Here is a 288,358-nt window from a genome sequence, read left to right on the forward strand (position 1 = left end):
TGCATTGTGACATCACACAGCATTATGTCATATATAGCATCACATAGTGACATCACACAGCATTATGTGCCATTTACAGCATTGCATAGTGACATCACACAGCATTGTGTCATATATAGCATCACATAGTGACATCACACAGCATTATGTGTCATATATAGCATCACATAGTTACATCACACAGCATTATGTGGAATTTAGAGCATCACATAGTGACATCACACAGCAGTATGTGTCATATATAGCATCACATAGTGACATCACACAGCATTATGTGTCATTTACAGCACCACATAGTGACATCACACAGCATTATGTGCCATATATAGCACCACATAGTGACATCACACAGCATTATGTGTCATATATAGCATCACATAGTGACATCACACAGCATTATGTGCCATATATAGCATCACATAGTGACACCACACAGCATTATGTGTCATATATAGCATCACATAGTGACATCACACAGCAGTATGTGTCATATATAGCATCACATAGTGACATCACACAGCATTATGTGTCATATATAGCACCACATAGTGACATCACACAGCATTATGTGCCATTTACAGCATCACATAGTGACATCACACAGCATTATGTGCCATATATAGCATCACATAGTGATATCACACAGCAGTATGTGTCATATATAGCATCACATAGTGACATCACACAGCATTATGTGTCATATATAGCATCACATAGTGACATCACACAGCATTATGTGTCATATATAGCATCATATATAGCATCACATAGTGACATCACACAGCATTATGTGCCATATATAGCATCACATAGTGATATCACACAGCAGTATGTGTCATATATAGCATCACATAGTGACATCACACAGCATTATGTGTCATATATAGCACCACATAGTGACATCACACAGCATTATGTGCCATTTACAGCATCACATAGTGACATCACACAGCATTATGTGCCATTTACAGCACCACATAGTGACATCACACAACATTTTGTGCCATTTACAGCACCACACAGTGACATCACACAGCATTATGTGCCATTTACAGCAGCACATAGTGACATCACACAGCATTATGTGCCATTTACAGCATCACATAGTGACATCACACAGCATTATGTGCCATTTATAGCACCACATAGTGACATCACACAGCATTATCTGCCATTTACAGCATCACATAGTGACACCACACAGCATTATGTGTCATATATAGCATCACATAGTGACATCACAGAGCATTATGTGCCATTTACAGCATCACATAGTGACATCACACAGCATTATGTGTCATATATAGCATCACATAGTGACATCACACAGCATTATGTGCCATTTACAGCATCACATAGTGGCATCACACAGCATTATGTGTCATATATAGCATCACATAGTGACATCACACAGCATTATGTGCCATTTACAGCATCACATAGTGGCATCACACACCATTATGTGTCATATATAGCATCACATAGTGACATCACACAGCATTATGTGCCATTTACAGCATCACATAGTGACATCACACAGCATTATGTGTCATATATAGCATCACATAGTGACATCACACAGCATTATGTGCCATTTACAGCATCACATAGTGGCATCACACAGCATTATGTGTCATATATAGCATCACATAGTGACATCACACAGCATTATGTGCCATTTACAGCATCACATAGTGGCATCACACACCATTATGTGTCATATATAGCATCACATAGTGACATCACACAGCATTATGTGCCATTTACAGCATCACATAGTGGCATCACACAGCATTATGTGTCATATATAGCATCACATAGTGACATCACACAGCATTATGTGCCATTTACAGCATCACATAGTGGCATCACACAGCATTGTGTGTCATATATAGCATCACATAGTGACATCACACAGAATTATGTGTCATATATAGCATCACATAGTGACATCACACAGCATTATGTGTCATATATAGCATCACATAGTGACATCACACAGCATTATGTGCCATTTACAGCATCACATAGTGACATCACACAGCATTATGTGCCATATATAGCATCACATAGTGACATCACACAGCATAATGTGTCATATATAGCACCACATAGTGACATCACACAGCATTATGTGTCATATATAGCATCACATAGTGACATCACACAGCATTATGTGCCATTTACAGCATCACATAGTGACATCACACTGCATTATGTGCCATTTACAGCATCACATAGTGGCATCACACAGCATTATGTGTCATATATAGCATCACATAGTGACAACACACATCATTATGTGCCATATATAGCATCACATGGTGACATCACACAGCATTATGTGTCATATATAGCATCACATAGTGACATCACACAGCATTATGTGTCATATATAGCATCACATAGTGACATCACACATCATTATGTGCCATATATAGCATCACATAGTGACATCACACAGCATTATGTGTCATATATAGCATCACATAGTGACATCACATAGCATTATGTGTCATATATAGCATCACATAGTGACATCACACATTATGTGCTATATATAGCATCACATAGTGACATCACACAGCATTATGTGTCATATTTAGCATCACATAGTGACATCACACAGCATTATGTGCCATTTACAGCATCACATAGTGGCATCACACAGCATTATGTGTCATATATAGCATCACATAGTGACATCACACAGCATTATGTGCCATTTACAGCATCACATAGTGGCATCACACAGCATTGTGTGTCATATATAGCATCACATAGTGACATCACACAGAATTATGTGTCATATATAGCATCACATAGTGACATCACACAGCATTATGTGTCATATATAGCATCACATAGTGACATCACACAGCATTATGTACCATTTACAGCATCACATAGTGACATCACACAGCATTATGTGCCATATATAGCATCACATAGTGACATCACACAGCATTATGTACCATTTACAGCATCACATAGTGGCATCACACAGCATTATGTGTCATATATAGCATCACATAGTGACAACACACATCATTATGTGCCATATATAGCATCACATAGTGACATCACACAGCATTATGTGTCATATATAGCATCACATAGTGACATCACACAGCATTATGTGCCATTTACAGCATCACATAGTGGCATCACACAGCATTGTGTGTCATATATAGCATCACATAGTGACATCACACATCATTGTGTGTCATATATAGCATCACATAGTGACATCACACAGCATTATGTGCCATTTACAGCATCACATAGTGGCATCACACAGCATTATGTGTCATATATAGCATCACATAGTGACATCACACAGCATTATGTGCCATTTACAGCATCACATAGTGGCATCACACAGCATTGTGTGTCATATATAGCATCACATAGTGACATCACACAGAATTATGTGTCATATATAGCATCACATAGTGACATCACACAGCATTATGTGTCATATATAGCATCACATAGTGACATCACACAGCATTATGTGCCATTTACAGCATCACATAGTGACATCACACAGCATTATGTGCCATATATAGCATCACATAGTGACATCACACAGCATTATGTGTCATATATAGCACCACATAGTGACATCACACAGCATTATGTGTCATATATAGCATCACATAGTGACATCACACAGCATTATGTGCCATTTACAGCATCACATAGTGACATCACACTGCATTATGTGCCATTTACAGCATCACATAGTGGCATCACACAGCATTATGTGTCATATATAGCATCACATAGTGACAACACACATCATTATGTGCCATATATAGCATCACATCGTGACATCACACAGCATTATGTGTCATATATAGCATCACATAGTGACATCACACAGCATTATGTGCCATTTACAGCATCACATAGTGGCATCACACAGCATTATGTGTCATATATAGCATCACATAGTGACATCACACAGCATTATGTGCCATTTACAGCATCACATAGTGGCATCACACAGCATTGTGTGTCATATATAGCATCACATAGTGACATCACACATCATTATGTGTCATATATAGCATCACATAGTGACATCACACAGCATTATGTGCCATTTACAGCATCACATAGTGGCATCACACAGCATTATGTGTCATATATAGCATCACATAGTGACATCACACAGCATTATGTGCCATTTACAGCATCACATAGTGGCATCACACAGCATTGTGTGTCATATATAGCATCACATAGTGACATCACACAGAATTATGTGTCATATATAGCATCACATAGTGACATCACACAGCATTATGTGTCATATATAGCATCACATAGTGACATCACACAGCATTATGTGCCATTTACAGCATCACATAGTGACATCACACAGCATTATGTGCCATATATAGCATCACATAGTGACATCACACAGCATTATGTGTCATATATAGCACCACATAGTGACATCACACAGCATTATGTGTCATATATAGCATCACATAGTGACATCACACAGCATTATGTGCCATTTACAGCATCACATAGTGACATCACACTGCATTATGTGCCATTTACAGCATCACATAGTGGCATCACACAGCATTATGTGTCATATATAGCATCACATAGTGACAACACACATCATTATGTGCCATATATAGCATCACATGGTGACATCACACAGCATTATGTGTCATATATAGCATCACATAGTGACATCACACAGCATTATGTGTCATATATAGCATCACATAGTGACATCACACATCATTATGTGCCATATATAGCATCACATAGTGACATCACACAGCATTATGTGTCATATATAGCATCACATAGTGACATCACACAGCATTATGTGTCATATATAGCATCACATAGTGACATCACACATTATGTGCTATATATAGCATCACATAGTGACATCACACAGCATTATGTGTCATATATAGCATCACATAGTGACATCACACAGCATTATGTGCCATTTACAGCATCACATAGTGGCATCACACAGCATTATGTGTCATATATAGCATCACATAGTGACATCACACAGCATTATGTGCCATTTACAGCATCACATAGTGGCATCACACAGCATTGTGTGTCATATATAGCATCACATAGTGACATCACACAGAATTATGTGTCATATATAGCATCACATAGTGACATCACACAGCATTATGTGTCATATATAGCATCACATAGTGACATCACACAGCATTATGTACCATTTACAGCATCACCTAGTGACATCACACAGCATTATGTGCCATATATAGCATCACATAGTGACATCACACAGCATTATGTGCCATTTACAGCATCACATAGTGGCATCACACAGCATTATGTGTCATATATAGCATCACATAGTGACAACACACATCATTATGTGCCATATATAGCATCACATAGTGACATCACACAGCATTATGTGTCATATATAGCATCACATAGTGACATCACACAGCATTATGTGTCATATATAGCATCACATAGTGACATCACACATCATTATGTGCCATATATAGCATCACATAGTGACATCACACAGCATTAGGTGTCATATATAGCATCACATAGTGACATCACACAGCATTATGTGTCATATATAGCATCACATAGTGACATCACACATTATGTGCCATATATAGCATCACATAGTGACATCACACAGCATTATGTGTCATATATAGCATCACATAGTGACATCACACAGCATTATGTGCCATTTACAGCATCACATAGTGGCATCACACAGCATTATGTGTCATATATAGCATCACATAGTGACATCACACAGCATTATGTGCCATTTACAGCATCACATAGTGGCATCACACAGCATTGTGTGTCATATATAGCATCACATAGTGACATCACACAGAATTATGTGTCATATATAGCATCACATAGTGACATCACACAGCATTATGTGTCATATATAGCATCACATAGTGACATCACACAGCATTATGTGCCATTTACAGCATCACATAGTGACATCACACAGCATTATGTGCCATATATAGCATCACATAGTGACATCACACAGCATTATGTGTCATATATAGCATCACATAGTGACATCACACAGCATTATGTGCCATTTACAGCATCACCTAGTGACATCACACAGCATTATGTGCCATATATAGCATCACATAGTGACATCACACAGCATTATGTGCCATTTACAGCATCACATAGTGGCATCACACAGCATTATGTGTCATATATAGCATCACATTGTGACAACACACATCATTATGTGCCATATATAGCATCACATAGTGACATCACACAGCATTATGTGTCATATAAAGCATCACATAGTGACATCACACAGCATTATGTGTCATATATAGCATCACATAGTGACATCACACAGCATTATGTGTCATATATAGTATCACATAGTGACATCACACATCATTATGTGCCATATATAGCATCACATAGTGACATCACACAGCATTATGTGTCATATATAGCATCACATAGTGACATCACACAGCATTATGTGTCATATATAGCATCACATAGTGACATCACACATTATGTGCCATATATAGCATCACATAGTGACATCACACAGCATTATGTGTCATATATAGCATCACATAGTGACATCACACAGCATTATGTGTCATATATAGCATCACATAGTGACATCACACAGCATTATGTGCCATAATATATAGCATCACAGAGTGACATCTCACAGCATTATGTGCCATTTACAGCACCACATAGTGACATCACACAGCATTATGTGTCATATATAGCACCATATAGTGACATCACACAGCATTATGTGCCATTTACAGCACCACATAGTGACATCACACAGCATTATGTGCCATTTACAGCATCACATAGTGACATCACACAACATTATGTGCCATATATAGCACCACATAGTGACATCACACAACATTATGTGCCATTTACAGCACCACATAGTGACATCACAGAGCATTATGTGTCATATATAGCACCACATAGTGACATCACACAGCATTATGTGCCATTTACAGCACCACATAGTGACATCACACAGCATTATGTGTCATATATAGCACCACATAGTGACATCACACAGCATTATGTGCCATTTACAGCACCATATAGTGACATCACAGAGCATTATGTGTCATATATAGCACCACATAGTGACATCATACAGCATTATGTGCCATTTACAGCACCACATAGTGACATCACACAGCATTATGTGTCATATATAGCACCACATAGTGACATCACACAGCATTATGTGTCATATATAGCATCACATAGTGACATCACACACCATTATGTGTCATATATAGCATCACACAGTGACATCTCACAGCATTATGTGCCATTTACAGCACCACATAGTGACATCACACAGCATTATGTGTCATATATAGCACCATATAGTGACATCACACAGCATTATGTGCCATTTACAGCACCACATAGTGACATCACACAGCATTATGTGCCATTTACAGCATCACATAGTGACATTACACAACATTATGTGCCATATATAGCACCACATAGTGACATCACACAACATTATGTGCCATTTACAGCACCACATAGTGACATCACAGAGCATTATGTGTCATATATAGCACCACATAGTGACATCACACAGCATTATGTGCCATTTACAGCACCACATAGTGACATCACACAGCATTATGTGTCATATATAGCACCACATAGTGACATCACACAGCATTATGTGCCATTTACAGCACCATATAGTGACATCACAGAGCATTATGTGTCATATATAGCACCACATAGTGACATCATACAGCATTATGTGCCATTTACAGCACCACATAGTGACATCACACAGCATTATGTGTCATATATAGCACCACATAGTGACATCACACAGCATTATGTGTCATATATAGCACCACATAGTGACATCACACAGCATTATGTGCCATATATAGCACCACATAGTGACATCACACAACATTATGTGCCATTTACAGCACCACATAGTGACATCACAGAGCATTATGTGTCATATATAGCACCACATAGTGACATCACACAGCATTATGTGCCATTTACAGCACCACATAGTGACATCACACAGCATTATGTGTCATATATAGCACCACATAGTGACATCACACAGCATTATGTGTCATATATAGCACCACATAGTGACATCACACAGCATTATGTGCCATATATAGCACCACATAGTGACATCACACAACATTATGTGCCATTTACAGCACCACATAGTGACATCACAGAGCATTATGTGTCATATATAGCACCACATAGTGACATCACACAGCATTATGTGCCATTTTCAGCACCACATAGTGACATCACAGAGCATTATGTGTCATATATAGCACCACATAGTAACATAGTAACATAGTAACATAGTAATTAAGGTTGAAGGGAGACTTTAAGTCCATCTAGTTCAACCCATATCCTATCCTAACATGTTGATCCAGAGGAAGGCAAAAAAAACCCATGTGGCAACAGTAAGCTTCACATTGGGGAAAAAAAATTCCTTCCCGACTCCACATACGGCAATCAGACTAGCTCCCTGGATCAACGCAATATTAAGGAGACTAGTGTATATACCCTGTAATATTATACTTTTCAAGAAAGGCATCCAGTCCCTTCTTAAATTTTAGTAGTGAATCACTCATTACAACATCACATGGCAGAGAGTTCCATAGTCTCACTGCTCTTACAGTAAAGAATCCGCGTCTGTGAGTATGCTTAAACCTTCTTTCCTCCAGACGTAGAGGATGCCCCCTTGTCCCCGTCACAGGTCTAAGAGTAAAAAGATCATTAGAAAGGTCTTTGTATTGTCCCCACATATATTTATACATTGTAATAAGATCACCCCTAAGCCTTCGATTCTCCAAACTAAATAACCCCAAGTGTAATAACCTGTCTTGGTATTGCAGACCCCCTAGTTCCCTAATAACCTTGGTCGCTCTTCTCTGCACCCGCTCCAGTTCAGCTATGTCTTTCTTATACACCGGAGACCAGAACTGTACACAGTATTCTAAGTGTGGTCGCACTAGTGACTTATATAGAGGTAAAATTATGTTCTCCTCATGAGCATCTATGCCTCTTTTAATGCATCCCATTATTTTATTTGCCTTTGCAGCAGCTGCTTGACTCTGGCCACTAAATGTGAGTTTGTCGTCCACCCATACACCCAGGTCTTTTTCAGTGACTGTTTTGCCCAGTGTTTTACAATTAAGCACATAATTATACAACTTGTTCGTTCTACCCAAGTGCATGACCTTACATTTATCCCCATTAAAGCTCATTTGCCATTTATCAGCCCAAGCTTCTAGTTTACATAAATCCTCCTGTAATATAAAATTGTCCTCCTCTGTATTAATTACCCTGCAGAGTTTAGTGTCATCTGCAAATATTGAAATTCTACTCTCTATGCCCCCTACAAGGTCATTAATAAATATGTTAAAAAGAAGCGGGCCCAAAACTGACCCCTGTGGTACCCCACTGCTAACCGTGACCCAGTCCGAGTGTGCTCCATTAATAACCACCCTTTGTTTCCTATCCCTGAGCCAGCTCTTAACCCACCTACACATATTTTCCCCTATCCCCATTGTTCTCATTTTATGTATCAACCTTTTGTGTGGCACCGTATCAAAAGCTTTTGAAAAGTCCATGTACACCATGTCCACTGCATTCCCTTGGTCCAGTCCGGAACTTACCTCTTCATAAAAGCTTATCAGATTAGTCTGACAGGAACGGTCTCTTGTAAACCCATGTTGATATTGGGTCATAAGGTTATTCTTCTCCACATACTCCAGTATAGTATCTCTTAGAAAACCCTCCAGGATTTTACCCACAGTTGAGGTTAAACTTACAGGCCTATAATTTCCAAGTTCAGTTTTTGTCCCCTTTTTGAATATTGGCACCACATTTGCTATACGCCAGTCCTATAGCATCACATAGTGACATCACACAGAATTATGTGCCATTTATAGCACCACATAGTGACATCACACAGCATTACGTGCCATATATAGCATCACATAGTGACATCACACAGCATTATGTGTCATATATAGCACCACATAGTGACATCACACAGCATTATGTGTCATATATAGCATCACATAGTGACATCACACAGCATTATGTGTCATTTACAGCACCATATAGTGACATCACACAGCATTATGTGTCATATATAGCACCACATAGTGACATCACACAGCACTATGTGTCATATATAGCAGCACATAGTGACATCACACAGCATTATGTGCCATATATAGCATCACATAGTGACATCACACAGCACTATGTGTCATATATAGCATCACATAGTGACATCACACAGCATTATGTGCCATTTACAGCACCACATAGTGACATCACACAGCATTATGTGCCATTTACAGCATCACATAGTGACATCACACAGCATTATGTGTCATATATAGCACCACATAGTGACATCACACAGCATTATGTGCCATATATAGCACCACATAGTGACATCACACAACATTATGTGCCATTTACAGCACCACATAGTGACATCACAGAGCATTATGTGTCATATATAGCACCACATAGTGACATCACACAGCATTATGTGCCATATATAGCACCACATAGTGACATCACACAAAATTATGTGCCATATATAGCATCACATAGTGACATCACACAGCATTATGTGTCATATATAGCATCACATAGTGACATCACACAGCATTATGTGTCATATATAGCACCACATAGTGACATCACACAGCATTATGTGTCATATATAGCATCACATAGTGACATCACACAGCATTATGTGCCATTTATAGCATCATATAGTGACATCACACAGCATTATGTGTCATATATTGCATCACATAGTGACATCACACAGCATTATGTGTCATATATTGCATCACATAGTGACATCACACAGCATTATGTGCCATTTATAGCATCATATAGTGACATCACACAGCATTATGTGCCATATATAGCACCACATAGTGACATCACACAGCATTATGTGTTATTTACAGCATTGCATAGTGACACCACACAGCATTATGTGCCATATATAGCATCATATAGTGACATCACACAGCATTATGTGCCATATATAGCATCACATAGTGACATCACACAGCATTATGTGCCATTTATAGCATCACATAGTGACATCACACAGCATTATGTGCCATTTATAGCATCACATAGTGACATCACACAACATTATGTGCCATTTACAGCATTGCATAGTGACACCACACAGCATTATGTGCCATATATAGCACCACATAGTGACATCACACAGCATTATGTGTAATATATAGCATCACATAGTGACATCACACAGAATTATGTGCCATTTATAGCACCACATAGTGACATCACACAGCATTATGTGCCATATATAGCATCACATAGTGACATCACACAGCATTATGTGTCAAATATAGCACCACATAGTGACATCACACAGCATTATGTGTCATATATAGCATCACATAGTGACATCACACAGCATTATGTGTCATTTACAGCACCATATAGTGACATCACACAGCATTATGTGTCATATATAGCACCACATAGTGACATCACACAGCACTATGTGTCATATATAGCTTCACATAGTGACATCACACAGCATTATGTGTCATATATAGCACCACATAGTGACATCACACAGCATTATGTGTCATATATAGCACCACATAGTGACATCACACAGCATTATGTGCCATTTACAGCATTGCATAGTGACATCACACAGCATTATGTGTCATATATGGCACCACATAGTGACATCACACAGCATTATGTGTCATATATAGCACCACATAGTGACATCACACAGCATTATGTGCCATTTACAGCATTGCATAGTGACATCACACAGCATTATGTGTCATATATAGCATCACACAGCATTATGTGGAATTTACAGCATCACATAGTAACATCACACAGCATTATGTGTCATATATAGCACCACATAGTGACATCACACAGCATTATGTGCCATTTACAGCATCACATAGTGACATCACACAGCATTATGTGTCATATATAGCATCACATAGTGACATCACACAGCATTATGTGTCACATATAGCATCACATAAATACATCACACAGCATTATGTGCCATTTACAACATCACATAGTGACATCACACAGCATTATTTGCCATATATAGCACCACATAGTGACATCACACAGCATTATGTGCCATATATGGCACCACATAGTGACATCACACAGCATTATGTGTCATATATAGCACCACATAGTGACATCACACAGCATTATGTGTCATATAGAGCACCACACAGTGACATCACACAGCATTATCTGTCATATATAGCATCACACAGTATTATGTGCCATTTACAGCACCACATAGTGACATCACACAGCATTATGTGTCACATATAGCATCACATAGTCACATCACACAGCATTATGTGCCATATATAGCACCACATAGTGACATCACACAGCATTATGTGCCATATATAGCACCACATAGTGACATCACACAGCATTATGTGTCATACAGAGCACCACACAGTGACATCACACAGCATTATCTGTCATATATAGCATCACACAGTATTATGTGCCATTTACAGCAGCACATAGTGACATCACACAGCATTATGTGACATTTACAGCACCACATAGTGACATCACACAGCGTTATGTGCCATTTATAGCATCACATAGTGACATCACACAGCATTATGTGTCATATATAGCATCACATAGTGAAAACACACAGGATTATGTGCCATATATAGCACCACATAGTGACATCACACAGCATTATGTGTCATATACAGCACCACATAGTGACATCACACAGCGTTATGTGCCATTTATAGCATCAAATAGTGACATCACACAGCATTATGTGTCATTTACAGCACCACATAGTGACATCACACAGCATTATGTGCCACTTACAGCATTGCATAGTGACATCACACAGCATTATTTGCCATATATAGCATCACATAGTGATATCCCACAGCATTATGTGCCATATATAGCATCACAAAGTGACATCACAGCATTATGTGCCATTTATAGCACCACATAGTGACATCACACAGCATTATGTGTCATATATAGCATCACATAGTGACATCACACAGCATTGTGTCATATATACGGTAGCATCACATAGTGACAACACACAGCATTATGTGCCATTTACAGCATTGCATAGTGACATCACACAGCATTATGTGCCATATATAGCATCACATAGTGACATCACACAGCATTATGTGTCATATATAGCATCACATAGTGACATCACACAGCATTGTGTCATATATACGGTAGCATCACATAGTGACAACACACAGCATTATGTGCCATTTACAGCATTGCATAGTGACATCACACAGCATTATGTGCCATATATAGCATCACATAGTGACATCACACAGCATTATGTGTCATATATAGCATCACATAGTGACATCACACAGCATTATGTGTCATATATAGCATCACATAGTGATATCACACAGCATTATGTGCCATTTACAGCATCACATAGTGACATCACACAGCATTATGTGCCATATATAGCATCACATAGTGACATCACACAGCATTATGTGCCATATATAGCATCACACAGCATTATGTGCCATTTCCAGCACCACATAGTGACATCACACAGCATTATGTGCCATTTACAGCATTGCATAGTGACATTACACAGCATTATGTGTCATATATAGCATCACACAGCATTATATGCCATTTCCAGCACCACATAGTGACATCACACAGCATTATGTGTCATATATAGCATCACATAGTGACATCACACAGCATTATGTGTCATATATAGCATCACATAGTGACATCACACAGCATTATGTGCCATTTACAGCATTGCATAGTGACATCACACAGCATTATGTGTCATATATAGCATCACATAGTGACATCACACAGCATTATGTGTCATATATAGCATCACATAGTGACATCACACAGCATTATGTGTCATATATAGCATCACATAGTGACACCACACAGCATTATGTGCCATTTATAGCATCACATAGTGACATCACACGGCATTATGTGCCATATATAGCATCACATAGTGATATCACAGCATTATGTGCCATTTATAGCATCACATAGTGACATCACACAGCATTATGTGTCATATATAGCATCACATAGTGACATCACACAGCATTATGTGCCAGATATAGCATCACATAGTGACATCACAGCATTATGTGTCATATATAGCATCACATAGTGACAACACACAGCATTATGTGCCATTTACAGCATTGCATAGTGACATCACACAGCATTATGTGTCATACATAGCATCACATAGTGACATCACACAGCATTATGTGTCATATATAGCATCACATAGTGACACCACACAGCATTATGTGCCATTTATAGCATCACATAGTGACATCACACGGCATTATGTGCCATATATAGCATCACATAGTGACATCACACAGCATTATGTGTCATATATAGCATCACATAGTGACATCACACAGCATTATGTGTCATATATAGCATCACATAGTGACATCACACAGCATTATGTGCCAGATATAGCATCACATAGTGACATCACAGCATTATGTGTCATATATAGCATCACATAGTGACAACACACAGCATTATGTGCCATTTACAGCATTGCATAGTGACATCACACAGCATTATGTGTCATTTACGGCATTGCATAGTGACATCACACAGCATTATGTGCCATATATAGCATCACATAGTGACAACACACAGCAATATGTGTCATATATAGCATCACATAGTTACATCAGACAGCATTATGTGGAATTTACAGCACCACATAGTGACATCACACAGCATTATGTGCCATTTATAGCATCACATAGTGACATCACACAGCATTATGTGCCATTTATAGCATCACATAGTGACATCACACAGCATTATGTGCCATATATAGCATCACATAGTGACAACACACAGCATTATGTGTCATATATAGCATCACATAGTGATATCACACAGCATTGTGTCATATATAGCATCACATAGTGACATCACACAGCATTATGTGCCATTTACAGCACCACATAACGACATCACACAGCATTATGTGCCATTTACAGATTTGCATAGTGACATCACACAGCATTATGTGTCATATATAGCACCACATAGTGACATCACACAGCATTATGTGTCATATATAGCACCACATAGTGACATCAAACAGCATTATGTGTCATATATAGCATCACATAGTGACATCACACAGCATTATGTGTCATATGTAGCATCATATAGTGACATCACACAGCATTATGTGCCATTTTCAGCACCACATAGTGACATCACACAGCATTATGTGCCATTTACTGCACCACATAGTGACATCACACAGCATTATGTGCCATATGTAGCATCACATAGTGACATCACACAGCATTATGTGTTATATATAGCATCATATAGTGACATCACACAGCATTATGTGTCATATATAGCATAACATAGTGACATCACACAGCATTATGTGTCATATGTAGCATCACATAGTGACATCACACAGCATTATGTGCCATTTACAGCACCACATAGTGACATCACACAGCATTATGTGCCATTTACTGCACCACATAGTGACATCACACAGCATTATGTGCCATATGTAGCATCACATAGTGACATCACACAGCATTATGTGTTATATATAGCATCATATAGTGACATCACACAGCATTATGTGTCATATATAGCATCACATAGTGACAACACACAGCATTATGTGTCATATATAGCATCACATAGTGACATCACACAGCATTATGTGCCATTTACAGCACCACATAACGACATCACACAGCATTATGTGCCATTTACAGATTTGCATAGTGACATCACACAGCATTATGTGTCATATATAGCACCACATAGTGACATCACACAGCATTATGTGTCATATATAGCACCACATAGTGACATCAAACAGCATTATGTGTCATATATAGCATCACATAGTGACATCACACAGCATTATGTGTCATATGTAGCATCATATAGTGACATCACACAGCATTATGTGCCATTTTCAGCACCACATAGTGACATCACACAGCATTATGTGCCATTTACTGCACCACATAGTGACATCACACAGCATTATGTGCCATATGTAGCATCACATAGTGACATCACACAGCATTATGTGTTATATATAGCATCATATAGTGACATCACACAGCATTATGTGTCATATATAGCATCATATAGTGACATCACACAGCATTATGTGTCATATATAGCATAACATAGTGACATCACACAGCATTATGTGTCATATGTAGCATCACATAGTGACATCACACAGCATTATGTGCCATTTACAGCACCACATAGTGACATCACACAGCATTATGTGCCATTTACTGCACCACATAGTGACATCACACAGCATTATGTGCCATATGTAGCATCACATAGTGACATCACACAGCATTATGTGTTATATATAGCATCATATAGTGACATCACACAGCATTATGTGTCATATATAGCATCATATAGTGACATCACACAGCATTATGTGTCATATATAGCATAACATAGTGACATCACACAGCATTATGTGTCATATGTAGCATCACATAGTGACATCACACAGCATTATGTGCCATTTACAGCACCACATAGTGACATCACACAGCATTATGTGCCATTTACTGCACCACATAGTGACATCACACAGCATTATGTGCCATATGTAGCATCACATAGTGACATCACACAGCATTATGTGTCATATATAGCATCATATAGTGACATCACACAGCATTATGTGTCATATATAGCATCATATAGTGACATCACACAGCATTATGTGTCATATATAGCATCACATAGTGACATCACACAGCATTATGTGTCATATATAGCATCACATAGTGACATCACACAGCATTATGTGCCATTTATAGCATCACATAGTGACATCACATAGCATTTTGTGCCATTTACAGCACCACATAGTGACATCACACAGCATTATGTGCCATTTACAGCACCACATAGTGACATCACACAGCATTATGTGCCATTTACTGCACCACATAGTGACATCACACAGCATTATGTGCCATATGTAGCATCACATAGTGACATCACACAGCATTATGTGTCATATATAGCATCATATAGTGACATCACACAGCATTATGTGTCATATATAGCATCATATAGTGACATCACACAGCATTATGTGTCATATATAGCATCACATAGTGACATCACACAGCATTATGTGTCATATATAGCATCACATAGTGACATCACATAGCATTTTGTGCCATTTACAGCACCACCTAGTGACATCACACAGCATTATGTGCCATTTATAGCATCACATAGTGACATCACACAGCATAATGTGCCACATATAGCATCACATAGTGACATCACACAGCATTATGTGCCATTTATAGCATCACATAATGACATCACACAGCATTATGTGTCATATATAGCATCACATAGTGACATCACACAGCATTATGTGCCAGATATAGCATCACATAGTGACATCACAGCATTATGTGTCATATATAGCATCACATAGTGACAACACACAGCATTATGTGCCATTTACAGCATCACATAGTGACATCACACAGCATTATGTGCCATTTACAGCATTGCATAGTGACATCACACAGCATTATGTGTCATATATAGCATCACATAGTGACATCACACAGCAATATGTGTCATATATAGCATCACATAGTTACATCAGACAGCATTATGTGGAATTTACAGCATCACATAGTGACATCACACAGCATTATGTGCCATTTATAGCATCACATAGTGACATCACACAGCATTATGTGCCATTTATAGCATCACATAGTGACATCACACAGCATTATGTGCCATATATAGCATCACATAGTGATATCACACAGCATTGTGTCATATATAGCATCACATAGTGACATCACACAGCATTATGTGCCATTTACAGCATTGCATAGTGACATCACACAGCATTATGTGTCATATATAGCACCGCATAGTGACATCACACAGCATTATGTGTCATATATAGCACCACATAGTGACATCAAACAGCATTATGTGTCATATATAGCATCACATAGTGACATCACACAGCATTATGTGTCATATATAGCACCACATAGTGACATCAAACAGCATTATGTGTCATATATAGCATCACATAGTGACATCACACAGCATTATGTGCCATTTATAGCATCACATAATGACATCACACAGCATTATGTGTCATATATAGCATTGCAAAGTGACATCACACAGCATTATGTGCCATTTACAGCATTGCAAAGTGACATCACACAGCATTATGTGTCATTTACGGCATTGCATAGTGACATCACACAGCATTATGTGTCATATATAGCATCACATAGTTACATCAGACAGCATTATGTGTCATATATAGCATCACATAGTGACACCACACAGCATTATGTGCCATTTATAGCATCACATAATGACATCACACAGCATTATGTGTCATATATAGCATCACATAGTGACATCACACAGCATTATATGCCAGATATAGCATCACATAGTGACATCACAGCATTATTTGTCATATATAGCATCACATAGTGACAACACACAGCAATATGTGTCATATATAGCATCACATAGTTACATCAGACAGCATTATGTGTCATATATAGCACCACATAGTGACATCAAACAGCATTATGTGTCATATATAGCATCACATAGTGACATCACACAGCATTATGTGTCATATATAGCACCACATAGTGACATCAAACAGCATTATGTGTCATATATAGCATCACATAGTGATATCACACAGCATTATGTGCCATATGTAGCATCACATAGTGACAACACACAGCATTATGTGTCATATATAGCATCACATAGTGATATCACACAGCATTGTGTCATACATAGCATCACATAGTGACATCACACAGCATTATGTGCTATTTACAGCACCACATAGCGACATCACACAGCATTATGTGCCATTTACAGCATTGCATAGTGACATCACACAGCATTATGTGTCATATATAGCACCACATAGTGACATCACACAGCATTATGTGTCATATATAGCACCACATAGTGACATCACACAGCATTATGTGCCATTTACAGCATCATATAGTGACATCACACAGCATTATGTGTCATATATAGCATCACATAGTGACATCACACAGCATTATGTGTCATATGTAGCATCACATATTGACATCACACAGCATTATGTGCCATTTACAGCACCACATAGTGACATCACACAGCATTATGTGCCATATGTAGCATCACATAGTGACATCACACAGCATTATGTGTCATATATAGCATCATATAGTGACATCACACAGCATTATGTGTCATATATAGCATCACATAGTGACATCACACAGCATAATGTGCCATTTACTGCACCACATAGTGACATCACACAGCATTATGTGCCATATGTAGCATCACATAGTGACATCACAGAGCATTATGTGTCATATATAGCATCATATAGTGACATCACACAGCATTATGTGTCATATATAGCATCACATAGTGACATCACACATCATTATGTGCCATTTACTGCACCACATAGTGACATCACACAGCATTATGTGCCATATGTAGCATCACATAGTGACATCACACAGCATTATGTGTCATATATAGCATCATATAGTGACATCACACAGCATTATGTGTCATATATAGCATCACATAGTGACATCACACAGCATTATGTGTCATATGTAGCATCACATAGTGACATCACACAGCATTATGTGCCATTTACAGCACCACATAGTGACATCACACAGCATTATGTGCCATTTACTGCACCACATAGTGACATCACACAGCATTATGTGCCATATGTAGCATCACATAGTGACATCACACAGCAATATGTGTCATATATAGCATCATATAGTGACATCACACAGCATTATGTGTCATATATAGCATCATATAGTGACATCACACAGCATTATGTGTCATATATAGCATCACATAGTGACATCACACAGCATTATGTGCAATTTACAGCATCACATAGTGACATCATACAGCATTATGTGCCATATATTGCATCACATAGTGACATCACACAGCATTATGTGTCATATATAGCACCACATAGTGACATCACACAGCATTATGTGTCATATATAGCACCACATAGTGACATCACACAGCATTATGTGTCATATATAGCATCACATAGAGACATCACACAGCATTATGTGCCATTTACAGCACCACCTAGTGACATCACACAGCATTATGTGCCATTTATAGCATCACATAGTGACATCACACAGCATTATGTGCCACATATAGCATCACATAGTGACATCACACAGCATTATGTGTCATATATAGCATCACATAGTGACATCACACAACATTAGGTGCCATTTACAGCATTGCATAGTGACATCACACAGCATTATGTGCCATATATAGCATCACATAGTGACATCACACAGCAATATGTGTCATATATAGCATCACATAGTTACATCAGACAGCATTATGTGGAATTTACAGCATCACATAGTGACATCACACAGCATTATGTGCCATTTATAGCATCACATAGTGACATCACACAGTATTATGTGCCATTTATAGCATCACATAGTGACATCACACAGCATTGTGTCATATATAGCATCACATAGTGACATCACACAGCATTATGTGCCATTTACAGTATTGCATAGTGACATCACACAGCACTATGTGTCATATATAGCACCGCATAGTGACATCACACAGCATTATGTGCCATATATAGCATCACATAGTGATATCACACAGCATTGTGTCATATATAGCATCACATAGTGACATCACACAGCATTATGTGCCATTTACAGCATTGCATAGTGACATCACACAGCACTATGTGTCATATATAGCACCGCATAGTGACATCACACAGTATTATGTGTCATATATAGCACCACATAGTGACATCAAACAGCATTATGTGTCATATATAGCATCACATAGTGACATCACACAGCATTATGTGTCATATATAGCACCACATAGTGATATCACACAGCATTATGTGCCATTTACAGCATCATATAGTGACATCACACAGCATTATGTGTCATATATAGCATCACATAGTGACATCACACAGCATTATGTGCCATTTACAGCACCACATATTACATCACACAGCATTATGTGCCATATGTAGCATCACATAGTGACATCACACAGCATTATGTGTCATATATAGCATCATATAGTGACATCACACAGCATTATGTGTCATATATAGCATCACATAGTGACATCACACAGCATTATGTGCCATTTACTGCACCACATAGTGACATCACACAGCATTATGTGCTATATGTAGCATCACATAGTGATATCACATAGCATTATGTGTCATATATAGCATCATATAGTGACATCGCAAAGCATTATGTGTCATATATAGCATCATATAGTGACATCACACAGCATTATGTGTCATATATAGCATCACATAGTGACATCACACAGCATTATTTGTCATAGCATCACATAGTGACATCACACAGCATTATGTGTCATATATAGCATCACACAGCATTATGTGTCATATATAGCATCACATAGTGATATCACACAGCATTATGTGCCATATGTAGCATCACATAGTGACAACACACAGCATTATGTGTCATATATAGCATCACATAGTGACATCACACAGCATTATGTGCCATTTACAGCATCACATAGTGACATCACACAGCATTATGTGTCATATATAGCACCACATAGTGACATCACACAGCATTATGTGTCATATATAGCACCACATAGTGACATCACACAGCATTATGTGCCATTCATAGCATCACATAGTGACATCACACAGCATTATGTGTCATTTACAGCATTGCATAGTGACATCACACAGCATTATGTGCCATTTACAGCATTGCATAGTGACATCACACAGCATTATGTGTCATATATAGCACCACATAGTGACATCACACAGCATTATGTGTCATATATAGCATCACATAGTGACATCACACAGCATTATTTGCCATATAAAGCACCACATAGTGACATCACACAGCATTGTGTCATATATAGCACCACATAGTGACATCACACAGCATTATGTGTCATATAAAGCACCACATAGTGACATCACACAGCATTATGTGTCATATATAGCACCACATAGTGACATCACACAGCATTATGAGCCATAAATAGCATCACATAGTGACATCACACAGCATTATGAGTCATATATAGCATCACATAGTGACATCACACAGAATTATGTGCCATTTACAGCACCACATAGTGACATCACACAGCATTATGTGTCATATATAGCACCACATAGTGACATCACACAGCATTATGTGTCATATATAGCATCACATAGTGACATCACACTGCATTGTGTCATATATAGCATCACATAGTGACATCACACAGCATTATGTGTCATATATAGCATCACATAGTGACATCACACAGCATTGTGTCATATATAGCATCATATAGTGACATCACACAGCATTATGTGTCATATATAGCACCACATAGTGACATCACACAGCATTATGTGTCATATGTAGCATCACATCGTGACATCACACAGCATTATGTGTCATATATAGCATCACATAGTGACATCACACAGCATTGTGTCATATATAGCATCACATAGTGACATCACACAGCATTATGTGCCATATATAGCATCACATAGTGACATCACACAGCATTGTGTCATATATAGCATCATATAGTGACACCACACAGCATTATGTGTCATATATAGCACCACATAGTGACATCACACAGCATTATGTGTCATTTGTAGCATCACATAGTGACATCACACAGCATTATGTGTCATATATAGCATCACATAGTGACATCACACAGCATTATGTGTCATATATAGCATCACATAGTGACATCACACAGCATTATGTGCCATTTACAGCATCACATAGTGACATCACACAGCATTATGTTTCATATATAGCATCACATAGTGACACCACACAGCATTATGTGCCATTTATAGCATCACATAGTGACATCACACGGCATTATGTGCCATATATAGCATCACATAGTGACATCACAGCATTATGTGCCATTTATAGCATCACATAATGACATCACACAGCATTATGTGTCATATATAGCATCACATAGTGACATCACACAGCATTATGTGCCAGATATAGCATCACATAGTGACATCACAGCATTATGTGTCATATATAGCATCACATAGTGACATCACAGCATTATGTGCCATTTATAGCATCACATAATGACATCACACAGCATTATTTGTCATATATAGCATCACATAGTGACATCACACAGCATTATGTGCCAGATATAGCATCACATAGTGACATCACAGCATTATGTGCCATTTACAGCATCACATTGTGACATCACACAGCATTATGTGCCATTTACAGCATTGCATAGTGACATCACACAGCATTATGTGTCATATATAGCACCACATAGTGACATCACACAACATTATGTGCCATTTACAGCATTGCATAGTGACATCACACAGCATTATGTGCCATATATAGCATCACATAGTGACATCACACAGCAATATGTGTCATATATAGCATCACATAGTTACATCACACAGCATTATGTGCCATATATAGCGTCACATAGTGATATCACACAGCATTGTGTCATATATAGCATCACATAGAGACATCACACAGCATTATGTGCCATTTACAGCACCACATAGTGACATCACACAGCATTATGTGTCATATATAGCACCACATAGTGACATCACACAGCATTATGTGTCATATATAGCACCACATAGTGACATCAAACAGCATTATGTGTCATATTTAGCATCACATAGTGACATCACACAGCATTATGTGTCATTTACAGCATCACATAGTGACAACACACAGCATTATGTGTCATATATAGCATCACATAGTGACAACACACAGCATTATGTGTCATATATAGCATCACATAGTGATATCACATAGCATTATGTGCCATTAATAGCATCACATAGTGACATCACACAGCATTATGTGCCATTTACTGCACCACATAGTGACATCACACAGCATTATGTGCCATATGTAGCATCACATAGTGACATCACACAGCATTATGTGTCATATATAGCATCATATAGTGACATCACACAGCATTATGTGTCATATATAGCATCACATAGTGACATCACACAGCATTATGTGCCATTTACAGCACCACCTAGTGACATCACACAGCATTATGTGCCATTTATAGCATCACATAGTGACATGACACAGCATTATGTGCCACATATAGCATCACATAGTGACATCACACAGCATTATGTGTCATATATAGCATCACATAGTGACATCACACAGCATTATGTGTCATATATAGCATCACATAGTGACACCTCACAGCATTATGTGCCATTTATAGCATCACATAGTGACATCACACGGCATTATGTGCCATATATAGCATCACATAGTGACATCACAGCATTATGTGCCATTTATAGCATCACATAATGACATCACACAGCATTATGTGTCATATATAGCATCACATAGTGACATCACACAGCATTATGTGCCAGATATAGCATCACATAGTGACATCACAGCATTATGTGTCATATATAGCATCACATAGTGACATCACAGCATTATGTGCCATTTATATCATCACATAATGACATCACACAGCATTATGTGTCATATATAGCATCACATAGTGACATCACACAGCATTATGTGCCAGATATAGCATCACATAGTGACATCACAGCATTATGTGCCATTTACAGCATCACATAGTGACATCACACAGCATTATGTGCCATTTACAGCATTGCATAGTGACATCACACAGCATTATGTGTCATATATAGCACCACATAGTGACATCACACAACATTATGTGCCATTTACAGCATTGCATAGTGACATCACACAGCATTATGTGCCATATATAGCATCACATAGTGACATCACACAGCAATATGTGTCATATATAGCATCACATAGTTACATCACACAGCATTATGTGCCATTTATAGCATCACATAGTGACATCACACAGCATTATGTGCCATTTATAGCATCACATAGTGACATCACACAGCATTATGTGCCATTTATAGCATCACATAGTGACATCACACAGCATTATGTGCCATATATAGCATCACATAGTGACATCACACAGCATTATGTGTCATATATAGCATCACATAGTGATATCACACAGCATTGTGTCATATATAGCATCACATAGTGACATCACACAGCATTATGTGCCATTTACAGCACCACATAGTGACATCACACAGCATTATGTGTCATATATAGCACCACATAGTGACATCAAACAGCATTATGTGTCATATATAGCATCACATAGTGACATCACACAGCATTATGTGCCATTTATAGCATCACATAGTGACATCACACAGCATTATGTGCCATTTATAGCATCACATAGTGACATCACACAGCATTATGTGCCATTTATAGCACCACATAGTGATATCACAAAGCATTGTGTCATATATAGCATCACATAGTGACAACACACAGCATTATGTGTCATATATAGCATCACATAGTGACATCACACAGCATTATGTGCCATATATAGCATCACATAGTGATATCACAAAGCATTGTGTCATATATAGCATCACATAGTGACATAACACAGCATTATGTGCCATATATAGCACCACATAGTGACATCAAACAGCATTATGTGTCATTTACAGCATCACATAGTGACAACACACAGCATTATGTGTCATTTACAGCATCACATAGTGACAACACACAGCATTATGTGTCATATATAGCATCACATAGTGACATCACACAGCATTATGTGCCATTTACAGCACCACATAGTGACATCACACAGCATTATGTGTCATATATAGCACCACATAGTGACATCAAACAGCATTATGTGTCATATATAGCATCACATAGTGATATCACACAGCATTATGTGCCATATGTAGCATCACATAGTGACAACACACAGCATTATGTGTCATGTATAGCATCACATAGTGATATCACACAGCATTGTGTCATATATAGCATCACATAGTGACATCACACAGCATTATGTGCCATTTACAGCACCACATAGCGACATCACACAGCATTATGTGCCATTTACAGCACCACATAGTGACATCACACAGCATTATGTGTCATATATAGCATCACATAGTGATATCACACAGCATTATGTGCCATATATAGCACCACATAGTGACATCAACAGCATTATGTGTCATATATATCATCACATAGTGACATCACACAGCATTATGTGCCATTTACAGCACCACATAGTGACATCACACAGCATTATGTGCCATTTACAGCACCACATAGTGACATCACACAGCATTATGTGTCATATATAGCATCACATAGTGATATCACACAGCATTATGTGCCATATATAGCACCACATAGTGACATCAAACAGCATTATGTGTCATATATATCATCACATAGTGACATCACACAGCATTATGTGTCATTTACAGCATCACATAGTGAGAACACACAGCATTATGTGTCATATATAGCATCACATAGTGACATCACACAGCATTATGTGTCATATATAGCATCACATAGTGATATCACACAGCATTATGTGCCATATATAGCATCACATAGTGACATCAAACAGCATTATGTGTCATATATATCATCACATAGTGACATCACACAGCATTATGTGTCATTTACAGCATCACATAGTGAGAACACACAGCATTATGTGCCATTTACAGCACCACATAGTGACATCACTCAGCATTATGTGTCATATATAGCATCACATAGTGATATCACACAGCATTATGTGCCATATATAGCACCACATAGTGACATCAACAGCATTATGTGTCATATATATCATCACATAGTGACATCACACAGCATTATGTGCCATTTACAGCACCACATAGTGACATCACACAGCATTATGTGCCATTTACAGCACCACATAGTGACATCACACAGCATTATGTGTCATATATAGCATCACATAGTGATATCACACAGCATTATGTGCCATATATAGCACCACATAGTGACATCAAACAGCATTATGTGTCATATATATCATCACATAGTGACATCACACAGCATTATGTGTCATTTACAGCATCACATAGTGAGAACACACAGCATTATGTGTCATATATAGCACCACATAGTGACATCACACAGCATTATGTGTCATATATAGCACCACATATTGACATCAAACAGCATTATGTGTCATATATAGCATCACATAGTGACATCACACAGCATTATGTGTCATTTACAGCATCACATAGTGACAACACACAGCATTATGTGTCATATATAGCATCACATAGTGACATCACACAGCATTATGTGTCATATATAGCACCACATAGTGACATCACACAGCATTATGTGTCATATATAGCACCACATATTGACATCAAACAGCATTATGTGTCATATATAGCATCACATAGTGACATCACACAGCATTATGTGTCATATGTAGCATCACATAGTGATATCACACAGCATTATGTGTCATATATAGCATCACATAGTGATATCACACAGCATTGTGTCATATATAGCATCACATAGTGACATCACACAGCATTATGTGTCATATATAGCATCACATAGTGATATCACACAGCATTATGTGTCATATATAGCATCACATAGTGATATCACACAGCATTGTGTCATATATAGCACCACATATTGACATCAAACAGCATTATGTGTCATATATAGCATCACATAGTGACATCACACAGCATTATGTGCCATTTACAGCACCACATAGTGACATCACACAGCATTATGTGTCATATATAGCACCACATAGTGACATCACACAGCATTATGTGTCATATATAGCACCACATATTGACATCAAACAGCATTATGTGTCATATATAGCATCACATAGTGACATCACACAGCATTATGTGTCATATGTAGCATCACATAGTGATATCACACAGCAATATGTGTCATATATAGCATCACATAGTGATATCACACAGCATTGTGTCATATATAGCATCACATAGTGACATCACACAGCATTATGTGTCATATATAGCATCACATAGTGATATCACACAGCATTATGTGTCATATATAGCATCACATAGTGATATCACACAGCATTGTGTCATATATAGCACCACATATTGACATCAAACAGCATTATGTGTCATATATAGCATCACATAGTGACATCACACAGCATTATGTGTCATATGTAGCATCACATAGTGATATCACACAGCATTGTGTCATATATAGCATCACATAGTGACATCACACAGCATTATGTGTCATATATAGCATCACATAGTGATATCACACAGCATTATGTGTCATATATAGCATCACATAGTGATATCACACAGCATTATGTGTCATATATAGCATCACATAGTGATATCACACAGCATTATGTGTCATATATAGCACCACATATTGACATCAAACAGCATTATGTGTCATATGTAGCATCACATAGTGATATCACACAGCATTGTGTCATATATAGCATCACATAGTGACATCACACAGCATTATGTGTCATATATAGCATCACATAGTGATATCACACAGCATTGTGTCATATATAGCATCACATAGTGACATCACACAGCATTATGTGTCATATATAGCATCACATAGTGATATCACACAGCATTATGTGTCATATATAGCATCACATAGTGATATCACACAGCATTATGTGTCATATATAGCATCACATAGTGATATCACACAGCATTATGTGTCATATATAGCACCACATATTGACATCAAACAGCATTATGTGTCATATATAGCATCACATAGTGACATCACACAGCATTATGTGTCATATATAGCATCACATAGTGACATCACACAGCATTATGTGTCATATGTAGCATCACATAGTGATATCACACAGCATTATGTGCCATTTACAGCATCATATAGTGACATCACACAGTATTATGTGTCATATATAGCATCACATAGTGACATCACACAGCATTATGTGTCATATGTAGCATCACATATTGACATCACACAGCATTATGTGCCATTTACAGCACCACATAGTGACATCACACAGCATTATGTGCCATATGTAGCATCACATAGTGACATCACACAGCATTATGTGTCATATATAGCATCATATAGTGACATCACACAGCATTATGTGTCATATATAGCATCACATAGTGACATCACACAGCATTATGTGCCATTTACTGCACCACATAGTGACATCACACAGCATTATGTGCCATATGTAGCATCACATAGTGACATCACAGAGCATTATGTGTCATATATAGCATCATATAGTGACATCACACAGGATTATGTGTCATATATAGCATCACATAGTGACATCACACAGCATTATGTGCCATTTACTGCACCACATAGTGACATCTCACAGCATTATGTGCCATATGTAGCATCACATAGTGACATCACACAGCATTATGTGTCATATATAGCATCATATAGTGACATCACACAGCATTATGTGTCATATATAGCATCATATAGTGACATCACACAGCATTATGTGTCATATATAGCATCACATAGTGACATCACACAGCATTATGTGTCATATGTAGCATCACAGTGACATCACACAGCATTATGTGCCATTTAAGGCACCACATAGTGACATCACACAGCATTATGTGCCATTTACTGCACCATATAGTGACATCACACAGCATTATGTGTCATATATAGCATCATATAGTGACATCACACAGCATTATGTGTCATATATAGCGTCATATAGTGACATCACACAGCATTATGTGTCATATATAGCATCACATAGTGACATCACACAGCATTATGTGTCATATATAGCATCACATAGTGACATCACACAGCATTATGTGCCATATATAGCATCACATAGTGACATCACACAGCATTATGTGCCATTTACAGCACCACCTAGTGACATCACACAGCATTATGTGCCATTTATAGCATCACATAGTGACATCACACAGCATTATGTGCCACATATAGCATCACATAGTGACATCACACAGCATTATGTGTCATATATAGCATCACATAGTGACATCACACAACATTAGGTGCCATTTACAGCATTGCATAGTGACATCACACAGCATTATGTGCCATATATAGCATCACATAGTGACATAACACAGCAATATGTGTCATATATAGCATCACATAGTTACAGCAGACAGCATTATGTGGAATTTACAGCATCACATAGTGACATCACACAGCATTATGTGTCATATGTAGCATCACAGTGACATCACACAGCATTATGTGCCATTTATAGCATCACATAGTGACATCACACAGCATTATGTGCCATTTATAGCATCACATAGTGACATCACACAGCATTATGTGCCATTTATAGCATCACATAGTGACATCACACAGCATTATGTGCCATTTATAGCATCACATAGTGACATCACACAGCATTATGTGCCATATATAGCATCACATAGTGATATCACACAGCATTGTGTCATATATAGCATCACATAGTGACATCACACAGCATTATGTGCCATTTACAGCATTGCATAGTGACATCACACAGCATTATGTGTCATATATAGCACCGCATAGAGACATCACACAGCATTATGTGTCATATATAGCACCACATAGTGACATCAAACAGCATTATGTGTCATATATAGCATCACATAGTGACATCACACAGCATTATGTGTCATATATAGCACCACATATTGATATCACACAGCATTATGTGCCATTTACAGCATCATATAGTGACATCACACAGCATTATCTGTCATATATAGCATCACATTGTGACATCACACAGCATTATGTGTCATATGTAGCATCACATAGTGACATCACACAGCATTATGTGCCATTTACAGCACCACATAGTGACATCACACAGCATTATGTGCCATATGTAGCATCACATAGTGACATCACACAGCATTATGTGTCATATATAGCATCATATAGTGACATCACACAGCATTATGTGTCATATATAGCATCACATATTGACATCACACAGCATTATGTGTCATATATAGCACCACATAGTGACATCACACAGCATTATGTGCCATATATAGCACCACATAGTGACATCACACAGCATTATGTGTCATATATAGCACCACATAGTGGCATCACACAGCATTATGTGCCATTTACAGCATTGCATAGTGACATCACACAGCATTATGTGCCATATATAGCATCACACAGTGACATCACACAGCATTATGTGCCATTTGCAGCATTGCATAGTGACATCACACAGCATTATGTGCCATTTACAGCATCGCATAGTGACATCACACAGCATTATGTGCCATATATAGCATCACATAGTGACATCACACAGCATTATGTGCCATTTACAGCATCGCATAGTGACATCACACAGCATTATGTGTCATATATAGCATCACATAGTGACATCACACAGCATTATTTGCCATATATAGCACCACATTGTGACATCACACAGCATTATGTGTTATATATAGCATCACATAGTGACGTCACACAGCATTATGTGTCATATATAGCGCCACATAGTGACATCACACAGCATTATGTGCCATTTACAGCATTGCATAGTGACATCACACAGCATTATGTGCTGTCAATAGCACCACATAGTGACATCACACAGCATTATGTGTCATATATAGCACCACATAGTGACATCACACAGCATTATGTGACATGTACAGTATTGCATAGTGACATCACACAGCATTATGTGCCATATATAGCACCACATAGTGACATCACACAGCCTTATGTGTCATATATAGCACCACATAGTGACATTACACAGCATTATGTGCCATTTACAGCATTGCATAGTGACATCACACAGCATTATGTGCCATTTATAGCATCACATAGTGACATCACACAGCATTATGTGCCATTTATAGCATCACGTAGTGACATCACACAGCATTATGTGCCATTTACAGCATTGCATAGTGACATCACACAGCATTATGTGCCATTTACAGCATTGCATAGTGACGTCACACAGCATTATGTGTCATATATAGCACCACATAGTGACATCACACAGCATTATGTGCCATTTACAGCATTGCATAGTGACATCACACAGCATTATGTGCTGTCAATAGCACCACATAGTGACATCACACAGCATTATTTGTCATATATAGCACCACATAGTGACATCACACAGCATTATGTGACATGTACAGTATTGCATAGTGACATCACACAGCATTATGTGCCATATATAGCACCACATAGTGACATCACACAGCCTTATGTGTCATATATAGCACCACATAGTGACATTACACAGCATTATGTGCCATTTACAGCATTGCATAGTGACATCACACAGCATTATGTGTCATATATAGCATCACGTAGTGACATCACACAGCATTATGTGCCATTTATAGCATCACATAGTGACATCACACAGCATTATGTGTCATATATAGCATCACGTAGTGACATCACACATCATTATGTGGAATTTACAGCATCACACAGTGACATCACACAGCATTATGTGTCATATATAGCATCACATAGTGACATCACACAGCATTATGTGCCATTTACAGCACCACATAGTGACATCACACAGCATTATGTGCCATATATAGCACCACATAGTGACATCACACAGCATTATGTGCCATTTATAGCATCACATAGTGACATCACACAGCATTATGTGTCATATATAGCATCACGTAGTGACATCACACATCATTATGTGGAATTTACAGCATCACACAGTGACATCACACAGCATTATGTGCCATATATAGCACCACATAGTGACATCACACAGCATTATGTGCCATTTACAGCACCACATAGTGACATCACACAGCATTATGTGCCATATATAGCATCACATAGTGATATCACACAGCATTATGTGCCATTTACAGCATTGCATTGTGACATCACACAGCATTATGTGTCATATATAGCACCACATAGTGACATCACACAGCATTATGTGCTGTCAATAGCACCACATAGTGACATCACACAGCATTATGTGACATTTACAGCATTGCATAGTGACATCACACAGCATTATGTGTCATATATAGCACCACATAGTGACATCACACAGCATTATGTGTCATATACACCATTACAGAAGATCGACTCTCCACTCTACTCTCAAGATCACATCTCACCACCTGTGCACTCGACCCGATCCCATCCCACTTCATCCCAAACCTCACCACAGTCTTCATCCCAACCCTAACCCATCTCTTCAACCTATCACTAACAACTGGTGTTTTCCCCTCAAGCTTTAAACATGCCTCCATCACACCTATCCTCAAAAAGCCCTCTCTTGACCCATCCTCTGTATCTAGCTATCGCCCTATATCACTTCTCCCATACGCCTCCAAGCTACTGGAACAACACGTCTACCTTGAACTGTCCTCCCATCTCTCTTCTTGCTCCCTCTTCGACCGCTTACAATCTGGCTTCCGGTCACACCACTCCACTGAAACTGCCCTTACTAAGGTCACCAATGACCTCTTAACTGCCAAGAGCAAGCGACACTACTCTGTCCTCCTCCTCCTGGACCTGTCGGCTGCCTTTGACACAGTGGACCATTCCCTATTATTACAGACCCTCTCATCCCTCGGCATCACAGACTTGGCCCTCTCCTGGATCTCATCATACCTAACAGACCGGACATTCAGCGTCTCCCACTCACACACCACCTCCTCACCTCGCCCCCTATCTGTCGGAGTCCCACAAGGTTCAGTCCTTGGGCCCCTGCTGTTCTCTATTTACACCTTTGGCCTGGGACAGCTCATAGAATCTCATGGCTTTCAGTATCATCTTTATGCTGATGACACACAGATCTACATCTCTGGACCAGATATCACCTCCCTACTAACCAGAATCCCTCAATGTCTGTCCACTATTTCATCCTTCTTCTCCACTAGATATCTGAAACTCAACATGGACAAAACAGAATTCATCATCTTTCCCCCATCTCACGTGACCCCCCCTACGAACCTATCAATTACAGTAAATGACTGCCCACTCTCCCCAGTCCCACAAGCTCGCTGCCTCGGAGTAATCCTTGACGCTGATCTCTCCTTCAAACCACATATCCAAACCCTTTCCACTTCATGCCGACTTCAACTCAAAAATATTTCACGCATCCGTTCATTCCTCACCCAAGAATCTGCAAAAACCCTAGTCCATGCCCTCATCATCTCTCGCCTTGACTACTGCAACCTCATGCTCTGTGGCCTCCCCTCAAACACTCTCGCACCCCTCCAATCTATTCTAAACTCTGCTGCCCGACTAATCCACCTGTCCCCCCCGCTATTCCCCAGCTTCTCCCCTCTGTCGATCCCTTCACTGGCTCCCAATTGCCCAGAGACTCCATTACAAAACCCTAACCATGACATACAAAGCCATCCACAACTTGTCTCCTCCATACATCTGTGACCTCGTCTCCCGGTACTTTCCTGCACGCAACCTCCGATCATCACAAGATCTCCTTCTCTACTCCCCTCTTATCTCCTCTTCCCACAATCGCATACAAGATTTCTCTCGCGCATCACCCCTACTCTGGAACTCTCTACCACAACATATCAGACTCTCACCTACCATCGAAACCTTCAAAAAGAGCCTGAAGACCCACCTCTTCCGACAAGCCTACAACCTGCAGTAACCACCGATCGATCAAACCGCTGCACGACCAGCTCTACCCTCGCCTACTGCATTATCACCCATCCCTTGAAGATTGTGAGCCCTCGCGGGCAGGGTCCTCTCTCCTCCTGTACCAGTTATGACTTGTATTGTTTAAGATTATTGTACTTGTTTTTATGTATACCCCTCCTCACATGTAAAGCGCCATGGAATAAATGGCGCTATAACAATAAATAATAATAATAATAATAATAATATATAGCATCACCTAGTGACATCACACAGCATTATGTGTCATATATAGCACCACATAGTGACATCACACAGCATTATGTGCCATTTATAGCATCACATAGTGACATCACACAGCATTATGTGCCATTTACAGCATCACATAGTGACATCACACAGTATTATGTGTCATATATAGCATCACATAGTGACATCACACAGCATTATGTGTCATATATAGCACCACATAGTGACATCACACAGCATTATGTGCCATTTACAGCATTGCATAGTGACATCACACAACATTATGTGCCATATATAGCACCACATAGTGACATCACACAGCATTATGTGCCATATATAGCATCACATAGTGACATTACACAGCATTATGTGGCATATATAGCACCACATAGTGACATCACACAGCATTATGTGCCATATATAGCATCATATAGTGACATCACACGGCATTATGTGTCATATATAGCATCATATAGTGATATCACACAGCATTATGTGCCATATATAGCATCATATAGTGATATCACACAGCATTATGTGTCATATATAGCATCACACAGCATTATGTGCCATTTATAGCATCACATAGTGACATCACACAGCATTATGTGTCATATATAGCATCACATAGTGGCATCACACAGCACTATGTGCCATATATAGCATCACACAGTGACATCACACAGCATTATGTGTCATATATAGCATCACATGGTGACATCACACAGCATTATGTGTCATATATAGCATCACATAGTGACATCACACAGCATTATGTGTCATATATAGCATCACATAGTGACATCACACAGCATTATTTGTCATATATAGCATCACATAGTGACATCACACAGCATCATGTGTCATACATAGCATCACATAGTGACATCACACAGCATTATGTGCCATTTATAGCATCACATGGTGACATCACACAGCATTATGTGTCATATATAGCATCACATAGTGACATCACACAGCATTATGTGTCATATGTAGCATCACATAGTGACATCACACAGCATTATTTGTCATATATAGCATCACATAGTGACATCACACAGCATTATGTGTCATACATAGCATCACATAGTGACATCACACAGCATTATGTGCCATTTATAGCATCACATAGTGACATCACACAGCATTATGTGCCATTTACAGCATTGCATAGTGACATCACACAGCATTATGTGCCATTTATAGCATCAAATAGTGACATCACACAGCATTATGTGCCATTTACAGCATTGCCTAGTGACATCACACAGCATTATGTGCCATTTACAGCATCACATAGTGACATCACACAGCATTATGTGCCATTTACAGCATTGCATAGTGACATCACACAGCATTATGTGTCATATATAGCATCACATAGTGACATCACACAGCATTATTTGTCATATATAGCATCACATAGTGACATCACACAGCATCATGTGTCATACATAGCATCACATAGTGACATCACACAGCATTATGTGCCATTTATAGCATCACATGGTGACATCACACAGCATTATGTGTCATATATAGCATCACATAGTGACATCACACAGCATTATGTGTCATATGTAGCATCACATAGTGACATCACACAGCATTATTTGTCATATATAGCATCACATAGTGACATCACACAGCATTATGTGCCATTTACAGCATTGCATAGTGACATCACACAGCATTATGTGCCATTTATAGCATCAAATAGTGACATCACACAGCATTATGTGCCATTTACAGCATTGCCTAGTGACATCACACAGCATTATGTGCCATTTACAGCATCACATAGTGACATCACACAGCATTATGTGCCATTTACAGCATTGCATAGTGACATCACACAGCATTATGTGTCATATATAGCATCACATAGTGACATCACACAGCATTATTTGTCATATATAGCATCACATAGTGACATCACACAGCATCATGTGTCATACATAGCATCACATAGTGACATCACACAGCATTATGTGCCATTTATAGCATCACATGGTGACATCACACAGCATTATGTGTCATATATAGCATCACATAGTGACATCACACAGCATTATGTGTCATATGTAGCATCACATAGTGACATCACACAGCATTATTTGTCATATATAGCATCACATAGTGACATCACACAGCATTATGTGCCATTTACAGCATTGCATAGTGACATCACACAGCATTATGTGCCATTTATAGCATCAAATAGTGACATCACACAGCATTATGTGCCATTTACAGCATTGCCTAGTGACATCACACAGCATTATGTGCCATTTACAGCATCACATAGTGACATCACACAGCATTATGTGCCATTTACAGCATTGCATAGTGACATCACACAGCATTATGTGTCATATATAGCATCACATAGTGACATCACACAGCATTATTTGTCATATATAGCATCACATAGTGACATCACACAGCATCATGTGTCATACATAGCATCACATAGTGACATCACACAGCATTATGTGCCATTTATAGCATCACATGGTGACATCACACAGCATTATGTGTCATATATAGCATCACATAGTGACATCACACAGCATTATGTGTCATATGTAGCATCACATAGTGACATCACACAGCATTATGTGTCATACATAGCATCACATAGTGACATCACACAGCATTATGTGCCATTTATAGCATCACATAGTGACATCACACAGCATTATGTGCCATTTACAGCATTGCATAGTGACATCACACAGCATTATGTGCCATTTATAGCATCAAATAGTGACATCACACAGCATTATGTGCCATTTACAGCATTGCCTAGTGACATCACACAGCATTATGTGCCATTTACAGCATCACATAGTGACATCACACAGCATTATGTGCCATTTACAGCATTGCATAGTGACATCACACAGCATTATGTGCCATATATCATCACATAGTGACATCACACAACATTATGTGTCATATATAGCACCACATAGTGACATCACACAGCATTATGTGTCATATATAGCACCACACAGTGACATCACACAGCATTATGTGCCATTTACAGCATCACATAGTGACAACACACAGCATTATGTGCCATTTACAGCATCACATAGTGACATCACACAGCATTATGTGTCAGATATAGCACCACATAGTGACATCACACAGTATTATGTGTCATATATAGCATCACATAGTGACATCACACAGCATTATGTGTCATATATAGCATCACACAGCATTATGTGCCATTTACAGCATTGCATAGTGACATCACACAGCATTATGTGCCATATATAGCACCACATGGTGACATCACACAGTATTATGTGCCATTTACAGCACCACATAGTGACAACACACAGCATTATGTGCCATTTACAGCATTGCATTGTGACATCACACAGCATTATGTGCTATATATATCATCACATAGTGACATCACACAGCATCATGTGTCACATATAGCATCATATAGTGACATCATACAGCATTGTGTCATATATAGCACCTCATAGTGACATCACACAGCATTATGTGTCATATATAGCACCACATAGTGACATCACACAGTATTATGTGTCATATATAGCATCACATAGTGACAACACACAGCATTATGTGTCTTATATAGCACCACATAGTGACATCACACAGCATTATGTGTCATATATAGAACCACATAGTGACATCACAAAGCATTATGTGTCATATATATCATCACATAGTGACATCACACAGCATTATGTGCCATATATAGCATCACATAGTGACATCACACAGCATTATTTGCCATATATAGCATCACACAGTGACATCACACAGCATTATGTGTCATATATAGCATCACATAGTGACATCACACAGCATTATGTGTCATATATATAGCATCACATAGTGACATCACACAGCATTATGTGCCATTTATAGCATCACATAGTGACATCATACAGCATTATGTGTCATATATAGCATCACATAGTGACATCACACAGCATTATGTGTCATATATAGCATCACATAGTGACATCACACAGCATTATGTCCCATTTACAGCATCACATAGTGACATCGCACAGCATTATGTGCCATATAGCATCATAGTGACATCACACAGCATTATGTGTCATATATAGCATCACATAGTGACATCACACAGCATTATGTGTCATATATAGCATCACAGTGACATCACACAGCATTATTTGCCATATATAGCATCACACAGTGACATCACACAGCATTATGTGTCATATATAGCATCACATAGTGACATCACACAGCATTATGTGTCATATATATAGCATCACATAGTGACATCACACAGCATTATGTGCCATTTATAGCATCACATAGTGACATCATACAGCATTATGTGTCATATATAGCATCACATAGTGACATCACACAGCATTATGTGCCATTTATAGCATCACATAGTGATATCACACAGCATTATGTGCCATTTACAGCATCACATAGTGACATCACACAGCATTATGTGCCATATAGCATCATAGTGACATCACACAGCATTATGTGTCATATATAGCATCACATAGTGACATCACACAGCATTATGTGTCATATATAGCATCACAGTGACATCACACAGCATTATTTGTCATATATATCACCACATAGTGACACCACACAGCATTATGTGTCATATATAGCATCACAGTGACATCACACAGCATTATTTGTCATATATAGCATCACATAGTGACATCACACAGCATTATGTGTCATATATAGCATCACAGTGACATCACACAGCATTATTTGTCATATATATCACCACATAGTGACACCACACAGCATTATGTGCCATATATAGCATCACGTAGTGACATCACACAGCATTATGTGTCATATATAGCACCACATAGTGACATCACACAGCATTATGTGCCATATATAGCATCACACAGCATTATGTGTCATTTACAGCATTGCATAGTGACAACACACAGCATTATGTGCCATATATAGCACCACATAGTGACATCACACAGCATTATGTGTCATATATAGCACCACACAGTGACATCACACAGCATTATGTGCCATTTACAGCATTGCATAGTGACATCACACAGCTTTATGTGTCATATATAGCACCACATAGTGACATCACATAGCATTATGTGTCATATATAGCACCACATAGTGACATCACACAACATTATGTGTCATATATAGCACCACACAGTGACATCACACAGCATTATGTGCCATTTACAGCATCACATAGTGACAACACACAGCATTATGTGCCATTTACAGCATCACATAGTGACATCACACAGCATTATGTGTCATATATAGCATCACACAGCATTATGTGCCATTTACAGCATTGCATAGTGACATCACACAGCATTATGTGCCATATATAGCACCACATGGTGACATCACACAGCATTATGTGCCATATATAGCACCACATGGTGACATCACACAGCATTATGTGCCATTTACAGCACCACATTGTGTGACAACACACAGCATTATGTGCCATTTACAGCATTGCATAGTGACATCACACAGCATTATGTGCTATATACACTCACTGGCCACTTTATTAGGTACACCATGCTAGTAAGGGGTTGGACCCCCTTTTGCCTTCAGAACTGCCTCAATTCTTCGTGGCAAAGATTCAACAAGGTGCTGGAAGCATTCCTCAGAGATTTTGGACCATATTGACATGATGGCATCACACAGTTGGCGCAGATTTGTCGGCTGCACATCCCTGATGCGAATCTCCCGTTCCACCACATCCCAAAGATGCTCTATTGGATTGAGATCTGGTGACTGAGGAGGCCATTTGAGTACAGTGAACTCATTGTCATGTTCAAGAAACCAATCTGAGATGATTCGAGCTTTATGACATGGCGCATTATCCTGCTGAAAGTAGCCATCAGATGTTGGGTACATTGTGGTCATAAAGGGATGGACATGGTCAGCAACAATACTCAGGTAGGCTGTGGCGTTGCAACGATGCTCAATTGGTACCAAGGGGCCCAAAGAGTGCCAAGAAAAAATTCCCCACACCATGACACCACCACCACCAGCCTGAACCGTTGATACAAGGCAGGATGGATCCATGCTTTCATGTTGTTTACGCCAAATTCTGACCCTACCATCCGAATGTCGCAGCAGAAATCGAGACTCATCAGACCAGGCAACGTTTTTCCAATCTTCTACTGTCCAATTTCGATGAGCTTGTGCAAATTGTAGCCTCAGTTTCCTGTTCTTAGCTGAGAGGAGTGGTACCCAGTGTGGTCTTCTGCTGCAGTAGCCCATCTGCCTCAAAGTTCGACGCACTGTGCGTTCAGAGATGCTCTTCTGCCTACCTTGGTTGTAACGGGTGGCAATTTGAGACACTGATGCCTTTCTATCAGCTCGAACCAGTCTGCCCATTCTCCTCTGACCTCTGGCATCAACAAGGCATTTCCGGCCACAGAACTGCCGCTCACTGGATTTTTTTTCTTTTTCGGACCATTCTCTGTAAACCCTAGAGATGGTTGTGCGTGAAAATCCCAGTAGATCAGCAGTTTCTGAAATACTCAGACCAGCCCTTCTGGCACCAACAATCATACCACGTTCAAAGGCACTCAAATCACCTTTCTTCCCCATACTGATGCTCGGTTTGAACTGCAGGAGATTGTCTTGACCATGTCTACATGCCTTAATGCACTGAGTTGCCGCCATGTGATTGGCTGATTAGAAATTAAGTCTTAACACACAGTTGGACAGGTGTACCTAATAAAGTGGCCAGTGAGTGTATATCATCACATAGTGACATCACACAGCATCATGTGTCACATATAGCATCATATAGTGACATCACACAGCATTATGTGTCATATATAGCACCTCATAGTGACATCACACAGCATTATGTGTCATATATAGCACCACATAGTGACATCACACAGTATTATGTGTCATATATAGCACCACACAGTGACATCACACAGCATTATGTGCCATATATAGCATCACATAGTGATATCACACAGCATTATGTGTCATATATAGCACCACACAGTGACATCACACAGCATTATGTGTCATATATAGCATCACATAGTGACAATACACAGCATTATGTGTCATATATAGCACCACACAGTGACATCACACAGCATTATGTGCCATTTACAGCATCACATAGTGACATCACACAGCATTATGTGTCATATATAGCACCATATAGTGACATCACACAGCATTATGTTCCATTTACAGCATTGCATAGTGACATCACACAGCATAATGTGTCATATATAGCATCACACAGCATTATGTGCCATTTACAGCATTGCATAGTGACATCACACAGCATTATGTGCCATATATAGCACCACATAGTGACATCACACAGCATTATGTTCCATTTACAGCATTGCATAGTGACATCACACAGCATTATGTGTCATATATAGCACCACATAGTGACATCACACAGCATTATGAGTTATAAATAGCATCACATAGTGACATCACACAGCATTATGTGCCATATATAGCACCACATAGTGACATCACACAGCATTATGTGTCATATATAGCACCACATAGTGACATCACACAGCATTGTGTCATATATAGCATCACATAGTGACATCACACAGCATTATGTGCTATTTACAGCATTGCAAAGTGATATCACACAGCATTATGTGCCATATATAGCACCACATAGTGACATCACACAGCATTATGTGTCATTTACAGCATTGCATAGTGACATCACACAGCACTATGTGCCATATATAGCATCACATAGTGACATCACACAGCATTATGTGCCATTTATAGCATCACAAAGTGACATCACACAGCAATATGTGCCATATATAGCACCACATAGTGACATCACACAGCATTATGTGCCATATATAGCATCACATAGTGACATCACACAGCATTATGTGCTATTTACAGCACCACATAGTGACATCACACAGCATTATGTGTCATATATAGCATCACACAGCATTATGTTCCATTTACAGCACCACATAGTGACATCACACAGCATTATGTGCCATTTATAGCATCACATAGTGACATCACACAACAATATGTGCCATATATAGCACCACATAGTGACATCACACAGCATTAAGTGCAATATATAGCATCACATCGTGACATCACACAGCATTATGTGTCATATATAGCACCACATAGTGACATCACACAGCATTATGTGTCATTTACAGCATTGCATAGTGACATCACACAGCACTATGTGTCATATATAGCATCACATAGTGACATCACACAGCATTATGTGCCATTTATAGCATCACATAGTGACATCACACAGCAATATGTGCCATATATAGCACCACATAGTGACATCACACAGCATTATGTGCCATATATAGCATCACATAGTGACATCACACAGCATTATGTGCTATTTACAGCACCACATAGTGACATCACACAGCATTATGTGTCATATATAGCATCACACAGCATTATGTTCCATTTACAGCACCACATAGTGACATTCCACAGCATCATGTGTCATATATAGCATCACATAGAGACACCACACAGCATTATGTGCCATATATAGCATCATATAGTGACATCACACAGCATTATGTGTCATATATAGCACCACATAGTGACATCACACAGCATTATGTTTCATATATAGCATCACATAGAGACATCACACAGCATTATGTGTCATATATAGCATCATATAGTGACATCACACAGCATTATGTGTCATATATAGCACCACATAGTGACATCACACAGCATTATGTGTCATATATACCATCACATAGAGACATCACACAGCATTATGTGTCATATATAGCATCATATAGTGACATCACACAGCATTATGTGTCATATATAGCACCACATAGTGACATCACACAGCATTATGTGTCATAAATAGCATCACATAGAGACATCACACAGCATTATGTGTCATATATAGCATCACATAGTGACATCACACAGCATTATGTGTTATATATAGCACCACATAGTGACACCACACAGCATTATGTGCCATTTATAGCATCACATAGTGACATCACACAGCATTATGTGCCATTTATAGCATCACATAGTGACATCACACAGCATTATGTGCCATTTATAGCATCACATAGTGACATCACACAGCATTATGTGCCATATATAGCATCAAATAATGACATCACACAGCATTATGTGCCATATGTAGCATCACATAATGACATCACACAGCATTATGTGCCATTTTTAGCATCACATAGTGACATCACACAGCATTGTGTCATATATAGCATCACATAGTGACATCACACAGCATTATGTGCCATTTATAGCATCACATAGTGACATCACACAGCATTATTTGCCATTCATAGCATCACATAGTGACATCACACAGCATTATGTGCCATTTATATCATTACATAGTGACATCACACAGCATTATGTGCCATATATAGCATCAAATAATGACATCACACAGCATTATGTGCCATATGTAGCATCACATAATGACATCACACAGCATTATGTGCCATTTTTAGCATCACATAGTGACATCACACAGCATTGTGTCATATATAGCATCACATAGTGACATCACACAGCATTATGTGCTATTTACAGCATTGCAAAGTGATATCACACAGCATTATGTGCCATATATAGCACCACATAGTGACATCACACAGCATTATGTGTCATTTACAGCATTGCATAGTGACATCACACAGCACTATGTGCCATATATAGCATCACATAGTGACATCACACAGCATTATGTGCCATTTATAGCATCACATAGTGACATCACACAGCAATATGTGCCATATATAGCACCACATAGTGACATCACACAGCATTATGTGCCATATATAGCATCACATAGTGACATCACACAGCATTATGTGTCATATATAGCATCACACAGCATTATGTTCCATTTACAGCACCACATAGTGACATCACACAGCATTATGTGCCATTTATAGCATCACATAGTGACATTACACAACAATATGTGCCATATATAGCACCACATAGTGACATCACACAGCATTAAGTGCAATATATAGCATCACATCGTGACATCACACAGCATTATGTGTCATATATAGCATCACATAGTGACATCACACAGCATTATGTGCTATTTACAGCACCACATAGTGACATCACACAGCATTATGTGTCATATATAGCATCACATAGAGACACCACACAGCATTATGTGCCATATATAGCATCATATAGTGACATCACACAGCATTATGTGTCATATATAGCACCACATAGTGACATCACACAGCATTATGTGTCATATATAGCATCACATAGAGACATCACACAGCATTGTGTCATATATAGCATCACATAGTGATATCACACAGCATTATGTGTCATATATAGCATCACATAGAGACATCACACAGCATTATGTGTCATATATAGCATCATATAGTGACATCACACAGCATTATGTGTCATATATAGCACCACATAGTGACATCACACAGCATTATGTGTCATATATACCATCACATAGAGACATCACACAGCATTATGTGTCATATATAGCATCATATAATGACATCACACAGCATTATGTGTCATATATAGCACCACATAGTGACATCACACAGCATTATGTGTCATAAATAGCATCACATAGAGACATCACACAGCATTATGTGTCATATATAGCATCACATAGTGACATCACACAGCATTATGTGTTATATATAGCACCACATAGTGACACCACACAGCATTATGTGCCATTTATAGCATCACATAGTGACATCACACAGCATTATGTGCCATTTATAGCATCACATAGTGACATCACACAGCATTATGTGCCATTTATAGCATCACATAGTGACATCACACAGCATTATTTGCCATTCATAGCATCACATAGTGACATCACACAGCATTATGTGCCATTTATATCATCACATAGTGACATCACACAGCATTATGTGCCATATATAGCATCAAATAATGACATCACACAGCATTATGTGCCATATGTAGCATCACATAATGACATCACACAGCATTATGTGCCATTTTTAGCATCACATAGTGACATCACACAGCATTATGTGTCATATATTGCATCACATAATGACATCACACAGCATTATGTGCCATTTATAGCATCACATAGTGACACCACACAGCATTATGTGCCATTTACAGCATCACATAGTGACATCACACAGCATTATGTGCCATATATAGCATCACATAATGACATCACACAGCATTATGTGCCATATGTAGCATCACATAGTGACATCACACAGCATTATGTGTCATATATAGCATCACATAGTGATATCACACAGCATTATGTGTGATATATAGCACCACATAGTGACATCACACAGCATTATGTGTCATATATAGCATCACATAGCGACATCACACAGCATTATGTGTCATATATAGCATCACATTGTGACATCACACAGCATTATGTGTCATATATAGCATCACATAGTGACATCACACAGCATTATGTGTCATATATAGCACCACATAGTGACATCACACAGCATTATGTGCCATATGTAGCATCACATAATGACATCAAAGAGCATTATGTGCCATTTTTAGCATCACATAGTGACACCACACAGCATTATGTGCCATTTACAGCATCACATAGTGACATCACACAGCATTATGTGCCATATATAGCATCACATAATGACATCACACAGAATTATGTGCCATATGTAGCATCACATAGTGACATCACACAGCATTATGTGTCATATATAGCATCATATAGTGACATCACACAGCATTATTTGTCATATATAGCATCACATAGTGACATCACACAGCATTATGTGTCATATATAGCACCACATAGTGACATCACACAGCATTATGTGTCATATATAGCATCACATAGTGACATCACACAGCATTATGTGTCATATATAGCACCACATAGTGACATCACACAGCATTATGTGCCATATATAGCATCACATAGTGACATCACACAGCATTATGTGTCATATATAGCACCACATAGTGCCATCACACAGCATTATGTGCCATTTACAGCATCATATAGTGACATCACACAGCATTATGTGTCATATATAGCACCACATAGTGACATCACACAGCATTATGTGCCATATATAGCACCACATAGTGACATCACACAGCATTATGTGCCATTTACAGCACCACATAGTGACATCACACAGCATTATGTGCCATTTACAGCATTGCATAGTGACATCACACAGCATTATGTGTCATATATAGCACCACATAGTGACATCACACAGCATTATGTGTCATATATAGCATCACATAGTGACATCACACAGCATTATTTGCCATATAAAGCACCACATAGTGACATCACACAGCATTGTCATATATAGCACCACATAGTGACATCACACAGCATTATGTGCCATTTATAGCATCACAGCGTGACATAACACAGCAATTTGTGCCATTTATAGCATGACATAGTGACATCACACAGCATTAAGTGCAATATATAGCATCACATCGTGACATCACACAGCATTATGTGTCATATATAGCACCTCATAGTGACATCACACAGCATTATGTGTCATATATAGCACCACATAGTGACATCACACAGCATTATGTGTCATATATAGCACCACACAGTGACATCACACAGCATTATGTGCCATATATGGCATCACATAGTGACATCACACAGCATTATGTGCCATATATAGCATCACATAGTGACATCACACAGCATTATGTGTCATATATAGCACCACACAGTGACATCACACAGCATTATGTGCCATATATAGCATCACATAGTGACATCACACAGCATTATGTGTCATATATAGCATCAAATAGTGACAACACACAGCATTATGTGTCATATATAGAACCACATAGTGACATCACACAGCATTATGTGTCATATATAGCATCACATAGTGACATCACACAACATTATGTGCCATATATAGCATCACATAGTGACATCACACAGCATTATGTGTCATATATAGCATCACATAGTGACATCACACAGCATTATGTGTCATATATAGCATCACATAGTGACATCACACAGCATTATGTGCCATATATAGCATCACATAGTGACATCACACAGCATTATGTGTCATATATAGCATCAAATAGTGACAACACATAGCATTATGTGTCATATATAGAACCACATAGTGACATCACACAGCATTATGTGTCATATATAGCATCACATAGTGACATCACACAGCATTATGTGCCATATATAGCATCACATAGTGACATCACACAGCATTATGTGTCATATATAGCATCACATAGTGACATCACACAGCATTATGTGTCATATATAGCATCACATAGTGACATCACACAGCATTATGTGTCATATATAGCATCACATAGTGACATCACACAGCATTATGTGCCATTTATAGCATCACATAGTGACATCACACAGCATTATGTGTCATATATAGCATCACATAGTGACATCACACAGCATTATGTGTCATATATAGCATCACATAGTGACATCACACAGCATTATGTGCCATTTATAGCATCACATAGTGATATCACACAGCATTATGTGCCATTTACAGCATCACATAGTGACATCACACAGCATTATGTGCCATATAGCATCACATAGTGACATCACACAGCATTATGTGTCATATATAGCATCACATAGTGACATCACACAGCATTATGTGCCATATAGCATCACATAGTGACATCACACAGCATTATGTGTCATATATAGCATCATATAGTGACATCAGACAGCATTATGTGTCATATATAGGATCACATAGTGACATCACACAGCATTATGTGTCATACTGTATATAGCAACACATAGTGACATCACACAGCATTATGTGCCATATAGCATCACATAGTGACATCACACAGCATTATGTATCATATATAGCATCACATAGTGACATCACACAGCATTATTTTTCATATATAGCACCACATAGTGACATCACACAGCATTATGTGTCATACTGTATATAGCACCACATAGTGACATCACACAGCATTATGTGCCATATAGCATCACATAGTGACATCACACAGGATTATGTGTCATATATAGCATCACATAGTGACATCACACAGCATTATGTGTCATATATAGCATCACATAGTGACATCACAAAGCATTATGTGTCATATATAGCATCATATAGTGACATCAGACAGCATTATGTGTCATATATAGCATCACATAGTGACATCACACAGCATTATGTGTCATACTGTATATAGCACCACATAGTGACATCACACAGCATTATGTGCCATATATAGCATCACATAGTGACATCACACAGCATTATGTGTCATATATAGCATCATATAGTGACATCACACAGCATTATGTGTCATATATAGCACCACATAGTGACATCACACAGCATTATGTGCCATATATAGCATCACATAGTGACATCACACAGCATTATGTGCCATATATAGCATCACACAGTGACATCACACAGCATTATGTACCATGTACAGCACCACATAGTGACATCACACAGCATTATGTGTCATATATAGCATCACATAGTGACATCACACAGCATTATGTGTCATATATAGCACCACATAGTGACATCACACAGCATTATGTGCCATATATAGCATCACACAGCATTATGTGCCATTTACAGCATTACATAGTGACATCACACAGCATTATGTGCCATATATAGCATCACTTAGTGACATCACACAGCATTATGTGTCATATATAGCATCACATAGTGACATCACACAGCATTATGTGTCATATATAGCACCACATAGTGACATCACACAGCATTATGTGCCATATATAGCATCACACAGCATTATGTGCCATTTACAGCATTACATAGTGACATCACACAGCTTTATGTGTCATATATAGCACCACATAGTGACATCACACAGCATTATGTGTCATATATAGCATCATATAGTGACATCACACAGCATTATATGTCATATATAGCACCTCATAGTGACATCACACAGCATTATGTGTCATATATAGCACCACATTATGACATCACACAGCATTATGTGTCATATATAGCATCACATAGTGACATCACACAGCATTATGTGTCATATATAGCACCACATAGTGACATCACACAGCATTATGTCTCATATATAGCACCACATAGTGACATCACACAGCATTATGTGTCATATATAGCATCACATAGTGACATCACACAGCATTATGTGCCATATATAGCATCACATAGTGACATCACACAGCATTATGTGTCATATATAGCATCATATAGTGACATCACACAGCATTGTGTCATATATAGCATCACATAGTGACATTACACAGCATTATGTGTCATATATAGCATCACATAGTGACATCACACAGCGTTATGTGTCATATATAGCACCACATAGTGACATCACACAGCATTATGTGCCATATATAGCATCACATAGTGACATCACACAGCATTATGTGTCATATATAGCATCACATAGTGACATCACACAGCATTATGTGCCATATATAGCATCACATAGTGACATCACACAGCATTATGTGTCATATACAGCATCATATAGTGACATCACACAGCATTGTGTCATATATAGCATCACATAGTGACATCACACAGCATTATGTGCCATATATAGCATCACATAGTGACATCACACAGCATTATGTGTCATATATAGCATCACATAGTGACATCACACAGCATTATGTGTCATATATAGCATCACATAGTGACATCACACAGCATTATGTGTCATATATAGCACCACATAGTGACATCACACAGCATTATGTGCCATATATAGCATCACATAGTGACATCACACAGCATTATGTGTCATATATAGCATCACATAGTGACATCACACAGCATTATGTGTCATATATAGCATCACATAGTGACATCACACAGCATTATGTGTCATATATAGCATCACATAGTGACATCACACAGCATTATGTGTCATATATAGAACCACATAGTGACATCACACTGCATTATGTGTCATATATAGCACCACATAGTGACATCACACAGCGTTATGTGCCATTCATAGCATCACATAGTGATATCACACAGCATTATGTGTCATATATAGCATCACACAGCATTATGTGCCATTTACAGCATTGCATAGTGACATCACATAGCATTATGTGCCATTTACAGCACCACATAGTGATATCACACAGCATTATGTGCCATTTACATCACCACATAGTGACATCACACAGCATTATGTGTCATATATAGCACCACATAGTGACATCACACAGCATTATGTGTCATATATAGCATCACATAGTGACATCACACAGCATTATTTGCCATATAAAGCACCACATAGTGACATCACACAGCATTGTTTCATATATAGCACCACATAGTGACATCACACAGCATTATGTGTCATATAAAGCACCACATAGTGACATCACACAGCATTATGTGTCATATATAGCACCACATAGTGACATCACACAGCATTATGAGTCATAAATAGCAACACATAGTGACATCACACAGCATTATGTGTCATATATAGCACCACATAGTGACATCACACAGCATTATGAGTCATATATAGCATCACATAGTGACATCACACAGAATTATGTGCCATTTACAGCACCACATAGTGACATCACACAGCATTATGTGTCATATGTAGCACCACATAGTGACATCACACAGCAATATGTGCCATTTACAGCATTGCATAATGACATCACACAGCACTATATGCCATATATAGTACCACACAGTGACATCACACAGCATTATGTGTCATATATAGCATCACATAGTGACATCACACAGCATTGTGTCATATATAGCATCACATAGTGACATCACACAGCATTATGTGCTATTTCCAGCATTGCAAAGTGACATCACACAGCACTATGTGCCATATATAGCATCACATAGTGACATCACACAGCATTATGTGCCATTTATAGCATCACATAGTGACATCACACAGCATTATGTGCCATTTATAGCATCACATAGTGACATCACACAGCATTATGTGTCATATATAGCATCACATAGTGACATCACACAGCATTATGTGCCATATATAGCATCACATAGTGACATCACACAGCATTATGTGCCATTTATAGCATCACATAGTGACATCACACAGCATTATGTGTCGTATATAGCATCACATAGTGACATCACACAGCATTATGTGTCATATATAGCACCTCATAGTGACACCCGAGAGAATTATGTGCCATTTATAGCATCACATAGTGACATCACACAGCATTATGTGCCATTTAGAGCATCACATAGTGACATCACACAGCATTATGTGCCATTTATAGCATCACATATTGACATAACACAGCATTAAGTGCAATATATAGCATCACATCGTGACATCACACAGCATTATGTGCCATTTATATCATCACATAGTGATATCACACAGCATTATGTGCCATTTATATCATCACATAGTGACATCACACAGCATTATGTGCCATTTATAGAATCACATAATGACATCACACAGCATTATGTGCCATATGTAGCATCACATAGTGACATCACACAGCATTATGTGTCATATATAGCATCACATAGTGACATCACACAGCATTATGTGCCATTTATAGCATCACATAGTGACATCACACAGCATTATGTGCCATTTATAGAATCACATAATGACATCACACAGCATTATGTGCCATATGTAGCATCACATAGTGATATCACACAGCATTATGTGTCATATATAGCACCACATAGTGACATCACACAGCATTATGAGTCATAAATAGCATCACATAGTGACATCACACAGCATTATGAGTCATATATAGCATCACATAGTGACATCACACAGAATTATGTGCCATTTACAGCACCACATAGTGACATCACACAGCATTATGTGCCATTTACAGCATCACATAGTGACATCACACAGCATTATGTGCCATATAGCATCACATAGTGACATCACAAAGCAATATGTGCCATTTACAGCATTGCATAATGACATCACACAGCACTATGTGCCATATATAACACCACACAGTGACATCACACAGCATTATGTGTCATATATAGCATCACATAGTGACATCACACAGCATTATGTGTCATATATAGCATCACATAGTGACATCACACAGCATTATGTGTCATATATAGCATCACATAATGACATCACACAGCATTATGTGCCATTTATAGCATCACATAGTGACATCACACAGCATTATGTGTCATATATAGCATCACATAGTGACATCACACAGCATTATGTGTCATATATAGCATCACATAGTGACATCACACAGCATTATGTGCCATTTATAGCATCACATAGTGATATCACACAGCATTATGTGCCATTTACAGCATCACATAGTGACATCACACAGCATTATGTGCCATATAGCATCACATAGTGACATCACACAGCATTATGTGTCATATATAGCATCACATAGTGACATCACACAGCATTATGTGCCACATAGCATCACATAGTGACATCACACAGCATTATGTGTCATATATAGCATCATATAGTGACATCACACAGCATTATGTGTCATATATAGCATCACATAGTGACATCACACAGCATTATGTGTCATACTGTATATAGCACCACATAGTGACATCACACAGCATTATGTGCCATATAGCATCACATAGTGACATCACACAGCATTATGTGTCATATATAGCATCACATAGTGACATCACACAGCATTATTTGTCATATATAGCACCACATAGTGACATCACACAGCATTATGTGTCATACTGTATATAGCACCACATAGTGACATCACACAGCATTATGTGCCATATAGCATCACATAGTGACATCACACAGCATTATGTGTCATATATAGCATCATATAGTGACATCACACAGCATTATGTGTCATATATAGAATCACATAGTGATATCACACAGCATTATGTGTCATACTGTATATAGTACCACATAGTGACATCACACAGCATTATGTGCCATATAGCATCACATAGTGACATCACACAGGATTATGTGTCATATATAGCATCACATAGTGACATCACACAGCATTATGTGCCATATAGCATCACATAGTGACATCACACAGCATTATGTGTCATATATAGCATCATATAGTGACATCAGACAGCATTATGTGTCATATATAGCATCACATAGTGACATCACACAGCATTATGTGTCATATATAGCATCATATAGTGACATCACACAGCATTATGTGCCATATATAGCATCACATAGTGACATCACACAGCATTATGTGCCATATAGCATCACATAGTGACATCACACATCATTATATGTCATATATAGCATCACATAGTGACATCACACAGCATTATGTGTCATATATAGCACCACATAGTGACATCACACAGCATTATGTGCCATATATAGCATAACACAGCATTATGTGCCATTTACAGCATTACATAGTGACATCACACAGCATTAAGTGCCATATATAGCACCACATAGTGACATCACACAGCATTATGTGCCATGTACAGCACCACATAGTGACATCACACAGCATTATGTGCCATTTACAGCATTGCATAGTGACATCACACAGCATTATGTGTCATATATAGCACCACATAGTGATATCACACAGCATTATGTGTCATATATAGCATCACATAGTGACATCACACATCATTATGTGGCATATATAGCACCACATAGTGACATCACACAGCATTATGTGCCATATATAGCATCATATAGTGACATCACACAGCATTATGTGTCATATATAGCATCACACAGCATTATGTGCCATTTATAGCATCACATAGTGACATCACACAGCATTATGTGCCATTCATAGCATCACATAGTGGCATCACACAGCATTATGTGCCATATATAGCATCACACAGTGACATCACACAGCATTATGTGTCATATATAGCATCACATGGTGACATCACACAGCATTATGTGTCATATATAGCATCACATAGTGACATCACACAGCATTAAGTGTCATATATAGCATCACATAGTGACATCACACAGCATTTGTCATAGCATCACATAGTGACATCACACAGCATTATGTGTCATACATAGCATCACATAGTGACATCACACAGCATTATGTGCCATTTATAGCATCACATGGTGACATCACACAGCATTATGTGCCATATATAGCATCACATGGTGACATCACACAGCATTATGTGTCATATATAGCATCACATAGTGACATCACACAGCATTATGTGTCATATGTAGCATCACATAGTGACATCACACAGCATTATTTGTCATATATAGCATCACATAGTGACATCACACAGCATTATGTGTCATACATAGCATCACATAGTGACATCACACAGCATTATGTGCCATTTATAGCATCACATAGTGACATCACACAGCATTATGTGCCATTTACAGCATCACATAGTGACATCACACAGCATTATGTGCCATTTACAGCATTGCATAGTGACATCACACAGCATTATGTGCCATTTACAGCATCACATAGTGACATCACACAGCATTATGTGCCATTTACAGCATTGCATAGTGACATCACACAGCATTATGTGCCATTTACAGCATCACATAGTGACATCACACAGCATTATGTGCCATTTACAGCATTGCATAGTGACATCACACAGCATTATGTGTCATATAGCACCACACAGTGACATCACACAGCATTATGTGCCATTTACAGCATCACATAGTGACAACACTCAGCATTATGTGCCATTTACAGCATCACATAGTGACATCACACAGCATTATGTGTCATATATAGCACCACATAGTGACATCACACAGTATTATGTGTCATATATAGCATCACACAGCATTATGTGCCATTTACAGCATCACATAGTGACATCACACAGCATTATGTGCCATATATAGCACCACATGGTGACATCACACAGCATTATGTGCCATTTACAGCACCACATAGTGACAACACACAGCATTATGTGCCATTTACAGCATTGCATAGTGACATCACACAGCATTATGTGCTATATATATCATCACATAGTGACATCACACAGCATCATGTGTCAAATATAGCATCATATAGTGACATCACACAGCATTATGTGTCATATATAGCACCTCATAGTGACATCACACAGCATTATGTGTCATATATAGCACCACATAGTGACATCACACAGTATTATGTGTCATATATAGCACCACACAGTGACATCACACAGCATTATGTGCCATATATAGCACCACATGGTGACATCACACAGCATTATGTGCCATTTACAGCACCACATAATGACAACACACAGCATTATGTGCCATTTACAGCATCACATAGTGACATCACACAGCATTATGTGCTATATATATCATCACATAGTGACATCACACAGCATCATGTGTCAAATATAGCATCATATAGTGACATCACACAGCATTATGTGTCATATATAGCACCTCATAGTGACATCACACAGCATTATGTGTCATATATAGCACCACATAGTGACATCACACAGTATTATGTGTCATATATAGCACCACACAGTGACATCACACAGCATTATGTGCCATATATAGCATCACATAGTGATATCACACAGCATTATGTGTCATATATAGCACCACACAGTGACATCACACAGCATTATGTGTCATATATAGCATCACATAGTGACAACACACAGCATTATGTGTCTTATATAGCACCACATAGTGACATCACACAGCATTATGTGTCATATATATCATCACATAGTGACATCACACAGCATTATGTGCCATATATAGCATCACATAGTCACATCACACAGCATTATGTGCCATATATAGCATCACATAGTCACATCACACAGCATTATGTGCCATATATAGCATCACACAGTGACATCACACAGCATTATGTGTCATATATAGCATCACATAGTGACATCACACAGCATTATGTGTCATATATATCATCACATAGTGACATCTCACAGCATTATGTGCCATATATAGCATCACATAGTCACATCACACAGCATTATGTGCCATATATAGCATCACACAGTGACATCACACAGCATTATGTGTCATATATAGCATCACATAGTGACATCACACAGCATTATGTGTCATATATAGCATCACATAGTGACATCACACAGCATTATGTGTCATATATAGCATCACATAGTGACATTACACAGCATTATGTGCCATTTATAGCATCACATAGTGACATCACACAGCATTATGTGTCATATATAGCATCACATAGTGACATCACACAGCATTATGTGTCATATATAGCATCACATAGTGACATCACACAGCATTATGTGCCATTTATAGCATCACATAGTGATATCACACAGCATTATGTGCCATTTACAGCATCACATAGTGACATCACACAGCATTATGTGCCATATAGCATCACATAGTGACATCACACAGCATTATGTGTCATATATAGCATCACATAGTGACATCACACAGCATTATGTGTCATATATAGCATCACATAGTGACATCACACAGCATTATGTGCCATGTACAGCACCACATAGTGACATCACACAGCATTATGTGCCATTTTCAGCATTGCATAGTGACAACACTCAGCATTATGTGCCATATATAGCACCACATAGTGACATCACACAGCATTATGTGCCATATATAGCATCACATAGTCACATCACACAGCATTATGTGCCATATATAGCATCACACAGTGACATCACACAGCATTATGTGTCATATATAGCATCACATAGTGACATCACACAGCATTATGTGTCATATATATCATCACATAGTGACATCTCACAGCATTATGTGCCATATATAGCATCACATAGTCACATCACACAGCATTATGTGCCATATATAGCATCACACAGTGACATCACACAGCATTATGTGTCATATATAGCATCACATAGTGACATCACACAGCATTATGTGTCATATATAGCATCACATAGTGACATCACACAGCATTATGTGTCATATATAGCATCACATAGTGACATTACACAGCATTATGTGCCATTTATAGCATCACATAGTGACATCACACAGCATTATGTGTCATATATAGCATCACATAGTGACATCACACAGCATTATGTGTCATATATAGCATCACATAGTGACATCACACAGCATTATGTGCCATTTATAGCATCACATAGTGATATCACACAGCATTATGTGCCATTTACAGCATCACATAGTGACATCACACAGCATTATGTGCCATTTAGCATCACATAGTGACATCACACAGCATTATGTGTCATATATAGCATCACATAGTGACATCACACAGCATTATGTGTCATATATAGCATCACATAGTGACATCACACAGCATTATGTGCCATGTACAGCACCACATAGTGACATAACACAGCATTATGTGCCATTTTCAGCATTGCATAGTGACAACACTCAGCATTATGTGCCATATATAGCACCACATAGTGACATCACACAGCATTATGTGCCATGTACAGCACCACATAGTGACATCACACAGCATTATGTGCCATTTTCAGCATTGCATAGTGACATCACACAGCTTTATGTGTCATATATAGCACCACATAGTGACATCACACAGCATTATGTGTCACATATAGCATCATATATTGACATCACACAGCATTATATGTCATATATAGCACCTCATAGTGACATCACACAGCATTATGTGTCATATATAGCACCACATTATGACATCACACAGCATTATGTGCCATATATAGCATCACACAGTGACATCACACAGCATTATGTGTCATATATAGCATCACATAGTGACATCACACAGCATTATGTGTCATATATAGCATCACATAGTGACATTACACAGCATTATGTGCCATTTATAGCATCACATAGTGACATCACACAGCATTATGTGTCATATATAGCATCACATAGTGACATCACACAGCATTATGTGTCATATAAAGCATCACATAGTGACATCACACAGCATTATGTGCCATTTATAGCATCACATAGTGATATCACACAGCATTATGTGCCATTTACAGCATCACATAGTGACATCACACAGCATTATGTGCCATATAGCATCACATAGTGACATCACACAGCATTATGTGTCATATATATCATCACATAGTGACATCACACAGCATTATTTGTCATATATAGCACCACATAGTGACATCACACAGCATTATGTGTCATACTGTATATAGCACCACATAGTGACATCACACAGCATTATGTGCCATATAGCATCACATAGTGACATCACACAGCATTATGTGTCATATATAGCATCACAGTGACATCACACAGCATTATTTGTCATATATAGCACCACATAGTGACATAACACAGCATTATGTGTCATATATAGCACCACGTAGTGACATCACACAGCATTATGTGCCATATATAGCATCACACAGCATTATGTTCCATTTACAGCATTGCATAGTGACAACACACAGCATTATGTGCCATATATAGCACCACATAGTGACATCACACTGCATTATGTGCCATATAGCATCACATAGTGACATCACACAGCATTATGTGTCATATATAGCATCACAGTGACATCACACAGCATTATTTGTCATATATAGCACCACATAGTGACATCACACAGCATTATGTGTCATATATAGCACCACGTAGTGACATCACACAGCATTATGTGCCATATATAGCATCACACAGCATTATGTTCCATTTACAGCATTGCATAGTGACAACACACAGCATTATGTGCCATGTACAGCACCACATAGTGACATCACACAGCATTATGTGCCATTTTCAGCTTTGCATAGTGACATCACACAGCTTTATGTGTCATATATAGCACCACATAGTGACATCAGCCAGCATTATGTGTCATATATAGCACCACATTATTACATCACACAGCATTATGTGTCATATATAGCACCACACAGTGACATCACACAGCATTATGTGTCATATATAGCATCATATAGTGACATCACACAGCATTATGTGTCATATATAGCACCACATAGTGACATCACATAGCATTATGTGCCATTTATAGCATCACATAGTGACATCACACAGCATTATGTGCCATTTACAGCATTTTATAGTGACATCACACAGCATTATGTGCCATTTATAGCATTGCATAGTGACATCACACAACATTATGTGCCATTTACAGCATCACATAGTGACATCACACAGCATTATGTGCCATTTACAGCATTGCATAGTGACATCACACAGCATTATGTGCCATTTACAGCATCACATAGTGACATCACACAGCATTATGTGCCATTTACAGCATTGCATAGTGACATCACACAGCATTATGTGCCATATAGCATCACATAGTGACATCACACAACATTATGTGTCATATATAGCACCACATAGTGACATCACACAGCATTATGTGTCATATATAGCACCACACAGTGACATCACACAGCATTATGTGACATTTACAGCATCACATAGTGACAACACACAGCATTATTTGCCATTTACAGCATCACATAGTGACATCACACAGCATTATGTGTCATATATAGCACCACATAGTGACATCACACAGTATTTTGTGTCATATATAGCATCACACAGCATTATGTGCCATTTACAGCATTGCATAGTGACATCACACAGCATTATGTGCTGTGCTGTGTCTGTTTCTTGCTGTTTGCAAGAAACAGACTTGATAAACGAGGAGGGGGTGTCGCATTGTATGTTAGAAACGCGTATATCTGCACAGAGATTGAAGCTTCAGAGACTGGGAGTTCTGTGGAAACTGTTTGGGTAAGAATACAAGGACAGAACAATGGAAAGGACACCATTGTAGGCATTTACTACAGGCCGCCTGTGGATGAACTCTTTATGCATCAAATGGCCAAGTTCTCCAAAAAATATGACATAGTTGTCATGGGAGATTTCAACTATCCAGACATTTGTTGGGAATCTCTCTCAGGCAAAACTAACAGGTCAAGGAAATTCTTATCCTCTCTTGCTGACAACTTTATCTTCCAAAAGGTAAGGGAGAAAACAAGGGGAACTGCTACCTTGGATCTAATCCTTATAAACAGGGAGGAAATGGTTGAGGAGGTAAAAGTGGCTGGGACCCTAGGAGGTAGCGACCATGCTATTTTAGAATTTTGGATAACTAGAGGCGGAAGACCTGTGAAGACTCAGACGTCAAGGTTAGATTTCAGAAAGGCAGATTTCAAGGGACTCAGAAAGAGAATTGGAGGGATCCAATGGCTGGATATCCTTAAAGACAAAAATGTCCAGGAAGGATGGGAAATCTTGAAAAATGAAATTCTCAAAGCACAGTTGTTAACAATTCCGAAAAGAGGGAAGAATAGGAAGCAGTTAAGGAAACCAGGATGGATGAACACAGAACTTAAGCACATGCTAAAAAGGAAGAAAAAAATGTTTATAAAATGGAAAGAGGGAGGCATATCTAAAGAAGAATATAATGCTGTCTGCAGAACCTGCAGGGCACAAATCAGATTATCTAAAGCTGAAAATGAATTGAGGCTTGCAAGAGATGTCAAAAGCAATAATAAAGGATTTTGGGGATATGTCAAAAGTAAAAGAAAAGTCAAAGATGCTATAGGATTTTTACAGGATGAAAATGATGAAATGGTAAGACAGGATGTTGAGAAGGCTGAACTTTTAAATTCCTATTTTGCATCTGTTTTCTCTCAGAAAGGAAATGTAACATCAACTGTTATTCACTGTCCTATTAAGGGAATAGAAGAATCCAGGATATCTATAAACAGAAAGATAGTGAGGAAACACTTAGCTAGCCTAAATGAATTCAAGTCTCCAGGTCCAGATGAATTACACCCCAGACTACTGAAGGAGATAGCAGAAGAAATTTTTGAACCCCTCTCTATAATCTTTGAAAATTCTTGGAGAACAGGAGAAGTGCCAGAAGACTGGAGAAGAGCAAATGTTGTTCCTATCTTCAAAAAGGGGAAGAAGGTGGACCCAGGTAACTATAGGCCGGTGAGTCTGACTTCTATACCAGGAAAGATCTTTGAGCAAATTATTAAACAACATGTATGTCAATACCTGGATAAGAATGAAGTGATTAAACAGAGTCAGCATGGGTTTGTAACTAATAAGTCATGTCAGACTAACTTAATTTCCTTCTATGACGGTATCACTGATTGGGTGGATCAAGGAAATGCTGTAGATATAGTATATCTTGACTTCAGCAAAGCATTTGACAAAGTCTCTCATACAATCCTTATTGAAAAAATGATTAAGTATGGAATGGACAAGGCAACTGTTAGGTGGATTCATAACTGGCTTAGTGATCGGACCCAAAGAGTGGTCGTAAATGGCTGCACATCCAGTTGGAAGAATGTCTCAAGTGGGGTACCACAGGGCTCTGTCCTGGGCCCTGTATTGTTCAACATCTTTATCAACGATTTAGATGAAGGAATTGAGGGTAAACTGATTAAATTTGCTGATGACACAAAGCTAGGAGGGATAGCTAATACTAGAGAAGAGAGAGAGAGGATTCAAAAAGATTTAAATAAACTGGAGAAGTGGGCAGCAACTAACAGAATGGTTTTTAACAGGGAGAAATGCAAAGTACTACATCTGGGCAATAAAAATGGAAAAAGCATATATAGAATGGGAGGAATAGGGCTAAGTGACAGCACATGTGAAAAAGACTTGGGTATACTAATAGATCACAGACTGAATATGAGTCAACAGTGTGATGCAGCAGCAAAAAAGGCAAATGCAATTCTAGGATGTATTAACAGAAGCATACAGTCTAGATCACGTGAAGTCATTATTTCCCTCTACTCCTCTTTGGTCAGACCTCATCTGGAATATTGTGTCCAGTTTTGGGCACCACATTTTAAAAAAGACATCAACAAACTGGAGCAAGTTCAGAAAAGAGCGACCAGAATGGTGACCGGTCTGCAAACCCTGTCTTATGAGGAAAGGTTGCTGGATTTGGGAATGTTTAGTTTGCAAAAGAGAAGACTGAGAGGAGACTTAATAGCTGTCTTCAAATATCTAAAGGGCTGTCACATTGTAGAAGGATCAACTTTATTCTCATTTGCACAAGGAAAGACTAGAAGCAATGGGATGAAACTGAATGGGAGGAGACACAGATTAGATATTAGAAAAAACTTTTTGACAGTTAGAGTGATCAATGAGTGGAACAGGCTGCCACGAGAAGTGGTGAGTTCTCCTTCAATGGAAGTCTTCAAACAGAGGCTGGACAGACATCTGACTGGGATGATTTAGCGAATCCTGCTTTGAGCAGGGGGTTGGACCAGATGGCCCAGGAGGTCCCTTCCAACTCTACGATTCTATGATTCTATGATTCTATATATCATCACATAGTGACATCACACAGCATTATGTGTCATATATAGCCCCACACAGTGACATCACACAGCATTATGTGCCATATATAGCATCACATAGTGATATCACACAGCATTATGTGTCATATATAGCACCACACAGTGACATCACACAGCATTATGTGTCATATATAGCATCACATAGTGACAACACACAGCATTATGTGTCTTATATAGCATCATATAGTGACATCACACAGCATTATGTGTCATATATATCATCACATAGTGACATCACACAGCATTATGTGCCATATATAGCATCACATAGTGACATCACACAGCATTATGTGCCATATATAGCATCACACAGTGACATCACACAGCATTATGTGCCATTTACAGCATCACATAGTGACATCACACAGCATTATGTGTCATATATATAGCATCACATAGTGACATCACACAGCATTATGTGCCATATATAGCATCACACAGTGACATCACACAGCATTATGTGCCATTTACAGCATCACATAGTGACATCACACAGCATTATGTGTCATATATATAGCATCACATAGTGACATCACACAGCATTATGTGCCATATATAGCATCACATAGTGACATCAAACAGCATTATGTGTCATATATATAGCATCACATAGTGACATCACACAGCATTATGTGCCATTTATAGCATCACATAGTGATATCACACAGCATTATGTGTCATATATAGCATCACATAGTGACATCAAACAGCATTATGTGTCATATATAGCATCACATAGTGACATCACACAGCATTATGTGCCATTTATAGCATCACATAGTGATATCACACAGCATTATGTGCCATTTACAGCATCACATAGTGACATCACACAGCATTATGTGCCATATAGCATCACATAGTGACATCACACAGCATTATGTGTCATATATAGCATCACATAGTGACATCACACAGCATTAGGTGTCATATAAAGCATCACGTAGTGACATCACACAGCATTATGTGTCATATATAGCACCACATAGTGACATCACACAGCATTATGTGCCATATATAGCATCACACAGCATTATGTGCCATTTACAGCATTGCATAGTGACATCACACAGCATTATGTGCCATATATAGCACCACATAGTGACATCACACAGCATTATGTGCCATGTACAGCACCACATAGTGACATCACACAGCATTATGTGCCATTTACAGCATTGCATAGTGACATCACACAGCATTATGTGTCATATATAGCACCACATAGTGACATCACACAGCATTATGTGTCATATATAGCACCACACAGTGACATCACACAGCATTATGTGTCATATATAGCATCATATAGTGACATCACACAGCATTATGTGTCATATATAGCACCACATAGTGACATCACATAGCATTATGTGTCATATATAGCACCACATAGTGACATCACACAGCATTATATGTCATATATAGCATCACATAGTGACATCACACAGCATTATGTGCCATATATAGCGTCACATAGTGACATCACACAGCATTGTGTCATATATAGCATCATATAGTGACATCACACAGCATTATTTGTCATATATAGCATCACATAGTGATATCACACAGCATTATGTGTCATATATAGCATCATATAGTGACATCACACAGCATTGTGTCATATATAGCATCACATAGTGACATCACACAGCATTATGTGTCATATATAGCATCACATAGTGACATCACACAGCATTGTGTGTCATATATAGCACCACATAGTGACATCACACAGCATTATGTGCCATATATAGCACCACATAGTGCCATAACACAGCATTATGTGCCATTTACAGCATCACATAGTGACATCACACAGCATTATGTGTCATATATAGCACCACATAGTGACATCACACAGCATTATGTGTCATATATAGCATCACACAGCATTATGTGCCATTTACAGCATTGCATAGTGACATCACACAGCATTATGTGCCATATATAGCACCACATAGTGACATCACACAGCATTATGTTCCATTTACAGCATTGCATAGTGACATCACACAGCATTATGTGTCATATATAGCACCACATAGTGACATCACACAGCATTATGTGTCATATATAGCATCATATAGTGACATCACACAGCATTATGTGCCATATAAAGCACCACATAGTGACATTATACAGCATTATGAGTCATAAATAGCATCACATAGTGACATCACACAGCATTATGTGCCATATAGCATCACATAGTGACATCACACAGCATTATGTGTCATATATAGCATCACATAGTGACATCACACAGCATTATGTGTCAAATATATCACCACATAGTGACATCACACAGCATTATGTGTCATATAAAGCACCACATAGTGACATTATACAGCATTATGAGTCATAAATAGCATCACATAGTGACATCACACAGCATTATGTGCCATATAGCATCACATAGTGACATCACACAGCATTATGTGTCATATATAGCATCACATAGTGACATCACACAGCATTAGGTGTCATATATAGCATCACCTAGTGACATCACACAGCATTATGTGTCATACTGTATATAGCACCACATAGTGACATCACACAGCATTATGTGCCATATAGCATCACATAGTGACATCACACAGCATTATGTGTCATATATAGCTTCACAGTGACATCACACAGCATTATGTGCCATATAAAGCATCACGTAGTGACATCACACAGCATTATGTGTCATATATAGCACCACATAGTGACATCACATAGCATTATGTGTCATATATAGCACCACATAGTGACATCAAACAGCATTATGTGTCATATATAGCATCACATAGTGACATCACACAGCATTATGTGCCATATATAGCGTCACATAGTGACATCACACAGCATTGTGTCATATATAGCATCATATAGTGACATCACACAGCATTATTTGTCATATATAGCATCACATAGTGACATCACACAGCATTATGTGTCATATATAGCATCATATAGTGACATCACACAGCATTGTGTCATATATAGCATCACATAGTGACATCACACAGCATTATGTGTCATATATAGCATCACATAGTGACATCACACAGCATTGTGTGTCATATATAGCACCACATAGTGACATCACAAAGCATTATGTGCCATATATAGCACCACATAGTGCCATAACACAGCATTATGTGCCATTTACAGCATCACATAGTGACATCACACAGCATTATGTGTCATATATAGCACCACATAGTGACATCACACAGCATTATGTGTCATATATAGCATCACACAGCATTATGTGCCATTTACAGCATTGCATAGTGACATCACACAGCATTATGTGCCATATATAGCACCACATAGTGACATCACACAGCATTATGTTCCATTTACAGCATTGCATAGTGACATCACACAGCATTATGTGTCATATATAGCACCACATAGTGACATCACACAGCATTATGTGTCATATATAGCATCATATAGTGACATCACACAGCATTATGTGCCATATAAAGCACCACATAGTGACATCACACAGCATTATGTGTCAAATATATCACCACATAGTGACATCACACAGCATTATGTGTCATATAAAGCACCACATAGTGACATCACACAGCATTATGAGTCATAAATAGCATCACATAGTGACATCACACAGCATTATGTGCCATTTACAACACCACATAGTGACATCACTCAGCATTATGTGCCATATATAGCACCACATAGTGACATCACACAGCATTATGTTCCATTTACAGCATTGCATAGTGACATCACACAGCATTATGTGTCATATATAGCACCACATAGTGACATCACAAAGCATTATATGTCATATATAGCATCATATAGTGACATCACACAGCATTATGTGCCATATAAAGCACCACATAGTGACATCACACAGCATTATGTGTCATATATAGCACCACATAGTGACATCACACAGCATTATGTGTCATATAAAGCACCACATAGTGACATCACACAGCATTATGAGTCATAAATAGCATCACATGGTGACATCACACAGCACTATGTGCCATATATAGCATCACACAGTGACATCACACAGCATTAAGTGTCATATATAGCATCACATAGTGACATCACACAGCATTGTGTCATATATAGCATCACATAGTGACATCACACAGCATTATGTGCTATTTACAGCATTGCAAAGTGATATCACACAGCATTATGTGCCATATATAGCACCACATGGTGACATCACACAGCATTATGTGCCATATATAGCACCACATGGTGACATCACACAGCATTATGTGCCATTTACAGCACCACATTGTGTGATATCACACAGCATTATGTGCCATTTACAGCATTGCATAGTGACATCACACAGCATTATGTGTCACATATAGCATCATATAGTGACATCACACAGCATTATGTGTCATATATAGCACCTCATAGTGACATCACACAGCATTATGTGTCATATATAGCACCACATAGTGACATCACACAGTATTATGTGTCATATATAGCACCACACAGTGACATCACACAGCATTATGTGTCATATATAGCATCACATAGTGACAACACACAGCATTATGTGTCATATATAGCACCACACAGTGACATCACACAGCATTATGTGCCATTTACAGCATCACATAGTGACATCACACAGCATTATGTGTCATATATAGCACCATATAGTGACATCACACAGCATTATGTTCCATTTACAGCATTGCATAGTGACATCACACAGCATAATGTGTCCTATATAGCATCACACAGCATTATGTGTCATATATAGCATCACATAGTGACATCACACAGCATTATGTGCCATATATAGCACCACATAGTGACATCACACAGCATTATGTTCCATTTACAGCATTGCATAGTGACATCACACAGCATTATGTGTCATATATAGCACCACATAGTGACATCACACAGCATTATGAGTTATAAATAGCATCACATAGTGACATCACACAGCATTATGTGCCATATATAGCACCACATAGTGACATCACACAGCATTATGTGTCATATATAGCACCACATAGTGACATCACACAGCATTGTGTCATATATAGCATCACATAGTGACATCACACAGCATTATGTGCTATTTACAGCATTGCAAAGTGATATCACATAGCATTATGTGCCATATATAGCACCACATAGTGACATCACACAGCATTATGTGTCATTTACAGCATTGCATAGTGACATCACACAGCATTATGTGCCATTTATAGCATCACGTAGTGACATCACACAGCAATATGTGCCATATATAGCACCACATAGTGACATCACACAGCATTATGTGCCATATATAGCATCACATAGTGACATCACACAGCATTATGTGCTATTTACAGCACCACATAGTGACATCACACAGCATTATGTGTCATATATAGCATCACACAGCATTATGTTCCATTTACAGCACCACATAGTGACATTCCACAGCATTATGTGTCATATATAGCATCACATAGAGACATCACACAGCATTATGTGTCATATATAGCACCACATAGTGACATCACACAGCATTATGTGTCATATATAGCATCAGATAGAGACATCACACAGCATTATGTGTCATATATAGCATCACATAGTGACATCACACAGCATTATGTGTCATATATAGCATCACATAGAGACATCACACAGCATTATGTGTCATATATAGCATCATATAGTGACATCACACAGCATTATGTGTCATATATAGCACCACATAGTGACATCACACAGCATTATGTGTCATATATACCATCACATAGAGACATCACACAGCATTATGTGTCATATATAGCATCATATAGTGACATCACACAGCATTATGTGTCATATATAGCACCATATAGTGACATCACACAGCATTATGTGTCATAAATAGCATCACATAGAGACATCACACAGCATTATGTGTCATAAATAGCATCACATAGTGACATCACACAGCATTATGTGCCATTTATAGCATCACATAGTGACATCACACAGCATTATGTGCCATTTATAGCATCACGTAGTGACATCACACAGCATTATGTGCCATTTATAGCATCACATAGTGACATCACACAGCATTATGTGCCATTTATATCATCACATAGTGATATCACACAGCATTATGTGCCATTTATAGCATCACATAGTGACATCACACAGCATTATGTGCCATTTATAGCATCAGATAGAGACATCACACAGCATTATGTGTCATATATAGCATCACATAGTGACATCACACAGCATTATGTGTCATATATAGCATCACATAGAGACATCACACAGCATTATGTGCCATATGTAGCATCACATAATGACATCACACAGCATTATGTGCCATTTTTAGCATCACATAGTGACATCACACAGCATTATGTGTCATATATTGCATCACATAATGACATCACACAGCATTATGTGCCATTTACAGCATCACATAGTGACATCACACAGCATTATGTGCCATATATAGCATCACATAATGACATCACAAAGCATTATGTGCCATATGTAGCATCACATAGTGACATCACACAGCATTATGTGTCATATATAGCATCACATAGTGATATCACACAGCATTATGTGTGATATATAGCACCACATAGTGACATCACACAGCATTATGTGTCATATATAGCATCACATAGCGACATCACACAGCATTATGTGTCATATATAGCATCACATTGTGACATCACACAGCATTATGTGTCATATATAGCATCACATAGTGACATCACACAGCATTATGTGTCATATATAGCACCACATAGTGACATCACACAGCATTATGTGCCATATATAGCATCACATAATGACATCACACAGAATTATGTGCCATATGTAGCATCACATAGTGACATCACACAGCATTATGTGTCATATATAGCATCATATAGTGACATCACACAGCATTATTTGTCATATATAGCATCACATAGTGACATCACACAGCATTATGTGTCATATATAGCATCATATAGTGACATCAAGCATTGTGTCATATATAGCATCACATAGTGACATCACACAGCATTATGTGCCATATATAGCATCACATAGTGACATCACACAGCATTATGTGTCATATATAGCATCACATAGTGACATCACACAGCATTATGTGTCATATATAGCACCACATAGTGACATCACACAGCATTATGTGCCATATATAGCATCACATAGCGACATCACACAGCATTATGTGTCATATATAGCATCACATAGTGACATCACACAGCATTATGTGTCATATATAGCACCACATAGTGACATCACACAGCATTATGTGCCATATATAGCATCACATAGTGACATCACACAGCATTATGTGTCATATATAGCACCACATAGTGCCATCACACAGCATTATGTGCCATTTACAGCATCACATAGTGACATCACACAGCATTATGTGTCATATATAGCACCACATAGTGACATCACACAGCATTATGTGCCATATATAGCACCACATAGTGACATCACACAGCATTATGTGCCATTTACAGCACCACATAGTGACATCACACAGCATTATGTGCCATTTACAGCATTGCATAGTGACATCACACAGCATTATGTGTCATATATAGCACCACATAGTGACATCACACAGCATTATGTGTCATATATAGCATAACATAGTGACATCACACAGCATTATTTGCCATATAAAGCACCACATAGTGACATCACACAGCATTGTCATATATAGCACCACATAGTGACATCACACAGCATTATGTGCCATTTATAGCATCACAGCGTGACATCACACAGCAATATGTGCCATTTATAGCATGACATAGTGACATCACACAGCATTAAGTGCAGTATATAGCATCACATCGTGACATCACACAGCATTATGTGTCATATATAGCACCTCATAGTGACATCACACAGCATTATGTGTCATATATAGCACCACATAGTGACATCACACAGCATTATGTGTCATATATAGCACCACATAGTGACATCACACAGCATTATGTGCCATATATGGCATCACATAGTGACATCACACAGCATTATGTGACATATATAGCATCACATAGTGACGTCACACAGCATTATGTGTCATATATAGCACCACACAGTGACATCACACAGCATTATGTGCCATATATAGCATCACATAGTGACATCACACAGCATTATGTGTCATATATAGCATCAAATAGTGACAACACACAGCATTATGTGTCTTATACAGCACCACATAGTGACATCACATAGCATTATGTGTCATATATAGAACCACATAGTGACATCACACAGCATTATGTGTCATATATAGCATCACATAGTGACATCACACAGCATTATGTGCCATATATAGCATCACATAGTGACATCACACAGCATTATGTGTCATATATAGCATCACATAGTGACATCACACAGCATTATGTGTCATATATAGCATCACATAGTGACATCACACAGCATTATGTGTCATATATAGCATCACATAGTGACATCACACAGCATTATGTGCCATTTATAGCATCACATAGTGACATCACACAGCATTATGTGTCATATATAGCATCACATAGTGACATCACACAGCATTATGTGTCATATATAGCATCACATAGTGACATCACACAGCATTATGTGCCATTTATAGCATCACATAGTGATATCACACAGCATTATGTGCCATTTACAGCATCACATAGTGACATCACACAGCATTATGTGCCATATAGCATCACATAGTGACATCACACAGCATTATGTGTCATATATAGCATCACATAGTGACATCACACAGCATTATGTGCCACATAGCATCACATAGTGACATCACACAGCATTATGTGTCATATATAGCATCACATAGTGACATCACACAGCATTATGTGTCATACTGTATATAGCAACACATAGTGACATCACACAGCATTATGTGCCATATAGCATCACATAGTGACATCACACAGCATTATGTGCCACATAGCATCACATAGTGACATCACACAGCATTATTTTTCATATATAGCACCACATAGTGACATCACACAGCATTATGTGTCATACTGTATATAGCACCACATAGTGACATCACACAGCATTATGTGCCATATAGCATCACATAGTGACATCACACAGGATTATGTGTCATATATAGCATCACATAGTGACATCACACAGCATTATGTGTCATATATAGCATCACATAGTGACATCACAAAGCATTATGTGTCATATATAGCATCATATAGTGACATCAGACAGCATTATGTGTCATACTGTATATAGCACCACATAGTGACATCACACAGCATTATGTGCCATATATAGCATCACATAGTGACATCACACAGCATTATGTGCCATATAGCATCACATAGTGACATCACACAGCATTATGTGTCATATATAGCATCACATAGTGACATCACACAGCATTATGTGTCATATATAGCACCACATAGTGACATCACACAGCATTATGTGCCATATATAGCATCACACAGCATTATGTGCCATTTACAGCATTACATAGTGACATCACACAGCATTATGTGCCATATATAGCACCACATAGTGACATCACACAGCATTATGTGCCATGTACAGCACCACATAGTGACATCACACAGCATTATGTGTCATATATAGCATCACATAGTGACATCACACAGCATTATGTGTCATATATAGCACCACATAGTGACATCACACAGCATTATGTGCCATATATAGCATCACACAGCATTATGTGCCATTTACAGCATTACATAGTGACATCACACAGCATTATGTGCCATATATAGCATCACATAGTGACATCACACAGCATTATGTGTCATATATAGCATCACATAGTGACATCACACAGCATTATGTGTCATATATAGCACCACATAGTGACATCACACAGCATTATGTGCCATATATAGCATCACACAGCATTATGTGCCATTTACAGCATTACATAGTGACATCACACAGCTTTATGTGTCATATATAGCACCACATAGTGACATCACACAGCATTATGTGTCATATATAGCATCATATAGTGACATCACACAGCATTATATGTCATATATAGCACCTCATAGTGACATCACACAGCATTATGTGTCATATATAGCACCACATTATGACATCACACAGCATTATGTGTCATATATAGCATCACATTGTGACATCACACAGCATTATGTGTCATATATAGCACCACATAGTGACATCACACAGCATTATGTGTCATATATAGCATCACATAGTGACATCAAACAGCATTATGTGCCATATATAGCATCACATAGTGACATCACACAGCATTATGTGTCATATATAGCATCACATAGTGACATCACACAGCATTGTGTCATATATAGCATCACATAGTGACATCACACAGCATTATTTGTCATATATAGCATCACATAGTGACAACACACAGCATTATGTGTCTTATACAGCACCACATAGTGACATCACATAGCATTATGTGTCATATATAGAACCACATAGTGACATCACACAGCATTATGTGTCATATATAGCATCACATAGTGACATCACACAGCATTATGTGCCATATATAGCATCACATAGTGACATCACACAGCATTATGTGTCATATATAGCATCACATAGTGACATCACACAGCATTATGTGTCATATATAGCATCACATAGTGACATCACACAGCATTATGTGTCATATATAGCATCACATAGTGACATCACACAGCATTATGTGTCATTTATAGCATCACATAGTGACATCACACAGCATTATATGTCATATATAGCATCACATAGTGACATCACACAGCATTATGTGTCATATATAGCATCACATAGTGACATCACACAGCATTATGTGCCATTTATAGCATCACATAGTGATATCACACAGCATTATGTGCCATTTACAGCATCACATAGTGACATCACACAGCATTATGTGTCATATATAGCATCACATAGTGACATCACACAGCATTATGTGCCATATAGCATCACATAGTGACATCACACAGCATTATGTGTCATATATAGCATCACATAGTGACATCACACAGCATTATGTGCCATATAGCATCACATAGTGACATCACACAGCATTATGTGTCATATATAGCATCATATAGTGACATCAGACAGCATTATGTGTCATATATAGCATCACATAGTGACATCACACAGCATTATGTGTCATACTGTATATAGCAACACATAGTGACATCACACAGCATTATGTGCCATATAGCATCACATAGTGACATCACACAGCATTATGTATCATATATAGCATCACATAGTGACATCACACGGTATTATTTTTCATATATAGCACCACATAGTGGCATCACACAGCATTATGTGTCATACTGTATATAGCACCACATAGTGACATCACACAGCATTATGTGCCATATAGCATCACATAGTGACATCACACAGGATTATGTGTCATATATAGCATCACATAGTGACATCACACAGCATTATGTGTCATATATAGCATCACATAGTGACATCACAAAGCATTATGTGTCATATATAGCATCATATAGTGACATCAGACAGCATTATGTGTCATATATAGCATCACATAGTGACATCACACAGCATTATGTGTCATACTGTATATAGCACCACATAGTGACATCACACAGCATTATGTGCCATATATAGCATCACATAGTGACATCACACAGCATTATGTGCCATATAGCATCACATAGTGACATCACACAGCATTATGTGTCATATATAGCATCACATAGTGACATCACACAGCATTATGTGTCATATATAGCACCACATGGTGACATCACACAGCATTATGTGCCATTTACAGCATTACATAGTGACATCACACAGCATTATGTGCCATATATAGCACCACATAGTGACATCACACAGCATTATGTGCCATGTACAGCACCACATAGTGACATCACGCAGCATTATGTGTCATATATAGCATCACATAGTGACATCACACAGCATTATGTGTCATATATAGCACCACATAGTGACATCACACAGCATTATGTGCCATATATAGCATCACACAGCATTATGTGCCATTTACAGCATTACATAGTGACATCACACAGCATTATGTGCCATATATAGCATCACATAGTGACATCACACAGCATTATGTGTCATATATAGCATCACATAGTGACATCACACAGCATTATGTGTCATATATAGCACCACATAGTGACATCACACAGCATTATGTGCCATATATAGCATCACACAGCATTATGTGCCATTTACAGCATTACATAGTGACATCACACAGCTTTATGTGTCATATATAGCACCACATAGTGACATCACACAGCATTATGTGTCATATATAGCATCATATAGTGACATCACACAGCATTATATGTCATATATAGCACCTCATAGTGACATCACACAGCATTATGTGTCATATATAGCACCACATTATGACATCACACAGCATTATGTGTCATATATAGCATCACATAGTGACATCACACAGCATTATGTGTCATATATAGCACCACATAGTGACATCACACAGCATTACGTCTCATATATAGCACCACATAGTGACATCACACATCATTATGTGTCATATATAGCATCAAATAGTGACATCACACAGCATTATGTGCCATATATAGCATCACATAGTGACATCACACAGCATTATGTGTCATATATAGCATCATATAGTGACATCACACAGCATTGTGTCATATATAGCATCACATAGTGACATCACACAGCATTATTTGTCATATATAGCATCACATAGTGACATCACACAGCTTTATGTGTCATATATAGCATCACATAGTGACATCACATAGCGTTATGTGTCATATATAGCACCACATAGTGACATCACACAGCATTATGTGCCATATATAGCATCACATAGTGACATCACACAGCATTATGTGTCATATATAGCATCACATAGTGACATCACACAGCGTTATGTGTCATATATAGCACCACATAGTGACATCACACAGCATTATGTGCCATATATAGCATCACATAGTGACATCACACAGCATTATGTGTCATATATAGCATCACATAGTGACATCACACAGTATTATGTGCCATATATAGCATCACATAGTGACATCACACAGCATTATGTGTCATATATAGCATCACATAGTGACATCACACAGCATTATGTGTCATATATAGCATCACATAGTGACATCACACAGCATTATGTGTCATATATAGCACCACATAGTGACATCACACAGCATTATGTGCCATATATAGCATCACATAGTGACATCACACAGCATTATGTGTCATATATAGCATCACATAGTGACATCACACAGCATTATGTGTCATATATAGCATCACATAGTGACATCACACAGCATTATGTGTCATATATAGCATCACATAGTGACATCACACAGCATTATGTGTCATATATAGCATCACATAGTGACATCACACAGCATTATGTGTCATATATAGAACCACATAGTGACATCACACTGTATTATGTGTCATATATAGCACCACATAGTGACATCACACAGCATTATATGCCATTCATAGCATCACATAGTGATATCACACAGCATTATGTGTCATATATAGCATCACACAGCATTATGTGCCATTTACAGCATTGCATAGTGACATCACACAGCATTATGTGCCATTTACAGCACCACATAGTGACATCACACAGCATTATGTGCCATTTACAGCACCACATAGTGACATCACACAGCATTATGTGTCATATATAGCACCACATAGTGACATCACACAGCATTATGTGTCATATATAGCATCACATAGTGACATCACACAGCATTATTTGCCATATAAAGCACCACATAGTGACATCACACAGCATTGTGTCATATATAGCACCACATAGTGACATCACACAGCATTATGTGTCATATAAAGCACCACATAGTGACATCACACAGCATTATGTGTCATATATAGCACCACATAGTGACATCACACAGCATTATGAGTCATAAATAGCAACACATAGTGACATCACACAGCATTATGTGTCATATATAGCACCACATAGTGACATCACACAGCATTATGAGTCATATATAGCATCACATAGTGACATCACACAGAATTATGTGCCATTTACAGCACCACATAGTGACATCACACAGCATTATGTGTCATATGTAGCACCACATAGTGACATCACACAGCACTATGTGCCATATATAGTACCACACAGTGACATCACACAGCATTATGTGTCATATATAGCATCACATAGTGACATCACACAGCATTGTGTCATATATAGCATCACATAGTGACATCACACAGCATTATGTGCTATTTCCAGCATTGCAAAGTGACATCACACAGCACTATGTGCCATATATAGCATCACATAGTGACATCACACAGCATTATGTGCCATTTATAGCATCACATAGTGACATCACACAGCATTATGTGCCATTTATAGCATCACATAGTGACATCACACAGCATTATGTGTCATATATAGCATCACATAGTGACATCACACAGCATTATGTGCCATATATAGCATCACATAGTGACATCACACAGCATTATGTGCCATTTATAGCATCACATAGTGACATCACACAGCATTATGTGTCGTATATAGCATCACATAGTGACATCACACAGCATTATGTGTCATATATAGCACCTCATAGTGACACCAGAGAGCATTATGTGCCATTTATAGCATCACATAGTGACATCACACAGCATTATGTGCCATTTAGAGCATCACATAGTGACATCACACAGCATTATGTGCCATTTATAGCATCACATATTGACATAACACAGCATTAAGTGCAATATATAGCATCACATCGTGACATCACACAGCATTATGTGCCATTTATATCATCACATAGTGATATCACACAGCATTATGTGCCATTTATATCATCACATAGTGACATCACACAGCATTATGTGCCATTTATAGCATCATATAATGACATCACACAGCATTATGTGCCATATGTAGCATCACATAGTGACATCACACAGCATTATGTGTCATATATAGCATCACATAGTGACATCACACAGCATTATGTGCCATTTATAGCATCACATAGTGATATCACACAGCATTATGTGTCATATATAGCACCACATAGTGACATCACACAGCATTATGAGTCATAAATAGCATCACATAGTGACATCACACAGCATTATGAGTCATATATAGCATCACATAGTGACATCACACAGAATTATGTGCCATTTACAGCACCACATAGTGACATCACACAGCATTATGTGCCATTTACAGCATCACATAGTGACATCACACAGCATTATGTGCCATATAGCATCACATAGTGACATCACAAAGCAATATGTGCCATTTACAGCATTGCATAATGACATCACACAGCACTATGTGCCATATATAACACCACACAGTGACATCACACAGCATTATGTGTCATATATAGCATCACATAGTGACATCACACAGCATTATGTGTCATATATAGCATCACATAGTGACATCACACAGCATTATGTGTCATATATAGCACCACATAGTGACATTACACAGCATTATGTGTCATATATAGCATCAGATAGAGACATCACACAGCATTATGTGTCATATATAGCATCACATAGTGACATCACACAGCATTATGTGTCATATATAGCATCACATAGAGACATCACACAGCATTATGTGTCATATATAGCATCATATAGTGACATCACACAGCATTATGTGTCATATATAGCACCACATAGTGACATCACACAGCATTATGTGTCATATATACCATCACATAGAGACATCACACAGCATTATGTGTCATATATAGCATCATATAGTGACATCACACAGCATTATGTGTCATATATAGCACCACATAGTGACATCACACAGCATTATGTGTCATATATACCATCACATAGTGACATCACACAGCATTATGTGTCATATATACCATCACATAGAGACATCACACAGCATTATGTGTCATATATAGCATCATATAGTGACATCACACAGCATTATGTGTCATATATAGCACCATATAGTGACATCACACAGCATTATGTGTCATAAATAGCATCACATAGAGACATCACACAGCATTATGTGTCATAAATAGCATCACATAGTGACATCACACAGCATTATGTGCCATTTATAGCATCACATAGTGACATCACACAGCATTATGTGCCATTTATAGCATCACGTAGTGACATCACACAGCATTATGTGCCATTTATAGCATCACATAGTGACATCACACAGCATTATGTGCCATTTATATCATCACATAGTGATATCACACAGCATTATGTGCCATTTATAGCATCACATAGTGACATCACACAGCATTATGTGCCATTTATAGCATCAGATAGAGACATCACACAGCATTATGTGTCATATATAGCATCACATAGTGACATCACACAGCATTATGTGTCATATATAGCATCACATAGAGACATCACACAGCATTATGTGTCATATATAGCATCATATAGTGACATCACACAGCATTATGTGTCATATATAGCACCACATAGTGACATCACACAGCATTATGTGTTATATATACCATCACATAGAGACATCACACAGCATTATGTGTCATATATAGCATCATATAGTGACATCACACAGCATTATGTGTCATATATAGCACCATATAGTGACATCACACAGCATTATGTGTCATAAATAGCATCACATAGAGACATCACACAGCATTATGTGTCATAAATAGCATCACATAGTGACATCACACAGCATTATGTGCCATTTATAGCATCACATAGTGACATCACACAGCATTATGTGCCATTTATAGCATCACGTAGTGACATCACACAGCATTATGTGCCATATATAGCATCAAATAATGACATCACACAGCATTATGTGCCATATGTAGCATCACATAATGACATCACACAGCATTATGTGCCATTTTTAGCATCACATAGTGACATCACACAGCATTATGTGTCATATATTGCATCACATAATGACATCACACAGCATTATGTGCCATTTACAGCATCACATAGTGACATCACACAGCATTATGTGCCATATATAGCATCACATAATGACATCACAAAGCATTATGTGCCATATGTAGCATCACATAGTGACATCACACAGCATTATGTGTCATATATAGCATCACATAGTGATATCACACAGCATTATGTGTGATATATAGCACCACATAGTGACATCACACAGCATTATGTGTCATAAATAGCATCACATAGCGACATCACACAGCATTATGTGTCATATATAGCATCACATTGTGACATCACACAGCATTATGTGTCATATATAGCATCACATAGTGACATCACACAGCATTATGTGTCATATATAGCACCACATAGTGACATCACACAGCATTATGTGCCATATGTAGCATCACATAATGACATCAAAGAGCATTATGTGCCATTTTTAGCATCACATAGTGACACCACACAGCATTATGTGCCATTTACAGCATCACATAGTGACATCACACAGCATTATGTGCCATATATAGCATCACATAATGACATCACACACAATTATGTGCCATATGTAGCATCACATAGTGACATCACACAGCATTATGTGTCATATATAGCATCATATAGTGACATCACACAGCATTATTTGTCATATATAGCATCACATAGTGACATCACACAGCATTATGTGTCATATATAGCATCATATAGTGACATCAAGCATTGTGTCATATATAGCATCACATAGTGACATCACACAGCATTATGTGCCATATATAGCATCACATAGTGACATCACACAGCATTATGTGTCATATATAGCATCACATAGTGACATCACACAGCATTATGTGTCATATATAGCACCACATAGTGACATCACACAGCATTATGTGCCATATATAGCATCACATAGCGACATCACACAGCATTATGTGTCATATATAGCATCACATAGTGACATCACACAGCATTATGTGTCATATATAGCACCACATAGTGACATCACACAGCATTATGTGCCATATATAGCATCACATAGTGACATCACACAGCATTATGTGTCATATATAGCACCACATAGTGCCATCACACAGCATTATGTGCCATTTACAGCATCACATAGTGACATCACACAGCATTATGTGTCATATATAGCACCACATAGTGACATCACACAGCATTATGTGCCATATATAGCACCACATAGTGACATCACACAGCATTATGTGCCATTTACAGCACCACATAGTGACATCACACAGCATTATGTGCCATTTACAGCATTGCATAGTGACATCACACAGCATTATGTGTCATATATAGCACCACATAGTGACATCACACAGCATTATGTGTCATATATAGCATAACATAGTGACATCACACAGCATTATTTGCCATATAAAGCACCACATAGTGACATCACACAGCATTGTCATATATAGCACCACATAGTGACATCACACAGCATTATGTGCCATTTATAGCATCACAGCGTGACATCACACAGCAATATGTGCCATTTATAGCATGACATAGTGACATCACACAGCATTAAGTGCAGTATATAGCATCACATCGTGACATCACACAGCATTATGTGTCATATATAGCACCTCATAGTGACATCACACAGCATTATGTGTCATATATAGCACCACATAGTGACATCACACAGCATTATGTGTCATATATAGCACCACATAGTGACATCACACAGCATTATGTGCCATATATGGCATCACATAGTGACATCACACAGCATTATGTGACATATATAGCATCACATAGTGACGTCACACAGCATTATGTGTCATATGTAGCACCACACAGTGACATCACACAGCATTATGTGCCATATATAGCATCACATAGTGACATCACACAGCATTATGTGTCATATATAGCATCAAATAGTGACAACACACAGCATTATGTGTCTTATACAGCACCACATAGTGACATCACATAGCATTATGTGTCATATATAGAACCACATAGTGACATCACACAGCATTATGTGTCATATATAGCATCACATAGTGACATCACACAGCATTATGTGCCATATATAGCATCACATAGTGACATCACACAGCATTATGTGTCATATATAGCATCACATAGTGACATCACACAGCATTATGTGTCATATATAGCATCACATAGTGACATCACACAGCATTATGTGTCATATATAGCATCACATAGTGACATCACACAGCATTATGTGCCATTTATAGCATCACATAGTGACATCACACAGCATTATGTGTCATATATAGCATCACATAGTGACATCACACAGCATTATGTGTCATATATAGCATCACATAGTGACATCACACAGCATTATGTGCCATTTATAGCATCACATAGTGATATCACACAGCATTATGTGCCATTTACAGCATCACATAGTGACATCACACAGCATTATGTGCCATATAGCATCACATAGTGACATCACACAGCATTATGTGTCATATATAGCATCACATAGTGACATCACACAGCATTATGTGCCATATAGCATCACATAGTGACATCACACAGCATTATGTGTCATATATAGCATCATATAGTGACATCAGACAGCATTATGTGTCATACTGTATATAGCAACACATAGTGACATCACACAGCATTATGTGCCATATAGCATCACATAGTGACATCACACAGCATTATGTATCATATATAGCATCACATAGTGACATCACACAGCATTATTTTTCATATATAGCACCACATAGTGACATCACACAGCATTATGTGTCATACTGTATATAGCACCACATAGTGACATCACACAGCATTATGTGCCATATAGCATCACATAGTGACATCACACAGGATTATGTGTCATATATAGCATCACATAGTGACATCACACAGCATTATGTGTCATATATAGCATCACATAGTGACATCACAAAGCATTATGTGTCATATATAGCATCATATAGTGACATCAGACAGCATTATGTGTCATATATAGCATCACATAGTGACATCACACAGCATTATGTGTCATACTGTATATAGCACCACATAGTGACATCACACAGCATTATGTGCCATATATAGCATCACATAGTGACATCACACAGCATTATGTGCCATATAGCATCACATAGTGACATCACACAGCATTATGTGTCATATATAGCATCACATAGTGACATCACACAGCATTATGTGTCATATATAGCACCACATAGTGACATCACACAGCATTATGTGCCATATATAGCATCACACAGCATTATGTGCCATTTACAGCATTACATAGTGACATCACACAGCATTATGTGCCATATATAGCACCACATAGTGACATCACACAGCATTATGTGCCATGTACAGCACCACATAGTGACATCACACAGCATTATGTGTCATATATAGCATCACATAGTGACATCACACAGCATTATGTGTCATATATAGCACCACATAGTGACATCACACAGCATTATGTGCCATATATAGCATCACACAGCATTATGTGCCATTTACAGCATTACATAGTGACATCACACAGCATTATGTGCCATATATAGCATCACATAGTGACATCACACAGCATTATGTGTCATATATAGCATCACATAGTGACATCACACAGCATTATGTGTCATATATAGCACCACATAGTGACATCACACAGCATTATGTGCCATATATAGCATCACACAGCATTATGTGCCATTTACAGCATTACATAGTGACATCACACAGCTTTATGTGTCATATATAGCACCACATAGTGACATCACACAGCATTATGTGTCATATATAGCATCATATAGTGACATCACACAGCATTATATGTCATATATAGCACCTCATAGTGACATCACACAGCATTATGTGTCATATATAGCACCACATTATGACATCACACAGCATTATGTGTCATATATAGCATCACATTGTGACATCACACAGCATTATGTCATATATAGCACCACATAGTGACATCACACAGCATTATGTGTCATATATAGCATCACATAGTGACATCAAACAGCATTATGTGCCATATATAGCATCACATAGTGACATCACACAGCATTATGTGTCATATATAGCATCACATAGTGACATCACACAGCATTGTGTCATATATAGCATCACATAGTGACATCACACAGCATTATTTGTCATATATAGCATCACATAGTGACAACACACAGCATTATGTGTCTTATACAGCACCACATAGTGACATCACATAGCATTATGTGTCATATATAGAACCACATAGTGACATCACACAGCATTATGTGTCATATATAGCATCACATAGTGACATCACACAGCATTATGTGCCATATATAGCATCACATAGTGACATCACACAGCATTATGTGTCATATATAGCATCACATAGTGACATCACACAGCATTATGTGTCATATATAGCATCACATAGTGACATCACACAGCATTATGTGTCATATATAGCATCACATAGTGACATCACACAGCATTATGTGTCATTTATAGCATCACATAGTGACATCACACAGCATTATATGTCATATATAGCATCACATAGTGACATCACACAGCATTATGTGTCATATATAGCATCACATAGTGACATCACACAGCATTATGTGCCATTTATAGCATCACATAGTGATATCACACAGCATTATGTGCCATTTACAGCATCACATAGTGACATCACACAGCATTATGTGTCATATATAGCATCACATAGTGACATCACACAGCATTATGTGCCATATAGCATCACATAGTGACATCACACAGCATTATGTGTCATATATAGCATCACATAGTGACATCACACAGCATTATGTGCCATATAGCATCACATAGTGACATCACACAACATTATGTGTCATATATAGCATCATATAGTGACATCAGACAGCATTATGTGTCATATATAGCATCACATAGTGACATCACACAGCATTATGTGTCATACTGTATATAGCAACACATAGTGACATCACACAGCATTATGTGCCATATAGCATCACATAGTGACATCACACAGCATTATGTATCATATATAGCATCACATAGTGACATCACACAGTATTATTTTTCATATATAGCACCACATAGTGACATCACACAGCATTATGTGTCATACTGTATATAGCACCACATAGTGACATCACACAGCATTATGTGCCATATAGCATCACATAGTGACATCACACAGGATTATGTGTCATATATAGCATCACATAGTGACATCACACAGCATTATGTGTCATATATAGCATCACATAGTGACATCACAAAGCATTATGTGTCATATATAGCATCATATAGTGACATCAGACAGCATTATGTGTCATATATAGCATCACATAGTGACATCACACAGCATTATGTGTCATACTGTATATAGCACCACATAGTGACATCACACAGCATTATGTGCCATATATAGCATCACATAGTGACATCACACAGCATTATGTGCCATATAGCATCACATAGTGACATCACACAGCATTATGTGTCATATATAGCATCACATAGTGACATCACACAGCATTATGTGTCATATATAGCACCACATTGTGACATCACACAGCATTATGTGCCATTTACAGCATTACATAGTGACATCACACAGCATTATGTGCCATATATAGCACCACATAGTGACATCACACAGCATTATGTGCCATGTACAGCACCACATAGTGACATCACGCAGCATTATGTGTCATATATAGCATCACATAGTGACATCACACAGCATTATGTGTCATATATAGCACCACATAGTGACATCACACAGCATTATGTGCCATATATAGCATCACACAGCATTATGTGCCATTTACAGCATTACATAGTGACATCACACAGCATTATGTGCCATATATAGCATCACATAGTGACATCACACAGCATTATGTGTCATATATAGCATCACATAGTGACATCACACAGCATTATGTGTCATATATAGCACCACATAGTGACATCACACAGCATTATGTGCCATATATAGCATCACACAGCATTATGTGCCATTTACAGCATTACATAGTGACATCACACAGCTTTATGTGTCATATATAGCACCACATAGTGACATCACACAGCATTATGTGTCATATATAGCATCATATAGTGACATCACACAGCATTATATGTCATATATAGCACCTCATAGTGACATCACACAGCATTATGTGTCATATATAGCACCACATTATGACATCACACAGCATTATGTGTCATATATAGCATCACATAGTGACATCACACAGCATTATGTGTCATATATAGCACCACATAGTGACATCACACATCATTATGTGTCATATATAGCATAAAATAGTGACATCACACAGCATTATGTGCCATATATAGCATCACATAGTGACATCACACAGCATTATGTGTCATATATAGCATCATATAGTGACATCACACAGCATTGTGTCATATATAGCATCACATAGTGACATCACACAGCATTATTTGTCATATATAGCATCACATAGTGACATCACACAGCTTTATGTGTCATATATAGCATCACATAGTGACATCACATAGCGTTATGTGTCATATATAGCACCACATAGTGACATCACACAGCATTATGTGCCATATATAGCATCACATAGTGACATCACACAGCATTATGTGTCATATATAGCATCACATAGTGACATCACACAGCGTTATGTGTCATATATAGCACCACATAGTGACATCACACAGCATTATGTGCCATATATAGCATCACATAGTGACATCACACAGCATTATGTGTCATATATAGCATCACATAGTGACATCACACAGCATTATGTGCCATATATAGCATCACATAGTGACATCACACAGCATTATGTGTCATATATAGCATCACATAGTGACATCACACAGCATTATGTGTCATATATAGCATCACATAGTGACATCACACAGCATTATGTGTCATATATAGCACCACATAGTGACATCACACAGCATTATGTGCCATATATAGCATCACATAGTGACATCACACAGCATTATGTGTCATATATAGCATCACATAGTGACATCACACAGCATTATGTGTCATATATAGCATCACATAGTGACATCACACAGCATTATGTGTCATATATAGCATCACATAGTGACATCACACAGCATTATGTGTCATATATAGCATCACATAGTGACATCACACAGCATTATGTGTCATATATAGAACCACATAGTGACATCACACTGCATTATGTGTCATATATAGCACCACATAGTGACATCACACAGCATTATATGCCATTCATAGCATCACATAGTGATATCACACAGCATTATGTGTCATATATAGCATCACACAGCATTATGTGCCATTTACAGCATTGCATAGTGACATCACACAGCATTATGTGTCATACTGTATATAGCACCACATAGTGACATCACACAGCATTATGTGCCATATAGCATCACATAGTGACATCACACAGGATTATGTGTCATATATAGCATCACATAGTGACATCACACAGCATTATGTGTCATATATAGCATCACATAGTGACATCACAAAGCATTATGTGTCATATATAGCATCATATAGTGACATCAGACAGCATTATGTGTCATATATAGCATCACATAGTGACATCACACAGCATTATGTGTCATACTGTATATAGCACCACATAGTGACATCACACAGCATTATGTGCCATATATAGCATCACATAGTGACATCACACAGCATTATGTGCCATATAGCATCACATAGTGACATCACACAGCATTATGTGTCATATATAGCATCACATAGTGACATCACACAGCATTATGTGTCATATATAGCACCACATGGTGACATCACACAGCATTATGTGCCATTTACAGCATTACATAGTGACATCACACAGCATTATGTGCCATATATAGCACCACATAGTGACATCACACAGCATTATGTGCCATGTACAGCACCACATAGTGACATCACGCAGCATTATGTGTCATATATAGCATCACATAGTGACATCACACAGCATTATGTGTCATATATAGCACCACATAGTGACATCACACAGCATTATGTGCCATATATAGCATCACACAGCATTATGTGCCATTTACAGCATTACATAGTGACATCACACAGCATTATGTGCCATATATAGCATCACATAGTGACATCACACAGCATTATGTGTCATATATAGCATCACATAGTGACATCACACAGCATTATGTGTCATATATAGCACCACATAGTGACATCACACAGCATTATGTGCCATATATAGCATCACACAGCATTATGTGCCATTTACAGCATTACATAGTGACATCACACAGCTTTATGTGTCATATATAGCACCACATAGTGACATCACACAGCATTATGTGTCATATATAGCATCATATAGTGACATCACACAGCATTATATGTCATATATAGCACCTCATAGTGACATCACACAGCATTATGTGTCATATATAGCACCACATTATGACATCACACAGCATTATGTGTCATATATAGCATCACATAGTGACATCACACAGCATTATGTGTCATATATAGCACCACATAGTGACATCACACAGCATTACGTCTCATATATAGCACCACATAGTGACATCACACATCATTATGTGTCATATATAGCATCAAATAGTGACATCACACAGCATTATGTGCCATATATAGCATCACATAGTGACATCACACAGCATTATGTGTCATATATAGCATCACATAGTGACATCACACAGCATTGTGTCATATATAGCATCACATAGTGACATCACACAGCATTATTTGTCATATATAGCATCACATAGTGACATCACACAGCTTTATGTGTCATATATAGCATCACATAGTGACATCACATAGCGTTATGTGTCATATATAGCACCACATAGTGACATCACACAGCATTATGTGCCATATATAGCATCACATAGTGACATCACACAGCATTATGTGTCATATATAGCATCACATAGTGACATCACACAGCGTTATGTGTCATATATAGCACCACATAGTGACATCACACAGCATTATGTGCCATATATAGCATCACATAGTGACATCACACAGCATTATGTGTCATATATAGCATCACATAGTGACATCACACAGCATTATGTGCCATATATAGCATCACATAGTGACATCACACAGCATTATGTGTCATATATAGCATCACATAGTGACATCACACAGCATTATGTGTCATATATAGCATCACATAGTGACATCACACAGCATTATGTGTCATATATAGCACCACATAGTGACATCACACAGCATTATGTGCCATATATAGCATCACATAGTGACATCACACAGCATTATGTGTCATATATAGCATCACATAGTGACATCACACAGCATTATGTGTCATATATAGCATCACATAGTGACATCACACAGCATTATGTGTCATATATAGCATCACATAGTGACATCACACAGCATTATGTGTCATATATAGCATCACATAGTGACATCACACAGCATTATGTGTCATATATAGAACCACATAGTGACATCACACTGCATTATGTGTCATATATAGCACCACATAGTGACATCACACAGCATTATATGCCATTCATAGCATCACATAGTGATATCACACAGCATTATGTGTCATATATAGCATCACACAGCATTATGTGCCATTTACAGCATTGCATAGTGACATCACACAGCATTATGTGCCATTTACAGCACCACATAATGACATCACACAGCATTATGTGCCATTTACAGCACCACATAGTGACATCACACAGCATTATGTGTCATATATAGCACCACATAGTGACATCACACAGCATTATGTGTCATATATAGCATCACATAGTGACATCACACAGCATTATTTGCCATATAAAGCACCACATAGTGACATCACACAGCATTGTGTCATATATAGCACCACATAGTGACATCACACAGCATTATGTGTCATATAAAGCACCACATAGTGACATCACACAGCATTATGTGTCATATATAGCACCACATAGTGACATCACACAGCATTATGAGTCATAAATAGCAACACATAGTGACATCACACAGCATTATGTGTCATATATAGCACCACATAGTGACATCACACAGCATTATGAGTCATATATAGCATCACATAGTGACATCACACAGAATTATGTGCCATTTACAGCACCACATAGTGACATCACACAGCATTATGTGTCATATGTAGCACCACATAGTGACATCACACAGCACTATGTGCCATATATAGTACCACACAGTGACATCACACAGCATTATGTGTCATATATAGCTTCACATAGTGACATCACACAGCATTGTGTCATATATAGCATCACATAGTGACATCACACAGCATTATGTGCTATTTCCAGCATTGCAAAGTGACATCACACAGCACTATGTGCCATATATAGCATCACATAGTGACATCACACAGCATTATGTGCCATTTATAGCATCACATAGTGACATCACACAGCATTATGTGCCATTTATAGCATCACATAGTGACATCACACAGCATTATGTGTCATATATAACATCACATAGTGACATCACACAGCATTATGTGCCATATATAGCATCACATAGTGACATCACACAGCATTATGTGCCATTTATAGCATCACATAGTGACATCACACAGCATTATGTGTCGTATATAGCATCACATAGTGACATCACACAGCATTATGTGTCATATATAGCACCTCATAGTGACACCAGAGAGCATTATGTGCCATTTATAGCATCACATAGTGACATCACACAGCATTATGTGCCATTTAGAGCATCACATAGTGACATCACACAGCATTATGTGCCATTTATAGCATCACATATTGACATAACACAGCATTAAGTGCAATATATAGCATCACATCGTGACATCACACAGCATTATGTGCCATTTATATCATCACATAGTGATATCACACAGCATTATGTGCCATTTATATCATCACATAGTGACATCACACAGCATTATGTGCCATTTATAGCATCACATAATGACATCACACAGCATTATGTGCCATATGTAGCATCACATAGTGACATCACACAGCATTATGTGTCATATATAGCATCACATAGTGACATCACACAGCATTATGTGCCATTTATAGCATCACATAGTGATATCACACAGCATTATGTGTCATATATAGCACCACATAGTGACATCACACAGCATTATGAGTCATAAATAGCATCACATAGTGACATCACACAGCATTATGAGTCATATATAGCATCACATAGTGACATCACACAGAATTATGTGCCATTTACAGCACCACATAGTGACATCACACAGCATTATGTGCCATTTACAGCATCACATAGTGACATCACACAGCATTATGTGCCATTTACAGCATCACATAGTGACATCACAAAGCAATATGTGCCATTTACAGCATTGCATAATGACATCACACAGCACTATGTGCCATATATAACACCACACAGTGACATCACACAGCATTATGTGTCATATATAGCATCACATAGTGACATCACACAGCATTATGTGTCATATATAGCATCACATAGTGACATCACACAGCATTATGTGTCATATATAGCATCACATAATGACATCACACAGCATTATGTGCCATTTATAGCATCACATAGTGACATCACACAGCATTATGTGTCATATATAGCATCACATAGTGACATCACACAGCATTATGTGCCATTTATAGCATCACATAGTGATATCACACAGCATTATGTGCCATTTACAGCATCACATAGTGACATCACACAGCATTATGTGCCATATATAGCATCACATAGTGACATCACACAGCATTATGTGCCATATAGCATCACATAGTGACATCACACAGCATTATGTGTCATATATAGCATCATATAGTGACATCACACAGCATTATGTGTCATATATAGCATCACATAGTGACATCACACAGCATTATGTGCCATATAGCATCACATAGTGACATCACACAGCATTATGTGTCATATATAGCATCACATAGTGACATCACACAGCATTATGTGCCATATAGCATCACATAGTGACATCACACAGCATTATGTGTCATATATAGCATCATATAGTGACATCACACAGCATTATGTGTCATATATAGCATCACATAGTGACATCACACAGCATTATGTGTCATACTGTATATAGCACCACATAGTGACATCACACAGCATTATGTGCCATATAGCATCACATAGTGACATCACACAGCATTATGTGTCATATATAGCATCACATAGTGACATCACACAGCATTATTTGTCATATATAGCACCACATAGTGACATCACACAGCATTATGTGTCATACTGTATATAGCACCACATAGTGACATCACACAGCATTATGTGCCATATAGCATCACATAGTGACATCACACAGCATTATGTGTCATATATAGAATCACATAGTGATATCACACAGCATTATGTGTCATACTGTATATAGCACCACATAGTGACATCACACAGCATTATGTGCCATATAGCATTACATAGTGACATCACACAGGATTATGTGTCATATATAGCATCACATAGTGACATCACACAGCATTATGTGCCATATAGCATCACATAGTGACATCACACAGCATTATGTGTCATATATAGCATCATATAGTGACATCAGACAGCATTATGTGTCATATATAGCATCACATAGTGACATCACACAGCATTATGTGTCATATATAGCATCATATAGTGACATCACACAGCATTATGTGCCATATATAGCATCACATAGTGACATCACACAGCATTATGTGCCATATAGCATCACATAGTGACATCACACAGCATTATGTGTCATATATAGCATCACATAGTGACATCACACAGCATTATGTGTCATATATAGCACCACATAGTGACATCACACAGCATTATGTGCCATATATAGCATAACACAGCATTATGTGCCATTTACAGCATTACATAGTGACATCACACAGCATTAAGTGCCATATATAGCACCACATAGTGACATCACACAGCATTATGTGCCATGTACAGCACCACATAGTGACATCACACAGCATTATGTGCCATTTACAGCATTGCATAGTGACATCACACAGCATTATGTGTCATATATAGCACCACATAGTGATATCACACAGCATTATGTGTCATATATAGCATCACATAGTGACATCACACAGCATTATGTGGCATATATAGCACCACATAGTGACATCACACAGCATTATGTGCCATATATAGCATCATATAGTGACATCACACAGCATTATGTGTCATATATAGCATCACACAGCATTATGTGCCATTTATAGCATCACATAGTGACATCACACAGCATTATGTGCCATTCATAGCATCACATAGTGGCATCACACAGCATTATGTGCCATATATAGCATCACACAGTGACATCACACAGCATTATGTGTCATATATAGCATCACATGGTGACATCACACAGCATTATGTGTCATATATAGCATCACATAGTGACATCACACAGCATTAAGTGTCATATATAGCATCACATAGTGACATCACACAGCATTTGTCATAGCATCACATAGTGACATCACACAGCATTATGTGTCATACATAGCATCACATAGTGACATCACACAGCATTATGTGCCATTTATAGCATCACATGGTGACATCACACAGCATTATGTGCCATATATAGCATCACATGGTGACATCACACAGCATTATGTGTCATATATAGCATCACATAGTGACATCACACAGCATTATGTGTCATATGTAGCATCACATAGTGACATCACACAGCATTATTTGTCATATATAGCATCACATAGTGACATCACACAGCATTATGTGTCATACATAGCATCACATAGTGACATCACACAGCATTATGTGCCATTTATAGCATCACATAGTGACATCACACAGCATTATGTGCCATTTACAGCATTGCATAGTGACATCACACAGCATTATGTGCCATTTACAGCATCACATAGTGACATCACACAGCATTATGTGCCATTTACAGCATTGCATAGTGACATCACACAGCATTATGTGCCATTTACAGCATCACATAGTGACATCACACAGCATTATGTGCCATTTACAGCATTGCATAGTGACATCACACAGCATTATGTGTCATATAGCACCACACAGTGACATCACACAGCATTATGTGCCATTTACAGCATCACATAGTGACAACACTCAGCATTATGTGCCATTTACAGCATCACATAGTGACATCACACAGCATTATGTGTCATATATAGCACCACATAGTGACATCACACAGTATTATGTGTCATATATAGCATCACACAGCATTATGTGCCATTTACAGCATCACATAGTGACATCACACAGCATTATGTGCCATATATAGCACCACATGGTGACATCACACAGCATTATGTGCCATTTACAGCACCACATAGTGACAACACACAGCATTATGTGCCATTTACAGCATTGCATAGTGACATCACACAGCATTATGTGCTATATATATCATCACATAGTGACATCACACAGCATCATGTGTCAAATATAGCATCATATAGTGACATTCCACAGCATTATGTGTCATATATAGCACCTCATAGTGACATCACACAGCATTATGTGTCATATATAGCACCACATAGTGACATCACACAGTATTATGTGTCATATATAGCACCACACAGTGACATCACACAGCATTATGTGCCATATATAGCACCACATGGTGACATCACACAGCATTATGTGCCATTTACAGCATCACATAGTGACATCACACAGCATTATGTGCTATATATATCATCACATAGTGACATCACACAGCATCATGTGTCAAATATAGCATCATATAGTGACATCACACAGCATTATGTGTCATATATAGCACCTCATAGTGACATCACACAGCATTATGTGTCATATATAGCACCACATAGTGACATCACACAGTATTATGTGTCATATATAGCACCACACAGTGACATCACACAGCATAATGTGCCATATATAGCATCACATAGTGATATCACACAGCATTATGTGTCATATATAGCACCACACAGTGACATCACACAGCATTATGTGTCATATATAGCATCACATAGTGACAACACACAGCATTATGTGTCTTATATAGCACCACATAGTGACATCACACAGCATTATGTGTCATATATATCATCACATAGTGACATCACACAGCATTATGTGCCATATATAGCATCACATAGTCACATCACACAGCATTATGTGCCATATATAGCATCACACAGTGACATCACACAGCATTATGTGTCATATATAGCATCACATAGTGACATCACACAGCATTATGTGTCATATATAGCATCACATAGTGACATCACACAGCATTATGTGTCATATATAGCATCACATAGTGACATTACACAGCATTATGTGCCATTTATAGCATCACATAGTGACATCACACAGCATTATGTGTCATATATAGCATCACATAGTGACATCACACAGCATTATGTGTCATATATAGCATCACATAGTGACATCACACAGCATTATGTGCCATTTATAGCATCACATAGTGATATCACACAGCATTATGTGCCATTTACAGCATCACATAGTGACATCACACAGCATTATGTGCCATATAGCATCACATAGTGACATCACACAGCATTATGTGTCATATATAGCATCACATAGTGACATCACACAGCATTATGTGCCATGTACAGCACCACATAGTGACATCACACAGCATTATGTGCCATTTTCAGCATTGCATAGTGACAACACTCAGCATTATGTGCCATATATAGCACCACATAGTGACATCACACAGCATTATGTGCCATGTACAGCACCACATAGTGACATCACACAGCATTATGTGCCATTTTCAGCATTGCATAGTGACATCACACAGCTTTATGTGTCATATATAGCACCACATAGTGACATCACACAGCATTATGTGTCATATATAGCACCACATTATGACATCACACAGCATTATGTGCCATATATAGCATCACACAGTGACATCACACAGCATTATGTGTCATATATAGCATCACATAATGACATCACACAGCATTATGTGTCATATATAGCATCACATAGTGACATCACACAGCATTATGTGTCATATATAGCATCACATAGTGACATTACACAGCATTATGTGCCATTTATAGCATCACATAGTGACATCACACAGCATTATGTGTCATATATAGCATCACATAGTGACATCACACAGCATTATGTGTCATATAAAGCATCACATAGTGACATCACACAGCATTATGTGCCATTTATAGCATCACATAGTGATATCACACAGCATTATGTGCCATTTACAGCATCACATAGTGACATCACACAGCATTATGTGCCATATAGCATCACATAGTGACATCACACAGCATTATGTGTCATATATATCATCACATAGTGACATCACACAGCATTATTTGTCATATATAGCACCACATAGTGACATCACACAGCATTATGTGTCATACTGTATATAGCACCACATAGTGACATCACACAGCATTATGTGCCATATAGCATCACATAGTGACATCACACAGCATTATGTGTCATATATAGCATCACAGTGACATCACACAGCATTATTTGTCATATATAGCACCACATAGTGACATCACACAGCATTATGTGTCATATATAGCACCACGTAGTGACATCACACAGCATTATGTGCCATATATAGCATCACACAGCATTATGTTCCATTTACAGCATTGCATAGTGACAACACACAGCATTATGTGCCATATATAGCACCACATAGTGACATCACACAGCATTATGTGCCATATAGCATCACATAGTGACATCACACAGCATTATGTGTCATATATAGCATCACAGTGACATCACACAGCATTATTTGTCATATATAGCACCACATAGTGACATCACACAGCATTATGTGCCATATATAGCATCACACAGCATTATGTTCCATTTACAGCATTGCATAGTGACAACACACAGCATTATGTGCCATGTACAGCACCACATAGTGACATCACACAGCATTATGTGCCATTTTCAGCTTTGCATAGTGACATCACACAGCTTTATGTGTCATATATAGCACCACATAGTGACATCAGCCAGCATTATGTGTCATATATAGCATCATATAATGACATCACACAGCATTATATGTCATATATAGCACCTCATAGTGACATCACACAGCATTATGTGTCATATATAGCACCACATTATTACATCACACAGCATTATGTGTCATATATAGCACCACACAGTGACATCACACAGCATTATGTGTCATATATAGCATCATATAGTGACATCACACAGCATTATGTGTCATATATAGCACCACATAGTGACATCACATAGCATTATGTGCCATTTATAGCATCACATAGTGACATCACACAGCATTATGTGCCATTTACAGCATTTTATAGTGACATCACACAGCATTATGTGCCATTTATAGCATTGCATAGTGACATCACACAGCATTATGTGCCATTTACAGCATCACATAGTGACATCACACAGCATTATGTGCCATTTACAGCATCACATAGTGACATCACACAGCATTATGTGCCATTTACAGCATTGCATAGTGACATCACACAGCATTATGTGCCATTTACAGCATCACATAGTGACATCACACAGCATTATGTGCCATTTACAGCATTGCATAGTGACATCACACAGCATTATGTGCCATATAGCATCACATAGTGACATCACACAGCATTATGTGTCATATATAGCACCACATAGTGACATCACACAGCATTATGTGTCATATATAGCACCACACAGTGACATCACACAGCATTATGTGACATTTACAGCATCACATAGTGACAACACACAGCATTATTTGCCATTTACAGCATCACATAGTGACATCACACAGCATTATGTGTCATATATAGCACCACATAGTGACATCACACAGTATTTTGTGTCATATATAGCATCACACAGCATTATGTGCCATTTACAGCATTGCATAGTGACATCACACAGCATTATGTGCTGTGCTGTGTCTGTTTCTTGCTGTTTGCAAGAAACAGACTTGATAAACGAGGAGGGGGTGTCGCATTGTATGTTAGAAACGCGTATATCTGCACAGAGATTGAAGCTTCAGAGACTGGGAGTTCTGTGGAAACTGTTTGGGTAAGAATACAAGGACAGAACAATGGAAAGGACACCATTGTAGGCATTTACTACAGGCCGCCTGTGGATGAACTCTTTATGCATCAAATGGCCAAGTTCTCCAAAAAATATGACATAGTTGTCATGGGAGATTTCAACTATCCAGACATTTGTTGGGAATCTCTCTCAGGCAAAACTAACAGGTCAAGGAAATTCTTATCCTCTCTTGCTGACAACTTTATCTTCCAAAAGGTAAGGGAGAAAACAAGGGGAACTGCTACCTTGGATCTAATCCTTATAAACAGGGAGGAAATGGTTGAGGAGGTAAAAGTGGCTGGGACCCTAGGAGGTAGCGACCATGCTATTTTAGAATTTTGGATAACTAGAGGCGGAAGACCTGTGAAGACTCAGACGTCAAGGTTAGATTTCAGAAAGGCAGATTTCAAGGGACTCAGAAAGAGAATTGGAGGGATCCAATGGCTGGATATCCTTAAAGACAAAAATGTCCAGGAAGGATGGGAAATCTTGAAAAATGAAATTCTCAAAGCACAGTTGTTAACAATTCCGAAAAGAGGGAAGAATAGGAAGCAGTTAAGGAAACCAGGATGGATGAACACAGAACTTAAGCACATGCTAAAAAGGAAGAAAAAAATGTTTATAAAATGGAAAGAGGGAGGCATATCTAAAGAAGAATATAATGCTGTCTGCAGAACCTGCAGGGCACAAATCAGATTATCTAAAGCTGAAAATGAATTGAGGCTTGCAAGAGATGTCAAAAGCAATAATAAAGGATTTTGGGGATATGTCAAAAGTAAAAGAAAAGTCAAAGATGCTATAGGATTTTTACAGGATGAAAATGATGAAATGGTAAGACAGGATGTTGAGAAGGCTGAACTTTTAAATTCCTATTTTGCATCTGTTTTCTCTCAGAAAGGAAATGTAACATCAACTGTTATTCACTGTCCTATTAAGGGAATAGAAGAATCCAGGATATCTATAAACAGAAAGATAGTGAGGAAACACTTAGCTAGCCTAAATGAATTCAAGTCTCCAGGTCCAGATGAATTACACCCCAGACTACTGAAGGAGATAGCAGAAGAAATTTTTGAACCCCTCTCTATAATCTTTGAAAATTCTTGGAGAACAGGAGAAGTGCCAGAAGACTGGAGAAGAGCAAATGTTGTTCCTATCTTCAAAAAGGGGAAGAAGGTGGACCCAGGTAACTATAGGCCGGTGAGTCTGACTTCTATACCAGGAAAGATCTTTGAGCAAATTATTAAACAACATGTATGTCAATACCTGGATAAGAATGAAGTGATTAAACAGAGTCAGCATGGGTTTGTAACTAATAAGTCATGTCAGACTAACTTAATTTCCTTCTATGACGGTATCACTGATTGGGTGGATCAAGGAAATGCTGTAGATATAGTATATCTTGACTTCAGCAAAGCATTTGACAAAGTCTCTCATACAATCCTTATTGAAAAAATGATTAAGTATGGAATGGACAAGGCAACTGTTAGGTGGATTCATAACTGGCTTAGTGATCGGACCCAAAGAGTGGTCGTAAATGGCTGCACATCCAGTTGGAAGAATGTCTCAAGTGGGGTACCACAGGGCTCTGTCCTGGGCCCTGTATTGTTCAACATCTTTATCAACGATTTAGATGAAGGAATTGAGGGTAAACTGATTAAATTTGCTGATGACACAAAGCTAGGAGGGATAGCTAATACTAGAGAAGAGAGAGAGAGGATTCAAAAAGATTTAAATAAACTGGAGAAGTGGGCAGCAACTAACAGAATGGTTTTTAACAGGGAGAAATGCAAAGTACTACATCTGGGCAATAAAAATGGAAAAAGCATATATAGAATGGGAGGAATAGGGCTAAGTGACAGCACATGTGAAAAAGACTTGGGTATACTAATAGATCACAGACTGAATATGAGTCAACAGTGTGATGCAGCAGCAAAAAAGGCAAATGCAATTCTAGGATGTATTAACAGAAGCATACAGTCTAGATCACGTGAAGTCATTATTTCCCTCTACTCCTCTTTGGTCAGACCTCATCTGGAATATTGTGTCCAGTTTTGGGCACCACATTTTAAAAAAGACATCAACAAACTGGAGCAAGTTCAGAAAAAAGCGACCAGAATGGTGACCGGTCTGCAAACCCTGTCTTATGAGGAAAGGTTGCTGGATTTGGGAATGTTTAGTTTGCAAAAGAGAAGACTGAGAGGAGACTTAATAGCTGTCTTCAAATATCTAAAGGGCTGTCACATTGTAGAAGGATCAACTTTATTCTCATTTGCACAAGGAAAGACTAGAAGCAATGGGATGAAACTGAATGGGAGGAGACACAGATTAGATATTAGAAAAAACTTTTTGACAGTTAGAGTGATCAATGAGTGGAACAGGCTGCCACGAGAAGTGGTGAGTTCTCCTTCAATGGAAGTCTTCAAACAGAGGCTGGACAGACATCTGACTGGGATGATTTAGCGAATCCTGCTTTGAGCAGGGGGTTGGACCAGATGGCCCAGGAGGTCCCTTCCAACTCTACGATTCTATGATTCTATGATTCTATATATCATCACATAGTGACATCACACAGCATTATGTGTCATATATAGCCCCACACAGTGACATCACACAGCATTATGTGCCATATATAGCATCACATAGTGATATCACACAGCATTATGTGTCATATATAGCACCACACAGTGACATCACACAGCATTATGTGTCATATATAGCATCACATAGTGACAACACACAGCATTATGTGTCTTATATAGCATCATATAGTGACATCACACAGCATTATGTGTCATATATATCATCACATAGTGACATCACACAGCATTATGTGCCATATATAGCATCACATAGTGACATCACACAGCATTATGTGCCATATATAGCATCACACAGTGACATCACACAGCATTATGTGCCATTTACAGCATCACATAGTGACATCACACAGCATTATGTGTCATATATATAGCATCACATAGTGACATCACACAGCATTATGTGCCATATATAGCATCACACAGTGACATCACACAGCATTATGTGCCATTTACAGCATCACATAGTGACATCACACAGCATTATGTGTCATATATATAGCATCACATAGTGACATCACACAGCATTATGTGCCATATATAGCATCACATAGTGACATCACACAGCATTATGTGTCATATATATAGCATCACATAGTGACATCACACAGCATTATGTGCCATTTATAGCATCACATAGTGATATCACACAGCATTATGTGTCATATATAGCATCACATAGTGACATCAAACAGCATTATGTGTCATATATAGCATCACATAGTGACATCACACAGCATTATGTGCCATTTATAGCATCACATAGTGATATCACACAGCATTATGTGCCATTTACAGCATCACATAGTGACATCACACAGCATTATGTGCCATATAGCATCACATAGTGACATCACACAGCATTATGTGTCATATATAGCATCACATAGTGACATCACACAGCATTAGGTGTCATATAAAGCATCACGTAGTGACATCACACAGCATTATGTGTCATATATAGCACCACATAGTGACATCACACAGCATTATGTGCCATATATAGCATCACACAGCATTATGTGCCATTTACAGCATTGCATAGTGACATCACACAGCATTATGTGCCATATATAGCACCACATAGTGACATCACACAGCATTATGTGCCATGTACAGCACCACATAGTGACATCACACAGCATTATGTGCCATTTACAGCATTGCATAGTGACATCACACAGCATTATGTGTCATATATAGCACCACATAGTGACATCACACAGCATTATGTGTCATATATAGCACCACACAGTGACATCACACAGCATTATGTGTCATATATAGCATCATATAGTGACATCACACAGCATTATGTGTCATATATAGCACCACATAGTGACATCACATAGCATTATGTGTCATATATAGCACCACATAGTGACATCACACAGCATTATATGTCATATATAGCATCACATAGTGACATCACACAGCATTATGTGCCATATATAGCGTCACATAGTGACATCACACAGCATTGTGTCATATATAGCATTATATAGTGACATCACACAGCATTATTTGTCATATATAGCATCACATAGTGATATCACACAGCATTATGTGTCATATATAGCATCATATAGTGACATCACACAGCATTGTGTCATATATAGCATCACATAGTGACATCACACAGCATTATGTGTCATATATAGCATCACATAGTGACATCACACAGCATTGTGTGTCATATATAGCATCACATAGTGACATCACACAGCATTGTGTGTCATATATAGCACCACATAGTGACATCACACAGCATTATGTGTCATATATAGCATCACATAGTGACATCACACAGCATTATGTGTCATATATAGCACCACATAGTGACATCACACAGCATTATGTGTCATATATAGCACCACATAGTGCCATAACACAGCATTATGTGCCATTTACAGCATCACATAGTGACATCACACAGCATTATGTGTCATATATAGCACCACATAGTGACATCACACAGCATTATGTGTCATATATAGCATCACACAGCATTAAGTGCCATTTACAGCATTGCATAGTGACATCACACAGCATTATGTGCCATATATAGCACCACATAGTGACATCACACAGCATTATGTTCCATTTACAGCATTGCATAGTGACATCACACAGCATTATGTGTCATATATAGCACCACATAGTGACATCACACAGCATTATGTGTCATATATAGCATCATATAGTGACATCACACAGCATTATGTGCCATATAAAGCACCACATAGTGACATCACACAGCATTATGTGTCAAATATATCACCACATAGTGACATCACACAGCATTATGTGTCATATAAAGCACCACATAGTGACATCATACAGCATTATGAGTCATAAATAGCATCACATAGTGACATCACACAGCATTATGTGCCATATAGCATCACATAGTGACATCACACAGCATTATGTGTCATATATAGCATCACACAGCATTATGTGCCATTTACAGCATTGCATAGTGACATCACACAGCATTATGTGCCATATATAGCACCACATAGTGACATCACACAGCATTATGTTCCATTTACAGCATTGCATAGTGACATCACACAGCATTATGTGTCATATATAGCACCACATAGTGACATCACACAGCATTATGTGTCATATATAGCATCATATAGTGACATCACACAGCATTATGTGCCATATAAAGCACCACATAGTGACATCACACAGCATTATGTGTCAAATATATCACCACATAGTGACATCACACAGCATTATGTGTCATATAAAGCACCACATAGTGACATCACACAGCATTATGAGTCATAAATAGCATCACATAGTGACATCACACAGCATTATGTGCCATTTACAACACCACATAGTGACATCACACAGCATTATGTGTCATATATAGCATCATATAGTGACATCACACAGCATTATGTGCCATATATAGCACCACATAGTGACATCACACAGCATTATGTTCCATTTACAGCATTGCATAGTGACATCACACAGCATTATGTGTCATATATAGCACCACATAGTGACATCACAAAGCATTATATGTCATATATAGCATCATATAGTGACATCACACAGCATTATGTGCCATATAAAGCACCACATAGTGACATCACACAGCATTATGTGTCATATATAGCACCACATAGTGACATCACACAGCATTATGTGTCATATAAAGCACCACATAGTGACATCACACAGCATTATGAGTCATAAATAGCATCACATGGTGACATCACACAGCACTATGTGCCATATATAGCATCACACAGTGACATCACACAGCATTAAGTGTCATATATAGCATCACATAGTGACATCACACAGCATTGTGTCATATATAGCATCACATAGTGACATCACACAGCATTATGTGCTATTTACAGCATTGCAAAGTGATATCACACAGCATTATGTGCCATATATAGCACCACATAGTGACATCACACAGCATTATGTGTCATTTACAGCATTGCATAGTGACATCACACAGCATTATGTGCCATATATAGCACCACATGGTGACATCACACAGCATTATGTGCCATATATAGCACCACATGGTGACATCACACAGCATTATGTGCCATTTACAGCACCACATTGTGTGATATCACACAGCATTATGTGCCATTTACAGCATTGCATAGTGACATCACACAGCATTATGTATCACATATAGCATCATATAGTGACATCACACAGCATTATGTGTCATATATAGCACCTCATAGTGACATCACACAGCATTATGTGTCATATATAGCACCTCATAGTGACATCACACAGCATTATGTGTCATATATAGCACCACATAGTGACATCACACAGTATTATGTGTCATATATAGCACCACACAGTGACATCACACAGCATTATGTGTCATATATAGCATCACATAGTGACAACACACAGCATTATGTGTCATATATAGCACCACACAGTGACATCACACAGCATTATGTGCCATTTACAGCATCACATAGTGACATCACACAGCATTATGTGTCATATATAGCACCATATAGTGACATCACACAGCATTATGTTCCATTTACAGCATTGCATAGTGACATCACACAGCATAATGTGTCCTATATAGCATCACACAGCATTATGTGTCATATATAGCATCACATAGTGACATCACACAGCATTATGTGCCATATATAGCACCACATAGTGACATCACACAGCATTATGTTCCATTTACAGCATTGCATAGTGACATCACACAGCATTATGTGTCATATATAGCACCACATAGTGACATCACACAGCATTATGAGTTATAAATAGCATCACATAGTGACATCACACAGCATTATGTGCCATATATAGCACCACATAGTGACATCACACAGCATTATGTGTCATATATAGCACCACATAGTGACATCACACAGCATTGTGTCATATATAGCATCACATAGTGACATCACACAGCATTATGTGCTATTTACAGCATTGCAAAGTGATATCACATAGCATTATGTGCCATATATAGCACCACATAGTGACATCACACAGCATTATGTGTCATTTACAGCATTGCATAGTGACATCACACAGCATTATGTGCCATTTATAGCATCACGTAGTGACATCACACAGCAATATGTGCCATATATAGCACCACATAGTGACATCACACAGCATTATGTGCCATATATAGCATCACATAGTGACATCACACAGCATTATGTGCTATTTACAGCACCACATAGTGACATCACACAGCATTATGTGTCATATATAGCATCACACAGCATTATGTTCCATTTACAGCACCACATAGTGACATTCCACAGCATTATGTGTCATATATAGCATCACATAGAGACATCACACAGCATTATGTGTCATATATAGCACCACATAGTGACATCACACAGCATTATGTGTCATATATAGCATCAGATAGAGACATCACACAGCATTATGTGTCATATATAGCATCACATAGTGACATCACACAGCATTATGTGTCATATATAGCATCACATAGAGACATCACACAGCATTATGTGTCATATATAGCATCATATAGTGACATCACACAGCATTATGTGTCATATATAGCACCACATAGTGACATCACACAGCATTATGTGTCATATATACCATCACATAGAGACATCACACAGCATTATGTGTCATATATAGCATCATATAGTGACATCACACAGCATTATGTGTCATATATAGCACCATATAGTGACATCACACAGCATTATGTGTCATAAATAGCATCACATAGAGACATCACACAGCATTATGTGTCATAAATAGCATCACATAGTGACATCACACAGCATTATGTGCCATTTATAGCATCACATAGTGACATCACACAGCATTATGTGCCATTTATAGCATCACGTAGTGACATCACACAGCATTATGTGCCATTTATAGCATCACATAGTGACATCACACAGCATTATGTGCCATTTATATCATCACATAGTGACATCACACAGCATTATGTGCCATATATAGCATCAAATAATGACATCACACAGCATTATGTGCCATATGTAGCATCACATAATGACATCACACAGCATTATGTGCCATTTTTAGCATCACATAGTGACATCACACAGCATTATGTGTCATATATTGCATCACATAATGACATCACACAGCATTATGTGCCATTTATAGCATCACATAGTGACACCACACAGCATTATGTGCCATTTACAGCATCACATAGTGACATCACACAGCATTATGTGCCATATATAGCATCACATAATGACATCACAAAGCATTATGTGCCATATGTAGCATCACATAGTGACATCACACAGCATTATGTGTCATATATAGCATCACATAGTGATATCACACAGCATTATGTGTGATATATAGCACCACATAGTGACATCACACAGCATTATGTGTCATATATAGCATCACATAGCGACATCACACAGCATTATGTGTCATATATAGCATCACATTGTGACATCACACAGCATTATGTGTCATATATAGCATCACATAGTGACATCACACAGCATTATGTGTCATATATAGCACCACATAGTGACATCACACAGCATTATGTGCCATATGTAGCATCACATAATGACATCAAAGAGCATTATGTGCCATTTTTAGCATCACATAGTGACACCACACAGCATTATGTGCCATTTACAGCATCACATAGTGACATCACACAGCATTATGTGCCATATATAGCATCACATAATGACATCACACAGAATTATGTGCCATATGTAGCATCACATAGTGACATCACACAGCATTATGTGTCATATATAGCATCATATAGTGACATCACACAGCATTATTTGTCATATATACCATCACATAGTGACATCACACAGCATTATGTGTCATATATAGCATCATATAGTGACATCAAGCATTGTGTCATATATAGCATCACATAGTGACATCACACAGCATTATGTGCCATATATAGCATCACATAGTGACATCACACAGCATTATGTGTCATATATAGCATCACATAGTGACATCACACAGCATTATGTGTCATATATAGCACCACATAGTGACATCACACAGCATTATGTGCCATATATAGCATCACATAGCGACATCACACAGCATTATGTGTCATATATAGCATCACATAGTGACATCACACAGCATTATGTGTCATATATAGCACCACATAGTGACATCACACAGCATTATGTGCCATATATAGCATCACATAGTGACATCACACAGCATTATGTGTCATATATAGCACCACATAGTGCCATCACACAGCATTATGTGCCATTTACAGCATCACATAGTGACATCACACAGCATTATGTGTCATATATAGCACCACATAGTGACATCACACAGCATTATGTGCCATATATAGCACCACATAGTGACATCACACAGCATTATGTGCCATTTACAGCACCACATAGTGACATCACACAGCATTATGTGCCATTTACAGCATTGCATAGTGACATCACACAGCATTATGTGTCATATATAGCACCACATAGTGACATCACACAGCATTATGTGTCATATATAGCATAACATAGTGACATCACACAGCATTATTTGCCATATAAAGCACCACATAGTGACATCACACAGCATTGTCATATATAGCACCACATAGTGACATCACACAGCATTATGTGCCATTTATAGCATCACAGCGTGACATCACACAGCAATATGTGCCATTTATAGCATGACATAGTGACATCACACAGCATTAAGTGCAGTATATAGCATCACATCGTGACATCACACAGCATTATGTGTCATATATAGCACCTCATAGTGACATCACACAGCATTATGTGTCATATATAGCACCACATAGTGACATCACACAGCATTATGTGTCATATATAGCACCACATAGTGACATCACACAGCATTATGTGCCATATATGGCATCACATAGTGACATCACACAGCATTATGTGACATATATAGCATCACATAGTGACGTCACACAGCATTATGTGTCATATATAGCACCACACAGTGACATCACACAGCATTATGTGCCATATATAGCATCACATAGTGACATCACACAGCATTATGTGTCATATATAGCATCAAATAGTGACAACACACAGCATTATGTGTCTTATACAGCACCACATAGTGACATCACATAGCATTATGTGTCATATATAGAACCACATAGTGACATCACACAGCATTATGTGTCATATATAGCATCACATAGTGACATCACACAGCATTATGTGCCATATATAGCATCACATAGTGACATCACACAGCATTATGTGTCATATATAGCATCACATAGTGACATCACACAGCATTATGTGTCATATATAGCATCACATAGTGACATCACACAGCATTATGTGTCATATATAGCATCACATAGTGACATCACACAGCATTATGTGCCATTTATAGCATCACATAGTGACATCACACAGCATTATGTGTCATATATAGCATCACATAGTGACATCACACAGCATTATGTGTCATATATAGCATCACATAGTGACATCACACAGCATTATGTGCCATTTATAGCATCACATAGTGATATCACACAGCATTATGTGCCATTTACAGCATCACATAGTGACATCACACAGCATTATGTGCCATATAGCATCACATAGTGACATCACACAGCATTATGTGTCATATATAGCATCACATAGTGACATCACACAGCATTATGTGCCATATAGCATCACATAGTGACATCACACAGCATTATGTGTCATATATAGCATCACATAGTGACATCACACAGCATTATGTGTCATACTGTATATAGCAACACATAGTGACATCACACAGCATTATGTGCCATATAGCATCACATAGTGACATCACACAGCATTATTTTTCATATATAGCACCACATAGTGACATCACACAGCATTATGTGTCATACTGTATATAGCACCACATAGTGACATCACACAGCATTATTTTTCATATATAGCATCACATAGTGACATCACACAGCATTATGTGCCATATAGCATCACATAGTGACATCACACAGGATTATGTGTCATATATAGCATCACATAGTGACATCACACAGCATTATGTGTCATATATAGCATCACATAGTGACATCACAAAGCATTATGTGTCATATATAGCATCATATAGTGACATCAGACAGCATTATGTGTCATATATAGCATCACATAGTGACATCACACAGCATTATGTGTCATACTGTATATAGCACCACATAGTGACATCACACAGCATTATGTGCCATATATAGCATCACATAGTGACATCACACAGCATTATGTGCCATATAGCATCACATAGTGACATCACACAGCATTATGTGTCATATATAGCATCACATAGTGACATCACACAGCATTATGTGTCATATATAGCACCACATAGTGACATCACACAGCATTATGTGCCATATATAGCATCACACAGCATTATGTGCCATTTACAGCATTACATAGTGACATCACACAGCATTATGTGCCATATATAGCACCACATAGTGACATCACACAGCATTATGTGCCATGTACAGCACCACATAGTGACATCACACAGCATTATGTGTCATATATAGCATCACATAGTGACATCACACAGCATTATGTGTCATATATAGCACCACATAGTGACATCACACAGCATTATGTGCCATATATAGCATCACACAGCATTATGTGCCATTTACAGCATTACATAGTGACATCACACAGCATTATGTGCCATATATAGCATCACATAGTGACATCACACAGCATTATGTGTCATATATAGCATCACATAGTGACATCACACAGCATTATGTGTCATATATAGCACCACATAGTGACATCACACAGCATTATGTGCCATATATAGCATCACACAGCATTATGTGCCATTTACAGCATTACATAGTGACATCACACAGCTTTATGTGTCATATATAGCACCACATAGTGACATCACACAGCATTATTTGTCATATATAGCATCATATAGTGACATCACACAGCATTATATGTCATATATAGCACCTCATAGTGACATCACACAGCATTATGTGTCATATATAGCACCACATTATGACATCACACAGCATTATGTGTCATATATAGCATCACATTGTGACATCACACAGCATTATGTGTCATATATAGCACCACATAGTGACATCACACAGCATTATGTGTCATATATAGCATCACATAGTGACATCAAACAGCATTATGTGCCATATATAGCATCACATAGTGACATCACACAGCATTATGTGTCATATATAGCATCACATAGTGACATCACACAGCATTGTGTCATATATAGCATCACATAGTGACATCACACAGCATTATTTGTCATATATAGCATCACATAGTGACAACACACAGCATTATGTGTCTTATACAGCACCACATAGTGACATCACATAGCATTATGTGTCATATATAGAACCACATAGTGACATCACACAGCATTATGTGTCATATATAGCATCACATAGTGACATCACACAGCATTATGTGCCATATATAGCATCACATAGTGACATCACACAGCATTATGTGTCATATATAGCATCACATAGTGACATCACACAGCATTATGTGTCATATATAGCATCACATAGTGACATCACACAGCATTATGTGTCATATATAGCATCACATAGTGACATCACACAGCATTATGTGCCATTTATAGCATCACATAGTGACATCACACAGCATTATATGTCATATATAGCATCACATAGTGACATCACACAGCATTATGTGTCATATATAGCATCACATAGTGACATCACACAGCATTATGTGCCATTTATAGCATCACATAGTGATATCACACAGCATTATGTGCCATTTACAGCATCACATAGTGACATCACACAGCATTATGTGCCATATAGCATCACATAGTGACATCACACAGCATTATGTGTCATATATAGCATCACATAGTGACATCACACAGCATTATGTGCCATATAGCATCACATAGTGACATCACACAGCATTATGTGTCATATATAGCATCATATAGTGACATCAGACAGCATTATGTGTCATATATAGCATCACATAGTGACATCACACAGCATTATGTGTCATACTGTATATAGCAACACATAGTGACATCACACAGCATTATGTATCATATATAGCATCACATAGTGACATCACACAGCATTATGTGTCATACTGTATATAGCACCACATAGTGACATCACACAGCATTATGTGCCATATAGCATCACATAGTGACATCACACAGGATTATGTGTCATATATAGCATCACATAGTGACAAAACACAGCATTATTTGCCATTTACAGCATCACATAGTGACATCACACAGCATTATGTGTCATATATAGCACCACATAGTGACATCACACAGTATTTTGTGTCATATATAGCATCACACAGCATTATGTGCCATTTACAGCATTGCATAGTGACATCACACAGCATTATGTGCTGTGCTGTGTCTGTTTCTTGCTGTTTGCAAGAAACAGACTTGATAAACGAGGAGGGGGTGTCGCATTGTATGTTAGAAACGCGTATATCTGCACAGAGATTGAAGCTTCAGAGACTGGGAGTTCTGTGGAAACTGTTTGGGTAAGAATACAAGGACAGAACAATGGAAAGGACACCATTGTAGGCATTTACTACAGGCCGCCTGTGGATGAACTCTTTATGCATCAAATGGCCAAGTTCTCCAAAAAATATGACATAGTTGTCATGGGAGATTTCAACTATCCAGACATTTGTTGGGAATCTCTCTCAGGCAAAACTAACAGGTCAAGGAAATTCTTATCCTCTCTTGCTGACAACTTTATCTTCCAAAAGGTAAGGGAGAAAACAAGGGGAACTGCTACCTTGGATCTAATCCTTATAAACAGGGAGGAAATGGTTGAGGAGGTAAAAGTGGCTGGGACCCTAGGAGGTAGCGACCATGCTATTTTAGAATTTTGGATAACTAGAGGCGGAAGACCTGTGAAGACTCAGACGTCAAGGTTAGATTTCAGAAAGGCAGATTTCAAGGGATTCAGAAAGAGAATTGGAGGGATCCAATGGCTGGATATCCTTAAAGACAAAAATGTCCAGGAAGGATGGGAAATCTTGAAAAATGAAATTCTCAAAGCACAGTTGTTAACAATTCCGAAAAGAGGGAAGAATAGGAAGCAGTTAAGGAAACCAGGATGGATGAACACAGAACTTAAGCACATGCTAAAAAGGAAGAAAAAAATGTTTATAAAATGGAAAGAGGGAGGCATATCTAAAGAAGAATATAATGCTGTCTGCAGAACCTGCAGGGCACAAATCAGATTATCTAAAGCTGAAAATGAATTGAGGCTTGCAAGAGATGTCAAAAGCAATAATAAAGGATTTTGGGGATATGTCAAAAGTAAAAGAAAAGTCAAAGATGCTATAGGATTTTTACAGGATGAAAATGATGAAATGGTAAGACAGGATGTTGAGAAGGCTGAACTTTTAAATTCCTATTTTGCATCTGTTTTCTCTCAGAAAGGAAATGTAACATCAACTGTTATTCACTGTCCTATTAAGGGAATAGAAGAATCCAGGATATCTATAAACAGAAAGATAGTGAGGAAACACTTAGCTAGCCTAAATGAATTCAAGTCTCCAGGTCCAGATGAATTACACCCCAGACTACTGAAGGAGATAGCAGAAGAAATTTTTGAACCCCTCTCTATAATCTTTGAAAATTCTTGGAGAACAGGAGAAGTGCCAGAAGACTGGAGAAGAGCAAATGTTGTTCCTATCTTCAAAAAGGGGAAGAAGGTGGACCCAGGTAACTATAGGCCGGTGAGTCTGACTTCTATACCAGGAAAGATCTTTGAGCAAATTATTAAACAACATGTATGTCAATACCTGGATAAGAATGAAGTGATTAAACAGAGTCAGCATGGGTTTGTAACTAATAAGTCATGTCAGACTAACTTAATTTCCTTCTATGACGGTATCACTGATTGGGTGGATCAAGGAAATGCTGTAGATATAGTATATCTTGACTTCAGCAAAGCATTTGACAAAGTCTCTCATACAATCCTTATTGAAAAAATGATTAAGTATGGAATGGACAAGGCAACTGTTAGGTGGATTCATAACTGGCTTAGTGATCGGACCCAAAGAGTGGTCGTAAATGGCTGCACATCCAGTTGGAAGAATGTCTCAAGTGGGGTACCACAGGGCTCTGTCCTGGGCCCTGTATTGTTCAACATCTTTATCAACGATTTAGATGAAGGAATTGAGGGTAAACTGATTAAATTTGCTGATGACACAAAGCTAGGAGGGATAGCTAATACTAGAGAAGAGAGAGAGAGGATTCAAAAAGATTTAAATAAACTGGAGAAGTGGGCAGCAACTAACAGAATGGTTTTTAACAGGGAGAAATGCAAAGTACTACATCTGGGCAATAAAAATGGAAAAAGCATATATAGAATGGGAGGAATAGGGCTAAGTGACAGCACATGTGAAAAAGACTTGGGTATACTAATAGATCACAGACTGAATATGAGTCAACAGTGTGATGCAGCAGCAAAAAAGGCAAATGCAATTCTAGGATGTATTAACAGAAGCATACAGTCTAGATCACGTGAAGTCATTATTTCCCTCTACTCCTCTTTGGTCAGACCTCATCTGGAATATTGTGTCCAGTTTTGGGCACCACATTTTAAAAAAGACATCAACAAACTGGAGCAAGTTCAGAAAAAAGCGACCAGAATGGTGACCGGTCTGCAAACCCTGTCTTATGAGGAAAGGTTGCTGGATTTGGGAATGTTTAGTTTGCAAAAGAGAAGACTGAGAGGAGACTTAATAGCTGTCTTCAAATATCTAAAGGGCTGTCACATTGTAGAAGGATCAACTTTATTCTCATTTGCACAAGGAAAGACTAGAAGCAATGGGATGAAACTGAATGGGAGGAGACACAGATTAGATATTAGAAAAAACTTTTTGACAGTTAGAGTGATCAATGAGTGGAACAGGCTGCCACGAGAAGTGGTGAGTTCTCCTTCAATGGAAGTCTTCAAACAGAGGCTGGACAGACATCTGACTGGGATGATTTAGCGAATCCTGCTTTGAGCAGGGGGTTGGACCAGATGGCCCAGGAGGTCCCTTCCAACTCTACGATTCTATGATTCTATGATTCTATATATCATCACATAGTGACATCACACAGCATTATGTGTCATATATAGCCCCACACAGTGACATCACACAGCATTATGTGCCATATATAGCATCACATAGTGATATCACACAGCATTATGTGTCATATATAGCACCACACAGTGACATCACACAGCATTATGTGTCATATATAGCATCACATAGTGACAACACACAGCATTATGTGTCTTATATAGCATCATATAGTGACATCACACAGCATTATGTGTCATATATATCATCACATAGTGACATCACACAGCATTATGTGCCATATATAGCATCACATAGTGACATCACACAGCATTATGTGCCATATATAGCATCACACAGTGACATCACACAGCATTATGTGCCATTTACAGCATCACATAGTGACATCACACAGCATTATGTGTCATATATATAGCATCACATAGTGACATCACACAGCATTATGTGCCATATATAGCATCACACAGTGACATCACACAGCATTATGTGCCATTTACAGCATCACATAGTGACATCACACAGCATTATGTGTCATATATATAGCATCACATAGTGACATCACACAGCATTATGTGCCATATATAGCATCACATAGTGACATCACACAGCATTATGTGTCATATATATAGCATCACATAGTGACATCACACAGCATTATGTGCCATTTATAGCATCACATAGTGATATCACACAGCATTATGTGTCATATATAGCATCACATAGTGACATCAAACAGCATTATGTGTCATATATAGCATCACATAGTGACATCACACAGCATTATGTGCCATTTATAGCATCACATAGTGATATCACACAGCATTATGTGCCATTTACAGCATCACATAGTGACATCACACAGCATTATGTGCCATATAGCAACACATAGTGACATCACACAGCATTATGTGTCATATATAGCATCACATAGTGACATCACACAGCATTAGGTGTCATATAAAGCATCACGTAGTGACATCACACAGCATTATGTGTCATATATAGCACCACATAGTGACATCACACAGCATTATGTGCCATATATAGCATCACACAGCATTATGTGCCATTTACAGCATTGCATAGTGACATCACACAGCATTATGTGCCATATATAGCACCACATAGTGACATCACACAGCATTATGTGCCATGTACAGCACCACATAGTGACATCACACAGCATTATGTGCCATTTACAGCATTGCATAGTGACATCACACAGCATTATGTGTCATATATAGCACCACATAGTGACATCACACAGCATTATGTGTCATATATAGCACCACACAGTGACATCACACAGCATTATGTGTCATATATAGCATCATATAGTGACATCACACAGCATTATGTGTCATATATAGCACCACATAGTGACATCACATAGCATTATGTGTCATATATAGCACCACACAGTGACATCACACAGCATTATATGTCATATATAGCATCACATAGTGACATCACACAGCATTATGTGCCATATATAGCGTCACATAGTGACATCACACAGCATTGTGTCATATATAGCATCATATAGTGACATCACACAGCATTATTTGTCATATATAGCATCACATAGTGATATCACACAGCATTATGTGTCATATATAGCATCATATAGTGACATCACACAGCATTGTGTCATATATAGCATCACATAGTGACATCACACAGCATTATGTGTCATATATAGCATCACATAGTGACATCACACAGCATTGTGTGTCATATATAGCACCACATAGTGACATCACACAGCATTATGTGCCATATATAGCACCACATAGTGCCATAACACAGCATTATGTGCCATTTACAGCATCACATAGTGACATCACACAGCATTATGTGTCATATATAGCACCACATAGTGACATCACACAGCATTATGTGTCATATATAGCATCACACAGCATTATGTGCCATTTACAGCATTGCATAGTGACATCACACAGCATTATGTGCCATATATAGCACCACATAGTGACATCACACAGCATTATGTTCCATTTACAGCATTGCATAGTGACATCACACAGCATTATGTGTCATATATAGCACCACATAGTGACATCACACAGCATTATGTGTCATATATAGCATCATATAGTGACATCACACAGCATTATGTGCCATATAAAGCACCACATAGTGACATCACACAGCATTATGTGTCAAATATATCACCACATAGTGACATCACACAGCATTATGTGTCATATAAAGCACCACATAGTGACATCATACAGCATTATGAGTCATAAATAGCATCACATAGTGACATCACACAGCATTATGTGCCATATAGCATCACATAGTGACATCACACAGCATTATGTGTCATATATAGCATCACATAGTGACATCACACAGCATTAGGTGTCATATATAGCATCACATAGTGACATCACACAGCATTATGTGTCATACTGTATATAGCACCACATAGTGACATCACACAGCATTATGTGCCATATAGCATCACATAGTGACATCACACAGCATTATGTGTCATATATAGCTTCACAGTGACATCACACAGCATTATGTGCCATATAAAGCATCACGTAGTGACATCACACAGCATTATGTGTCATATATAGCACCACATAGTGACATCACACAGCATTATGTGCCATATATAGCATCACACAGCATTATGTGCCATTTACAGCATTGCATAGTGACATCACACAGCATTATGTGCCATATATAGCACCACATAGTGACATCACACAGCATTATGTGCCATGTACAGCACCACATAGTGACATCACACAGCATTATGTGCCATTTACAGCATTGCATAGTGACATCACACAGCATTATGTGTCATATATAGCACCACATAGTGACATCACACAGCATTATGTGTCATATATAGCACCACACAGTGACATCACACAGCATTATGTGTCATATATAGCATCATATAGTGACATCACACAGCATTATGTGTCATATATAGCACCACATAGTGACATCACATAGCATTATGTGTCATATATAGCACCACATAGTGACATCAAACAGCATTATGTGTCATATATAGCATCACATAGTGACATCACACAGCATTATGTGCCATATATAGCGTCACATAGTGACATCACACAGCATTGTGTCATATATAGCATCATATAGTGACATCACACAGCATTATTTGTCATATATAGCATCACATAGTGACATCACACAGCATTATGTGTCATATATAGCATCATATAGTGACATCACACAGCATTGTGTCATATATAGCATCACATAGTGACATCACACAGCATTATGTGTCATATATAGCATCACATAGTGACATCACACAGCATTGTGTGTCATATATAGCACCACATAGTGACATCACACAGCATTATGTGCCATATATAGCACCACATAGTGCCATAACACAGCATTATGTGCCATTTACAGCATCACATAGTGACATCACACAGCATTATGTGTCATATATAGCACCACATAGTGACATCACACAGCATTATGTGTCATATATAGCATCACACAGCATTATGTGCCATTTACAGCATTGCATAGTGACATCACACAGCATTATGTGCCATATATAGCACCACATAGTGACATCACACAGCATTATGTTCCATTTACAGCATTGCATAGTGACATCACACAGCATTATGTGTCATATATAGCACCACATAGTGACATCACACAGCATTATGTGTCATATATAGCATCATATAGTGACATCACACAGCATTATGTGCCATATAAAGCACCACATAGTGACATCACACAGCATTATGTGTCAAATATATCACCACATAGTGACATCACACAGCATTATGTGTCATATAAAGCACCACATAGTGACATCACACAGCATTATGAGTCATAAATAGCATCACATAGTGACATCACACAGCATTATGTGCCATTTACAACACCACATAGTGACATCACACAGCATTATGTGTCATATATAGCATCATATAGTGACATCACACAGCATTATGTGCCATATATAGCACCACATAGTGACATCACACAGCATTATGTTCCATTTACAGCATTGCATAGTGACATCACACAGCATTATGTGTCATATATAGCACCACATAGTGACATCACAAAGCATTATATGTCATATATAGCATCATATAGTGACATCACACAGCATTATGTGCCATATAAAGCACCACATAGTGACATCACACAGCATTATGTGTCATATATAGCACCACATAGTGACATCACACAGCATTATGTGTCATATAAAGCACCACATAGTGACATCACACAGCATTATGAGTCATAAATAGCATCACATGGTGACATCACACAGCACTATGTGCCATATATAGCATCACACAGTGACATCACACAGCATTAAGTGTCATATATAGCATCACATAGTGACATCACACAGCATTGTGTCATATATAGCATCACATAGTGACATCACACAGCATTATGTGCTATTTACAGCATTGCAAAGTGATATCACACAGCATTATGTGCCATATATAGCACCACATAGTGACATCACACAGCATTATGTGTCATTTACAGCATTGCATAGTGACATCACACAGCATTATGTGCCATATATAGCACCACATGGTGACATCACACAGCATTATGTGCCATATATAGCACCACATGGTGACATCACACAGCATTATGTGCCATTTACAGCACCACATTGTGTGATATCACACAGCATTATGTGCCATTTACAGCATTGCATAGTGACATCACACAGCATTATGTGTCACATATAGCATCATATAGTGACATCACACAGCATTATGTGTCATATATAGCACCTCATAGTGACATCACACAGCATTATGTGTCATATATAGCACCTCATAGTGACATCACACAGCATTATGTGTCATATATAGCACCACATAGTGACATCACACAGTATTATGTGTCATATATAGCACCACACAGTGACATCACACAGCATTATGTGTCATATATAGCATCACATAGTGACAACACACAGCATTATGTGTCATATATAGCACCACACAGTGACATCACACAGCATTATGTGCCATTTACAGCATCACATAGTGACATCACACAGCATTATGTGTCATATATAGCACCATATAGTGACATCACACAGCATTATGTTCCATTTACAGCATTGCATAGTGACATCACACAGCATAATGTGTCCTATATAGCATCACACAGCATTATGTGTCATATATAGCATCACATAGTGACATCACACAGCATTATGTGCCATATATAGCACCACATAGTGACATCACACAGCATTATGTTCCATTTACAGCATTGCATAGTGACATCACACAGCATTATGTGTCATATATAGCACCACATAGTGACATCACACAGCATTATGAGTTATAAATAGCATCACATAGTGACATCACACAGCATTATGTGCCATATATAGCACCACATAGTGACATCACACAGCATTATGTGTCATATATAGCACCACATAGTGACATCACACAGCATTGTGTCATATATAGCATCACATAGTGACATCACACAGCATTATGTGCTATTTACAGCATTGCAAAGTGATATCACATAGCATTATGTGCCATATATAGCACCACATAGTGACATCACACAGCATTATGTGTCATTTACAGCATTGCATAGTGACATCACACAGCATTATGTGCCATTTATAGCATCACGTAGTGACATCACACAGCAATATGTGCCATATATAGCACCACATAGTGACATCACACAGCATTATGTGCCATATATAGCATCACATAGTGACATCACACAGCATTATGTGCTATTTACAGCACCACATAGTGACATCACACAGCATTATGTGTCATATATAGCATCACACAGCATTATGTTCCATTTACAGCACCACATAGTGACATTCCACAGCATTATGTGTCATATATAGCATCACATAGAGACATCACACAGCATTATGTGTCATATATAGCACCACATAGTGACATCACACAGCATTATGTGTCATATATAGCATCAGATAGAGACATCACACAGCATTATGTGTCATATATAGCATCACATAGTGACATCACACAGCATTATGTGTCATATATAGCATCACATAGAGACATCACACAGCATTATGTGTCATATATAGCATCATATAGTGACATCACACAGCATTATGTGTCATATATAGCACCACATAGTGATATCACACAGCATTATGTGTCATATATACCATCACATAGAGACATCACACAGCATTATGTGTCATATATAGCATCATATAGTGACATCACACAGCATTATGTGTCATATATAGCACCATATAGTGACATCACACAGCATTATGTGTCATAAATAGCATCACATAGAGACATCACACAGCATTATGTGTCATAAATAGCATCACATAGTGACATCACACAGCATTATGTGCCATTTATAGCATCACATAGTGACATCACACAGCATTATGTGCCATTTATAGCATCACGTAGTGACATCACACAGCATTATGTGCCATTTATAGCATCACATAGTGACATCACACAGCATTATGTGCCATTTATATCATCACATAGTGACATCACACAGCATTATGTGCCATATATAGCATCAAATAATGACATCACACAGCATTATGTGCCATATGTAGCATCACATAATGACATCACACAGCATTATGTGCCATTTTTAGCATCACATAGTGACATCACACAGCATTATGTGTCATATATTGCATCACATAATGACATCACACAGCATTATGTGCCATTTATAGCATCACATAGTGACACCACACAGCATTATGTGCCATTTACAGCATCACATAGTGACATCACACAGCATTATGTGCCATATATAGCATCACATAATGACATCACAAAGCATTATGTGCCATATGTAGCATCACATAGTGACATCACACAGCATTATGTGTCATATATAGCATCACATAGTGATATCACACAGCATTATGTGTGATATATAGCACCACGTAGTGACATCACACAGCATTATGTGTCATATATAGCATCACATAGCGACATCACACAGCATTATGTGTCATATATAGCATCACATTGTGACATCACACAGCATTATGTGTCATATATAGCATCACATAGTGACATCACACAGCATTATGTGTCATATATAGCACCACATAGTGACATCACACAGCATTATGTGCCATATGTAGCATCACATAATGACATCAAAGAGCATTATGTGCCATTTTTAGCATCACATAGTGACACCACACAGCATTATGTGCCATTTACAGCATCACATAGTGACATCACACAGCATTATGTGCCATATATAGCATCACATAATGACATCACACAGAATTATGTGCCATATGTAGCATCACATAGTGACATCACACAGCATTATGTGTCATATATAGCATCATATAGTGACATCACACAGCATTATTTGTCATATATACCATCACATAGTGACATCACACAGCATTATGTGTCATATATAGCATCATATAGTGACATCAAGCATTGTGTCATATATAGCATCACATAGTGACATCACACAGCATTATGTGCCATATATAGCATCACATAGTGACATCACACAGCATTATGTGTCATATATAGCATCACATAGTGACATCACACAGCATTATGTGTCATATATAGCACCACATAGTGACATCACACAGCATTATGTGCCATATATAGCATCACATAGCGACATCACACAGCATTATGTGTCATATATAGCATCACATAGTGACATCACACAGCATTATGTGTCATATATAGCACCACATAGTGACATCACACAGCATTATGTGCCATATATAGCAGCACATAGTGACATCACACAGCATTATGTGTCATATATAGCACCACATAGTGCCATCACACAGCATTATGTGCCATTTACAGCATCACATAGTGACATCACACAGCATTATGTGTCATATATAGCACCACATAGTGACATCACACAGCATTATGTGCCATATATAGCACCACATAGTGACATCACACAGCATTATGTGCCATATATAGCACCACATAGTGACATCACACAGCATTATGTGCCATTTACAGCACCACATAGTGACATCACACAGCATTATGTGCCATTTACAGCATTGCATAGTGACATCACACAGCATTATGTGTCATATATAGCACCACATAGTGACATCACACAGCATTATGTGTCATATATAGCATAACATAGTGACATCACACAGCATTATTTGCCATATAAAGCACCACATAGTGACATCACACAGCATTGTCATATATAGCACCACATAGTGACATCACACAGCATTATGTGCCATTTATAGCATCACAGCGTGACATCACACAGCAATATGTGCCATTTATAGCATGACATAGTGACATCACACAGCATTAAGTGCAGTATATAGCATCACATCGTGACATCACACAGCATTATGTGTCATATATAGCACCTCATAGTGACATCACACAGCATTATGTGTCATATATAGCACCACATAGTGACATCACACAGCATTATGTGCCATTTACAGCATTGCATAGTGACATCACACAGCATTATGTGTCATATATAGCACCACATAGTGACATCACACAGCATTATGTGTCATATATAGCATAACATAGTGACATCACACAGCATTATTTGCCATATAAAGCACCACATAGTGACATCACACAGCATTGTCATATATAGCACCACATAGTGACATCACACAGCATTATGTGCCATTTATAGCATCACAGCGTGACATCACACAGCAATATGTGCCATTTATAGCATGACATAGTGACATCACACAGCATTAAGTGCAGTATATAGCATCACATCGTGACATCACACAGCATTATGTGTCATATATAGCACCACATAGTGACATCACACAGCATTATGTGTCATATATAGCACCACATAGTGACATCACACAGCATTATGTGCCATATATGGCATCACATAGTGACATCACACAGCATTATGTGACATATATAGCATCACATAGTGACGTCACACAGCATTATGTGTCATATATAGCACCACACAGTGACATCACACAGCATTATGTGTCATATATAGCATCAAATAGTGACAACACACAGCATTATGTGCCATATATGGCATCACATAGTGACGTCACACAGCATTATGTGTCATATATAGCATCACATAGTGACATCACACAGCATTATGTGTCATATATAGCATCAAATAGTGACAACACACAGCATTATGTGTCTTATACAGCACCACATAGTGACATCACATAGCATTATGTGTCATATATAGAACCACATAGTGACATCACACAGCATTATGTGTCATATATAGCATCACATAGTGACATCACACAGCATTATGTGCCATATATAGCATCACATAGTGACATCACACAGCATTATGTGTCATATATAGCATCACATAGTGACATCACACAGCATTATGTGTCATATATAGCATCACATAGTGACATCACACAGCATTATGTGTCATATATAGCATCACATAGTGACATCACACAGCATTATGTGCCATTTATAGCATCACATAGTGACATCACACAGCATTATGTGTCATATATAGCATCACATAGTGACATCACACAGCATTATGTGTCATATATAGCATCACATAGTGACATCACACAGCATTATGTGCCATTTATAGCATCACATAGTGATATCACACAGCATTATGTGCCATTTACAGCATCACATAGTGACATCACACAGCATTATGTGCCATATAGCATCACATAGTGACATCACACAGCATTATGTGTCATATATAGCATCACATAGTGACATCACACAGCATTATGTGCCATATAGCATCACATAGTGACATCACACAGCATTATGTGTCATATATAGCATCACATAGTGACATCACACAGCATTATGTGTCATACTGTATATAGCAACACATAGTGACATCACACAGCATTATGTGCCATATAGCATCACATAGTGACATCACACAGCATTATTTTTCATATATAGCACCACATAGTGACATCACACAGCATTATGTGTCATACTGTATATAGCACCACATAGTGACATCACACAGCATTATGTGCCATATAGCATCACATAGTGACATCACACAGGATTATGTGTCATATATAGCATCACATAGTGACATCACACAGCATTATGTGTCATATATAGCATCACATAGTGACATCACAAAGCATTATGTGTCATATATAGCATCATATAGTGACATCAGACAGCATTATGTGTCATATATAGCATCACATAGTGACATCACACAGCATTATGTGTCATACTGTATATAGCACCACATAGTGACATCACACAGCATTATGTGCCATATATAGCATCACATAGTGACATCACACAGCATTATGTGCCATATAGCATCACATAGTGACATCACACAGCATTATGTGTCATATATAGCATCACATAGTGACATCACACAGCATTATGTGTCATATATAGCACCACATAGTGACATCACACAGCATTATGTGCCATATATAGCATCACACAGCATTATGTGCCATTTACAGCATTACATAGTGACATCACACAGCATTATGTGCCATATATAGCACCACATAGTGACATCACACAGCATTATGTGCCATGTACAGCACCACATAGTGACATCACACAGCATTATGTGTCATATATAGCATCACATAGTGACATCACACAGCATTATGTGTCATATATAGCACCACATAGTGACATCACACAGCATTATGTGCCATATATAGCATCACACAGCATTATGTGCCATTTACAGCATTACATAGTGACATCACACAGCTTTATGTGTCATATATAGCACCACATAGTGACATCACACAGCATTATGTGTCATATATAGCATCATATAGTGACATCACACAGCATTATATGTCATATATAGCACCTCATAGTGACATCACACAGCATTATGTGTCATATATAGCACCACATTATGACATCACACAGCATTATGTGTCATATATAGCATCACATTGTGACATCACACAGCATTATGTGTCATATATAGCACCACATAGTGACATCACACAGCATTATGTGTCATATATAGCATCACATAGTGACATCAAACAGCATTATGTGCCATATATAGCATCACATAGTGACATCACACAGCATTATGTGTCATATATAGCATCACATAGTGACATCACACAGCATTATGTGTCATATATAGCATCACATAGTGACATCACACAGCATTATGTGTCATATATAGCATCACATAGTGACATCACACAGCATTATGTGTCATATATAGCATCACATAGTGACATCACACAGCATTATGTGCCATTTATAGCATCACATAGTGACATCACACAGCATTATATGTCATATATAGCATCACATAGTGACATCACACAGCATTATGTGTCATATATAGCATCACATAGTGACATCACACAGCATTATGTGCCATTTATAGCATCACATAGTGATATCACACAGCATTATGTGCCATTTATAGCATCACATAGTGACATCACACAGCATTATGTGCCATATAGCATCACATAGTGACATCACACAGCATTATGTGTCATATATAGCATCACATAGTGACATCACACAGCATTATGTGCCATATAGCATCACATAGTGACATCACACAGCATTATGTGTCATATATAGCATCATATAGTGACATCAGACAGCATTATGTGTCATATATAGCATCACATAGTGACATCACACAGCATTATGTGTCATACTGTATATAGCAACACATAGTGACATCACACAGCATTATGTATCATATATAGCATCACATAGTGACATCACACAGCATTATGTGTCATACTGTATATAGCACCACATAGTGACATCACACAGCATTATGTGCCATATAGCATCACATAGTGACATCACACAGGATTATGTGTCATATATAGCATCACATAGTGACATCACACAGCATTATGTGTCATATATAGCATCACATAGTGACATCACAAAGCATTATGTGTCATATATAGCATCATATAGTGACATCAGACAGCATTATGTGTCATATATAGCATCACATAGTGACATCACACAGCATTATGTGTCATACTGTATATAGCACCACATAGTGACATCACACAGCATTATGTGTCATACTGTATATAGCATCACATAGTGACATCACACAGCATTATGTGCCATATAGCATCACATAGTGACATCACACAGGATTATGTGTCATATATAGCATCACATAGTGACATCACACAGCATTATGTGTCATACTGTATATAGCACCACATAGTGACATCACACAGCATTATGTGCCATATAGCATCACATAGTGACATCACACAGGATTATGTGTCATATATAGCATCACATAGTGACATCACACAGCATTATATGCCATATATAGCATCACACAGCATTATGTGCCATTTACAGCATTACATAGTGACATCACACAGCATTATGTGCCATATATAGCATCACATAGTGACATCACACAGCATTATGTGTCATATATAGCATCACATAGTGACATCACACAGCATTATGTGTCATATATAGCACCACATAGTGACATCACACAGCATTATGTGCCATATATAGCATCACACAGCATTATGTGCCATTTACAGCATTACATAGTGACATCACACAGCTTTATGTGTCATATATAGCACCACATAGTGACATCACACAGCATTATGTGTCATATATAGCATCATATAGTGACATCACACAGCATTATATGTCATATATAGCACCTCATAGTGACATCACACAGCATTATGTGTCATATATAGCACCACATTATGACATCACACAGCATTATGTGTCATATATAGCATCACATTGTGACATCACACAGCATTATGTGTCATATATAGCACCACATAGTGACATCACACAGCATTATGTGCCATATATAGCATCACATAGTGACATCACACAGCATTATGTGTCATATATAGCATCACATAGTGACATCAAACAGCATTATGTGCCATATATAGCATCACATAGTGACATCACACAGCATTATGTGTCATATATAGCATCACATAGTGACATCACACAGCATTGTGTCATATATAGCATCACATAGTGACATCACACAGCATTATTTGTCATATATAGCATCACATAGTGACAACACACAGCATTATGTGTCTTATACAGCACCACATAGTGACATCACATAGCATTATGTGTCATATATAGAACCACATAGTGACATCACACAGCATTATGTGTCATATATAGCATCACATAGTGACATCACACAGCATTATGTGTCATATATAGCATCACATAGTGACATCACACAGCATTATGTGTCATATATAGCATCACATAGTGACATCACACAGCATTATGTGTCATATATAGCATCACATAGTGACATCACACAGCATTATGTGCCATTTATAGCATCACATAGTGACATCACACAGCATTATATGTCATATATAGCATCACATAGTGACATCACACAGCATTATGTGTCATATATAGCATCACATAGTGACATCACACAGCATTATGTGCCATTTATAGCATCACATAGTGATATCACACAGCATTATGTGCCATTTATAGCATCACATAGTGACATCACACAGCATTATGTGCCATATAGCATCACATAGTGACATCACACAGCATTATGTGTCATATATAGCATCACATAGTGACATCACACAGCATTATGTGCCATATAGCATCACATAGTGACATCACACAGCATTATGTGTCATATATAGCATCATATAGTGACATCAGACAGCATTATGTGTCATATATAGCATCACATAGTGACATCACACAGCATTATGTGTCATACTGTATATAGCAACACATAGTGACATCACACAGCATTATGTATCATATATAGCATCACATAGTGACATCACACAGCATTATGTGTCATACTGTATATAGCACCACATAGTGACATCACACAGCATTATGTGCCATATAGCATCACATAGTGACATCACACAGGATTATGTGTCATATATAGCATCACATAGTGACATCACACAGCATTATGTGTCATATATAGCATCACATAGTGACATCACAAAGCATTATGTGTCATATATAGCATCATATAGTGACATCAGACAGCATTATGTGTCATATATAGCATCACATAGTGACATCACACAGCATTATGTGTCATACTGTATATAGCACCACATAGTGACATCACACAGCATTATGTGTCATACTGTATATAGCATCACATAGTGACATCACACAGCATTATGTATCATATATAGCATCACATAGTGACATCACACAGTATTATTTTTCATATATAGCACCACATAGTGACATCACACAGCATTATGTGTCATACTGTATATAGCACCACATAGTGACATCACACAGCATTATGTGCCATATAGCATCACATAGTGACATCACACAGGATTATGTGTCATATATAGCATCACATAGTGACATCACACAGCATTATGTGTCATATATAGCATCACATAGTGACATCACAAAGCATTATGTGTCATATATAGCATCATATAGTGACATCAGACAGCATTATGTGTCATATATAGCATCACATAGTGACATCACACAGCATTATGTGTCATACTGTATATAGCACCACATAGTGACATCACACAGCATTATGTGCCATATATAGCATCACATAGTGACATCACACAGCATTATGTGCCATATAGCATCACATAGTGACATCACACAGCATTATGTGTCATATATAGCATCACATAGTGACATCACACAGCATTATGTGTCATATATAGCACCACATGGTGACATCACACAGCATTATGTGCCATATATAGCATCACACAGCATTATGTGCCATTTACAGCATTACATAGTGACATCACACAGCATTATGTGCCATATATAGCACCACATAGTGACATCACACAGCATTATGTGCCATGTACAGCACCACATAGTGACATCACGCAGCATTATGTGTCATATATAGCATCACATAGTGACATCACACAGCATTATGTGTCATATATAGCACCACATAGTGACATCACACAGCATTATGTGCCATATATAGCATCACACAGCATTATGTGCCATTTACAGCATTACATAGTGACATCACACAGCATTATGTGCCATATATAGCATCACATAGTGACATCACACAGCATTATGTGTCATATATAGCATCATATAGTGACATCACACAGCATTATGTGTCATATATAGCACCACATAGTGACATCACACAGCATTATGTGCCATATATAGCATCACACAGCATTATGTGCCATTTACAGCATTACATAGTGACATCACACAGCTTTATGTGTCATATATAGCACCACATAGTGACATCACACAGCATTATGTGTCATATATAGCATCATATAGTGACATCACACAGCATTATATGTCATATATAGCACCTCATAGTGACATCACACAGCATTATGTGTCATATATAGCACCACATTATGACATCACACAGCATTATGTGTCATATATAGCATCACATAGTGACATCACACAGCATTATGTGTCATATATAGCACCACATAGTGACATCACACAGCATTACGTCTCATATATAGCACCACATAGTGACATCACACAGCATTATGTGTCATATATAGCATCACATAGTGACATCACACATCATTATGTGTCATATATAGCACCACATAGTGACATCACACAGCATTACGTCTCATATATAGCACCACATAGTGACATCACACAGCATTATGTGTCATATATAGCATCATATAGTGACATCACACAGCATTGTGTCATATATAGCATCACATAGTGACATCACACAGCATTATTTGTCATATATAGCATCACATAGTGACATCACACAGCTTTATGTGTCATATATAGCATCACATAGTGACATCACACAGCGTTATGTGTCATATATAGCACCACATAGTGACATCACACAGCATTATGTGCCATATATAGCATCACATAGTGACATCACACAGCATTATGTGTCATATATAGCATCACATAGTGACATCACACAGCGTTATGTGTCATATATAGCACCACATAGTGACATCACACAGCATTATGTGCCATATATAGCATCACATAGTGACATCACACAGCATTATGTGTCATATATAGCATCACATAGTGACATCACACAGCATTATGTGCCATATATAGCATCACATAGTGACATCACACAGCATTATGTGTCATATATAGCATCACATAGTGACATCACACAGCATTATGTGTCATATATAGCATCAAATAGTGACATCACACAGCATTATGTGTCATATATAGCACCACATAGTGACATCACACAGCATTATGTGCCATATATAGCATCACATAGTGACATCACACAGCATTATGTGTCATATATAGCATCACATAGTGACATCACACAGCATTATGTGTCATATATAGCATCACATAGTGACATCACACAGCATTATGTGTCATATATAGCATCACATAGTGACATCACACAGAATTATGTGTCATATATAGCATCACATAGTGACATCACACAGCATTATGTGTCATATATAGAACCACATAGTGACATCACACTGCATTATGTGTCATATATAGCACCACATAGTGACATCACACAGCATTATATGCCATTCATAGCATCACATAGTGATATCACACAGCATTATGTGTCATATATAGCATCACACAGCATTATGTGCCATTTACAGCATTGCATAGTGACATCACACAGCATTATGTGCCATTTACAGCACCACATAGTGACATCACACAGCATTATGTGCCATTTACAGCACCACATAGTGACATCACACAGCATTATGTGTCATATATAGCATCACATAGTGACATCACACAGCATTAGGTGTCATATAAAGCATCACGTAGTGACATCACACAGCATTATGTGTCATATATAGCACCACATAGTGACATCACACAGCATTATGTGCCATATATAGCATCACACAGCATTATGTGCCATTTACAGCCTTGCATAGTGACATCACACAGCATTATGTGCCATATATAGCACCACATAGTGACATCACACAGCATTATGTGCCATGTACAGCACCACATAGTGACATCACACAGCATTATGTGCCATTTACAGCATTGCATAGTGACATCACACAGCATTATGTGTCATATATAGCACCACATAGTGACATCACACAGCATTATGTGTCATATATAGCACCACACAGTGACATCACACAGCATTATGTGTCATATATAGCATCATATAGTGACATCACACAGCAATATGTGTCATATATAGCACCACATAGTGACATCACATAGCATTATGTGTCATATATAGCACCACATAGTGACATCACACAGCATTATATGTCATATATAGCATCACATAGTGACATCACACAGCATTATGTGCCATATATAGCGTCACATAGTGACATCACACAGCATTGTGTCATATATAGCATCATATAGTGACATCACACAGCATTATTTGTCATATATAGCATCACATAGTGATATCACACAGCATTATGTGTCATATATAGCATCATATAGTGACATCACACAGCATTGTGTCATATATAGCATCACATAGTGACATCACACAGCATTATGTGTCATATATAGCATCACATAGTGACATCACACAGCATTGTGTGTCATATATAGCACCACATAGTGACATCACACAGCATTATGTGCCATATATAGCACCACATAGTGCCATAACACAGCATTATGTGCCATTTACAGCATCACATAGTGACATCACACAGCATTATGTGTCATATATAGCACCACATAGTGACATCACACAGCATTATGTGTCATATATAGCATCACACAGCATTATGTGCCATTTACAGCATTGCATAGTGACATCACACAGCATTATGTGCCATATATAGCACCACATAGTGACATCACACAGCATTATGTTCCATTTACAGCATTGCATAGTGACATCACACAGCATTATGTGTCATATATAGCACCACATAGTGACATCACACAGCATTATGTGTCATATATAGCATCATATAGTGACATCACACAGCATTATGTGCCATATAAAGCACCACATAGTGACATCACACAGCATTATGTGTCATATATAGCATCATATAGTGACATCACACAGCATTATGTGTCAAATATATCACCACATAGTGACATCACACAGCATTATGTGTCATATAAAGCACCACATAGTGACATCATACAGCATTATGAGTCATAAATAGCATCACATAGTGACATCACACAGCATTATGTGCCATATAGCATCACATAGTGACATCACACAGCATTATGTGTCATATATAGCATCACATAGTGACATCACACAGCATTAGGTGTCATATATAGCATCACATAGTGACATCACACAGCATTATGTGTCATACTGTATATAGCACCACATAGTGACATCACACAGCATTATGTGCCATATAGCATCACATAGTGACATCACACAGCATTATGTGTCATATATAGCTTCACAGTGACATCACACAGCATTATGTGCCATATAAAGCATCACGTAGTGACATCACACAGCATTATGTGTCATATATAGCACCACATAGTGACATCACACAGCATTATGTGCCATATATAGCATCACACAGCATTATGTGCCATTTACAGCATTGCATAGTGACATCACACAGCATTATGTGCCATATATAGCACCACATAGTGACATCACACAGCATTATGTGCCATGTACAGCACCACATAGTGACATCACACAGCATTATGTGCCATTTACAGCATTGCATAGTGACATCACACAGCATTATGTGTCATATATAGCACCACACAGTGACATCACACAGCATTATGTGTCATATATAGCACCACATAGTGACATCACATAGCATTATGTGTCATATATAGCACCACATAGTGACATCAAACAGCATTATGTGTCATATATAGCATCACATAGTGACATCACACAGCATTATGTGCCATATATAGCGTCACATAGTGACATCACACAGCATTGTGTCATATATAGCATCATATAGTGACATCACACAGCATTATTTGTCATATATAGCATCACATAGTGACATCACACAGCATTATGTGTCATATATAGCATCATATAGTGACATCACACAGCATTGTGTCATATATAGCATCACATAGTGACATCACACAGCATTATGTGTCATATATAGCATCACATAGTGACATCACACAGCATTGTGTGTCATATATAGCACCACATAGTGACATCACACAGCATTATGTGCCATATATAGCACCACATAGTGCCATAACACAGCATTATGTGCCATTTACAGCATCACATAGTGACATCACACAGCATTATGTGTCATATATAGCACCACATAGTGACATCACACAGCATTATGTGTCATATATAGCATCACACAGCATTATGTGCCATTTACAGCATTGCATAGTGACATCACACAGCATTATGTGCCATATATAGCACCACATAGTGACATCACACAGCATTATGTTCCATTTACAGCATTGCATAGTGACATCACACAGCATTATGTGTCATATATAGCACCACATAGTGACATCACACAGCATTATGTGTCATATATAGCATCATATAGTGACATCACACAGCATTATGTGCCATATAAAGCACCACATAGTGACATCACACAGCATTATGTGTCAAATATATCACCACATAGTGACATCACACAGCATTATGTGTCATATAAAGCACCACATAGTGACATCACACAGCATTATGAGTCATAAATAGCATCACATAGTGACATCACACAGCATTATGTGCCATTTACAACACCACATAGTGACATCACACAGCATTATGTGTCATATATAGCATCATATAGTGACATCACACAGCATTATGTGCCATATATAGCACCACATAGTGACATCACACAGCATTATGTTCCATTTACAGCATTGCATAGTGACATCACACAGCATTATGTGTCATATATAGCACCACATAGTGACATCACAAAGCATTATATGTCATATATAGCATCATATAGTGACATCACACAGCATTATGTGCCATATAAAGCACCACATAGTGACATCACACAGCATTATGTGTCATATAAAGCACCACATAGTGACATCACACAGCATTATGAGTCATAAATAGCATCACATGGTGACATCACACAGCACTATGTGCCATATATAGCATCACACAGTGACATCACACAGCATTAAGTGTCATATATAGCATCACATAGTGACATCACACAGCATTGTGTCATATATAGCATCACATAGTGACATCACACAGCATTATGTGCTATTTACAGCATTGCAAAGTGATATCACACAGCATTATGTGCCATATATAGCACCACATAGTGACATCACACAGCATTATGTGTCATTTACAGCATTGCATAGTGACATCACACAGCATTATGTGCCATATATAGCACCACATGGTGACATCACACAGCATTATGTGCCATATATAGCACCACATGGTGACATCACACAGCATTATGTGCCATTTACAGCACCACATTGTGTGATATCACACAGCATTATGTGCCATTTACAGCATTGCATAGTGACATCACACAGCATTATGTGTCACATATAGCATCATATAGTGACATCACACAGCATTATGTGTCATATATAGCACCTCATAGTGACATCACACAGCATTATGTGTCATATATAGCACCTCATAGTGACATCACACAGCATTATGTGTCATATATAGCACCACATAGTGACATCACACAGTATTATGTGTCATATATAGCACCACACAGTGACATCACACAGCATTATGTGTCATATATAGCATCACATAGTGACAACACACAGCATTATGTGTCATATATAGCACCACACAGTGACATCACACAGCATTATGTGCCATTTACAGCATCACATAGTGACATCACACAGCATTATGTGTCATATATAGCACCATATAGTGACATCACACAGCATTATGTTCCATTTACAGTATTGCATAGTGACATCACACAGCATAATGTGTCCTATATAGCATCACACAGCATTATGTGTCATATATAGCATCACATAGTGACATCACACAGCATTATGTGCCATATATAGCACCACATAGTGACATCACACAGCATTATGTTCCATTTACAGCATTGCATAGTGACATCACACAGCATTATGTGTCATATATAGCACCACATAGTGACATCACACAGCATTATGAGTTATAAATAGCATCACATAGTGACATCACACAGCATTATGTGCCATATATAGCACCACATAGTGACATCACACAGCATTATGTGTCATATATAGCACCACATAGTGACATCACACAGCATTGTGTCATATATAGCATCACATAGTGACATCACACAGCATTATGTGCTATTTACAGCATTGCAAAGTGATATCACATAGCATTATGTGCCATATATAGCACCACATAGTGACATCACACAGCATTATGTGTCATTTACAGCATTGCATAGTGACATCACACAGCATTATGTGCCATTTATAGCATCACGTAGTGACATCACACAGCAATATGTGCCATATATAGCACCACATAGTGACATCACACAGCATTATGTGCCATATATAGCATCACATAGTGACATCACACAGCATTATGTGCTATTTACAGCACCACATAGTGACATCACACAGCATTATGTGTCATATATAGCATCACACAGCATTATGTTCCATTTACAGCACCACATAGTGACATTCCACAGCATTATGTGTCATATATAGCATGACATAGAGACATCACACAGCATTATGTGTCATATATAGCACCACATAGTGACATCACACAGCATTATGTGTCATATATAGCATCAGATAGAGACATCACACAGCATTATGTGTCATATATAGCATCACATAGTGACATCACACAGCATTATGTGTCATATATAGCATCACATAGAGACATCACACAGCATTATGTGTCATATATAGCATCATATAGTGACATCACACAGCATTATGTGTCATATATAGCACCACATAGTGACATCACACAGCATTATGTGTCATATATACCATCACATAGAGACATCACACAGCATTATGTGTCATATATAGCATCATATAGTGACATCACACAGCATTATGTGTCATATATAGCACCATATAGTGACATCACACAGCATTATGTGTCATAAATAGCATCACATAGAGACATCACACAGCATTATGTGTCATAAATAGCATCACATAGTGACATCACACAGCATTATGTGCCATTTATAGCATCACATAGTGACATCACACAGCATTATGTGCCATTTATAGCATCACGTAGTGACATCACACAGCATTATGTGCCATTTATAGCATCACATAGTGACATCACACAGCATTATGTGCCATTTATATCATCACATAGTGACATCACACAGCATTATGTGCCATATATAGCATCAAATAATGACATCACACAGCATTATGTGCCATATGTAGCATCACATAATGACATCACACAGCATTATGTGCCATTTTTAGCATCACATAGTGACATCACACAGCATTATGTGTCATATATTGCATCACATAATGACATCACACAGCATTATGTGCCATTTATAGCATCACATAGTGACACCACACAGCATTATGTGCCATTTACAGCATCACATAGTGACATCACACAGCATTATGTGCCATATATAGCATCACATAATGACATCACAAAGCATTATGTGCCATATGTAGCATCACATAGTGACATCACACAGCATTATGTGTCATATATAGCATCACATAGTGATATCACACAGCATTATGTGTGATATATAGCACCACATAGTGACATCACACAGCATTATGTGTCATATATAGCATCACATAGCGACATCACACAGCATTATGTGTCATATATAGCATCACATTGTGACATCACACAGCATTATGTGTCATATATAGCATCACATAGTGACATCACACAGCATTATGTGTCATATATAGCACCACATAGTGACATCACACAGCATTATGTGCCATATGTAGCATCACATAATGACATCAAAGAGCATTATGTGCCATTTTTAGCATCACATAGTGACACCACACAGCATTATGTGCCATTTACAGCATCACATAGTGACATCACACAGCATTATGTGCCATATATAGCATCACATAATGACATCACACAGAATTATGTGCCATATGTAGCATCACATAGTGACATCACACAGCATTATGTGTCATATATAGCATCATATAGTGACATCACACAGCATTATTTGTCATATATACCATCACATAGTGACATCACACAGCATTATGTGTCATATATAGCATCATATAGTGACATCAAGCATTGTGTCATATATAGCATCACATAGTGACATCACACAGCATTATGTGCCATATATAGCATCACATAGTGACATCACACAGCATTATGTGTCATATATAGCATCACATAGTGACATCACACAGCATTATGTGTCATATATAGCACCACATAGTGACATCACACAGCATTATGTGCCATATATAGCATCACATAGCGACATCACACAGCATTATGTGTCATATATAGCATCACATAGTGACATCACACAGCATTATGTGTCATATATAGCACCACATAGTGACATCACACAGCATTATGTGCCATATATAGCAGCACATAGTGACATCACACAGCATTATGTGTCATATATAGCACCACATAGTGCCATCACACAGCATTATGTGCCATTTACAGCATCACATAGTGACATCACACAGCATTATGTGTCATATATAGCACCACATAGTGACATCACACAGCATTATGTGTCATATATAGCACCACATAGTGACATCACACAGCATTATGTGTCATATATAGCATAACATAGTGACATCACACAGCATTATTTGCCATATAAAGCACCACATAGTGACATCACACAGCATTGTCATATATAGCACCACATAGTGACATCACACAGCATTATGTGCCATTTATAGCATCACAGCGTGACATCACACAGCAATATGTGCCATTTATAGCATGACATAGTGACATCACACAGCATTAAGTGCAGTATATAGCATCACATCGTGACATCACACAGCATTATGTGTCATATATAGCACCTCATAGTGACATCACACAGCATTATGTGTCATATATAGCACCACATAGTGACATCACACAGCATTATGTGTCATATATAGCACCACATAGTGACATCACACAGCATTATGTGCCATATATGGCATCACATAGTGACATCACACAGCATTATGTGACATATATAGCATCACATAGTGACGTCACACAGCATTATGTGTCATATATAGCACCACACAGTGACATCACACAGCATTATGTGCCATATATAGCATCAAATAGTGACAACACACAGCATTATGTGTCTTATACAGCACCACATAGTGACATCACATAGCATTATGTGTCATATATAGCACCACATAGTGACATCACACAGCATTATGTGTCATATATAGCATCAAATAGTGACAACACACAGCATTATGTGTCTTATACAGCATCACATAGTGACATCACATAGCATTATGTGTCATATATAGAACCACATAGTGACATCACACAGCATTATGTGTCATATATAGCATCACATAGTGACATCACACAGCATTATGTGCCATATATAGCATCACATAGTGACATCACACAGCATTATGTGTCATATATAGCATCACATAGTGACATCACACAGCATTATGTGTCATATATAGCATCACATAGTGACATCACACAGCATTATGTGTCATATATAGCATCACATAGTGACATCACACAGCATTATGTGCCATTTATAGCATCACATAGTGACATCACACAGCATTATGTGTCATATATAGCATCACATAGTGACATCACACAGCATTATGTGTCATATATAGCATCACATAGTGACATCACACAGCATTATGTGCCATTTATAGCATCACATAGTGATATCACACAGCATTATGTGCCATTTACAGCATCACATAGTGACATCACACAGCATTATGTGCCATATAGCATCACATAGTGACATCACACAGCATTATGTGTCATATATAGCATCACATAGTGACATCACACAGCATTATGTGCCATATAGCATCACATAGTGACATCACACAGCATTATGTGTCATATATAGCATCACATAGTGACATCACACAGCATTATGTGTCATACTGTATATAGCAACACATAGTGACATCACACAGCATTATGTGCCATATAGCATCACATAGTGACATCACACAGCATTATTTTTCATATATAGCACCACATAGTGACATCACACAGCATTATGTGTCATACTGTATATAGCACCACATAGTGACATCACACAGCATTATGTGCCATATAGCATCACATAGTGACATCACACAGGATTATGTGTCATATATAGCATCACATAGTGACATCACACAGCATTATGTGTCATATATAGCATCACATAGTGACATCACAAAGCATTATGTGTCATATATAGCATCATATAGTGACATCAGACAGCATTATGTGTCATATATAGCATCACATAGTGACATCACACAGCATTATGTGTCATACTGTATATAGCACCACATAGTGACATCACACAGCATTATGTGCCATATATAGCATCACATAGTGACATCACACAGCATTATGTGCCATATAGCATCACATAGTGACATCACACAGCATTATGTGTCATATATAGCATCACATAGTGACATCACACAGCATTATGTGTCATATATAGCACCACATAGTGACATCACACAGCATTATGTGCCATATATAGCATCACACAGCATTATGTGCCATTTACAGCATTACATAGTGACATCACACAGCATTATGTGCCATATATAGCACCACATAGTGACATCACACAGCATTATGTGCCATGTACAGCACCACATAGTGACATCACACAGCATTATGTGTCATATATAGCATCACATAGTGACATCACACAGCATTATGTGTCATATATAGCACCACATAGTGACATCACACAGCATTATGTGCCATATATAGCATCACACAGCATTATGTGCCATTTACAGCATTACATAGTGACATCACACAGCATTATGTGCCATATATAGCATCACATAGTGACATCACACAGCATTATGTGTCATATATAGCATCACATAGTGACATCACACAGCATTATGTGTCATATATAGCACCACATAGTGACATCACACAGCATTATGTGCCATATATAGCATCACACAGCATTATGTGCCATTTACAGCATTACATAGTGACATCACACAGCTTTATGTGTCATATATAGCACCACATAGTGACATCACACAGCATTATGTGTCATATATAGCATCATATAGTGACATCACACAGCATTATATGTCATATATAGCACCTCATAGTGACATCACACAGCATTATGTGTCATATATAGCACCACATTATGACATCACACAGCATTATGTGTCATATATAGCATCACATTGTGACATCACACAGCATTATGTGTCATATATAGCACCACATAGTGACATCACACAGCATTATGTGTCATATATAGCATCACATAGTGACATCAAACAGCATTATGTGCCATATATAGCATCACATAGTGACATCACACAGCATTATGTGTCATATATAGCATCACATAGTGACATCACACAGCATTGTGTCATATATAGCATCACATAGTGACATCACACAGCATTATTTGTCATATATAGCATCACATAGTGACAACACACAGCATTATGTGTCTTATACAGCACCACATAGTGACATCACTTAGCATTATGTGTCATATATAGAACCACATAGTGACATCACACAGCATTATGTGTCATATATAGCATCACATAGTGACATCACACAGCATTATGTGCCATATATAGCATCACATAGTGACATCACACAGCATTATGTGTCATATATAGCATCACATAGTGACATCACACAGCATTATGTGTCATATATAGCATCACATAGTGACATCACACAGCATTATGTGTCATATATAGCATCACATAGTGACATCACACAGCATTATGTGCCATTTATAGCATCACATAGTGACATCACACAGCATTATATGTCATATATAGCATCACATAGTGACATCACACAGCATTATGTGTCATATATAGCATCACATAGTGACATCACACAGCATTATGTGCCATTTATAGCATCACATAGTGATATCACACAGCATTATGTGCCATTTACAGCATCACATAGTGACATCACACAGCATTATGTGCCATATAGCATCACATAGTGACATCACACAGCATTATGTGTCATATATAGCATCACATAGTGACATCACACAGCATTATGTGCCATATAGCATCACATAGTGACATCACACAGCATTATGTGTCATATATAGCATCATATAGTGACATCAGACAGCATTATGTGTCATATATAGCATCACATAGTGACATCACACAGCATTATGTGTCATACTGTATATAGCAACACATAGTGACATCACACAGCATTATGTATCATATATAGCATCACATAGTGACATCACACAGTATTATTTTTCATATATAGCACCACATAGTGACATCACACAGCATTATGTGTCATACTGTATATAGCACCACATAGTGACATCACACAGCATTATGTGCCATATAGCATCACATAGTGACATCACACAGGATTATGTGTCATATATAGCATCACATAGTGACATCACACAGCATTATGTGTCATATATAGCATCACATAGTGACATCACAAAGCATTATGTGTCATATATAGCATCATATAGTGACATCAGACAGCATTATGTGTCATATATAGCATCACATAGTGACATCACACAGCATTATGTGTCATACTGTATATAGCACCACATAGTGACATCACACAGCATTATGTGTCATACTGTATATAGCATCACATAGTGACATCACACAGCATTATGTATCATATATAGCATCACATAGTGACATCACACAGTATTATTTTTCATATATAGCACCACATAGTGACATCACACAGCATTATGTGTCATACTGTATATAGCACCACATAGTGACATCACACAGCATTATGTGCCATATAGCATCACATAGTGACATCACACAGGATTATGTGTCATATATAGCATCACATAGTGACATCACACAGCATTATGTGTCATATATAGCATCACATAGTGACATCACAAAGCATTATGTGTCATATATAGCATCATATAGTGACATCAGACAGCATTATGTGTCATATATAGCATCACATAGTGACATCACACAGCATTATGTGTCATACTGTATATAGCACCACATAGTGACATCACACAGCATTATGTGCCATATATAGCATCACATAGTGACATCACACAGCATTATGTGCCATATAGCATCACATAGTGACATCACACAGCATTATGTGTCATATATAGCATCACATAGTGACATCACACAGCATTATGTGTCATATATAGCACCACATGGTGACATCACACAGCATTATGTGCCATATATAGCATCACACAGCATTATGTACCATTTACAGCATTACATAGTGACATCACACAGCATTATCTGCCATATATAGCACCACATAGTGACATCACACAGCATTATGTGCCATGTACAGCACCACATAGTGACATCACGCAGCATTATGTGTCATATATAGCATCACATAGTGACATCACACAGCATTATGTGTCATATATAGCACCACATAGTGACATCACACAGCATTATGTGCCATATATAGCATCACACAGCATTATGTGCCATTTACAGCATTACATAGTGACATCACACAGCATTATGTGCCATATATAGCATCACATAGTGACATCACACAGCATTATGTGTCATATATAGCATCACATAGTGACATCACACAGCATTATGTGTCATATATAGCACCACATAGTGACATCACACAGCATTATGTGCCATATATAGCATCACACAGCATTATGTGCCATTTACAGCATTACATAGTGACATCACACAGCATTATGTGTCATATATAGCACCACATAGTGACATCACACAGCATTATGTGTCATATATAGCATCATATAGTGACATCACACAGCATTATATATCATATATAGCACCTCATAGTGACATCACACAGCATTATGTGTCATATATAGCACCACATTATGACATCACACAGCATTATGTGTCATATATAGCATCACATAGTGACATCACACAGCATTATGTGTCATATATAGCACCACATAGTGACATCACACAGCATTACGTCTCATATATAGCACCACATAGTGACATCACACAGCATTATGTGTCATATATAGCATCACATAGTGACATCACACATCATTATGTGTCATATATAGCATCATATAGTGACATCACACAGCATTGTGTCATATATAGCATCACATAGTGACATCACACAGCATTATTTGTCATATATAGCATCACATAGTGACATCACACAGCTTTATGTGTCATATATAGCATCACATAGTGACATCACACAGCGTTATGTGTCATATATAGCACCACATAGTGACATCACACAGCATTATGTGCCATATATAGCATCACATAGTGACATCACACAGAATTATGTGTCATATATAGCATCACATAGTGACATCACACAGCGTTATGTGTCATATATAGCACCACATAGTGACATCACACAGCATTATGTGCCATATATAGCATCACATAGTGACATCACACAGCATTATGTGTCATATATAGCATCACATAGTGACATCACACAGCATTATGTGCCATATATAGCATCACATAGTGACATCACACAGCATTATGTGTCATATATAGCATCACATAGTGACATCACACAGCATTATGTGTCATATATAGCATCACATAGTGACATCACACAGCATTATGTGTCATATATAGCACCACATAGTGACATCACACAGCATTATGTGCCATATATAGCATCACATAGTGACATCACACAGCATTATGTGTCATATATAGCATCACATAGTGACATCACACAGCATTATGTGTCATATATAGCATCACATAGTGACATCACACAGCATTATGTGTCATATATAGCATCACATAGTGATATCACACAGAATTATGTGTCATATATAGCATCACATAGTGACATCACACAGCATTATGTGTCATATATAGAACCACATAGTGACATCACACTGCATTATGTGTCATATATAGCACCACATAGTGACATCACACAGCATTATATGCCATTCATAGCATCACATAGTGATATCACACAGCATTATGTGTCATATATAGCATCACACAGCATTATGTGCCATTTACAGCATTGCATAGTGACATCACACAGCATTATGTGCCATTTACAGCACCACATAGTGACATCACACAGCATTATGTGCCATTTACAGCACCACATAGTGACATCACACAGCATTATGTGTCATATATAGCACCACATAGTGACATCACACAGCATTATGTGTCATATATAGCATCACATAGTGACATCACACAGCATTATTTGCCATATAAAGCACCACATAGTGACATCACACAGCATTGTGTCATATATAGCACCACATAGTGACATCACACAGCATTATGTGTCATATAAAGCACCACATAGTGACATCACACAGCATTATGTGTCATATATAGCACCACATAGTGACATCACACAGCATTATGAGTCAGAAATAGCAACACATAGTGACATCACACAGCATTATGTGTCATATATAGCACCACATAGTGACATCACACAGCATTATGAGTCATATATAGCATCACATAGTGACATCACACAGAATTATGTGCCATTTACAGCACCACATAGTGACATCACACAGCATTATGTGTCATATGTAGCACCACATAGTGACATCACACAGCAATATGTGCCATTTACAGCATTGCATAATGACATCACACAGCACTATGTGCCATATATAGTACCACACAGTGACATCACACAGCATTATGTGTCATATATAGCATCACATAGTGACATCACACAGCATTGTGTCATATATAGCATCACATAGTGACATCACACAGCATTATGTGCTATTTCCAGCATTGCAAAGTGACATCACACAGCACTATGTGCCATATATAGCATCACATAGTGACATCACACAGCATTATGTGCCATTTATAGCATCACATAGTGACATCACACAGCATTATGTGCCATTTATAGCATCACATAGTGACATCACACAGCATTATGTGTCATATATAGCATCACATAGTGACATCACACAGCATTATGTGCCATATATAGCATCACATAGTGAAATCACACAGCATTATGTGCCATTTATAGCATCACATAGTGACATCACACAGCATTATGTGTCGTATATAGCATCACATAGTGACATCACACAGCATTATGTGTCATATATAGCACCTCATAGTGACACCAGACAGCATTATGTGCCATTTATAGCATCACATAGTGACATCACACAGCATTATGTGCCATTTAGAGCATCACATAGTGACATCACACAGCATTATGTGCCATTTATAGCATCACATAGTGACATAACACAGCATTAAGTGCAATATATAGCATCACATCGTGACATCACACAGCATTATGTGCCATTTATATCATCACATAGTGACATCACACAGCATTATGTGCCATTTATATCATCACATAGTGACATCACACAGCATTATGTGCCATTTATAGCATCACATAGTGACATCACACAGCATTATGTGCCATATGTAGCATCACATACTGACATCACACAGCATTATGTGTCATATATAGCATCACATAGTGACATCACACAGCATTATGAGTCATATATAGCATCACATAGTGACATCACACAGAATTATGTGCCTTTTACAGCACCACATAGTGACATCACACAGCATTATGTGTCATATATAGCACCACATAGTGACATCACAAAGCAATATGTGCCATTTACAGCATTGCATAATGACATCACACAGCACTATGTGCCATATATAACACCACACAGTGACATCACACAGCATTATGTGTCATATATAGCATCACATAGTGACATCACACAGCATTATGTGTCATATATAGCATCACATAGTGACATCACACAGCATTATGTGTCATATATAGCATCACATAGTGACATCACAAAGCATTATGTGTCATATATAGCATCATATAGTGACATCAGACAGCATTATGTGTCATATATAGCATCACATAGTGACATCACACAGCATTATGTGTCATACTGTATATAGCACCACATAGTGACATCACACAGCATTATGTGCCATACATAGCATCACATAGTGACATCACACAGCATTATGTGCCATATAGCATCACATAGTGACATCACACAGCATTATGTGTCATATATAGCATCACATAGTGACATCACACAGCATTATGTGTCATATATAGCACCACATAGTGACATCACACAGCATTATGTGCCATATATAGCATCACACAGCATTATGTGCCATTTACAGCGTTACATAGTGACATCACACAGCATTATGTGCCATATATAGCACCACATAGTGACATCACACAGCATTATGTGCCATGTACAGCACCACATAGTGACATCACACAGCATTATGTGTCATATATAGCATCACATAGTGACATCACACAGCATTATGTGTCATATATAGCACCACATAGTGACATCACACAGCATTATGTGCCATATATAGCATCACACAGCATTATGTGCCATTTACAGCATTACATAGTGACATCACACAGCATTATGTGCCATATATAGCATCACATAGTGACATCACACAGCATTATGTGTCATATATAGCATCACATAGTGACATCACACAGCATTATGTGTCATATATAGCACCACATAGTGACATCACACAGCATTATGTGCCATATATAGCATCACACAGCATTATGTGCCATTTACAGCATTACATAGTGACATCACACAGCTTTATGTGTCATATATAGCACCACATAGTGACATCACACAGCATTATGTGTCATATATAGCATCATATAGTGACATCACACAGCATTATATGTCATATATAGCACCTCATAGTGACATCACACAGCATTATGTGTCATATATAGCACCACATTATGACATCACACAGCATTATGTGTCATATATAGCATCACATTGTGACATCACACAGCATTATGTGTCATATATAGCACCACATAGTGACATCACACAGCATTATGTGTCATATATAGCATCACATAGTGACATCAAACAGCATTATGTGCCATATATAGCATCACATAGTGACATCACACAGCATTATGTGTCATATATAGCATCACATAGTGACATCACACAGCATTGTGTCATATATAGCATCACATAGTGACATCACACAGCATTATTTGTCATATATAGCATCACATAGTGACAACACACAGCATTATGTGTCTTATACAGCACCACATAGTGACATCACATAGCATTATGTGTCATATATAGAACCACATAGTGACATCACACAGCATTATGTGTCATATATAGCATCACATAGTGACATCACACAGCATTATGTGCCATATATAGCATCACATAGTGACATCACACAGCATTATGTGTCATATATAGCATCACATAGTGACATCACACAGCATTATGTGTCATATATAGCATCACATAGTGACATCACACAGCATTATGTGTCATATATAGCATCACATAGTGACATCACACAGCATTATGTGCCATTTATAGCATCACATAGTGACATCACACAGCATTATATGTCATATATAGCATCACATAGTGACATCACACAGCATTATGTGTCATATATAGCATCACATAGTGACATCACACAGCATTATGTGCCATTTATAGCATCACATAGTGATATCACACAGCATTATGTGCCATTTACAGCATCACATAGTGACATCACACAGCATTATGTGCCATATAGCATCACATAGTGACATCACACAGCATTATGTGTCATATATAGCATCACATAGTGACATCACACAGCATTATGTGCCATATAGCATCACATAGTGACATCACACAGCATTATGTGTCATATATAGCATCATATAGTGACATCAGACAGCATTATGTGTCATATATAGCATCACATATTGACATCACACAGCATTATGTGTCATACTGTATATAGCAACACATAGTGACATCACACAGCATTATGTGCCATATAGCATCACATAGTGACATCACACAGCATTATGTATCATATATAGCATCACATAGTGACATCACACAGTATTATTTTTCATATATAGCACCACATAGTGACATCACACAGCATTATGTGTCATACTGTATATAGCACCACATAGTGACATCACACAGCATTATGTGCCATATAGCATCACATAGTGACATCACACAGGATTATGTGTCATATATAGCATCACATAGTGACATCACACAGCATTATGTGTCATATATAGCATCACATAGTGACATCACAAAGCATTATGTGTCATATATAGAACCACATAGTGACATCACACAGCATTATGTGCCATATATAGCATCACACAGCATTATGTGCCATTTACAGCATTACATAGTGACATCACACAGCATTATGTGCCATATAGCATCACATAGTGACATCACACAGCATTATGTGTCATATATAGCATCATATAGTGACATCAGACAGCATTATGTGTCATATATAGCATCACATAGTGACATCACACAGCATTATGTGTCATACTGTATATAGCACCACATAGTGACATCACACAGCATTATGTGCCATATATAGCATCACATAGTGACATCACACAGCATTATGTGCCATATAGCATCACATAGTGACATCACACAGCATTATGTGTCATATATAGCATCACATAGTGACATCACACAGCATTATGTGTCATATATAGCACCACATGGTGACATCACACAGCATTATGTGCCATATATAGCATCACACAGCATTATGTGCCATATATAGCATCACATAGTGACATCACACAGCATTATGTGCCATATAGCATCACATAGTGACATCACACAGCATTATGTGTCATATATAGCATCACATAGTGACATCACACAGCATTATGTGTCATATATAGCACCACATAGTGACATCACACAGCATTATGTGCCATTTATAGCATCACACAGCATTATGTGCCATTTACAGCATTACATAGTGACATCACATAGCATTATGTGCCATATATAGCACCACATAGTGACATCACACAGCATTATGTGCCATGTACAGCACCACATAGTGACATCACGCAGCATTATGTGTCATATATAGCATCACATAGTGACATCACACAGCATTATGTGTCATATATAGCACCACATAGTGACATCACACAGCATTATGTGCCATATATAGCATCACACAGCATTATGTGCCATTTACAGCATTACATAGTGACATCACACAGCATTATGTGCCATATATAGCATCACATAGTGACATCACACAGCATTATGTGTCATATATAGCATCACATAGTGACATCACACAGCATTATGTGTCATATATAGCACCACATAGTGACATCACACAGCATTATGTGCCATATATAGCATCACACAGCATTATGTGCCATTTACAGCATTACATAGTGACATCACACAGCTTTATGTGTCATATATAGCACCACATAGTGACATCACACAGCATTATGTGTCATATATAGCATCATATAGTGACATCACACAGCATTATATGTCATATATAGCACCTCATAGTGACATCACACAGCATTATGTGTCATATATAGCACCACATTATGACATCACACAGCATTATGTGTCATATATAGCATCACATAGTGACATCACACAGCATTATGTGTCATATATAGCACCACATAGTGACATCACACAGCATTACGTCTCATATATAGCACCACATAGTGACATCACACAGCATTATGTGTCATATATAGCATCACATAGTGACATCACACAGCATTATGTGCCATATATAGCATCACATAGTGACATCACACAGCATTATGTGTCATATATAGCATCATATAGTGACATCACACAGCATTGTGTCATATATAGCATCACATAGTGACATCACACAGCATTATTTGTCATATATAGCATCACATAGTGACATCACACAGCATTATGTGTCATATATAGCATCACATAGTGACATCACACAGCGTTATGTGTCATATATAGCACCACATAGTGACATCACACAACATTATGTGCCATATATAGCATCACATAGTGACATCACACAGCATTATGTGTCATATATAGCATCACATAGTGACATCACACAGCGTTATGTGTCATATATAGCACCACATAGTGACATCACACAGCATTATGTGCCATATATAGCATCACATAGTGACATCACACAGCATTATGTGTCATATATAGCATCACATAGTGACATCACACAGCATTATGTGCCATATATAGCATCACATAGTGACATCACACAGCATTATGTGTCATATATAGCATCACATAGTGACATCACACAGCATTATGTGTCATATATAGCATCACATAGTGACATCACACAGCATTATGTGTCATATATAGCACCACATAGTGACATCACACAGCATTATGTGCCATATATAGCATCACATAGTGACATCACACAGCATTATGTGTCATATATAGCATCACATAGTGACATCACACAGCATTATTTGTCATATATAGCATCACATAGTGACATCACACAGCATTATGTGTCATATATAGCATCACATAGTGACATCACACAGCATTATGTGTCATATATAGAACCACATAGTGACATCACACTGCATTATGTGTCATATATAGCACCACATAGTGACATCACACAGCATTATATGCCATTCATAGCATCACATAGTGATATCACACAGCATTATGTGTCATATATAGCATCACACAGCATTATGTGCCATTTACAGCATTGCATAGTGACATCACACAGCATTATGTGCCATTTACAGCACCACATAGTGACATCACACAGCATTATGTGCCATTTACAGCACCACATAGTGACATCACACAGCATTATGTGTCATATATAGCACCACATAGTGACATCACACAGCATTATGTGTCATATATAGCATCACATAGTGACATCACACAGCATTATTTGCCATATAAAGCACCACATAGTGACATCACACAGCATTGTGTCATATATAGCACCACATAGTGACATCACACAGCATTATGTGTCATATAAAGCACCACATAGTGACATCACACAGCATTATGTGTCATATATAGCACCACATAGTGACATCACACAGCATTATGAGTCATAAATAGCAACACATAGTGACATCACACAGCATTATGTGTCATATATAGCACCACATAGTGACATCACACAGCATTATGAGTCATATATAGCATCACATAGTGACATCACACAGAATTATGTGCCATTTACAGCACCACATAGTGACATCACACAGCATTATGTGTCATATGTAGCACCACATAGTGACATCACACAGCAATATGTGCCATTTACAGCATTGCATAATGACATCACACAGCACTATGTGCCATATATAGTACCACACAGTGACATCACACAGCATTATGTGTCATATATAGCATCACATAGTGACATCACACAGCATTGTGTCATATATAGCATCACATAGTGACATCACACAGCATTATGTGCTATTTCCAGCATTGCAAAGTGACATCACACAGCACTATGTGCCATATATAGCATCACATAGTGACATCACACAGCATTATGTGCCATTTATAGCATCACATAGTGACATCACACAGCATTATGTGCCATTTATAGCATCACATAGTGACATCACACAGCATTATGTGTCATATATAGCATCACATAGTGACATCACACAGCATTATGTGCCATATATAGCATCACATAGTGAAATCACACAGCATTATGTGCCATTTATAGCATCACATAGTGACATCACACAGCATTATGTGTCGTATATAGCATCACATAGTGACATCACACAGCATTATGTGTCATATATAGCACCTCATAGTGACACCAGACAGCATTATGTGCCATTTATAGCATCACATAGTGACATCACACAGCATTATGTGCCATTTAGAGCATCACATAGTGACATCACACAGCATTATGTGCCATTTATAGCATCACATAGTGACATAACACAGCATTAAGTGCAATATATAGCATCACATCGTGACATCACACAGCATTATGTGCCATTTATATCATCACATAGTGACATCACACAGCATTATGTGCCATTTATATCATCACATAGTGACATCACACAGCATTATGTGCCATTTATAGCATCACATAGTGACATCACACAGCATTATGTGCCATATGTAGCATCACATAGCGACATCACACAGCATTATGTGTCATATATAGCATCACATAGTGACATCACACAGCATTATGTGTCATATATAGCATCACATAGTGACATCACACAGAATTATGTGCCTTTTACAGCACCACATAGTGACATCACACAGCATTATGTGTCATATATAGCACCACATAGTGACATCACAAAGCAATATGTGCCATTTACAGCATTGCATAATGACATCACACAGCACTATGTGCCATATATAACACCACACAGTGACATCACACAGCATTATGTGTCATATATAGCATCACATAGTGACATCACACAGCATTATGTGTCATATATAGCATCACATAGTGACATCACACAGCATTATGTGTCATATATAGCATCACATAGTGACATCACACAGCATTATGTGCCATTTATAGCATCACATAGTGACATCACACAGCATTATGTGTCATATATAGCATCACATAGTGACATCGCACAGCATTATATGTCATATATAGCATCACATAGTGACATCACACAGCATTATGTGCCATTTATAGCATCACATAGTGATATCACACAGCATTATGTGCCATTTACAGCATCACATAGTGACATCACACAGCATTATGTGCCATATAGCATCACATAGTGACATCACACAGCATTATGTGTCATATATAGCATCACATAGTGACATCACACAGCATTATGTGCCATATAGCATCACATAGTGACATCACACAGCATTATGTGTCATATATAGCATCATATAGTGACATCACACAGCATTATGTGTCATATATAGCATCACATAGTGACATCACACAGCATTATGTGTCATACTGTATATAGCACCACATAGTGACATCACACAGCATTATGTGCCATATAGCATCACATAGTGACATCACACAGCATTATGTGTCATATATAGCATCACATAGTGACATCACACAGCATTATTTGTCATATATAGCACCACATAGTGACATCACACAGCATTATGTGTCATACTGTATATAGCACCACATAGTGACATCACACAGCATTATGTGCCATATAGCATCACATAGTGACATCACACAGCATTATGTGTCATATATAGCATCATATTGTGACATCACACAGCATTATGTGTCATATATAGCATCACATAGTGATATCACACAGCATTATGTGTCATACTGTATATAGCACCACATAGTGACATCACACAGCATTATGTGCCATATAGCATCACATAGTGACATCACACAGGATTATGTGTCATATATAGCATCACATAGTGACATTACACAGCATTATGTGCCATATAGCATCACATAGTGACATCACACAGCATTATGTGTCATATATAGCATCATATAGTGACATCAGACAGCATTATGTGTCATATATAGCATCACATAGTGACATCACACAGCATTATGTGTCATATATAGCATCATATAGTGACATCACACAGCATTATGTGCCATATATAGCATCACATAGTGACATCACACAGCATTATGTGCCATATAGCATCACATAGTGACATCACACAGCATTATGTGTCATATATAGCATCACATAGTGACATCACACAGCATTATGTGTCATATATAGCACCACATAGTGACATCACACAGCATTATGTGCCATATATAGCATCACACAGCATTATGTGCCATTTACAGCATTACATAGTGACATCACACAGCATTAAGTGCCATATATAGCACCACATAGTGACATCACACAGCATTATGTGCCATTTACAGCATTGCATAGTGACATCACACAGCATTATGTGTCATATATAGCACCACATAGTGATATCACACAGCATTATGTGTCATATATAGCATCACATAGTGACATCACACAGCATTATGTGGCATATATAGCACCACATAGTGACATCACACAGCATTATGTGCCATATATAGCATCATATAGTGACATCACACAGCATTATGTGTCATATATAGCTTCACACAGCATTATGTGCCATTTATAGCATCACATAGTGATATCACACAGCATTATGTGTCATACATAGCATCACATAGTGACATCACACAGCATTATATGCCATTCATAGCATCACATAGTGGCATCACACAGCATTATGTGCCATATATAGCATCACACAGTGACATCACACAGCATTATGTGTCATATATAGCATCACATGGTGACATCACACAGCATTATGTGTCATATATAGCATCACATAGTGACATCACACAGCATTAAGTGTCATATATAGCATCACATAGTGACATCACACAGCATTTGTCATAGCATCACATAGTGACATCACACAGCATTATGTGCCATTTATAGCATCACATGGTGACATCACACAGCATTATGTGCCATGTATAGCATCACATGGTGACATCACACAGCATAATGTGTCATATATAGCATCACATAGTGACATCACACAGCATTATGTGTCATATGTAGCATCACATAGTGACATCACACAGCATTATTTGTCATATATAGCATCACATAGTGACATCACACAGCATTATGTGTCATACATAGCATCACATAGTGACATCACACAGCATTATGTGCCATTTATAGCATCACATAGTGACATCACACAGCATTATGTGCCATTTACAGCATCACATAGTGACATCACACAGCATTATGTGCCATTTACAGCATTGCATAGTGAAATCACACAGCATTATGTGCCATTTACAGCATCACATAGTGACATCACACAGCATTATGTGCCATTTACAGCATCACATAGTGACATCACACAGCATTATGTGCCATTTACAGCATTGCATAGTGACATCACACAGCATTATGTGTCATATAGCACCACACAGTGACATCACACAGCATTATGTGCCATTTACAGCATCACATAGTGACAACACACAGCATTATGTGCCATTTACAGCATCACATAGTGACATCACACATCATTATGTGTCATATATAGCACCACATAGTGACATCACACAGTATTATGTGTCATATATAGCATCACACAGCATTATGTGCCATTTACAGCATTGCATAGTGACATCACACAGCATTATGTGCCATATATAGCACCACATGGTGACATCACACAGCATTATGTGCCATTTACAGCACCACATAGTGACAACACACAGCATTATGTGCCATTTACAGCATTGCATAGTGACATCACACAGCATTATGTGCCATTTACAGCATCACATAGTGACATCACACAGCATTATGTGCCATATATAGCATCACATAGTGACATCACACAGCATTATGTGCCATATATAGCATCACACAGTGACATCACACAGCATTATGTGTCATATATAGCATCACATAGTGACATCACACAGCATTATGTGCCATTTATAGCATCACATAGTGACATCACACAGCATTATGTGCCATATATAGCATCACATAGTGATATCACACAGCATTATGTGTCATATATAGCACCACACAGTGACATCACACAGCATTATGTGTCATATATAGCATCACATAGTGACAACACACAGCATTATGTGTCTTATATAGCACCACATAGTGACATCACACAGCATTATGTGTCATATATAGAACCACATAGTGACATCACACAGCATTATGTGTCATATATATCATCACATAGTGACATCACACTGCATTATGTGCCATATATAGCATCACATAGTGACATCACACAGCATTATGTGCCATATATAGCATCACACAGTGACATCACACAGCATTATGTGTCATATATAGCATCACATAGTGACATCACACAGCATTATGTGTCATATATAGCATCACATAGTGACATCACACAGCATTATGTGTCATATATAGCATCACATAGTGACATTACACAGCATTATGTGCCATTTATAGCATCACATAGTGACATCACACAGCATTATGTGTCATATATAGCATCACATAGTGACATCACACAGCATTATGTGTCATATATAGCATCACATACTGACATCACACAGCATTATGTGTCATACTGTATATAGCACCACATAGTGACATCACACAGCATTATGTGCCATATAGCATCACATAGTGACATCACACAGCATTATGTGTCATATATAGCATCACAGTGACATCACACAGCATTATTTGTCATATATAGCACCACATAGTGACACCACACAGCATTATGTGCCATATATAGCATCATGTAGTGACATCACACAGCATTATGTGTCATATATAGCACCACGTAGTGACATCACACAGCATTATGTGCCATATATAGCATCACAAAGCATTATGTGCCATTTACAGCATTGCATAGTGACAACACACAGCATTATGTGCCATATATAGCACCACATAGTGACATCACACAGCATTATGTGCCATGTACAGCACCACATAGTGACATCACACAGCATTATGTGCCATTTTCAGCATTGCATAGTGACATCACACAGCTTTATGTGTCATATATAGCATCATATATTGACATCACACAGCATTATATGTCATATATAGCATCATATATTGACATCACACAGCATTATATGTCATATATAGCACCTCATAGTGACATCACACAGCATTATGTGTCATATATAGCACCACATTATGACATCACACAGCATTATGTGCCATATATAGCATCACACAGTGACATCACACAGCATTATGTGTCATATATAGCATCACATAGTGACATCACACAGCATTACGTGTCATATATAGCATCACATAGTGACATCACACAGCATTATGTGTCATATATAGCATCACATAGTGACATCACACAGCATTATGTGCCATTTATAGCATCACAAAGTGACATCACACAGCATTATGTGTCATATATAGCATCACATAGTGACATCACACAGCATTATGTGTCATATATAGCATCACATAGTGACATCACACAGCATTATGTGCCATTTATAGCATCACATAGTGATATCACACAGCATTATGTGCAATTTACAGCATCACATAGTGACATCACACAGCATTATGTGCCATATAGCATCACATACTGACATCACACAGCATTATGTGTCATATATATCATCACATAGTGACATCACACAGCATTATGTGTCATACTGTATATAGCACCACATAGTGACATCACACAGCATTATATGCCATATAGCATCACGTAGTGACATCACACAGCATTATGTGTCATATATAGCATCACAGTGACATCACACAGCATTTTTTGTCATATATAGCACCACATAGTGACATCACACAGCATTATGTGTCATATATAGCACCACGTAGTGACATCACACAGCATTATGTGCCATATATAGCATCACACAGCATTATGTGCCATTTACAGCATTGCATAGTGACAACACACAGCATTATGTGCCATATATAGCACCACATAGTGACATCACACAGCATTATGTGCCATGTACAGCACCACATAGTGACATCACACAGCATTATGTGCCATTTTCAGCATTGCATAGTGACATCACACAGCTTTATGTGTCATACATAGCACCACATAGTGACATCACACAGCATTATGTGTCATATATAGCATCATATAATGACATCACACAGCATTATATGTCATATATAGCACCTCATAGTGACATCACATAGCATTATGTGTCATATATAGCACCACATTATGACATCACACAGCATTATGTGTCATATATAGCACCACACAGTGACATCACACAGCATTATGTGTCATATATAGCATCATATAGTGACATCACACAGCATTATGTGTCATATATAGCACCACATAGTGACATCACACAGCATTATGTGCCATTTATAGCATCACATAGTGACATCACACAGCATTATGTGTCATATATAGCATCACATAGTGACATCACACAGCATTATGTGTCATATATAGCATCACATACTGACATCACACAGCATTATGTGTCATACTGTATATAGCACCACATAGTGACATCACACAGCATTATGTGCCATATAGCATCACATAGTGACATCACACAGCATTATGTGTCATATATAGCATCACAGTGACATCACACAGCATTATTTGTCATATATAGCACCACATAGTGACACCACACAGCATTATGTGCCATATATAGCATCATGTAGTGACATCACACAGCATTATGTGTCATATATAGCACCACGTAGTGACATCACACAGCATTATGTGCCATATATAGCATCACAAAGCATTATGTGCCATTTACAGCATTGCATAGTGACAACACACAGCATTATGTGCCATATATAGCACCACATAGTGACATCACACAGCATTATGTGCCATGTACAGCACCACATAGTGACATCACACAGCATTATGTGCCATTTTCAGCATTGCGTAGTGACATCACACAGCTTTATGTGTCATATATAGCATCATATATTGACATCACACAGCATTATATGTCATATATAGCATCATATATTGACATCACACAGCATTATATGTCATATATAGCACCTCATAGTGACATCACACAGCATTATGTGTCATATATAGCACCACATTATGACATCACACAGCATTATGTGCCATATATAGCATCACACAGTGACATCACACAGCATTATGTGTCATATATAGCATCACATAGTGACATCACACAGCATTACGTGTCATATATAGCATCACATAGTGACATCACACAGCATTATGTGTCATATATAGCATCACATAGTGACATCACACAGCATTATGTGCCATTTATAGCATCACAAAGTGACATCACACAGCATTATGTGTCATATATAGCATCACATAGTGACATCACACAGCATTATGTGTCATATATAGCATCACATAGTGACATCACACAGCATTATGTGCCATTTATAGCATCACATAGTGATATCACACAGCATTATGTGCAATTTACAGCATCACATAGTGACATCACACAGCATTATGTGCCATATAGCATCACATACTGACATCACACAGCATTATGTGTCATATATATCATCACATAGTGACATCACACAGCATTATGTGTCATACTGTATATAGCACCACATAGTGACATCACACAGCATTATATGCCATATAGCATCACGTAGTGACATCACACAGCATTATGTGTCATATATAGCATCACAGTGACATCACACAGCATTATGTGCCATATATAGCACCACGTAGTGACATCACACAGCATTATGTGCCATATAGCATCACGTAGTGACATCACACAGCATTATATGCCATATAGCATCACGTAGTGACATCACACAGCATTATTTGTCATATATAGCACCACATAGTGACATCACACAGCATTATGTGTCATATATAGCACCACGTAGTGACATCACACAGCATTATGTGCCATATATAGCATCACACAGCATTATGTGCCATTTACAGCATTGCATAGTGACAACACACAGCATTATGTGCCATATATAGCACCACATAGTGACATCACACAGCATTATGTGCCATGTACAGCACCACATAGTGACATCACACAGCATTATGTGCCATTTTCAGCATTGCATAGTGACATCACACAGCTTTATGTGTCATATATAGCACCACATAGTGACATCACACAGCATTATGTGTCATATATAGCATCATATAATGACATCACACAGCATTATATGTCATATATAGCACCTCATAGTGACATCACATAGCATTATGTGTCATATATAGCACCACATTATGACATCACACAGCATTATGTGTCATATATAGCACCACACAGTGACATCACACAGCATTATGTGTCATATATAGCATCATATAGTGACATCACACAGCATTATGTGTCATATATAGCACCACATAGTGACATCACACAGCATTATGTGTCATATATAGCATCACATAGTGACATCACACAGCATTATGTGCCATTTACAGCATTTTATAGTGACATCACACAGCATTATGTGCCATTTACAGCATCACATAGTGACATCACACAGCATTATGTGCCATATAGCATCACATAGTGACATCACACAGCACTATGTGCCATTTACAGCATTGCATAGTGACATCACACAGCAATATGTGAAATATAGCACCACATAGTGACATCACACAGCATTATGTGTCATATATAGCATCACATAGTGACATCACACAGCATTATGTGTCATATATAGCATCACATAGTGACATTACACAGCATTATGTGCCATTTATAGCATCACATAGTGACATCACACAGCATTATCTGTCATATATAGCATCACATAGTGACATCACACAGCATTATGTGTCATATATAGCATCACATAGTGACATCACACAGCATTATGTGCCTTTTATAGCATCACATAGTGATATCACACAGCATTATGTGCCATTTACAGCATCACATAGTGACATCACACAGCATTATGTGCCATATAGCATCACATAGTGACATCACACAGCATTATGTGTCATATATAGCATCACATAGTGACATCACACAGCATTATGTGTCATATATAGCATCACATAGTGACATCACACAGCATTATGTGTCATACTGTATATAGCACCACATAGTGACATCACACAGCATTATGTGCCATATAGCATCACATAGTGTCACCACACAGCATTATGTGCCATATATAGCATCATGTAGTGACATCACACAGCATTATGTACCATATATAGCACCACATAGTGACATCACACAGCATTATGTGCCATTTTCAGCATTGCATAGTGACATCACACAGCTTTACGTGTCATATATAGCACCACATAGTGACATCACACAGCATTATGTGTCATATATAGCATCATATATTGACATCACACAGCATTATATGTCATATATAGCACCTCATAGTGACATCACACAGCATTATGTGTCATATAAAGCACCACATTAAGACATCACACAGCATTATGTGCCATATAGCATCACATAGTGTCACCACACAGCATTATGTGCCATATATAGCATCATGTAGTGACATCACACAGCATTATGTGCCATGTACAGCACCACATAGTGACATCACACAGCATTATGTGCCATTTTCAGCATTGCATAGTGACATCACACAGCTTTACGTGTCATATATAGCACCACATAGTGACATCACACAGCATTATGTGTCATATATAGCATCATATATTGACATCACACAGCATTATATGTCATATATAGCACCTCATAGTGACATCACACAGCATTATGTGTCATATAAAGCACCACATTAAGACATCACACAGCATTATGTGTCATATATAGCACCACACAGTGACATCACACAGCATTATGTGTCATATATAGCATAATATAGTGACATCACACAGCATTATGTGTCATATATAGCACCACATAGTGACATCACATAGCATTATATGCCATTTATAGCATCACATAGTGACATCACACAGCATTATGTGCCATATAGCATCACATAGTGACATCACACAGCATTATGTGTCATATATAGCATCACATAGTGACATCACACAGCATTATGTGTCATATATAGCATCACATAGTGACATCACACAGCATTATGTGTCATACTGTATATAGCACCACATAGTGACATCACACAGCATTATGTGCCATATAGCATCACATAGTGTCACCACACAGCATTATGTGCCATATATAGCATCATGTAGTGACATCACACAGCATTATGTACCATATATAGCACCACATAGTGACATCACACAGCATTATGTGCCATGTACAGCACCACATAGTGACATCACACAGCATTATGTGCCATTTTCAGCATTGCATAGTGACATCACACAGCTTTACGTGTCATATATAGCACCACATAGTGACATCACACAGCATTATGTGTCATATATAGCATCATATATTGACATCACACAGCATTATATGTCATATATAGCACCTCATAGTGACATCACACAGCATTATGTGTCATATAAAGCACCACATTAAGACATCACACAGCATTATGTGTCATATATAGCACCACACAGTGACATCACACAGCATTATGTGTCATATATAGCATAATATAGTGACATCACACAGCATTATGTGTCATATATAGCACCACATAGTGACATCACATAGCATTATATGCCATTTATAGCATCACATAGTGACATCACACAGCATTATGTGTCATATATAGCATCACATAGTGACATCACACAGCATTATGTGTCATATATAGCATCACATAGTGACATTACACAGCATTATGTGCCATTTACAGCATCACATAATGACATCACACAGCATTATGTGTCATATATAGCATCACATAGTGACATCACACAGCATTATTTGCCATTTATAGCATCACATAGTGATATCACACAGCATTATGTGCCATTTACAGCATCACATAGTGACATCACACAGCATTATGTGTCATATATAGCATCACATAGTGACATCACACAGCATTATGTGTCATATATAGCATCACATAGTGACATTACACAGCATTATGTGCCATTTACAGCATCACATAATGACATCACACAGCATTATGTGTCATATATAGCATCACATAGTGACATCACACAGCATTATTTCCCATTTATAGCATCACATAGTGATATCACACAGCATTATGTGCCATTTACAGCATCACATAGTGACATCACACAGCATTATGTGTCATATATAGCATCACATAGTGACATCACACAGCATTATGTGTCATATATAGCATCACATAGTGACATCACACAGCATTATGTGTCATATAGCATCACATAGTGATATCACACAGCATTATGTGTCATATATAGCACCACATAGTGTCACCACACAGCATTATGTGCCATATATAGCTTCATGTAGTGACATCACACAGCATTATGTGCCATGTACAGCACCACATAGTGACATCACACAGCATTATGTGCCATATATAGCACCACATAGTGACATCACACAGCATTATGTGTCATATATAGCATCATATATTGACATCACACAGCATTATATGTCATATATAGCACCTCATAGTGACATCACACAGCATTATGTGCCATATATAGCACCACATAGTGACATCACACAGCATTATGTGTCATATATAGCATCATATATTGACATCACACAGCATTATGTGTCATATATAGCACCACACAGTGACATCACACAGCATTATATGTCATATATAGCATCATATAGTGACATCACACAGCATTATGTGTCATATATAGCACCACATAGTGACATCACATAGCATTATGTGCCATTTATAGCATCACATAGTGACATCACACAGCAGTATGTGCCATTTACAGCATTTAATAGTGACATCACACAGCATTATGTGCCATTTACAGCATTGCATAGTGACATCACACAGCATTATGTGCCATTTACAGCATCACATAGTGACATCACACAGCATTATGTGCCATTTACAGCATTGCATAGTGACATCACACAGCATTATGTGCCATATAGCATCACATAGTGACATCACACAGCATTATGTGTCATATATAGCACCACATAGTGACATCACACAGTATTTTGTGTCATATATAGCATCACACAGCATTATGTGCCATTTACAGCATTGCATAGTGACATCACACAGCATTATGTGCTATATATATCATCACAAAGTGACATCACACAGCATTATGTGTCATATATAGCCCCACACAGTGACATCACACAGCATTATGTGCCATATATAGCATCACATAGTGATATCACACAGCATTATGTGTCATATATAGCACCACACAGTGACATCACACAGCATTATGTGTCATATATAGCATCACATAGTGACAACACACAGCATTATGTGTCTTATATAGCATCATATAGTGACATCACACAGCATTATGTGTCATATATATCATCACATAGTGACATCACACAGCATTATGTGCCATATATAGCATCACATAGTGACATCACACAGCATTATGTGTCATATATAGCATCACATAGTGACATCACACAGCATTATGTGTCATATATATAGCATCACATAGTGACATCACACAGCATTATGTGCCATTTGTAGCATCACATAGTGACATCACACAGCATTATGTGTCATATATAGCATCACATAGTGACATCACACAGCATTATGTGTCATATATAGCATCACATAGTGACATCACACAGCATTATGTGCCATTTATAGCATCACATAGTGATATCACACAGCATTATGTGCCATTTACAGCATCACATAGTGACATCACACAGCATTATGTGCCATATAGCATCACATAGTGACATCACACAGCATTATGTGTCATATATAGCATCACATAGTGACATCACACAGCATTATGTGTCATATATAGCATCACATAGTGACATCACACAGCATTATGTGTCATACTGTATATAGCACCACATAGTGACATCACACAGCTTTATGTGCCATATAGCATCACATAGTGACATGTCACAGCATTATGTGTCATATATAGCTTCACAGTGACATCACACAGCATTATGTGCCATATATAGCATCACGTAGTGACATCACACAGCATTATGTGTCATATATAGCACCACATAGTGACATCACACAGCATTATGTGCCATATATAGCATCACACAGCATTATGTGCCATTTACAGCATTGCATAGTGACATCACACAGCATTATGTGCCATGTACAGCACCACATAGTGACATCACACAGCATTATGTGCCATTTACAGCATTGCATAGTGACATCACACAGCATTATGTGTCATATATAGCACCACATAGTGACATCACACAGCATTATGTGTCATATATAGCATCATATATTGACATCACACAGCATTATATGTCATATATAGCACCACACAGTGACATCACACAGCATTATGTGTCATATATAGCATCATATAGTGACATCACACAGCATTATGTGTCATATATAGCACCACATAGTGACATCACATAGCATTATGTGTCATATATAGCACCACATAGTGACATCACACAGCATTATGTGTCATATATAGCATCACATAGTGACATCACACAGCATTATGTGCCATATATAGCGTCACATAGTGACATCACACAGCATTGTGTCATATATAGCATCATATAGTGACATCACACAGCATTATTTGTCATATATAGCATCACATAGTGACATCACACAGCATTATGTGTCATATATAGCATCATATAGTGACATAAAACAGCATTGTGTCATATATAGCATCACATAGTGACATCACACAGCATTATGTGTCTTATATAGCATCACATAGTGACATCACACAGCATTGTGTGTCATATATAGCACCACATAGTGACATCACACAGCATTATGTGCCATAGATAGCACCACATAGTGCCATAACACAGCATTATGTGCCATTTACAGCATCACATAGTGACATCACACAGCATTATGTGTCATATATAGCACCACATAGTGACATCACACAGCATTATGTGTCATATATAGCATCACACAGCATTATGTGCCATTTACAGCATTGCATAGTGACATCACACAGCATTATGTGCCATATATAGCACCACATAGTGACATCACACAGCATTATGTTCCATTTACAGCATTGCATAGTGACATCACACAGCATTATGTGTCATATATAGCACCACATAGTGACATCACACAGCATTATGTGTCATATATAGCATCATATAGTGACATCACACAGCATTATGTGCCATATAAAGCACCACATAGTGACATCACACAGCATTATGTGTCAAATATAGCACCACATAGTGACATCACACAGCATTATGTGTCATATAAAGCACCACATAGTGACATCACACAGTATTATGAGTCATAAATAGCATCACATAGTGACATCACACAGCATTATGTGCCATTTACAACACCACATAGTGACATCACACAGCATTATGTGTCATATATAGCATCACACAGCATTATGTGCCATTTACAGCATTGCATAGTGACATCACACAGCATTATGTGCCATATATAGCACCACATAGTGACATCACACAGCATTATGTTCCATTTACAGCATTGCATAGTGACATCACACAGCATTATGTGTCATATATAGCACCACATAGTGACATCACAAAGCATTATGTGTCAAATATAGCACCACATAGTGACATCACACAGCATTATGTGTCATATAAACCACCACATAGTGACATCACACAGCATTATGAGTCATAAATAGCATCACATGGTGACATCACACAGCACTATGTGCCATATATAGCATCACACAGTGACATCACAGAACATTAAGTGTCATATATAGCATCACATAGTGACATCACACAGCATTATGTGTCATACATAGCATCACATAGTGACATCACACAGCATTATGTGCTATTTACAGCATTGCAAAGTGATATCACACAGCATTATGTGCCATATATAGCACCACATAGTGACATCACACAGCATTATGTGTCATTTACAGCATTGCATAGTGACATCACACAGCACTATGTGCCATATATAGCATCACACAGTGACATCACACAACATTAAGTGTCATATATAGCATCACATAGTGACATCACACAGCATTATGTGTCATACATAGCATCACATAGTGACATCACACAGCATTATGTGCCATTTATAGCATCACATAGTGACATCACACTGCATTATGTGCCATTTACAGCATCACATAGTGACATCACACAGCATTATGTGCCATTTACAGCATTGCATAGTGAAATCACACAGCATTATGTGCCATTTACAGCATCACATAGTGACATCACACAGCATTATGTGCCATTTACAGCATTGCATAGTGACATCACACAGCATTATGTGCCATTTACAGCATCACATAGTGACATCACACAGCATTATGTGCCATTTACAGCATTGCATAGTGACATCACACAGCAATATGTGTCATATAGCACCACACAGTGACATCACACAGCATTATGTGCCATTTACAGCATCACATAGTGACAACACACAGCATTATGTGCCATTTACAGCATCACATAGTGACATCACACATCATTATGTGTCATATATAGCATCACACAGCATTATGTGCCATTTACAGCATTGCATAGTGACATCACACAGCATTATGTGCCATATATAGCACCACATGGTGACATCACACAGCATTATGTGCCATTTACAGCAACACATAGTGACAACACACAGCATTATGTGCCATTTACAGCATTGCATAGTGACATCACACAGCATTATGTGCCATTTACAGCATCACATAGTGACATCACACAGCATTATGTGCCATATATAGCATCACATAGTGACATCACACAGCATTATGTGCCATATATAGCATCACACAGTGACATCACACAGCATTATGTGTCATATATAGCATCACATAGTGACATCACACAGCATTATGTGTCATATATAGCATCACATAGTGACATCACACAGCATTATGTGCCATTTATAGCATCACATAGTGACATCACACAGTATTATGTGCCATATATAGCATCACATAGTGATATCACACAGCATTATGTGTCATATATAGCACCACACAGTGACATCACACAGCATTATGTGTCATATATAGCATCACATAGTGACAACACACAGCATTATGTGTCTTATATAGCACCACATAGTGACATCACACAGCATTATGTGTCATATATAGAACCACATAGTGACATCACACAGCATTATGTGTCATATATATCATCACATAGTGACATCACACAGCATTATGTGCCATATATAGCATCACATAGTGACATCACACAGCATTATGTGCCATATATAGCATCACACAGTGACATCACACAGCATTATGTGTCATATATAGCATCACATACTGACATCACACAGCATTATGTGTCATACTGTATATAGCACCACATAGTGACATCACACAGCATTATGTGCCATATAGCATCACATAGTGACATCACACAGTATTATGTGTCATATATAGCATCACAGTGACATCACACAGCATTATTTGTCATATATAGCACCACATAGTGACACCACACAGCATTATGTGCCATATATAGCATCATGTAGTGACATCACACAGCATTATGTGTCATATATAGCACCACGTAGTGACATCACACAGCATTATGTGCCATATATAGCATCACACAGCATTATGTGCCATTTACAGCATTGCATAGTGACAACACACAGCATTATGTGCCAAATATAGCACCACATAGTGACATCACACAGCATTATGTGCCATGTACAGCATCACATAGTGACATCACACAGCATTATGTGCCATTTTCAGCATTTCATAGTGACATCACACAGCTTTATGTGTCATATATAGCATCATATATTGACATCACACAGCATTATATGTCATATATAGCATCATATATTGACATCACACAGCATTATATGTCATATATAGCACCTCATAGTGACATCACACAGCATTATGTGTCATATATAGCACCACATTATGACATCACACAGCATTATGTGCCATATATAGCATCACACAGTGACATCACACAGCATTATGTGTCATATATAGCATCACATAGTGACATCACACTGCATTACGTGTCATATATAGCATCACATAGTGACATCACACAGCATTATGTGTCATATATAGCATCACATAGTGACATTACACAGCATTATGTGCCATTTATAGCATCACATAGTGACATCACACAGCATTATGTGCAATTTACAGCATCACATAGTGACATCACACAGCATTATGTGCCATATAGCATCACATAGTGACATCACACAGCATTATGTGTCATATATATCATCACATAGTGACATCACACAGCATTATGTGTCATACTGTATATAGCACCACATAGTGACATCACACAGCATTATATGCCATATAGCATCACGTAGTGACATCACACAGCATTATGTGTCATATATAGCATCACAGTGACATCACACAGCATTATTTGTCATATATAGCACCACATAGTGACATCACACAGCATTATGTGTCATATATAGCACCACGTAGTGACATCACACAGCATTATGTGCCATATATAGCATCACACAGCATTATGTGCCATTTACAGCATTGCATAGTGACAACACACAGCATTATGTGCCATATATAGCACCACATAGTGACATCACACAGCATTATGTGCCATGTACAGCACCACATAGTGACATCACACAGCATTATGTGCCATTTTCAGCATTGCATAGTGACATCACACAGCTTTATGTGTCATATATAGCACCACATAGTGACATCACACAGCATTATGTGTCATATATAGCATCATATAATGACATCACACAGCATTATATGTCATACATAGCACCTCATAGTGACATCACATAGCATTATGTGTCATATATAGCACCACATTATGACATCACACAGCATTATGTGTCATATATAGCACCACACAGTGACATCACACAGCATTATGTGTCATATATAGCATCATATAGTGACATCACACAGCATTATGTGTCATATATAGCACCACATAGTGACATCACACAGCATTATGTGCCATTTATAGCATCACACAGTGACATCACACAGCATTATGTGCCATTTATAGCATCACACAGTGACATCACACAGCATTATGTGTCATATATAGCATCATATAGTGACATCACACAGCATTATGTGTCATATATAGCACCACATTATGACATCACACAGCATTATGTGTCATATATAGCACCACACAGTGACATCACACAGCATTATGTGCCATTTATAGCATCACATAGTGACATCACACAGCATTATGTGCCATTTACAGCATTTTATAGTGACATCACACAGCATTATGTGCCATTTACAGCATCACATAGTGACATCACACAGCATTATGTGCCATATAGCATCACATAGTGACATCACACAGCACTATGTGCCATTTACAGCATTGCATAGTGACATCACACAGCAATATGTGAAATATAGCACCACATAGTGACATCACACAGCATTATGTGTCATATATAGCATCACATAGTGACATCACACAGCATTATGTGTCATATATAGCATCACATAGTGACATTACACAGCATTATGTGCCATTTATAGCATCACATAGTGACATCACACAGCATTATCTGTCATATATAGCATCACATAGTGACATCACACAGCATTATGTGTCATATATAGCATCACATAGTGACATCACACAGCATTATGTGCCTTTTATAGCATCACATAGTGATATCACACAGCATTATGTGCCATTTACAGCATCACATAGTGACATCACACAGCATTATGTGTCATATATAGCATCACATAGTGACATCACACAGCATTATGTGTCATATATAGCATCACATAGTGACATCACACAGCATTATGTGTCATACTGTATATAGCACCACATAGTGATATCACACAGCATTATGTGTCATATATAGCACCACATAGTGTCACCACACAGCATTATGTGCCATATATAGCATCACATAGTGACATCACACAGCATTATGTGCCTTTTATAGCATCACATAGTGATATCACACAGCATTATGTGCCATATAGCATCACATAGTGACATCACACAGCATTATGTGTCATATATAGCATCACATAGTGACATCACACAGCATTATGTGTCATATATAGCATCACATAGTGACATCACACAGCATTATGTGTCATACTGTATATAGCACCACATAGTGATATCACACAGCATTATGTGTCATATATAGCACCACATAGTGTCACCACACAGCATTATGTGCCATATATAGCATCATGTAGTGACATCACACAGCATTATGTACCATATATAGCACCACATAGTGACATCACACAGCATTATGTGCCATGTACAGCACCACATAGTGACATCACACAGCATTATGTGCCATTTTCAGCATTGCATAGTGACATCACACAGCTTTACGTGTCATATATAGCACCACATAGTGACATCACACAGCATTATGTGTCATATATAGCATCATATATTGACATCACACAGCATTATGTGCCATGTACAGCACCACATAGTGACATCACACAGCATTATGTGCCATTTTCAGCATTGCATAGTGACATCACACAGCTTTACGTGTCATATATAGCACCTCATAGTGACATCACACAGCATTATGTGTCATATAAAGCACCACATTAAGACATCACACAGCATTATGTGTCATATATAGCACCACACAGTGACATCACACAGCATTATGTGTCATATATAGCATAATATAGTGACATCACACAGCATTATGTGTCATATATAGCACCACATAGTGACATCACATAGCATTATATGCCATTTATAGCATCACATAGTGACATCACACAGCATTATGTGTCATATATAGCATCACATAGTGACATCACACAGCATTATGTGTCATATATAGCATCACATAGTGACATTACACAGCATTATGTGCCATTTATAGCATCACATAGTGACATCACACAGCATTATGTGTCATATATAGCATCACATAGTGACATCACACAGCATTATTTGCCATTTATAGCATCACATAGTGATATCACACAGCATTATGTGCCATTTACAGCATCACATAGTGACATCACACAGCATTATGTGCCATATATAGCACCACATAGTGACATCACACAGCATTATGTGTCATATATAGCATCATATATTGACATCACACAGCATTATATGTCATATATAGCACCTCATAGTGACATCACACAGCATTATGTGTCATATAAAGCACCACATTAAGACATCACACAGCATTATGTGTCATATATAGCACCACACAGTGACATCACACAGCATTATGTGTCATACTGTACATAGCACCACATAGTGACATTACACAGCATTATGTGCCATATAGCACCACATAGTGTCACCACACAGCATTATGTGCCATATATAGCTTCATGTAGTGACATCACACAGCATTATGTGCCATGTACAGCACCACATAGTGACATCACACAGCATTATGTGCCATATATAGCACCACATAGTGACATCACACAGCATTATGTGTCATATATAGCATCATATATTGACATCACACAGCATTATATGTCATATATAGCAACTCATAGTGACATCACACAGCATTATGTGTCATTTAAAGCACCACATTAAGACATCACACAGCATTATGTGTCATATATAGCACCACACAGTGACATCACACAGCATTATGTGTCATATATAGCATCATATAGTGACATCACACAGCATTATGTGTCATATATAGCACCACATAGTGACATCACATAGCATTATGTGCCATTTATAGCATCACATAGTGACATCACACAGCATTATGTGCCATTTACAGCATTTAATAGTGACATCACACAGCATTATGTGCCATTTACAGCATTGCATAGTGACATCACACAGCATTATGTGCCATTTACAGCATCACATAGTGACATCACACAGCATTATGTGCCATTTACAGCATTGCATAGTGACATCACACAGCATTATGTGCCATATAGCATCACATAGTGACATCACACAGCATTATGTGTCATATATAGCACCACATAGTGACATCACACAGTATTTTGTGTCATATATAGCATCACACAGCATTATGTGCCATTTACAGCATTGCATAGTGACATCACACAGCATTATGTGCTATATATATCATCACATAGTGACATCACACAGCATTATGTGTCATATATAGCCCCACACAGTGACATCACACAGCATTATGTGCCATATATAGCATCACATAGTGATATCACACAGCATTATGTGTCATATATAGCACCACACAGTGACATCACACAGCATTATGTGTCATATATAGCATCACATAGTGACAACACACAGCATTATGTGTCTTATATAGCATCATATAGTGACATCACACAGCATTATGTGTCATATATATCATCACATAGTGACATCACACAGCATTATGTGCCATATATAGCATCACATAGTGACATCACACAGCATTATGTGCCATATATAGCATCACACAGTGACATCACACAGCATTATGTGCCATTTACAGCATCACATAGTGACATCACACAGCATTATGTGTCATATATATAGCATCACATAGTGACATCACACAGCATTTTGTGCCATATATAGCATCACACAGTGACATCACACAGCATTATGTGCCATATATAGCATCACATAGTGACATCACACAGCATTATGTGTCATATATAGCATCACATAGTGACATCACACAGCATTATGTGCCATTTATAGCATCACATAGTGACATCACACAGCATTATGTGTCTTATATAGCATCACATAGTGACATCACACAGCATTATGTGTCATATATAGCATCATATAGTGACATCACACAGCATTGTGTCATATATAGCATCACATAGTGACATCACACAGCATTATGTGTCATATATAGCATCATATAGTGACATCACACAGCATTGTGTCATATATAGCATCACATAGTGACATCACACAGCATTATGTGTCTTATATAGCATCACATAGTGACATCACACAGCATTGTGTGTCATATATAGCACCACATAGTGACATCACACAGCATTATGTGCCATATATAGCACCACATAGTGCCATAACACAGCATTATGTGCCATTTACAGCATCACATAGTGACATCACACAGCATTATGTGTCATATATAGCACCACATAGTGACATCACACAGCATTATGTGTCATATATAGCATCACACAGCATTATGTGCCATTTACAGCATTGCATAGTGACATCACACAGCATTATGTGCCATATATAGCACCACATAGTGACATCACACAGCATTATGTTCCATTTACAGCATTGCATAGTGACATCACACAGCATTATGTGTCATATATAGCACCACATAGTGACATCACACAGCATTATGTGTCATATATAGCATCATATAGTGACATCACACAGCATTATGTGCCATATAAAGCACCACATAGTGACATCACACAGCATTATGTGTCAAATATAGCACCACATAGTGACATCACACAGCATTATGTGTCATATAAAGCACCACATAGTGACATCTCACAGCATTATGAGTCATAAATAGCATCACATAGTGACATCACACAGCATTATGTGCCATTTACAACACCACATAGTGACATCACACAGCATTATGTGTCATATATAGCATCACACAGCATTATGTGCCATTTACAGCATTGCATAGTGACATCACACAGCATTATGTGCCATATATAGCACCACATAGTGACATCACACAGCATTATGTTCCATTTACAGCATTGCATAGTGACATCACACTGCATTATGTGTCATATATAGCACCACATATTGACATCACAAAGCATTATATGTCATATATAGCATCATATAGTGACATCACACAGCATTATGTGTCAAATATAGCACCACATAGTGACATCACACAGCATTATGTGTCATATAAAGCACCACATAGTGACATCACACAGCATTATGAGTCATAAATAGCATCACATGGTGACATCACACAGCACTATGTGCCATATATAGCATCACACAGTGACATCACACAACATTAAGTGTCATATATAGCATCACATAGTGACATCACACAGCATTGTGTCATATATAGCATCACATAGTGACATCACACAGCATTATGTGCTATTTACAGCATTGCAAAGTGATATCACACAGCATTATGTGCCATATATAGCACCACATAGTGACATCACACAGCATTATGTGTCATTTACAGCATTGCATAGTGACATCACACAGCACTATGTGCCATATATAGCATCACATAGTGACATCACACAGCATTATGTGCCATTTATAGCATCACATAGTGACATCACACAGCATTATGTGCCATATATAGCACCACATAGTGACATCACACAGCATTATTTGCCATTTATAGCATCACATCGTGACATCACACAGCAATATGTGCCATTTATAGCATCACATAGTGACATCACACAGCATTAAGTGCAATATATAGCATCACATCGTGACATCACACAGCATTATGTGTCATATATAGCATCACATAGTGACATCACACAGCATTATGTACCATTTACAGCACCACATAGTGACATCACACAGCATTATGTGTCATATATAGCATCACACAGCATTATGTTCCATTTACAGCACCACATAGTGACATCACACAGCATTATGTGTCATATATAGCATCACATAGAGACATCACACAGCATTATGTGTCATATATAGCATCATATAGTGACATCACACAGCATTATGTGTCATATATAGCACAACATAGTGACATCACACAGCATTATGTGTCATATATAGCATCACATAGAGACATCACACAGCATTATGTGTCATATATAGCGTCATATAGTGACATCACACAGCATTATGTGTCATATATAGCACCACATAGTGACATCACACAGCATTATGTGTCATATATAGCATCACATAGAGACATGACATACTATTATGTGTCATATATAGCATCACATAGTGACATCACACAGCATTATGTGTCATATATAGCAGCACATAGTGACATCACACAGCATTATGTGCCATATATAGCATCACATAGTGACATCACACAGCACTATGTGTCATATATAGCATCACATAGTAACATCACACAGCACTATGTGTCATATATAGCACCACATAGTGACACCACACAGCATTATGTGCCATTTATAGCATCACATAGTGACATCACACAGCATTATGTGCCATTTATAGCATCACATAGTGACATCACACAGCATTATGTGCCATTCATAGCATCACATAGTGACATCACACAGCATTATGTGCCATTCATAGCATCACATAGTGACATCACACAGCATTATGTGCCATTCATAGCATCACATAGTGACATCACACAGCATTATGTGCCATTTATATCATCACATAGTGACATCACACAGCATTATGTGCCATTTTTAGCATCACATAGTGACATCACACAGCATTATGTGTCAAATATTGCATCACATAATGACATCACACAGCATTATGTGCCATTTATAGCATCACATAGTGACACCACACAGCATGATGTGCCATTTACAGCATCACATAGTGACATCACACAGCATTATGTGCCATATATAGCATCACATAATGACATCACACAGCATTATGTGCCATATGTAGCATCACATAGTGACATCACACAGCATTATGTGTCATATATAGCATCACATAGTGACATCACACAGCATTATGTGTCATATATAGCACCACATAGTGACATCACACAGCATTATGTGTCATATATAGCATCACATAGCGACATCACACAGCATTATGTGTCATATATAGCATCACATAGTGACATCACACAGCATTATGTGTCATATACAGCATCACATAGTGACATCACACAGCATTATGTGTCAAATATAGCACCACATAGTGACATCACACAGCTCTATGTGCCATATGTTGCATCACATAATGACATCACAGAGCATTATGTGCCTTTTTTAGCATCTCATAGTGACACCACACAGCATTATGTGCCATTTACAGCATCACATAGTGACATCACACAGCATTATGTGCCATATATAGCATTACATAATGACATCACACAGAATTATGTGCCATATGTAGCATCACATAGTGACATCACACAGCATTATGTGTCATATATAGCATCACATAGTGACATCACACATCATTATGTGTCATATATAGCACCACATAGTGACATCACACAGCATTATGTGTCATATATAGCATCACATAGTGACATCACACAGCATTATGTGCCATATATAGCATCACATAGTGACATCACACAGCATTATTTGTCATATATAGCATCATATAGTGACATCACACAGCATTATGTGTCATATATAGCATCACATAGTGACATCACACAGCATTATGTGCCATATATAGCATCATATAGTGACATCACACAGCATTATGTGTCATATATAGCATCATATAGTGACATCAAGCATTGTGTCATATATAGCATCACAGTGACATCACACAGCATTATGTGCCATATATAGCATCACATAGTGACATCACACAGCATTATGTGTCATATATAGCATCACATAGTGACATCACACAGCATTATGTGTCATATATAGCACCACATAGTGACATCACACAGCATTATGTGCCATATATAGCATCACATAGTGACATCACACAGCATTATGTGTCATATATAGCACCACATAGTGACATCACACAGCATTATGTGCCATATATAGCATCACATAGTGACATCACACAGCATTATGTGCCATATATAGCATCACATAGTGACATCACACAGCATTATGTGTCATATATAGCATCACATAGTGACATCACACAGCATTATTTGTCATATATAGCATCACATAGTGACATCACACAGCATTATGTGTCATATATAGCATCACATAGTGACAACACACAGCATTATGTGTCATATATAGCACCACATAGTGACATCACACAGCATTATGTGCCATATATAGCATCACATAGTGACATCACACAGCATTATGTGTCATATATAGCATGACATAGTGACATCACACAGCATTATGTGCCATATATAGCATCACATAGTGACATCACACAGCATTATGTGTCATATATAGCATCATATAGTGACATCACACAGCATTGTGTCATATATAGCATCACATAGTGACATCACACAGCATTATGTGCCATATATAGCATCACATAGTGACATCACACAGCATTATGTGTCATATATAGCACCACATAGTGACATCACACAGCATTTTGTGCCATATATAGCATCACATAGTGACATCACACAGCATTATGTGTCATATATAGCATCACATAGTGACATCACACAGCATTATGTGTCATATATAGCATCACATAGTGACATCACACAGCATTATGTGTCATATATAGCACCACATAGTGACATCACACAGCATTATGTGCCATTCATAGCATCACATAGTGACATCACACAGCATTATGTGTCATATAGAGCATCACATAGTGACATCACACAGCATTATGTGCCATTTATAGCATCATATAGTGACATCACACAGCATTATGTGTCATATATTGCATCACACAGCATTATGTGCCATTTACAGCATTGCATAGTGACATCACACAGCATTATGTGTCATATATAGCATCACATAGTGACATCACACAGCATTATGTGTCATATATAGCACCACATAGTGATATCACACAGCATTATGTGTCATATATAGCACCACATAGTGACATCACACAGCATTATGTGTCATATATAGCACCACATAGTGACATCACACAGCATTATGTGTCATATATAGCACCACATAGTGAAATCACACAGCATTATGTGCCATTCATAGCATCACATAGTGACATCACACAGCATTATGTGTCATATATAGCATCACACAGCATTATGTGCCATTTACAGCATTGCATAGTTACATCACACAGAATTATGTGCCATTTACAGCATTGGATAGTGACATCACACAGCATTATGTGTCATATATAGCACCACATAGTGACATCACACAGAATTATTTGTCATATATAGCATCTCATAGTGACATCACACAGCATTATTTGCCATATAAAGCACCACATAGTGACATCACACAGCATTGTGTCATATATAGCACCACATAGTGACATCACACAGCATTATGTGTCATATAAAGCACCACATAGTGACATCACACAGCATTATGTGTCATATATAGCACCACATAGTGACATCACACAGCATTATGAGTCATAAATAGCATCACATAGTGACATCACACAGCATTATGAGTCAAATATAGCATCACATAGTGACATCACACAGCATTATGAGTCATATATAGCACCACATAGTGACATCACACAGAATTATGTGCCATTTACAGCACCACATAGTGACATCACACAGCATTATGTGTCATATATAGCATCACATAGTGACATCACACAGCATTATGTGTCATATATAGCACCACATAGTGACATCACACAGCATTATGTGTCATATATAGCATCACATAGTGACATCACACAGCATTATGTGTCATATATAGCACCACACAGTGACATCACACAGCATTATGTGTCATATATAGCACCACACAGTGACATCACACAGCATTATGTGTCATATATAGCATCACATAGTGACATCACACAGCATTATGTGTCATATATAGCACCACATAGTGACATGACACAGCATTATGTGTCATATATAGCACCACATAGTGACATCACACAGCATTATGTGTCATATATAGCACCACATAGTGACATCACACAGCATTATGTGTCATATATAGCATCACATAGTGACATCACACAGCATTGTGTCATATATAGCATCACATAGTGACATCACACAGCATTATGTGTCATATATAGCATCACATAGTGACATCACACAGCATTATGTGTCATATATAGCATCACATAGTGACATCACACAGCATTATGTGCCATATATAGCATCACATAGTGACATCACACAGAATTATGTGTCATATATAGCATCATATAGTGACATCACACAGCATTGTGTCATATATAGCATCACATAGTGACATCACACAGCATTATGTGCCATATATAGCATCACATAGTGACATCACACAGCATTATGTGTCATATATAGCATCACATAGTGACATCACACAGCATTATGTGTCATATATAGCACCACATAGTGACATCACACAGCATTATGTGCCATATATAGCATCACATAGTGACATCACACAGCATTATGTGTCATATATAGCATCACATAGTGACATCACACAGCATTATGTGCCATATATAGCATCACATAGTGACATCACACAGCATTATGTGTCATATATAGCATCATATAGTGACATCACATAGCATTGTGTCATATATAGCATCACATAGTGACATCACACAGCATTATGTGCCATATATAGCATCACATAGTGACATCACACAGCATTATGTGTCATATATAGCATCACATAGTGACATCACACAGCATTATGTGTCATATATAGCACCACATAGTGACATCACACAGCATTATGTGCCATATATAGCATCACATAGTGACATCACAAAGCATTGTGTCATATATAGCATCACATAGTGACATCACACATCATTATGTGTCATATATAGCACCACATAGTGACATCACACAGCATTATGTGCCATTCATAGCATCACATAGTGACATCACACAGCATTATGAGTCATATATAGCATCACATAGTGACATCACACAGCATTATGTGTCATATATAGCATCACATAGTGACATCACACAGCATTATGTGTCATATATAGCACCACATAGTGATATCACACAGCATTATGTGTCATATATAGCACCACATAGTGACATCACACAGCATTATGTGTCATATATAGCACCACATAGTGACATCACACAGCATTATGTGCCATTCATAGCATCACATAGTGACATCACACAGCATTATGTGTCATATATAGCATCACACAGCATTATGTGCCATTTATAGCATCACATATTGACATCACACAGCATTATGTGTCGTATATAGCATCACATAGTGACATCACACAGCATTATGTATCATATATAGCACCTCATAGTGACACCAGACAGCATTATGTGCCATTTATAGCATCACATAGTGACATCACACAGCATTATGTGCCATTTATATCATCACATAGTGACATCACACAGCATTATGTGCCATTTATAGCATCACATAGTGACATCACACAGCATTATGTGCCATTTATAGCATCACATCATGACATCACACAGCAATATGTGCCATTTATAGCATCACATAGTGACATCACACAGCATTATGTGCCATATGTAGCATCACATAGTGACATCACACAGCATTATGTGCCATTTATATCATCACATAGTGACATCACACAGCATTATGTGCCATTTATAGCATCACATAGTGACATCACACAGCATTATGTGCCATTTATAGCATCACATCATGACATCACACAGCAATATGTGCCATTTATAGCATCACATAGTGACATCACACAGCATTATGTGCCATATGTAGCATCACATAGTGACATCACACAGCATTATGTGTCATATATAGCATCACACAGCATTATGTGCCATTTATAGCATCACATAGTGATATCACACATCATTATGTGTCATATATAGCACCACATAGTGACATCACACAGCATTATGTGCCATTTATAGCATCACATAGTGACATCACACAGCATTATGTGCCATTTATAGCATCACATCATGACATCACACAGCAATATGTGCCATTTATAGCATCACATAGTGACATCACACAGCATTATGTGCCATATGTAGCATCACATAGTGACATCACACAGCATTATGTGTCATATATAGCATCACACAGCATTATGTGCCATTTATAGCATCACATAGTGACATCACACAGCATTATGTGTCATATATAGCATCACATAGTGACATCACACAGCATTATGTGCCCTATAGCATCACATAGTGACATCACACAGCATTATGTGTCATATATAGCATCATATAGTGACATCAGACAGCATTATGTGTCATATTTTTTATGTGTCATCTTTCATCTTTTTAAGAAATTTCAAGATGGAAGAAGCCAGGAGCCATTTGGTGAGCTGCATTTCTTGCTACATGTTCACAGATTTACCAGTGGAAAAGCCAAACTTCACATGCCACAAATGCAAGCTTGTGACCCTGTTGGAGGAAAAGTTGCAAAATCTCGAAGAGAGGTTAGCTACGTTGAAGATCATTAAGGAAGGTGAAGAGTTCTTGGACAGAGCAGAATTATCTCTTCATGTTACAGAAAGAGAAGAAATTCGAAGTGCACCTGAAGAAACAGAGGAATGGAGACATGTGACCCAGAGAAGCAGGAGGATCAGGAGGCAGTCAGCACCCATACTGCTCAGAAACCAGTACCAGGCTCTCACGCAGGAAAACGATGAAGAAATACATCAGGATAAGACTTTGCCAACAAACAGCAACATTGTACGCCTTCAGAGTCCTCCTGGATGGAGAAAGAAAAATGTTGTGAAGAAGAAACGGAAAGTGGTGGTCATGGGGGATTCCCTGTTGAGAGGAACAGAGGCCGCTATCTGCAGACCGGATATAACTTCAAGAGAAATGTGCTGTCTTCCAGGTGCAAAAATTAAAGATGTGTCTGACAGGATATCAGGACTCTTCAGACCTACAGATGACTACCCATTCCTGCTACTACATGTGGGGACAAATGACACCGCAAGAAACGACCTGGAAACCATCTGCAGAGACTTTGAAGACTTAGGCAAGAAAGTGAAAGAACTGGGAGCGCAGGTGGTCTTCTCTTCCATCCTCCCAGTGGATGGCCATGGAACAAGGAGGTGGAATAAGATTCTGCAGGTGAACAACTGGCTACGTCGATGGTGCCGTCAGCAACGATTTGCATTTCTGGATCACGGAGTGAACTACTTATACGATGGACTACTTGCTAGAGATGGGGTGCACCTTACGAAGACTGGAAAGCAGGTATTTGGAAGTCGCCTTGCTACACTTGTAAGGAGAGCTTTAAACTAGAGCAACATGGGAAGGGAAGCAAAAGACCAGAAAAAGCCATACACCTGACAAATGCTACTGAGAACTCTGCTATTAGAAGTGGAAAGGAAGAACAAAGACGAAAGAATCTAATTAAAAAAAATATTGGAGAAAGAGAAACCAATCACAAACTAAAATGTTTCTATACTAATGCACAAAGCATGGGCAACAAACAAGGAGAATTGGAACTACTAACACAGGAAAAGAAATATGATGTCATTGGAATCACTGAAACTTGGTGGGACAATACACATGATTGGAATACAAGACTAGAAGGATACAACTTATTTGCAAGAAACAGACTTGATAAACGAGGAGGGGGTGTCGCATTGTATGTTAGAAATGCGTATATCTGCACAGAGATTGAAGCTTCAGAGACTGGGAGTTCTGTGGAAACTGTTTGGGTAAGAATACAAGGACAGAACAATGGAAAGGACACCATTGTAGGCATTTACTACAGGCCGCCTGTGCAAGCTGAAGATATGGATGAACTCTTTATGCATCAAATGGCCAAGTTCTCCAAAAAATATGACATAGTTGTCATGGGAGATTTCAACTATCCAGACATTTGTTGGGAATCTCTCTCAGGCAAAACTAACAGGTCAAGGAAATTCTTATCCTCTCTTGCTGACAACTTTATCTTCCAAAAGGTAAAGGAGAAAACAAGGGGAACTGCTACCTTGGATCTAATCCTTATAAACAGGGAGGAAATGGTTGAGGAGGTAAAAGTGGCTGGGACCCTAGGAGGTAGCGACCATGCTATTTTAGAATTTTGGATAACTAGAGGCGGAAGACCTGTGAAGACTCAGACGTCAAGGTTAGATTTCAGAAAGGCAGATTTTAAGGGATTCAGAAAGAGAATTGGAGGGATCCAATGGCTGGATATCCTTAAAGACAAAAATGTCCAGGAAGGATGGGAAATCTTGAAAAATGAAATTCTCAAAGCACAGTTGTTAACAATTCTGAAAAGAGGGAAGAATAGGAAGCATTTAAGGAAACCAGGATGGATGAACACAGAACTTAAGCACATGCTAAAAAGGAAGCAAAAAATGTTTATAAAATGGAAAGAAGGAGGCATATCTAAAGAAGAATATAATGCTGTCTGCAGAACCTGCAAGGCACAAATCAGATTATCTAAAGCTGAAAATGAATTGAGGCTTGCAAGAGATGTCAAAAGCAATAATAAAGGATTTTGGGGATATGTCAAAAGTAAAAGAAAAGTCAAAGATGCTATAGGATTTTTACAGGATGAAAATGATGAAATGGTAAGACAGGATGTTGAGAAGGCTGAACTTTTAAATTCCTATTTTGCATCTGTTTTCTCTCAGAAAGGAAATGTAACATCAACTGTTATTCACTGTCCTATTAAGGGAATAGAAGAATCCAGGATATCTATAAACAGAAAGATAGTGAGGAAACACTTAGCTAATCTAAATGTATTCAAGTCTCCAGGTCCAGATGAATTACACCCCAGAGTACTGAAGGAGATAGCAGAAGAAATGTTTGAACCCCTCTCCATAATCTTTGAAAATTCTTGGAGAACAGGAGAAGTGCCAGAAGACTGGAGAAGAGCAAATGTTGTTCCTATCTTCAAAAAGGGGAAGAAGGTGGACCCAGGCAACTATAGGCCGGTGAGTCTGACTTCTATACCAGGAAAGATCTTTGAACAAATTATTAAACAACATGTATGTCAATACCTGGATAAGAATGAAGTGATTAAACAGAGTCAGCATGGGTTTGTAACTAATAAGTCATGTCAGACTAATTTAATTTCCTTCTATGATGGTATTACTGATTGGGTGGATCAAGGAAATGCTGTAGATATAGTATATCTTGACTTCAGCAAAGCATTTGACAAAGTCTCTCATACAATCCTTATTGAAAAAATGACTAAGTAAGGAATGGACAAGGCAACTGTTAGGTGGATTCATAACTGGCTTAGTGATCGGACCCAAAGAGTGGTCGTAAATGGCTGCACATCCAGTTGGAAGAATGTCTCAAGTGGGGTACCACAGGGCTCTGTCCTGGGCCCTGTATTGTTCAACATCTTTATCAACGATTTAGATGAAGGAATTGAGGGTAAACTGATTAAATTTGCTGATGACACAAAGCTAGGAGGGATAGCTAATACTAGAGAAGAGAGAGAGAGGATTCAAAAAGATTTAAATAAACTGGAGAAGTGGGCAGCAACTAACAGAATGGTTTTTAACAGGGAGAAATGCAAAGTACTACATCTGGGCAATAAAAATGAAAAAAGCATATATAGAATGGGAGGAATAGGGCTAAGTGACAGCACATGTGAAAAAGACTTGGGTATACTAATAGATCACAGACTGAATATGAGTCAACAGTGTGATGCAGCAGCAAAAAAGGCAAATGCAATTCTAGGATGTATTAACAGAAGCATACAGTCTAGATCACGTGAAGTCATTATTGCCCTCTACTCCTCTTTGGTCAGACCTCATCTGGAATATTGTGTCCAATTTTGGGCACCACATTTTAAAAAAGACATCAACAAACTGGAGCAAGTTCAGAAAAGAGCGACCAGAATTGTGACCGGTCTGCAAACCCTGTCTTATGAGGAAAGGTTGCAGGATTTGGGAATGTTTAGTTTGCAAAAGAGAAGACTGAGAGGAGACTTAATAGCTGTCTACAAATATCTAAAGGGCTGTCACATTGTAGAAGGATCAACTTTATTCTCATTTGCACAAGGAAAGACTAGAAGCAATGGGATGAAGCTGAATGGGAGGAGACACAGATTAGATATTAGGAAAAACTTTTTGACAGTTAGAGTGATCAATGAGTGGAACAGGCTGCCACGAGAAGTGGTGAGATCTCCTTCAATGGAAGTCTTCAAACAGAGGCTGGACAGACATCTAACTGGGATGATTTAGCGAATCCTGCTTTGAGCAGGGGGTTGGACCAGATGGCCCAGGAGGTCCCTTCCAACTCTACGATTCTATGATTCTATGATTCTATATATAGCATCACATAGTGACATCACACAGCATTATGTGTCATATATAGCATCACATAGTGACATCACACAGCATTATTTGTCATATATAGCACCACATAGTGACATCACATGGCATTATGTGTCATACTGTATATAGCACCACATAGTGACATCACACAGCATTATGTGCCATATAGCATCACATAGTGACATCACACAGGATTATGTGTCATATATAGCATCACATAGTGACATCACACAGCATTATGTGCCATATAGCATCACATAGTGACATCACACAGCATTATGTGTCATATATAGCATCATATAGTGACATCAGACAGCATTATGTGTCATATATAGCATCACATAGTGACATCACACAGCATTATGTGTCATACTGTATATAGCACCACATAGTGACATCACACAGCATTATGTGCCATATATAGCATCACATAGTGACATCACACAGCATTATGTGCCATATATAGCATCACATAGTGACATCACACAGCATTATGTGTCATATATAGCACCACATAGTGACATCACACAGCATTATGTGCCATATATAGCATCACACAGCATTATGTGCCATTTACAGCATTACATAGTGACATCACACAGCATTATGTGCCATATATAGCACCACATAGTGACATCACACAGCATTATGTGCCATGTACAGCACCACATAGTGACATCACACAGCATTATGTGCCATTTACAGCATTGCATAGTGACATCACACAGCTTTATGTGTCATATATAGCACCACATAGTGACATCACACAGCATTGTGTCATATATAGCATCATATAGTGACATCACACAGCATTATATGTCATATATAGCACCTCATGGTGACATCACACAGCATTATGTGTCATATATAGCACCACATTATGACATCACACAGCATTATGTGTCATATATAGCACCACACAGTGACATCACACAGCATTATGTGTCATATATAGCATCACATACTGACATCACACAGCATTATGTGTCATATATAGCATCATATAGTGACATCACACAGCATTATGTGTCATATATAGCATCACATAGTGACATCACACAGCATTATTTGTCATAGCATCACATAGTGACATCACACAGCATTGTGTCATATATAGCATCACATAGTGACATCACACAGCATTATATGTCATATATAGCACCTCATGGTGACATCACACAGCATTATGTGTCATATATAGCACCACATAGTGATATCACACAGCATTATGTGTCATATATAGCACCACATAGTGACATCACACAGAATTATGTGTCATATATAGCACCACATAGTGACATCACACAGCATTATGTGCCATTTACAGCATCACATAGTGACATCACACAGCATTATGTGTCATATATAGCACCACATAGTGACATCACACAGCATTATGTGTCATATATAGCACCACATAGTGACATCACACAGCATTATGTGCCATTCATAGCATCACATAGTGACATCACACAGCATTATGTGTCATATATAGCATCACACAGCATTATGTGCCATTTACAGCATTGCATAGTGACATCACACAGCATTATGTGCCATTTACAGCATTGCATAGTGACATCACACAGCATTATGTGTCATATATAGCACCACATAGTGACATCACACAGCATTATGTGTCATATATAGCATCACATAGTGACATCACACAGCATTATTTGCCATATAAAGCACCACATAGTGACATCAAACAGCATTGTGTCATATATAGCACCACATAGTGACATCACACAGCATTATGTGTCATATAAAGCACCACATAGTGACATCACACAGCATTATGTGTCATATATAGCACCACATAGTGACATCACACAGCATTATGAGCCATAAATAGCATCACATAGTGACATCACACAGCATTATGAGTCATATATAGCATCACATAGTGACATCACACAGAATTATGTGCCATTTACAGCACCACATAGTGACATCACACAGCATTATGTGTCATATATAGCACCACATAGTGACATCACACAGCATTATGTGTCATATATAGCATCACATAGTGACATTACACAGCATTGTGTCATATATAGCATCACATAGTGACATCACACAGCATTATGTGTCATATATAGCATCACATAGTGACATCACACAGCATTATGTGTCATATATAGCATCACATAGTGACATCACACAGCATTATGTGCCATATATAGCATCACATAGTGACATCACACAGCATTGTGTCATATATAGCATCATATAGTGACATCACACAGCATTGTGTCATATATAGCATCACATAGTGACATCACACAGCATTATTTGTCATATATAGCATCACATAGTGACATCACACAGCATTATGTGTCATATATAGCATCACATAGTGACATCACACAGCATTATGTGTCATATATAGCACCACATAGTGACATCACACAGCATTATGTGCCATATATAGCATCACATAGTGACATCACACAGCATTATGTGTCATATATAGCATCATATAGTGACATCACACAGCATTATGTGCCATATATAGCATCACATAGTGACATCACACAGCATTATGTGTCATATATAGCATCATATAGTGACATCACACAGCATTGTGTCATATATAGCATCACATAGTGACATCACACAGCATTATGTGCCATATATAGCATCACATAGTGACATCACACAGCATTATGTGTCATATATAGCATCACATAGTGACATCACACAGCATTATGTGTCATATATAGCACCACATAGTGACATCACACAGCATTATGTGTCATATATAGCATCACATAGTGACATCACACAGCATTATGTGCCATATATAGCATCACATAGTGACATCACACAGCATTGTGTCATATATAGCATCACATAGTGACATCACACAGCATTATGTGTCATATATAGCATCACATAGTGACATCACACAGCATTATGTGTCATATATAGCACCACATAGTGACATCACACAGCATTATGTGTCATATATAGCACCACATAGTGACATCACACAGCATTATGTGCCATTCATAGCATCACATAGTGACATCACACAGCATTATGTGTCATATATAGCATCACACAGCATTATGTGCCATTTACATCATTGCATAGTGACATCACACAGCATTATGAGTCATATATAGCATCACATAGTGACATCACACAGCATTATGTGTCATATATAGCATCACATAGTGACATCACATAGCATTATGTGTCATATATAGCACCACATAGTGATATCACACAGCATTATGTGTCATATATAGCACCACATAGTGAAATCACACAGCATTATGTGTCATATATAGCACCACATAGTGACATCACACAGCATTATGTGCCATTCATAGCATCACATAGTGACATCACACAGCATTATGTGTCATATATAGCATCACACAGCATTATGTGCCATATATAGCATCACATATTGACATCACACAGCATTATGTGTCGTATATAGCATCACATAGTGACATCACACAGCATTATGTGCCATTTATAGCATCACATAGTGACATCACACAGCATTATGTGCCATTTATAGCATCACATAGTGACATCACACAGCATTATGTGCCATTTATAGCATCACATAGTGACATCACACAGCATTATGTGCCATTTATAGCATCACATAGTGACATCACACAGCAATATGTGCCATTTATAGCATCACATAGTGACATCACACAGCATTATGTGCCATATGTAGCATCACACAGCATGATGTGCCATTTATAGCACCACATAGTGACATCACACAGCAATATGTGCCATTTACAGCATTGCATAATGACATCACACAGCATTATGTGCCATTTATAGCATCACATAGTGACATCACACAGCATTATGTGTCATATATAGCATCACACAGCATTATGTGCCATTTATAGCACCACATATTGACATCACACAGCAATATGTGCCATTTACAGCATCACATAGTGACATCACACAGCATTATGTGCCATTTACAGCATCACATAGTGATATCACACAGCATTATGTGCCATTTACAGCATCACATAGTGACATCACTCAGCATTATGTGCCATATAGCATCACAGAGTGACATCACACAGCATTATGTGTCATATATAGCATCACATAGTGACATCACACAGCATTATGTGCCATATAGCATCACATAGTGACATCACACAGCATTATGTGTCATATATAGCATCACATAGTGACATCACACAGCATTATGTGTCATATATAGCATCACATAGTGACATCACACAGCATTATTTGTCATATATAGCACCACATAGTGACATCACACAGCATTATGTGTCATACTGTATATAGCACCACATAGTGACATCACACAGCATTATGTGCCATATACCATCACATAGTGACATCACACAGGATTATGTGTCATATATAGCATCACATAGTGACATCACACAGCATTATGTGCCATATAGCATCACATAGTGACATCACACAGCATTATGTGTCATATATAGCATCATATAGTGACATCAGACAGCATTATGTGTCATATATAGCATCACATAGTGACATCACACATCATTATGTGTCATACTGTATATAGCACCACATAGTGACATCACACAGCATTATGTGCCATATATAGCATCACATAGTGACATCACACAGCATTATGTGCCATTTATAGCATCACACAGCATTATGTGCCATTTACAGCATTACATAGTGACATCACACAGCATTATGTGCCATATATAGCACCACATAGTGACATCACACAGCATTATGTGCCATATATAGCATCACACAGCATTATGTGCCATTTACAGCATTACATAGTGACATCACACAGCATTATGTGCCATATATAGCACCACATAGTGACATCACACAGCATTATGTGCCATTTACAGCATTGCATAGTGACATCACACAGCTTTATGTGTCATATATAGCACCACATAGTGACATCACACAGCATTGTGTCATATATAGCATCATATAGTGACATCACACAGCATTATATGTCATATATAGCACCACATAGTGACATCACACAGCATTATGTGTCATATATAGCATCACATAGTGACATCACACAGCATTATGTGTCATATATAGCATCACATAGTGACATCACACAGCATTATGTGCCATATAGCATCACATAGTGACATCACACAGCATTATGTGTCATATATAGCATCATATAGTGACATCAGACAGCATTATGTGTCATATATAGCATCACATAGTGACATCACACATCATTATGTGTCATACTGTATATAGCACCACATAGTGACATCACACAGCATTATGTGCCATATATAGCATCACATAGTGACATCACACAGCATTATGTGCCATATAGCATCACATAGTGACATCACACAGCATTATGTGTCATATATAGCATCACATAGTGACATCACACAGCATTATGTGTCATATATAGCACCACATAGTGACATCACACAGCATTATGTGCCATATATAGCATCACACAGCATTATGTGCCATTTACAGCATTACATAGTGACATCACACAGCATTATGTGCCATATATAGCACCACATAGTGACATCACACAGCATTATGTGCCATTTACAGCATTGCATAGTGACATCACACAGCTTTATGTGTCATATATAGCACCACATAGTGACATCACACAGCATTGTGTCATATATAGCATCATATAGTGACATCACACAGCATTATATGTCATATATAGCACCACATAGTGACATCACACAGCATTATGTGTCATATATAGCATCACATAGTGACATCACACAGCATTATGTGTCATATATAGCACCACATAGTGACATCACACAGCATTATGTGTCATATATAGCACCACATAGTGACATCACACAGCATTATGTGCCATTCATAGCATCACATAGTGACATCACACAGCATTATGTGTCATATATAGCATCACACAGCATTATGTGCCATTTACATCATTGCATAGTGACATCACACAGCATTATGAGTCATATATAGCATCACATAGTGACATCACACAGCATTATGTGTCATATATAGCATCACATAGTGACATCACATAGCATTATGTGTCATATATAGCACCACATAGTGATATCACACAGCATTATGTGTCATATATAGCACCACATAGTGAAATCACACAGCATTATGTGTCATATATAGCACCACATAGTGACATCACACAGCATTATGTGCCATTCATAGCATCACATAGTGACATCACACAGCATTATGTGTCATATATAGCATCACACAGCATTATGTGCCATATATAGCATCACATATTGACATCACACAGCATTATGTGTCGTATATAGCATCACATAGTGACATCACACAGCATTATGTGCCATTTATAGCATCACATAGTGACATCACACAGCATTATGTGCCATTTATAGCATCACATAGTGACATCACACAGCATTATGTGCCATTTATAGCATCACATAGTGACATCACACAGCAATATGTGCCATTTATAGCATCACATAGTGACATCACACAGCATTATGTGCCATATGTAGCATCACACAGCATGATGTGCCATTTATAGCACCACATAGTGACATCACACAGCAATATGTGCCATTTACAGCATTGCATAATGACATCACACAGCATTATGTGCCATTTATAGCATCACATAGTGACATCACACAGCATTATGTGTCATATATAGCATCACACAGCATTATGTGCCATTTATAGCACCACATATTGACATCACACAGCAATATGTGCCATTTACAGCATCACATAGTGACATCACACAGCATTATGTGCCATTTACAGCATCACATAGTGATATCACACAGCATTATGTGCCATTTACAGCATCACATAGTGACATCACTCAGCATTATGTGCCATATAGCATCACAGAGTGACATCACACAGCATTATGTGTCATATATAGCATCACATAGTGACATCACACAGCATTATGTGTCATATATAGCATCACATAGTGACATCACACAGCATTATGTGTCATATATAGCATCACATAGTGACATCACACAGCATTATTTGTCATATATAGCACCACATAGTGACATCACACAGCATTATGTGTCATACTGTATATAGCACCACATAGTGACATCACACAGCATTATGTGCCATATACCATCACATAGTGACATCACACAGGATTATGTGTCATATATAGCATCACATAGTGACATCACACAGCATTATGTGCCATATAGCATCACATAGTGACATCACACAGCATTATGTGTCATATATAGCATCATATAGTGACATCAGACAGCATTATGTGTCATATATAGCATCACATAGTGACATCACACATCATTATGTGTCATACTGTATATAGCACCACATAGTGACATCACACAGCATTATGTGCCATATATAGCATCACATAGTGACATCACACAGCATTATGTGCCATATAGCATCACATAGTGACATCACACAGCATTATGTGTCATATATAGCATCACATAGTGACATCACACAGCATTATGTGTCATATATAGCACCACATAGTGACATCACACAGCATTATGTGCCATATATAGCATCACACAGCATTATGTGCCATTTACAGCATTACATAGTGACATCACACAGCATTATGTGCCATATATAGCACCACATAGTGACATCACACAGCATTATGTGCCATTTACAGCATTGCATAGTGACATCACACAGCTTTATGTGTCATATATAGCACCACATAGTGACATCACACAGCATTGTGTCATATATAGCATCATATAGTGACATCACACAGCATTATATGTCATATATAGCACCTCATGGTGACATCACACAGCATTATGTGTCATATATAGTACCACATTATGACATCACACAGCATTATGTGTCATATATAGCACCACACAGTGACATCACACAGCATTATGTGTCATATATAGCATCACATACTGACATCACACAGCATTATGTGTCATATATAGCATCATATAGTGACATCACACAGCATTATGTGTCATATATAGCATCACATAGTGACATCACACAGCATTATTTGTCATAGCATCACATAGTGACATCACACAGCATTATGTGTCATATATAGCATCACATAGTGACATCACACAGCATTATGTGTCATATATAGCACCACATAGTGACATCACACAGCATTATGTGCCATATATAGCATCACATAGTGACATCACACAGCATTATGTGTCATATATAGCATCACATAGTGACATCACACAGCATTATGTGCCATATATAGCATCACATAGTGACATCACACAGCATTATGTGTCATATATAGCATCATATAGTGACATCACACAGCATTGTGTCATATATAGCATCACATAGTGACATCACACAGCATTATGTGCCATATATAGCATCACATAGTGACATCACACAGCATTATGTGCCATATATAGCATCACATAGTGACATCACACAGCATTATGTGTCATATATAGCATCATATAGTGACATCACACAGCATTATGTGTCATATATAGCATCACATAGTGACATCACACAGCATTATGTGTCATATATAGCATCACATAGTGACATCACACAGCATTATGTGCCATATATAGCATCACATAGTGACATCACACAGCATTATGTGTCATATATAGCATCATATAGTGACATCACACAGCATTATGTGTCATATATAGCATCACATAGTGACATCACACAGCATTATGTGCCATATATAGCATCACATAGTGACATCACACAGCATTATGTGTCATATATAGCATCACATAGTGACATCACACAGCATTATGTGTAATATATAGCACCACATAGTGACATCACACAGCATTATGTGCCATATATAGCATCACATAGTGACATCACACAGCATTATGTGTCATATATAGCATCACATAGTGACATCACACAGCATTATGTGTCATATATAGCATCACATAGTGACATCACACAGCATTATATGTCATACATAGCACCACATAGTGACATCACACAGCATTATGTGTCATATATAGCACCACATAGTGACATCACACAGCATTATGTGCCATTTACAGCATCACATAGTGACATCACACAGCATTATGTGTCATATATAGCATCACATAGTGACATCACACAGCATTATTTGTCATATATAGCACCACATAGTGACATCACACAGCATTATGTGTCATACTGTATATAGCACCACATAGTGACATCACACAGCATTATGTGCCATATAGCATCACATAGTGACATCACACAGGATTATGTGTCATATATAGCATCACATAGTGACATCACACAGCATTATGTGCCATATAGCATCACATAGTGACATCACACAGCATTATGTGTCATATATAGCATCATATAGTGACATCAGACAGCATTATGTGTCATATATAGCATCACATAGTGACATCACACATCATTATGTGTCATACTGTATATAGCACCACATAGTGACATCACACAGCATTATGTGCCATATATAGCATCACATAGTGACATCACACAGCATTATGTGCCATATAGCATCACATAGTGACATCACACAGCATTATGTGTCATATATAGCATCACATAGTGACATCACACAGCATTATGTGTCATATATAGCACCACATAGTGACATCACACAGCATTATGTGCCATATATAGCATCACACAGCATTATGTGCCATTTACAGCATTACATAGTGACATCACACAGCATTATGTGCCATATATAGCACCACATAGTGACATCACACAGCATTATGTGCCATTTACAGCATTGCATAGTGACATCACACAGCTTTATGTGTCATATATAGCACCACATAGTGACATCACACAGCATTGTGTCATATATAGCATCATATAGTGACATCACACAGCATTATATGTCATATATAGCACCTCATGGTGACATCACACAGCATTATGTGTCATATATAGTACCACATTATGACATCACACAGCATTATGTGTCATATATAGCACCACACAGTGACATCACACAGCATTATGTGTCATATATAGCATCACATACTGACATCACACAGCATTATGTGTCATATATAGCATCATATAGTGACATCACACAGCATTATGTGTCATATATAGCATCACATAGTGACATCACACAGCATTATTTGTCATAGCATCACATAGTGACATCACACAGCATTATGTGTCATATATAGCATCACATAGTGACATCACACAGCATTATGTGCCATATATAGCATCACATAGTGACATCACACAGCATTATGTGTCATATATAGCATCACATAGTGACATCACACAGCATTATGTGTCATATATAGCATCACATAGTGACATCACACAGCATTATGTGCCATATATAGCATCACATAGTGACATCACACAGCATTATGTGTCATATATAGCATCATATAGTGACATCACACAGCATTATGTGTCATATATAGCATCACATAGTGACATCACACAGCATTATGTGCCATATATAGCATCACATAGTGACATCACACAGCATTATGTGTCATATATAGCATCACATAGTGACATCACACAGCATTATGTGTAATATATAGCACCACATAGTGACATCACACAGCATTATGTGCCATATATAGCATCACATAGTGACATCACACAGCATTATGTGTCATATATAGCATCACATAGTGACATCACACAGCATTATGTGTCATATATAGCATCACATAGTGACATCACACAGCATTATATGTCATACATAGCACCACATAGTGACATCACACAGCATTATGTGTCATATATAGCACCACATAGTGACATCACACAGCATTATGTGCCATTTACAGCATCACATAGTGACATCACACAGCATTATGTGTCATATATAGCACCACATAGTAACATCACACAGCATTATGTGTCATATATAGCACCGCATAGTGACATCACACAGCATTATGTGTCATATATAGCATCACACATCATTATGTGCCATTTACAGCATTGCATAGTGACATCACACAGCATTATGTGCCATTTACAGCACCACATAGTGACATCACACAGCATTATGTGCCATTTACAGCATTGCATAGTGACATCACACAGCATTATGTGTCATATATAGCACCACATAGTGACATCACACAGCATTATGTGTCATATAGAGCATCACATAGTGACATCACACAGCATTATTTGCCATATAAAGCACCACATAGTGACATCACACAGCATTGTGTCATATATAGCACCACATAGTGACATCACACAGCATTATGTGTCATATAAAGCACCACATAGTGACATCACACAGCATTATGTGTCATATATAGCACCACATAGTGACATCACACAGCATTATGAGTGATAAATAGCATCACATAGTGACATCACACAGCATTATGAGTCATATATAGCATCACATAGTGACATCACACAGAATTATGTGCCATTTACAGCACCAAATAGTGACATCACACAGCATTATGTGTCATATATAGCACCACATAGTGACATCACACAGCAATATGTGCCATTTACAGCATTGCATAATGACATCACACAGCACTATGTGCCATATATAGCACCACACAGTGACATCACACAGCATTATGTGTCATATATAGCATCACATAGTGACATCACACAGCATTGTGTCATATGTAGCATCACATAGTGACATCACACAGCATTATGTGCTATTTACAGCATTGCAAAGTGATATCACACAGCATTATGTGCCATATATAGCACCACATAGTGACATCACACAGCATTATGTGCCATTTACAGCATTGCATAGTGACATCACACAGCATTATGTGCCATATATAGCATCACATAGTGACATCACACAGCATTATATGCCATTTATAGCATCACATAGTGACATCACACAGCATTATGTGCCATTTATAGCATCACATAGTGACATCACACAGCATTATGTGCCATTTATAGCATCACATCATGACATCACACAGCAATATGTGCCATTTATAGCATCACATAGTGACATCACACAGCATTATGTGCCATTTATAGCATCACATACTGAAATCACACAGCATAATGTGTCATATATAGCATCACATAGTGACATCACACAGCATTATGTGTCATATATAGCACCTCATAGTGACACCAGACAGCATTATGTGCCATTTATAGCATCACATAGTGACATCACACAGCATTATGTGCCATTTATAGCATCACATTGTGACATCACACAGCATTATGTGCCATTTATAGCATCACATAGTGACATAACACAGTATTAAGTGCAATATATAGCATCACATCGTGACATCACACAGCATTATGTGCCATTTATATCATCACATAGTGACATCACACAGCATTATGTGCCATATGTAGCATCACATAGTGACATCACACAGCATTATGTGTCATATATAGCATCACACAGCATTATGTGCCATTTATAGCATCACATACTGAAATCACACAGCATTATGTGCCATTTATAGCATCACATAGTGACATCACACAGCATTATGTGTCATATATAGCACCTCATAGTGACACCAGACAGCATTATGTGCCATTTATAGCATCACATAGTGACATCACACAGCATTATGTGCCATTTATAGCATCACATTGTGACATCACACAGCATTATGTGCCATTTATAGCATCACATAGTGACATAACACAGTATTAAGTGCAATATATAGCATCACATCGTGACATCACACAGCATTATGTGCCATTTATATCATCACATAGTGACATCACACAGCATTATGTGCCATATGTAGCATCACATAGTGACATCACACAGCATTATGTGTCATATATAGCATCACACAGCATTATGTGCCATTTATATCATCACATAGTGACATCACACAGCATCATGTGTCATATATAGCACCACATAGTGACATCACACAGCATTATGAGTCATAAATAGCATCACATAGTGACATCACACAGCATTATGTGTCATATATAGCACCACATAGTGACATCACACAGCAATATGTGCCATTTACAGCATTGCATAATGACATCACACAGCATTATGTGTCATATATAGCATCACATAGTGACATCACACAGCATTGTGTCATATATAGCATCACGTAGTGACATCACACAGCATTATGTGCTATTTACAGCATTGCAAAGTGATATCACACAGCATTATGTGCCATATATAGCACCACATAGTGACATCACACAGCATTATGTGCCATTTACAGCATTGCATAGTGACATCACACAGCATTATGTGCCATATATAGCATCACATAGTGACATCACACAACATTATGTGCCATTTATAGCATCACATAGTGACATCACACAGCATTATGTGCCATTTATAGCATCACATAGTGACATCACACAGCATTATTTGTCATATATAGCACCACATAGTGACATCACACAGCATTATGTGTCATACTGAATATAGCACCACATAGTGACATCACACAGCATTATGTGCCATATAGCATCACATAGTGACATCACACAGGATTATGTGTCATATATAGCATCACATAGTGACATCACACAGCATTATGTGCCATATATAGCACCACATAGTGACATCACACAGCATTATGTGCCATATATAGCATCACATAGTGACATCACACAGCATTATGTGCCATATAGCATCACATAGTGACATCACACAGCATTATGTGTCATATATAGCATCACATAGTGACATCACACAGCATTATGTGTCATATATAGCACCACATAGTGACATCACACAGCATTATGTGCCATATATAGCATCACACAGCATTATTTGCCATTTACAGCACCACATAGTGACATCACACAGCATTATGTGCCATTTACAGCATTGCATAGTGACATCACACAGCTTTATGTGTCATATATAGCACCACATAGTGACATCACACAGCATTGTGTCATATATAGCATCATATAGTGACATCACACAGCATTATATGTCATATATAGCACCTCATGGTGACATCACACAGCATTATGTGTCATATATAGCACCACATTATGACATCACACAGCATTATGTGTCATATATAGCACCACACAGTGACATCACACAGCATTATGTGTCATATATAGCATCACATACTGACATCACACAGCATTATGTGTCATATATAGCATCATATAGTGACATCACACAGCATTATGTGTCATATATAGCATCACATAGTGACATCACACAGCATTATTTGTCATAGCATCACATAGTGACATCACACAGCATTATGTGTCATATATAGCATCACATAGTGACATCACACAGCATTATGTGTCATATATAGCACCACATAGTGACATCACACAGCATTATGTGCCATATATAGCATCACATAGTGATATCACACAGCATTATGTGTCATATATAGCATCACATAGTGACATCACACAGCATTATGTGCCATATATAGCATCACATAGTGACATCACACAGCATTATGTGTCATATATAGCATCATATAGTGACATCACACAGCATTGTGTCATATATAGCATCACATAGTGACATCACACAGCATTATGTGCCATATATAGCATCACATAGTGACATCACACAGCATTATGTGCCATATATAGCATCACATAGTGACATCACACAGCATTATGTGCCATTTACAGCATCACATAGTGACATCACACAGCATTATGTGTCATATATAGCACCACATTGTGACATCACACAGCATTATGTGTCATATATAGCACTGCATAGTGACATCACACAGTATTATGTGCCATTCATAGCATCACATAGTGACATCACACAGCATTATGTGTCATATATAGCATCACACAGCATTATGTGCCATTTACAGCATTGCATAGTGACATCACACAGCATTATGTGCCATTTACAGCACCACATAGTGACATCACACAGCATTATGTGCCATTTAAAGCATTGCATAGTGACATCACACAGCATTATGTGTCATATATAGCATCACATAGTGACATCACACAGCATTATGTGTCATATATAGCATCACATAGTGACATCACACAGCATTATGTGTCATATATAGCATCACATAGTGACATCACACAGCATTATTTGCCATATAAAGCACCACATAGTGACATCACACAGCATTGTGTCATATATAGCACCACATAGTGACATCACACAGCATTATGAGTGATAAATAGCATCACATAGTGACATCACACAGCATTATGTGTCATATAAAGCACCACATAGTGATATCACACAGCATTATGTGTCATATATAGCACCACATAGTGACATCACACAGCATTATGAGTGATAAATAGCATCACATAGTGACATCACACAGCATTATGAGTCATATATAGCATCACATAGTGACATCACACAGAATTATGTACCATTTACAGCACCACATAGTGACATCACACAGCATTATGTGTCATATATAGCACCACATAGTGACATCACACAGCAATATGTGCCATTTACAGCATTGCATAATGACATCACACAGCAATATGTGCCATATATAGCACCACACAGTGACATCACACAGCATTATGTGCCATATATAGCACCACATAGTGACATCACACAGCATTATGTGCCATTTACAGCATTGCATAGTGACATCACACAGCATTATGTGCCATATATAGCATCACATAGTGACATCACACAGCATTATGTGCCATTTATAGCATCACATAGTGACATCACACAGCATTATGTGCCATTTATAGCATCACATCATGACATCACACAGCAATATGTGCCATTTATAGCATCACATACTGACATCACACAGCATTATGTGCCATTTATAGCATCACATAGTGACATCACACAGCATTAAGTGCAATATATAGCATCACATCGTGACATCACACAGCATTATGTGCCATTTATATCATCACATAGTGACATCACACAGCATTATGTGCCATTTATATCATCACATAGTGACATCACACAGCATTATGTGCCATATGTATCATCACATAGTGACATCACACAGCATTATGTGTCATATATAGCATCACACAGCATTATGTGCCATTTATAGCATCACATAGTGACATCACACAGCATTATGTGCTATTTACAGCATTGCAAAGTGATATCACACAGCATTATGTGCCATATATAGCACCACATAGTGACATCACACAGCATTATGTGCCATTTACAGCATTGCATAATGACATCACACAGCATTATGTGCCATATATAGCATCACATAGTGACATCACACAGCATTATGTGCCATTTATAGCATCACATAGTGACATCACACAGCATTATGTGCCATTTATAGCATCACATACTGACATCACACAGCATTATGTGCCATTTATAGCATCACATAGTGACATCACACAGCATTAAGTGCAATATATAGCATCACATCGTGACATCACACAGCATTATGTGCCATTTATATCATCACATAGTGACATCACACAGCATTATGTGCCATTTATATCATCACATAGTGACATCACACAGCATTATGTGCCATATGTATCATCACATAGTGACATCACACAGCATTATGTGTCATATATAGCATCACACAGCATTATGTGCCATTTATAGCATCACATAGTGACATCACACAGCATTATGTGTCATATATAGCACCACATAGTGACATCACACAGCATTATGAGTCATAAATAGCATCACATAGTGACATCACACAGCATTATGAGTCATATATAGCATCACATAGTGACATCACACAGAATTATGTGCCATTTACAGCACCACATAGTGACATCACACAGCATTATGTGTCATATATAGCACCACATAGTGACATCACACAGCAATATGTGCCATTTACAGCATTGCATAATGACATCACACAGCTCTATGTGCCATATATAGCACCACACAGTGACATCACACAGCATTATGTGTCATATATAGCATCACATAGTGACATCACACAGCATTGTGTCATATATAGCATCACATAGTGACATCACACAGCATTATGTGCTATTTACAGCATTGCAAAGTGATATCACACAGCATTATGTGCAATATATAGCACCACATAGTGACATCACACAGCATTATGTGCCATTTACAGCATTGCATAGTGACATCACACAGCATTATGTGCCATATATAGCATCACAGAGTGACATCACACAGCATTATGTGCCATTTATAGCATCACATAGTGACATCACACAGCATTATGTGCCATTTATAGCATCACATAGTGACATCACACAGCATTATGTGCCATTTATAGCACCACATAGTGACATCACACAGCATTATGTGCCATTTATAGCATCACATAGTGACATCACACAGCATTAAGTGCAATATATAGCATCACATCGTGACATCACACAGCATTATGTGCCATTTATAGCATCACATAGTGACATCACACAGCATTATGTGTCATTTATAGCATCACATATTGACATCACACAGCATTATGTGTCATATAGCATCACATAGAGACATCACACAGCATTGTGTCATATATAGCACCTCATAGTGACACCACACAGCATTATGTGCCATTTATAGCATCACATAGTGACATCACACAGCATTATTTGCCATTTATAGCATCACATAGTGACATCACACAGCATTATGTGCCATTTATAGCATCACATAGTGACATCACACAGCATTATGTGTCATATATAGCACCACATAGTGACATCACACAGCATTATGTGCCATTTATAGCATCACATAGTGACATCACACAGCATTATATGCCATTTATAGCATCACATAATGATATCACACAGCATTATGTGCCATATGTAGCATCACATAGTGACATCACACAGCATTATGTGTCATATATAGCATCACACAGCATTATGTGCCATTTATATCATCACATAGTGATATCACACAGCATTATGTGCCATTTATATAATCACATAGTGACATCACTCAGCATTATGTGCCATTTATATCATCACATCGTGATATCACACAACATTATGTGCCATTTATGGCATCACATAGTGACATCACACACAGAAGCGTATCTAGGCTTTCTGGCACCCGGGGCAAGAATTCGGTTCGGCGTCCCTCCCCCCCAGCACACATGCGATTTGCACACTTAGGCCGGAGTCACCCTGGCGAGGAATACGGGAGAGTGAGAGGCGCAAAAAGCACGCATTAGACACGGACCAATGATTCTCTATGGGGTCACTCGCACCAGCCGTATATTTCTCATCCGTATCTTACGCTCCGTGCCACTCGCAGCATGCTGCGATTGTCAGCGTACTACGCCCGTAGATACGCCAATGGAAGTCTATGGGTGCGCAAAAAATACGGATTACACACGGAACACACGTGTGACCTGCGAGCAATACGCAGGTCTTTTGGCTGGTGAACAGGAAATGGGCCAATCCATCATCAGGAAGCCTAGACATGCAAATGAGCTCAAAAACCGCTCCAGACATCCAGAAAGTACGCCTCCACCGAGTACAGCTGCAGCATGGCGTCCACATATATTAATGTAGAGCTCCTCATTGTGCTGGTGCAGGAGCGTCCAGAAATATGGGACCCACGCGATGCAAACTATGCTAACCGCACAAGAAAGGAGGTGTCATGGAGGCGCATCTGTCGCCAGATGTACCATGATTATAGTGACAGACCAAGTGATGAGCAGCATAAAATTCGTAAGTGCAACCATAAAAACATCATTAACCTTAGCGAGCGCTATAAAATGAATCTAGAATCAGCACCCCCCTTCCTGTGCATGTACTTTTATTAGCCTCATGAGGCCGTTACATTTGGATGTGACACGTGGCTTCACACAGCCATAATTAGGGGTTAGGCCACAAGCTCCTCATCCTCCTAGCCACTAAAATTTGTTTAAGTGGAGCTAATGAGACCATGTGTATCGGCCCAATTACATATGCCACCATGGGTAGAACGCACACCCCAGAAGGCCCCATGCCTAGACTACTGTTCGAAAATGTGACCTCTCAAATATGTGATTTTGACAATCTTTCCTGTCACATTGCAGTGGAAGATGTGATGAAACGGTGGAGAAGCATCCGGGACCAGTACCGCCGGGAACGCCAGCAGCGGTCCAGGAGTGGGGATGCTGGGCATGTCAAAAGAAAATATATATACTATGACCGGCTGAACTTCCTCGCCCCAATTCTGGATCTGAGACCATAAGTACATACCTCACACCACATTACACAAATACATTACACAAATACTTTACAGGGACAAAAATATTGATGTATTTTTGCCTCTGTTCTATTTCATAACAGAACTCAATCCAACCTTACGGATCAAGGAACGGCCTCAGAGGCAGAGCCAATTATAGATCCTGTAGCGAATGAGGTGGCTGGCCCATCTTCTCCCCCTACAAGAAGGATGGCTGAAGAGGAGGCATCACAAGACCACACAATGGCTGGCCTACACACCACACCACCAGGACGGTCTGCTGCTGCTACCTCACCCATCCTGGAAGAGATGGGCAACTTGAGCAGCAGCCCAACTGCCCCGATCAGGTCCTCCCCACAGGCTGCTCTAGCATCACGGCGAACAAGAAGAAGGCGCCAGGTCACCATTCAAGAGAGCAGGACCAATGTGGACACAGGGGTGCTCAATTATATGTCCAGAGTCACTACAGATGATGGTGAGGAGGCCTATGCACGTAGCCTCACCCTTTATCTCCGTGCCCTTACCCGTGAGGTCAGGCTCCGTATTAGGGGTTGTATTCAGATCCTGCTTGATGCAAGCACCCCCCCAATACCCCATATGAGGTTTTTGAATTTCTGGAGAGGTGGCAGCTCTCACCACGAAATTTAATGCGCATGAGACCATCCACACAGATGCTTGCTCAAGCAGGGTCTGAACAGCCCCTAATACGTGGGCCAACACCTCAAGCCCTTCCTCCCCTTACCCATCCTTCTATTCCGCAGCCCCAAATGTCTTCCTCAAGCCAACCCCACCAATATGGCCACTTGTACCCACCCAGTGTTGGAGGCTGGTCCCAACCTGGTTGGGGACGATCTGGCTATCTTGGTGGGTATGAGCCACGGGCCTACCATAGCCAACAAGAAGCCCCTCACCATCATCAGTACTCTGGCTAGTATCCTCAACAGGCCCAGGAGGCTGGCCAATTACAGCATCATGGGCAACAGTATGGCCCCACACAGGGTAATGTTAGCCACAATGTCCAGCAGCACCCACAGCCTGGTCATCCACGCTCCCCTTCCCCTACATATGAGGATTTATGATTCTAATGTTTGGAGATGTCCAGTGAGATGTAACTGGTGCTCCTAATCTACAACAAAAAACAGGTGTTCTCCTTCACCAACATTTAGAACATAATTTAACACTCACATTTTTAAACAATGTTTTCTAAACATAGGAAACAATCCATCATGACAGGCAACGCCACCTCACGCCTTTCACACAGATATTACATGTGTGTATAAAAGAGAATATTTAAATGCGCTATACTTTAAAATGAAAGGATGAAAATTCACTACTCACTTGCTAACGCCTAGGAAAGGCGTACTCGCCTTAGTTAAGTAGTCACCTTTTTTGTTAGCAATCTCTAGTCAAAAAATTCGAGGCGACCAGCATACAGAATATCACGCTCTCTCTATGTCTTAACAAGTGAGTTTTGTATTTTGATCCTTTCCAGTATAGCATGCTTAAATATTGTCTGTTCTACAGACAGGTAATATCTGTGTGAAAGATGTGAGGTAGCCTTGCCTGTCATGGTGGAATCTTTCTATGATTGGATAACATTATGAGGAAATGTGAGTGTTATCTTGTTGCCTTTATTTTGGTGATGGAGCTCACCTTTTGTTGCCAAATCAAGGTTAATCTAGGCATGCAGCAATGTTGTTATTGCCTAATGTTTGTTGCTGTTTTGTTCTGTTATGTTAATTTAACACCAAGTTAAAGAAGGCACAAAGGGTCATTTTGGCCATTGCCAAATTTGTGTTATGGCAATATTATGTTTGCCTTTAAGCAAACAAAAAAAAAATAGGCAAAACTAAAAATTTGTCTACTCTAGTTAACGTCTGTGTGTGATTTTTCACAATCCCTCACAACATACTAACAGACACCAACCAATGCAATGAAACACTCATAGAATCATAAAGGCTTGAGTAATATATATTTAGACACACTTAAAGAAACAAATTATAACATAGACACAGCATTCTCTTGCCAAGAAGTAGCCCCCTCAGGTGAGATAAAGTAATTCGTGAAAATATCACGCACTTTGAGGCCAGAGAGCGGTCTACGTTGAGGGTTGATAGGTGGTCTCACCCTGCGCACATTGTCCGGCCTACGCACAACACCATCAGAGGAGGAACAATCATGTATCCTGGTGAAGTTATGCAGAACAACACAGGCTTTCACAACTTCATTCACATTTTGCTCACTCAACTGAATGGCAGACTGGAGTACCCACCATTTGGCACAAAGAATCCCAAAGGAACACTCCACCAGTCGCCTAGCACGTGATATGTGCAAGTTAAAAATTCTGCGCCTGTGGTCAAGGTTGCGCCGGGGATATGGCCTCATTACATTGCGTGATAACTGAAAGGCCTCATCTGCCACAAGGACATAAGGGACTGATTGTTCGGGGGAGCCTGGTAGCTGGCGTGGTGGTGGTAGATCCAACTGGTTGGTGCGTAGCCGCCGAGCCATTATGGAAGTATTGAAGACTCTAGAGTCTCCCGTCCTTCCATAGGCCCCAATGTCAACAATTATAAACTTGTATTGAGGGTCTGCCAGAGCCGACAATACAACAGAAAAGTATTGTTTATAATTGAAGAATTGGGAGCCTGAGTTCGGCGGCTTACGTACCCTGATATGTTTGCCATCCAGGGCCCCAATACAATTTGGAAACTGGCAGTCCTCCTCAAAGTCCCTTGAAATCCTTAGCCAGTCTTCCATCCTGGACTTGGGCATGACCACTTGATGGAGTCTTGTCCAGATTTCTGCACATGTAGACCTCACTATGCCTGAAATGGTGGACTTTCCAATGAGAAACTCATGGTGGAGGGCGGCATAAGACAGGCCAGTGGACAGGAAGCTGTAGAACAACAGAAAGAGTACAGTTTAGAATGGCTTAAGTAAAAAAAATCATTTACATGCCGACCAAACTTGGTAGGAAATGAGAGAGAACAACACACACATATTTGGTGGCACAATGACTAAGTGATATGCAGGACATATTAGATGTAACATTCTGGTGTGTCAGGTGAAACATATTTTGAGTAAGATGAGGGCATTAAACTTTGTCCAAGAAGGCCAAAAAACATAAATTAACAGACACATTATGACCATAGAGAATGTGGTTGTGTAGTACATACCGTATTGTGAGTAGAAGTCGCTCCTCTGCAGATATGGCTTTGCGCATCCTTGTGTCCTGAAAGGTGATCCCAGGGCGCACTGTCTCCAAGAGGCAATCAAATGTGGAAATGCTCATACGAGAGTACTGGTAAAATTTCTCCGGATGCTCCCGCAGAGAATAATAGAGGTGGTGAAAATGACCTCTTGTGAGTCGTTGCCTCAAAAGTGGATGTACCCACATGCGTCTCCTCCTCCGCGGATCCACTATCACAGGATATGGTTGCCCAAAGCGCCGTGACAAAAGCCAGGTAAAGAGAACCTGCTCAGTTGTATTGAATCGCAGACCCTCTGCCATGCTGCACAAAGAACACCAACACACCTCGTGAAAGCAAGGTGACAAATGTACAGAATGTAGGCAGCCACCTGTTTCTGAGTGTCTAAATAGGGTGCAGGCTAATGATTTAAATTGTTTGCAGGCCTCAAAACCGTTAAATGTCCATTTTGCAAGGCTGCGAGAAAATCTCGCCATACGGATTGCATACGGATGCCATACGGATTACATACGGATGCACACATGCGCAAAATACGCGGCCTCACCTTGCTTACGGATGACCTACGGAGCACTGTTTAGGGGTCATTCATCCGTATTACGCATGTAAACTACGGAGCGTATTTTGCGCAGGTTAGTGTGACTCCGGCCTTAGCCATGTACCCACGAGCTGCTCTCCCTAATGCTCTCAATGTTCAGTAAAAATCTGAGAGAAGCAGGAAGAGAAGCTCGTTGTCAAAGGACCATAACTATGAAAATCGCATATGAGTGAAGTGTCCATGTGATGACTACTGGAACCTGCAGAGCTGAATCCTGACATTGCAGCTTCTGAATTCTCACAACGAATGCACTGCACGCTTTTAGGATTCTCCCTTGCCGATGTACAATCATGTCAGCACAAGTATGTGATTTGTATACTTCTGGCCACATTCCGACTAGACGTGCCCAGCCTCACTCAGTTCATTTTCACTGAGTGAGGCCACACATGTCTAGTCAGCATGTGACCGCATGTATGTAAATTACCGGCACAAGAGAATCCTAACAGCGTTCAGTGAGCACTGTGAGAATTCAGAAGTCTGCAGTCACAAGGAATGACTGCAGACTCATCACAAACCTGGACAACCCCTTTAATGTTCCTAACATAAATAAAAACTTGAGAATTAGTCAGTGTCACAAATAACATTTACAGCCAGGTACCTTATAGATGTTGTCATCTCTGGAGTCATTCTCCTTCTTTTCTTCTTCTTGTCCAGACCCCATGATGAGTTTTCTCATCACCAGCCGTCTCTGCAGACTTCCATCTTCTCCGGTCATCTGCAGCAAATCTCCACACGATGCCCTTAAAGACAGAAGTGTCATTATAATGCCCCTAAATACAAATATCTGCAATATACTGTCGCCTCACACTATTCCCCTCCCTCCTCATACTGTCTCCTCTAACATCCCTCCTGTTCACCATACTGTCTCCTCATATATTTACCCCCTCACTCTCTATTCTGTCTGCTCACACATTCCCCTGACTCCCCATACTGTGTCTGCTCACATCCCATCACCCTCACTCCCCATACTGTGTCCACTTACATTAACCCGTTTGCTCCCCATACTGTCTGCACCCATCCCCCATACTGTTTCCTCATACATACTCTTCATTTTGTGTTCTCAAATCTCCCCACACATTAAATCCCCCCATCCCCAATCCCCCACACACATTAAGTACCCCCATCCCCACTCAAATCCCCCACACACATTAAATCCCCCATCCCCACTCCAAATCCCCCCACCCACATTAAATCCTCCATCCCCACTCCAAATCCCCACACACACATTAAATCCCCCATCCACACTCCAAATCCCCCCACACATTAAATAACCCCCCATCCACACTCCAAATCCCTCACACACATTAAATCCCCCCACACACAATAAATAACTCCCATTCCTACTCCAAATTCCCCCACATGCACATTAAATAACCCCCATCCACACTCCAAATCCCTCACACACATTAAATAACCCCCATCCCCACTCCAAATCCCCACACACATTAAATAACCCCCCATCCCGACTCCAAATCCCCCACACACATTAAATCCCCCATCCCACTCCAAATCCCCCCACATATTAACCCAATCCCCACTCATTAACCCCATCACCACTCCAAATCCCCCCACACATTAAATAACCCCCATCCCCACACCAAATACCCCCACAGATTAACCCCATCCCCATTCATTAACCCCCATCACCACTCATTAACCCCCACACACATTAACCCCCATCCCCACTCATTAACGCCCCCACACATTAACCCCCATCCCCATTCATTAACCCCCCCACACATTAACCCCCATCCCCACTCATTAACGTCTCCACACATTAACCCCCATCCCCATTCATTAACCCCCCACACATTAACCCTTATCCACACTCATTAACCCCAATCCCCACTCATTAACACCCCCACACATTAACCCCATCCCCATTCAATAACCCCCCACATATTAACCCCCATCCCCACTCATTAATGCCCCCACACATTAACCCTTATCCCCACTCATTAACCCCCATCCCCACTCATTAACGCCCCCACACATTAACCCATATCCCCATTCATTAACCCCCCACACATTAACCCTTATCCCCACTCATTAACCCCCATCCCCACTCATTAACGCCCCCACACATTAACCCCCATCCATTAACCCCCATCCCTGCTCATTAACCCCATCCCCACATATTAACCCCCATCCCCACTCATTAATGCCCCCACACATTAACCCTTATCCCCACTCATTAACCCCCATCCCCACTCATTAACGCCCCCACACATTAACCCCCATCCCCACTCATTAACGCCCCCACACATTAACCCCCATCCATTAACCCCCATCCCTGCTCATTAACCCCCATCCCCACACATTAACCCCCATCCCCACTCATTAATGCCCCCATACATTAACCCCCATCCCCACACATTAACCCCCATGCCCTCTACAAATCCCCCCACACATTAACCCCCATCCCCATTCATTAACCCCCCACACATTAACCCTTATCCCCACTCATTAACCCCCATCCCCACTCATTAATGCCCCCCACACATTAACCCCCATCCCCATTCATTAACCCCCATCACCACTCATTAATGCCCCCACACATTAACCCCCATGCCCTCTACAAATCCCCCCACACATTAACCCCTATCCCCACTCATTAATGCCCCCACACATTAACCCCCATCCCCACACATTAACCCCCATGCCCTCTACAAATCCCCCCACACATTAACCCCCATCCCCTCTACAAATCCCCCCATCTCCCATCTTCGATGGTTCTTCAGCTCCACAGTGGACCTACCACCAGGGTTCTCTCTGGGCGCCGGAGAGTGATGTCAGCAGCGTGATCACATGACCTGATCACGCTGCTGACGTCGCTCTGACCCGGCGGTCAGAGCTGCAATTTCACTGGCGTCTGTATAGACGCCAGTACAATTGCTCCCTGGGAGCCGGCACGTGCTCCTCTGCGCCGGCTGTCAGCTTGACAGCTGACACAGAGAATCGCCGACTCCCAGGCTGGGGGGCGGCAGAACGCAGCCGCCAGGGAGGACACTGCGGACCGCTGCATTAGGCGGCCCGACTGCGCTCCCCTGCTGGCTGCACCCGGGGCAAATGCCCCAGCTCCCCCCTAGATACGCCGCTGGTTTATGCACACTGTGGGGCTTAGGTGGGAGGGGCCATTTGGATTTGAGAGAACAGAATTCGCTGGATTTCAACCTTTTCTCACATATCATGCTTCAAACATAAAAATACCAAATGTAAATTTTTGGTGAAGAATCAACAAGTAGAACACAATTGTGAAGTTGAACGAAATTTATTGGTTATTTTAAATTTTTGTGGAAAGTCAAAAACTGAAAAGAGGGCGTGCAATATTATTCGGCCCCTTTACTTTCAGTGCAGCAAACTCACTCCAGAAGTTCATTGTGGATCTCCGAATGGTCCAATGTTGTCCTAAATGGCTAATGATGATAAATATAATCCAACTGTGTGTAATCAAGTCTCCGTATAAATGCACCTGCTCTGTGATAGTGTCAGGGTTCTGTTTGAAGCACAGAGAGCATCATGAAGACCAAGGAACACATCAGGTAGGTCTATGATACTGTTGTGGAAAAGTTTAAAGCTGGATTTGGATACAAAATGATTTCCAAAACTTTAAACATTCCAAGGAACACTGTTCAAACGATCATATTGAAATGGAATTGGTATCATACCACTGCAAATCTACCAAGACCCGGCCGTCCCTCTAAACTTTCATCTCAAACAAGGAGAAGACTGATCAGAGATGCAGCCAAGAAGCCCATGATCACTCTGGATGAACTACAGAGATCTACAGCTGAGGTGGGACAGTCTGTTCATAGGACAACAATCAGTCATACACTGCACAAATCTGGCCTTTATGGAAGAGTGGCTAGAAGAAAGCCATTTCTCAAAGATATCCATAAAAAATGCCATTTAAAGTTTGCAACAAGCCACCTGGGAGACACACCAAACATGTGGAAGAAGGTGCTCTGGTCAGATGAAACTAAAATCAAACTTTTTGGCAACAATGCCAAACTATATGTTTGGCGTAAAGGCAACACAGCTCATCACCCTGAACACACCATCCCCACTGTCAAACGTGGTGGCAGCATCATGGTTTGGGCCTGCTTTTCTTCAGCAGGGACAGGGAAGATGGTTAAAATTGATGGGAAGATGGATGGAGCCAAATACAGGACCATTCTTGAAGAAAACCAGTTGGAGTCTGCAAAAGACCTGAGACTGGGACAGAGATTTGTTTTCCAACAAAACAATGATCCCAAACATAAAGCAAAATCTACAATGGAATGGTTCACAAATAAACGTATTCAGGTGTTAGAATGGCCAAGCCAAAGTCCAGACTTGAATCCAATCGAGAATCTGTGGAAAGAGCTGAAAACTGCTGTTCACAAACGATCTCCATCAAACCTCACTGAGCTCAAGCTGTTTGCCAAGGAAGAATGTGCAAGAATTTCAGTCTCTCGATGTACAAAACTGATAGAGACATACCCCAAGCGACTTGCAACTGTAATCGCAGCAAAAGGTGGAGCAACAAAGTATTAAGTTAAAGGGGCCGAATAATATTGCACGCCCCACTTTTCAGTTTTTGAATTTCAACAAAAATTTAAAATAACCAATAAATTTTGTTCAACTTCACAATTGTGTCCCACTTGTTGTTGAGTCTTCACCAAAAATTTACATTTGCTATATTTATGTTTGAAGCACGAAATGTGGGAAAAGGTTGAAAAGTTCCAGGGGGCAGAATACTTTCGCAAGGCACTGTAGCTCTTTTCAGACCCTTTGTGTTACCAGTAGCATGGAAGCCCTCTATATTTCAATTGATGGATGACTGACTTGAGTGAAGACCTGCTTTTTTGTGGATAGTGTTGAAACTTCTATTGGAATATTTTACATAACATTTTGGATCACATTTATCCTGAACTCTACACTGAGCACTTACATCAGGGTTCCATCTAAATCTCCAAATTACGTGATTTAGATGAAATTCCAGATGGATCCAATCACTACAATAAGGCAGCAGAGTTACTCTGTACTTCATCTGGCCTCTGTTCAGTGGTCTCCTTTTCAGAGGTGCACAAAACTGGTTGACCGCACTTTTATGCATGCTTAAAAAGATGGACACCACTGGATCATAGGTCAGACGGCATTCACAGCACCTTCATCTACCATGCTATAGGGAATCTTCGGCCAGGGGTTCCATCTAAATCATGTATTTCAGAGATTTACACGGAAACACAGGTGTAAGCGCTCAGCGCAGAACACAGGATAAATTTGAGCCGAACCTTAGTGCGATCTTTGTGAGGCAGAATGAACAAATCAATTGCAGGTGAAGAATTGATTTTATTTATGTTTTATTTCCTTCTATAAGTGATTAGGCAACTTTATTCTTTGGGTCAGCACGATTACAGCAATACCAGACGTATATTTTTTAAATGTTTTTCTTCTCACATTAAAAGACAAAGTTTTTGCATCACTATATTTTGAGAGCTATAATTTTTCTATATTTCTACTGCCCCGTGAGGGCTTGTTTTTTCCAGGACGAATTGACGTTTTTATTGGTACAATTTCCGGGCACATGACATTTTTTTGTTTTCCAATAATTTTTATTAAGGTATTTCAAATTTAACAAACATAGGAAAAAAGGGTATGGGAAATGGGATACAGAAGGAAAGGGAAGGGAAAAGAAAATACAATAGGAAACTCAATGAGTGATCATTTATAGCCATTACTCCATAAGCATCTTAAAGCTAAAAGCTAAGAATATAACTAAAACTTAACATCTGAAGTCTAAAATCTAAAATAAACAGAAGAAAAGAAAAATAAGATCCTATCTGTATTCATCAGTGACAACAAAACTAGTATTTTGTAAGAAAAGTTTTATTCCATACTTCCCACTTTTTATTATATTTGTCCAAGAAGTTATTATGTAGAGCAAAGCGTCTTTCTAATGTGCTATGTATCAGAAGATTGTGAAAAATATCTTCGAATTTTGGTATATCGTTTTTTTTCCAGTGTGCTGCTATTGAGTTTTTAACTACTAGTAAAATATGTACTATCATTAATGTATCTGAAAAGTCTAAATTTTCTAGATCTAATAAAAGAAGAGCCATACTAGGGGAAATAACCAATTTCCTTCCCAAAAGGGTGTTTATATGAACAGATACTTCCTTCCATAGACTCTTAACATTAGGGCATTCCCAAAATATGTGATATATGTTTCCCACCATTCCACACTCTCTCCAACATAAGTTGGAGTTACCTGGATTTATAAAATTCAGCCTCGAAGGGGTATAATACCATCTCACAAACATTTTGTAGTAAGACTCTTGTAGTGTCATTGAGATTGTTGCTATGTAAGAAAACTTCAAGGCATCTTGCCATTGTTCCAGTGTGGGTGTAATGTTTAATTCTGACTCCCATCGTTTCATATATGCGCTCTTTAGTATAAACGTGTCTTTATTGAAAATGTTATATATGTTCTTTAAGCTCCAAACGTTCTTTTTCTCTATGTTTCCCAAGTATAAAGATATAATGTCCAAATTTAGTGGCTTAATTTGGGAGAATTTTTTAATGTAGCTTTTTAGAATGGTGAAAAAGAGAAATTCTGAGGAGGGAAGATTAAATTTTGTTTTAATCTCACTAAAGGAAAGGAAGGTACCATTGTATATATCTCCTTTTTTTTAATATTACATGTAGTCCAAATTTCTGGAATAGTACACTTGTAAAAGATAGATATTAAGTTTAGTGGAAAATTACACATTTGTCTCACTTTGTTCCAATTTCTCCCTGGTCTAATAAAATTTTTTCAAGCCAAGAGTATGGCTTGGAATATGGGATGAGAAGGCAAACTTGGTCGGGAACCTAATACATTAGCAAAGAAAATATTGTGGAATATGTCATTATTACTTTGACTTTCTTCCAAGGCGATCCACGCAGGTGTTGTATTACGACTAAACCAATAAACGCTAGCTTTAATCAGTAAGGCTTGGTAATAAGCTGTTACATTCGGTAGCCCCAGACCTCCATTTTTTTTACTTTTATAAAGGATGTTCGACGCAATTCTTGATTTTTTGCCATCCCAAACAAAGGAGTTTATTAATTTTTGAATTTTTGACAATTGCGCTGAAGGAATGTATACTGGAAGGATCCTAAACAAATACAATATCTTAGGTAAAACAAATGACTTGACAGCCAATATTTTCCAGAACAAGGATAAACCAATACGTTTAAAATTTACAATATCTGTGGTGATATTGTGAATTAAGTTGTTAAGATTAATTGAGATAGTTGAATGTAATTTGTTTGTCAGCTTCATCCCCAAATATCCAACTTCCTCCTCCTTGCACGAAAATTTTGAGAGAGTTCCTAAACGTTCCACTTCTTGAGGATTTAAGTTAAAGGGTAAAATCTTTGATTTTGAATGATTTATTTTAAAATAAGATATATTTGAGAATAGCTTTAAATCTGATGACAATGCTGTGATAGAAATCTCTGGGTTTAAGAGTGTCAGCACTATATCGTCCGCAAACAGACTGATTTTAAATGTGCGTTGAGGAGTTTCAAGGCCAAAGATGTTAGGATTAGATCTGATTTTTTCTGCCAGGGGTTCTATTGCCAAAACAAATAAAAGTGGAGAAAGGGGACACCCCTGCCTTGTACCATTTGAAATAGGAAATTACTTTGATAAATGATTATTCGTGTATACTTTTGCACAAGGCTCTGAATACAAGGCCATAACTGAAGAAATGAAGTGATCATTAAATCCAAATTTCAATAATGCTTTCTTTAGATACGCCCAATCTAGCCTATCAAAGGCTTTTTCAGCGTCTAGCGTAACTAGAACTGAAGGATCTGTAGAAAATTTAGTAGCGGTAATTATATTCATGATCCTTCTAGTCCCGTCAGCAGCTTGACGACCTTCTACAAAGCCAATTTGATCGTCTTTTATTAAAAAAGGTAGAACCTTTTTAAGTCTTTCAGCCCATATTTTTGAGTACAGCTTTGCATCCCCATTAATGAGTGAAATTGGTCTGTAGCTCTGAACCTTGTCAGGGTCTCCCTTCTCCTTAGGTATCATAACAATCGTAGCTTCTAACATTTCCTTTGGAAAGGAGCCCTGACAGGTAGCCAAGTTAAATATGTTTTCCAGATAAGGAGCTAGGATAGTTTGAAAGGTCTTATAATATTCATTGGTAATCCCATCAGGCCCCGGTGATTTCTGGGCTTTAAGTTTATTAATCGCATCAAATATTTCTTCTGTTGATATGGGTCTGTTTATATGTTCCAACTCTAAAGGATCAATTCGGGGGAGATCTAATTTGTCTAAGAATGTATCTATCAATTTAACATCTGGTTGTGCTGTTTCAGCATCCGAAGCTAAATTGTATAAGCCTTGAAAAAACTCTGCAAAGGCGTTTGCAATATCCCGAGGATGAGTCTTAACATTTCTGTTATTGTCTTTGATTTTAACTATTCTCTTATTAATTCTCTCTTGTTTAAATCTTTTCATCATATATGCAGTTGGTTTGTTAATAGATGAGTAATATTTAAATTTTGAATTTTTGATAACTGCATCATAATCCGAAATGATTGCAGTATTTCCGAGTGAACACTCGAGGATGGAACCGGCAAACTGTTTTGAAACTCTTCTTTCAGTTTTATCTGAGACTGTAAATTTGTGATTGTCTGTCTTTTTATCCTTTTTGATTTGGACGAAAGTTGAATCAAATGGCCTCTCAGGACCGCCTTGTGAGCGTTCCAAAGAACGAACGGATTTATATCAACAACGTCATTTTCTTTAAAATAGTTAGAGATTGTATTTGAAATTATTTCCTTATATTCTGGATTTTTAAATAAAGTGGAGTTAGCTTTCCAGAGAAACATGTTTTCTGAATAGAATCCCAATTCAAACTCCGCCAGCACAGGGACATGATCTGATATAGATTTGCCCAAGATACTAATTTTTTTGAATTTAGAAATAGCAAAAACATCTGTCAATATTAGGTCTATTCTCGATGATGTTTTGTGCATGTCCGAATAGTGCGTGTATTCACACGAAGAAGTATTCAGACAGCGATAAATGTCAAAGAGTTCATTAGAAATTAACCATTTACTAAGAGAAGGTGCTTTATGGCGTACTGGTGATGAAGAATCCATTGTACTATCAGGGACTATATTAAAGTCTCCTGCGAACATAAGCATCCCTTTCTTAACTTTATTGATCTTATCCATTAATCTATTTAGATATGAAATGGTCTTTTTATTTGGAGCGTATACATTAATTATTGTGCAAAGTTTATGATTGAGTTGACATATGAGGATATGATATCTCCCTTGTGGATCTGTGATTTCTTCTATTAATTCAAATGGAATATTATTTTTTATAAGTGTAATGACCCCGGCCTTCTTTTTCCCTTTCAGGGATTGAAACATATGTGGAAATTTCTTATTTTGAAAGAACGGATGATTTTCCCTAGTAAACTTGACTTCTTGTAGACATACAATGTCCGCTTTGCTATATTCTATCTCCCTCCAAAGTGTATGCCTTTTATAAGGGATATTTAGGCCCCTAACGTTGAAAGACAAAATTTTAAGCTTCATGTTTATGTCGCTGTGAAATAAAGTAGGAAGTGGAACAAATCCAAATAAGACTCCTAACTACAGCACTGTAAATACCAAGTGATAGAAATAAGACTTCAGTAAGTCTGTGTAACAAACAACAATAAAAAAAAGAAAAGAGAGAAACAAAAGAAAAATCAAAAATCAAAAAGTAAACTCGAATGAGTTCCCCTGGAGGAATCCAACCTAGAAGGATTCTCACCTAGTTTGGGGTTATATGAAAAAAAAAGTGGTTCAACTCCTACCCTTACACCTAATATTTCTATTAATCCTTCTAATTTTTAAGCATTATAAACATTCCAAATAATGAAAGTGAAACCCGGTACTTCTTGACAATAAGTTCAGCCAATGTCATCCTGGAATGATTGGACGAAAAGCATTGCTTCTTCTGGTGTAAAAAAAGGGATTGTCTTCCCCCTATACCACACCAAAAGTTTAGCAGGATAACCCCATCTATATGAAGTGCCAAGATCTTTTATTTTTGTATTTACTTCTCTAAAAGATTTTCTGAACTCCATGGTTGCCTTGGAGAAATCTCCAAAAACTCTTATGTTGGTATAAGGATCTGGAAAGTTTCCCTTGTCTCTGATATAGTGTAAAATTTTTTCCTTTGTTTCAAAATAATGCATAAGGAGGATAGTATCCCACGGCTTATCGACAGACAAGCCTCTAGGACGCGGAATACGGTGGATTCTGTCAATCCTGAATTCAAAATCTGGAAGATCAGGTAGAGCCTTTTTAAATATAGTTTTCATGTAGTTGGAAAGCTCATCTTGTGAGATATTTTCAGGGATACCTCTTATTTTAAGATTATTCCTCCTACTCCTATCCTCCACATCCATCAATTTAGTTTTCAACGTCTGTATTTCCATTTTCAATTCAGAATTCTGTTTAAGCAAATTATCAGCTTTATTTTCAACAACTAAGATCCTGTTTTCATTCTGTTCTATTCTCTTAGTGATTTTGTCACTTACTTCATCCATTTTCTTATTCTGCGCTTCAAATCCCAAAGCCATAGAGTCACTAAGCATTTTACAAAATCTAGCCATAGAGCCTTCTGTCACTACCTTTTCAGAGGCTAAAAGTATATCTAGATCAGTGGGAGCTAGCCCTTGTTTTAAAGGATGAGGAGATGAAGGTCGATCTTTTTTAGTACGTTGTCTAGTTGGACTACCATCAGGTGAAGCGTATTCTGAGTTGTTTCCAGATTCGGCTGGTGTTGAACTTTCAAGTTCTTTTCTTTTTGTGGATTTGGAAGTATCCATTGCGTCATAGTTAACCTCTTTAATTGTGGGCACCTGAATAGGATGATTAGGCTCTAGTCCTTTACCTTCTATATCCTTTTTTGGTGGTTTACTCTGAGCTGTTGTAGGTACCTGACTAGCCTGTGGATCCCTTTTTAATGGAGACCTTGATTTCATAGGACTTAATATGTTGGGGGAGTCTTCCCTGGGTTTATTATAAGACCTATGTGGAGGTTGCTTTCCTTTTTGATTTCTGTTTGAAGAGGTCATCTTATGAATTAAGACAGTTTAATATACAGAATATTAATTCCTGATTATTTGTAATTGAATTATCACCTTAATAGTATCTATGAATCAGATAGTTAGAATCCTGAATTCACTCAAGGGTCTACCCAAATTGGCAACAGGGATTATTATCCTATTAAATTAGTTAGGAGTTAGAGATATCACAAAAACAAACTCTATAACCTCAAAAAGGCCTAAGTTAGAATAATACCTGACTTATGTATCGTTGCCTATCAACAATAGTACTAAAGATTTCCTATAGATCTCTATATCCTATATCTTTCCTAAAAAGAGAAAAGAGAACAAAAGCCTATATATAGAGTTGTGTAGGATATACTGCTAATAAGCAGCTAAACCAAAGATTATTGTATATGATTTGAAATATTAGTTATGAGGATAGAAATAATATATAGTATATACAACCACAGTAATCAAGTAAGCATCTAACAATTGCATATAATATATATCTAATGTCGATTGGGTTATTAGAGCCTGGTGAATAATAGTAAAAATGTATATAATTTGTACTGCTATCCAGGTACCAAATTATAAGTAATAAAATATAAGTTATGTTCAGGAGCTCCGTAGCTTTAAATATCAAACAGCCGCAATCACCTAAAGCTCAGCTTCCACTCTCTATCCTCAGTAGCCTTAAGTATCAAACAGCCGCGATCATTTAAAGCTCAGCTTCCACTCTCTATCCTCAGTGGCTTTAAGTATCAAACAGCCGCGATCATTTAAAGCTCAGCTTCCACTCTCTATCCTCAGTGGCTTTAAGTATCAAACAGCCGCGATCATCTAAAGCTCAGCTTCCACTCTCTATCCTCAGTAGCCTTAAGTATCAGACAGCCGCGATCATTTAAAGCTCAGCTTCCACTCTCTATCCTCAGTGGCTTTAAGTATCAAACAGCCGCGATCATCTAAAGCTCAGCTTCCACTCTCTATTCTCAGTGGCCTTAAGTATCGAACAGCCGCGATCTTTTAAAGCTCAGCTTCACTCTCTATCCACAGCAGTCTTAAGTATCAGACAGCCGCGATCATTTAAAGCTCAGCTTCCACTCTCTATCCTCAGTGGCCTTAAATATCAAGCAGCCGCGATCGTTTAGAGCTCAGCTTCTACTCTCGATCCTCAGTGGTTTTAAGTATCAAACAGCCGCTATCGTTTAAAACTCAGCTTCCACTCTCTATCCTCATTGACTTTAGGTATCAAACAGCCGCGGATTTTTAAAGCTCAGCTTCCACTCTTTTTCCTCAATGGTTTTAAGTATCAGACAGCCGCGAACACTTAAAGCTCTATCAAACAGCCGTGATCATTTAAAGCTCAGCTTCCACTTAAGTATCAAACAGCCGCTTTCAGTAAAGCTCAGCCCCCACTCAGATATCAAACAGCCGCTTTCAGTAAAGCTCAGCTTCCATTCAAGTATCAAACAGCCGCTTTCAGTAAAGCTCAGCTTCCACTCAAATATCAAACAGCCGCTTTCAGTAAAGCTCAACTTCCACACTCTCCTGACCCACCAATATCTGCTTATCAGGGATTACAAAGTTCTCCTTGTATTCCAATATATCAGGACTCCGTCTTCTTCCTTAAAGTCTCCTTGGCGCCAAAGAAAGGGATTTCCCACGGATCAAGCCAGCAAGAAGAATGCAACACCACAGCGATCGCGGCAAATCTGGGAGTATGGCAGTCACTCAAATCCAGTGCCAGTACCCTCTCTTCTCCTCCCCAGGGGCCCACTCAAGAAAGGACTCGGAGATCCGGATCGGCAAGGACTCACAACAAACCTTAGACCGCGTTGAATCTGCGCACCGGCAGCAGCTGTCAATCATCTGCCTGCTCCTGCTTCTCCTGCCCTGCCAAGGATTTTAGCCAACAACTCCTCCAATTTTCAGCAGATTTCTTCGTGCCTGGTCTTGATCTGCTCAGAATATCTCTCCGGATCCTACTAAGCAGGATCCCCCGGGATCATGTCCACCGGTGTGGTACAACACCCCGAAAATCGCGGCGGGTCTGTGGATGCCGCGGCTGCTAACATCACACTCCAAGTCCTGCTCTTCTCCTTCCTTGGTCTTCCGTAGCCACCTCAGAGTCCAGGAATATTACCAAACACCGGCGGCTTGCACTTTTCAGCAGTATGCTTCTCTCCTGAAGCCCTTTTCCTTCTCCAACAGGCAGGCAACAGCGGGCAGTGTAGAATGCGGGCCTGAACAGGACCCACGGACAAGCGCCAGTCCTCCGGTCTCTGCACACAAACAGCCCGGTCACCTCCACTCCTCCTGATCACCAATACAACAGGATAGCTGTTCGGTAGATGTGAAACTCTTCCACCTCCTTTCTTCTTCTGCAGGAGTCAGCTACAGGCCCCTCTCCTCCGCTCAGCACAGGAAAACAACACTGCTCCTCCTCAGTAGCTGTAGTTCTGTTATTTTTGGTCCAATCTTCACATTCTTGGTATCAAAATGCTCCAGGCGACTTCTAGACTCTTGTTGTGAGTATGAATTCTTGATTGGAGGATTCCTGTCGCTTCAAAGTCGCTTCATATAGGTAGTTGAGCAGGAGCCCTGAGCAGACACTTCCTCACACCATCACAGCTCAGGCCACGCCCCGGCACATGACATTTTTTGATCACTTTCTATTCTGATTTTTGAGAGGCAGAATTTACAGAATCAGCAATTCAGGAATTGTTGGTTTTTTTTTTTTTTTTTTATGCATTTGTCCATGTGGTAAAAGTGATAAGGCAGCTTTATTCTTCTGGTCAGTTCAATTACATAGATACCACATTTATATCATTTTATGTTTTAGTGCTTTTACACAATTTTAAAACAATTTTAAAGAAAAAATAATCGTTTTTGCATTGCTCTATCCTGAGAGCTATAGCTTTTTTATTGTTTTGCTGATGGAGCTGTATGCCAGTTTATTTTTTGCGGGACACAATGACGTTTTCAGCAATACCATTTTTATTTACATTTGTATTATTGCTTGCGTTTTAGTCCATGTTTTGTTCAGCGGAATGATGAAATAGTATGTTTTTTTATGCTTACATGTATGTCAGGTTGTTCTGGACATGGCGATACTGAATATGTGTACTTTATTTGCTTAGTTTGTTTTTTACATAAATACAGTATATGCATTTATTGGATTAATATTTTTTCATTTTTTTGGTTCTTTATTTTGTGATTTTTGTAAAATATTTTTAAAATTTTTTAAAACTTTTTTTCTTTACTTTTTTTTAACCTTGTCTCAGTATAGGACATCAACTTTCCCTGTCCTGATCGCTGATCTAATACTCTGCAACGCTTTTGCATTGCAGAGCATTAGATTAGTGTATCGCACACAGGAAGGAGGCATGTCATCTCCTGCTCCGTATAGGAACTTACAGGAAAATGTACCTAGGTAATCGCGCGACCATCTTTTGGCCCGGGATCACTATGGAGGCCATCAGTACAAAGCGATTGCAATCGCATTGTGCCGATCGAAGCAGAGAGCTCTCTCTGCTATGCCGATTAATGTCGCTGTCACTATTGACAACGGGATCAGAGGGGTTAAAAGTCTGCGATCGGTGTAGCACCGATTGTGGGAGTTGCCTCAGGGTAACAGCTCTCATATTGAGCAGACACTGCTCGGAGTGAGCCCTCATGATCGTCACGTCGTACATGTGCAGTGGTTTGTGGGAACACCCCTCCCGCAGCGACATACATGTACGGAGGATATTGTGAAGGAGTTAATGAAACTCTACAACATCAAAAACGCAAGCTCATCGTGGGACCGTAGCCTAAAGCCAATCACTTTGCTGGAATTACTAAGTTCCACGATGAGTTTTTGGTGAGCTTTTAATGTTGCAGATTTTCTGCAACACTCTGCACCCATTAAGTACAATAGGTCACTTGCCTATTTTCAAAAATAGACAGCATCAAAAAAACTAATTAAAAACTCATCATGGGAACGTAGCCTAAAACGCTGCATTTTTTGCTCAATGAAAATAAGTAGCGTCAAAAACTCATGTTGGGAATACAGCCTAAGGCCGAAGTCACACTAGAGAGAAATACTTACGAGTGCTATGCAATAAAAAAAATCGCAGAGCACTCAGACCAATTTTAATCTATGGGGCAGCTCCCATCATCCATTTTTTTCTCGACCGTATTATGTGTGTGATTGCATTTGCACCGTATTACGCCTGAGACTCACCAATGCAAGTCTATGGGTGCGAGAAAAAAACGGATTACACACGGACCATGTGTGTGATTTGTGAGAAATACGCACCGGTGTCCTTTAGAAAAGTCAGCAATTCAGTGCGCTATACTGTATAATCACACTGACAGGTTAAAGTAGAATAGATAGAATCCATGTATACACATAGTAAAGGTATATATATATGTCATTGACACACACACATATATATATTTATATTTCATAGAGATATAGGTCATTACAGAACCCGACAGGATATGAGACATAGTTTACATATAGTAAACCATTGCATATCCGTTATATTTATATATGTCCCTCACTAATAATGTCAGTAGTGTATGTGTGTAAAATATTGTAGCTGTTGGTGTTAAATCAAAGAATTAATTCACAGAAAAATCTGGCGTGGGCTCCCGCACAATTTTCAATAAGACACCTATCCATTATTAATCCACTAGTCTGAAAGGGTTATAAAAACCACACACATTAAGATTTTAATGATATTGTTAAACACACAATTTTGCCATCTTTATTAAACTTCCAATCCTATCAAAGCCTTTGTTCTCCTGTAAAAAATCCAAAATAAAAAAGCAATAATATCCCACACTTATCCGCCATACAGTCATGTCCCATGCTGCAATTCATCTCAAGGGGTTAAATAGTTTACAACCGGGAGCGGTGCTAATGCTACGCCCAGCTGTAAACCACTGCGGAATGAATGAAAGACATCAGCGGTAGTCACTGAGGCTGCGCAGACAGCTGCGGGCTGATATTCATAGCCTAGGAAGGGGCCATGGATATTGGCTCCCCCTGGTTACAAATACCAGCCCGCAGCCGCCCCAGAAGTGGCGCATCTGTACGATTTGCCAATTCTGGCACTTAGCCCCTCTCTTCCCACTGCCTTGTAGCGGTGGCATATGGGGTAATAAGGGGTTAATGTCACCTTGCTATTCAGGGGTGAACCTGGCCTCTGTGCTGCCTGAGGCGAAGTGCAGAACGACGCCCCCCCATAGTAAATTTTTTAAAGTCGGTAGAAATTAATCAGGTTCATATCCTGTAAAAATGAGGACAATAGTGGACATTTTAATAGAAAAAAATGATGTCCAAATGCAAGGATGTCACATGCTCACACACACATACAAGAGCCTCACAGAGGAATCCGGAACAAGGGTCATTAATGGCAATGGTAGGCCTGGCATAAGCATAAAGACACACAACAATGGCTGCAGAGTGATGGTCCTGTAGGCAGACACAGTCCTGCATCCGTATAGCACAGGAGTCAGCACTGATTGCCAACCTATTATCTCTGGCACATGCCTACAAAACTCTGGGCAGCTCCAATATGGCCGCTGCCTGGCACTGACTAGTCAGACATGTCCACCATGCAGCACCATACTCACACCACAAGCAACGACCTGCAGTCTGAGCATCAACAAGTCGCCACTGCACTAAGGTGGTAAAATGGCACGTCTTCCCCAGCAGACCATGCCTCCTCCCAAAACGCTTATCCAGTCACAAGTGTCGCACACAGGGTGGCCGGAGCTAACAGCAGGGGCCTTCCTACTGGGTTGAGTAAGGGATGTGAGAGCGGGAAGGGGGACGAGCGCAACCGACGCTCAGAAGAAACATGGCTGAATGCCTGCATGTACCGAGGGGCAGCATTGGACGTGGTGTGTAAGTTATGGGCAATCAGTCCTGCAGCAGAGACATATGTGAAAGGGACAATGCATCCTGCACCAGGGCAAACAAAGAGATCACGGGGCCCCAAAGCAGAAGTTCTCATGGCTCCCCCTCCAAAAAAAAACCTGTCTGGGTCACATAGGTACAAATCTCACAACTTTGCTGCCGTTGCAAAGTAATTTTCCTCCTATTGAAGCCCCCAGATTCCTTTCATTGCCCCATAAAGTATGATGTCAACAAAGGTGCCCCACAAACAATATGACCCCCACAGTGATTCCTCCACACGCACAGTATGATGACCTTACTGTACCCCCTCAACTATCCCGCCACAGTATGATCCCCAACTGTGAGCCCCACATAGCCCTCCATACTGTATAAAGGACCTACGTAGGCCCCCGACACAGCCCTCCATAAAGTATAAAGGCTTCCTCATAGCCCTTCAAGTAATATCATGCCCCCCCACACAGCCCTCCAAATATATAATTACTTCCATATTGTATAATTGGTTTCATAAAGTCCTCCGTATATTATAATGCACCCCCAGAGTCCTCCATATATTATAATGCACCCCCCATAGTCCTCCATATAACATAATGCACGCCCCTATAGTCCTCCATATAACATAATGCACGCCCCTATAGTCCTCCATATAACATAATGCACGCCCCTATAGTCCTCCATATAACATAATGCACGCCCCTATAGTCCTCCATATAACATAATGCACGCCCCTATAGTCCTCCATATAACATAATGCACGCCCCTATAGTCCTCCATATAGTATATTGCCAGCATGTGATAGTGTATCAAAGACAAGGATACAACCTTTGCCGTATATGAACGTCAAAGGTGGTGAAGGGGTTAAATTAAATTATATACTTGTATACAGCACACATAATACTGGACAACACATGGTCATTACATACACATCATACAGTCACACAGACACACATCATACATGTCCTCCGTCGTCGTACACACATGCTATATAACAGATACACAGCAGGTGCACATCATATACACAGAACATGCATGTACGAAAAGTGTATATACACACACTTCAGTATACTCAAAATATATCTAAACACACAGACACAACCCCCACACACACACACATGCAGACACAACCTACACACAGTTAACACAGAGACACAACCCACACCGACACACAACAGACAACCCACACACCACACAGAGAGACACAACCCATACACCACAGAGAGACACAACCCACACGACACACAAGAGACAACCCACACACCACACAGAGAGACACAGAGACACAACCCATACACCACACAACACAGAGACACAACCCACATGCAACACACAGACACACCAGACACAACCCACACACCACAGACACAACCCACACACCAGACACAACTCAGAGAGACACAACCCACACACACAGCCCACACCGACACAACCCCCCCCACACAGACACAAAAAGACACAAACCCCCACACACACACAACCCCCCACACACAAAACCCACACACACATACAAACCCCCCCACACACACACAAAACCCACACACACACAGACACAAAACCCACACAGAGACACAAACACAACCCACACACATACAACCCAGTCACACAACCCACACACACATGCATAAACACAACCCAGTCAACACAGAGACACAACCCACACACACAACACAGAGACACAACCCACACACAAGCTGACATGCCAGACACAACCCACACAACACACAGAGATACAACCTTATACAAAGACAGAGAAACACAACCCACACACATGCAGATACACAGACACAACCCACACACACGCAGAACCAACCCACAGAGACACAACCAACATAGAGAGAAACAACCAACACAGAGACACAACCCACACACAAAAAAAGACACAACCACCCACAGACACAATTACACAATCACACACGCATAAACACAACCCACACACAGTCAACACAGACACAACCAACACACACAATCCACACGAACACACAATAGACAACCCACACACTACACAGAGAGCACAACCTATACACCACACGATACAGAAAGACACAACCCACACACAAGCAGACACACCACAGACACAACCCTAACCACACAACACACAGAGATACAACCTACACACATAGACCCAACCCACACAGAGACACAACCAACTCAGAGAGACACAACCCACACAGACACAACCCATACACCACACAACAAAGACACAACCCACACATATGCAGACACACACAGACCCAACCCTCAGAGACACAACCCACACACTGATACTACCCACACAGACACAGTACTCACACAGACACACAACCCACACTCACAACCCACAGACACACACACAATACACACACAGACACAACCCACACACACAACCCACACACCACATAGAGAGCACAACCCATACACCACACAACAAAGACACAACCCACACACACGCAGACACACACAGACCCAACCCACAGAGACACAACCCACACACACAGATACTACCCACACAGATAGACACACAACCACAACCCACAGACACACAGAGACACAACCCACACAGACACACATTATACACACACAGACACAACCCACACACACAACCCATACACCACATAGAGAGCACAACGCATACACTACACAACAAAGACACAACCCACACACATGCAGACACACACAGACCCAACCCACAGAGAGACACAACCCACACACACAACCACAACCCACAGACACACAGAGACACAACTCACACAGACACACACACAATACACACACAGACCCAACCCACAGAGAGACACAACCCACACACACAACCACAACCCACAGACACACAGAGACACAACTCACACAGACACACACACAATACACACACAGACACAACCCACACAGAGAGACACAACCACAACCCACACAGACACATGGAGACACAGACTCCTCTGTGCTAAGGGGTGGGAGTTGATGTACATGTGCAGCTTCCCCTGCTCACAGCCTCTGAGCCCCACACCCACTCTCACTGCCAGGACTGCCCAGCAGGAGATCTGTCACCTTGTGGATTGGAGCTGCTTCTCCTCGGTATCTTCCAGCACAGGTGGCTCCTCTGATCTTATTTCCTGGCTCTCACTCCTTCATTTCAAAGACACAGCCATGCAGGAGGACAGGAGCACTGGCCAATCAGCTCTTCTGTCAGTGATATGAGAGCGTTCATTGGCCAGTGTTCTTCTCCTGCAGGAGGACACCTCCCCTCTCTGAGTTGCTTAACCCCAAGGGTGAAAGCTGTCGCCCACCTGTAATGGTAAGTGCATATTCCCCCAGCACAGCAGGAGAGCGCAGGACATCAGGGAGAGCAGAGTGGCCAAATGGCAGGCACAAGCCAGCATCTGAATGAATGGCCCCCCGCAGATGCCGCCCCCTTTTTATCAGCAGGTGGCGCCGCCTAAAGCAACCGACTCAAGTTGCCTCATGATAGGTGCAGCCCTGTTGCTATTGTAAGGTGACATTAAGCCCGGTTAATAATGGAGAGGCATCAATAAGATGTCTATCCAGTATTAATCTAATTAATAAAGGGTTAAAAAACCCACACACATAAGAATAAAGTATTTTAATGAAATAAAACGACACATTTTTTCATAATTTTTATTACACGCCTATCCATTCAAAGCCCTCAATTACCTGCAAAAAAGATAAAAAAACAAACCAACAATATACTCCCTGTCGGACGTAATCCCATTAATAACGATTGTCCCACGACGATCTCCCCTATAGAGCGGTCACATCAGCAGATGTGACCACTCTATAGGCCACCGATGACACACCGGAGATAACCCTCCAGCAGGGAGTCATTGGATATAACCTGTTATGAGCTCATTTTCTGCTCCACCAGCTGAGAGTTCCCCTTCCATTCGCCCTCTGGTGGTGACAGGAGGTAGAGAGGTTGGTTTAAGTGGTAGTGTTTTGCCACCTGGTGAGAAAGATAACGATTGGATCTCTGGAGGATCAGAATGGATATAAGACAGCCGACGCCCTATCCTAGTGCTGGTGATTCAGTCTGCTTCTCAAGTCTAGGACTCAGCTCTGTTCCAGTCACCTCAAGATAAGTTTGTTTTTTGCTAATGTTCACACTTGCTCTTGTTGGTCATTTCAGTTTTTTGTGTGGTTAGCCAGCCCGGCTGGGCTGTGCTGAATTTCCACACTTATTTGCCAAATTGTCTTTTTTTGTCCCTTATTAGATTGGCCTCTTTTTGCTCTGTCTCAGAATATTTCAGAGTGCTGATATAGTGGGAGAAGTCTAGTGACTTCAGTTTTAATTTTGCTATCAGTTGTGTTGGACATTTTTGTAGGGTTTTTTGGCAGATTGCAGACAGTTTCTTTCCTTTCCTGTCCTTTCTAGTTAGTTTGGCCCCATCGTTTGCTCAGCCTATTTTCCTGCCTTTGTTTGTGTTTTCATCAGGTTTAACCATCAATACATGTGGGGGGGCTGTCTCTCCTTTGGGGTCTGCTCTGGGGCAGTTAGTTTTCCTCTTTTCCTACTTTAGGCTTATTTAGTTCTCCGGTTGCAACGAGGCGTCTAGGACCACCGTAGGAACGCTCCATGACTGCTGCTAGTTGCGTGTTAGGATCAGGGGTCTGCTGTTTGCATAGTTACCAACCTCTTTGGTTTTCTGAGACTTAGCTTGTTTGTTTTTTATTTCCTCCTCGGCTACCCATTTATAACAATAACCCTCTCGCTTTACAGCACTACAGCTTGAGAAAATTCTCACGCTGTAGTGCCGCAAAGTGACATGTGAAATCCGGTGACTAGTGTTGAGCGATACCGTTCGATACCCAAAAATATCGTATCGGACGGTATCACCCGATACGAAAAAAATATCGGGTATCGCCGATTCCGATACCGGAAGTCCCATTCAAGTCAATGGGACTTCCGGTATCGGAATTAAAAAAAGCCCTTTATTTCCTTGTTGGCTAATTCTACATAATTGAAAACAAATAAGAATCATGTAGAATGTATTGTGGGAGGTGGAGGAGACATTAAAGGCATAGTGGTTTATTCAAATCACATGGCATAGCATAATTCCAATTTTTTTTTTCAAGACGTTCGGAGTTAAAAAGATATTGACTATGTTAACCTTTTTTATATTTTGTCAGATATGTATGTTTCACAACTTCCATGCTCTTCACCTTCTTTTGTACTTCTCCCACACTTTCTCCTTCATGATCCGCAGCAGTAGCATTTTTTTTATCAACTTTTTCTTCACCTTATTCATCTTCTTCTTCTTCATCTTCTTCCCATTAATTTTTTTTTCCATTCTTCATATTCTTCTTATTCAGCTATTGTTAATTTTTATATGCTATTTCTTCATCTTCTTCCTATTCTTCTTTTTCTTCATTTTCTTATGGTGACAGGCATTCCTGTAGTACTTATCTATAAAAGTTATAAGATTACACCTTACGTTCTGCCTGTCACAAAAGATTTACAACAGGATTTGTCCGCGTTCAGTTTGGCCTGCAGCAGCAGGCATTTTCCAGGGGCACCATGAGGAGGAACGGACTCACCCCCATTTACTGCTTAGTCTTCTTCTGCTTATAATTTTGATTTCTTCAATGCTGATTTTTAGTCTTATGCTTAATGTTCTTCTGCTTTCTGTTCTTCTGCTTTTGCTTCTTCTGCTTCTTGTTCTTCTGTCTTTTGTTCTGTATCTTGGTGGTTGTCTTCATGTTCTTTGTCCTCTTGGTCATATTATTTAGGGTCATATTTCTGGTCTTCTTTGGTGTGGTCTTCAGGGTCGTCGTCATCAGGGTCGTCGTCATGGAGATCAATAAGGATTACCAAAGACAATTTCAAAAAGCTTGATCTTGGAAATGTAGCAGAAGGTACAAGAAGGCTGAGAAACTGGCGAGAACCAGCTGACAGTACTGGAACCCGTAGTGGCAGCAGAAGGAACAAGAGCCAATGGCACTACCGAGGACCAACTGACGGTGCTGGACCATGGTTACTAAGCAGAAGGTACCTGTGCTAAAAAGCACTACCAAGGACCAGCTGACGGTGCTGGACCTCGGATACCTAGATGGAGGCACCTAGGCCAAAGGCTGTGGCGAGAACCAGCAGACAGTGCTGGCACCCAGATGGGTAGCAGAAGGAATAAGAGCCAATGGCACTACCGAGGACCAACTGACGGTGCTAGACCACGTTTACTAAGCAGAAGGTACCTGTGCTAAAAAGCACTACCAAGGACCAGCTGACGGTGCTGGACCTCAGATACCGAGATGGAGGCACCTAGGCCAAAGGCTCTGGCGAGAACCAGCTGACAGTGCTGGCACCCGGATGGGTAGCAGAAGGAACAAGAGCCAATGACACTACCGAGGACCAACTGACGGTGCTGGACCACGGTTACTAAGCAGAAGGTACCTGTGCTAAAAAGCACTACCAAGGATCAGCAGACGGTGCTGGACCTCGGATACCGAGATGGAGACACCTAGGCCAAAGGCTGTGGTGAGAACCAGCAGACAGTGCTGGCACCCGGATGGGTAGCAGAAGGAACAAGAGCCAATGGCACTACCGAGGACCAACTGACGGTGCTGGACCACGGTTACTAAGCAGAAGGTACCTGTGCTAAAAAGCACTACCAAGGATCAGCAGACGGTGCTGGACCTCGGATACCGAGATGGAGGCACCTAGGCCAAAGGCTCTGGCGAGAACCAGCAGACAGTGCTGGAACCCGGGTGGGTAGCAGAAGGTACCCATTCAAAGCAAAGTAGCCAGGCCGCAAGCCGGCCGCAGTTACCGAAACCCACAGTCCTACAGGGGGTCCATGTCCCATTGGCACTACGGATCAAGCCTTCAGTGCCAGTTCCCGCAGCCCACATAGGAGTCACCTAAACTGCAGGCACCGTAGAGTCGGCTAACCCGGCCGCAAGACGACAGGACAACGGATTGGTGGCATAGTGACCTTGACACTACCCGGAAACAGCAGGCGTGCTGAAAACAGGCTGGGCAACAGGGAGTACCCATGCCAAAGACACTGCCGAGAACCAGCTGACGGTGCTGGAACCCAGATGGGTAGCAAAAGCTACAAGAGCCAATGGCACTACCGAGGAACAGCTGACGGTGCTGGACCACGGTTACTAGGCAGGAGGTACCTGTGCTAGAAAGCACTACCAAGGACCAGCTGACGGTGCTGGACTTCGGATACCGAGATGGAGGCACCTAGGCCAAAGGCTCTGGCGAGAACCAGCAGACAGTGCTGGAACCCGGGTGGGTAGCAGAAGGTACCCATTCAAAGCAAAGTAGCCAGGCTGCAAGCCGGCCGCAGTTACCGAAACCCACAGTCCTACAGGGGGTCCATGTCCCATTGGCACTACAGATCCAGCCTTCAGTGCCAGTTCCCGCAGCCCACATAGGAGTCACCTAAACTGCAGGCACCGTAGAGTCGGCTAACCCGGCCGCAAGACGACAGGACAACGGATTGGTGGCATAGTGACCTTGACACTACCCGGAAACAGCAGGCGTGCTGGAACCAGGCTGGGCAACAGGGAGTACCTGTGCCAAAGACACTGCCGAGCACCAACTGGCGTTGTTGGAGCCCAGGGACAATCATGGTGTTGGCCGAGGCCTACTTGGTGGTAGTTTTAGATTGTTTGTAGGCTACAACAGACTGTCAACATGCTCCAATTAGGCATCTGTCTCCACTCTGTTTCCAGGATTTCACGTGACCACCAACACCGCCAGTTTATGCGTACAGTAGTCGTCTGCCCAATCCACACGTGTTCCTGTGTTACTGGTGTTCTGTAATGTCAGCAGATCCCCTGATGTTTGTCTGCCAATGTCTCCTGCTCTGTCCACATTCCCACCACTTGCAGTGGGAAGGTGGACAGCGCAGGAGACAGTGCCGGACACACATTGGGGGATCAGCTCACGTTACAGAACACCAGGAACACAGGAACAAGTGTGGAATGCGTGGACGGCAACTGTGAGCAGGAACTGGCGGTGTTGGAGGTCAGGGGAAATACTAGAGACAGAGTGGAGACAGAGGCCAAATCAGAGAATGTTTAAATCTGAAGTAGTTACAATTTGGAGGCAGCAGCAGTTTGCCCTCCACACAGCAGGGGATCAGCTGACGTTACCGAACCCCACTTTCACATGAACGAGTGTTTTTTTCTGTGTGGACAGCACTTCCGAGCACCAACTGGCGTTGTTGGAGCCCAGGGACAATCATGGTGCAGGCCGAGGCCTAATAGGAGCGAGGTGTAAATCGGAGGTATTTTGACTTTGGAGGGAGCAGGACACTTTGCCCTCCACACAGCAGGGGATCAGCTGACGTTACCGAACCCCACTTTCACATGAACAAGTGTTTTTTTCTGTGCGGACAGCACTTCTGAGCACCAACTGGCGTTGTTGGAGCCCAGGGACAATCATGGTGTAGGCCGAGGCCTACTTGGTGGCAGTTTTAGCTTGTTTGTAGGCTACAACAGACTGTCAACGTGCTCCAATTAGGCATCTGTCTCCACTCTGTTTCCAGGATTTCACATGACCACCAACACCGCCAGTTTATGCGTACAGCAGCCGTCTACCCAATCCACACGTGTTCCTGTGTTACTGGGGTTCTGTAATGTCAGCAGATCCCCTGATATGTGTCTGCCACTGTCTCCTGCTCTGTCCACATTCCCACCACTTGCAGTGGGAAGGTGGACAGCGCAGGAGACTGTGGCGGACACATATTGGGGGATCTGCTGACGTTTCAGAACCCCACTAACACAGGAACACGTGTGGAATGCGTGGACGGCAACTGTGAGCAGGAACTGGCGGTGTTGGAGGTCAGGGGAAATACTACAGACAGAGTGGAGACAGAGGCCAAATCAGAGAATGTTTAAATCTGAAGTAGTTACAATTTGGAGGCAGCAGCAGTTTGCCCTCCACACAGCAGGGGATCAGCTGACGTTACTGACCCCCACTTTCACATGAACAAGTGTGTTTTTCTGTGTGGACAGCACTTCCGAGCACCAACTAGCGTTGTTGGAACCCAGGGACAATCAGGGTGCAGGCCGAGGCCTACTATGAGCCAGGTGTAAATCTGAGGTTGTTTGACTGTGGAGGGATCAGGACACTTTGCCCTCCACACAGCAGGGGATCAGCCGACGTTACCGACCCCCACTTTCACATGAACAAGTGTTTTTTTCTGTGTGGACAGCACTTCCGAGCAACAACTGACGATGTTGGAGCCCAGGGATAGTCATTTTGTAGGCTGAGGCCTACTTGGAGGCAGTTTAAGATAAGACGTTGTTTGAATTTGGAGGCAGCAGCAGTTTACCCTCCACACAGCAGGGGATCAGCTGACGTTACCGAACCCCACTTTCACATGAACGAGTGTGTTTTTCTGTGTGGACAGCACTTCCGAGCACCAACTAGCGTTGTTGGAACCCAGGGACAATCAGGGTGCAGGCCGAGGCCTACTAGGAGCCAGGTGTAAAGCTGAGGTATTTTGACTTTGGAGAGAGCAGGACACTTTGCCCTCCACACAGCAGGGGATCAGCCGACGTTACCGACCCCCACTTTCACATGAACAAGTGTTTTTTTCTGTGTGGACAGCACTTCTGAGCAACAACTGACGATGTTGGAGCCCAGGGATAGTCATTTTGTAGGCTGAGGCCTACTTGGAGGCAGTTTCAATTTGGAGGCAGCAGCAGTTTGCCCTCCACACAGCAGGGGATCAGCTGACGTTACCGAACCCCACTTTCACATGAACGAGTGTGTTTTTCTATGTGGACAGCACTTCCGAGCACCAACTAGCGTTGTTGGAACCCAGGGACAATCAGGGTGCAGGCCGAGGCCTACTAGGAGCCAGGTGTAAAGCTGAGGTATTTTGACTTTGGAGAGAGCAGGACGCTTTGCCCTCCACACAGCAGGGGATCAGCCGACGTTACCGACCCCCACTTTCACATGAACGAGTGTTTTTTTCTGTGTGGACAGCACTTCCGAGCAACAACTGACGATGTTGGAGCCCAGGGATAGTCATTTTGTAGGCTGAGGCCTACTTGGAGGCAGTTTAAGATAAGACGTTGTTTGAATTTGGAGGCAGCAGCAGTTTGCCCTCCACACAGCAGGGGATCAGCTGACGTTACCGAACCCCACTTTCACATGAACGAGTGTGTTTTTCTGTGTGGACAGCACTTCCGAGCACCAACTAGCGTTGTTGGAACCCAGGGACAATCAGGGTGCAGGCCGAGGCCTACTAGGAGCCAGGTGTAAAGCTGAGGTATTTTGACTTTGGAGAGAGCAGGACACTTTGCCCTCCACACAGCAGGGGATCAGCCGACGTTACCGACCCCCACTTTCACATGAACAAGTGTTTTTTTCTGTGTGGACAGCACTTCCGAGCAACAACTGACGATGCTGGAGCCCAGGGATAGTCATTTTGTAGGCTGAGGCCTACTTGGAGGCAGTTTAAGATAAGACGTTGTTTGAATTTGGAGGCAGCAGCAGTTTGCCCTCCACACAGCAGGGGATCAGCTGACGTTACCGAACCCCACTTTCACATGAACGAGTGTGTTTTTCTGTGTGGACAGCACTTCCGAGCACCAACTAGCGTTGTTGGAGTCCAGGGAGAACCAGGGTGCAGGCCGAGGCCTTCTTGGTGGCAGTTTTAGATTGTTTATAGGCTACAACAGACTGTCAACGTGCTCCAATTAGGCATCTGTCTCCACTCTGTTTCCAGGATTTCACGTGACCACCAACACCGCCAGTTTATGCGTACAGCAGCCGTCTGCCCAATCCACACGTGTTCCTGTGTTACTGGGGTTCTGTAATGTCAGCAGATCCCCTGATATGTGTCTGCCACTGTCTCCTGCTCTGTCCACATTCCCACCACTTGCAGTGGGAAGGTGGACAGCGCAGGAGACAGTGGCGGACACATATTGGGGGATCTGCTGACGTTACAGAACCCCACTAACACAGGAACACGTGTGGAATGCGTGGACGGCAACTGTGAGCAGGAACTGGCGGTGTTGGAGGTCAGGGGAAATACTACAGACAGAGTGGAGACAGAGGCCAAATCAGAGAATGTTTTAATCTGAAGTAGCTACAATTTGGAGGCAGCAGCAGTTTGCCCTCCACACAGCAGGGGATCAGCTGACGTTACTGACCCCCACTTTCACATGAACAAGTGTGTTTTTCTGTGTGGACAGCACTTCCGAGCACCAACTAGCGTTGTTGGAACCCAGGGACAATCAGGGTGCAGGCCGAGGCCTACTATGAGCCAGGTGTAAATCTGAGGTTGTTTGACTGTGGAGGGATCAGGACACTTTGCCCTCCACACAGCAGGGGATCAGCCGACGTTACCGACCCCCACTTTCACATGAACAAGTGTTTTTTTCTGTGTGGACAGCACTTCCGAGCAATAACTGACGATGTTGGAGCCCAGAGATAGTCATTTTGTAGGCTGAGGCCTACTTGGAGGCAGTTTAAGATAAGACGTTGTTTGAATTTGGAGGCAGCAGCAGTTTACCCTCCACACAGCAGGGGATCAGCTGACGTTACCGAACCCCACTTTCACATGAACGAGTGTGTTTTTCTGTGTGGACAGCACTTCCGAGCACCAACTAGCGTTGTTGGAACCCAGGGACAATCAGGGTGCAGGCCGAGGCCTACTAGGAGCCAGGTGTAAAGCTGAGGTATTTTGACTTTGGAGAGAGCAGGACACTTTGCCCTCCACACAGCAGGGGATCAGCCGACGTTACCGACCCCCACTTTCACATGAACAAGTGTTTTTTTCTGTGTCGACAGCACTTCCGAGCAACAACTGACGATGTTGGAGCCCAGGGATAGTCATTTTGTAGGCTGAGGCCTACTTGGAGGCAGTTTGAATTTGGAGGCAGCAGCAGTTTGCCCTCCACACAGCAGGGGATCAGCTGACGTTACCGAACCCCACTTTCACATGAACGAGTGTGTTTTTCTATGTGGACAGCACTTCCGAGCACCAACTAGCGTTGTTGGAACCCAGGGACAATCAGGGTGCAGGCCGAGGCCTACTAGGAGCCAGGTGTAAAGCTGAGGTATTTTGACTTTGGAGAGAGCAGGACACTTTGCCCTCCACACAGCAGGGGATCAGCCGACGTTACCGACCCCCACTTTCACATGAACAAGTGTTTTTTTCTGTGTGGACAGCACTTCCGAGCAACAACTGACGATGTTGGAGCCCAGGGATAGTCATTTTGTAGGCTGAGGCCTACTTGGAGGCAGTTTAAGATAAGACGTTGTTTGAATTTGGAGGCAGCAGCAGTTTGCCCTCCACACAGCAGGGGATCAGCTGACGTTACCGAACCCCACTTTCACATGAACGAGTGTGTTTTTCTGTGTGGACAGCACTTCCGAGCACCAACTAGCGTTGTTGGAACCCAGGGACAATCAGGGTGCAGGCCGAGGCCTACTAGGAGCCAGGTGTAAAGCTGAGGTATTTTGACTTTGGAGAGAGCAGGACACTTTGCCCTCCACACAGCAGGGGATCAGCCGACGTTACCGACCCCCACTTTCACATGAACAAGTGTTTTTTTCTGTGTGGACAGCACTTCCGAGCAACAACTGACGATGTTGGAGCCCAGGGATAGTCATTTTGTAGGCTGAGGCCTACTTGGAGGCAGTTTGAATTTGGAGGCAGCAGCAGTTTGCCCTCCACACAGCAGGGGATCAGCTGACATTACCGAACCCCACTTTCACATGAACGAGTGTGTTTTTCTATGTGGACAGCACTTCCGAGCACCAACTAGCGTTGTTGGAACCCAGGGACAATCAGGGTGCAGGCCGAGGCCTACTAGGAGCCAGGTGTAAAGCTGAGGTATTTTGACTTTGGAGAGAGCAGGACACTTTGCCCTCCACACAGCAGGGGATCAGCCGACGTTACCGACCCCCACTTTCACATGAACAAGTGTTTTTTTCTGTGTGGACAGCACTTCCGAGCAACAACTGACGATGTTGGAGCCCAGGGATAGTCATTTTGTAGGCTGAGGCCTACTTGGAGGCAGTTTAAGATAAGAAGTTGTTTGAATTTGGAGGCAGCAGCAGTTTGCCCTCCACACAGCAGGGGATCAGCTGACGTTACCGAACCCCACTTTCACATGAACGAGTGTGTTTTTCTGTGTGGACAGCACTTCCGAGCACCAACTAGCGTTGTTGGAGCCCAGGGAGAACCAGGGTGCAGGCCGAGGCCTACTTGGTGGCAGTTTTAGATTGTTTGTAGGCTACAACAGACTGTCAACGTGCTCCAATTAGGCATCTGTCTCCACTCTGTTTCCAGGATTTCACGTGACCACCAACACCGCCAGTTTATGCGTACAGCAGCCGTCTGCCCAATCCACACGTGTTCCTGTGTTACTGGGGTTCTGTAATGTCAGCAGATCCCCTGATATGTGTCTGCCACTGTCTCCTGCTCTGTCCACATTCCCACCACTTGCAGTGGGAAGGTGGACAGCGCAGGAGCCAGTGGCGGACACATATTGGGGGATCTGCTGACGTTACAGAACCCCACTAACACAGGAACACGTGTGGAATGCGTGGACGGCAACTGTGAGCAGGAACTGGTGGTGTTGGAGGTCAGGGGAAATACTACAGACAGAGTGGAGACAGAGGCCAAATCAGAGAATGTTTAAATCTGAAGTAGTTACAATTTGGAGGCAGCAGCAGTTTGCCCTCCACACAGCAGGGGATCAGCTGACGTTACTGACCCCCACTTTCACATGAACAAGTGTGTTTTTCTGTGTGGACAGCACTTCCGAGCACCAACTAGCGTTGTTGGAACCCAGGGACAATCAGGGTGCAGGCCGAGGCCTACTATGAGCCAGGTGTAAATCTGAGGTTGTTTGACTGTGGAGGGATCAGGACACTTTGCCATACACACAGCAGGGGATCAGCTGACGTTACCGAACCCCACTTACACATGAGCGAGTGTTTTGTCTATGCGGACAGCACTTCTGAGCACCAACTGGCGGTGTCGGAGCCCAGGGAAAATCAGGTAGTTGGCCGAGGCCTACTTGGTGGCAGTTTGCGATTGTTTCTAGACTACTACTAACTGTCAACTTACTGCGATTAGGCCTCTGTCTTCACTCTGTTTCGAGTATTTCCTCTGGCTTCCAACCACGCCAGTTGCTGCTCTGAAATGCCGTCTGCACAACCCACTCTTGTTCCTGTGTTACTGGGGTTCTGTAACAGCAGCTTCTCCCTAGAGGTGAGTCAGGCAATGTCTCCTGCTCTGTCCACATTTCCACTACAAGTAGTGGGAATGTAGATAAAGCAGGAGACATTGCCGTGCTCACCTCTGGAGATGAGCAGATGTTACAGGACCCAGGTAACACAGGAACAAGTGTGGATTGTGCAGACGGCACTTGAGAGCAGAAACAGGCGGTGTTGTAGGCCGGAGGAAATACTCAAAACAGAGTGGAGACAGAGGGCAAATCAGAGAACATATTAAATCAGAGGTAGTCAGAAGTTGTAGGCAGCAGGAGAGTTTGCCATACACACAGCAGGGGATCAGCTGACGTTACCGAACCCCACTTACACATGAGCGAGTGTTTTGTTTGTGCGGACAGCACTTCTGAGCACCAACTGGCGGTGTCGGAGCCCAGGGAAAATCAGGTAGTAGGCCGAGGCCTACTTGGAGCCAGGTGTAAATCTGAGGTTGTTTGACTGTGGAGGAAGCAGGGCACTTTGCCATGTACACAGCAGGGGATCAGCTGACGTTACCGAAACCCACTTACACATGAGCGAGTGTTTTGTCTGTGCAGACAGCACTTCTGAGCACCAACTGGCGGTGTCGGAGCCCAGGGAAAATCAGGTAGTAGGACGAGGCCTACTTGGTGGCAGTTTGCGATTGTTTCTAGACTACTACTAACTGTCAACGTACTCCAATTAGGCCTCTGTCTTCACTCTGTTTCGAGTATTTCCTCTGGCTTCCAACCACGCCAGTTGCTGCTCTGAAATGCCGTCTGCACAACCCACACTTGTTCCTGTGTTACTGGGGTTCTGTAACAGCAGCTTCTCCCTAGAGGTGAGTCAGGCAATGTCTCCTGCTCTGTCCACATTTCCACTACAAGTAGTGGGAATGTAGACAAAGCAGGAGACATTGCCGTGCTCACCTCTGGAGATGAGCAGATGTTACAGGACCCAGGTAACACAGGAACAAGTGTGGATTGTGCAGACGGCACTTGAGAGCAGAAACAGGCGGTGTCGTAGGCCGGAGGAAATACTCAAAACAGAGTGGAGACAGAGGGCAAATCAGAGAACATATTAAATCAGAGGTAGTCAGAAGTTGTAGGCAGCAGGAGAGTTTGCCGTACACACAGCAGGGGATCAGCTAACGTTACCGAACCCCACTTACACATGAGCGAGTGTTTTGTCTGTGTGGACAGCACTTCTGAGCAACAACGGGCGTTGCTGTAGCCCAGGAAATAAAGTTCAGGTCATAGAAACATGAACACAACAGGAGACCTGGATCCTGTTGCCAGCCAATTATTTATTCTGGAAGAGGACTGGCAAATCCAGGTGAGATCCAGGCCTTGTTCATTTTCAGAAAAGTAAGCCGGTCAACATTATCGGTGGATAGTCACGTGCGACGGTCTGTTACCACACCACCTGCAGCACTAAAGACACGTTCCGATAATACACTGGCAGCAGGGCAAGCCAGCACCTCCAATGCATACTGGCTAAGCTCTGGCCATGTATCCAGCTTAGAGACCCAATACTTGAACGGGGAAGAGCCGTCTGGGAGAACACTAACAGGGCACGACAAGTAGTCTGTCACCATCTGATGGAAACGTTGCCTCCTGCTGACTGGAGCCGTCTGTGATGGTGTAGCCGTTTGTGGCGGTCCCACAAAACTTTTCCACGTTTGGGCCATACTGGCCTTGCCTTGTCCTGCGGCACTGCCTCTGCTACCTCTTTGTGCAGAGCTTCCTCCACTGCCTCTACCCACATGGCTGCTTTGAAAAGCACTACCAGCAACACTTGCGGGGGGAATGGAGAACATGATGGCCTGCACAAGTGTTTCTTGGTACTCCCGCATTTTTCGCTCCCAGTTCAACTGTGGTATGAGGCTTTGTAAGTTGTCCCGGTAGCGAGGAACTAGGAGGGTGTACACCCAATAAGCAGCCGTGTGGAGAATGTTGGCGATGCGGCGGTCATTTAACAAGCACTGCAGCATAAAATCAACCATGTGCTGCAGACTGCCAACTGGACCGGAAACGCTGTCCCCAGCTTGAGGCAGCATCTCTGCCTGCTCAGCATCACCCCACCCTCGCTGTACACACTGACTACTAGAGCCTTGTGTACCTCCCTCCTCTGGAGAGATGTGTTCCTCCTCCTCCATTGACTCCTCGTCATCCTCCTCACTAAGTGTCCCCTGCCTGGGCCTTTGTGTGGAAGCATGTTGCGCAGACTTGCCAGAAGCAAATGGCATTTCTGACTGCTCATCCTCGACCTCTTCAAAAACCTCCTCACTTAGTGCTTGTAAGGTTTTTTGAAGCAGACAGATGAGGGGGACAGTCATGCTGATTAGTGGATCATCTGCACTGGCCATCTGCGTGGAGTCATCGAAGGCACGCAAAACTTGGCAGATGTCCCTCATAGTGGCCCACTCAGTGGTGGTGAAGTGTGTCCGGCGCACAGTGCGACTTGTTTGCGCCTGATGCAGCTGGTACTCCATTACTGCTGCCTGCTGCTCACACAACTGCTCCAACATATGTAACGTTGAATTCCACCTGGTGGGGAGGTCACATATGATGCGATGTTCTGGCAGGCGGAATCGGCGTTGCAGAGATGCAATGCGCGATCTTGCCATGCTGGAACGCCGCAAGTGAGCACACTCTAGGTGAACCTTGTGCAGCAGTGCATCAAGATCCGGATAGTCCCTCAGAAAGATCTGCACGACCAAATTGAGCACGTGTGCCATACATGGTATGTGAGTGAGGTTGCCTAGGCCCAGAGCTGCCACTAGATTTCGGCCATTGTCACTCACTACCAAACCTGGCTGGAGATTCGCTGGCACAAACCACACATCGCTCTCCTGCTTGATGGCATTCCAGAGCTCCTGTGCTGTGTGGCTCCGATTCCCCAAAGAAATTAATTTAAGGACGGCCTGTTGACGTTTGGCCACACCTGTGCTCATATCTGGCCTAACAGGCTCACGCAGTGCTGATTCCGAGGAACTAGAGTAGGAGGAGGACTCAATATGTACAGACTGCATTCCTGCAATCCTTGGAGTTGGCAGAATACGTACAGAGCCACTCTCCAGATCTGTACCCGGCTCCACAACATTGACCCAATGGGCAGTGAGGGAAAGGTATCGTCCCTGTCCATGGCTACTGGTCCACGCATCGGTGGTCAGGTGGACCTTGCTACTGACGGCATTTAGTAGTGCATTTTTAATTTTTCCCTCCACATGCTTTTGCAGGGCAGGGACGGCTTGCCTGCTGAAATAAAAGCGGCTGGGCACATTGTATTGTGGAACTGCCAATGACATAAAGTTCCGGAAGGTGTCAGTCTCCACCAGCCTGAATGACAGCTTCTCAAGGGCCAGTAGTTTGGCAATGCCGGCATTCAGAGCCAGTGCTCGGGGATGGTTTGCCGAGTATGGCCGCTTTTTCTCCCATGCCTGTGCTACCGATTGCTGGTGAGTGGCCTGGGAGTGTGCTGATGACTGCGAACGTGGTTCAGTGGGTGGAATTTCACTGGGTCTCTGGACAACAGTGGCAGTGGTTCTTCCATGGCGTTCCAGTGAGGAAGCCGAACCAGCTGTGTGAGCTGGAGGAAGAGGCCCCAACACGAGCTGAAGAGGTGGTAGGTGCTGCTGAAGGTTGGCCTACATCTTCAGTGTGTCTGTGTAACTCCACCTCGTGCTTGGTACGCACATGTTTCCACATATTTGTGGTATTGAGGTTGCTGACATTTTTCCCTCGTTTCACTTTCTGATGACACAGCTTGCATTTGACAAAGCAAATGTCATCTGCAACTGTGTCAAAAAAAGACCACGCACTTCAAGTCCTGGGAGCGCCCCCGTTTTGTGTTTTGGAAGAGGATTGCTCCTCACGGGTGCCAAAGTGGAGGCTACAGGCAACCAAGTCTGCCCCCGCCCTCTCCCTCCTCTTTTGGCCGTTCGGGGAATCTCTTCCTCAGAGCTGCTCCCACCACCTTCCTGTGGCTGACGCCATGATGGGTCAAGGACCTCATCATCTCCACTCCCCTCTTCAAGCACCGGCTGGTCCTGGGTTGACTCGCCAGCACCGTACGCACCGGAAATTGGCAACTGAGTCTCATCATCATCAGATGAGCACTGAGGTGTGCTGACAATAGGCACTGGCCCACCCGCCTCTTCAGATTCAGAGGGACAAAGCAGTTGCGCATCACTGCATACTCCCTCTTCTTCACGCTCTAGAATGCTGCTTGGCTGGCCACCTCTTTCCAAGCCAACAGATTCTGAGAACAGAAGTAAAGATTGAGATGGCTCCTGTACAGGGCTCTCAGACTGCCTGGGCAATTTGGCAGGTGGTGAAGAGACAGATGGTTGCTCTTCAGTGCTCTGGCCTTGGGAGGATGCGGAAGTCATTGAAGTGGACGCGTTAGCTGCCATCCATCCGACAACGGCTTCAATTTGTTCGTCACGCAGCAGTGGGGTACGGCGAGGTCCTACAAAGCTGCGCATGAAGGACTGTTGCCTGGTAAAAGTGGGGGATGCCGGGTCACTGGTGGCCGCAGCAGACACCGAATCCCCACGTCCTTTCCCTGCTGAATCCCCCCGTCCTCTCCCTGCTGAAACTCCACGGCCACGACCACGTGCCTTACTCCCTGCCTTCTTCATCTTGGTAGACTGATAAAGATAGGCAGAAAAGTAAAAAAGGGGTGGCTTAGTGTTCTTATTCCTGAACACCTGCTAACCAGTATAAGAAACACTAATTTGGCTAAGAGTGTGTGTACTACACTGTAATATGATCTAATGTGGCCTACACAACGGTAAAGTGGAGTGTTTGGTGAACTTTATTTCCTTTTTTTTTTTTTTTGGGAAAAATAAAAGGATGTGACCAAAGTTTGAAAGCTATAGTATCACAAACTTTTTGGAGCGATTACAATGCAGTAAGCTAACCTACAATGCAATTGATGAGGCTCCAAAAAATAGGGTGATACTAGTCTGGCTGGCCCTGAAGGGCACAAGCCAGCAAAATGGCTCCTCTATCTAATCCTATATAGTGTTTGCAACCAACCAATGACAATGGATGCGGTTGGAAGCACACTAATATAGGAGCAAAAATCTGGCTAAATTAGCTGCAAAAAAAGGACTATGTATGAGGCATTGATGCACGCTGAGCGGACTACAGCTAGCGGTGGCTGTAGAACACACTGCAACGTGAGCTGCACTCACACACAGAGAGACCTATCAGACAGCCAAAAACAGTGCAGAGAAATGGGCTATAGCACTGAAAGGCTGCTGAAAGGCTCCGCTGTCCACTCCTTTAGTGTTTGCAACCAACGTATATGGATACGTATGGAAGCACACTATACAGGAGAAAAAAAAAGCAGCAATAAAAGAAAAATGTGTATGAGGCAGAGACACATGCTGGGCGGCCTACAAGCAGACGTGCCTGCAGGACACACTACACAGCGTGGGTCTGCACTCACACAGCCCTTGCAGACAGCTATTAAAACAGCGCTGCTGGGCTACAAAAATGCTACAGTGGTGGATTATGTAGCCTGGGTAGAGCAATAGATATTTTGGATGATCGCTATTTCTAACTGTCCCTCACAGTCTTCAACAGCAGCCTGTCCCTAACTGAATTCACAGCAGAGTGACCAGAAATGGCGGCTGCAGCGGTTTTTATAGTGCATCATGACATCATTTCTGCAGCCAATCACAGCCATGCCAGTAGTTAACATGCCTACATGCCTAACAGGATGTGCCCACACTTCTGAGGATCCCCATTGGCTGAATCAAATCGAGCGGGCTCCTAGCATTATGGGAACTTCTGATTCCGGTATTCGATATGAAAAAAGTATCGGAACTAAGTATCGGAATTCCGATACAGCTAATATCGGCCGATACCCGATACTTGCGGTATCGGAATGCTCAACACTACCGGTGACCTGTTGGCAGCGGAGTGATACAATGAGGAGGATTATCTCCGTCATTGTATCACTGGAGCCCCTGAAGAGCGGTCGCATCACCTGATGTGACATCTCTCCATGGGAGATCGTCGTGCGACAATCGCATTAATTGGCAGACCCCAGGACAGCCCGATGACCCCCGCACAGCCCCGGCAGACCCCCGCAAGACCCTGTATAGCCCCGCAAAACCCCCCACAGTCCCGCAAGACCCCCGCACAGCCCCGGCAGACCCCTGGACAGCCCTGTAGACCCATGCACAGCCCCGCAAGACCCACGCACAGCTCAGGCAGACCCCCGCACGGCTCCGCAGAACCACGCACAGCCCCAGAAGACCCCCGCAGACCCCTGCGCATCCCCGCAAGACCGCTCGCACAGCCCCGGCAGACACCCACACAGCCCCCCCCCACACTGGCACACACACATAGCCTGCCCACACCATGGAACGCCTCCCATGATGTCACTTCCCATTTGCTGCAGTTTTGATTTACAAAACCGCAGCAAATGCGCTTGAAATCCGCAAACATTTTTCATATTTGCTGATTTCAAGCTTTCTAATGCAAGTCAATGGTGGCGGAATCGCCGCGATTCCGCAAAATGAATGAACATGCTGCGTAGTTTACCGCAATACGATTCCGCAGCGGAAAAATATGCAGTATGAGCTCAGTAATTGTGGAATGTTAATAAAATAAATGGGATGCATTTTGTTAGCATTTTTTAAGCGTTTCCGCAGCCGCAAAAGCGCTGCGGAAATAATTAAAAAATGCAATGTGGGCACACAGCCTTATTCATAGGGGGATACTTATTACCATTTCTAGAATTTGCAGCATGTTCGGAATATCTGATACTCCTTAGCAACATCTGGAGGCAAGGTGACAAATTGTGCAATGCAATGACTATTACCATGGTTACCGTAGTTGCTAAGGAGTGTTAGACATTTACAATGCGACTGCAAGTGGTAGTAACAGCTGTGTCCTTATCTCTTCAATGCGGTTTGAAGTAGTGCACTTATATCAAGTGTCAAGGAGTTTTTTCCAGGTAAATATAGCAGCCAGTCTAGTGAGTTTAATTCAGAAAAATAAGCCATGTTTTTTGAGTGCAGTTACTAATTAAGCCAGTGAACTAACGAAGAAAAATACTGCAGATGATGGCATTGCTAATTTGCTATCATAAGAAAATCCTCTTTATACATTTTGCAGTATTTTTGGCCTCCAAAAATGGAGGCATATTTAGGTCCTGATTCATCATATCAATTTTTTAAGTCAATTTTTTTCCTTGTGTTATTAACTGATGTTTATTGCGCCAAATTAATCAAAACTGCGCACGTGGTTTAAGAATTTAGCATAAAGTTTCCTGTCTGTCACTTGTCATTTTTTGTGACTTTTTAAGCAAAAACTCACAACTTTTTTAGAATTTTGCAAAAGATCTGACTCAAGTGGTGTTGCACCAAATTTTACAACTTTTTGGATAGTCAGAATTGATGAATCAGATGAAAACTCTGCCTACAAAAGCAGAAAAACACAAAAAAGGCTACCACATTTATACAGTATATATAAAAATGATAAGCACAATACCCAAGCCCATTATCCTTCAAAGGAGCGGGCTACACTCTCAATGCACAAATATATCACAAAGGTTATATCACTGTCAGGTGACCCAATAACCAAGAGTGTCACTCATTTCATAAAATACATGTTTTATTAAACATTAATTGACAAACAACCATAAAACCATTGCCTCAAACCAACACTTATAGGAAGGAGAAGCAGCAAAAGGATACAAATTCAATTATATAATGAGTCAAAATTTAAAGAAAATTACTACAGTATCCTGAATAATATAATATGCCCAACAATATACTTAGTATTTATTGATTAGATACATTTTTAATAAAACTATAGAAAATTGCATGCAAAAAACCTGCATAGGTGTGAATAAAATTTACTGCCTTAATTTGAAGAGAATCTAACACATAATTCACACCATTGAATAACTATTCATTAATCAGCTGTTGCTGCTGCTACACCACCATAGCCTTACACATGGCTGCAGAAAATTGCATAGATATGAATAAAATTTACTGCCTTAATGTGAATAGAATCTAACACATAATTCACACCATTGAATGACTATTCATTAATCAGCTGTTGCTGCTGCTACACCACCATAGCCTTACACATGGCTGCAGAAAATTGCATGCAAAAACCTGCATAGATGTGAATGAAATATACTGCCTTGATTTGAATAGAATCTAACACACAATTCACACCATTAAATAACTATTCATTAATCAGCTATTGCTGCTGCTACACCACCATAGCCTTACACATGGCTGCAGAAAATTGCATAGATGTGAATAAAATTTACTGGCCCCAGGAAGAAGCACGGGCGAAACGCGCGTTGGGGTGTGGGGAAGCAGCATCCTACTCTATGCCTAACTCCACTGTGCACACTGCTTAAGTAATATGTATTTGGCCATTCATTCATCACATTTATTTTCATGCTTTGGGTCATTTTAACCTGCATACATGAGAGGCTGTGGTAGCGCTGTAGCAGCAATGGCTGCATATATTGCATATTGTGGGTGATTAGAATCCACATATGTGTAAGGCTATGGTGGTGTAGCAGCAGCAATAGCTGATTAATGAATAGTTATTTAATGGTGTGAATTGTGTGTTAGATTCTATTCAAATCAAGGCAGTATATTTCATTCACATCTATGCAGGTTTTTGCATGCAATTTTCTGCAGCCATGTGTAAGGCTATGGTGGTGTAGCAGCAGCAACAGCTGATTAATGAATAGTCATTCAATGGTGTGAATTATGTGTTAGATTCTATTCACATTAAGGCAGTAAATTTTATTCACATCTATTCAATTTTCTGCAGCCATGTGTAAGGCTATGGTGGTGTAGCAGCAGCAACAGCTGATTAATGAATAGTTATTCAATGGTGTGAATTGTGTGTTAGATTCTATTCACATTAAGGCAGTAAATTTTATTCACATCTATGCAGATTTTTCGCATGCAATTTTCTACAGCCATGCTATGGTGGTGTAGCAGCAGGAACAGCTGGTTAATGAATAGTTATTCAATGGTGTGAATTATGTGTTAGATTCTCTTCAAATTAAGGCAGTAAATTTTATTCACACCTATGCAGGTTTTTTGCATGCAATTTTCTATAGTTTTATTAAAAATGTATCTAATCAATAAATACTAAGTATATTGTTGGGCATATTATATTATTCAGGATACTGTAGTCATTTTCTTTAAATTTTGACTCATTATATAATTGAATATGTATCCTTTTGCTGCTTCTCCTTCCTATAAGTGTTGGTTTGAGGCAATGGTTTTATGGTTGTTTGTCAATTAATGTTTAATAAAACATGTATTTTATTAAATGAGTGACACTCTTTGTTATTGGGTCACCTGACAGTGACATAACCTTTGTGATATATATATATATAAATGAGTGTATGTATGTGTGTGTATTAGCCACGCCCACTCCACATAGCCCCACCCAATCACAAAGCATCTTTCATTTCACCAGAGCTATTTAAAAGAAGCTGAGCTGTGATTGGTTGCTATGAGCAACAGTTTTCCCACTCCACAACACCTCAGCAGACACTGACCGGGTGGGAGGAAACTAGCATCCCCGGGAACATAAACTCCCAGCTATTGTCTACCTCCCAGATAGGAGCACTGGACTATGGGATGGAGGATGTGTGATGGGTATATGGGCACTGGACTATGGGAATGAGGATATGTATGATGGGTATATGGACAAGGGACTATGGGATGGAGGATATGTATAATGGGTATATGGGCACGGGACTATGAGATGGAGGATATGTATGATGGGTATATGGGAACGGGACTGTGGGATGGAGGATATGTATGATGGGTATATGGACATGGGACTATGGGATGGAGAATATGTATGATAGGTATATAGGCACGGAACTATGGGGTGGAGGATATGTATGATGGGTATAAGGGCACTGGACTATGGGATCGAGGATGTGTATGATGGGTATATGGGCACTGGACTATGGGATGGAGAATGTGTGATGGATATTTGGGCAGGGGACTATGAGATGGAGGATATGTATAATGGTGTGAAGGAACCAGAGTATATCTTAATTGCCCAGACGGCTATGTTTTACCAGGCCTGGAGGAATTGACTTTTTGTCTGTATATTTGGCTTGTGGATTTAAGTGTGGACTCTGGTGGCTCAAGAAGGTTGACTTGCACAATGATATACCATGTAACATAGTGTGTGCTTATCTGATGTTTGTTTATATTCTGGAATCGGTTTGTTGACTTGCTTGTAGATAGGGAAAGGGTGAGGGTGTACTGAAGGACACTGGGTAATTCTAACAATAGCTTACCTGCCTTGGGTATAAAAGACCCTGAGACAGAGAGACGGGGTCTCATCTCATCACATAGAGCTACTAGCTGGACATTCTGCAAAACACTTAACGGACAAGAAACTGTTCAGGATCCCAGTTGAGGGTACAGTGGGGAAAAAAAGTATTTAGTCAGTCAGCAATAGTGCAAGTTCCACCACTTAAAAAGATGAGAGGCGTCTGTAATTTACATCATAGGTAGACCTCAACTATGGGAGACAAACTGAGAAAAAAAAATCCAGAAAATCACATTGTCTGTTTTTTTTTCATTTTATTTGCATATTATGGTGGAAAATAAGTATTTGGTCAGAAACAAGCAATCAAGATTTCTGGCTCTCACAGACCTGTAACTTCTTCTTTAAGAGTCTCCTCTTTCCTCCACTCATTACCTGTAGTAATGGCACCTGTTTAAACTTGTTATCAGTATAAAAAGACACCTGTGCACACCCCCAAACAGTCTGACTCCAAACTCCACTATGGTGAAGACCAAAGAGCTGTCAAAGGACACCAGAAACAAAATTGTAGCCCTGCACCAGGCTGGGAAGACTGAATCTGCAATAGCCAACCAGCTTGGAGTGAAGAAATCAACTGTGGGAGCAATAATTAGAAAATGGAAGACATATAAGACCACTGATAATCTCCCTCGATCTGGTGCTCCACGCAAAATCCCACCCCGTGGGGTCAGAATGATCACAAGAACGGTGAGCAAAAATCCCAGAACCACGCGGGGGGACCTAGTGAATGAACTGCAGAGAGCTGGGACCAATGTAACAAGGCCTACCATAAGTAACACACTACGCCACCATGGACTCAGATCCTGCAGTGCCAGACGTGTCCCACTGCTTAAGCCTGTACATGTCCGGGCCCGTCTGAAGTTTGCTAGAGAGCATTTGGATGATCCAGAGGAGTTTTGGGAGAATGTCCTATGGTCTGATGAAACCAAACTGGAACTGTTTGGTAAAAACACAACTTGTCGTGTTTGGAGGAAAAAGAATACTGAGTTGCATCCATCAAACACCATACCTACTGTAAAGCATGTTGGTGGAAACATCATGCTTTGGGGCTGTTTCTCTGCAATGGGGCCAGGACGACTGATCCGGGTACATGAAAGAATGAATGGGGCCATGTATCGTGAGATTTTGAGTGCAAACCTCCTTCCATCAGCAAGGGCATTGAAGATGAAACGTGGCTGGGTCTTTCAACATGACAATGATCCAAAGCACACCGCCAGGGCAACGAAGGAGTGGCTTCGTAAGAAGCATTTCAAGGTCCTAGAGTGGCCTAGCCAGTCTCCAGATCTCAACCCTATAGAAAACCTTTGGAGGGAGTTGAAAGTCCGTGTTGCCAAGCGAAAAGCCAAAAACATCACTGCTCTAGAGGAGATCTGCATGGAGGAATGGGCCAACATACCAACAACAGTGTGTGGCAACCTTGTGAAGACTTACAGAAAACGTTTGACCTCTGTCATTGCCAACAAAGGATATATCACAAAGTATTGAGATGAAATTTTGTTTCTGACCAAATACTTATTTTCCACCATAATATGCAAATAAAATGAAAAAAAACCCAGACAATGTGATTTTCTGGAATTTTTTTTCTCAGTTTGTCTCCCATAGTTGAGGTCTACCTATGATGTAAATTACAGACGCCTCTCATCTTTTTAAGTGGTGGAACTTGCACTATTGCTGACTGACTAAATACTTTTTTCCCCACTGTATGTCAGACCCAGCTGAAAGAACACAGGACTGCTCTCGGTTATCTCCCTAAGCTTGTCGTGACCTCCTCTCTGTGTGTTATCACAGGTGGAATAGCAACCCTGGGAGCTCTGACATAAGATCCACTAGCATTCCTGTGAGTAAGCGGAGGGGAGAGACCTTGTAATGTGCACCATCTTAGGGAAATTGCTGGAATGTTTGCTACTGGGTGTTATCGTTCAATAAAGCATTGCCACACTGTTTCACCCTAACCCTGCGTTGTCTGTGTAGTATGTTGCCCACGGGGAGATAGAGCGGGCGTTCAGTGGTATGAACCCTGGTCCTTGCAGTCATTCTAAAGGCAGCCAGGCCAGCGGACAAGAGCACCCATTGACCCCATTTCTCCACAGATGGGTATATGGGCATGGGACTACAGAATGGAGGATATGTATGATGGGTATATGGGCACGAGACTATGGGATGAAGGCTGTGTATGATGGGTATATGGGCATGGGACTATGAGATGGAGGATGTGTGGGTATATGGGCACTGGACTATGGGATGGAGGATATGTATTATGGGTATATGGGCACGGGACTATGGAATGGAGGAGGTGTGATGGGTATATGGGCACTGGACTATGGAATGGAGGATGTTTGATGGGTACATGGGCACAGCACTATGTGATGGAGGATATGTATGATGGGTATATGGGCACTGGACTATGGGATGAAGGATAATCATTATAATTTGCTACAACTAACCACAGTTAGTTACTATACCTGGGCAACACTGGGCTCTACAGCTAGTAATAAATAAAAGCAAAGCACACAAAACTAGACAAAAAACAGGCACAAGATCAGTAATGGATCAGTCATCAGGTACTTGAGCTGGAATGATTGGAATGATGGGAAATAGATTTTTTATTCTCACATTCATCTGCCATAACCAAGGAACATGAACCAGACATTAGGGCCTTCCTTCTTCTAGTAATCTGTCCTTATAAACAATAAGGCTGTGTTCACACATAGTGTTAATGCTGCATCTCACTGGTCTGCCGTAGTCCTAAATATCGAGTGTCCCACGACGATCTCACATGTAGAACAGTCACATCGGGAGATGTGACCGCTCTACATGGCTCTGGTGATACAGTGACAGGAGGTATCCACCGCACTGTATCACTACGACGCCATCAGAGGTAACCAGAGTTCATGTTGTCACTTGCGGCACCGCTGCGTGAGAAAATATAGTGACAGCCTAAACTCCGGTAACCTCTCAGTGTATCACCAGAGCCGTGTAGAGCAGTCACATCTACCGATGTCACTGTTCTACACGTGAGGTCGTCATGGGACACTCGATATTTAGGACTACGTCGGACAAGGGAGTATTTGTGTTGGTTTATTATTTTAGTTTTGTTGCAGGAGATTGAGGAATTTGGGGATTAGGCAATGCAGTAAGTATGGTAAATTAAGATTAATAAAGGAGTCTGTGTGATTATTTCAAATAAAGCATTTTGTTCTGGGTGTCTGTCTTTACCATATCACTATAGGATGAGTAATGGATAGGTATCTTCTAGACGCCTGTCCATTTCTAAGTTGTGGGCTTGATGGCAATACAAAGGTGACATCAACCCCACAAATATTACTCCACTTGCCACCGCTACAGGGCAAGTGGGAAGAGCGGAGGCTAAGTGCCACAATTGGCGCATCTATAAGATGCACCATTTCTGAGGTGGCTGAGAGGTGATTTTTTTGTAGCCTGGGGAGGCAATATCCATGGCCCCTTCTCAGGCTATTAACATCAGCCCTCAGCTGTCAGCTTTCCCTCTGCTGTTTATGAAAATTATGCCCGATCCCATGCAATTTTTTAAATTTTTTTTTGTAAAATAAGCAGATATTGCGTTTGACGCAGATTTTGTGTGTGTCTTATTTAACTCTTTATGTACCATTTTATTAATGAGGGTATCTGGCTGACACATATATATGTGTGTGTATATATATATATATATATATGCATATATATGTGTATATATGTATGTATGTAAATCAAGAAAAAAGGGCAGCACTACCAAAATAATACAGCAGGTGCAAAACAGCCAAAATGACATAAGGAAAAAAATAGGCAGCACTCAAATTAAATGTGAAAAAAGTGGTTACTTTACTGATCCTCAGATGGCAACTTTTCAACGGTGACCCGTCTTTGTCAAGCCTTGACAAAGATGGGTCACCGTTGAAATGTTGCCATCTGAGGATCAGTAAAGTATCCACTTTTTTCACATTTAATTTGAGTGCTGCCTATTTTTTTTCCTTTTTTTCCTTTTTTCCTTTTATGTATGTATGTATATATTATATTCACTTATATTTGTTTTGTGTGTGTAAACATATTTGAAATGCTATATAATGATATTATGGTCTTCAATGGAGAATGTAAAAGAAGAGATTAGACAAGGGAATGACATCACAATTTTTTTTGTTAAATGATATATCTTTATTTAGCTTGCAAATCCGCAGACAAATCCGCATAAGAAATGCATGGATTTTCAACTGTGTTTTCTGCCAAGAGAGGAAGAATCCACACAGATATTTACAAGAGCAAATCTACAATGTGTGCACATACCCTTTATTCTGACTCTTCCTGATGACTGTAAATCCCAAGTGTTATAACTATCAGCTTCTTAGATAATTGTGTAACTTGTACTTACACCACCAGGCATCCTCAGATAGTTTTAACTCCACTGGCAATGCAACTGTAGAAAGACCAGGAGAAACGATGCTGTTTTCTTCCAAAATCTTGTATTAGTTTTCAATGGACAGTAGATAAAAAGGAATAATCTGTACAGGGGAGTAGACATGCTTCTTGAGTAATGGTTGCTGTAGACTAAACTGAAGAAGGGAGGAGCAACACAATACAGAGCTCAACTGCAGGAGGGACATAGGGACAATTTTCTAAATCTACCTGGCAACAACAGGGAATTTTGCTGATTGGAGGAAAAATTAAACACAGAGAAATATACATTACAGGTGGTTCCCATTCGTGGGACACAACACTCCCCATCTGAAATCGTCAGATTTCATAAGTCCTTGTGCGAGATAAGGAGACAACTCTGTCCCTTGACGTCGTGAAACCTGCAATGAGAGGAGAGAAGAAAAACAATGCAACAAAATGCAGAAATCAAGTCCATACTTATAGAAAACGTGGACCTGGATTAAAAAATGAAAAAATGAGTCCAACAGAAAACCAATCTTCGGATTGGGGAAGCTGCAACATACCAACTCTTCCACCAACCCAACAGTAGAAGTTCCAGTCCACAAGGGGAGGTTAAAGTTCAGTTAGATGCTGATAATCCTGAGTCCTAGCATGGCAGTAAAATGTGAAGGTATACTCCCTGCCGTGGCAGAGTCCAGTGACAAGCCAAGTTCATGTAACTCCTGCTCGAAGGAGCCAGCAGATGAACCTGAAATTCATGTCAGCAGGCATGATGACTGACCAGCTGGAAGGATGTCCAAGGTGATGAGATCTCAGCTTCCAAACTGGCACCTTGTCAAACAACTTGTAAGGCAGGTTGGCTCGAGATCTTTCCTAGACTCTGGTTCTCTTGGCCCAAGATCATTAACAAGTTCATCACAGGGTGATGCTTGGGAAGTGAACATATCTTGTTCTATATCCAGCAGTGTGCTGAGGCTGTGTTGCTTGGGGAGAATGCTAGCACTATTGGTAAAAGATAAGCTGTTGAGAGAGGGGCTCTAACTCTGAGCACTGAAGTCTAGCATGGCTTCGGCTTGACCAGGCTTGTGATGGAGATAGCTGTCAAAGGCTAGGACTTTAGCAGTTGCTTGCTGTGAATCCCTTGGCAACTCAGTCTTTGTGGGAAGAGAAGGTGAGGGAGCTACCCAGCTGTTATAGTTGTAGTCAGTGGGTTTAATGCTCATGATCCTGATGATTACCTTGTCTTCCTCTGTAGGTGGTGAGTTGTCCTTTGTTGTAGGATGGAGTGCTGTTCCCTCGAGGTTGTAGTCTCAAGGATAAAGCAGACTTGAATTGTCAGATGGTTGTTGTTTCACACTTAATTTCGTTTGACTTCTTCATCCAGTAGTGACGTGGGTCTTGCAGGAGGGACAAGTCATGGTGATCAGACATGATAAGGGTTTTGTAAGAGGAGATATTGCTTAGATCCCATGTCTGGTCGCTAAAGACATTGCCGATGATAACCCAGCCTAGCTCAAGGCGCTGGGTGTATGGTTCATTGAGTAGTCCGTGGATTTGTTGACGCATCTTGTGCAGTTGTATAATGTCTCTGCCGAGGAGAATTAGGATGTCTGCCTTGTGGTCCAGGGGTGGCATCTCTTTGGCTATCATTCTGAGATGAGGATGCTGAAGAGCCACTTCTGGCATTGGGATTTCTTCCCTGTTGTATGGAATTTGGTTACACTCAACAAGCGTGGGTAGTGGTATCTCCATGGCATCCTTCTCAAGAGAAGTTATTATGAGACCACTGGCCCTTCTTCCAGAGGTTTTTATAATGCCACTGCAGGTGCCCAAGGTGTAGGGATAGACGTCTCCTTTTAAGTCGAACAAGTTGAAGAGTTCTGACCTGGCCAGTGATTTGTTGCTCTGGTCATCAAAACTAACATACACCTTGACTGCCTTCTCTGGATGACCCGTGGGATACACCCTTGCCAGGCAAATCTTCACGCAGGACTTGTCTCAAAGACCTTCTCCACAGACTTCGGTGCATGAGGAAGATACCGCCACTTGGCTTGTCACTTGGTCTGAACTCTCCCCGCCATGGCTTGTGGGAGAAGGTGTAGACGCAGAGTCAGGTTATAATGGATGGAGCACTTGTACGTGGTCTCTGTTGCACTCTGACACTTGATGGCGATGACACAGTCCTTCGTAAAATGTTCGGTAGAGGAGCAGCACCTGAAGCATACTCCTCCAAGAGCTCCCTTTGTTCTTGAAGGGTTTTTTTCCTGAAGCCGATGCACTTCTTCAGGGGATGTAGCAATTTGTGAATTAGACACTGGCGGTTCGGATTTTCCACCTTCTCACCTTCATTGCCTTTGTCTGGCGCTGATGTCTGTGTAGGCAAAACGTCTGTCTTTATTGCAGACACCGGACCGCTGCGGTTACTGTTGTGAAAGCACGAACTCTTGTACTTAGGGGATGATGCAGAGCTGCTGGGTTCTTCATAGCAGAAGCTGGGGTCGGTTTTGCTCTCTGCAATCTCCTTGATGAAGTCACAGAAATAGGAAAATGGGGGAAAAAGGACTTGGCATTGTCTTTGGAAATTTGACTCTCGTAAGGTCTACCTTTCTTGTATGTTATAGGGTAACTTGGCAACTATGGGTTTCATCCAATGAGCGGTGTCCAGGTAACTAAGGCCAGGTAGGTGTGTGTCTGTCTTGGCTAGCTGGAGCTCTAACAGCAGGTCGCTGAGCTCCAGGAATTTTGAACTGTCCTTGCCGGATATTTTGGGGAAATTCTGTAGTCGTTTGAACAATGCATTCTCTATGGCTTCGGGACTGCCAAAGCTACGTTCTAGTCTTTCCCATGCAGCCATGAGACCAGCTGCTGGATTACTGATGTGGACAGATCTGAGCCTCTTGACCCGCTCTGTGGATTGTGGTCCGAGCACTGCTTAGCAGATCCAGCTCTTCAGCAGCAGTGATGCCAAGGTCACTAATTGTGGCTTTAAAGGAACATTTCAAACCTCGATAGTTCTCTGGTTGATCATCGAACCTTGTGAGACCGGTCTTAGTAAGTTCATGGTGAACCATGTACCTTGCAAAAATCAGACATATCGGTTTTCTCTGACTTTGGGAAGACAATTGCTGGCTGAGTAGCGCTGTTCATATGGTCTGTAGCATCTTGACTTAGAAATGTAGGATAGTATGGTGCGGCATAAGCATTTAGTGCAGTAACTGGTTTACTGAGAACAGTTTCTGCCATAAATGAGACTGGAGCTGTATGGCTTTGCTGGGGTGTAAGATCTGGCTGAGTATTGAAGCATGAAAGAGGTTCGGGTTTGTATGTTTGTGGTACATTGGACTGACCTTGAAAGCTGGGAGCTGCAGGTGGATCAGCGTCCTGAAGCGCTAGAGAGAGGACGGTGCTGACGGAATGATGTTGGTGGTTGGGGGGTTCAGTGGTTTGGCTCAGCACATAATTTCTTGTGCACTTAAGTGGGTCTTCCGTGTCGAGTTTGTACGAATTGATGCTGCCTCCTTGGCTCTCACCTAGACCCTACTTGAAGACCTTTAGCTTTGCCACAGCTGCAGAATGTTTGTATTCCTTCTGCAGGGCTTCTATTTCCACTCTCTCATGTGCAGATTCTGCTTCCCTCTCTGCCTTTTTGCTTGCAGATTCCATTTCCCTCTCTGCCTTCCTTCGGGCGAAAACGGCTTGCACTTTTGTAGATTCCGCTTTGGCACACGCTGTTATGCATTGCTCACTGAGGGTTGAGTACATAGATGAGCTTGACTTGACTGAGTGCTTTGAGCTCCTAGCGGACCTGGATCTGTGCGTTGCATCTCCTGACATCTGTGCGATTTTTACTTCTGTATTGTCCACAATGTCACGCACGGTGCAGTCTCGTTTGGCATTGAGCTGTTGGAAGTCCTGGATTTCCTTTAGAGACTCTTGGGTATTTAATTTCAGCAAAGTAGAGATATATTTTTTACAAGTGTCTTTATAAGACTGGTATGCAGAGTACAATTGTTCAAGGGCTCCCTCTGGTGGTAACTCGTGAGAGCTGGGCACAGTTAAGACAGTAACTTGGGCTAGTACTCTTTTCCATAGGGAAGTTGTGTGGTGTAGCAATTCACCTTTGGTGGATTCTAGGTTCTCTTTGACTTTCCATGTAGGATTGGTTGATCGTTTGGATATTTCACTGCGAACTGTGAGAAGTTCTGTTTCCATTTCTTGCTGCTGCAGAACTGGCAGTGAAAGGGTTCTTTTAGTCTGGGACGTAGTGGCAGGAGAGCAAGGGAGGGGGCTGCTCTGCTGCTGGTTGTCAAAGAGACCAATACAAAGTTGCAACTAGATGAGCTGGACAGCACAGAATGTTACAAGTCTTTGGAAACTGCAGCTTCTCAATAGCTTATAGATGGATCCTTTCTCTTGATTACATGCTGTGAACTGTTCTTAGTAACAGGTTAAATCTTTCACTGTGCAATTTTCTGAAGTGAAGAGCACAGAGAATGTCTGCAGCCATGTAAGCTGCTGTTGTTGTGGCTTTACATTAGCCTCATAAACAATCTTGTTCTTGGATTACAGCTGCATACTATTCCTGCAGATGGCTTTTCCTTTTTACTATTCTGCCTCTTCCTGCTGGCTGCAAATCCCAAGTGATCTAACTATCAGCTATTTAGATAATTGTATAACTTGTACTCACACCACCAGGCATCTGCAGATAGTTTAACTCCACTGGCAATGCAACTGTAGAAAGACCAGGAGAAACAATGCTGTTTTCTTCCAAAATCTTGTATTAGTTTACAATGAACAGTAGGTAAAAAGGAATAATCTGTACAGTCGAGTAGACATGCATCTTGAGTAATGGCTGCTGTAGGCTAAACTGAAGAAGAAGGGAGGAGCAACCTAATACAAAGCTCAACTACAGGAGGGACATAGGGACAATTTTCACACAGTCTAATTCTACCTGGCAACAACAGGGATTTTTTCTGATTGGAGGAAAAATGAAACACAGAGAAATATACATTACAGGTAGTTCCCATTCGTGGGGCACAACACCCTTACTGATCAATTTGTAATCTAGAAATGCTGAGAAAGGCCCTGTCCATCCATCCAAACTGCGCCATTATAAAATTTCTACTGAATGTCAATTGATGCCACTTTTCCTGGTGTCTGCACCTAATTTTTTAAAATGGTTTGACTCCAAGTTTGGTCTCCTTTATGTGTGTTGCCTGAATTTGGCAGGGCTCTAAGCACAGCAGGCTACACCAGTCCCTCACTCTCCTCTTAATTTCAGCTTCATTTTAAAGCTGTGAACACTGGCCCAGTCCCTGTCTCATGCATGGCCCATTCCTAACTGCTGTGCCATTATAACATTTCTACTGTGGGTCAATTGATGCCACTTTTCCTTGTGTCTGCCCCTAATTTTTGGAAAAGTTTGGACTCCATATTGAGTCTCCTTCATGTGTGTTGCCTGTAGCATCAGGGCTCCCAGATCTGCGAGCCTGCATTTTTTTTTCAGTCAACTACCTGTGCTACTATCCTGAAAGGGAATTTGTCACCCATATTTACTGATATCATGTAAAGATATCACCCATTGTGTGTCCCGTAAGGATTCTATTAGGATTTTTTATTCCCCCTGACCCCACACCTTTGAGGCATAAATACCGTTTTTATCTTGTTGCGGATGTATGCAAATCTCCGTGGTCTGGTCCGATGGGCGTGGCTTAGTCGCCTTCTCCCCCCTCCTCGGCTTGCTGCACATAATCTTCATCTGTGAATATCACAGATAACGTTGGTTTCCGCGCTTGCGCATTGTAAAGGCCTCCGGTGCCTGCGCAGTATGCTTTGCCAAACTGTGGGCGAAGCATATAATTGTTACTGCGCATGTGCCAGTATTTTCCAGCACGATCTATGCCCCGGAAGTGTGTCCTGCATGTGAAGACTTCCGGGGCATAGACTAATAGAATCCTTATGGGACGCATATTTGGGTGATATCTTTACATGATATCAATAAATATGGGTGACAGATTCCCTTTAAATGATTCTACCAACAGTAGTCTACGAAGCTAATATTTGTGCAGTTTGAGCTGTTGCATGAGGTATAATGGATCCGAGTACAGCAGGCCTGGTCCCTCACCCACTTCTTAATTTTAACTTAAATTCAAAGCTGTAAATACTAGTCCAGACCCTGTCTCATGCATGGCTCATGCCTGATTGCTGCACCATTATAACATTTCTACTGTGGGTCAATTGATGCAATTTTTTTGGTGTCTGCCCCAAATTTTTTGAAAATGTTTGGACTCCAAGTTGGGTCTTATGGGGTCTCATGTGTGTTGCCTGAATTTGGCAGGGCTCTCAGAGCACCAGGCCTATACCTCTCTCTCATTCACCTGTTACTGATCAATGTTTAAGCTAGAAATACTGGTCAAATCCCTGTCCCATGCATTCATGCTACGCAATTATACTATTTTTACTCTGCGTCAATTGATACCACTTTTCCTGGTGTCTGCCCCTAATTTGAACTCTTTTGGCAGCTTTTGGGTCCCCTGAAGGTGTTGTTTGTGCATTTGGTTTTGCAGTGCTTGGGGCCTTGCCAAGGACAACATCTTCAAGAAGTCTGCATGTTCTCCTCGCGTTTGCTTGGATTTCCTCCCAAAAATATATGATAGATTGTGAGCCCCAATGGGCACAGTGATGCTGAATATGATAATGCTGTATAAGCTAAACATAATAATAGCACCTTTGGGGTTACCCTATTCCCTTTTATTGTGCTGCAATGTAATGCTAAGTTCACATTAGCGTTTCTGTGCACAGCGTATCATCTGCATGCGCAAACGCATGCCAAAACGCATGCAAATGCATGCTTACGCAGCCTTTTTAATCCTCATCAGCTTATGCATGACACCAAAAAAATGCTGCATGGCATGCGTTTGCATGAGTTTTTGCATGCGTTTGCATTGTTTATGCGCATGGGTTCGAAATTTCCATGAATTTTGGTATGCAGCCAATGCTTTTCCAGGAGAATTTCCTTGACACAAGCCATGTCAAATGGGCGTGTCTCATGGGAATTCTGTATATAGACCCTTGCGCAGATGAAATCCTCATCTTTTGCTGCTGTATCCAGCTGCAAAATGGATCTTGGCATGGATTGCTTCTATCGTAATCTGGATTTGGCATTGAAATTGGCTTTTGCCTTTGCTGTGGCTTGTGAAGAAGAAAGAAGAGAAAGACAGAGAAGACGTTGTTGTCGCTACTGGCAACCAGGGCTGCCACTAGGAATTTCGGGGCCCCATACTGGCAAAATTTTCGGGGCCCCTTGAAACTCCGCCCAGGCTCTACCCAGCCCCGTCTCCACCCCTCGAACCTTCCAAAGTCCCACCACTCTCTCTTGGAACAACTCCACTTCTGCACCATGTCCTCACAAATCACACATTAACAGTTCCCATCACCACATACATAGCCAGCAGCTTTTGTTTTGGCCAAAAGATTTTTTTAATCCGCCACCACAACAAAGTAGACTCTTTTGGTCGGGCCCTACTCTACTGTAATTTACGAAACATTTGCTAAAATATCCAATACAATTTCGGTATATTTTTATTTATTTTTCCATTTTTAAAATTACCAATAATGCCACATACAAGGGACAAATACCACCGGACCATGACCAGCCACCATATTACCACCACACGGTGAACTAAAATCCCATATACAAGGAACAAATACCATCACGCTATGACCAGACCACATTTTACCACCACATAGTGACCGGGGCCCCACTCCAGGCCCACTCTGGTCATCGGGCCCTATCCAGTAAGGGCAGTAATGCACTGATAGCGGCCCTGCTTAGGTCAGTGGGTTTGGGAAGAAGGATACTTATATTATAAAGTTTTCAGGAATATTAGGAATAATTAAGGTATATAAAAGAATTGTCCAGCTGAAAAGTGTATGGCCGGGGTCACACGAGTGATGATTCTCATGTGAGAGAATCAGCTTAATTATGCTACTGACTCTCGGCCCAAACTCTCATCCAAGTGTCATCTGATTCTCTTGCATGAAATAATCGGAGCACATTGAGAAGACAGGGATAGAGTTGAGCGATACCGTCCGATACTTCAAAGTATCGGATCGGAATGGATCGGCCGATCTTAAAAAAAAGTATCGGTATCGCCGATTCCGATACCGGAAGTCCCATTCAAGTCTATGGGACTTCCGGTATCGGAATAAGAAAAACCCTGTTTTTGCCTTGTACAGCCTCTCTGGGGTCTGTACGGGCCTTTCGGGAGGTTGTGCCGGCCTGCCAGGGGGTCTGTGCAGGCTCCGGTGGTCTGTGCCGGCCTGCCGGGGGGCTGTGCCGGCCTGCCGGTGGTCTGTGCAGGCTCCGGTGGGCTGTGCCGGCCTGCCGGGGGGCTGTGCCGGCCTGCCGGTGGTCTGTGCAGGCTCCGGTGGGCTGTGTCGGCCTGCCGGGGGGCTGTGCCGGCCTGCCGGTGGTCTGTGCAGGCTCCGGTGGGCTGTGCCGGCCTGCCGGGGGGCTGTGCCGGCCTGCCGGTGGTCTGTGCAGGCATTGTCCGATGGGACTACAAGTCCCATCGGGCGATGCCTGCTACCATGACAGTGATTGACACATTAGCCAATGATGGGACAGTAGTAGTCCCATCATCCGGCTAATGTGTTGAATGTAAAAAAAAAAAAAAAAAAAAAAAAATTACATGCTACATACATACAACATGCATACTACATACATGCTACATTCATACTACATACTACATACATGCTACATTCATACTACATACTACATACATGCTACATTCATACTACATACTACATACATGCTACATTCATACTACATATATACTACATGCAACATACATACTACATATATACTACATGCATGCAACATGCATACTACATATATACTACATGCTACATACATACTACATATATACTACATGCATGCTACATACATACTACATATATACTACATGCATGCTACATACATACTGCATGCTACATACATACTACATGCTACATACATACCACATATATACTACATACATACTACATGCATGCTACATGCTACATACATACCACATACATACTACATACATACTACATACATACTACATGCATGCTACATGCATGCTACATACATAACACATATATACTACATGCATGCTACATACATACTACATGCTACATACATACCACATACATACTACATGCATACTACATACATACTACATGCTACATACATACTACATATATACTACATGCATGCTACATACATACTACATGCTACATACATACCACATACATACTACATACATACTACATGCATGCTACATACATACTGCATGCTACATACATACCACATACATACTACATACATACTACATACATACTACATGCTACATACATACTACATGCTACATACATACTACATATATACTACATGCATGCTACATACATACTACATGCTACATACATACCACATACATACTACATACATACTACATGCATGCTACATACATACTACATGCTACATACATACCACATACATACTACATACATACTACATACATACTACATGCATGCTACATACATACTACATGCTACATACATACTACATATATACTACATGCATGCTACATACATACTACATGCTACATACATACTACATGCTACATACATACTACATATATACTACATGCATGCTACATACTACATGCTACATACATACCACATACATACTACATGCTACATACTACATACATACTACATGCATGCTACATGCATACTACATGCTACATACATACCACATACATACTACATACATACTACATGCATGCTACATACATACTACATGCTACATACATACTACATATATACTACATGCATGCTACATACATACTACATGCTACATACATACCACATACATACTACATACATACTACATACATACTACATGCATGCTACATACATACTACATGCTACATACATACCACATACATACTACATACATACTACATGCTACATACATACTACATATATACTACATGCATGCTACATACATACTGCATGCTACATGCATGCTACATACATACTACATACATACTACATGCTACATACATACCACATATATACTACATACATACTACATACAATACATTCATACAATACATACATAGACATACAGTACATATAACATAGAGTAACATACTTACCAATACTTGTCACATTGTTCCCCGAAGCCATTGTCTTTTACGGAATAAATATTAACATAACAAACCACAAAAATACTCACCCATGATTCGAAGCAGTCCACGAGTGTGTCCCACGACGATCTTGGGTAGAGAACTGCAGCATCAGCTGATGCTACCGTTCTCTACGGGCTGCAGGAATCCAATGACGGAAGGTAGGTATCCTTCCGCACTGTATTCCTCCGCCACTTAAAAAAAAAAAAGTCCCTAGTCTCACTTTATGCCATTGCTGCGTGGGAAATTCCCACACAGCAATGGCATAAAGTGAGACTAGGGACTTTTTTTTTTTTAAGTGGCGGAGGAATACAGTGCGGAAGGATACCTACCTTCCGTCATTGGATTCCTGCAGCCCGTAGAGAACGGCAGCATCAGCTGATGCTGCAGTTCTCTACCCAAGATCGTCGTGGGACACACTCGTGGACTGCTTCGGATCATGGGTGAGTATTTTTGTGGTTTGTTATGTTAATATTTATTCCGTAAAAGACAATGGCTTCGGGGAACAATGTGACAAGTATTGGTAAGTATGTTACTCTATGTTATATGTACTGTATGTCTATGTATGTATTGTATGAATGTATTGTATGTAGTATGTATGTAGTATATATGTGGTATGTATGTAGCATGTAGTATGTATGTAGTATGTATGTAGCATGCATGTAGCATGCAGTATGTATGTAGCATGCATGTAGTATATATGTAGTATATATGTAGCATGTAGTATGTAGTATGTAGTATGTATGTGGTATGTATGTAGCATGCATGTAGTATGTATGTAGTATGTATGTAGTATGTATGTGGTATGTATGTAGCATGTAGTATGTATGTAGCATGCATGTAGTATATATGTAGTATGTATGTAGCATGTAGTATGTATGTAGCATGCATGTAGTATGTATGTAGTATGTATGTGGTATGTATGTAGCATGTAGTATGTATGTAGCATGCATGTAGTATGTATGTAGTATGTATGTGGTATGTATGTAGCATGTAGTATGTATGTAGCATGCATGTAGTATGTATGTAGTATGTATGTAGTATGTATGTGGTATGTATGTAGCATGTAGTATGTATGTAGCATGCATGTAGTATATATGTAGTATGTATGTAGCATGTAGTATGTATGTAGTATGTATGTAGTATGTATGTGGTGTGTATGTAGCATGTAGTATGTATGTAGCATGCATGTAGTATATATGTAGTATGTATGTAGCATGTAGTATGTATGTAGCATGTAGTATGTAGTATGTATGTAGTATGTATGTGGTATGTATGTAGCATGTAGTATGTATGTAGCATGCATGTAGTATATATGTAGTATGTATGTAGCATGTAGTATGTATGTAGCATGCATGTAGTATGTATGTAGTATTTTATTTTTTTTTTAACATTTAACACATTAGCCGGATGATGGGACTACTACTGTCCCATCATTGGCTAATGTGTCAATCACTGTCATGGTAGCAGGCATCGCCAGATGGGACTTATAGTCCCATCGGACGATGCTTGCACAGACCCCCGGACATCAGCACAGCCCCCCGGCAGGCCGGTACAGACCCCCACAGGGTGCACAGACCACCGGCAGGCCGGCACAGCCCCCCGGCAGGCCGGTACAGACCCCGGGCAGTCCACACAGCCCCCCGGCAGGCCGGGGCAGGCCGGCAGAGACCCCCGGAAGGCCCGAAATGACGGCGCATCATGATGCGCACACACCGCGCATCATGATGACGTCATTTCGGCTGTCAATCAACTTTGAACTTCCGATTCCGATGCCGACTTCCGATATTGAAAAAATATCGGAAGTCGGTATCGGAATTCCGATACCACAAGTATCGGCCGATACCCGATACTTGCGGTATCGGAATGCTCAACACTAGACAGGGAACTTAATTTCTCCATCTTCTCCATTGTCTGAGGTCGTGGATTCAGACTGCACTCAGCTGACAACTGAGTGTAGCCTGATGGTTCACACGCATCCATAGATTTCAATGGGTCCGTGTGATCCGAATTCCAAAGCCACTCACGGCATGCTGCAGATTATTTTTCCACAGATGAATTCGGTCTGTAGAAAAAATCACAGATCTGCGATGCCGCATAGTATAACACTGTGCTGAGTGTTATGCAATAAAACATCACATAGCGCTCAGCCATGTTATACGCTTGTGTGAGCGAGGACTGAGAGCCTTCATTCCCCCTGCAGATCTTCTCTCATTAGCCTCTCATGCTGGAGTCCGGCCTCAGTTACTTTTCTGTAATACTGTGGAATTTTTGCATACTTTTAGGGTGTGTGCACATGTTGCGGATTCTGCTGTGGATTTTTCCACACAAATTTCACTGAATCCGCCAGTAAAATGACCTGCGTTTTACCTGAGGATTTTCTGCAGATTTTGTGCAGATTTCCAGAGCGTTTTTACACTTGTGGATTCCTATAATAAGAGATGTAAAAATGCTGCAGATCCGCACAAAGAATTGACATGCTGCAGATTTAAAGCCGCAGCATGTGCACAACAGTTTTGGTTTTAGATAGACTTTTGGGCTATGTGCACACGTAGTGAAACTTGCTGCGGATTTTTCTGTGCGGATTTGGAAAAATCCGCAGGTCAAAAGTCCTGCGGTTTAGGCTGCGGTTTAGCCCTGCGGTTTCACACCTCACAATGGAGAAGGTGTGAAACCACTGCGGATTCCACACAAAGAATTGACATGCTGCGGATTTGAACCCGCTGAAAAATCTGCAGCATGTGCACAGTGTTTTTCATTTTCCATTGAAAACAATGGTACTGTACACCACAGCTTAGCTGCGGTTCCACAGAGCCAAGACCGCTGCGGATCCGCAGCAGAATCCGCAACATGTGCACATAGCCTAAGGGTACTGTACAATGCAGCAGAATCTGCAATGTGTGCATATACCCTAACATATACTGTGTTTATGAATATATATATATATATAGTGTGCGGTTGTGTTACATGACATCTCTGGGAGATGCTATAAATCCTGATGAGCAGAGTCCTGGCCCCCTGTCCCCTCCAGAGAAGGATAAGGCTGTTGTGCCCCCTCTGCCCCTGACAGGACACCACAGCTCCATTCTGAAGACTGAAGTGTTTTTTTTACAAAAGTTTGGAGAGTAAATGCAGGGAATCGCGAGAGGGGGCACTCAGCTCTGCTGCTGTGTCCTGTCAGGGGGCAGGCTGTGCTCAGGGGTCTTATGCTTCTCTGTAGGAGGTGAGGGGGGCACTCAGCTCTGCTGCTGTGTCCTGTCAGGGGGCAGGCTGTGCTCAGGGGTCTTATGCTTCTCTGTAGGAGGTGAGGGGGGCACTCAGCTCTGCTACTGTGTCCTGTCAGGGGGCAGGCTGTGCTCAGGGGTCTTATGCTTCTCTGTAGGAGGTGAGGGGGCACTCAGCTCTGCTGCTGTGTCCTGTCAGGGGGCAGGCTGTGCTCAGGGGTCTTATGCTTCTCTGTAGGAGGTGAGGGGGCACTCAGCTCTGCTACTGTGTCCTGTCAGGGGGCAGACTGTGCTCAGGGGTCTTATGCTTCTCTGTAGGAGGTGAGGGGGCACTCAGCTCTGCTGCTGTGTCCTGTCAGGGGGCAGGCTGTGCTCAGGGGTCTTATGCTTCTCTGTAGGAGGTGAGGGGGGCACTCAGCTCTGCTGCTGTGTCCTGTCAGGGGGCAGGCTGTGCTCAGGGGTCTTATGCTTCTCTGTAGGAGGTGAGGGGGCACTCAGCTCTGCTGTTATCTTGGTCTATAGCTGATACAGACAGGGGTCAGACTCAGGACATCGCAGCTTCCTTCCTTGGTGAGCGGCTGCTGTGCTGATAGTGTGACTGACGCTGTCACTGAGCACACAGCCCACTCACTGAGGATCCATCTGCTACAGGGACTGGACTAGATCCTGGCAAGACACTGGCCATACACTTAAACAACACAGGCTCAGACACTCACCGGGGGACTGAGGGCTGCACTGCTGCTCAGCGACTCACTCCTGACTGATGGGAGAATACTATAACTGCACTGCACTAAGCCCGCGCTCAGCCAGGATTGGTTGCTGGAAAGTCCCACCCTCCTGTTGCTCAGCACTGGCTGCCTGTCCCAGCTGTCTGTCACAGTGACTCCTGCTCCCTCCACACACACAGAACGCCGGTTTATGAAAATTCTGAGCGTGGGGCCCCTCCAGCTCCCGGGGCCCCTTACACCAGTAAGGCTAGTAATGCCCTGATGGCGGCCCTGCTGGCAACACCCCATCATCGTCTGAGAGAGCTGTGGAGCCTACTACTCGTTGTTTACCGAGCTGTTCAAAAACCCTGAGAAGTTTTTCCATTATACGAGGATGTCGGAACAGAGTTTCGATGACTTGCTGCAACGTGTCCGAAGATCCATCACCAGGCAGGACAAACAACTGCAATTCTTGCTGACCCTGAAGTGTGTAATTTTGAAAGAGAAACACGTCATTAGTATTATTATTATAAAAGGCAAGTACTTATTTTTTTTCCCATTTTCTGTTCGCCAGATTCCTGGCTACCGGAGAGACCTTATCATCTCTACATTTTCAATTCCGGATTGGAGTGTCCACCCTTTTTGGGATTGTTGGAGACACCTGCCTTGCTTTATGTGACGTTCTGCGTGAAGAATTCCTCCCCCAACCCACAACTGAACTGTGGCTGGAAAATGCTGTAAAATTCCAGGACATTTGTAATTTTACAAAGGGGGCTGTGGACAGCAAGCGCATTCAGATTCTGAAACCTGCTGGAAGTGGATACGAGTATTTCAATTACAAAAAATACTTTTCGATTGTTCTTATGGCGATTGCAGATGCTGACTGTCAATTTGTCGCCATTGATGTTGGCTCATTCGGATGAGGAAATGACTCACTGACTTTCAAAAACTCTCACATGGGCCAACGATTATATGGTAATAATTTCAATTGTCCACCGTCACGACCTCTTCCGAACACTGAAGGACCGCCAATGCCGTTTGTTGTGGTTGGGGATGAAGGGTTTCAATGGGTGTGTCAACCTCCTAAAACCATACTCGAGTCGGGCCTTGAATCACACCAAAAGGATTTACAACTATTGACTGACAAGGGCACGAAGGACTGTGGAGTGTGCCTTTGGTTTGCTGGCATTTAAAAGGTGCATTTTGTTTACAGCCATCAAACTAAAAACTGAGAAAATTGATGAGGTTGTCAAACTCTGTGTTATTATGCACAATTACATCCTGGCAAAAAAGAGACAACAAGTAGAACTTGACGAACCTGTTGCTAGCACATTGCAGGATTACCGAGATCACCCTCTGAGGACTACAGTGTAAATTCCCCAATTGATGCATGAGTTTGCTGCTTACTTTGTATCAGATAATGGACGTGTGGTGTGGCATGGCAAGACAAAATGCTTTAATCCACATGTAAGTAAATGTACCTGTAATGTTTGCTGACTTTAATAATAATTAAACACCTCCAGTGAAACACCCGTTAGTACTTCACTCAACAATACAATACACACATGTGTGTGTTTTCACATAAAGAGACAAAGCAAACACAGGGATTGGGCAAACCAACAACAACAAACAATTGTTTATTTTCCATTAACCAACAATTGGGTTTATGTTCGGGATCTGTCCCATGGTGAGATATTGTGGACCTTGGGGGTGTCGAGCTAGGATGATTGCGTATGAGTCGGTGATGAAGAGGTAACAGGGGAAGGCGCAATAAAATGCAGGATTGGCTCACGAATGGTGTGGTTATGATGTCATGGATGGGACTAAAATGGGAAGATGACACATTGGGAGTAGACGACATGTTAGGAGTTGAATCATGTGAAGGGATTGAAACGTTGGAAGGGAGAGACCCAAGAGAAGGTAGAGACAGATTTGACAACAGAGACACATTGGGAGGTGAGGGTGGAGGTGGTGGGTCCTTTTTTGGGCTATATTTTTTGCTCCAGGTCTTCATTTTATGGTGCTGAGCAGAGTCAGTACTGGACATCTGTTTTTTGTTGGTACCGCTGCATTTCTTGCTTGGCTGAGTGGGTGTGGTGGTCTCTGTAGCAGTGTGCTGGTGTGGTGCTGGACTTGGCAGGGTGGTGGATGCTGCAGTGTGCTGGCGTTGTGCTGGACTCGGCAGCATGATGGATGCTGCAGTGTGCTTGTGGTGCTGAACATGACAGCATGGTGGGTGCTGCAGGGGTGCTGCAATCGGCAGCGTGGTGGATGCTGCATGCTGCAGGGGTGCTGCAATCTGCAGCGTGGTGTAGCTGGGAACTGGATGAACTGCCGTAATGTCCACCGGTGGTGGTGGATAGTTCGGTGCTGACGTCTTTTGCCACAGATGCTTTGCTTGCCCTTGTTGCCGTATCGGAAAAGAAATTTGCGCCTGCTGATAATATCTGGACTGCGGATGGTAGGTTCGGGACTGCTGTAATGCCTCGCTGTAAGCTGCCTGGCAAGCCTGCATGACATTCAGCTGGAGTTCAGGCGGCAGGTTTGCGACACACCCCGCTCTATTGCAGAAAAAAAATGTCACGCCCATCTCGGAAGGACAGCTTCCAAGTGGTCAAGGCGTCTGTTGACTTCCTGGAAAAGTGCGTTGATGTGAGTGAACCTACTGTCCAGTCTATCTCCAATCCCCTTCATCTCATTCTGGAAGATCGAGCTTAAGTGAATAAACTCGGGCATGACTGACCTCTCCCAGGCCCTCTGCCACTGGTGAGAAGACCCAACAAAACCAGTGGCAGAGGACTAGGAGAGGGTAAAACCTGATTGACCGGATGCCTGTTCCCCAGCCTGTGAAGCCAGCCCAGTTGCTGCATCGCTGGTGGATGATTGCGGGTGCTCGGTGGCTGGTTGATGAGGGGCCGCTCCAACTAAGCACGATACAGGTTCTGTGGTGCTGCTTCAGGTTCTGTGTGGAAAATAAATGAAAAACATTACTAAAAAAAATAAAAAAATGTAAAAAGCGCCAACATATCCTGTAGAACTGAACAATTCAGATGTTATACCATGGAATACAACACAAAGATACTCACGTTCGATGAGCAACCGCAGGCCTCAGGAAAGACAGCATGTAATGGTATTTGTATTTTATGACCTTTGGAGCAGCATCACTTCGAACATGAATCTCCTCTCTCTTATCTTTATTGAATCAATCCTTCATCGAACGCCAACGAACATTTACTCTCTTCACCGTGAAGGGGGAAAAAAAATAAAAAATAAATTGTAAAACAATGCCCTACATTTTCACTGCCATGTCAGACCACGTTGCAATACTTACCAAAATCCTTTCTGACTTGTGCTGTGGCATGATCCCAATCAGCCTACAGCGATCTGGCCACTTCTTCCCAGAGTCGTCGAATCACTGCTAAGTCCGAATGCTGATGATCACGGGTGTCCCACAACGCTACTCATTCTTGCGCAAGAGGAATCAGTTGGTCATTGTCAATGATGGGGCTGGCTTCCTCACGTTGTGGGACCTAGACATCAAAGAAACACAAAAAACAAAGCAAAAAATAAATTATAAGTCATATAGTTTAAAGATAAAACACTTAAACCAAAAACAATCAAGACTACTTACACGGCATCTTTCCACCTCAGGAACTCGGCCCTGACGACCCTGGGAAGAATCATTTCCGCTCAACGGCTCCTGCTCTTCCGCACTGGAAGTGTCCTGTAAAGAATATACATGATTTACCACATGTGTCATATTGACAGTCAATATGTACCAATCCGTATATCAAATTTACTCACTTGATCAGTGTTATGTTCACTCTGGGACGCATTCAGGTCTTCACTGGAGGACATGTTGGAATAGACGGCTGCCAGACAGACAGAGTACACATTGCATAACGTAACACACACAGAGACAGAGTACAGACTGCATTGAAAAAGACAGATAGACATTTTCATAGCTTCTATACTCACATCCAGAGTCTAGAGATCAAATGCAGCGTCTTGAAAACACATCCAGAGTCTTGTGATCACATCCAGAGTCTTGAGAGTCCTGGACTTCCAATGTCCACACCCCATTTTTATACAGCTTGGTTTTTGGAATGGCTGAAACCAGTTCCTGGCCATGTTTTGTCTGAAGTACGCATGCACATCGAACGCATCAATGTGCATGTCCTTGCGTACCAATGCCTTCCCATTGAAAGTAATGCGTTATTTATACGCACTCATCCGCATGTGTATGCCTGTGCATATTTGACGCCTCAAAAAATGCAACATGTTGCGTTCGCCGGACACCGCGAAACAACGCACGGGGAAGCATCCACATACAAACCGATGCCAACGCATGTCCCTGCGTACACAATGTTAAAGATAGGTATGCAACACACATGCGGACAGTACGCAGGCCTACGCTTCGCACAGAAACGCAAACGTGAAACCGGCCTAACCGACACTATCTCAGCAAAAGTTGCCATGTAGCCTTAGTCTTAAAATCCAAATGGTGTAAATTTTTTAAGTGATGCATTTCAGTAAAAAAAAAACTGGCAGGAGAAGTGGATTAAAAATAGAAAACTAGAATATTTTATAACTCTCCTCTACAAATCAAATTTGACGTGGCAAAAACTCAACATACCTAATCCCTGCATGATTTTGCTTAACAATTGTGTGCTCACCCGTTTATGTGCCCTGACATTTGCAATCAATTCCATGGCTTCAAAAACATTATCAAAACAGTACATGTAAAAGCACCACCAGACCAAACATTCTAACGAAGGACGTAGAACTATTGATCTCTAAGGTACATGGGCTCTCTACAAAAATGAGCTTTGATAACTCTGACGTGATTTCCTAACCATGCACCTGCTTGATTAATACATGACCATGTAACAATAAAAACTCCCATTTAGTAACCACAATCAGATTTGAATAGCCTGGTGTGCCCTGAACTAAAATTATAGGAACACAGAGCTCTCTGTGGACTTCACCATCCTCTACAGAGCAGAAATTGCCATTCAATGAACAAAGAAGATGTAAAGAAATAACATCTCTCCGCACATGTATTTCCTCAGTGTTCAGGGGCCCATTAGTAGATCAGAGCGCCAACAATCCCTCCACCCCTCTGCATAGATCTGAAGAACACCATCAGCTCTACTATGGTAGAAGTTCTATATGATCATTCGTAAACCCACTTTCCCTTCTCACCTCTTTTAATATTCCTCAATCCTCAGTCTTTACCAGGCAACACAACAACCTAATTACTCTCTTAGAAGTAAATCAATTCACACTTGTAGCTTGCTGAGCTAATGAGACTGGAGCCTCAGCAATTTTAACAGAATACCCACTGTTTATGCTTTTTCAGTAAATGACTTTTGGGGGTAATGTTCCCTGAATGGGCAGTTGTGTATTTGAGGAGATAATGCCAACACATGATACTCAAATAAGTGCTTAGAAAAGTAAGTTATCATCAAAGACATAATTCAAAGGAAATTCACAATGTTTAAAGAAAATGCAGCATTTTACTTTTTTTTCTTAACGGTGATCTGTCACCCTTTTTATCCCCTATTAGCTGCCGGCATAGACATCGGGGGCTTATCTACAGCATTCTGTAATGCTGTAGATAAGCCTCCGATGTAAACAGAAAGAGAAGAAAAACATGTTATATTATACTCACCGAGGTGGGCGGTCCGGTTCGACGGGTGTCGCTGTCCTCTTCTCCCGTCCTGAAATGGCTCCAGCGCAGGCGCATTGCTCTGCCCTGTGGAGGGCAGAGCTGAATTCTGCAGTGCGCAGGCGCCAGACCTCTCCCGACGCCTGCGCACTGCAGGACTCTGCTGTAGATAAGCCCCCGATGTCTATGCCAGCAGCTGCAAAGCCAAAAAAAGGGTGACAGATTCCCTTTAAGTCATTAGAAACACTGTACTATATCTTATCAGAGAAATCTGCTTACTTTAAGAGATTTTTATTGATATCATTTTAATTTTGCTTCCATTTCTTGGGGAAAGGTGTAGCAACTCAAAACATTCTGGCATTTTTTTTTCCTTTTTCCTTCTGTACAGTGTTTACTATATAGGTCAAAATAATTTCTTATAAATCGTACTTTTACAGAAGATGATATACTGAATATGTTTTTTACAGAAGATGATATACTGAATATGTTTTACGGAATATGTTTTTAGAACTTTGTAACGTCCTTTTAAACTGTTAACGTGGTGGGGGAAGGGATGATTTGAATTCTTATGGTTTTTATTATTTTTATGTTTTAAACTTTATTTATTTTTTTTATCTTTTCTGCTTTATTTTTTAGTTCACTTAGGAAACTTGAGCCTGCAACGCTTATACTAAATACTGCAGTACTCCTCTTACTTTATTGCAGCTTGTACCAAAAATCATGGTCTCCTATGAAGCCAAACTTTCACAGGAGTGTGAGAGTTGTACTGTGCTATCGCGTCTTTTGCCCCTGGAGACAACAATCATGTTATGTAAATGATGTCATGCGTTTAGACACATACAGCTCTGCCACTGCAAAATTTTCAGTTTGTCTGATTTTTTTCTTTATAGGTATATTTTTGAGTAAAATGTAAATTGCTATTTTATTCTATAAACTACTGACAACATGTCTTCAAATTTCCCAGCACTAAATTTTGTATTTATTTTCAGAAAATGAGAAACGGTCAAAATAACAAAAAAATGTAGGGCTTGCAGACCTCAAATAATGCTAAGAAAACAAGTTCATAATCATTTAGAAACAACAATACTAATGTTTTAACTCAGGAAAGGTTCAGAAATCAATATTTTGTGGAATAACCATGATTTTTAATCACAGCTTTCATGCATCTTGGCATGCTTTCCACCAATCTTTCACACTGCTTTTGGGTGGCCTTATGCCATTGTGGCACCCCTGAGGGTTCAGTCGCCACAGATATACTGCACCTCATCCAGAGGTGTGGTACCCCACTCTCAGGTAAGGAGGGATCACCACCTAACACCTGTACCCAACACACACTACAGAAGCAGGGCACACTGGATGTACCCTGCGGGAGGATGGTCTCATCCCTGGCTGGGTAGTAAAGAGTGTTGGGAGGTGGGTGGAGTAAGTAGGAAGAGAGCTGGAGAAGACAGAGAAGTCAGGAGGAGGAAGTGAAGGAGGAGAGATGTATGTGAAGCAGCTCCCTGTCAGAAGGAGCTGCTGCAGAAGGAGGGAAAGAAACAGAAAGTAGTTCCCGGAGAGCAGAAGGGGTCTTAAGGGCACGGGACATGCCAAAGCCAACTGTGGGGCCCAATCCAGGATTGTAGAGACCAGGTTGCATGAGGGTACCAGCCCCCTAGCCTAGTGGAGAAATCATCAGACTCAAATAGAAAGCCAGAGGCAGAGGCACCTGTAGGTGTTTCAGCCACAAGCCACAGTTATCTTCTCCGGAAAGGCAGCCACAAAGGAGCAAGGGGACGCAGAGAGGACATCATCTGACAAGGTCCCAGGCTGCTGGCCTGGGACACTGACTATGAGGTGTTGGGCAGGAAGGGAGGAAATACAGCATAGTGAGATGGCCAGGAGAGGCATATACTGAAGGGAAGGTGAATCCTGATCTACCTGGGAGTTTGCTGGACCCCTCACCTGGAGGACGCAGCGTCAAGTAGGCATATGTGCACCAGAACAGTGAGTAAAGCTTTGGAACTGCACCTCACTTGTGTCTTCTGATCATTCCTGCATCACCCACCAACTCTGCTACATCATCAAATAAAACATCTTTTCTATCACAACTGGCCTGTGACAAAGCTCTGCCTTTGGAAAGCTGTACCAGCTCTGCTGCATTACCACCAGTCCCAGAGGATTTGCCCTGCAGCGCTGGTCACCTCTGACCAGAAACCACATGTGGCATCACGAACACTTATTACAAACTTTATAAACTTTATCATCCCTTGTAAATATATCCCCTTTTAGAGAACACCCAAGGCCACGGACCGGGTCACTGCTGCCGTGACACATCCCCTTTAACAACTGGCCCAGTACCAAGTATCCCCTCTGCCCTGGTGGGCTATCCACCACTTCTGGTACAAAAATTTAAGCAGTTCTTTGTTTGATTGCTTGTGACTATCCATCTTACTCTTGATTACATTCCAGAGGTTTTTAATGGGGTTCAGGTCTGGAGATTGGGTTGGCCATGACAGGGATTTGATGTGGTGGTCCTTCATCCACACATTGATTGACCTAGCTGTGTGGCATGGCGCATTGTCCTTCTGGAAAAAACAGTCCTAGGAGTTGGGGAACATTGCGTGAGCAGAAGGAATCAGCTGTTTTTCCAGGATAACCTTGTATGCGGCTTGATTCATACATCCTTCGCAAAGATTTACCTGCCCAATTCCAGCCATGCTGAAGCATCCCCAGATCATCACCAATCCGCCACCAAATTTCACAGTGAGTGCAAGACACTGTGGCTTGTATGCCTCTCCAGGTCTCCGTCTAACCATTAGATGACCAGGTGTTGGGCAAAGCTGAAAATTAGACTCATCAGAGAAGATTACCTAACTCCAGTCCTCTATGGTCCAATACTTATGGTCTTTGGCAAACTTCAGCCTGGCTCTCCTTTGCTTCTCATTGATGAAAGGCTTTTTTGTACCTTTACGTAACTTGAGCCCTGCCTCTAGGAGCCTGTTACAAACTGTTCTTGCCCCGCACTTCACCACAGCTGCCATTTGCCATTTCTTTTGTAGGTCATTTCATGTCATCCTGCGTTTGCTGAGTGATATTCGAATAAGATGATGGTCATCCTGGACAGTGGAGAGTTGTTTTTGCCCTCTGCCTATCTGTAGCTATGTCGTTCCCAATGTCTGCTGATTGACCTTGTTGTAATGGACTTCCGTCTTAGAAATTTTAACCCCTTCCTGACATGAGACGTACTATCCCGTCCACGGTACCCGGGCCCGTATGACCGGGGACGGGATAGTACGTCTACCGCGATCAGCGGCGCCCACGTGATCAGCGGCGCCCCGCGATCACGGACCGCCCCCGACACGTTAACCCCTTGCACACCGCGATCAAACATGATCGCTGTGTACCAGGGGTTAAAGGGAAGCATCGGCAGGGAGGGGGCTCCCTCCGTGCTTCCCTGAGCCCCCCACGGCAGCGCAATGTGCAGCGCTGCTGCGGGGGGCTCCTTTCCTCCAGGCCCCCGAATCCAAGATGGCGATGGGGGCCTTCGGGGGCCTGGGGAAGCTGGCTTCCTCAGTGCCTGCAAAGCGCAGGCATGAGGAAGCCTTGTGCACTGCCTGTGACAGATTGCTGATCTGTCACAGTGATCTGTGATGTGACAGATCAGCGATCTGTCACAGGACAGTGATGTCCCACCTGGGACTATGTAATAAAGTAAAAAAAAATTAAAAAAAAGTGTAAAAATAAATTTAAAAAAATCGCCAAATAAATTAGTAAAAAAAAAAAAAAATATTCCCCAATAAATTCATTTTTTGAAAATAATAAAAAAAAAAACAATAAAAGTACACATATTAGGTATCGCCGCGTCCATAACGACCTGCCCTATAAAACTGTCCCAATAGTTAACCCCTTTAGCGAACCCCTTAAAAAACAAAAATAAAAAACGAAGCAAAAAATAATGATTTATTATCATACCGCCAAACAAAAAGTGCAATAACGCGCGATCAAAAAGACGCATATAAATATCCATGGTACCGCTGAAAACGTCATCTTGTCCCGCAAAAAACAAGCCACCATACAGCATCATCAGTGAAAAAATAAAAAAGTTATAACTCGCAGAATAAAGCGATGCAAAAATAATTATTTTTTATATAAAATAGTTTTCATTGCATAAAACCGACAAAAACATAAAAAAAGACCTAAATGAGGTATCGCTGTAACCGTACTGACCCGAAGAATAAAACCGCTTTATCAATTTTACCGCACGCGGAACGGTGTAAACGCACCCCCCCCAAAAGAAATTCATGAAACGCTGGTTTTTGTTCATTCTGCGTCACAAAAATCGGAATAAAAAGCGATCAAAAAATTTCACGTGCCCGAAAATGGTACCAATAAAAACGTCAACTCGTCCCGCAAAAAATAAGACCTCACATGACTCGGTGGGTCAAAATACGGAAAAATTATAGCTCTCAATATGTGGTGATGCAAAAACTATTTTTACAATAAAAAGCGTCTTTTAGCGTGCGACAGCCGCCAAACATAAAAACCGCCATAAATAGTAAATCAAACCCCCCGTTATCACCCCCTTAGTTAGGGAAAAATAATAAAATAAAAAAAATGTATTTATTTCCATTTTTCCATTAGGGTTAGGGCTAGGGTTAGGGCTAGGGGTGTGTTGGGGTAGGGTTAGGGTTAGGGCTAGGGCTAGGGTTAGGGCTAGGGTTAGGGCTAGGGTTAGGGCTAGGGCTAGGGTTAGGGCTAGGGTTAGGGCTAGGGTTAGGGGCGTGTTGGGGTTCGGGTTGGAGTTAGAATTGGGGGTTTCCACTGTTTGGGCACATCAGGGGCTCTCCAAATGCAACATGGCGTCTGATCTCAATTCCAGCCAATTCTGAGTTGAAAAAGTCAAATGGTGCTCCTTCCCTTCCAAGCTCTGCTATGCGCCCAAACAGTGTTTTACCCCCACATGTAGGGTATCAGCCTACTCAGGACAAATTGCAAAACAATTTTTGGGGTCCAATTTCTCCTGTTACCCTTAGGAAAATAAAAAATTGGGGGCAAAAATATCATTTTTGTGGAAAAAAATGATTTTTTTATTTTCACGTCCGAGCGTTATAAACTTCTGTGAAGCACTTGGGGGTTCAAAGTGCTCACCACACATCTAGAAAAGTTCCATGGGGGGTCTAGTGTCCAAAATGGGGTCACTTGTGGGGAGTTTCAATAGTTTAGGTACATCAGGGGCTCTCCAAACGCACATGACACCCGCAGACCATTCCATCAAAGTCTGCATTCCAAAACGTCACTGCTTCCCTTCCGAGCCCCGACGTGTGTCCATACAGTAGTTTTCTCCCACATATGGGAAATCAGCGTACTCAGGACAAATTGGACAACAACTTTTGGGGTCCAATTTCTCCTGGTACCCTTGGGAAAATAAAAAAATGGTGACTAAAAGATCATGTTTGTGGAAAAAATACAAATTTTTTATTTTCACGCCCGGGCGTTGTAAACTTCTGTGAAGCACTGGGGGGGTCAAAGTGCTCACCACACATGTATATAAGTTCCTTGGGGGGTCTAGTTTACAAAATGGTGTCATTTGTGGGGGGTTTCCACTGTTTAGGTACATTAGGGGCTCTCCAAAGGCAACATGACACCCGCAGACCATTCCATCAAAGTCTGCATTCCAAAACGTCACTACTTCCCTTCCGAGCCCCGACGTGTGCCCATACAGTAGTTTTCTCCCACATATGGGGTATCAGCATACTCAGGACAAATTGCAAAACAACTTTTGGGGTCCAATTTCTCCTGGTACCCTTGGGAAAATAAAAAAATGGTGACTAAAAGATCATGTTTGTGGAAAAAATGCGAATTTTTTATTTTCACGCCCGGGCGTTGTAAACTTCTGTGAAGCACTGGGGAGGTCAAAGTGCTCACCACACATCTAGATAAGTTCCTTGGGGGGTCTAGTTTACAAAATGGTGTCATTTGTGGGGGGTTTCCACTGTTTAGGTACATTAGGGGCTCTCCAAAGGCAACATGACACCCGCAGACCATTCCATCAAAGTCTGCATTCCAAAACGTCACTACTTCCCTTCCGAGCCCCGACGTGTGCTCATACAGTAGTTTTCTCCCACATATGGGGTATTGATACTCAGGACAAATTGGACAACAACTTTTGGGGTCCAATTTCTCCTGGTACCCTTGGGAAAATAAAAAAATGGTGACTAAAAGATCACGTTTGTGGAAAAAATACGAATTTTTTATTTTCACGCCCGGGCGTTGTAAACTTCTGTGAAGCACTGGGGGGGTCAAAGTGCTCACCACACATCTAGATAAGTTCCTTGGGGGGTCTAGTTTACAAAATGGTGTCATTTGTGGGGGGTTTCCACTGTTTAGGTACATTAGGGGCTCTCCAAAGGCAACATGACACCCGCAGACCATTCCATCAAAGTCTGCATTCCAAAATGTCACTACTTCCCTTCCGAGCCCCGACGTGTGCCCATACAGTAGTTTTCTCCCACATATGGGGTATCAGCATACTCAGGACAAATTGGACAACAACTTTTGGGGTCCAATTTCTCCTGGTACCCTTGGGAAAATAAAAAAATGGTGACTAAAAGATCATGTTTGTGGAAAAAATACGAATTTTTTATTTTCACGCCCGGGCGTTGTAAACTTCTGTGAAGCACTGGGGGGGTCAAAGTGCTCACCACACATCTAGATAAGTTCCTTAGGGGGTCTAGTTTCCAAAATGGTGTCATTTGTGGGGGGTTTCCACTGTTTTGGTACATCAGGGGTTTTCCAAACGCGACATGGTGTCCGATCTCAATTCCAGCCAAAAACGTCAAGTGGCGCTGCTTCCCTTCCGAGCTCTGCCATGCGCCCAAATAGTGGTTTACCCCCACATGTGGGGTATCAGCGTACTCAGGACAAATTGCACAATAACTTTTAGGGTCCTGTTACCCTTGGGAAAATAAGAATTGAGGGTGAAAAGATCATTTTTGTGGAAAAAAATATGATTTTTTAATTGTATGGCTTTATGTTATAAACTTCTGTGAAGCCCATGGGGGTTCAAAGTTCTCACCACACATCTAGATAAGTTCCTTAGGGGGTCTATTTTCCAAAATGGTGTCATTTGTGGGGGGTTTCCACTGTTTTGGTACATCAGGGGTTTTCCAAACGCGACATGGTGTCCAATCTCAATTCCAGCCAAAAACGTCAAATGGCGCTGCTTCCCTTCCGAGCTCTGCCATGCGCCCAAATAGTGGTTTACCCCCACATGTGGGGTATCAGCGTACTCAGGACAAATTGCACAATAACTTTTAGGGTCCTGTTACCCTTGGGAAAATAAAAATTGGGGTGAAAAGATCATTTTTGTGGAAAAAATATGATTTTTTAATTGTACCGCTGTACTTTATAAACTTCTGTAAAGCCCTTGTGGGTTCAAAGTTCTCACCACATATCTAGATAAGTTCCTTGGGGGGTCTAGTTTCCAAAATGGGGTCACTTGTAGGGGGTTTCCACTGTTTAGGTACATCAGGGACTCTCCAAACGTGACATGGCGTCCAATCTGAATTCCAGCCAATTTTGCATTGAAAAAGTCAAACTGTGCTCCTTCCATTCTGAGCTCTGCCATGCGCCGAAACAGTCGTTCCCCCCCACATATCAGGTATCTGCGTACTCAGGACAAATTGCACAATAACTTTTGCAGTTCAATTTCTCCTGTTACCCTTGGTAAAATAAAAAAAATTGAACCTGAAGTATTTTTTTTATGAAAAAAAGTTAGATGTTCATTTTTTTTTAAATATTCAAAAAATTTCATGTGACGCACCTAAAGGGTTAATAAACTTCTTGAATGTGGTTTTGAGCACCTTAAGGGGTGCAGTTTTTAGAATGGTGTCACTTTTGGGTATTTTCTATCATATAGACCCCTCAAAGTGGCTTCAAATGTGATGTGGTCCTAAAAATAAAATGGTGTTGTAAAAATGAGAAATCGCTGGTCAACTTTTAACCCTTATAACTTCCTAACAAAAAAAAATTTTGGTTCCAAAATTGTGCTGATGTAAAGTAATCATGTGGGAAATGTTAGTTATCAAGTTTTTTGTGTGCTGTATCTCTGTGATTTAAGGGCATAAAAATTCAAAGTTGGAAAATTGCGAAATTTTCAAAATTTTCGCCAAATTTCCGTTTTTCTCACAAATAAACGCAAGTTATTTGAATGAAATTTTACCACTAACATGAAGTACAATATGTCACGAGAAAACAATGTCAGAATCACCGGGATCCATGGAAGCGTTCGAGAGTTATGACCTCATAAAGGTACAGTGGTCAGAATTGTAAAAATTGGCCCGGTCATGAACGTGCAAACCACCCTTGGGGGTGAAGGGGTTAAGGATGGAGGCAATATCATGCTCACTGTATACCTCTGTTAGTAAAGCCAGAATTGAGCCCCTCTTTTCCTCACTCAATACTTTTCTTTTCAACTCCTTTGGCTTTGGCATGGTTAAAAGTTATTTTTTCATTCCTATTACTTTTGGGATATTACTAGCACTTGTTTTGCCATCCAGCTTATCCTATTACAAGTAACATAGTAACATAGTTAGTAAGTCTGAAAAAAGACATTAGTCCATCCAGTTCAGCCTATAAAATTCTGTCAGAATAAATCCCCAGATCTACGTCCTTCTAAAGATCCTAACAATAACTGTAAGACACAATATTGTTACGCTCCAGGAAGACATCCAGGCCTCTCTTGAACCCTTCGACTGAGTTCGCCATCACCACCTCCTCAGGCAGGGAATTCCAGATTCTCACAGCCCTAACAGTAAAGAATCCTCTTCTATGTTGGTGGAAAAACCTTTTCTCCTCCAGACGCAGAGAATGCCCCCTTGTGACTGTCACCTTCCTTGGTATAAACCGATCCTCGGAGAGATATTTGTATTGTCCCCTTATATAGTTACACATGGTTATTAGATCACCCCTCAGTTGTCTTTTTTCTAGACTAAATAATCCTAATTTTGCTAATCTCTCTTAGTATTATACTTCCCCCATCCCCTTTATTAGTTTTGTTGCCCTCCTTTGTACCCGCTCTAGTTCCATTATATCCTTCCTGAGCACCGGTGCCCAAAACTGTACACAGGACTCCATGTGCGGGCAAACAAGAGGATTGTGAACACCACAGCAGGGTTTTTTTTAATACTTTCCTTCATTAAATAAGATTTGGTTCAGGTGATCACCTAATCAGAAGCACATTAAGTAGAATGAAGTGTACTCTGGTTGGAGTTCAACTGACACTGGAATGGAATGGCTTTTAGACATGTAGAGAAGCTGATTTTTATAAAACTGTGCAGTGGTCTCTTAATTTTTGCCAGAGCTGTATATTGTGTCATGTGAAGTGTGAACTATGTCCTGCTTTTTTAGTATGTAGATAAATACAATCCACACTTGGAAACATTAATTTGCCATTCACCCACATACTCCACACCCAGTGGGGAAGCAGTGAGGACAAGAAAGAAAAAGGACACTCCAAACAAGATTATTCCATAACCAGAAGAAATGGAGTGCAAGTCCCTGAAAATTTTATTAAAAATATATAAATTAATTATGTAAATTCAATACATCAGTTATGCAATAGAGCATCAATACATAAATATAAAACAGTAACAGCAAGGCATGTTCAGCTGCAGGAAAAGGTAGAAACCAGCGTGATCAACAGACATCACCATATCAATCATATAATAAAGTGCATAATGCTTAAGTAAAAAGTGGGAGAAGAGAACGAAACAAGGAAAACATGGGAGCATCTGTTAATAGAGAACAAATTTGAATTGTAATTATCCAAGTCTATAGCAAAAAGTGCTCGTTCTATATGCACCCCACACCTATCCTACTATTCCTTCCCCATCCACTGGTATATCTGAGGAGCACGCTGGGCTGCCCCAATGCGCGTTTCGCGTTGGCTTCGTCATGGATGCGGAATGCAGTGAATATTCATTTCTTTTTAGCAATGGGCATAGGAGTTAGCCGCAGCCGCCAGCTCCAACCTTCTGTGAACTGCTGCTCCGCCAATGCCGCTCCCCCACCTCCTCACCACTGCCAGAGTCGGTACATCTGGACTATAAGATGCACCCTCCATTTTCTTCCACATTTTTGGAGGAGAAAGTGTGTCTTATAGCCTGAAAAATACAGTACTTCTTTCTGTCTGGATCTTTTAAACTGTTAGGATAGCAATGATTTACCAACCAATAGTTTAGATAAGTAGCGGGCTGGTGAATATCAACAAAAACAATTTAAAACTAATATACTTTATTGTAACCCTTAAAAAGGAATAAGATCCTATTAAAAGTGCACTCAACAAAAAGACAAACAAACATATAAGACTACCATATTACTCCACACTGATAGTCATGGATCGACTCCAAAGAGCGTTTCTTCATACCATATTACTCATTTGAGAACATATATACAATGTTAGAGAGTATTAAACACTCCCGCTTTACTATAGTGTTCTCACAACTCATAAAACCACTGGAGCCATTGATCCCATTTCTCCAATTTTCAGGAGTAAAAATTCCAACGGTCTTCTGGTGTTAGGCCTACTCAGTCATAACATCAGACCCAGTATATATTCAACATTGCATCTGGGTTTCCATAGACACTTTTAGCAGCAACAGCAATATATTCTCATTTTTTTTTTAAAAATGGCATAGCATACAGACTGAGGTACAGCTTCTTTATAAAGCATCCTCCCATTCAGGGATAAACATGATGTAAAGGTACCTCCTTTAACATAGCAGAGCAACTTCTTGCACTCATGGCAAATGAAGAGAAATGTCTGCTTTCCATAGAAATTGCCATCCTTGGCAATTTCTATGGAAAGTAGACATTTCTCTACATCTTATCAACTCCCCTGATGATCTGGCTAACAGTGAATTGCGTTGGGAGATGGGACATGCATCATATGGAGGAATCCTGTGACATGTAACTTGGGTGAGATCCTCCCTTTATATTTGCAATGAGTGCAAGAAGTTGCTCTGCTATGTTAAAGGAGGTACCTTTGCATCATGTTTATCCCTGAATGGGAGGATGCTTTATAAAGAAGCTGTATCTCAGTCTGTATGCTATGCCATTTTAAAAAAAAAATGAGAATATATTGCTGTTGCTGCTAAAAGTGTCTGTGGAAACCCAGATACAATGTTGAATATATACTGGGTCTGATGTTAAGACTGAGTAGGCCTAACACCAGGAGACTGTTGGAATTTTTCCTCCTGAAAATTGGAGAAATGGGATCAATGGCTCCAGTGGTTTTATGAGTTGTGAGAACACTATAGCAAAGCGGGAGTGTTTAATACACACTGTAACAACCCTGCTGGCGTCACTGCATGGCCTCCCATCCCCCGCACATCAACTTACTCACTGCTCCGGGTCATGCTGTGAATTCTGTCTGTTGCCAGTCCTGTGCTCTGTGCCTCTGCTCTCCTGTATGTTTTCTGGCTATGTGTGTATAGGGGGCGGCGCCAGAACTCTCTGGTTCTTATGCAGTCAGGGTAACCTGTTTAATCTGTCCCTGACCAATCACCTAGAGACCTTGACTATTTAGTTCCGCCACACCCACTGAAACATTGCCTGTGCAATGTCTAATCTCAGTTAGTATCTTGCTGCTGAGAAAGTCAGGCCCTGTCCTGTGTATTTCCTCCTTCTCTGGAGGAATACTTCTTGTCTTGCTTTGTACCTTGTCTGCCTGCCAGGAGGCTGAATATCCTGGCCCTTGAGTCTTGGTCCCAGTACCTTGTCTGTACTCTGTCCTACCTTAGTCTCCCTTTCTCCTTGTCTGTGGCTTCCTTCCCTGCTGTGTCTTTCCTTGTGTCCTCCCTGTCTGTGCATCTGCACCCTTGCAGCTCCGTCTGTGCATCTGCACCCTTGCAGCTCCGTCTGTGCATCTGCACCCTTGCAGCTCCGTCTGTGCATCTGCACCCTTGCAACTCCGTCTGTGCATCTGCACCCTTGCAGCTCCCTCTGTGCATCTGCACCCTTGCAGCTCTGTCTGTGCATCTGCACCCTTGCAGCTCTGTCTTCTCTGCTGCTGCAGAACTTCTTGGTGCAGTTTCTCCACAGACCTTGTGGTTCAGCTCTACCCCGCACTCCTGCGGCTCTGCCTACCCCGCACTCCTGCAGCTCCGCCTACTCCGCACTCCTGCATATATCCATACCTGCGCCTCTTGTGTGAAAAGGTCTAAATCCTGTTCCAACATACACCACTCCCTCCTGCCTACACCTGCACCTGCTGTGTGAACAAGTCCCTACCTGTCCCTTCTCATACCACGCCAGTCTGTCCTGTATCTCAAGCCGTGCCCGCCTGTCCTGTGTCTCCAAGCCATGCCCGCCTGTCCTGTGTCTTCAAGCCATGCCCGCCTGTCCTGTGTCTCCAAGCCGTGCCCGCCTTCCCTGTGTCTCCAAGCCGTACCCGCTTGCCCTGTGTCTCCAAGCCACGCCTGCTTGCCCAGTGTCTCAGCCGTGCCTGTCGTGTCTACCTGCCTGCCTGTCTATAGCTTCTGTCAAAGTGACTTGTCCCCGTGTCGGACCAGCAGCCACAGCCAGACACCACCCTGGAGTGGCACC

Source organism: Dendrobates tinctorius, unplaced genomic scaffold, assembly GCF_039654945.1.
Source record: "Dendrobates tinctorius isolate UK_male_01 unplaced genomic scaffold, ASM3965494v1 ptg000065l, whole genome shotgun sequence".
NCBI classification, from domain to species: Eukaryota; Metazoa; Chordata; class Amphibia; order Anura; family Dendrobatidae; genus Dendrobates; species Dendrobates tinctorius.